The 227,046-nt window shown below is 49.8% G+C and overlaps 4 protein-coding genes and 2 long non-coding RNA genes across 10 annotated transcripts; 3 read left to right on the top strand and 3 right to left on the bottom strand.

Moving 5' to 3' along the window:
- Window positions 1-18,556: 18,556 nt before the first annotated feature.
- CFAP97D2 (CFAP97 domain containing 2) lies at window positions 18,557-38,513 on the bottom strand. Of its 3 annotated transcripts, none has more exons than XM_072761133.1 (5): window positions 38,428-38,513; window positions 38,100-38,291; window positions 31,978-32,058; window positions 30,474-30,592; window positions 18,557-21,032 (listed from the first exon to the last, which is right to left on the bottom strand). In XM_072761133.1, the coding sequence occupies exons 2-5, from the start codon at window positions 38,196-38,198 to the stop codon at window positions 20,960-20,962; spliced, it is 372 nt and encodes a 123-aa protein (XP_072617234.1). In that variant the 5' UTR covers window positions 38,199-38,291; window positions 38,428-38,513; the 3' UTR covers window positions 18,557-20,959. The 3 variants fall into 3 exon arrangements, with proteins under 3 accessions (XP_072617234.1, XP_025864584.1, XP_072617233.1); XM_026008799.2 differs by lacking the exon at window positions 18,557-21,032 and adding an exon at window positions 28,125-28,759 and having other exon boundaries at window positions 38,428-38,511; XM_072761132.1 differs by lacking the exon at window positions 18,557-21,032 and adding an exon at window positions 29,598-29,925 and having other exon boundaries at window positions 38,109-38,291.
- On the top strand, window positions 28,751-40,021 carry LOC140599327 (uncharacterized). The gene is made up of 3 exons (XR_012002071.1): window positions 28,751-29,504; window positions 31,999-32,103; window positions 39,663-40,021. It is a non-coding gene; the product is annotated as an uncharacterized lncRNA (long non-coding RNA).
- Window positions 40,022-56,413: 16,392 nt separating this feature from the next.
- On the bottom strand, window positions 56,414-57,316 carry LOC112927504 (uncharacterized). The gene has a single exon (XM_026008912.1). It carries the CDS (start codon window positions 57,314-57,316, stop codon window positions 56,414-56,416), a length of 903 nt encoding a protein of 300 aa, XP_025864697.1.
- Window positions 57,317-73,905: 16,589 nt separating this feature from the next.
- Window positions 73,906-77,536, bottom strand: LOC140599326 (uncharacterized). The gene is made up of 2 exons (XR_012002070.1): window positions 77,275-77,536; window positions 73,906-76,103 (listed from the first exon to the last, which is right to left on the bottom strand). It is a non-coding gene; the product is annotated as an uncharacterized lncRNA (long non-coding RNA).
- A 645-nt stretch (window positions 77,537-78,181) lies between these two features.
- RASA3 (RAS p21 protein activator 3) lies at window positions 78,182-186,753 on the top strand. Of its 3 annotated transcripts, none has more exons than XM_072761129.1 (24): window positions 78,182-78,336; window positions 125,629-125,746; window positions 135,460-135,563; window positions 144,694-144,788; window positions 151,443-151,519; window positions 160,752-160,832; window positions 161,211-161,283; window positions 163,543-163,619; window positions 165,230-165,334; window positions 166,844-167,000; window positions 167,794-167,942; window positions 168,929-169,043; window positions 169,763-169,837; window positions 170,597-170,720; window positions 171,800-171,906; window positions 172,673-172,750; window positions 173,453-173,530; window positions 174,490-174,563; window positions 175,324-175,430; window positions 175,895-175,977; window positions 178,571-178,779; window positions 180,223-180,326; window positions 184,655-184,838; window positions 185,324-186,753. In XM_072761129.1, exons 1-24 carry the CDS (start codon window positions 78,282-78,284, stop codon window positions 185,397-185,399), a joined length of 2,505 nt encoding a protein of 834 aa, XP_072617230.1. In that variant the 5' UTR covers window positions 78,182-78,281; the 3' UTR covers window positions 185,400-186,753. The 3 variants fall into 3 exon arrangements, with proteins under 3 accessions (XP_072617230.1, XP_072617231.1, XP_072617232.1); XM_072761130.1 differs by lacking the exon at window positions 78,182-78,336 and adding an exon at window positions 78,961-80,934; XM_072761131.1 differs by lacking the exon at window positions 78,182-78,336 and adding an exon at window positions 78,963-79,463.
- Window positions 186,754-189,196: 2,443 nt separating this feature from the next.
- Window positions 189,197-200,791, top strand: C6H13orf46 (chromosome 6 C13orf46 homolog). The gene is made up of 9 exons (XM_072760469.1): window positions 189,197-189,786; window positions 190,866-191,103; window positions 192,486-192,537; window positions 193,054-193,162; window positions 193,267-193,314; window positions 194,182-194,229; window positions 195,795-195,862; window positions 197,759-197,839; window positions 200,422-200,791. Exons 1-8 carry the CDS (start codon window positions 189,520-189,522, stop codon window positions 197,823-197,825), a joined length of 897 nt encoding a protein of 298 aa, XP_072616570.1. The 5' UTR covers window positions 189,197-189,519; the 3' UTR covers window positions 197,826-197,839; window positions 200,422-200,791.
- The last annotated feature ends 26,255 nt before the right edge of the window (window positions 200,792-227,046 follow it).

Genomic DNA, 227,046 nt, shown 5'->3' with positions numbered 1-227,046 from the left:
GCCCCCCTGCGGCCCTGCGCCCCCTGCGGCCCTGCACCCCCTGCGGCCCTGCGGCCCCTGCGGCTCTGCGGCCCCTGTGGCCCTGCGCCCCCTGCAGCCCCTGCGCCCCTGCGGCCTCTGCGCCCCCTGCGCCCTCTATGGCCCCTGCGGCCCCTGCGCCCCTGCACCCCCTGCGCCCCCTGCACCCCCTGCGCCCCCTGCGGCCCCTGCGCCCCCTACGGCCCCTGCGCCCCCTGCGGCCTCTGCGGCCCTGCGCCCCCTGCGGCCTCTGCGGCCCTGCGCCCCCTACGGCCCCTGCGCCCTGCGGCCTCTGCGCCCCCTGCGGCCCTGTGGCCCCTGCGCCCCCTGCGCCCTCTACGGCCCCTGCGGCCCCTGTGCCCCTGCACCCCCTGCGCCCCCTGCGGCCCCTGCGCCCCCTGCGGCCCTGCGGCCCCTGCGCCCCCTGCGCCCTCTGCGGCCCTGCGGCCCCTGTGCCCCTGCAGCCCCGGTACCCCTGCGCCCCCAGCGCCCCTAGCGCCCCTGTGCCCCTGCGCCCCAGCGCCCTCTGCGGCCCCTGCGCCCCTTGCACCCGCTGGAGGCCCCAGGCCTGTGGGGGCAGAGCCTCTGCTCGTTGCCGTTTCGGGGCCCTGGGCAAGGCCCTCCTTGCCGGGCTTCCAGGGGCGTCAAGTCCACGGTTTGTTCTTCGCCCATTGGAGCAAGTTCCCGAAGGAGGCAACCCGCGGAGACGGTGGAGCGCGGGGGTGCGGATGGGAGTCGGGCCGGGGTGTCGGGAAGGAGCAGGGCAGGGGTGCGGTCGAGGTCGGGGTTGGGCCTCGGGAAGGGGTGCGGACGGGCGGGCTTGTGTGGCGGCCGCGAGGCTGGAGACAGGCCTGCGAAGGAGTCGGAAGCGGGAGCTGGATGGGAAACTTCCCCGCGTGTGGGACGCAGTTCCGCGAGGGAGCGCCCTGCCCAGAGCCTGGCCCCACGGCCGCCCGCGTGGGCGCGCGAGGAGGGAGCAGGCGCCGGGGAGCGCGACCCGCAGGGTGGGCGGACCACGAGGAGCTCCCACCCGCCGCGGACGCGCGTGGACGGGGTGTGAACAGCCTTTCCTCCTCGTAACGACGCTGCAGTTATTTTTTTTTTTAATTAATTAATTTATTTATGATAGTCACACAGAGAGAGAGAGGCAGAGACACAGGCAGAGGGAGAAGCAGGCTCCATGCACCGGGAGCCTGACGTGGGATTCGATCCCGGGACTCCAGGATCACGCCCTGGGCCAAAGGCAGGTGCCAAACCGCTGCGCCACCCAGGGATCCCTGCAGTTTTAAAATAAAGGCAATGCACTCTCATTACCAAAAAAAAGAAAAAAAGAAATTTAACGTAATTGAACAAACCACACATGAAGTCAGAAGATAAATTGGAAACCTGTCCTAAGATGTTAATTTCCTTTAGATGCAAACGCACTATAAAAAGACCAGAGGCTCAAGAAATGAAATAGGCAAATGGCTGAAAATACAGTTCACAGGGAAAGAAATGCAAATGGATTCTAGATAAATGAAAGAAGTCTTAACTTCATAATAATAAGAATTAAAATTATAGTAGGATGCCACTTTTCACACAACAAAGATCAAAATATTGGTGACGCTTCGTTGCCTGGAGCATGAGGGAACAGACTCCCTCACATATTAATTTTTTCAAGTGACGTTGGTCAACTGTCTGTGGTGAGAAAATTGAATGTCTTCCAAAACTAAATATGTACATACTCTGCTCTAATGCTTCCACTTCTGGGAACACCTCCTAGAGATACATTTTCACATGTGTAGAATGATCTGCTTTTTAAGGATAGCCATTATAGAGCTGTCTGTCAAAACAGAAGGTTAGGAACAATTTAATAACCTGACAGGTAGGAAACCCATTAAAGAAGTCACAATGTACTCACATAGTGGAATACCCTGCAACTGCTTATAAGAACAAGGCACGGGTGCCTGACTGGCTCAGTCAGAAGAGCATGGAACTCTGGATCTCAAGGTCATGAGTTAAAGCCCATGTTGGGTAGAGAGATTACTTAAACTTCAAAATATATAATGAACAAGGCAGTTCTGTGTATGGATATGGAACAATCTCCAACAAATACTAAGGGGGGCAAAGCAAGGCCTAGGAAAGTGTTTCTCATATGCATCCATTTGGGTAAAATAGGAAACTAACCAAAGAATAAGTAAGAAGATCCTTTATCCCTGGAAGGACAAATTAGAAACCTGGCCACAGTGCAGTGCCTTCTAGGATGAGCACTGGGAGCTGTGAGGAACTGTGAGAGAGGATTTTCCCTAGGTAACTTGTTGTGCCTCTAGAATTTCTGACCATGTACATATATTACCTTTTAAAGGTAGATATAATCGTTATAAAAGCCTAAGAAAGAAAGAAAATGCAGAGAAAACACAAAAAAAAATTGCAGAGAAATGAAAGCAACATAAAACTTCCTATAAAACATCCCTTTCACTCAAAAATTCTTAGCACTTTTGTGAGTAATCTGCCATGCCCTTTTCTGTGCATACACATACACTGGTAGCATGTTGAAATTTCTATATCTTTCCCTACTCTTCACCTCTTCCCAGAAATAATCACTGTCAATTATTGCTGTACACTGTCAATTATAGTCATACTTTCTGTACTTTGAATGTACAAACATCACTTTTCTACAAAAAAAGGGATGATATGACATGTAATTATTCTGAGAATTGCCTGGTTCGCTGGTATACATTAGAGATCTTTCCCTGTCAGGACCTCCTTTTCTCTTTTCAACAACTAAAAAGTGTGTTATGTCATATTTATTAGACCAGGCTGGGTTATGACGCCATACAAACTAATCCTTCAAGTCACACCTGAGTGGCTGTATTGGTTAAGATTATGTGTCATTGGGATGCCTGGGTGGCCCAGTGGTTGAGCGTCTGCCTTTGGCTCAGGGTGTGATCCTGGAGTCCCAGGATGGAGTCCCACATCGGACTTCCTGCATGGAGCCTGCTTCTTCCTCTGCCTATGTTGCTGCCTGTGTGTGTGTCTTTCATGAATTAAAAAAAAAAAAAAAAAAAAGATTATGTGTCAATTTGGAGCATAGAATGCCCATATCTTTGGTCAAACGTGATCCTGGGTTTGTGAGTTGTTTTCGATAAAATTAATATTTGAATCAGTAGGCTGAGTAAAGCAGATTGCCCTCCCTAACGTGGGCCTCATCTAATTCATTAAAGGCCTGAATAGGACAAAAAGGTAGAATAAGAGAGAATTTGCTCTCCACCTAACTGTTTGAGTGGAGACATTCATTGATCATCTGCCTTGGGAATCAGACTCAGACTGGGACTCACACCATTGACCCTCCCAGGTCTCCAGCTTGCCGACTCCCAATCTCAGAACTTCTCAGCCTCTGTAACTGCATGAACCAATTCCTTATAACAAATCGCATATGTAAACACGCACACTCCTCTCTCCTACTGGTTCAGTTTCTTGGGGAAACTCAGAGCAATACAATGGCCATTTCAGTTAAGGAGTCTTTGAGGTCCCCAAGCTGGGCTTATGTGTCTCTCCTATACTTTTTATAACACTGTATTTTCCTTTTTTTTTTAATTTTTATTTATTTATGATAGTCACAGAGAGAAAGAGAGAGAGAGAGAGGCAGAGACACAGGCAGAGAGAGAAGCAGGTTCCATGCACCGGGAGCACGATGTGGGATTCGATCCCGGGTCTCCGGGATCGTGCCCTGGGCCAAAGGCAGGCGCCAAACCGCTGCGCCACCCAGGGATCCCAACACTGTATTTTCCTCGTAGAAACACGATCGTAACTACCTGTTCATTTTTCCATATCTGTGTTCTTGAAGGTAAGTACTGTGGGAGAATGTAAGGAGAGGAAAATAGAATTTCCTCAATTAATCAAACCACACTGGGTATTCAAACATTTGGCAGAGTTCTAATTTTGTTTCCTAATCTTCAATTAGTCCCTGAAATGAGTCTCATCAGACTAGTGTCAAGGTTTTGGCAGGGCTGTTTTCCTCCTAGAGGCTCTAAGGAAGAACCCAATTCCTCAGCTTTACTAGCTTCTAGAGGCTGCCTGCATGACTTCTTTTTCTTTTTCTTTTTTTGTATGGCTTCTTTTTCTATCTTTAAATCTCTCTGACTCTGACCTAGTCTCACTTATGATGATCCTTGTGATCACATTGCACCTACCCAAATAACCCAGAATATTTGCTTTATTTAACAACCTTACCTGAATCACCTCTGCAGTCTTTTTGCCATTTGAGGTAACACTAACTAGATCAGGAATTCAATATCTTTGGGGCTGCTGTTCTGCCCTCCACCCTACCTAACCAAGTCACCAACTGAAATGTATGCCTTTATTACAAGAGTAAGAAAATATGGGTGGATCCAAGAAAACCCACCCTTCCTCCTTGAAACCAACTCAAAGTACGTAGACTACCCCTCCAAGGACCATTTCATCTCTTCTTTTCAACACCATAGCCAGTAATTACCCAGTTCTTGCTGGAGGATAGCCATGTGGTGGTTCAGATCTTGGGTACGTTTCTCAACCTCTCTGTGCATCGATTTCTTCATTTGTAAAATGGGGATGATAACAGCTCACACTTTGTAGGGATACATATAAAGATTCAACGAGATAATTTAAAGTGCTAGGATCTCGCTGAACATACTGTAATTATAATATATATATATGTATATATATGTATATATATATATGGCATTACATTCCATTGCATTACATTTTTAATGGCAATTATTAGTAGCGGGAGTAGTAGTAGTCTTGAAAGCAAGTCTGAGGAACAGAAAGTAGCAGCATAGACATTTATCTTGGCCATTTCCCAGGTCCATCTCAAAATTGGACACTTTGCTCCCTTGTCATTTGAAGTCTCTGAGCCATGACAGTTCTTGTTTATTTTCTGGGCTATTCCACTCTATGTAACAGCTAAAAAGTAGTGACCAAGCTGCCAAACAAACTCAGATCGGTCTGGAGTTTTTCTGTTGTGATAAGGCTGGCCAGGTGACTTTTCAAGTTTAGAGTCTTTATTGAACATTTTTTTGGAAAGATTTTATTGATTCATGAGAGACACAGAGAGAAAGAGGCAGAGGCACAGGCAGAGGGAAAAGCAGGCTTCATGCAGAGAGCCTCATGTGGGACTCGATCCTGGGACTCCAGGATCACACCCTGGGCCAAAGGCAGGCACCCAACCGCTGAGCCACCCGGGCATCCCGAACATTTTTTATTAATATATATGTCCCAGTTACATATTTGAGATGAATAACAAAATCACAGATAGAGTCTAAATATTTCTCTCTATCAAACTCATTTCTAAAAAGACAAAATAGTGAATTCAGTTTGGGTTACAAGCCCTTAGTAACTAAATCACTTTGCTGTTTCCCAGATGTGTTGAAGTGCACACATCTTATTCCATTCTGCACAGCCAGGCTCTCCCACTGTCTTCTTGTATTAAAAGCTTTGCTGCAAAGAGACTTTATAGAGTACACACATACCCTTGAAAGTACAGTTTATCCTTTGTCCCCCACCTTGTTCTTTCCTGCTCTTGAGGGCAGCTCCAGTGTCCTCTCCACTTTCAATCAGGGGATTGCTGAGACATCTGACTATCTGAAGAATCTGAACCATGGACCATTTCTTTTCAAAGTCCTCAAGATCTTTAAGTAGTAACCAATTTCTATAGGAGGCTTCTCCATTTCCAAAGTACCTCCCCATGTAGCATGTTATTCCCCTCACAGCTTCCTGTGTTGTGGGGCATCAGCCTCACCGTAGAGAATGGGCTCTGAGTCTCAGAGATTGGATGCACTTGGCACCAGGGTACTGACTCACTCTGAATCTTGAGCTTGCAGGACATTCCCCAGGAGGCACAGGCAGGGTACTTGCTATTGTGAAATGATTGTGAGTGAGTCTCAGAATGTTCTAGTTACTATCATTTCTCATTTCAAACATTGTTGCTGGAAGTATTTATAAGCCATATCAGTTGGCTTATAGCAGAGTGACATGGGGCAGTGGGAAAGATGGCTTACCCTCAAATAGTCTGCTTTTCTGCAGGAGTAAGTCTCACTGCCTTCAAAATGGGACGATGAAGAGTCATGTATAGAAAGAGAACAGGTTACTGAGGTCACCAATCAAGTCACAAATTATATTGGATAGTAATAAATTTTCATTCAAGGGTTTCTAAACCCCTAACCCAAGATTTTTTCTGGTGTCTTAACTAGTCTGAAGTCAGCCAAATACTGGGGAACAGCTGTACATTGATATTTGTATGCAAGTCTAAATTTTGTGAAATTTCATATGCATAAATCTGTCTTGCTGTTTTTGTTTCTGTTTTATGATTCCTTTCTTAAACTGCCCATGGAATACAGTCAGGAACTCAAGGCATGGATTTTCAGTATGACCAGAATATTAAATATCTCAAGTAGTTTTTCAAGAATTTAAATTCTCTGAAATAAAGAGAGAACAATAGTCTTATTCATTGGATTGAAAAGTGTGACATTGTTACCACAGGAGAGTAATTTAAGAATTGGTAGACTCTTATTGGCTGAAATTGGAAAAATACTGAGGCTTTGAAAGGATATAAATTTATTAGAACACCAATGATTTGCAAACATCTCTCTTGTCACTTTGCATGACAATTTTTTTGAAGATTTTATTTATTTATCCATGAGAGACACACAGAGAGAGAGGCAGAGACACAGGCAGAGGGTGAAGCAGGCTCCCTGCAGGGAGCCCGATGCGGGACCCTATCCCAGGACCCCAGGGCGCCCTGAGCTGAGAGCAGCTGCTCAACACTGAGCCACCCAGACATGACAATTGTACAAATTTGGAATTAACCAAACTTCAAGTCTCCACTCATTATGGTTTTGATAGAGTAGGCAGTTAGTTAGACATTGCTAGAGGCAAAGAAGGTGATAAGTAGATGATATATTAGAAGATATTAGATGACACAACATCCTGACTGTGGTTTTTCACCTTCTGGCCTTAGAGTTTCCAACACCCCAGGGCTGTAGCCAGAGAGCCACAGGTGCAGAACAAGTGCTCTACTCTTCCACCTCTGACCTCAGGTGACCTACAGCTTCATTATCATATGTTTGCACCGCGGTTTTGACCCATTCTCCCCCAGACAGATGGCCTTGACAGTTCAGCAAGAAGCTTGTAGGGCCAAATACTCACCTCACAAACTGGTAGGAGGAGGTGGAAACAACCTAGCCAGAGACACCCCCCCTTCTATGACCCATAACCTCTGCAAATGGAAAAAGAAAAGATACCCCCCTGCACTCCCCACCTCTGGGCCTGCCTGATCTCATACCCTGAGTGTTCTGTCCTTAATGAACTGCTTTGTGCTTGTTACCTTCCTTCTGGCTGGGGTTTTTTTTTTTCAATGTCTATTGTCATGCAAATCATTCATGGGGAATCCAAGAACCAAGACCTCCATTCTCTCCTACTGGTAACATTTTCCTGTGTCGTGCTGGGTTTGCGGCAGGCTTCCTAAGCATCTACACCAAACAGCTGGTTAGACATTGGTCAGCTGGCTCTTTGTAAACTCTGATGAGCTGTCAGTGTCTCCAGCAGAGCTAGGCAGTGGTAGTTTGGAGTGCTACCTGCCCAGATGCCAGGGCCCCAGGAAGGCTCCATGTGCTAATGCAAGAATCCAGTTTTGTTTTCCTGAGGAGAAAACAAAATCTTCTTGGTTAATAAGTATCATTTGAATTAATCTCCATATAGATAAATAATATTTGATAAATAAATGTTAACTTAAATTGACATTTTATGTTGGTTCATAATTGTACAGACTTATGATACCTGCTCTCATGGAAAATGAGACCTTTGCAAGGGTAACTTGCCTGCTCAGGATCACAGAGCCAATCACCACAAAGCCACAGCTAAAAGGTGGATATAAGGACAACAATGACTTCTGTTGTCTTGTCCACTAGTGACTCTAAGTGCGGTTAATGCAAGTTCTGGGGGAAATAGTTTAGGGTAAATGATCATTTCAGAATCTTCAGAGTACTGCTGACTGATTGCTTCTGGGACCTGTGCTCACTTGAGCACAGGGAAATTGATTACTTGTTCATTGTGACACTCTAACAGCTGAGTGTATGCAGTATGGTTGTTTGAGCACGTTTCCATCATGGAATACTATCGGTTCATTTATTATTTTATTCAGTTGGTCAAAGTTAGGGCACATGATTGGGGGCACATCACATATGCATGTCAGTGGGAATCAAGGTAACTCATGCCCATAGGACTTGACAGGAACTTTACCAGGAACTACTGTCTGCGCTCAGGAGTCATTCTGCTGGGGAGCTGGGTCTGATGTGCGGGAAAATAAACAGCATCATCACACTTGCAGAGAGAGAGAAGATCTTAACAGGAAGGTCCTTGGACAATTTGGAAGTGCCCCATGGTTTGAGCCTCTTGCCCATCTGGGCATCTTGGCTCAGGAGCTAGAGCCACAGTTCCAGGGAGCTCCAGTAGTGACCACCACTTCTGCACACATCCATTGGTTTTCCGCTAAGGGTGTCAGGGGACCATAGCTGGTCCAGGACTTCATTTCTGTGCGAGTCTCTGGCCTGACAGGAGATTGATCAGGCTAAGGACATCAGAAGGTCATCATGAGGTCCAGAACTCCAAGCCTAACAGCTCCTAGGGTTCTTTCTGCTTCAGCCACTGTTTGGAAGGTTAGTACTGCTTGTGGTTACCCCTAATCTACTTATGAGTAGATTTTATGAATTCTATAAAACCTACTCTGGTCCTAAAACAGACTTTGAAGTTTCTGGCAGTCCCATGTCTCACTGTCTTTGACAAAAGAGAGAGTGGCCACTGCATTGTGGAGCTGTCTCTGGAGGCTGGGTGACACAGAGGAGGGGCCTAGGGATCGAGAGGGAATGAGGATCCCAAGTACAGTCAGACCCTGATGTCCCCCAGGGGAGTGTCTCCTCGATTCTGCCTGCGGCACAGATGAGCACCTCTTCTGCTCATCCTCCCCATCACCCTCGCCATCCTTCCCCATCCATCGCTGTCCTCATTCATTACAGTTACAGTGATTTTAAAGCATTCCAATGTCCTATACATTTAAACTAATTTGATGCACAGTGTGATGGGACAAACACATCTATTCACCTAAAAACACACCCGGTACCTTGTTTTTTCAAGTTGCCTTTAAAATAAAAGCTCCCGGGGATCCCTGGGTGGCTCAGTGGTCTAGTGCCTGCCTTTGGTCCAGGGTGTGATCCTGGAGTCCCAGGATCAAGTCCCACATCGGGCTCCCTGCGTGGAGCCTGCTTCTCCCTCTGCCTGTGTCTCTGCCTCTCTCTCTCAGTCTGTGTCTCTCATGAATAAATAAATAAAATATTTTTAAAAATGAAATAAAATAAAATAAAAGCTCCCTAAGAGTCATGTGTGAAATAAGACCCATTCATCAACTAAAGACTCTGAGCAAAGTTCAGAGAGGTAAGGGCCAAAGTCACCCTGTAATGGGGAGACCTGTGCCATTTCTGGCAGAGAGCTGTTTCTTGAGCATGTGAAATAAAGGCTCAACCAGGTTTGGTAGCCTTTAGAACCTGTCGGTTCCCTGGGAAGTGGCAGGTAGAAAAATGGAATAATGTTTTTATGACCAAATAGCAAAGTCTCCAGCTCTGTGATAGATAGTTTAACTTTCACAAAGGGGGCGTTTTCAGATGAAGAGAGTAGGTTAATAAGATACAACTCTGAGAATAATGTAGTCATTGAGATGAGGAGCAAGACATGAAAAACAGTGACCGTACAGTCAGGGAGGACTACTGATTGACCTCTAAATTGCCACAGTTAAAAAGGAGATGCAGGTATGAGGGCTGGTAAGGCAAGTACGCTGTCACTGCCAAGATGCCACTTTTCTACCAAATTGAGTGCTAGACTCGACACAGCTCTGTACCCAGTGTGAGGTTCCAGGACAGGAACATCACACCGATGGCACACAGAAGGCCTAATGTGCAGCTGCAAGCCAGGTTCTGGCTCTGCCTTGCTCTGTGGATGAGGGGTTTGGACACGGTGAGTCATCTGCTCAATGCCACTCAGCTAATCGGTTGAGGAGTCAAAATGCATGTCCTGGTCCATCTGACTCTAGAGCTATGGTTTGAAACACCACTGTCAGAAAAGTCCTGCCTGCAAGCTGCAGGGAAGGACCTGGAATGACACTGTTTGGACACAGAAACCTGAAAGCAGACTCAACTAGTGATGCTCAAATATTCTCTCAAGGGTTTGTGCATAAAGGAATGAAATTAACTCCTTTTTTCTTTTTCTTTCTTTGTTTTTTTTTTTTTTTTTAAATAAAGAATTCAGCCTAAATCTACAGTATGAGTTAAATCTAGTGAGGAGTGATTAGGTTCTGCAACATTCTAAGGAGTCCAGCTCTGTGAGGCAGGGGTCATGTCTGTCTTCTTCATCTTGAATCCTGGACCTACCCAGTGCCTGGCACATGCACTTTGTCTCAACTTAATCATATAATCTTTTTTAAAATAGTAGCTTCATTGAGTCATAATTTTATACGATAAAAATCACCGTTTTAAAGTGTATATTTGAGTGGTTTTGTTGTTTTCAGAGTCGTGCAATCATTACCAAATTCAGTTTTATTATTATTATTTTTTTATAAGTTGGGAATTTTTTTTTAGATTTTTTTTATTTATTCATGAGAGACACACAGAGAGAGAGAGAGAGGCAGAGACATAGGCAGAGGGAGAAGCAGGCTCCATGCAGGGAGCCCGATGTGGGACTCGATCCTGGGTTTCCAGGATCATGCCCTGAGCCAACAGCGGCACTAAACCGCTGAGCCACCCGGGTTGCCCCCAAATTCAGTTTTAGATTTAATTTGTGAATAAATGAATGGAGGTATGCATGAGTCTTTTGATCATTTTTTTCTTGAAGCATTACCTATACAATAAATGTTCATTGCTGTAGAGCAGCACAAGGGAGGTCTTTTGGGTGTGACAGAGAAAGTAAGAATTTTCTGAGATAGTTTTGTTAACACTCAATTGGTCCAACAAAGACCCCAGATTCCTTTTATGTCTCAGGGTTGTGTGCTCTGGAGTCTGGTGTAGTTTCTCCACATGGAGGAGTTTTTATCTGTTTTATTTAGATATTTGTTCAAGTTACAATCACAGGTTTTTAAGGTAACATACAAATCCACCTGAGAATCATTTACAAATACCCAATGGCACTAAATAAGGTAATCAAGTATCAGTGGCTAGAGAAAAAAATTTAATTTAAAACCCTATAGCTCCCAATGTTACTCCTCTGTGTAACTGGTTTCCAATTACCAACTTAAGAAGTACAAACAGTTTTGCTGCATCATCAGCTCAGGCATATTGTGTAAACATGCATGGTTTTAGACTGCTGTCTCATGCACACAGAGTGTGATAACAGTGGGGAGGGCCTGGCTGGCCTCAGAAGCTGGCACCCCAGAGGACCAGGGGCGTGTGGCTTCGAGGAGCCCATGGTCACCTTGTCATTTGCGCTGCCGCACTTCTCAGACTTGCCTTTGTTTTCCAGTTTGTGTCTTGAGTCCTTCCCTCCCCCTTCACTTTTTGGGTTCAGGCTTGGATATGCCTTGCTAAATAGTTTCAGTTCCTACTGGATCAAAACTACATATTGGAAACAAACACTTTCCTTAGGCAAGGGCAGTAAAATATCAATTTACTCTAATGCAAAGGAAATGGTGCATTTCAATTCATACAAATGGTATATTTCAATTTATTGACAATTCAATTTCATTTAGAATCAATCATATAATCTTTTTTTTTTTTAACATAGCAGCTTTATCAAGACATGATGTTATACCATAAAGTTTATCCTTTTAAGGTATATACTCAGGTGGCTTTGGTATATTCAGGGCTGTACGATCATACCAAATCCAATTTTAGAAGACTTTTATTACCCTTCCCTGCCAAAAGAAAACCAACAGTATTCCTTAGCTCCTCCTCCCTAATTTCCTTCCCACAGCCCCTGGAACTGATAATCCACGTTGCATCTCTGTGGGTTTTTGCATTCTGGACATTTCATATAAATGAAATCATACAATACACAGCCTTTTGTATCTGGTTTTTTTCACAGAGTCTAATGTCCTCGAGGACTACCCACACAAAGAAGTATGTATCAGAGCTTTATTCTTATTATGATTACATAATATTCCATTGGATGGTTATATCACATCTTGCTTATCTGTCAGTTGATGGACATTTGGGTTGTTTCTACTTTTTGGCTATTATAAATAATGTTGCTATGAATATCCTTGTACAAGTTTTGTGTGGGCATGTGTTTTCAGTTCTCTTGGGTATTTACTAAGCAGTGGACTTAATAGATTATATGGTATCTTTATGCTTAACATTTTTGAACAGCCAGACCTGGCTCCTCCATTGAGCATTTACACACCTGCCAGCAGACGAGGGGAGTTCCAGCTCCCCATGCCCCTCACCAACACTGGTTATGTTCTGTCTTTTGATTCTGGTCAACTAGTGAGTATGAAATGAGGTCTCATTATGGTTTTGACGTGCATTTCCGTAATAATACTGAACATCTTTTCATTGGCTTGCTGGCCATTTGTGCTTCTTTTTTTTTTTTTTCATTTGTGCTTCTTTTTAAAAGAAATGTCTATTTAAATAATAGATGATCACTTATTCTTTTAATTTTGTTGTTGAATATCCTTCTAAAATGCGCTGAAGTACTTTTACACCAGTGCTTCTACAATTGCACTTTGAGACCCTTTGGGTGGTACAGGGTCTTCAGAATGCCACCGACCTCAGGTTCTTTTCATTTGCTTCCCTCATCCTTCTATGAAGGCTGTGCTGGAAATCATCTGTGGAGAAATCTGGATGGTAGGGCATTCAGAGAAGAGGTGGAATGGGGTTTCTTTCTCTGATATAGGACCATCTGGACTTAGAAAGGGGGGAATTAGGCCACCTCTTCACTTGAGATAGTCCAGTTACCTGACTTTCATGGTGTATGTGGGGCTACAGTGCACAAATTGTCTAAAATGCTAGGAATGGAATTCTTACGGTTTTGTTTATTTTCATTATATAGTTAAGATATAATCAGGCAAAGAACCCATCAAAGGATGGCCAAGATGATCACAAAATATTATCCAAACCTACTACTAAGTCAAGGGGTAAGCTGAAAGCCATATCAATAAACACAGTAACAGATATTTCTATGGTTTGAAATAAACCACATTAAGGTTTTTTTCCAATATTGTAAATGGTTAATACATTTCAAAAGAACCTATTGGATTCTCTTCTGGCTCTAACCACAAACCAAAAATGATAAGTCCCTATTGGGAGCTCTACTGAATGCCTGATGTTGCAGGTTCTCAAGGAACACTTGTTGAATGATGATGCAGAAATATTTCAATAATTAAATTCTGATTCCAACTATCTAAGTAAAAATGTTCCCCTATCTCTGGTTTGATACTGTCATATAAAAATTGAATAAACTTAACAAGACACCTACTTTTCATCATCCCATTTCTTTCCATATGCATTTCTACAACACACACACACACACACACACACATCCACACATAGCTACAGACACATCCATACACAGACACACACATCCATATACAGGCACACTCACATACACACACACTGAAATAAAATCCTTGAGATGAGTCAATGACTTAAGGTACTATTTGCCTATCTCATGTTACCTTGAATGATTTCCTATGAACAGAACTTAGGGTTTGCACAAATGTTAAATGCTGTCTTTATGTTTTTTTTTTTCACCTTTTGAGCCCTTTGTCTATTCACCACCCCCATCACCCTGGCAACTGCCAGTCTGTTATCTGTATCTATTAGCATGTTTTTGTTTGTTTGTTTTATTTTTAGATTTGACGCATGAGAAGGATTGGATGGTGTTTATTTTTCTGTCTCACTTACCTCATTTAGCATAATGCCCCCGACGTCCATCCATGTTCTTGTAAATGGTTAAGATTTCATTCTTTTTTGTGGCTGAGTAATATTCTGTTGTATATGTGTGCAACTGTGTGTGTATGGAAGCATGTATGTGTGTATGGATGCATGTGTATGTATGTGTGTGCATGTGTGTATGGATGTCTGTGAGTGTATATATATGTGTGAATGTGTTTACGGATGCACGTGTGTGTATATGTGGGTGTGTATGTCGCATGCATATGTATGTGTGTGTGTGGATGTGTGTATGGATGTCTGTGTGAGTGTGTATGTATTTGTGGATGTGTGTGTATATACTACCTTTTCTTTTCTTTGTTTTTCACATTTTATTCATCCATTCACCTATTTATGGACACTCAGGCTGTTTCCATTCATTGCCTACTGTGAATAATGCTGCCTTGACCATGGGGGGTGTAATAATTTTTCAAGTTACTGTTTTTTTTTTTTTAATTTAACGTTTTTATTCTGTGTGGAAGATACATATGGTAAGGAAGGAAAGAAAGAAATATTTCACTACTTGCCAAGTTAATGTCAGGCACTTCTATAGTCATTTTTACTCCTTTATTCCTGACCTGAGTTCTGGGAGGTGGTTCAAATCCTCTTCTGGGAGGTTCACTGGACTGAGCAAGCTTGCTGCACACCCCTCTGCATAACTTGTATCAACGTTTGACTAATGCTCCCTGGCTGAGTCTCATTTGTGTTTCCTTCTCACGTGTGTAGTTATTTGGGGCTGAGGCACCGGATTGGAGGGATATATACTTTCAGTTAACTGAGGTTCTTGTAGATTTCAGGTCGGCCAATGATTTATAATGTTTTTTAAGGTTTTAATTCCAGTTAGTTAACAGTATATTAGTGTAATATTACAGTGTAATATTAGTTTCAGATGCACAATGTAGAGATTTAACACTTGCATGCAATATCCGGTGCTCATCAGGACAGGTGCCCTCCATCATCCCCATCCCTATTTCCCCATCTCCTCTGGTACTCACCAGCATGTTCTCTGTAGTTAAGAGTCTGTTTCTTGGCTAATGAGCTTTATGGGATGATTCTGTAGAAATCTTATTCTCTGGGTAAAAACGGGTACCAAGTTAGCTAAGTAATTTCTCTTTGGAGTTAGGGATAAACGAGGATGAAAGTTGAAATCCTTCCTTCAAAATATTTTTGATATATTGCAAGTTAATATTTAAACTAGAAAAAAAAAAGCTGAGGCATCCAGGATTGCTGGCAGTGCAGCCATTCAGCAAATTAAGAAAGGAAGCGTTGCTTTAGGAGACACTGATTGAAGAGAAGGAGCCAGGCTCTCGGGTAGAGTAGTTTTCTCTGCCAAGTCAATGAGAGGCATATTTCTGGAATCTTATTTTTATTTATTTTTTAAAGATCTTATTTATTTGAGAGAGAGGAGAGACACAGAGAGAGAGAATGGAGTGGGGAGGAGTAGGGAGAGGGAGAAGTAGACTCCCCACTGAGCAGGGAGCACGATGCAGAACTCGATTCCAGGGCCCTGAGACCAAGACTTGAGCAGATGCTTCACTGACAGAGCCCCTCAGGCATTCCATATTTCTGGAATTTTAAAGGTAAACTATGGAGTATCCCCGCCTGTACCAGATGAGCACAAGTTGCTGGCCCGGTGGACCGGCAGGCTTTGGGGAGGGGCGCTGGTGCCTACACAGCAGGGGAAGGGGAGCTACTGCGGGTCTGGGGATCTGGGGACCGTGTCTGACCTCTGGTCCTATGAAACAGCTTGCTTCTCCCTAACACTGCAGTTTTCAAGTAGCTTAATTTTGGTTTTCTTTCTGAAGGAAAACCCCTCCCATAAAGTGTCCCCTTAGCCCCAGCCCACCTCCATGCTAATTCCCTGATATTGCTGAGGCTGGGAGGCAGGAGCTCAGCAGGGAAAAACAAACTCACCCCCAGAGAAAGTTCTTCCACCTCAAAGCCATCAGGCCCAAGAGCAGGGAAGGGGTTTCTGACTGGCCTCCTTCCCTTGGCCTCTGTGCCTGTCACTCTCTTCCTCCTGGAAGCTGAAGGCTCTGGGAACTTCACCGGGGTTGTGCAAGCTGCCTGCGACAGAGCAATCTTTGATTTGAGATCCTCAGACCACAATTCTTTCTGACCTGGGATCCAGAGGCAATGCATTGTTTCCTTGAGCTAACGTGCTTCTCTCTCCTTGGAGGGCAGGAGGGCAGGGACCGCCTCACCAGGAGGCCTGCTTCCCTAGGGTTCCATCTTCCTCAAGACCCTGAGGGGCACCCTTTCCCAAGGGCCTCAGCTGGGACATCAAGCTGACACAGGGGCAAAGGGAGATGTTGAGATCAAGTAAAACAAAGTGCAGTCTCTAGGCTGTGCTGCAGAAAACCCTATTTCTAGGACCTTCTGTTTTCCCCCACTTTGTTTTACTTTATCTCAACATCTCCCTTTGCCCCAGGGCCTTATCTGTTTCCTGTTATGTAAAAGAGGAATTTCAGGAGAGTCAATGTAAATAAATGAAGGATGGATTTGAAACATAGGTTCCAAGCATTTTCCCAACATTTGCTAAAGAAAACAATATAATGGAGGAAAAAGAAACAAAACAAAGAAAAAAGCAGAAACCAGAGCAAACAGGAGACTAACATCAATATACATAAATGGATAAAACTGAAGAGAAAAGCCTCTGGGACTAGGGTTAAGAGAGAAATTATAGTATTCTGCTGGAGGGCACAAACCTGAAATAAAATGGCACAGATGTCTATGAACAAATGAGCCTGTGGAGACTAACTGCAGGAGGCAGCAGAGGCAGCGGCGCCAGTAAAAGGGCGGTAGAAAGGGCATGGGATGCGGAGCCTGGGGCGAGCCCTGCCTTCCAGCTGGGGTCCCTGCCTCTTTCCCTCCCGCAGGGAGGAGGCAGGAATTCGCTGCTGACCAGCGGGAAGCAGAAGCCTCCACACTGCTGCTGTGAAATAGAAAGAGTGTGAACATTGTGAATAGTTTAACTGATTTTCTTAACTTGCAATAAATTTGGAAAAAACAAACTTTGATCTCTAACTTATACAACATACAAAAATTCTATATTTATTAAATTGTATGTTAATTAAAGATTTAAAGTGAATCAAGAAAACTGTAAAAGTATTAGGAGAAAATATAGGACAGTATTTTTCCAATCTTAGCTGAGAGAGTCCTTTCTACGTATGGCACTAGAATCAGATCCTATAAAGGAAAGTAGTGGCTGATTTGGCTATAGTAAAATAAATTTACATGAAATGATAATAATGTAGCAAAAAATATTTGACATTGACAATAGAAAGAAGTAAATATTGATAATATAAACAGTCACGGGGATCCCTAGGTGGCTCGGTGGTTGAGCATCTGCCTTTGGCCTGTTGTGCCTGAGATTGCGAATCCGAGAAACCACCAAGGAGCCGACACTGATGCGAACACACATTTACAAGCTCGATCTTGGGTCCAAGTATACCCGACACAGCGGAGCAGGGACTTGGACCCCGAGGTGGGTTTCAGCTTAGTTTTTTTTTTTTTTTAATAAATTTATTTTTTATTGGTGTTCAATTTGCCAACATATAGAGTGCTCATCCCAGTCAAGTGCCCCCCTCAGTGCCCGTCACCCAGTCACTCCCACCCCCTGCCCACCTCCCCTTCCACTTGTTGGACCCTGGCTCACGGGTGCCAACGGGTCCCGGTGGACGCCCCAGAGACTCAGACCCCAGACAGGCAGATGCAATTAGCAAGAGGGTTTATTGAACGTTTGCGCAAACGGGCTCTCGCCTCAGAGGTCTGAGTCTCTGGGGCGTCCACCGGGACACGTTGGCACCCGTGAGCCAGGGTCCAACATACTGCCCCTAGTTCGTTTCCCAGAGTTAGTAGTCTTTCATGTTCTGTCTCCCTTTCTGATATTTCCCACCTATTTTTTCTCCTTTCCCCTTTATTCCCTTTCACTATTTTTTATATTCCCCAAATGAATGAGACCATATAATGTTTGTCCTTCTCCGATTGACTTACTTCACTCAGCTTCATACCCTCCAGTTCCATCCACGTTGAAGCAAATGGTGGGTATTTGTCGTTTCTAATGGCTGAGGAATCAGGGAGCCTGCTCCTCCCTCTGCCTGTGTCTCTGCCTTTCTCTCTGTGTATCTCTCATGAATAAATAAATAAAAACAAATAAATAAATAAATAGTCACTATATAGTAACAACTAGAAGGGACAACCCAGTAAAAAATGAACAGAGGGTTAATTCGTAGAAGTTGAATGGAAGGAGATTCTAAAATATATAAAATCCTGAGCGTTGATGAGACAATGAGGAATTAGGCACTTGAAGCCACTGCAACGTAGGTGCAAGTGGCTAGAGCATATTGGAGGTCAGTTTAATAGTCTTGAAAGATTAGATGTGTGTATCTTTTGATGGAAACATTTTACTTTTAGGCACATAAGTTACAGAACTAACACAGAAATAATGAATTAGGGCATATCTGTACAGAAATTACTTTATAATTGCCAAGCAGAAATGGAAAATATTGTGTACTGACATGAAATTATTTCCATTGTACATAATAGAATAAAATGAGCCATTTGCAGAAAACTGAAGAGTTTGATCCCATTTTTATTTAAATAAACAAATCTGTATTTAATGAACAAAAGCCAATGCTCATCAGCAAGTTAACAGTGATTGCTTCTAAGGAATTCAATCCAAGAGAATTCCCACATTTTACTTACACACTCTACTGTTTGACGTTTTATTTTTTGCAATAAACAAATATTCGTTTTGTAATTAAAAATAAAGATTTGAGGGGATCCCTGGGTGGCTCAGCAGATTAGCGCCTGTCTTCGGCCCGGGGCCTAATCCTGGAGTCCCGAGATCGAGTCCCACATCGAGTCCCACATCGGGCGTCTTGCATGGAGCCTGCTTCTCCCTCAGCCCGTGCCTCTGGCTCTCTCTCTCTCTCTCTCTCTCTCTCTCTGTCTCTGTGTGTGTGTGTGTCTCTCATGGATAAATAAATGAAATCCTTAAAAAAAAAAAAAGAATAAGATTAGGAGAGAGAGTTTAGCTTTTAAATTATCTGGGAAACTTTTTCAAATTATTAACTTTCTTTGCCTCTCTGGACACAGTGTGCTATAGCTAATTCACAATTGTCACATGATTTCTTAATGCTATTTTATTGATACTATCTTGTTATTATTTTTCACCAAATCTCTCTTCCTCAACCTAAAATCAATCAGCTGAGTTCATTTTCATCTCCTTATAATTTTTTGTGTGTGAGGAAATGGATGAATTCATCCATTGAGTCATTGTTCAGTGTCTTCTATTATTAGGGTATGACCCTAATTTGGCAAATGTTTATAGACAATAGAATAAAATGCCCTAAAACCGTCAATGAATCCAAATATATGATAAATCTAATGAGGCAAATGGAAATTTCAAATAACTGTGGATTTAAAATGAACAAGAAACCACAGGCATCTTGTCACTGTGCATGTCTACAGTCTCCCAGGACATGCTGCACCAGCGTGCAGGTATCTGTCAGCCTGTCCCAGGCTCCTGCCACCTCTGGGCTCTGTGTGATGTTGTTTCTGGGTTTGTGGTCCTTTCCAGAATGGTTTTGTTTTCTCTTTGCACTCTGTGGAGTTTCTGTTCTCTTTTCTTCCTGTTTAGACTAAAAAAAAAACAGCACATATATTTCTTGAAATACTGACAGAGTTAAAGCCTGTGAGAGCCTTCCTTCCCACAGAGCAGGAAGGGCTCCCAGAGAAGGAGTGCTTACTCTGGCTCAGTTGTTTGACAAACATTTGGTAGCCCATCCTGCTCCAGGTCCTGGTTTGGGAGGTGCTGGGCTTTAGAGATGAGCAGCAACTCACAGCCCCGGTAGGGGAGAGGACATGCAGACACAATGAAGGTATAGAGGAGGAAATGTAGCATAGTGTAGTCAATGTGCTGGAGGTACAGGTGTGGGGATGCTCAGGGCTCCCTGAGGGCAATGGGAAGAGGTAGCAGCCAGAATTGATGCTGGGACAGAGCCCTGAAATGATGGATGTGTGAGCGGGCAGGCAAGCTGAGGAAGGACATCTCTGGTAGCAGGTGCACCTAGGGGGTTGGCTGATTCTGGAGGTCCAGGTGCAGCTCTAGGAGTTCTGACATACCTTGAGGGCAATGGGAGCCACAGAATGGCTGTGAGGCACATTTCTCCATTTCAAAACACCCACTGTAGAGAAAGGGTAGAGAACAGGTGAGAGATAACAGGAGTGGATGGAGTGTTGTTGGGAACCCACTGCAGGGGTCCAGGTGAGGGATGTGAAGGCAAGAGGCAGGGCAGCAGGGTGGTGGGGACAGGAGGAAGCTGGCTCCCATAGGCTATAATGAGTGGAGGAGTCAGAGGTGGATGGTGGAGCACAGATTTCAGGTAAGTGGCTGGGTGGATGTGGGGAGAGGTGTTAAAATAAGGTGCACAGTTGAGCATCATCCTCACCAGGGTCAGAACATTTATAGCAGTGTTTCATTGATAACAGATTGCTATGCATCATTGTATATGCCACTAAGAAAGAGAAATTGCCTTCAGCAAAACCATGCCGTGCCTTACACTGTAAGATGCCTTCCCACCTCAGAGCCATTAAAGGGTGTGTGTGTGCACGTGTGTGTCTGTGTGTGTGTGCGTGCCAAGGGCTAAAGACTTGGTGTGTGAAGGAACCTGCAGCAGGGGGAGTGGTGTGCAAAGAGGGCAAGGGTCGGAGGGGTCTAGCCTTGGAGGGTGGTCGGGAGACAGGAGGCCATGATGGGACAGAAGAAAACAATCAGGAGAAAGAAGAGAGGCAGGAAAGAGCTGCAACTAGAGAGGAGCGGGACTCCAGGGCACATGCAGCAAGAGTGCCATGCACCAGCATCCAGCAAACAGGATGCACACTTCCATAGGTCACACAAGAAAAAATCCCAACAATAGCATTCAACACTAAAACAACACTGGAAAGAGTCTGTGTGAGAACGGTGTGAAAAGTGCATTTCAGCAGCGGGGCCTTCACACTTACCTGCTGGTTCACCGCTCAGGGACTGCGCGCCTTGGTGGTGGGGCCGTGCTTCGGGAACATGAGATGAACACGCTAAGTGGCCTTCAAGAAGACATTTTAGTGAGGTGTAAACATTCTTTTCATTTAACATTAGGTGAAAAAATTCAGGATATGATTATATATGAGGAACAAGTCTATTTATACTCAAGACATTTTAACATGGGCAGCCCGGGTGGCTTAGCAGTTTAGTGCCGCCTTCAGCCCAGGGTGTGATCCTGGAGACCTGGGACTGAGTCCCACGTCGGGCTCCCTGCATGGAGCCTGCTTCTCCCTCTGCCTGTGTCTCTGCCTCTCTCTGTGTCTCTCATGAATAAATAAATAAAATCTTTAAAAAAAAAAACATTTCAACATGCACAGAAATAAAACTATGAGAAAATGCAGACAAATATACAAAACTTATCATCTCCAAGTGATGAAATTACACATAATTTTACTTTTTATTTATAATCTCTGATATTAATATATATTACTTTCTTTTTTTATTTATTTATTCATGAGAGACACACAGAGAGAGGCAGAGACACAGGCAGAGGGAGAAGCAGGCTCCCTGCAGGGAGCCCGATGTGGAACTTGATCCCAGGACCTCAGGATTACCCCCTGAGCCAAAGGCAGATGCTCAACTACTAAGCCACTCAGGCATTCCCAGTCTCTTAAATTATGTATAAAATAAGATTTGGAGTTTCAAATTTCCAATAATACTAGCTTTGATATTTGCCCATGTATTTACTGTTATTGAGATCTTTAGTTCTCCATATGGTTTTGATTCACTGTATAGTAACTAGTAATTTCACCCTAAAGGACTCCCTTGAGCATTTCCTGTGGGTCAGGTCTAGTGGTAATGAATTCCCCCAACCTTCATATACCTGGGGATGTCTTGATTTCTCCCTCACTTTTGAAGGACAGATTCAGGATGCTGGACAGAGGATTCTTTTTTTTTTTTTTTTTTTAAGATTTATTTATTCATGAGAGACACAGAGAGAGACACAGGCAGAGGGAGAAGCAGGCTCCATGTAGGGAGCCCGATGTGGGACTTGATCCATGAACTCCAGGATCACGTCCTGCTTGGGCCAAAGGCAGATGCGCTTAACCACTGAGCCACCCAGGTGTCCCTAGATACAGGATTCTTGATTGACATTTTTTTTCTTTATTTGAGAGAGAGAGAGAGTGAACATAGGAAGGGGGAGGGGCAGAGAGAGAGGGAAAAGCAGACTCCCCTTGGAGTAGGAATCCCACATGGGGCTCGATCCCAGGACCCTGAGACCATGAGCCCAAGGCAGCCCCTTAGCCAACTGAGCCCCCCACGTGCCCCAGACATGTTTTTTTTTAGCACTCAGAATATATCAGACAGCTGCCTTCTGGTTTCTGAAGCTTCTGATGAGAAATCTGCTGTCTCTGTGCTGAGGATCAGCCTGAGGTGTAAACTTAATGTCTTCTTATTTCTTCTCTGGGTCTTTTTCAAAAAGGTGTAGGTGGTGGTTACTTTTTCAAAAAGACCCAGAAAATGGTCTTTTAGAGGACGCTTTCTAATTTTCCATGTATGTAGTTGTTTTTGAATGTCCTAGTCTTTAATGTCTGAGGAGTAGGTAGAGAAAGGACATGGGTCCTTTCAATTGCCTAGAAGTCACTTCAGCAGGACAGTGGTCTTAGAACAATGAGGAGAGGTGCAACACATCTTCATCTACACATCATGATCAAAAGCAGGAATCAGTGATCACAACATAGACCTGATATTTGGAGGTAAGGATCCTTTGTCACCTACTTTGGCTCTCACAAACTGCTCTAGGAACACATGTACCTATGAGTCTGTGGGTGGGCAATGGGTAGCTGTACCCTGCTAAGAGCTGATAGTGACTGAAATTAACCACAATTTTACACATAAGCCTTCCTCCTGGGAGTTATAGCTTTCAATAAACTCCAGAGTTCCAAAGTAGTTACTTCATACAGATTTGCTTGTGCAGTTGTCTAGGTGGAGAGATAGATTCCAGGCTATCTTCCTAGCAATGAACTTTATTCAGCATTGTAAGGCCCGTTCTTTTAATGTGAAAAGCTCCTTCTAGATCTCATGTAAGTGTTGTGGATATATGTAACCACCAGCATGGTCAATGAGAACATTTTCATCACCCTCAAAAAGAAACCTTGTACCTTAAAAAAAAGAGAGATTTATTTATTTATTCTTAGAGAAAGAGAGAGCAGGGTGGAGGGGTAGACGGGGAGGGCAAGAAAGAATCTCAAGTAGACTCCCTGCTGAGTGGAGAGCCTGACTTGGGGCTCAATTCCACAACCCTGAGATTGACCTGAACTAAAATCGAGAGTTAGGCACTTATCTGAGCCACTCAGGAGCCCCAGAAACCTTGCACCCTTTAACTATCAACTCACTGTCCTTCCATGCTCCCAACCCCAAACAACCACTAATCTACTTTCTATCTGTGGATTTACCTATTCTGGACATTTCATATAAGTGAAATCATATGATATGATCTTTTGGGACTGGCTTCTTTCTCTTAGCATAATGTTTTCAAGGTTCATCCATGTTGTAGTATTTTCTATACTTCATTCCTTTTATTTTATTATTTATTTTTTAAAATATTTTATTTATCTAAGAGAAAGAGTAAGAGGGAGCGGAGGGGAGGGGTGGGGGGAGAGGGAGGAGCAGACTCCCTGCTGAGTAGGGATTCGGATGTGGGGTTCCACCTCAGGACCCCGGGATCATGACCTGAGCTGAAGGAAGATGCTTCATCAACTAAGCCACCCAGGTGCCCCAGTATTTCACTTCTTTTTAATGGTTGGATAATATTCCATTGTATGGGTATACCAAATTTTGTTTATTTGTTTTTCTTTTTTCTTTTTTTTATTTGTTTTTCAACTGATGAACATTTGGATTGTTTCTACCTTTTGGCTATTATGAATAATACTGCTGCGAATATTCATATACAATTTTACTTGTAGACATGTTTTCATTTCTCTTATGCATGTATCTAGCAGTGGAATTACTGAATCATATGGTAACTCTGTTTAAACATTTGAAAAACTGCCAGACTATTTTCCACAGTGACTGTACCATTTTACATTCCCACCAGCAGTGAATGAGGGTTCCAAGTTTTCCACATCCTCACCAACACTTGTTATTATCTGTCTTTTATTCTTGTGGGTATAAAGCAGTATCACATTGTGGTTATGACTAGCATTTCCACAATGACTAATAATATTGAGAACTTTTTTCATTTGCTTATTGGCTTTTTATAGATCTCTCTTGGAGAAATATTTATTCCTCTTTAATTGGATACTTTTTATTTTTCTCATTTGGCTATAAGAGTTTTTCATATATTTTTTTTTAAATAGTTATTTTTATTTTTTAAAGATTTCATTTATTTATGCATAAGAGACATATATAGAGAGAGGCAGAGACACAGGCAGAGGGAGAAGCAGGCTCCACGCAGAGAGCCCGACATGGGACTCGATCCCGGGTCCCCAGGATCACGCCCCAGGCTGCAGGCGGTGCTGAACCGCTGCGCCACCTGGGCTGCCCTTTTCGTATGTTCTTGATGCAAGTCCCTCATCAAATATATGACTTGCAAATAGTTTCTCCCATTCTGTGGGCTGTCTTTTCACTTTCTTGATACTGTTCTTTGTTTTGTTTTGTTTTTGATACTGTTCTTTGAAGCATAAAGATTCTTAATTAAAAAAATTCTTAATTTTGACTAAGCCTAACTTATCCAAGTTACTATTTTTTCCTTCTTTTCTTTTTTTTGTTCATGCTTTTGTTGTCATGCCATTGCCAAATATGAGGTCAGGAAGATTCACCTCTATGTTTTCTTATGTGAATTTTTATGGTTTTGGCTTTTATATTTTGGTCTGATCCATTTTGAGGTAATTATTGTATATGATATGAAATAAGAGTCCAACTTTGTTCTTTTGCATATGAATATAGAATTGTTTCAGCACTATTTGTTGAAAAGACTACTCTTTCCTTATTGAATGGTCCTGTCACCTTTATTGAAAATAAATTGATATGGACACATGGGTTTATTTCTGGACTCTCAACTCTATTCCATTGATCTATGCCTATACTCTTATATTGGTACCACATTCTTTTTTTTTTTAAGATTTTATTTATACATTCATGAAAGACATAGAGAGAGAGGCAGAGACACAGGTAGATGGAGAAGCAGGCTCCATTGAGGAAGACCAATGTGGGACTTGATCCTGGTATCCGGGATCACACACTGAGCCAAAGGCAGATGTTCAACCGCTGAGCCACACAGGCATCCCTTGTACCACACTGTCCTGATTACCATTGCTTTACAGAAAGTTTTGGAATCAGGACACTGAATCCTGCTTTGTTATTCTTTTTTGGAATTGTTAGTTTCATATGAATTTTCAAATCTGCTTGTCAATTTCTACAATGTCAGCTGGGATTCTGGTAGGGATTGCACTGAATCTGAGATCAGTTTTGGGAGTACTGCCATCTTAACAACATGAAGTCTTCTGATTTATGTACATGGAATTTTTTCCCATTTATTTAGGTATTCTTTATTTCAGTAATGTTTTGCAGTTTTCAAAATACAAGTTTTTCACTTCCTTCATTAAATTTATTCCCAAGTATTTTGTTCTTTTTGATGCCTTTGTGAATGGAATAAATTTCTTAATTTTATTTTCAGGTTGTTAATTGCAAGTATTTAAAAATACAATGGACTTTTGTATATTAATCTTGTATCCTGCTACCTTGTTGAACTTGTCTATTAGTTCTATCATTTTTTTAGTAGTTTCCTTAGGATTTTCTGTGAGATCGTATCATCTGTGAATAAGGACAGCTTTATGTTTTCCTTCCCAATGTGGGTGTCTTTTATTTCATGTCCAATGAAACTTGGAACTTGCAAACACTCTGCTGCAAATGAAGTCACTTTCTTTGAGAGGACATCAAGAACCATCTGTTTTATGGCATGCTTATTCCTTGGGCAAAATCTCAGAACTCTGAGGCTCAGTTGGGGCCATGGCAAGCTTCTCTCTGTGTGACACCCCATGCTCTTTTGCTGTAGTAGGGGAGGATACATAAATCTTCATGGCATCAAATCATTACATTAATTGAACTAGGCCAAGGAGATCAGGCCCCAGTATTTTCAGCAACACCACACTTGAGATAGAGCCTCATTCTCGGTGGGAGTTGGGCAGAAAAGAAGCATCACCTCTGGGCCATACTCATCTGAGACTTGGTCTCTGTAACAGGCAGCTAGGGACAGGATGATAAATGCTGAAGTTCTGCCTTTTCCAGGAAGAAAGCTCTCCAGCTGGGAGTTAGAGAGAGAGCTGGAGCCCTGAGTTCTTGGCTCTGGCAATCTGGAGTGGAGTCTCTGCTTTGCTGAGCTGGGGGGAGGAGGGAAGAAGTGGATCTCAGTTCAAGTACAATGGAACCGATCTATTCTTGCCACATTTTAGCAGATTTTCTTATAAATGTTACTTTATATAGTGTATGCCCTTAGGACCATTTCCATAGACTTTAAAGTGGTTGTTTTAAAAATACTTTTTATCAGTTTTCCTGGGGAATGGGTCCAGGACCTCCTTATGCTGTCATGCTTAGAGAATTTTCTCTTTGTGACTCATATTTGATATTCTTCATTTATATCCGAGTTTTCAGCCTTGGGTGGAGATATTGGGTTTTAATTTTTTTAAAAACATGAACACTTATGTCATAGCAAAAGACTAGAAACAGAAACAATCCAAATGTTCACCAATAGGTGGATGGATAAACAAACTGATAACTCTATATAACGAATACTACTCAGCCACAAAAAGGAATGGTCTATTCACTTATTCAAACATGACATTATGTGGGGTGAAAGGCAGAAAAATGCAGACACTGTGTGGATCTACTCACACAAAACTCAGAACATGCAAACTTGCCCATAGGGACAAAAACCAGTTTGTGGATGGGAAAGAGGAGATGTGGGGTAATTATTGATGGGAACAGGAGACCTTGGGGAGTGATGGATGCAGTTATTATCTTGATTGTGGTGATATTCTCACAGGTATAAAGCATGCCAAACTTGTCAATTGGTATACTGTAAATATATAGTTTACCAGATGCCAGTTATAATCTCAATAAAGCCATAAAAAATAAAATGAAGAGTGAAAACTTGATTGTTGGTCATATAGTTTCTCTTATAGTGTTGACTTTTGGCTATTGAGTAGTTAGCTGCCTAACTGCTTGAACAAACTAGTTTGCAGTGTTCTGGGCTGTTTCTCTTCCACACCATGTGTTAACTTGACAAGTGTCTTTTATTAAATAAGGGACAGAGAAATGAAATGGACAGTTACTGATGTAGGGAAGATGTTAGGGTTCAAAGCCAACAGCCAAGAAAAAATTCTTGAGACATCTTTGGTGAAAAAAGGTGGTTTTATTAAAGCATAAGGACTGGACCCATGGCAAAAAGAGCTACTGGGGTCATAAGGAGTGCCCCATTATACACTTTCAAGTTTGGAAGGGGTAAGCCTCCCCACATATTTTGGAAACAAGGTTTTCAGGATCCTGAGGGTGCTAGCATCTATTGATAAGAAAGGTCACTTATTACTGTTTAGTAAAATCTCAGTCATGAGACCCTTCGGATATATATCAGAGGGTCATATACTTGTGGGTGACTGCCAACATATATCTGGGTGGGGGGGGAAGATAAAGAAAGTTTCCAAAGGAATTTTTGAATGTTAAAGTAGACTCACAGGATCCTGGGGATAGAGCTAAGATTGCCTGTTGCCCTAAGCAAAGTATCAACATAGAGGCAGATGATTCCCTAGAGGAAGGTCACTCTGCCTGTTTCAAGGATGTGTCTATGGGCTGTAGGGAGTAAGGAAATTTAATAATTTCTCTTCTGCCTTTGTTTCCCACATCAGTTATCAGGCTCAAATTGAAGCATTCCTAACAAAAATCATAGACTTTCATTCTTGGTGGGGTTCCATTAAACTAATGACAAAGGGACACACCATTTTTTTATAATAAATTTATTTTTTATTGGTATTCAATTTACCAAAATACAGAATAACACCCAGTGCTAATCCCATCAAGTGCCCCCCTCAGTGCCCGCCACCCATTCACCCCCACCCCCTGCCCCCCTCCCCTTCCACCACCCCTAATTCGTTTCCCAGAGTTAGGAGTCTTTATGTTCTGTCTCCCTTTCTGATATTTCCCACACATTTCTTCTCCCTTCCCTTTCACTATTATTTATATTTCCCAAATGAATGAGACCATACAATGTTTGTCCTTCTCCGATTGACTTACTTTACTCAGCATAATACCCTCCAGTTCCATCCACGTTGAAGCAAATGGTGGGTATTTGAGGGACACACCATTTTTACCATTATTGTGTGCTGGGCCATTAGCTGAATTAGCTTGGTGCCAACTACTTCAAGATAGTAGACTTCAGAGCCGCAGTAAAGCTGAATTCATTTTGAGTCTGAGCCCAGAGTGTGCCACACTCATTCTCAGTCCGGAGTAGAATAAAAAGAAATATGTAGGAAAGGCATAAACGGTCTTTGCCTGCTTTAAAATCCAAGCAGGGCAAGGAGGTGGTGTGTAACTTGCAAAGCCTGAGGAGCTAATTTCCTGGAATGGGAAGAGCTGGGTCGGCTTGCAGGTCACCTAGGGCACTTCATGTCCCTTCAAGTTTCCTCAAGCCTGGCTGCCTTGTTCAAGCTGAGGCTCTTCCTGTGGCTCTCAGACTGGCTGGCACCTCCCCGAGATCACTTTTGCTTCCTCTTTTCCTTCCTTCTTCAGTCCTGTCCTGTGTGTGACAAATCAGGCAGGTTCTGAGGGGGGGAAGCCACTTGATTGTATAGATTTACCTCCGGGCTAGTTGGGACTTGTGTTTTTCAAAGAGAATCTATCTAGGCAGCAGGTGGGAGCATCTCCCAGTAGGATTCTGTCCTGGGTTGAGTTGGATGGAGATTAATTATTAGCTTAGGCTCCCTCATTACAGCTTAAGGTAAGTAGCACTCAACAGTGATTTGTATCCTCAAGTTAAATATCTGTCTTTAGAGAAGAAAGTGATTCCAAATCTTATGTAAACTATCCCAGGAATATGGAGGTTGACCTGTAACTGCAGGCTTTTAATGACAGGGGCTGGACAGTGGTGCAGCCAGGAAGCACGGAGGCCTTCCTGACACCAGGCCCGCTCCCCATCCCACCAGATACTCCAGAGTGAAGCCCCAGGTGAACCACTGCTGGAGAACCTAGAGACAGATTGCTTCCACACACCCGCCCCACAGGAGTGCAGGACCTGCCCCTCCCACAGAGCTTCAGGCAGAGCCCCTACAGCCCTCCTCTACGACACACTTCCTGGTGCTTGCTGTCAACCAAATTGTAATTTATTGTGAAATCTGTAAACCACCCTGAGCTTCTCGGAGACGGGTCCAGGCTAAAGATTTTAGAAGGATTAAGCACCTCTGAAAACCTGCCTGCATCACAATCGTCCATCACGGGCACTGCGGAACTTTCGCATTTGATAAGAAAGGACAGTACTGTGACCGGTGAGCAAATTCTGGGGACTTGTGGGGTGCAGGGGCCAGGGGTAATTTACCTTAAAGAAGGGCTTTTAGGATTAATGACTGTTTCTAAATAACTGTAGGAAGATTTTATTTTATTTTTTTATTTTTATTTTTTTAAATTTTTATTTATTTATGATAGTCACAGAGAGAGAGAGAGAGAGAGAGAGGCAGAGACATAGGCAGAGGGAGAAGCAGGCTCCATGCTGGGAGCCCGATGTGGGATTCGATCCTGGGTCTCCAGGATCGCGCCCTGGGCCAAAGGCAGGCGCCAAACCGCTGTGCCACCCAGGGATCCCCAGAAGATTTTAGAGGCCATGGAGGCCTGCTCTTCTCCCTCCCCACAGAGAGCTCCACTTTGGGGAAATGCCATGTTGTTGGAGCGAGTAGCATCCCCACGGTTCCCCTGTAGGAAACAGGAACAGTCACCCTCACACATGAGACACAATTACATGACCTTTGATGCTGTTTCCAGGCAGACGCTGGGCCCAGCCTTGTGCTGGCAGGAAAATAACAATCTAGGCTGCTTTTGCAGATGGAAATGTATGAGAACTGCCTGATCACAGGGCCTGGGGCAGGAACGTACTTCCCCCACTTCCTAGATGCCATCTTGATGCCTCAGTGTCTCCATCTGTACCTCGAGAAGCATGATAGCCTGCCCGTTGTGGGATGAATCTGAGGCTTAAATAGGAAGCCAATGTAGGAGGCTTTGGACAGCTCATGTGCACAGTGAGAGCTGCCGTGTGGGTCTTTGTTCTGTTGTGGGTATAGAACGAGCCTCATGTAACACTTTGACTCGTGGACCACAAAGGAAAAGGCAGAGGGCTCTCTGCAGGGAGGATGGGAGCACTGTGTTGTGGCTCAGGGGCAGCTCTTCTGTGCAGGCCTTGGAGCAGAGCACACAGGGCCCTACTGGCTTTGGTGCTGACTGCAGGGTGCAGGGATCCCAGTTACCTCTTCTGTGTGTGGCTCTTTCTACTTTCAGCCTGTCCCCTGGTCCTCATGATGCAGGACAACCTCTCCAGCAGCAGACGGTTGTCCCAGTCAATGACGGCGAGCCGTTCTTCCTCCAGCTGTGGACAGACACACAAGGAACCTTTTGAAACACCAGCCATGTCTGTGCTGTTACTGTGCAGATTTATTTAGAAGATTCCTGGGGCAACCAGGTGGTCGGTCAGAAGGCCTCTGCCTTTGGCTCAGGTCATGATCTCAGAATCCTGGGATCGAGTCCCTGGTCAGGCTCCCTGCTCAGTGGGGAGCCTGCTTCTCCCTCTGCCTCTGCCCCTATGCCTGCTCGTGCTCTCTCTCACTTTGTCTCTCTCTCTCAAATAAATACATAAAATCATGTTTAGAGGATTCCTTCAACCCTCTTTCCTGTAACTTAAGCACACTGTGGGTTTTACATTGTTTCTTCAAATATGTAAGTGCTGCTGTAGCTTCAGTGACCAGTGTGACACATGCAGGCTCCTTTCTCTATTAATTGGAATACATTAGGATGGGATTAAATTACATAGGCTCAGAGTGGAGATAACAGCGAGGATGCTATGATTCTTTGTGAAATTAGGTCACCCTCCAACACTCTGTGACAGTGATGCTAATGAGGAAATCACTTCATGTTTTAAGAGAGGTATTTTATATTGTTCAGAAGAAGAGAAGATTGGAGCCCAGAGGAAATGAAAATCCACTTGCTTTAGGTATTGAAATAGATTCATCTGCTGGTTTGCCTGACAATGATTAGTTAGCTTCTGTTCTGCCCACTTCAGTTATCATTACTAACAGTCACATAAAGAGCACATAGCATCTTGCTTCAGAGGCATTACTATCCGCCTGTGAGAGTCTTATTCTAACTAGATGGCTTACACTTCAAGAAATAAATACTCTCTGGTGGTCAAGAAATGGTCTTGCTTATTATCTTTTTTTACTTTTTTAAATTTTATTTTAAAGAAATGCTCTTGTTTAAGGGAAGGGTACTAATTGATTGCTATACAGCAGCAGTGAATAACTTGCTACTGTGCATTCCTGCCCCTTCCTGCCCTCTCTTCCTGGAGACAAAAAGTTAGCAGGAAGACTGGAGAAGACTCCTGGTGCACCTACCACCCACCAGCTCTGTTCTGGCGAGATGAGGTTAATTGGCTGCTGACACAACATGTCATCGTCGATAACAGGGACTGTTTATTCCTTACTGAGCCTGCATTTTCCATTTCCCTGATTTTTTTTAAGCTTTTTAATTTATTTATTAGAGAGAGAGAGAGAGAGAGAGAGAGAGAGAGAGAGGCAGAGACACAGGCAGAGGGAGAAGCAGGCTCCATGCAGGGAGCCCGATGTGGGACTCGATCCCGGGTATCCAGGATCAGGCCCTGGGCTGAAGGCGCCACTAAACCGCTGAGCCACCTGGGCTGCCCTAGCTGATGTTTTCTTGTTAGCTACACCAGTAACTGAGAAGTAGAATGAAGCTTACCTTCAGCTTCTTGAATTTCAGGTGGAGGTGACTGAGGCTCAGAGGGGCGCTGGTGTCCACGAGAGGCTGGGCGTCTTGGATCTGCAGTGCAGAGAGGCAGTGTGACCCCAGGCACGCTGTTAGCAGGTAACTAACATGAACTCAGATTGGGCAGCTTCTGGGCTATGGCACCAGGAATGAGTATAGATGGTTGTAAGAAAATTTATGTTTTAAAATATGATGGAGTAAATGCATGAGGGCCGTATGTATTACTATCTGCAATAAAAGGGACCCCCCCCCCAATACTCTAGATACTTGCTTTTAGACCACCAGCTACTTGGTCCTCTTAGCCGATAATCTGCATGAGACAATGTTGGGAAACCCCACCAACTGAGTCTGTCTGAAATGATAACGTGAGCATTGCTCACTCTGGGAATTAAATCCGCAGAGCCATGCAGTGGTGGAGCAGAGCTCACGTGCAGAGAGCCAGGACAGGGCTAAAGGGTTAGATGGTGGGAAGGTTGGACGGCACACTTAGGAATTGACACTTGGCCCCTAATATGAGGGAAGACTAAAGAACAAAGACAAGGGAGTAACACAACCATGTACGTGACCTGAAGGCCCACTGTTACCATGTGTGGAGGAAAAGAAGACCAGAGGTGGGGTGGCCAGTCACTTAAGGCTGTGGGATGGTGAGCAGAGGCATGCCAGTGATGGTGGGAGAAGGGTCCATAGGAGACAGACCTCCTGGAAGCACATGTCTGTGGGGGTGGAGGTGAGGGAGAAAGAAGTGATGAAGAAAGGTCTGAGGCTTGCAGTTTTGATGCCTGGTGACAGCAAGACATGAAGAGAGGTGGTGAACAGTTTGGAGGGGTAGCCAGTAAATCCTGTGTTGGGTGACTGTGTGTAACTATCCATAGCAAGTTAGTTTGGGCTGCAAATAAAAATTTCAGACTAATTATAGTTATTAAAAATATGACACTAATTTGCCATATTATAGCACTTACTTTTGACCAAGGTCTTTTGAACATATTGTCTTCCGAGAAGCTCCCTCTCATCTATTATACACACTAAATATAGAGGAGAAGATACTCTTCCTAACAGTTGCTAAATGTGGAGGGGGTGGAGACATTGAAACATTGCCATTTTATAACCATCATAGTACAGACTGGTTCCGGCACAATCACCAACAGATGTCGATCTTGGGGGAAAGTCTGGAGTGTTTGATGTGGGTGTCAGAGAGAGCAGCTGAGGGGAGACAGAGAATGACAGGGTTCACCTCAAAGAACCACTAAGATGCTCAGCACTGAGAGATACCAGCAACCACAGTGCCTGGCGAGGCCCAGAGCTGGGGCCTGGTTGAGTCTTTGCAAGAAGCAGGGAATGCCTGCAGTTGTCTTCCTTGCCTCTGGAGATATGAGTGTGGAAGACTCTGGCTGAGGGCACAGTGTGTGTGTGTGGCTGGGGGGGAGGAGGGGTTCAGGGCTCCTCCTGGCTCAGTGCCTAAAAAGTCAGGTTCTCTAGGCAGATTTCCGTGAAGATCACTGCTCCAAAGACCCCATGCCCAGACATGGGGAGTCCACAAAACTGGACTAACCAGAGCATGCAGAGCCTCAAGTCAATTTCTAGTACTTCATCTTCCAGACACTGGACAGATAGTTCCAACACGAAAGTGAGAAATGAAGAAACCAAACAGGGGACCTTGAAGAGACAGAGACGATGAAAGGAACAGAGGAAAATATCAAGTAAACTTTAAGTAACAATCTTGGAGAGACAAAAGAGATGCTGCATCCCTAAAACAAGAAGGGTATTCTAGGAAAAGAGAGTAATTACTGATAATAGTCCTTGAAAATTAACGCTGAAATAAATTGAATTAAGGAGCTGAGGATAAAACCAAGAAACCTCCCAAAAGTGAGCCAGAAATAGAGAGATGGGCAGCAGACGAGAAAATAAAAGGAAACTAAAGGCTCAATATTGGTTCTCAGACATATAACTTGTAGGGTTTCTAGAAAGTGAAAGGGGGAACATCTGGGTGGCTCAGCAGTTGAGCGTCTGCCTTCGGCCCAGGGCATGATCCTGGAGTCCTGGGATGGAGTCCTGCATTGGGCTCCCCTCAAGAAGCCTGCTTCTCCCTCTGCCTGTGTCTCTGCATCTCTCTATGTGTCTCTCATGAATAAATAAAATCTTAAAAAAAAAAAAAGAAAGTGTAAGGGATAGAATTTCCAAGGTCTCTAAAATGAAAGAATCCATCAGGATGAACTTAAAGAGATTCACATGAAAGTATGTCATCATAAAATGTCAGAACATCAGTAGTAAAGAGGAGGTCCTTCCTAAAAGTTTCTGGAAAGATACACCCACATACTCGCATCCATAGTAACACAGGAATCACAAGACTTTTTAAAGAAGGTGGTGGCTGAAGAAGAGGGCTGGCCATCCATTGACATAGCTCATGCTTACCCTGCCACAGTCTGCAGCTGTCATTCCTGCCCGGACAGGATGCCCATTTCCCAGGACTCTTGGCACTTTATTAGACAAATGCAGTATATTTTACACATTTTTCTTCACGTTGCCTTTTCCGTTTCACAATGCATTCTAGGCTAATTTTATAGTAGCACACAGAGAGGTTTCCTGTTCTTTTTTGTATCACATATTATATCGTCATGTAGAACCATCCTAACTTATTCACCCAGCTTGCTTTTGATGGACATTTGGGCTAGCTTCGATTTTGCTATTACAGATACTGCTGGAGTTAGTATCTTTTGCAATTTCTTTTCTTTGCCAGCGTGCCTTTGGAATGGGTAGTTCTGGATTAAAGGCTAACTATGTGTGCACTGGCAACAATTTGGGGGATTTTTGCCAACTTGTTAGTTGAGAAATGATATTACAGTGTAGATTTAATTTGCATTTCTCCAAGTGAAGTGAACTGACTTTTTTACAGGTTAAGAGCTGTTTGCAATTCTTTTTCTTTGAACTCTTGTTCATACTTCTTGCCCATCTTCATGTGAGGTGGTGTGCATTTTTCTTTTTCTTTTTAGAAGTTCTTTATAGATAAGGATATTAACCCTTTGTGATATAAGTTGCAATTATTTTTCCCAATTTATATTTGCTTTTCCATTGATTCTTCTGGGTTCTTTAGATATTTAATCATTTCATCCACAAATAGAAAAAAAAAAACCATTACCTACTTCATTACATTTTCATGCCTAATGGATTTGTCTTGTCTGCTTCCTAATACCTCCAACACAATTCAAAAGAGTATATGAGATAGTAGGCATCCTTGTCCTATTTCTGACTTTACAGGGAATACCTTTAGTGTTTCACTGTTACTTGAGTACTCTTAGGACTGAGATATTTATATCTCATTATGTTAGGGAAATATCAGCAGTGATTTCTATTTTATTAAGGTCATTTAAATTTTATTTTAAAGCATGACTAGTTGTTCAGGCTGTAAGAGATGAAGTCCTGTTGGGATGCCAGACTGAGGACGGCACTCGCTCAAGAGATGCTGTGGGCACAGCACTCACCTGCAAATCCTTTTCTCCCTTCTATTATATCAGAGTCCTATGTGTTCCCAAGGACTCTCAGCCAAGTAGTAAGAAATTAAGTAACTCTAAAGAGCTAATGCCCCTTACTCTTAATATGGAAGAAGCATTTGCTTTAAGCCAAGTGTTGGTGCCAGCAGGTGCCATTTGGCGTTGGTTCTTGCTGCTGCCTCTAGAAGGGCAGTGTGGCCACCATGCCCCATCCTCTCTTCTCCTCTCCTTCCTATCACTAACCCGTGTTTCCCTCAGTCACTGGGGCCTTCGCCATCTGGACCGCAGCCTTGTCTTTCCACAGTGAGTTCCACACCAGCTACCTGAACCCTCCATTCTGTCCTGATCTATCCCCTCCAGCAAACGCCTGCCAAGACTCCTGGCACCAGCCCCGCTGGGAACGGCCCCTCTGGCTCTAGGTGCCCCATTCCACACCTACAGTTCCCTTCTTTTCAGCTTTTATTTTTTAAGATTTTATTTATTTATTCATGAGAGACACACAGAGAGAGGCAGAGACACCGGCAGAGGGAGAAGCAGGCTCCATGCAGGGAGCCCGACATGGGACTTGATCCCAGGACCCTGGGGTCACTCCCTGAGCAGAAGGCAGACACTCAACCACTGAGCCCCCCAGGGGTCCCACTTTCAGCTTTCTTAGTTGACTGTATCTGAGACTTGCTCCCCATCTTCACATCATTCCCTCCCTTTAACACCTGATGCTGGGAGCATGGGTTCCCCTGCCCCACATCCTCCGCTGCTGGCCACGTCACGTTAGGGTGTTTTAGCACTCCGTGCTTACAGCCAGCAACCCTGTGCTCCTGAGACACCTCAGAGGAGGGCGCATTGGGGCAACAGAATTTCATGCTCCGGGATCCCTGGGTGGCGCAGCGGTTTGGCGCCTGCCTTTGGCCCAGGGCACGATCCTGGAGACCCGGGATCGAATCCCACATCAGGCTCCCGGCGCATGGAGCCTGCTTCTCCCTCTGCCTGTGTCTCTGCCTCTCTCTTTCTCTCTGTATGACTATCATAAATAAATAAAATTAAAAAAAAAAAAAAAAGAATTTCATGCTCCACAACCACACCTGGGCCCGGGGCTAAATGCTGGCACACCACCTTCCCCTTTCATCAGCTCCCTGCTTCATACAATGACAATTGCAAATCTTCTTTATCTTACAGTTTCTTAGGCACAGAGCAGAGTTATTTACTTACCTGAGGCTGTTTATCAACCACTACCTCTTATGAGAGATGAGTCTAGTCCCTGGGATGCACACATGAACAATGAAACCCTCATGCATTTCCTTTCTTATCTGTTATCCAAAGAGGCAATGCCAGTTGATTTTGTATTATTACCATAAGCTCTCTTTCAGTTCTTCACTGCCAACAAGTATTTGCTAAGTATGACTCACTATGTGCTGATGATGTCATAACAGCACGATGCAGCCACCGCCCGCCCCCCCACCAGATGGGGGAAACAAACAAGACAAGATAAATATGTTACTTCAATCATGTGGCGACATGAGACGGAAGAACAAGGAACCAGAGAGTAATGGGCACACAGGAGATTGTAGGAGGCCTGGAGGTCTGAGGAAGTGAGGGTGAGCCCTGGGACGGTCCTGAGGGCCACAGGTGGCGGGCCCAGGTATGTTGGGGAGGGCACCAGAGCAGCCTTGCAGTAAGTGTGATTTCCCTGAGGCTACGGTGTTACCACAACCCAGGCAGGTAGAACCCCAGGGGCAGTAGAAAGGCTCATCTGGACTTGTATCCTGCCGAAAACTTGGGTCCCCCCACTCTGGGGAGATGCCTTCAGAGTATCACAGAGCAACACCCCCTTCTCAGGTTATTCCCTTCCTAAGAGCATTTCTCAAGCTTGAGGAACACAGGCACAGAAAGACAGCACCAGCTGAGCATCAGGTGGTTGGGTAGCACCACTGACGTCCCAGCAGCAGAAGACCATCACAGCAGGTCTTTCAAAAGCACAAGGTGAACTTTTCAAATGATATCCACATTTGCATCAAATAATGGAAATAATAGCATATCTCCAAGTGGAGATAAAAGTCGGCCTTTAGTTCACATTGGAATATACTGTTTTGACAGGGAAGAGGGTCCCTCAGATTTTTGTGTCCTAAGATATTTCAAGTCATTTAGGAAAAATTAAGTACTTTGTAAACATGCCATGATTCAGAGTCCTAAAATATGACACATGAGAATCACAATCCATTTAATGTAATTTTTATTGTATGACAACACATATGACCAATTTTTTTTTTAAGATTTTATTTATTCATGAGAGACACACAGAGAGAGAGAGAGAAAGAGAGAGAGAGAGAGAGAGAGAGAGAGGCAGAGACACAGGCAGAGGGAGAAGCAGGCTCCATGCAGAGAGTCTGACATGGGACTGGATCCCAGGTCTCTAGGATCACGCCCTGGCAGAAGGCAGGTGCCAAACTGCTGAGCCACCCAAGGATCCCCACATATGACCAACGTTTTAAGGAAATATCATTTTAACCATTCCATCTCTGAAAATAAAATTAGCTTTTGGTTTCTAGGGAAAGCCCTGGCATTCCGTGGGTGCTGCTTTGGTACCTGTTCTGAGCCATCTGGGCTGGCACCCACCTTTCCTACCTTTCTCCTGTGATCCTGGTAGGCTTTCTCCCAGGTGTGCTGCAGGTAGTCTTTGCCGCAGAGAAGAACTGGCCTGGGGACTCTCTGCATCTCAAACAGCAAAACCAGCTGCTCATTTCCACTAGTGGCCTGGTGCAGAAGGCAGAGGGTTGTGTTTGCTGGATCAGCTGACAGTTGTCATGGCTTCCAAGCCAAGGAGAAAAAAAAAGGCAAGAGGATATCTCAACAAAGGAGAATTGAAGCTCCTTCCACTCTAAAGGGTATTTTCTCCAGCGAACTTAAGTAGCTTAGTGATGCCATTTTGATGTCCACTGCTCACCTGTACCGTAGTTGTGAAGGGAAGGAGTTTCTTCCCTAGCTGATGTTCCCCTTCTCTTTTTCCCTCTTTTCCTGCTTCCTTCCTTCCCTAGCTGTGCTTTCCTTCTCTCCTCCCTCCCCGATCCTGCCTCTGGAACCTATCCCCTTTCCCTCTTATCCTTGAATCATTATCCAATGATTTGAATCATGTCCAATAATTTGGACAACTTCAAATATTTTTATTTGCAGCTTAGGTGGCAGATCTTCATTTTTTTTCCAGTTGACTTGAGGATTAGGTATAGAAAGTTTTAGCCATTTGAAGCCATTCCTCTGTCTGTGGCTTTTATCTGGTTGGGATGGGTTTTCCGTGACAGAGATGAAGGGATGGTAGTACTAGAATATCCATTGAGCTATTCATCTTTGTCGGAAACATAGGCATAATTTTAGAAATGACATGATTACAGGAATTGGCTTAATGACAAAATAGCAATAGTATTTTCATTTCAGATTGCTAGTTGTCATGACATCATCATACCCATCACAGAAACATTCTGGTGCAGAATTTGTGATTAGAGGTTCATTATTCAGCTATGTGTCAAAACAAAACAAAACAAAGAGCAGAAAAGGGGCATTTTATGAAGAATTGTGTTCTCCATATGAGCATGATTCAGTGGCTGTCAGTCTGAAAGAGAATTAGCCAAGCCTAAATTGAATCAGACTTTGGAAAAATAAGATGTGAATAAAATCAGAATATGACTTTCTCCTGTCTGGCTTTAGGTGGCTGAAGTATGCTGCACTTAGCTGGTTCCAATGCTCTTCAAACGTTTGGCAGATGACTTTGCAGCTGGAAAAATTGTTGGTGTATTAACAGTTTAAAAGTTGGATTTTTCAAAATGAATTTATTTCAGTTCACATGTATTAACTTTAGAAAATCATGCATATACATTTCTTCAAAATAGATGTAAGAATTACTGCCTGAAAAATATAGCTGGCACTTTAAGACATAAGGCTTCATTAAGGTTTCTTAGCCTGTAAAATCTACATGTTATATTCAGAGGAATTCTACTAAAATAATTAATTTTCTTTATCCAGTTATTGTCATTGGTCAAGTCCAATATTCAATAGATGTTCAGGAATCCCTGCCATTAATGAAATAATGGTATTAATGATAATGATTGAATCCCCAACTGGTACTCTGAGATTTTTTTATTCATGTTGTGGGGTTGGCTGTATATGGTTCTTTCTCTTTTCTTGAAGCTTGTCTTCCATACATGCTGAGAAATCCTGCAATGCTCAACATCACTGCCAGTCAACTGAGGAATGGAGGCATCGTTTTGTCCAGCTTGCTCATTCTTGTGTGATAGACCACAGATGGAGGGCCAAGGAGGAGAAGCTGGATAGAAAAAATGACGTTTAAAGGTTCTTTGGGGGATGCCTGGGTGGCTCAGTGGTTGAGAATCTGCCTTTGGCTCAGGTCATGATTCCAGGGTCCTGGGATCCAGTCTTGCATCAGGTTCCCTGTGGGAAGCCTGCTTCTGCCTGTGTCTCTGCCTCTCTCTATGTGTCTATCATGAATAAATAAATAAAATCTTTAAAAAAAAATAAAGGTTCTTTGGGTGGGGTTTTTTTGGCTTTATTTTTATTTATTTATTTTTTTATTTATTTTTATTTATTTATTTTATTTTTATTTTTATTTATTTTTAAATTTTATTTATTTATTTATTTTATTTATTTATTTTTTATTTTTTTAGCAATGTGGCTACTCATAGTGGTTATGATACACACACTGTTATTGATGCACCTTATCAAATAAGTGATCTCAAGTTGGAGTCTTACTCCTGTTTTTCCCACTCACTATGTTAACTCTTAACTGATTAACCATTCAATTAACATTTTTTATCTAATCTAACTTGATTGTGGGGTCCCGCAGCAGAGGATCTGGAACAACTAGATATACCCCACACTGAACCAGAAAGATCACTGTCTGCTGCATGGTACACCCACCCATCCAGGCTCAAACTAAGTTTGGTTCTTAACATACTCTTTTTAAAAATATTTATTTTAGGGAGGGGGGAGAGAGCATGCGGGTGCGTGTGGCAGGGGTGGGGAGGGAGGGACAGAGGGAGAGAGAGAATCCTGAAGCAGACACCCCACTGATCATGGAGCCAATTACAAGACCAGGAGACCATGACCTGAGCTAAAATCAAGAGTCCGATGCTCAACCAACTGAGCCACCCAGGCGCCCTGTTTTTTAACATATTCCTAACAATATTGGACCAGAAATTTCAGTTAACCAGTAACTCCTTGCAAACTATCCGAGGAAAAAATCTGAAACATTGTCAAGGGTTTATATGCAACACAGAATTACTCATTAAAGGAGAAAATTGGAAAGCCTGTAGTTTAATTAATAATAAGTGTCAATGTCAGTTTCTACTAACATTCTTTTTCTGTTCTGAGATCCAATCCATGATACTTTCAATTTTTTGAATTTTTAAGAAAAGAATTTTTTAATATTGAGTTAGGTTTGTATGTTTAATATTATATGGTTTCTATTTATACTTTGCACAAAATAGACAGCAAAGCCTATTTTGATTTGATTATTCAGATAATACCTTAGTGTTATTATCTGAACTCAGCTCCAGCCTTAGTGTTTTGGCTCAATATTGACTTAAATATTGGGTTTATTAGAAATATCTTGAAATGGTGATTCCTGGGACCCCTGGGTGGCTTAGCAGTTGAGCACCTGCCTTTGGCTCAGGTCGTGATCCCAGGGTCCCGGGATCAAGTCCTGCATTGGGCTCCCTGAGTGGAACCTGCTTCTCCCTCTTCCTGTGTCTCTGCCTCTCTTCTGTGTCTCTCATGAATAAATAAATAAAATCTTAAAAAAAAGAAATGGTGATTCCCTGAATATGTGAAGGCTATTAGTGCAATTGGTTGTTATATTGTATATGATATACAATATAAAGCATTTGTGAAGTAATAAATGTTTATTAAATCCTTAATATTTGTAATTCTTTGAATGTGTCTTGTGACTATAAGCTCAGGTCCACGCTTTGGTTTCTATGTTCCCTTGCCCTCCCACAAGAGCACTGAGACCAAAACAAAGCAACAGGCTTCATTCTTATTCCACAGTACAGAGTAGTTTAATAACAATCTCAAATTACTTCAGATTAATTCAGCTTCTGGAGGGCAAATATTGATTCACAGAAAAATGAATGTGTTCCCAGTGCCCTCTGTTGAGTGTGGGTCACTGGAGAATTCTCACCAAAGAACCAGGATACTTATTTTCAGTGGCTGGGGCTATCTATCCCCTCCATGTGAAAACAACAGAAAATCCTGGATATTGTCTTAGTAGTAAACCTTCCCCCGAAAGCAACTGCCAAGTTACTGCAGACCAGGGGACAAATGGGGGAAAGTTGCTGCAGTCCAACTGCACATCATTTTGCAGCCCAAACACCCTCCAACAGTGATTAGCTAGGAGTCCTGGGCTGACCGGTTCTCCAGGTGCAGAGGAAAATTGATGACCCCCACCCTCCTGAAGACCTTAAACTCTCCAGTGTCCCTGGGGCAGGAGTGTCTTGCACAGTGAATGCCCACCACTAGAACCAGCAGAAACCTCAGCACAGAGCTCTGACATTGAAAATCCCAGGAAAGCTACACTTACTGTATTAAGAGTAGACAAAATAGGAAATATCTGCAGGGTACTGAAACCATAAAAATTCTCAGTACAGGAGGAACATTTACAAAATTTGTAAAATTCAGCCACATGATAAGCTATAAACAAGTCTCCACAAGTTTCAAAGGGTGGCCTTCGCACAGGTGTTAGCAGTAGGATGGAGCCTTAGGGCTTCACAACAAAGGCAGCTAGGAATGTTGTATATTTGGAAATTAAGCAATGCAATTCTGAGTGTCAGGACAGGGATGTCTCTGTGACCTTCAGGAGGTGTTTTCAGAATGAACTGGATATATATTTTTTGGGCGTTGTCATCACCAGGCCTTCAGTAACGGTGGTAACTGATTGTAATCTTACTTACAAAATCACATCTCCACAGTGTTAGTCCTGATAAGATTCACTTAGGTTTCTTAATCCTACTCTGGGGATGCTCCCAGGGAATCAGACCAGAGAGAAAAAGCTACGCACAGTGATGACAAATTTCAGTGTCCTCTGTGTCACTGCTGGCGTCACTCTGTGTCCACAGAGGCTGAGGCCATCCATGTGCTAACAAGCCGGCAAGTCGTTAATGTGCACGGCTAGAAAGACAATAAACACAAGGAAGCAGAAAGAAAACAATATGTAAGAGTCAGGAATGTTCACACAGCCTAGAGGAGATCTTGGAAAAGCTGACTTGTTACAGGTGGGAATAAAGTAATTTTTAACTTAAAATGGATTTTATCATATTTCTGTGGTTAATTTTTAAAAAATCTATTTGATGTGCATATTAGGCCTTGATCACACCATTTACAGCCACCACTCTCATCCACTGAGCTTAGAGAATTCACATAAGGGTAAGTCTATCCTCATTTCCCTAGAGATTCTCCTGTGAGGTGAACAAACCTCTCCTCGGCCTCCAGCATCACACAGTGTGTCCCTAGGTTCTCCTATACTCTGGCCAAGGGGCCAGGGAGAGTATCTTTATTCCACCAGCCCCACGCTGTGGGTATGGTGTTTGGCTGTGCCAGGGTGTCTGCAGTGAGGGGGCACAGACCGAGAAAGTACTGAACAGAATGAACTTTCAGGGCTGCAGAGTGTTCCTGGCAAGAACATCTGGAAGATGGATCCTTCCTTTGCCCTCTTCCACATCAGGCTGAGTGGAGAGCTGATCTGAGTTTTTAGTCATCTTTTGCTCAGAAACCTAGGCAAAGCTGACCGTTTGGGGAAGTGGAGCCGAGGTCCCAACTCCCAGCGTGGAAAAGGCGAGGGCACAGTGCCTGCATGGTCAGATGGACACAGGGCTGGGGGGCGGCTCTAGAGACTGTGTTGCAGAGACTCTCATGTTTGCAACAGCACCCTGTCCTCTCGGGGTCTCCACCCTAATTTATTGTTTATCTAGCAGCTACTTTTTATCACTTGCTACTGATCCTTGGGTCTATCATCTGCAGGGGAGGGTCACTCCCTGGAGACGAGGGTGACGGGAAAAGGTGTTGGTCAGAACAGAGGAGTGAGCAGAGCAGCCAGCCTGGTAGAGAACCCGCCAGGGTACTGGCTGCCCTCAGGTCTGGGCCCCGCAGAGCCACAAGCTCATGGCTCGGAGCCCAGAAGACCCTGTCCTGGGGACCCTCCAGACACCCCAAGCACTTGAGGAGCCCTGGGTGGGGTAATGTCCTCAGGCTCTCTCCTTCACTGTTCCCTGCTGCCATGTTATTTCTTTCTTAAGATGTATTTATTTGTTTTGGAGAGAGAGAGTGAGTAGGGGGAGGGGCAGATGGAGAGGAAGAGAAAGAACCCTGAAACAGACTCCCCGCTGATCGAGGATCCTGATCCCCCAACCCTGATATTGTGGCCTCAGCCCAAACCCAGAGGAGATGTTCAACAGTTGAGCCACCAAGTGTCCCTGCAACTGTGAAATAATTACACCCTTTTCTCCATCATAAAAACAAGGAATCAGTTCATGAGTATTTTTGCCAACATATCATACCTTTTTTTCAAGAAAAAGGAGAAAATGCAACTGAAAGCCAAAGTGTAGGCTCTCCTCCAATTTAGGAGGAAGATGGTCTGTGAGATTGGGGGCCTCTCCTGCGCCAAAAGAAGCGCCTTGGCCTTCTGCTGGGGTGTCATCCCCGTGGGGTGTCATCCCGTGAGGCGCTGCCCTCCTGGCTGCATTCAGGTGACCAGAAGGAAGCTGTGAATGGGGCTTTCATCTCTTGGGGTCCGTGGAGCCTTCCCTCAGGCGCAGCTCTTCCTGGCGGATGGTGACTTCCAGCAAGCATTTGGGTAGGGAGCCATCTGTTGGGGGTTGTGCTCCCCACCCCTCCTCACATTTTAATAAGATTGCTTATTGCTGAATTGGAAGAGCTTCAAGCAAGGCAACTAGAAAAATGGGCCGATTCAGGGTTTGTTGACCTCAGCACTGTTGATATTTTGGGCTGAATGAACTCTGTTCTCTGTCCTATCATCATCACCCCTCCCTCCCAGAATGACAACCAAAAATGTCCCCTTGGAATCAGAGCAATTGATTCCCTTTCCCTTGTGAAGCAAAGGAGGGTGCTATAATTTGGTGTTGTTAGTTCCAGGCCGGCAGAGAGGGGCAATGGGGCTCAAGGGTCTATACCCCTGAGAAAGGCAGCGAGAGAGGAAAACTGGGGAAAGGCGTGTGAGAGGGCACCGGGATGGGCTGGCGCAGGGGGATGGAGGGTTTGAGGGGCTGTCTGAGAAGCTGGTGGACAGTCACGTGGTGTGTGTGGCTCCTCCCCACACCTGTCCTGTCCTCGTAAAGTTACAAGGTTCCCAAAACCAAACTGCAGGTGGGTTTCCGTGTGCCAAACTGAGGAAGCATTCACGGACTCGGCGCAGAAATGAGAGGCCTAGGAGGTGGGAAGATTGGAAATTCACAGAAGTCAGAGTAACAAGCTGTACAAACTGTACTTTTGGAAGTTTGGACAGCCGTAGGTGGCTTCCCTCCCCCTTCACCCCTTCCTTAGGCTACGCTTCTTCACCTTCTTTAATTATTCCTTAGACCATAAAGGAGCATCACTTGGAGTAGTAATTCACAAGGGCCAGTGAGTGGGGCAGGAAGGAGAGGGCCCCATGTGGATCAGATGCTGGTGGGCGGAGTTCCGATGGCACACTCCATCCCTCCCCTGAGGATGCTCAGCACCTGCTTAGTGCAGGGTCCTCCACCCCCTTCCCTGTTACAACCAACTGGAATTCACCTCTGCCAGCATGGAGGGAGTGCTTCTGCCAGTGGCAGTGGTTGGTCATCAGAACAATCTGGAAATGGGGAAAATGTAGTCAGAAAGCGTGGACAGAGTGAGGGTACTAGTCTGAGCCCGGTCTCATGTTTTCAGTAAGGAAGTTGTGTCTCGGGGGGTTGATGTGCCTGCTTCAGGGAACATAGCTCCCTAGCCCTGGGCTTATTAGGATTTGAGCTTCTTAACTTTTATCCTTATGCTTTCCCCAATCTGCGGAGAGATTAAAAAACAAAATTCAACTTGATGAATTTGAAGATTTAATTGGCTTTATTCAGTGACTCATGAATCTGGCAGCTACCATCCAGCACATGGAAAGGAAATCAGGGGACTGTATGATTTGGAAGTGGGACAAGGACATTATTGCAAAAGAAAAGAAAGGATTATTTCAGCTAAGGTCACCTTCCTTTTGGGGAATGGTAGATGTCTTCAGGCAGCCTCACCAGTGGTAATTCCAGAGGGTTGGGTTCAAGAGCTTGAAACTGTATCTAAATCTTGGTTTGCTGGCACCTGGGTGGCTCAGTTGGTTGGGCATCTGACTTTTGATTTCAGCTCAGGTCCTGATCTTGGGGTTGTGAGATCAAGCCCAGTGTTGAGCTCCATGCTCAGTGAGGTCCACTGGAGACTCTTTCTCTTTCCCTCTGCACCTCCCCCCATTCGTGCATGTACTCACGCATGCTCTCTCTCTTTCTCTCTCTCAAATAAGTAAACAAATCTTAAGAAAAAAATCTTGGTTTGCTGTCAGTGGGGCAAGTGACTCCATTTTGGACCTACCTGTTTCATTTTTAGCAATTCTTTCTATTTAATTACTCTCAATCTGACTGAGGATGTGGTCAGAATTCAGGGCACTAGCGCCACTCTCAGTGACAGCTCTGTGGTCCTCAGTGTCACTGACCACCTGTAACTTTCAAGCTCAGGCTCACATTTCTAAGTTTGCCATTCATTTCATTCTTTTTCTGAACTTCCAGCCTCAGGGAGATTGTTTGCTTGTGGTTAGCAGCTGTGAACATGCATCTAAAGCCTTTGAGAGAGAGAGAGAGAGAGAGAGAGAAAGCCTTTGAGAGAATACAACATGTGAGGGAGATTACTATGATTGCACAGAGTAATTCCAAACATCTGGAGTGCACCCCAGAGTCATGGTTCCCAAGACCCATGCCAATGAAAATTTAAAAAGTCAAGGAAAGATCCCTTTAAAAGAGGCACTTTTTAGGTCCAGCGGCCTGCTCAGGGATTTTGTAATGGAGTTTCAACTTCCTCAGATGTGTTCATCCAGGTGCAGCAGGTGGTAGTAGCTGCAGCACAGACGTGTCCTTGTTCATCTGAAAGGTAATCACAGGCTATTCTCATATCAAGAACTACCTGGGCCAGAGAGTCTAAGGGTTTTGGCAGGGTCAGGTGGGTGGGGTGGGAGTGGTGGTGGTGGGGGACAGCTTTTGCCTTTACAGCACAGTCAGTAATCTTTTCAAGAATTAAGGAGAAGTTCCTGATCATAGCTTCATTTACATTTACTCCCAACTAGGGAAGTAGGGACCTGCCAAAGGAGTGAATGCTGAATCGTGAAAGCCTCTAGAAGATCCTTTCTAATCAACAATGCAGATTCAGGGGATTGGACCTCTGAGGTGTCCCCATCTGCTTGTGAACACTTAGGGGCACCGTCAGATAACCTAAGAGGCATTGCCAGGCTATGCACTAGCCATGTAGGCATTCATCCACCCAAGGAGAACAATGATCACTATGGATAAAGATAAATCCTATTCAGCCATAGACCACTCCTCTGAAGGTGAGGCTGTTAATGGACAGATCAGAGTTTCTAATGACAAATCCAGCAATCTGAAAAGCCTTTAGCAGTGGCTAAGGAGAGGTGGAAGATGGCATTATCTTTCCAGCCCAGAGTAAAGGAAAGAAAGAAAAGAAGGAAGGGTTTCATGTTCAGTTCAAGTGGGAAGCCTTGATCTAGTGTCTGGGGCAGAACTAGTCCCCATAGATGTCGGCTATGGGAGGAAAATGAAAATGTTAGCATGTAGATTTAGACTCAGGACCCAGTCTAGTGCACAGGTTATACAACAAAACCTCAAAAACAATCAATTCTTCTCTCTACAATTATGCTCATTTATTACTAGAGATAATTCCAGTTAAACTAATTTATTTGTATTAAACTTGTCCTGATTATTTACATTAGTGCACTAAGAATAGTAATTGATCATATAAGCTCTTTTTAAGACTGCTTTGCTAGATCTTTTCACAAGGAACCTCAGATTGAACTCTTACAAACTTCTTGAGGCCAGGAAGCCATGCCAAGGACTCACTGTTAGATTTTGCCTACAATAATTATCATTTGGGTGAATTTCTATCAGTCAAAGCCTTAGTAATATAACCAATATTTCCCATTGTTTCCTATTACAAGGAGGATGGATTCTTATTGAACTTCTGCAAATAACTTATGCATGATAGTAACATAGTGTCATGAAAAAAAATACTTAAAAGTTTCCGAATTCTGGAGTAATTAGGTAGGGAGAGAAAGGAAATGTTTCATCTTTGTTTACAAAGGAGTACTTTACCAAATTGCTGTAAGACATAAATAGCTTATGAGAAAAAAGTTTCCTTAAATATGGAAAAACATGGGAATCCCTGGGTGGCTCAGCGGTTTAGAGCCTGCCTGCAGCCCAGGGCGCGATCCTGTTGTCCCAGAATCAAGTCCCACATCAGGCTCCCTGCATGGAGCCTGCTTCTCGCTCTGCCTATGTCTCTGCCCCCCTCTCTGTGTCTCTCATGAATAAATAAATAAAATCTTTTTTAAGAAACTGGAAAAACAAAACATTAAGGAACCAGCAGTGTTTCCAATAAAAATTCATAGAAAGTTGTCACCATCCTCTTCAGTTCACTTAGTTCCATGTTATTAACACCTGTTCCACTTGAATCCAGTTTTTCCTGTCAATTCAGGAAATTCTTACCCAGTTCAGTTTTATGATCTTAAAGTTTTGTCAGAAGCCTGTACTTCTCAAAGTCCTTTCCATTAATTTCCTTGCAGATGAAGTACTTTTGCAAGGACACTTTTGCAAAGCATCAGAGTAAAATAATAACTCTCTGTAAATGACAAAAGACTAAAAAATGTCCATTATGAATGATATGATGAGAATTCATTATAACGGAATTAACAAGGAAATTTGGTTATTTCTGTGCCACACAGAAATAAGGGGATATTTGAAGATCATCATATTTGATGAAGATATCATATTTGAAGATAGTAACAGAATAATGACTGATAACATTATCAGGATGTATCAGATCTCTAGGAATGTCACACAGTTTTTGGAACACTTTATACCTAGACAAATGCAACATAAGGAAGGGTTATTTCTTATTTGACAATATTTCCCATATATCTTAACATATTAAATAAGCCTAATTAGTTCAACATCTCCCTTTTCATAAGAGGAAAGCAAATCTTTTGAGAAGTTTCAGGGACCCTTTGAAAAACCCAAAGATAGTTCAAGGTCAAAAAGATTTTATTTAGAATTGGATTTTGGGAAGTTTATAAAAAATATTAAAAGTCTTAAAAAATATTTCATTTGTTTATTTTGAGAGAGAGAGAAAGAGAGAGAGACAGCAGGAGCAAAGGGAGGGGCACATGGAGAGGGAGAAGCAGACTCCCCATTGAGCAGGGAGCCTGATACAGAGCTTGATCCCAGGATCCTGGGATCATGACCTGAGCTGAAGGCAGAGGCTTCACCGATTGAGTCACCCAGGTGTCCAAAAATATCAAAAGGTTTTAAAACACTTGGTAAAGTAGGATCATAGGTCATTGTGAAAAAATATTTCCTTAAATAACAAACACTTCACAGGCAAATACAGAAAGTTAAATAGTTGTTTAAAAATAATTTATAAAGTCTTTTTAAATAATAGCATTAATACAGAATATTTTCCCTGAAATTCATTTGGGTTAGTTTCTATCACATTCATGAGAATTTAACTTATATAAGTGCTCAATTTTCTTTAAGCCAATTAAATAGAGCTCATTTACAAATTAATTTTGGCAATATCATCCAGAGACAGAAAACACCACACATCTATAATACATATACATAGACAGGCATGAACTTATGGACAGACATAAGCAGAGACTCACTGCTTTTGTTCTCAAATTACTGCCATGAATGAAAGTTTCAAATGTCTTCTCCCCTTTTGTTTCTCTTCTGATGAGAATTACCTCCCTGAAGTTAGTATTTTATTATTCTATTTTTTAAGGTTCTATTTATTTATTTGAGAGAGGGAGAGAGACACTTGAGTGGTGAGAGGGGCAAAAGGAGAGGGAGAGAGAGAGAGAAAAAGAGAGAGAGAGAGAGAATGAGCAGAGGGGAGGGGCAGAGGGAGAGGGAGAAACAGACTCCCCCACTGAACAGGGAGTCTGATGTGGGGCTCCATCCCAGGACCCTGAGATCATGACCTGAGCAGAAGGCAGACGCTTCACTGACTGAGCCCCCAGGGGCCCCTAAAGTTGATATTTTATTTTATTTTATTTTAAAGATTTATTTATTTACTCAGAGAGAGAGAGAGAGAGAGAGAAAGGCAGAGACACAGGCAGAGGGAGAAGCAGGCTCCATGCAGGGAGCCCGATGTGGGACTCATCCCGGGTCTCCAGGATCAGACCCTGGGCTGCAGGAGGCGCCAAACCGCTGTGCCACCGGGGCTGCCCTAAAGTTGATATTTTAAAGAATTGACCTGGATGAGAATATAAGAGTTCCCAGAGAAGGCCAGGCAGGACATTGATATCTCAAAGGCATGGGGAAAGAACCTTCTAGAAGGTTTGCTTTGGTGCTCTTAAGATCAGAATTTTTGCAAAGCTTACAGCCCTTCTGAGATCCATAGCGGAGGTTTGGGGTTGGTAAAAAATGTTGGTGGACTTTGAATTGTCTTAGAACCACACTTTTGGTTCTATAAAGACTACATTTGTAAAACAAGGACAGTTGTTTTTCAGGCCACCTCCTACTTGATATCAAGTCAGAAATGCCCATCCATTTATGTTGGAATGTTTTCCTTTCTTTCCAGGTACATTTAGCCTAGGAGAAAAGTCCTTAAAAAATTCCCACCACACTCTGAATATCAGCTTCCAATTTGGCCAAATTGCTAATCATAGAGTCACTAAATTCTTTCAAATGGCTTGTAAGGTTTCAGTGGGGGATAAACTGTACATACTTCTGGCAGCATTAAACAACCCATGGGACTGAGAAGTGTCCTCAAAGAGGGTGCAAAAGTCACTACCTTCCTAAGACCTAGAGTCACCCCTAAAGGTGACCAAAGGTAGAACTGACAGTCTGTATATCCCAGATAGAAATCCAGCCAAGTTCTTAGGACACAAAACAAGACAAGCAAGAAGGCAGCAACTGTCCCTGATGGAAGGATCAATAACCAGTGGACCCAAAGTTGATAAGGAAGGGATAACGTGAAATTTTATTTCTCTCTCTCAACTGAGTACCAACAGACAGAAATTTGGGAGAGCTGACTCTGATAAAAATGTTTACCTTCACCCAGCTTCTGTTTTTCCAGGATCCCCTCTGTAAACTCCAGTATCAACCAGAATTTGGCAAGGTTTTCATTAATTTTAATTTTTACTTTCCCTTCATTGTTTAAGAGAATAACACAGCAGTTTATCAGACAATCCCTCAGAGGTTGGGTGGGGCCCATGTAGGAGACCTCCTCTGAAGGTAGATATGAAGGCTTTTGAGTGCATGTTGAAGGATTTACACAAAACCTTTGAGGACAATCTCTTTTCTGGTGTCTCAATTGCAAATAAGACACCAATTTTTGGGCTGCTTTTGATGATGAACCTCTAGGAGGGTATAATGGGGAAGTCTAAATGTTGTCAAAGGTACAAAAGTGGCTTTTATTTTTCATTAGTCTTTTGCAGTGACACTTTCTTTTATTTTTTTAGTGATTTATTTATTTATTTATTTTTAATTGGAGTTCAATTTGCCAACATATAGCATAACACCCAGTGCTCATCCCACCAAGTGTCCCCCTCAGTGCCCATCACCCAGTCACCCCAACCCCCCTCCCACCTCCCTTTCCACTACCCCTTGTTCATTTCCCAGAGTTAGGTGTCTCTCATGTTTTGTCACCCTCACTGATATTTTCACTCATTTTCTCTCCTTTCCCTTTATTCCCTTTCATTAATTTTTATATTCCCTAAATGAATGAGACCATATAATGTTTGTCCTTCTCCGATTGACTTACTTCACTCAGCAAAATACCCTCCAGTCCCATCCCTGTCGAAGCAAATGGTGGGTATTTGTCGTTTCTAATGGCTGAGGAATATTCCATTGTATACATAAACCACATCTTCTTTATCCATTCATCTTTCAATGGACACCAAGGCTCCTTCCACAGTTTGGCTATTGTGGACATTGCTGCTATAAACATTGGGGTGCAGGTGTTCTGGCGTTTGCAGTGACACTTTCAATAAAGCTATTTGGGAATCTTAAAGCCTTTCAGAAATTTCTAAAATAAATATCCCATTCTGTTTGTTTAATATGGGAATCTTTACTTACAAGTGCACTTCTTAATTGATCTTATCTAACTAAAACACTCCTCAAAATGGCAATTGTAATTCTAGGTTGTTTTTCATAAGATTTTACATTTTTGTAAATATTTTTGCTTCCAGGACTACAGTTTTTAAGCATAAAATTAGCAAGTGTGCCAGAAGGTGTACTTACCTCTTTTAGAGTTTAAAGATCCTATTTCTTTTAGTTAAGCCCTTGGGCCTCTTGCAACCAAACAAATACATACAAGAGATGTGCCACTGGGTTGAGAGTTGTGTAGTGTTTTAGTGTACCTTGTTGCATGGAAACATTCTTAAGTTTGGAGAGTGACCTAATGTCAGTGTAGCCCATTCCATAACCAACTTATCCTAACTTGGGGTCTTTGAGTTGGTCCACCAATTTTTGTGTCTTTTGGCCTCCAAGATGCCTGTTAGCAGTAGCCTTTATCTACACAAAACAAGGAAAGCAAATATGCAACCTTCATGTATTTGTATTGTCATTTACTGGCAGATGATCCTGTGTCTTGGTCATAGGAAGACCCAGTGGTTCCTACCATTGGTTCCTGTGGAGCCTTGGAGTAGGGAAGGATTGAACAAGCAAACAGCCATTGGGGCTGTGGATGGGGAAACTCTGCATAAATGGGGAGTTACAGACTACCACTATCTGTTCTCATGTGGATCTTGGAAAGGAGTCAAAGGCTGGGAATTTCCACCACTTGGGAATTGTGGTCTGAAAAGACAATTAGGTGAGGAGTTTCCTGCAAGGACAGTGGATCTCAGAGCTGAAAAGAACTTATCCACAGCCCTTTGAAATGGCAGAGGAGCCAGAAAACTTAAGACAGGTTCATGGGTACCACACCCATGATTCTTGCCCCCACGTGTTGTCAGAAGTTTGCTTCAGATCCCACCACTGCCACCTAATCTGTCAAACAATGAAATCCACCTGAAAAAATGTGAAAATCTATTTGGCTCCTTGAGTCATGAATCAGGCAGGATCCCATCTGTTAAATGGAAAGGATTTCCAAGGAGCTGTACAAAATGGAGGGCTTTTATAGGTAGGAAGAAAGGACAAAGGAAGTTTTTAGGAAAAGGTGGGCTGTTTCGGGCAAAGTCACCTGCCTTTGGGGAATGGTGGGAGTCTATCAGGCAGCTTCACTAGCAGTAGTAGAAATTCCAGATGGATAGGCTCAAGGTCACGGTCTGGGAGAAGTTGTAGCTGCATCTAAATCTTGGTTTGCTGTCTGTGGGGCAAATGACTCCATTTTGGATCTGCTATTTCTTTTTGGGCAGAAGATTTGACCAGGCATTTAGCTGGGCTAAGCTATTGTTTTCCTTGAGGTAATGAAGTGCAGGTGGAGGGTTTTCATTCCTGCATGTTACTAACAAAGTGAGTCTGGGAAAAGTAAGTAAAGGGACAGCGCTAGTCAGGGGCCATGGTGTCCTCCATTCCTTCATCTGGTTCACCGGCTGCCATAAACTGCTTCCTCTTCTGAGTGAGCTTCCTGACAACTAATGCTCAATGGACCCTTTCTTTTTTTTTTTTTTTTTTTCAATGGACCCTTTCCAAATAGGTTCCTGGCCTTTAGTCTTTATGGAGATCACACTAATTAAGATTTCCGTAGTTTTACTTACTCATTGCCAAACCCAAAGATTCCTGTTCCCATCCCATCCCCAACCTCTCTGCAGGTTCTCTGACAGGCTCTTGTGTCACTAGCTTCTCTGTGGGAAAGATGCCAATTTACCCTGAAGCCGGAGGAGATTATGTCAGAGTCCCCCTGCACAGGCCTCCCAGGCCTTAGGAAGACCCTGCTCATTTCTCTCTGTGATTTTAATTCTATTTTTTTTTTCCATTGATGCCTTACCTTCACCTCCCAACATGACCAAAGTATATCAGCTTCAGCCTCCACCAAACCTGGATCGGCTTCTCTCCATCTGGAAAATGCTTCCTGCTCCCATGGATTCCATTGTTGTCTCTCCACGAGTGATGTCTACTTAACACACAGACTTTTGAAATGAGCTCTTGGTTCATTCCTAATGTGTTTTCTCTACAATGATGTTCCCTAAGGGAGATGCATGAGCCAGAGTATGAGGTCCAGAGGGCACATAATCATAGCACACAATCATAGCAGCTCTTCTTGAATGCACCTAATATGTTGGTGTTGTGCTTAATTTTTGTTTGAAGAAAATATCCTAGAACTCATAGAAATTATGAAAACCATAGTTCCAAGTAGTCCATAGCTAGTATCTTAAATATTAATGTTAATAACAGGCTAATATATATGATTTTGCTCATAAGCATGAAATAATAATTTGTTATAATATCCAATTTTAAGAGATATCAGTGAATTACACAATGAATCATCACAGTTCTCAATCTGATGGAGCCACTGGGTGAAACATGCAGCTAGGAGTATGTCATCAGAATGCAGTTTTTTCTTTTCTTCACATTTTGAGCGTAGAGATTTGGCATGTTAGTGAAGCCATAAGGTTTTTTACTCACACCACAAAGCATTCTTTTAACTAGAGATGAGATGGCATGCAGGAAGATAAAACATGAAGAATGGTGGTCAATGGGAACAAGTTACATCCGTGCTGCATATTATTTTACCCAAAGAAATTGAAAACACTAATTCAAAGGGATACATGCATTCTCATATTTATTGTTGCATTATCTATAATAACTATAGATAACTATATCTATAATACCACATCTTCTTTATTCATTCATCTGTCAATGGATATCTGTGCTGCTTCCATAACTTGTCCTGATGAACACTGGGTGATATATGAAAGTGTCAAATCACTGTATAGCACACCCGAAACTTATATTACATTGTATGTTAACCATATTGGAATTAAAAAAAAAAAAAAGAAATATCACCAAAAAAGGAAGATAGAAAGAAAGAAAGGAAGAAAGAAAGAAAAAAGAGGGGTGGCCAATGGGAATGTGCTGTGTCCTGCAGAGCATCCAAGAGCAGAGTGGTAGAATCGTGTAAGCAGTTAGAGGTCTCCTACAAACTCTACACACACAAGGATTCAAGATGAAACTATACCAGAGGCCTTCAGCGTACACGATGTGTACATTAGCCTTATCTTTCTGAGATTGACCATTAGCTAGAAAACCATTTCATCCCCAGGGACCACAGTCAATGGTGACAAAAGTGTCCGGAGGATCAACAGTGTCAGAGCATTTCCGCACAAGTTGGAAAATAATGAACAAACAATAGGACAATGGAAAGATGATTGAGGATCATAAAAAAATGATGCATTGAAGTGAGTCAGCAATAGAATAAATGTGGTTTTAAAGAGACAACCTGCTACAGAGTACCCTACAAGGAGTGTGGCTCAAGGCAGTAATTTTCCCTCTGTACTCAGCATTGTCCAAGCTCTTAAGAGAGTAATAGACTCAATTTTTATTTCTACATTTTAAGAAGGATCCTAGGAGTACTATGTAGGGGGTGCTTCAAGTGGCAGAATGACCCCAAGTTTTGGGCACTGTCCTATGCTCAAGCAGTGGAGGGGTGTCATCTTGTTGAAGGACCCCTAGACTGGCTCTGAGAGGTGGGCTGTAATTGTGATGCACAAGCTTTCAGCACCTGCAGTATGCCCCCCTGCCCTCTTCTTCCCTCACCCACTAAGCCAGGTTTCCAGCCTGCAGACAACCAAAGAGGTCTTCTTCAAAGACCTAAAATCATCAGTCTCTACAGCTTCTAGTGTGGGTCTGGGGCTGCTGAGTAAAATCTTCCTCATTTTGGCTTGGGTTGGTGTATGTCAAGGGTTAGGAAGGAGGGGGAATTGCTAGCCTACTGCCAGGCTCCTCACTCATCTATCCTGAATAAAGCATAACCAACAACCCTGTCTGTAGGCACAGAGCTCCCAGCTTGCCTTTCCATTCAGAGAAGTTTATGGAGAGCCCATAGTAGCTCATTAGAAGAAACCACTGATTCTTAACATATGTGAGCATCTCAGTATCCCCAGACTTTCAGGAGAAAATCGCTGACATAGAAGACAGAAATGGATTTTCACAAAGACACCTCACCTTAGAGAAAACAGCCACAGACAAAACAACAGAAAATTACATTAAAAGCCTCAAAAAGATTCAAGAACATATTGCATATCCACAATCTAAGAACAGGATGCTATTTACAAACAGGTAGAGAACAGGAAAGAAATTAAAAATATGACTGCTGAACTTAATGTCACAGAGGAGTTCAAAGATCAAAGGAGTCTTCCAGAACATGAGATGAGAGAGAGATGAGAAATACAGATGAGAGCTAAGCCAGGAGAGACAGAGTCATCAGCACGCAGCTGAGGAGTAAAGTGTCTGAGACTTGGGGCTTCAGGGCAAACTATGTGACTAAGACATAGCAGGAGAATTTCCCAGAGCAGAGAGAAGACGTGAGTCATGAGTCTGCCCCCACTCCAGGCTGAGGAAGCCACATCGGAGCCACTTTTTTTTTTTTTTTTTTTTTTTTAATGCTTGCATGAAGTTTATTGACAAAGTACGTTCGGGTGGCAGACTCCACCTTGAATGTTGACTCAGACGGTGGTGTTTTTAGCATCAGTTTTAAGTTTCTGCTCTGCGAACAGGGGCAGTAGTCAAGGTTATTTCTCCAGCAATACCGTAACTTCCAAAGGGAGTACATTTGTCACCAGATCCTGAACCTTTTTTGGCTACATCTTCTACTGGGAATGCAACAGAAAGAAAAACTGGGCTTTGTGGCCTGGGGACATCTTGTCCACTTGTAGGAGGACTAACATTCTGGGGGTTTGGGCTATGTTTCTGGAATTTCTGATCTGCAGGAACAGCAATGGGTACTTGTATTGCAGCGTATCTCTTCAAGGCATCTGACTGAGAAACAACAGCATGTCCAGGAAGAGGTTTCCAATCCTGAGCTTCCTGAACATTCAAGCCTACTAAAATAAAAGGTGGGGCACTGGTCTTCTTGCTGTCATCCATCATCACGTAAGTTGGAGAAGTAACTTTCGGTGGCTGCTGCAGAAACTGGGGATCCTTAGGATTAGATAAATAGAGGGTTGTTTGGGGGAAAGGCCCAGGTGCAGGTGGCGGTGATGGGCGACTCTGTTTATTCATATCAGTTAGACAATAAAGGGTCCACATGTTAGAGTATGGTGGTGGTTGTCCTGCTTTGCTTGCTGCTATGGCTAACATCTGAGCAGCAAACTGAGCTGGGTCAGCTGGCACATAAGCAAACTCTTGTGAGACAGCTGCTGGAGATGGTGAGGAGGGTGGGGTCACAGCCTTAGGGGTAGATGGTTTCGGGCTGCCACCGCAGGCTGCTTCGGGGGTCTCCTCGGGCTCCAGGAGCACCTCTGCGTGAACTGATGGGAACTGAGTGGTTTTGTTCATAAACAGTGGTCCAGCTATATTGTCCTCCTCTGTGTCCGTAGATTTCTCCATCCGTGTAGGTTCTTGGGAAACTACAGATGTTTCTACCTGTTCTTCCATACTGGTCCGACTCCACCTGGCCAGTGGGAGTCTCAGGACATTTGAAAAAGGAACCCATCTGAAAGCCCTGGGAAGAAAAGACTAGATCACATGTGAGGATCTGGAACCAGACAGGCTTCAGACCCACAGCTGGAAGACACCTGAGGTGTCCTGCAGTAAAACAGCAAACTGCACATGGCATTTTGCCCCCTCTCTTACAAGAACAAAAATAAACGAAGACGAGGAGAAAGAGGAAAACATTTGATCTCCACCAAAGCTAGACACAGAGAAAAGTCTACACCACTCGAGATGGGGAGGCAGAAAAAGCAGGACAAGGGAGGATGGAGATCCTGAAACGCTGTGGTCACAACACTTGAGAGTAAGTGTCACATCCTAAGGGGATGGGGACAAGCATCGGGCCTCACTGGGCATGGAGAAGCAGAACTCAGGCCACCAGGAAGAGTCCATGCAGAGGAAGGTAGACAGGGACACGGCACTGTGAATGCCCCATGCTGGCCTGCGGGCCGAGGTCAGTCACTCACACTAGTTGAGTGACTAGTTGAACCTAGTCAGTTCATTCAGACTAGTTGAACCTAGTCTCCACCGTTCAACTTCCAGACTGAATTTCCCATAAAAATCTGATCCAGGGAGGACTCATTATACTTGAAGATGAGTCATAATCAGAAAGAAATCAACACAGGATCCACATAAGAATAAAGTAAGAATGAAAACTATAAAATAAAGAGAAAGGAAATAGCAAAACCAATAGCAAAACAGTGTGGACCAAACTGAAGAGTGAAAATGGACCAAACACATATCCAAACAGAAACATCACTCTTCCAAACAGAGAGATGCACAGAGCAAACCACAGAACTCTATATGTGCTTAAAAGAACAGCAAGAAAAAAATGCACTAAAATGTGAAATACATAGACAAAACCAAGTCTCACTGTGCCCTTTCTGACACTCAGTTAATGCCCTGAAATAAGTTCAATGATGATATTAAAATAAAAAGACTCTCAGGCTGAATCACAAAGCAAAACCAGAATTATGTTGTGTGAAACAAGATTCAGAGGGTATGTAGGACCAGGCCTGGAAATTGGGGATTCAGAGGGTGTGCAGGACTGAGCCTGAATCAGACAGACTCAGGGGGTGTGCAGGACCAGGTGTGAACCAGAGAGACTCAGAGGGCGTGCAGGACTAAGCCCGGATCAGAGACATTCAGAGGGTGTGCAGGACTGGTCCCAGACCAGAGGGATTCAGGGGTGTGCAGGATTGAGCCTGAACCAGAGGGACTCAGAGGGCGTGTAGGACCAGGTCTGAACCAGAGGGATTCAGAGGGTGTGCAGGACCAGGTCTGAATCAGAGGGACTCAGAGTATTGCAGGACCAGGTCTGAACCAGAGAGTCAGTGTGCAACGAAAGGATGGGCATACTCTTAGGAGGCATAAGATCCTCAAAAAGCATTAACATATAGTATGGTTTTTAAAAATTTTTTTTTATTGGACAGTTAGTTAAAAATAGCCAGAGAGGAAGATTCATGGTGGCAGAGTTATGCTGTCATATGAATGACAATAGGAAGCTCAGGAATAAGGGCAGCTATGTGGTGCAGTTGGTCAAGTGTCTGTCTTGTGCTCAGGTCATGATCTCTGGCTCCTGGGATTGACCCCCAGGTCAGGCTCCTGGCTTAGTGGGGATCCTGCTTCTCCCTTTCCCTTCTCCCTTCCCCCTGCTCATGCTCTCTTTCTCTCTCTGTATGTCTTTGTATCAAATGAACAAATTTTTTAAAAAAGAAAACTCAGACATATATTCATGTTTATATAGAAATTTTGATTAAAAAAATCTTTCAAATCATGAGGTAAAGGATGAGTACACAATGGCCTTGTGAGAACTAAATAGCCATCTGAAAAATTCACTTTACTCAGTAGGTGAGTGTGACAACTCCCACTCAATAAAGTCTAGATAAGTCAAATTTTAATTGGAGAAAATAGAAACATGAAGTTAGTAAATGATAATATAAATGATTTAACAAAAAGTAAGAGGAGAAGTTCGGAGTATGGTACAAAATATAAAAGATTAATAAATTTCATTACATAAAAATAGAATATATCTTCAACCAAAAACAAAACAAAACAAAACAGAATAAATACAATCCAATGGCAAAATAACCAATCTGGGTAATTATTTGCAACTTAAAATCATAGACAAAAGATTAATTTCTTTAATAGATACTGAGTACCAGCAAGTCAATACAGAAGACCACAGATCAATAGAAAAATGAGCAATAAGATGAATAGACATTTCAAAGCAAAAGATATACATGAGCCTTAACATTGGGAAGGCCTTCATGACAGCAAGAAATGCAGGCTGACGAGGCGGACAGCTGGGTTTGCAATGTGCCCAGAGCCCTCACTTCCTCTATGAGCCCAGGGTCAAAGGCATGTTGGGGTCCTCTTGCAGTGGGGAGTGCTGCAGTGAGTGAAAGAAGCACGTGCTGGTCCTAGCGTCAGACTTGAGATCCCAGCTATGCTCCTCTACTCTTTCCTGGGGTGACACCAGGGCTGGTGACACAGCTGTGACCACACAGGCTGATAGGCTCAGAGGATGGCACGTGCCTGAGTGACTGTGTAGAGCAGAGTCACGCATGAGGGTGAACACATGCTCTGTAGTGAAAGAGAAAGAAAGAAAGAAAGAAAGAAAGAAAGAAAGAAAGAAAGAAAGAAAGAAAAAGAAAGAAAGAAAGAAAGAAAGAAAGATGCACAAAATGGTGTTTGCAAGAGGAGAAAACACGATCCCCCTGCACACATCTGGGCACATTAGGAAAAATGGAAAACTATGCAGACACTCTTTTGGTGAGGTAGCTCTGTATTTGGAAAGATGAAACCACATGCTACAGGGAGAAAAGCACAGGGGAGTCAGGATGGAGCACACAGCTCCAGGCAGAGACGGTCACAGATGCAAGTCTCTACCTAAACACATGCAGACGGCCTGCTCCACATGGGACAGTGCTCTCGAGCTGGTGGACAGGGAGGGCAGAAGATCTGCTTGTCATCATCCTCTCGCACTTTGAATGTTGTACCAGGCACAAAAGCAAGCTCTATGGAAAAAGCAAATAAGTAATTCTTAGGAACAAAAAACTGCCTTTTCCTTTCCTGAGATCTTCCTACATGGTGTAGGGGAACTAGGATAGGTATGAAACCAGGGGCATGAGTGGAATGGGAGACAAGAGGCTGTGGTACTTTGCTGAAGATGGAGTTCTATGGGAAGCAGTGGCATAGAGCGAGGAGGCCACAGGGCAAGGAGGGAGTCAGTGAGCATGCACACACCGCCAGGAAGGTCAGGCCTCCGGAAGAAGACTCTGAAGAAAGAGAGATTATTCAGGAACACAAGAGAACCTAAAACAAACCCCCCTGAGCCTCCAGTCAGTGTCTTCAAGACTAGGATGGTCCTGGAGAGCAATAAGAAGGTTCTTTTCTTTTCTTTTCTTTTCTTTTCTTTTCTTTTCTTTTCTTTTCTTTTCTTTTCTTTTCTTTTCTTTTCTTTTCTTTTTTTCTTTTCTTTTTTTTTCTTTCTTTTCTTTTCTTTTCTTTTCTTTCTTTTCTCTTCTCTTCTCTTCTCTTCTCTTCTCTTCTCTTCTCTTCTCTTCTCTTCTTTTCTTTTCTTTTCTTTTCTTTTCTTCTTTTTTTTAAAGATTTTATTTATTGATTCATCAGAGGCAGAGAGAGAGAGAGAGAGAGAGAGAGAGGCAGAGACACAGGCAGAGGGAGAAGCAGGCTCCATGCAGAGAGCATGTGGGACTTGATCCTGGGACCCCAAGATCATGACCTGAGCCAGAGGAAGACGCTCAACCACTGAGCTACCCAGAGGCCCCAATAAGGACCTTTCTGAAAGGTAGAAAGTTCGACAGAGGCTAAGACACGAAACTGAAGAAATTGCAAAAGAAAATTTGTAATTGAACTTTGGGTGAGTGCTTCCACTCTTTCTTTCTTTGTAAAAAGAATAAAAGATTTAAAAAAAAGTATGGAAGATAAAAATTCGGAAATAAAAGCAGAAGATCTGGCTAAGAGTTCCAACTCCCTGCTGATAGGAATTCAGGGAAAGAATCAAGTAAAAATCACACAAGGGAAGTTACCTGAGAAACAATACAAGAGCACTTCCCAGAGTTGAGGAGGAACATCTTGAGAGTGGAAGAGCTGACAGCATGGATAACCCTTAGAATCCCAAGAGTGAGCAAGCGAGTGAGTGAGCGAGTCACTCCAGAGGGACGGGGTGGGGCTGGCACCTGGAGGGCAGAGGTGATGCTGGCAGCAACCTCGGCAGGAAGACCATGAAGGGAAACCTGGTTAAAACCAGGTCTAGGTCAAGTGCATGGATAAAGAATAATGTAGTCAAGAATACAGACCTTTTGAGAACTGCAGACTCAAAAGTTTAGAGAGAACTTGTTTGAATTCTCCCCACCACGGGAGGAAGTCTGTAACAGGCTGCTCTCCCAAGTAAAACTGAGGAGTGTCCACTCCTCAGGGTGACTGACATTAGTGCTTGGATAGAGGCAGGCACCTCTGGTTGCTGCGAGGGCCCTTGGCACTACCAAGTATTTTTTAAATAAATGTGTATATTTCGACACAAAACAAGCTTTTCAAATCCTGAGCCAGGCACACTCCAAGATTCACCGCGTGTTTCTGCGAGGTGTCAAGCCTTGTCTGAGTAAGGAAGAGCTCTCACTGGCTTGTGCTTCTGTCTTAGAGCTGCTCAGAGACCCTGCCCAGGCCCTGCCAATTCCGCTCACACTCTGCCCAACACAGAAGGGCCCTGCTCAGGCTCCACTTAACCAGGAGAAGACTCACTGGGAAGTGATGGGTCACTTAATTTTTAAACCAACCCTTGGCAACTTATACAACCAAATGAGGGTGGTTTTCCAAGCAGTGGAGCAGGAAGACCTGGTGCTTTGGGACCAAGAACCTGCTGTGGAAATTTCTGCCTCAGTGGAGAGGCCCCCATGGTGGGGATGGAGCATGGGCTTGGGACCAGGGCCGGACGCCAACCAGGGTTCTGCTGCTTGCTGCCATGGTGGGTGAGGTGCCAGCAGAAAAGTCTGTTTGGTGGGACTGAGACCCTGCAGGGAGCCTGGCAGTGGACAGGCCCAGGTGTCCACAGCTCCACACACGGGCCTTGCCAAATGCAGCATGATGACTGATTAGACAAGGTGCCAAGCAGAAGAGGCCAGGGTGATGCTTTGTCTTTATGTTCTTCAGAGCAGTGACACATTCTTTGGAATGTCCATAAATACAGCAAGCCTTTGTCTATGAAGGAAAATTTGAGTCTTATTTTTTGACACAATCAAAGTAATTTGGAATGACTGTTTTAAAGGAAGTGAATGATAACACAGGGCAGTGGAAGCACTCACCCAAGTTCAATGCACTCTTAGCTGTGGATGCCATACACTTGGCTGTGGTTCTGATGTCCAACTGTCCCAGTCCAGACCTCAGCCTCACCGCTCACTTACAAAAGCATCTGCAATTTCCCCCTCTGTAAAACAAGGTGACGACGGTTGGACCCCCACACGGTGATTAAAGAGTGCCCAAGTGTCTCAGGCTGCCTGGCGCTGAGAGGTGTCCCCCGACACTAGCCCTGAGTAGCCTGGGCAGCCCAGTTAAGCCAGCCCCCTAGGACCTGGGATCATGTAAGGCTTGCCAGTGGATACTTGGCAAGGGCTCTCCTAGCAAACTTTTCCTATTTCTCACAAGTTATTTTATTTACTTATGTTTGTTTGTTTCTGAGGAACAACTGATTTTGAGCTTCGTGTGAGAGGAAGTGAGAGCTGGCTATGCTGGACCCGAAGCAGGTGGTATGTGGATTCTGGCACAACTCCAGGGAGCACGAAACAGAAGCAGGAGCCTTGGCAGGCATGGGGCTGGGACACTGGTCCTGCGGGCTGCTCGGGGTTGGTGGCAGCTCCAGGGCCTCACATGGGGAGCTGATTCCTCTGCCTGCAGTAGGCGGGGCGCCGGTATTCTGAGTGGGTACACCTGCTGCTCCTGCCCCTGAGACTCTGGCTCCCAGGTGCTGGGCACAGTGTGCTTCCCTGAACACGGGAGCACCTGCCCTGGGCCGAGCCTGCTTGTCATCTCAGTCCACAGTCCTGAGAAAGAACACATGATGGCTCCACATGTCTTTTTAAACTGGGTCATCGTGTTCCATGCTAGCCTAGGGCTGGATTGATTCTCCACCATCCAAGAAACTGTAGCTCAGTGGAAGAGGGTGGAAGGGATTGTGATAGCACACTTCACTCCATCCTCCTCCTTGTGCATTTGCATCTCTAAGGAGGAGGTATGTAATAAAAATACAAAGTTTTAAACAATAAATATGAGAAGTGGGACACCTGGGTGGCTCAGCGGTTGAGCACCTGCCTTTGGCTCAGGTCGTGATCCTGGGGTCCTGGGATCTAGTCCCACATTGGGCTCCCCGTGGGGAACCTGCTTCTCCCTCTGCCTGTGTCTCTGCCTCTCTCTCTGTGTGTCTCTCATGAATAAATAAAATCTTTAAAATAAATAAATAAATATGAGAAGCATAACTTCATCACTGGGGTAGGTGCTTCAGGTGGGTGTTCCTAAAATGTGAGCCCAGGAGATCACCCTGTCTTTGTTTGCCCCAAGAATGCTCCAGCTTGAAGAAAGAAGTCCTGTGTTCTGAGAGCCCCCCTTGGTCCCTGGCAGACTTGGACTGCTGGTCACCCATTCCTGGAACATGATAGAAATGTCAACTCTGGCTTCCTTGGACCTGCTGACTCAGAGCCTCAGGGGGTGTATCCAGCCTGCTGCTTTTATCTGGCCTTCGGGATGTGACAATGCAGCTCCGGGTTGAGGATCTAGTCCTGGGGGTGCTGGGGTCCAGGTTAGTCTGGTGAGGGGTCACCTCTGCAAACCAGCAGCTGAGGTGCAACACCTGCCCTTGGCCGCTGGTCCCACCATCTGCTCTCCAGGCTGTCGGGAGTGGTCCTTACTCAGCCAGGATCTGCCGACTTTGCCTGGCTTGCTCTGGGGCCACCTTCTGGACTTCTCTGTTCACCCGGGGACATGGTCATTATTCCCAGCAGGTTGCACATGCTAATCACCCTTCTTAGAAATCTGAGTAAACTCAACACTCAGTTGCTGAAACACCAGGCGTATGTGTTTGCAAAGGACTCACAGTAAGATTAGGCCACCAGCAGTGATGGAGAGGAGCCTGCAGTGGGCATCATCAGGACTTGAGTGTGCTGCTGCGTAATTACAAATATCCTCTTTGGCTCCAGTGACACTGAGACTGGTAATCACAGATTTTTTTTTTTTTTTGAGGAAAATACAGGAGGATATTCTGAAATTCAGCACCTGTTTGCTCAGTCACATTTTCAGATTTACTTGTGGGGGTTATGCAGGTGCTGCCAGTTTGGTAACAAGTCTCTGAAATGCCTCCACTGGGAAAGAGATGAAAACAAGATGCTTTTGTGATGTGTATGTGACCAAAAATGGAATTTCTTGTTTTAAATTGAAGTACAGGTGACATATAATGTTATATAAATTGCAGGTGTACAATATATTGATTCAACAACTCTATATGATGTGATGCTCTCCACAACAAGCATGGTCATGGTAAAAGGTCACTCTAGTATTATTGACTGCATTCCCAATGCCGCACTTTTTTATCTCCCTGACTTACTTATTTTATACCTGAAAGTTTGTAACCCTAATGCACTTCGCCTGTTTCTCGCCCCCCCCCCCCGCCCCTGTGGTTACAGGTTTATCCTCTGTGTTTATGAGCGTGTTTCTGTTGTGTTGGTTTGGTTTCTTAGGTTCCACATATAGAAGAGATCATAGGGTATTTGTCTCCATCTGACTTATTTCCCTTTGCCAACACTTGTTATTTCTTGTCTTTTTGATATTGGCCATTCCAACAGGTGTGAGGTGATACATCATTGTGGTTTTGATTTGTACCTCTTGCATAATGTTTTTATTTCTCAAGGAGAAAATTTGAGACGAAGTAAGACATGGCCCTATACATTTTGTTCTATCCCCATTATTTCAAAGTTGTCTTGTGACAACTGAAAAACTGCCCCATGTAATACTGAGCTCTGGTGACCCTGCGTGTGATCACAGTCTAGAGTCTCAGTATCTTTGCACAGGGGCAAAGAACAATGATGACCCCTGGGCATGAACAGGGGTTGCGGGCAGCGTAGCAGAGGACATGAGCCCTGAGCCCCTGGCTCTGCCTTGGTCCATGGAGAGAATTTGGTCGCTCACAAATTTGGAGGCTACTGTGGAAACCATGAGTCCTACCTCAGGATGGATGTGGTGACGAAATGCAAGTGAGTAGGTGCCCTCAGTACTCTTTCCACCGTGTATGTGGTGCACTGAACCTTGGATGCCTCAGCTCCTGTGGTTCCTGGATTCTGGGAGGAAAGTCAGCAGTGACATGGGCCTTGTAACTTGGCTCAGAGACTGAGCCAGAGATTAAGTGTTTTGGTGTCATTCCTGGAAGTTAATAGAGTTGGTGGTCCCCTCAGTGCTCTAGGTTGAACCGGGTCTTTCCAGTTAGCTCTAAAGTCCATTGAAAAGTCAAACTTTCAAGGGCATAATGGATGTGGTTGGCAGTTTTAAAAAACAGTGTTTCTGCAAACTTCTGGGCACCTGAGTCTGTCTCGAGAGTCTTGTGCTGATGATCACACAATAGTTTGGCATTTGGTTTAGGGAACAAAAAAATATGAAATCAAAGTGAAGCAAAAGTACAAGAATCTTTCAAAAAAGTACCAAATACTGTCCTTTTTGAATAAGAATTTCAAAACAGTATATAGCCTTTTTTTCTGTATTTCTGATTAAGTCACAGGAAAGTGAAGACCCGTATGGGCAGAGACACTTAACAAGTGAGAAGAGAGCCAGGGGTCATCTGTATGTCTCGACCCTCTTTCTGAGCTGGACGGGCTGTTTCTGCCTACTGCTCTCATCTCTGCCTCAAACCCACTTGAGAGTCAGAGAAAATAGATCTGCATGTTCTCTTGCCTGGGCCTTCTCAATTGCCTGTTTAAACTTGGCGTGAGGGTTGGAAGGGATATGGGGAAATCCACAAACAAGGTGTCTCTATTGGGTTAGTGGTTCAGAAATTATGCTGTGGCTTGCTACACCCTCAATGCCTGATGGGACCCCCAGACGTTAGCTTCTGGGATCCTCGACTCCCTGCTCCAGGTGGGCATTGGTTGTCAGGTTCAGAAGACCTGTGAACTTGGGAAAATGTCCTCAGTTACAACCACAGTTATACCACCACAGATCTTAATTCTCATTTTAATCTGTTTTTTAATCCCCATTTGGACCTCATAACTTTTTTCTTTTTTCAGTTTTTTAAAAGTTGCTTATTTGAATGGATGTGAAAGTAACCTGTGGGTGTAAGTGAAGGGAGGTAAGAGCAGGGAAAAAGGGTCCCACCTCCATGCACACGTGTATATACATGTGCACACACGCACACGCACACACACATGATCACATGCACACATGATCATATGCACGCACATGGTCAGGACCACAGATGTGTCCACATGCACAGGCACATGAGCACACATGTGTATACATGTGCACACACATACATGTACAAGACATACACGTACATGTGTCCACGTGTACAAATTCACATGCATAGGCACAGAACACTTGTTTGGGGACTGCCGGAGCTGCTCTGTGGAGGGAGGCAGTTCTTGCCTCCCTTGTGGAGAGCCTTGCTCTAAAGAGAAGGAAAGAAGGAAGCTGCTGGCTTCCAGTGGGTGAGTCATCCAGATGGGGCTGGGACCCCTCCAGGGATGGCGTGTGAAGTGCTCCCATGGTGCTGAGCTCTGAAGGGATGTGGACCAGACCCCAAGTTCTTCAGATTTGTGTCTGAAGAACTATAGTGTATGAAGTTTAGAAAGCCCAACTTTCAGTTCTCAAAGCAAGTGGAAAGTGTTCCCAGTGGACGCTGGACTTTTTTTCTTCTTACGAAGGAAGGCTATGTACAATTTATAAAATTACAATTCTGCTTGGCTTCAGGAAAGTCCCTAGAACTGTTTCTGTCCTTCCATGGAGTGGAGACCACAGAGAGTCACCACCTTGAGGCAGACGGTGTGACACCCAACATGGCACAGCTTCACCACCATCAGCATCGTCATTCTTATTACTGCTTGAATACACCAATTTATTCATGGAGTAGATTCTCAAGGGTTTTCTTTTTTTTGAGAGAGAGAGGGAGAGTGCACGCGTGTGCACTAATGGGGGAGGGACTGAGGTAGAGAGAGAGAATCAAGGATTTTTTAATGAAAAAACTTCAGTGCAGCCTGGGTGGCTCAGCGGTTTAGGTTTAGTGCTGCCTGCAGCCCAGGGTGTTATCCTGGAGACCCCAGGCTCGAGTCCCACATCGGGCTCCCTGCATGGCGCCTGCTTCTCCCTCTGCCTATGTCTGTGCCTCTCTCTCTGTGTCTCATGAAAAAATAAATAAAATCTTAAAAAAAAATTTCAGAGTATCATCAGCCTCAATGTAGATTAATATTCTCTTTGTTATTGTAAACTGAATTTAGGTTATTTTCACACACCAGGTCTGGGAGAGACAGACAATAAGCAATCAATTTAATAAATGGTACATCAAGTAGTAACAATGTTAATTAAAAAAATAAAGCAAGGTGAAGAGGTGAGAATGAATGGGGGCAGGGAGGCAGTTATTTGATGTAAAGTAGGGAAATATCTCAGGGATCATTTTAGCAAAATTTCAGAGGGAGAAGAGAGCAACATGTAGCTATGGAGCAACACTCCCTCCAGCAGAGAGTAGCAAGTGCAAAGGTCCTGAGGCAGGCAAGTGCTTGGGGGACAGCATGGAGGCCATGGGTATGGAGCCCTGAGAAGTGGCAAATGGCATGTCAGGAGGTGAGGTCAGAGGATAAGCCGAGTAGAGGCACATGGGCTTTGTTTGTATATAGGGTTTGAGATTTTGGGGAGGAGGCCAGTCCAGGGTTTGAGCAGAGGAGTGACACAGCCTGAATTGAATTTACAGAGGACTACTCTCACTGTGAAGTAAAAAATAGATGTTTGTCCTGTTCTCTGGTAGAGCATGGTGACCATGCTGTAATTCATCTCAAATTTCTAGCCTGGTGAACAAAAATGTAGTTTTAAAGAAATCTACCTCAATGAGACTGAGACCCCTCCTACAATTCTACATCTTCACCTTAAAAGGTAACTTGAGGGGACACTTGGTGGCTCAGTGGTTGAGCATATGCCTTTGCCTCAGGTTGTGACCCCAGGGTCCAGGGATCGAGTCCCACATCGGGCTCCCCGCAGGAAGCCTGCTTCTCCCTCTGCCTGTGTCTCTGCCCCTCTCTCTGTGTCTCTCATGAATAAATAAATACATATATATATTTTTAAAAGGTAACTTTAGGTGGCAACAGGGTTGAGTAGGACCCCAGGAGTTAGTTAACTCATCGTCATAAGTGTACGGTCTGCGTCCCTTCAACTGGGGGAACCAGGATTTAACTGGCCTACAGGACATAGTCCAGCTGGGAGCCCTAGGCCTCCAGCCACCCACCAAATGTGGCATTTCAGCCCTGGAGGCTGGTCTATCCCGCAGGGCACGCCAGCTCCCTGTAGCCCTGCTGCCCAGGCTTCCAGAGGCTGCTGGCTCTAGCAATTGATAAGGGTGGGAGAAGCAGTGGAGGCAACGAAGGGGCTTCAGGCTGTGGTCTCCCTGGAGCACATAGCACTTTGCAGCATGCTTCCTCCAAAGCCTAGAGGCCCTGATAATTGTATCTGCTCATATTTAAACATGAGACACACAGGGAGAAGACGGTGCCAGGGGACCAAAGTTGTCTTCACCGGCCTCACCCCTTCACATGCTCATGGGAGAGGGGCTGAGCTTCAACGCCCACCCAGCTAGGAAATGCATGGGCTATTCCATAGCTTGCACGTGGATGGTGCAGGGCTCTTGCTGCTCAGGACTTCAACTCTGACTGGGTGGAAATGCTTACTCGGCGAATTAGTGTAGGAACATAAAGATGACTTTCATGCAAGAGGGGTGGGATTGTGACTATATGCTTTTATATTTCCCTTAATGTTGCATTTTTAGCAATGAAAATTGATGATGGGAGAAAAACACTTTGGAATATTATAACTAGACATATTTTATAGGGTAAGGACCCACTGTGTCTAGCATCATATGCATGTATTTCCCATTGGATTTTCTCTTTCTTTAGGAGCAGCCTTGGAGGAATGCTATAAGGGCTGATGTCTCACCATGTCTAAATAACATATCTCGGATAAGTTTGGAAGTGCAAATAAAGAAACACACCATGCAGAGGTGCACGCCAGGAGGCCAGGCTGAAAGCACAGACCCCCACACCTCCCAGAGCTGGGTGCTGCGTCGGCTAACTGTCCCCTGGTCCAGCAAGAACACCGGTGTCTGGCTGGCCGCAGGTCCTGAGACCTGCTCCTCACCCACCATGTCCACATCTCAGAAAGGGGTGATTAGTCCTGAATGGGAGAGGATTCTGCTTCCAGCCCCAGAGCCTCGTAGCCCAGCTGCATGCAGACAGTCCTGGTCTGTGGTGTAGGGCAAGAAGCAGGACTTCGGGCTAACAGCATTGGACCTAGAATGGGAAGAGAGGGCACCCCTCCCACTCAGACACTAGCTGGTCCCGGACCCCGGACTCTCCAGTGACCTCCCTTTACTGTCTTCACAGTCAAGCATAAAGGTGGGAGGGGATAGGGAAGGGAACTGTCTAGTGCAGCACATCTCAAACCGAGCCTTGCAGCCAGCCATGTGCTGGTAAGCGCTGACATCTGACTAGAAATAAAAAGGGGGTAGTGTGTAGTGCTTGCCAATTTCCACGGTGTGAATTCTGCAAGGTGGGAAGAAATGCAAGCAACACGTCATTATGTAGTATTTCCACCATCTAATAGGCATTGGCAGCCTCAAGAGCATGAGTTTAAGTAGCTTTGTAAGCTTTGTAAGCCTATATCATTTCATTTTAAAAAATGGTTCTGTTTAATAATCAGCTGGCAAAACTTCTGAATATTTATTGGTTGGATCTTGTGAGCTGGTACCTCCAGCACTCTAGTTGCTCACTAGTGAATGGAGGATCCTGAAATCAATTAAAAATTAAATAAACAAGATTAGTTTAAGTGAAGCTAGAATAGAATATAAAATTTTAGAACACATTATAGCTGGTCAGGATAGGTTTTCATCTCATAAAATTTGTGAGTATATCATGTCATCACCTAAAATGTATTTACTTATGTGGGTCTTTTAATAAGAAGTTTGAGAAATTCTGCAATCGACACCTCCAGCAACATTTCTGTACAATGTTGGTTTGAGAGTGACTGTCAGGACGGCCACCCCACCCACCAGGAGAGCTAAAATCTGACTAAAGAGAGCCGCTGTTCTGAATACCTCCTGCCTTCTAGGGGAGGAGGGAGCAAACGAGGCTCTGAGGGATGCCTGTGAGCCATATGAGCCCTCAGGTGTGCACTGTGACTCCTGAGGTCAAACCCCTTGTTTGCGAGCAAGGACACCAAGGGCATGGTTTTCTCAGGTGTGGCAGATAAACACGATGTCACGCCCTTCCTGTGGGTAGCAGAGATCAGCTCCCCATAGGAGAGGATGTCTGCCCACGTGGGGCTGTAGCAAGCGTGGGAGGGGACTGGCGATGAGTCGGTATCTACTGCCATATCGTCCTTCCTTCAGTTGTTTTGTTTTATTTCAAGAAAACTGTAGATTCACAACCCTTATAAGGCACGACACATAGGCCCCGGGCACTCTTCACCATTGTCTCCACTGCTGACATCTTGCAGAACTGCGGTGACTGCAAAAGGATCCCAACCAGAAGACGGCCAGGGTCCCATCCATGCACCCACCTGGAGGGCTCGCTCCTCATGCACACGTGTGTGTGAGTCTGTCACGTGTGGGTTCCTGTGGCCACCAATGTGGCCAGGACACAGACCATTTCCCTCCACGGGGTCCCTCCTCCTGTTCCCCTGCCCCCCCACCATGGCCCCACCTGCTCCCTGCTCCACAGTTTGTCATTTAACAACGCTGTGGAAAAGGACTTGCAGGGCCCCTGTGAGTAGGGCCCCTGTGATAGGCTGTCCTCTGGCAGCCTGGGGATCCGTGTCAGCACTTTATTCCTGTTTGTCTCTCTCCTACCCCCTGCCAGTGAAGGCCTGTGGGACACTGTTTCCTGGTTGTACCTTTTTTTTTTTTACTTTTAAAGATTTTATTTTTTATTTATTCATGAGAGACACAGAGCGAGAGAGAGAGGCAGAGACACAGGCAGAGGGAGAAGCAGGCCCCATGCAGGGAGCCTGATGTGGGACTTGATCCCATGACTCCAGGATCACACCCCGGGCTGCAGGCGGCACTAAGCCGCTGCGCCACTGGGGCTGCCCTCCTGGTTGTACCTTACTGCAAAGATGCTTTGTGTGCAGGATGCCTTTGGGATGTGGGCCACTGTCACCTTGGGTGGCCATGCCTAGTGCTGCTCCAAGCACACCCCCAAACAGAAGACCTTGGTCCCCTGTTTGGGAAGAGGTGCAGGCCTGCAGGGGCAGCTGACCTCCTGGTGAGGAAATCCTGAGATCCCAGAGCAGGAGCCGGGTGGGTGCTTCTGGACACCTCCCTGCGGTGGGCGAGGGGCAGCTGGCACCCACCAGGTGCTCAGGTGGTTTGTCGCAGCCGCTGGCAGGAGAGGAAAGAGCCCACCCTTACCCTGGTGGGGGAGGGGGCGATGAAAACCCCAGCGGCCCCGGGTGGGGGCAGGCGGAGGCTGATCTGTGGCGGTCCCCGCCCCACGCACCGCTGGTCCCAGAGCCCTGCGGGCAGGCGCCGCCTCTCCCCACTTTACAGACACTTAGATCTAGTCTTGGGGAAATAGTTATGTTCACATCAAATTATTGGGAAGGAATAGAAAATAAGGTCGAGCAGTGCAGTCGCTCACTCTTCATACTTGAAGGTAAATGAAACGTCCCGACGCGCACGGATGCTGTGCTGGTTCCTGGCCCCCAGCCTGTCTTTCTTCCACTCTGTCATCACTGGGCCCCATGACGCGCCCTCTGGCAGGTTTCCTTGTCAGCAGCTGCCACCATCCACTCCCTCTGGTGCCACTCACACCCCGGGGGGCTGGGAGAAGCGAGCGCCACGCCTGGGGTTGGGGCTATGGCCTGGCTCCTGGGCTTCCCAGACCCCGCGTTCACCCTGCAGCGCTGCTGGGGTGTCCATACTGACAGATTGCACCTGCCTCTAGGACGCTCTCCCCTTTATCTTCTTACCGTGCCGATGCACACCACACTAAAGCAGGCAGAAGGAAAACTTCGGGGTAGCTACTTAAGTAGTTCAAGGGCCCTTAGGTCAGGGGTATGTGTGGTGTTTTTCTGGTATTCCCACAGGATCTAGCTGGTTCCAGACACATGCTAGGTGCCCATTAAACATTTGTTAAATAAATGAATTGCTAAACAGAGTAAGTATGCATTCAGACAAATTATATGGCCACTGTGTAAAACTGTCTATAAATGTTAATAAAACCTTGAAGGAAACAAAGAAATAAAATTATTTATGATAGGCATGCAAATACATTTTACCCTTTTATTTATTTTTTTTAAATTTCATTTACTTATTTTAGAATCTGAAGCAGTCTCCTTGCTGAGCACCAAGCCCAACAGTGGCTCCAGCTCAGGACCAGCTCAAGAGTGCAAGATCACAACCCAAGCTGAAACCAAGAGTCAGATGCCCAACCGACTGAGCCCACTAGGGCCCCCATTCTTGCCCTTCTGAAGTCTTTATTATTACCAAAGGGCCAGCTCCTACTGGGCATTTGCCTGGTCATGGTGCTGAGGAGCACACCAAGGCTCGCTGCTGCTCCTGTGCTATCTCAGCAGTCTGGTTCCCTGCAGGGAGCATCTGTGGGTCAGACAAAGGGTTTTCTAAAGCCCTGGGCCTCTTCTTCTTTGGAGCTTGTGCTGTGACTCTGCTGAGTATCGGAAGTCAGAATAGTCTTGACAACAAATCCCCATTCCAAATTGTGTGAATCAGGTACCCCCCTCCTTATAACTTTTTCTGGCAATGGGCCAGGTTAGGGTTAGGGTTTCAGATTGATAGAGGGGGGAGAGAGAGAGGCAGAAGGAGAGGGAGAGAGAGAACCCCAAGCAGGCTCCACACCCAGCCCGAAACCCGACATGGGGCTCGATCCCATGACCCCGAGATCCTGACCTGAACTGGAATCAAGAGTTGGACATTTCACCAACTGTGCCACTCTGGTGCCTCTTGACAGAGATTTTAAAAGGACAACATATATTCCTGCTATAGGTAAGAAGACAAAATTTGGAGTGTAATTAATTGGATTTCAGGGCTGTCTTCAAAGAGTACATTGATATTTAGCTAATACACGGTCAAAAGTCACAAGTTAGATGCTATGTTAAAAAACAGTAATTTTGAGCAAATATTCTTCATAGTAAGCAATCAAGATATTACACAAATCTATTCAATGGGTAAATCTTTTAGACATTTAGGGTGATATTTTATGATTACTCAAATTGACAGATGATTGATATTAATAATGATTAGTATTGCACCAATATTAATCAAATAGCATTCCATCGAAACTTTATTTTTTTAAGGTTATATTTTAATTCCATTTCGTTAATATACAGTTTAATATTAGTTTCCATACGACACAGGGTGCTGATCAGGCCAGGTGCAACCCTTCATCCCTGTCACCTGTTTCTCCCACCCCCATCCACCTCCCCTCAGGTTCCCACCAGTGTGTTCTCTGTAGTTAAGAGTCTGTTTCTTGGTTTCTCTCTTTTTTCCCCTTTTCTTTTTCTTTCTTTCTTTTTTTTTTTTTAAATTTATGATAGTCACAGAGAGAGAGAGAGAGGCAGAGACACAGGCAGAGGGAGAAGCAGGCTCCATGCACCGGGAGCCCGACGTGGGATTCCATCCCGGGTCTCCAGGATCGCGCCCTGGGCCAAAGGCAGGCGCCAAACCGCTGCACCACCCAGGGATCCCTTTTTTCCCCTTTTCTTATTGGTGTTGTCTTATATTCTACATATGAGTGAAATCATATTTATGTTTCTTTGACTTATTTTGCTAAGCACAATACACTCTAGTTCCATCCATATTGCAAACGGCAAGATTTCCTTATTTTTATGGATGAGTAATATTCCATTACATATGTACACCACATCTTCTTTACCTATGCATCTATCAACGGACACTTAGGCTGTTTCCATGTCTTGCCTATGGTAAATAATGTTGCCTTAAACATCGGGGTGCAAGCCAAACTGTGGAAGGAGCCTCGGTGTCCATCGAAAGATGAATGGATAAAGAAGATGTGGTTTATGCATACAATGGAATATTCCTCAGCCATTAGAAATGACGAATACCCACCATTTGCTTCAACGTGGATGGAACTGGAGGGTATTATGCTGAGTGAAATAAGTCAATCGGAGAAAGACAAACATTGTATGTTCTCATTCATTTGGGGAATATAAATAATAGTGAAAGGGAATATAAGGGAAGGGAGAAGAAATGTATGGGAAATATCAGAAAGGGAGACAGAACATAAAGACTCCTAACTCTGGGAAACGAACTAGGGGAAGGGGAGGGCGGGGGTGGGGGTGAATGGGTGACGGGCACTGAGGGGGGCACTTGACAGGATGAGCACTGGGTGTTATTCTGTATGTTGGTAAATTGAACACCAATAAAAAATAAATTTATTATAAAAAAATCGGGGTGCATATATCCCTTTGATAATTTTGTACACTTTGGGTAAATATCCAGTAGTGTGATTGCCTGGATCCTAGGGTAGTTCTTGTTTTAACTTCTTGAGGATGCTCTGTCCTGTTTTCCAGAGTGGCTGCACCAGCATGCATTCCCAGGAGCCATGTTCGAGGGCTCCCCTTTCTCTGCGTCCCTGCTACACCTGTTGTTTCTTGTGTTGTTGAATTTACCATATACACTTTATCAAAGACTTTATTAGTAAGGTTAGGAGAGGCTTGGGTTATGCTGATTCCTCAATGCTATTGGCTTTACCCAGGAAGAAGTGAGAAGCTCATTTCTCATTTTTGTGGCTGCAGATCCCAGCAGCCCTCCAGGAGTTACTCAGGGATCTGGGCTGCTTCTATCTCATCTCCGAGTTTCAAAGTGGATCCTCTTCAATTGCCACTGCAGGAGAGACTGGAAAATATCCCAGTGGCTTTTCTCAGCTTCCAGCCAGATGTGATGTCCCTTCCTTCCCATTTCCGGGCACATGGTTCCTCACTGAGCTGTGATGAGGGCAGGTGGTGTGGCCTCCATGCCCCGCAGAAGAGCTATTGGTACACACCTGTGAGGCTCACGGATGCATCCTCGTAGGCCCTCGGAGGCTCTGGACCTACTTTCTACCAGCTGCATGACGTCTGGGCTTTAAGCATCCAGAAGGAACCTTAGCGTAGATGTGTTCACTGTTCGGCTTCTGTCTCCAAACAACTAATATTTGAGAAATATTACCCAAAGGTGTGCTATGACTCATTTCTCTAGATTCTCTAAATGCTTTCTCTCACAGACACTCAGGCCTTTGGAGAGCTACCCTCCTTGACTCCTGAGAGCCTGAGTAAGTCTTATCAGAGAATTATGAACTAACATTATGTCCCTAAGTTAGCCATGAGAAAATGGGAGAAACCAGTATATTCATTCAACAAATTTTAATGGAGCTTTCACTCTGTGCCAGGTGCTGGAACAAGCATATCCTTGAAGGTTAGTCATTTGAGATTAAAAACATCCTTCCTGAATGTGCTGAAATCCCTACAAAAAAAAATTCCATATTGCTTAGTTGGCCAAAAGAGTATTTTCTGAAAAACTAACATACTTCTGTTTATTAAATAATTTGTCTAAAATACTATATTTCTATATTTCCTTTTCACCTTGATGACCAGGGAACTCAGAGCTGGGCTTTACAAACATTGCTGTAGCTGTATCTACTGTAGATATTTGACACAATAGCTTCTTCCTTCAACACTTTTTTGGTACCCTTTAAAAATCATTCAGTTATATACTGGTCATTTATTTTATGCCATTTCAAATCCTTTGAAAGTATATTGATCAAATAGGAATAATAAATGATCTAATCATGCTGTCTGAGCAATTCATAAATACCAACTTGTTTATAGATTGATACTTTTCAGGAAATATTTTTTGGGGGAGTACAGAAGATTATTCTATCAAAGGGAGAGAAATGCAACTGTTATAAAAAAAAAAAGGACTATACTTTCAACAAAGCCCTCATGTTTCCCTTAAACCCCAATATTTTCCTGTTTCTTTTTAAGTAGGCTCCATGCCCAATGTGGGGCCTAAACAGTTGAACTCTTCAGCCTTTCTGATACCCATCTTTTCCTCTGGTTGTATGAATGGAGCAATACTCTTGCTAGCAGGCTGACTGCCCTGCTCCTGATACCATGTTTGACTGACCATCTGTGTTACTCCTTGCAGTTCAGAGTACCCGGGCTGCCACTCCAGCCTCGTTGCTCAATGTAATAATAGCACCTGGCTTGCTTCCGATGGTTAAACGTCACCACTAGGCTTCTATATGTCACTATCTGGTCATCGTCACTGCTACGAGGGAGCTCGGTGTTCTCTCTGTAATGGCCCAGTCATAGAATGGCCAGCTACCACTGAGACCCTCATCTGTACATTCCTCATCACTTTTGTAACTGAAATGTCCTCTGGGTTTTCCAGGAAACCTTGTCTGCAACTAGGTTTCCTGGTCATGGGAGTATATTTACTCGCTTGTGCCACTTCTCTGAGCATTCTGGGGTTTTTCTCTGCTATCTGCCACAACTACTTGGCATTTCCACTTAGTGTGGGATATCACTTTTTATGAGCTTCCCAAGACCATGCTAGTAGCATGGGGTGGGTACTTGCCAACGTGCCAAATCCTGTATCATGATGGAATAATTCCTTATCAGTAAACTCTAACCTCATCTCCCTTTTTGTTCTGCCCGCCCAAATCCACGGTTCTCTGGATCCGGTTGTGTTTATTCTCCCAGCCCTTTGGGCACATGTTTCCGTGGCTGTGAGGCTCTTCTGCAGATAGGACCTTCTTCCTTTGTCAGATCTGGCACTTCTCCAGCTGGGTGATGGTGACATGGTGGAGGAATGGGGCTGGGGGCTGACCACGGGTGTAATAGTGTCTTGCAGAGGTCTCTGCAATCCTCATCAGACACAGAGAGAGCGTTTGTCTGTAACAGGGAGAAGTGGGGTATCTCTTCAGGTCCAGAAGATTTTGAGCGGGTTAATCTGCCTCAGGGTCTCCCTTCTCCCCGGTTCCCCTGCCCGGTCTCACTCCATTCCCCTGCCTGGCTCCCTTCTAGCCTGGGCCCCTCGCCCCACCGGGTCCTCCTAACCTGGCAAGCTGCTCTCCCCTGTGTCCCCCATTCCCACTTCTGGTTCCACCTCCTCGCCTCCTCCCCCTGCTTCAGCGCCCCATTCCCTCCCCATCCTCTCTGCCAGTGTCCCCCGTCCCCCTGCCCAGTTCCTCCCCCGCGTTCCCCCAGGCCCCAAGTCGGCGCCCTGTCCCCCCCCCGTCCCCTCCATCCCCTGCCCCGCCTCCCCGCGCACCCCGTCCGCTCCCCTCCCACCGTAGGGTCCCTTGGGCGCCCTCCCGGAGGACGACTCCGCCCCCCTTCGAGCCTCGGCTAACGCGGGGCCGGGGCTGTCCTGAGGGCGGGGCCGTCTCGCTCCCGCCTCCCCGAGCTCCGCCGGGGGCCGTCGGGGTCGCCCTGTGGGCGGAGCCGTCCTGCCCCGCCTCCTGCGGGCGCGACCAACGGGCAGAGCGGGGCGGGCGGGGCGGGCGGGGCGGGCGGGGCGGGCGGGGGCGGCGGACCCGGGGCGCGCGGGGCTGGCGCGGGGCTGGCGCAGGGCGCGGGGCCGCTGCGGCTCGGGTCGGCTGCTCCGCGGGGCCGGGCGCGCGAACTCGGGCAGGCCATGGCGGTGGAGGACGAGGGGCTCCGGGTGTTCCAGAGCGTGAGGATCAAGATCGGTGAGTGCGGGCGCCCCCCCGGCTGCTGCCCCGGAAACTTCCTTCCACGCGTTCCCCAGGGGCGGGGGGGGGGTCCGCTGCGGGCGGGCGTGCGCGCGGGGTCGTGGGGGTGCGCCCGGCCCGGCCCGGCCCGGCCCCCGCCCCCCCACGGAGAACTGGCTGGAGGAGTCCGGCCCCCGCGCCCCCCCCCGCCCCCGCCCCCCCCCTCCGCCCCCGCCCCCCCCCACGGAGAACTGGCTGGAGGAGCCCGGCCCGGCCCCCCCCCCCCCACGGAGAACTGGCTGGAGGAGTCCGGCCCCCGCGCCCCCCCCGCCCCCGCCCCCCCCCTCCGCCCCCGCCCCCCCCCCACGGAGAACTGGCTGGAGGAGCCCGGCCCGGCCCCCGCCCCCGCCCCCCCCTCCGCCCCCGCCCCCCCCCACGGAGAACTGGCTGGAGGAGCCCGGCCCGGCCCCCCCCCCCCCACGGAGAACTGGCTGGAGGAGTCCGGCCCCCGCGCCCCCCCCGCCCCCGCCCCCCCCTCCGCCCCCGCCCCCCCCCCACGGAGAACTGGCTGGAGGAGCCCGGCCCGGCCCCCCCCCCCCACGGAGAACTGGCTGGAGGAGCCCGGCCCGGCCCCCCCCCCCCACGGAGAACTGGCTGGAGGAGCCCGGCCCGGCGCCTGCCTTTGAGGCCGAGTCCGCGGGCTTCTGCCCTTCCCACTGGCCCGAGCCGGGGGACGGAGATGAGGTCCAGATTCTGGACCAGCTGGCGTCATCCGGAGACGGTGCTTCCCGGCGCTGTGCTGTCTCGGGGGTGACGGGCAAGGTCTCTCCCTCCCGAGAACAGGACCTTTGCCTGCAGTGATGTTGCACCTGATGCCGCCAGTGCGGGGGGAGCGGGCGGCTTCTCGCTTCTCTTCTCGGGGCCAGAGCGCGCCCGTGCCGGGGTCCGCCCCGCCGCATCGCCTCCTCTGCCCGTGTGAAGGGGCGGCCGGGAAGGCAGCAGGCACCCAGGGACTCAGTCGTCGATGACACCCGATGCTGCCTGAGGAATTCCAGCTCCCCGAGTCAGCGTGCTGTTTCCTGTCGGCTTTATTCTGGTTTACGGATCATTGCTGAGACGCTGTTGATATTTGGCCGAGAAGCACTGTGGGTTGAATGTAGCAGTTCTTCAGGCACGAGGAGTCGGCCTGCGGAGGGTTTCTCTTGTTTACTTGGTTGAAATCTGCTGTCACTTTTGTACTGAGAGATTCAAGGTTGCGCTGCTGCTGTAGTGGGGTCAGGGAACTTGCCAGTACTAGGGTCTTTCAGCCAAGAGCCCTCACTCAGCCCTGGGCCCGCTGAGCCTTAGTCAAGGGAGCAGGAGGGGAACCTGGGGTGGACGAGGTGCCAGGCTTTGCAGGTACAGCTGGCAGCAACGGGTCTGAGGTCTTCATGGTTCAGGCCAGGCACCTCCAGTCTCCTGCTCGGTTCCAGGAGTGTTCTGGAACAGTGGTAGACTGAGCAGAGAATGGCACAGTACATGAAGCAGGGTAGTGAGGAGACTGTGGAGATGTAGGACTACCAGTCCATGTCCATGGGTGGGTTCTGGATCTTGACAAGGATGGGCCTGGTGTGGAAGGAAGGGGATTTGAAGACCCTGCTTGGTTAGGCTTCCTGTCTTTCATGTTCTACTTTGAACACACAAGAGAAACACCCGGCTCAGCTGAGGAATGGTGCAGTGCCTGTATACTTAAAAATCCTAAACATCTGCTGTCTCTAACAGTACATTGGAAGTTTTGAAACACCTTTCTCATGTTTGGGGGCTTAGCAGTGAACACAGCACCACCTTCCAACTCCCCAGATGTTGGTCCAGCTTCAAGAAACTCTTATCTCTCTCTCATCTCTGGGGGTCTTTGTCCACAACAATGCTGGGCTGCAAGAGGGAGATATCTGTGTGTCACCTTTGTAGCTGGAGGCATTCAGGGAGCAAGGGCCTACACCCAGCACAGACAGGGCATCCTCCTGTGTTTGAGCACAGACATGGTTCTAGGCTGTGCCCCTGAGTTAGAGCCTGGGCTGGATGCCCTGAAGGTTAAGTGGAGGGGCTGGTTTGGGGCTTAGTCTCATTTAACTCGAGGGGTGGTCTGTTAATAGAATGGGATGAGGATGGTCCTGAGCATGGAAGGTGGTGTGCTGAGCTTTTGATTTCTTTCCCTAGTTGTCTCTCGTGGTCAGTCTTGGCTCTGGCTTGCCTGAATGCCCTGGTCTTTAAGGTACAAGATGATGAGGAACACCACAGTTGATCTGGAAGAGGGGCACACATGCATGAATCATACACACAGTCACATGCACACTTGCCTCTTCTTGTTCGGGGACACACTGGCCAGGCCATCCATTCATCTTTGAACCTTGTCTCCAGGCTAGCTGGCTGCATGCCTGTGTGCTCTTGGCTGGCTGACCCAGTGCAAATGTCTTCCCCTTCCATAGCCTCATGTTTCCATGTACAAAATGCAGGCAGTAATTGTCTACTGCATCCGGTGGGGGCTTACAAGACGATATTGTTCCGGCTCACATTCATGCCCACCCCCTCACTCCCGGAAAAGCAGAGAAAGAAAAGAGTCTCCCTGAAGTTACACTGGTAAGCAATATCACTAATCTTGTTGCTAGCTAAAAAAGAAAGGCAGTACGTTTTTGGGGGATGAGTTTTTTAGGTGTCAGGGCCTTGGGTTGTCTGGTGGTTGTGGTCCCCAGGCTGAGGCTGGGGACAATGGGAAGAATCTTTTCCTTGTCTTCCTCTTCCCCTTTCTCTGGCCCTTCTACCTTCTGCAAAAGCCAAATCAGAGCGAGGCATTCTTATTAGATCTGTTTTGGGCCTTGTGGTGAAGAACCTATTGCCTTCCCCATGGAGATCTTGCAGTTATTTTGGGTGGTTCTTCTGTATACTTAAAAATCCTAAACATCGTCTACCTTTGGTAGTAGTTGTTGCTGTTTTTATACTAGTGTCTCTTGTGTAAGGCCAAGTGCACTTCCTATGAGATTGTAGTTTTGAGGAAGTGTGCCTTTCTGACTTTCCATGAGTCAGGGCCTTTGTGCTGGGAGGGAAGCAGCTTGAAGACTGTGAGTGAGGCGTGTGTGGAGGACCCACAGAGAAAGCCCTTCTGGGAAGCATTATTTTGGACTCAGTGCTCCTCTTGGCTTTGTGGTATAGCTCTACCTCTCAGTGGTACTTTCCATTTTCCATTATAGTTACTTCTGGTTTTTAAAAGTGTCATCTTATCTTGATAAATGTGTTCAGTTAAAAGCAACATACAAAGGTTTTTCTCTAGAGCTAAAAAACAAACAACAAAAATCAAAATCTAGCCTTGCACTTGAATGAGAAAAGCCCTCTTGCTCTGTCTTTTTTTTTAAAGATTTATTTATTTATTCAGAGAGACAGAAAGAGAGAGAGAGAGAGAGGCAGAGAGAGAGAGAGAGAGAGAGGCAGAGACACAGGCAGAGGGAGAAGCAGGCTCCATGCAGGGAGCCCGACGTGGGACTCGATCCCAGGTCTCCAAGATCATACCCCAGGCTGCAGGCGGTGCCAAACCGCTGCGCCACTGGGGCGGCCCTCCCTCTTGCTCTGTTAATGGTTTTCATCATCAGGTTTGAGGGCCCAGTTTGCATCCACTGGGCATGTTGGCCTCTGTGTCCCCAGCGAGGCCACGCTCTGCCTGGTTCCAGGCTTTCCTCTCTTGCCTGTCTCTCCCTCCCTTCTCCTTGGGCTCAGAACACACTCTCGTGTTTTTTCTCTGTAAAGTTACCACTTGTCCACCATCAGGGTCGATGGCAGGTGGAGTCCAGTGCAAGCACAGTGGAACTGACAGTGCCCATCATTCAGCACAGCATGGCCCGGCCATGGGCCCTGGCGGGCCTGCCCCAGCCTCATGCCCTCCCTCCAGCTAGTTACAGACACAATCCCTCCAGAAGCAGGAGGCCTCTCAGGCAGGAACCAAAGGGAGGTGAGAACAGGACATGGTGGCTGAGGGTCTCTGGCCTGTACCTCCCTGGGCCAGGTGGCTGCTCAGGTGGGGCGTGGTGAAGATGGCCCAGACCACAGGGCCTGGACACTTAGGGTTCTGCATCTGCTTTGTTGAAAGTGGGATATTTAACCAAATTTCTGGCATGGGAAGGAGTAGTGCGCTCATCCCAGGGTCCTGTGAGGGTCAGATGAGGTGCTGCTCCTGCTTGATAAGGTAAAGTAGTTATCATTAGTACTTCCCAGGGCTAAGGAGACATGGTTTTCCTGACCAGAGAAAACATTTTGTGAATATGAGGAAGTGATATTAGTGATGTTAGCTTTTTCATTGTGTGTGTGTGTGTGTGTGTGTGTGTGTGTGAGACAGTGGGAGAAGGGGCCATGCAGGCAACGCATGGTTCTTGGCATCAGGGATTTTGTATTCTCTTGAGCTGTCTCATGCTAAAATTAACCTGGATATTCTATTAACCGAGCTGAGCTAGCTGCTGCTGCTGCTATTTTTAACCCTTAAGGACTAGTGTGCAGACCTGGGCTCTGCCTGGGGAGCAGCCAGGCTCAGAGGCCATGGGCGATTTCAGTTTGTGGCTCCCTCGCTGGGGAGGGCTGGGTTTGCTGTGCACACGTGTGGCTTGCAGAGGGTTGCAGACTTCAGGATCTAGTTTATGCGTATTATCTCATTTTAATTTAAGTTTCCACAACTCCATGACATTGAAGTTGAGAAAAGGAGAGCCATATAACTTAAATAACCTGCCAAAGTCACCCAGCCCATGAAAGCAGAGCTGGGGGCCTTACACCTATGCCAGTGTTATTCTTGCTACTTTACTACAGCCTGTCTTTCTGTGTGATCTTGGGTTTGAATGGTTAAGAGCCCAGTTTGCATCCACTGGGCATGTTGAGGTGCAATGAAGAGCTGGGAAAGACCGGTTCTAGGCCCAGGAGGGAACAGGGCCACTGTCTCCTGTGGGTGGACCACGAGGGGCACTGGCCTGATTGTCTGCAGACTTGGAGTCATTGACTAGGGCTGCTGGGGTAGAAGGTCGAGAGGAGAGAATTGTGGAGATGGGGTCTTCAACAGAATACAGAAATCCAGAGATGAATTGTTAAGCAGGGTCACCAGCCAAACATATGTTTTGGGAAGAGGCATGGGGCAGGTGAGCAGAGCATGGGTTCCTATCGGTGGAATCATTTGGCTGGAATATAGCATTTGGTGGGAACGTTCGGTTTGCTTCTCTGAAACCAATGAAGCATCTGAGTATGTAACACTCACACATTCCTGAAGGCATTGGGGATTCGGAGCATCGGCATATCATGTTGTAGTCATAGATGTGCACATGTTTAGAGAGGAGATGGATATATTTGCTTGAAGCAAGCAGAAGTAGTAGCCGCTCATGCCTGAGAATTGAGATGTGCAAGTTGCCCTTGAATGTGTGGCTGTGGGTGTACCTCCTACTTTCCTAGTGACCTTGGAGGTAGTTTCAGGCCTTGGTGGGCACAGGCAGAGTGTCCTTGGCTGCTGTAGGGACCACAGCCCCCAGGAGCCAGTGAGGTGAGGAGGGTATGCCTAATGACACCGAGATCCCAGACCCAAGTCTTTGTTTCTCACTAATTCTGTGACTCCAGACAAATCTTTGAAACCCTCTCTGCCTCAGTTTCTTTGTTTGTCGAAGTAGAGAATAAGACGTTTTTCGTGAAGTTTAATGAGACTGTGTGAACAAAGGCACATCCTCTGTGTGACTTTCCAGGCAGGAGGTGTTCTGTTAATTGTGTGACAAAGTGGGGTTCCAGCCAAAGCAAGATGCATTAGTTCAGAGAAAGCTGTACTTCCATATGCGTGTTTGCTCATGGGTGAGTTCTGGAAAGATGTTGGGAGAAAGTGGCCCTGAACCTGCCATGAGGTTTCGAGACATAGGGAGCCAGTGTGTGATGTAGATCCTCATGGACACATGGGTGGCTGGCATGGCCCACGTGGCCAGCGCTGTGTATGGATGAATGGCCCTCTGGCCCTTGGGTGAACCTTGTGGGGACTTGACGTCCTGTGTGGTGGTGATGGTTGTCCCTGGAAGGTCTGAGGCTGGAGAGCAGAGGAGAAATCAGGGTGCTTGAGCAGGGAGTCCTCACTGTCTGGTCTCCTGTTCCTGATGTTGGGGTGGGGGGCTTGTGTTGGCACAGTGAGGGAGGGGCTTCTATCATGATGGGGAGAAGTGCTTTGACCAGCAGGTATTGATGTACAGGTATGATCATACCATACTACCATAGTCTGCTGTGAAGTGAAGCCTAGCAGAGAGTGGACACAAAGGAAATACCAATGGGAAGGGTGATTATGCTATGGGGCTTCCACAGTGTGGAATATTGCGCAGCTTCCAGAGCAAGGAGTTAGAGCCAGGCCAGGCTGAGTGACATGCAGGAGTTCCCAGGGGTGTGACTAGAAAGAGAAACAAAATGCAGAACTATCTACCGAAGATCACCCCTTATAGAAGAGTAAAGCGTACACAAGAATGGCGATGTGGATGTCAGGGCGCACACGAGCCTATCAGCTAGACTCCCTATGCTGGGGACTGTGGACTAGGAAAGACAGCAAGAAAGATCTGTTTCAGAAAATCAAGGATGTTACTGTCAGGCGCGCACACGAACTAGGTATATAGGTAGGCATATGAAGAGTTTAAAAATCACAACCTTAAAAATGGAAAGAACAACTTTTTGGAGAGGAAGTGCCCAGAAAGGTGAAATAATTTACCTAGACTGCTGACAGGTGTGGAGAGTTGGGAGTGGGGCTGCCATTGGAATCTAGAAACAGCAAACCAGATGCGGGGACAGAGGCAAAGTGGTGGGCGCACAGGGCAGGGGCTGGCTCTGAGTCATCCTTGAGTCTGCTCTGACATGCAGAGACACTGAGCAGACCACAGGGAACTTAATGTCGTGTCATCCACAGCAGGTGACCCAGTGCTTTTCTTTAAGTGTGAGGCAGTGTTCAACACATTCACACTTCAGTGTAAACACAGGTCTCAGGATCACCCTTAGAAGTATGGAGATGTGTGTCCCTGATTCCTGGCTTCCCCCTGTTCTGCAGGCTGGACCTCCCGAGGTGGTTCTCACACGAGGGTCGTTGGGTCAAACTCAGAGTCACTTGGGCCTCAGCATCAGGGAAGCTTTGGCTTTGAGTGTCTCTTCTGTCTTTGCTGGAGGGGGTGGATGGTCAGGCCGACTATGGGATCAAAGGTAGTGATTGCTTGTTTGATGTGTGTCGAAGAGCCAGGCATGTTTCTGCTCACGAGGCTGGACTCCCTGGGCTGTAGCTCTGTCTGTTCTGAAATTTAGCATTGCTGGTTTCAGTTTTCTTTTTTTTTTTTTAGCGAAATAGAGAGCGCGCGCGAGAGAGTGCACGTGTGCATGAATGGACTCACCAGCGCTTATGGGCAGGGAGGGACTTCTCCAGCAGGCTCCACACCCAGTGAGGAGGCCCATCCGTGACTTGATCTCATGACCCTGAGATCATGACCTGAGCCAAAATCAAGAGTCAGACACTTTCTGACTGAGACACTGAGGTGCCCCTGGTTTCAGTTTTCCAGTAAGCTTGAATCCCTCTCCAGGGACAGCTGCATTTGTCCTAGATACAGCTGATAAATGCTGCATCTCACACCTTGGCCCGCCTGGGGCACCTCATACACCGGAGCCCGTGTGGGGCACCCCTCATCTGAACCACACAGGCTGCATCTATATTCTGAAACATGCTGTGAGGTGTAGCACACTCCTCTGAGAGCTGGAAGGGGGCTGGAGGCCATGCTCAGGGTTACACAGTAAATCAAAACTTTTTCTAGAAACAGAACAGAGCAGAGCACCCTTCATTCCTAAGTCTGTGGAGGAATGACTCTTGTGCCTGCTTTTTCCTCCATGTTGTTTCTGTTCCTATTATCTGAATACTTTCCAAAATGTGAAGCATTATTCTGTCTTGACCCCAGTTGCCAGTAGGATAAAACCCAAAGGTAAAGTCTTTCTCAGACTCAGGCTGGAGACCTGTGGCTGGCGGTGTTTTCCTGTCCTTCAGGCTGTGCCTCCCTCCGCCACCCCCCCCCCCCCCAAGCATCCTTCGCAGTAAGATCTGCTTGGCAGCTGCAGGTGCCTTCAGCGGCTCCTCCAGCACTAGGAGCAGGACCCAGTCCCCAGGCTTTTCCTGAGAGCCATCTTCCCCCTCTGTGTGTGGAGACTCCTGGGACCGAGCTCAGGCTTCCAGATTCTTCAGGACATTTAATAGAGTTGAGAGCGCTAATTATTTGTGTATTTCTTTCTGGAGCCTCATGTGTAGACTGTACAGTCCTCTTTGTGGCAACATGGGTCCACTGAGGCATGATCTTGGTGTGGGCCGGTCGTCCTGTCACCCAGTCAGGGCGGCTCCTCCCTTTTCGTCGTGTTGGTTTTAAGAGCCCATGGGTGGGTGAGGCCTGTTATGGGGCCTCTAGATCTCTGTGGCTTTGTTGGGTGTTTCCCTTCTTCTGAGGAAAAGGATTCGTTTTCCTTTTTTTAGCTCTTGTGGTTTCTTTTTTTGGTCCTGAATCCAGTTCTGGGAGGTACGAGAACAGAAGGTTTGCTCGATTTCGTCCAGTTCATCGCACCGGCTCAGTCATCGCTTAGGGAGCCATGGACACGCTGAGGAAGGCAGCACGTCCTGCCCCACCCAGTGATTCTGTGGAGGGTGAGGGTGGGTACTGCAGCTGGCCCCCAACTCTGAGGCTCAGAGAAGCTGCTGACGTTTCTAAAATGACACCAGCCAGAGAGCTTGTGAGGGACCCACAGTGCTCAAGGCCCTCGTGCGTTTGTGGTCAGGGGGGAGCTGCCTTCTTGGGTGTGTTATGGAACTACTTCCTCCGCAGGAGATAGCTGCCCACCCCCAGCCTGTCTCCTCCTCAGTGAATCTTTAGGTCAGGAGCACGTCTGTAGCACTTGGACACTTACTCAGCAGAGTGACCCCTGGGGGCTCAGAGCCCCCGACCACTTCTCAGCTGCCTACGGCCCACAGCCCGCAGGCTTCTTTCTGATTATCCCTCCTCCTGGGGGGGTGCCCCCTGCCCCCCAGGTGACCCTCTGCCCCCCAGGTGTCTCCTGCCCCTCAGGTGTCCCCACTCCCCCCTCTCCCCCAGTACCCTCACTCCCCGCAGTGCCCCCAATCCCCTCGGTGCCCTCACTCCCCCCTGGGTGCCCCCACATCCCGCCCACTCCCCCCACGGACTCCACTCCTCTCCACTGCCCCCCCCCCGTGCCCCCACTCTTCCCCACTGCCCCCTCGGTGCCCCCACTCCCCCCTGGCTGCCCCCACTTCCCCCCAAGTGCCCCCACATCCCCCCTTTGGTGCCTCCCTCCCCCCAAGTGTCCCTACTCCCCCCTGGGTACCCCCACTCTCCCTTGGTGCCTCCACTCCTCCCCACTGCTCCCCCCAGTGTCTTCACTCCCCCCTGGGTGTCCCCATACCCCCTTGGGTGTCCCCACTTCCCCCCCCTTCCCCCCAGGTGTCCCTACTCCTCTCCCCCTCCCCCACCCCCACTCCTCTCCACTTCCCCCAGTGCCCCACTCCCTCTCAAGTGCCCCTGTTCCCCACCAGGTTCCCCAATCTTCTCCCCCATGCCAAACTTAACCTTGTGCAGGGAAACCTCTCCAGCCAAGGCAGGTAGTGAAGACATGGCCTTGTGGCAGGTGGAAGATGGGTCAAGTTGGGGCAGTTACTCTTGGATATTTCAGGGTGTGGGTCAGCCCCAGGCCCCTAAGCCTCTGGGCACCTGCTTGTTTTGGCCCAGCTACACTGGGACTTTCCAAGGCTGGGGTCAGAGTGTGGTCCGGAGCTATGAGCAGAGATCCAGGAATAGGAGTTGGTTCCGGAAAACCCATCAGTGTGCAGAGCCTAGGGGAACCTGGCCGGGCCTGCTGCTTGTTGTGAGGTCTGGGGTGGGTGCTGTGACCCAGCCGGTTTTCCCACGGGCTGTGGGATGTGGGCCTGGCAGGGGAATTCCAGACCACTCAGGGTTGAGGCTGGCAAGCGCTGCCTGTTCAGGAGGCCCTGCTAGCCTGTCCTGAGGCTCATTGCCCTAACAGTTGTTAATTTAGGACCAAACAATTGGGTATTTTATTACCTTATAGGGATGAGTTTCAAGGGTAGTAAACTGCCTACATGATGTATACACAGAGAATACTTACACCAACATATAGTATGTCTAGGAGTTGGTCAGGCGTATGGAGGAGCCAAGTATACTTGGACTTTCCTCACAGCTGTACCCTGGGAAGCAGAGGGTTTAGTTAGGGAGGCAGTTGTCCATCTGGTCTTTCTTATGAGGTCTCCCCTTGTTGGAACATGGTTTCATGTGTGCACATATACACATGCACAGAATACACAGATGCACACATGGGCACACACCATACACACATACAAGGATACACACGCATACATGTGAGCACACCACACGGCCCTGCATACGTGTACAAAATACACACAGGCACACAGATGCATACATGTACACACATGGGTGCACACATGCACACGCATGGGCACACACGATACACCCAGACACGTACGGATGTACACATGCACATGCAGGGACACACATGCACATATGCACACACGGGCACACACCATACGCACAGATATAAGCAGGTGCATGCATGCACACATGGGCATGTACACATGCACACATGGGCACACACAATGCACACAGGTGCATATATGCACACATGGGCATGTACACACACATGGGCACACACATGCACACACATGCTGCACACATGGACACACGTACACAGAGCACACACCATGCAGGCAGACACACGGGGACACACTGCTCACACAGGTACACACATGAGCCCTAGGCCTGTCTTGGGGGGTAGAGATGCAGGATGCTGGGTGCCCAGTGTGGGCATAGCATGGAGACTGAAGGGAGGCTCACACCCCTTTGTGACAACTGTTTCCCACTAGCTGAGATCTATGGCACCAGGGAACTGGTCATGCATGACACAGGAGAGTGTGTGGCATTTAAAAAGAGTTCCTGTTTCTCAAACAAATCAATCTTCTTCTGCCCCATACATTGCAGAGTCATGTGGCCCCTGTGAGCTGATCCCCAGGGGGCCTGGGGTGTGGTTTGGGGGCACCTGTAGTCAGAGAGCCTGCCCTGGAGTCTGCATATGTGGATACCTAGGTTTCCACTTTCTATGATTTGAGAGCTTTCTCTGGAGTTGTTTTTGAGTTTCTAATTTTTCGTATTTGAATCAGAAGCCTTTTACTTTTCAGGCCCACATCCTGGGCCTTGTAGCTTTTTTTTCCTAGTTGTTTCTAGCCTGCTTGTCAGCTGGCTGCCCTCGGGTGGGAGTTCCCCGTCTTTGGCCAGCTCCAGGGACTCTGGGCTGGGCCTTGCAGCTCAGGAGGACACAGTGGAACTCTGGGAGAAAGGAGAAGGCACCGCCGCCAGCACTGGTACTTGAGCTGCGTCCTTGCGGGTCTGCTGCTGGCGTGCTGACTTGGGGCAGGCCTTCTGGGCTCAGGGGTCCAAACCCTGGAACTAACGAGCTTGCTTGTGAGAGCCCCCCTGAGTGGCATCAGTACACACACCTTCCTGGAAGGGGGAGGCCGCACTTGGGGTCACGATTTCCCATTTCCCTCTGAGCCGGTTGGCTGCAGATGGTGACTCCTTGGGAAATCATGGGAGGTGATGGTCAGAAGACCTTCCTTGGCTTCCTGAGCCCCCAGATGGCTCCATCCATCTGGAATCCCCGGCATTCCTTTCTCTGTTCATCATTTCCTGCTGCGAAGTTTGCGACAAGAGTTTGAGAAAGAGTTTCTCAGCATTTGGACCCAAGAATGTGTTTATGCGTGTCCTGACTGGAAAGAAAGGGTCACATGGAAAGAAAAAAACACTTGTCATTATGTTTTTGCTCAGTATCTTGATTTTCTATTTGTGATTGTTTCCTAAAGTGTTTCCCAGTGATCCGTTTGGGGAACCCCTTTCCTGGCTTCCTGGACCAGCAGAGCCTTTGGTCAAGGGAGTGGACGGGGTGGTGAGGAGAGGCCGGCACAGAACCAGACTCTTACTTCTCCTGTACCACTGTGATCGATAACAGTGTAGTCCAGTGTCTCTCCCTCTGGAATGCACCCCAGCCCGCACCCCTCCCCGCCCCACTACCGTCGTGCACTGCTGTCTACCCAGCCCGCATTGGCTTTCCTGTGGCAACTGTACAGAATCGCTAGTTTTGTGAACATAGGAATGTTGGCTTTCAAAAGTAGGATGTGTGTGTTGGTTTTCAGCGGAGAGGGTGAGCCGATGAGCGAGCTGCCTCACACTCCGGAAACTAGTTCCGAGTTCCCTGTTGCCATGGCCTAAAGTGCTGATGCCGTTCATCAGACCTGTGTGGGAAGTCTCCTGTGCACCGAAGCTGGGAGGTGCTGTGGGTCCTGTAAGTTGGTGTTGAGTCTCCGGGTTGGGATGGGGAGGTAGGAGGGGCGGCATCCACAAGTAGGGGTGAGACAGGTGACTTCTGGGGTCACCACAAGGCAATGGCAAGAACTTGATGTGTTAATCACAAATGCTTGTTTGGGGGAAAAGTTAGTTTTTAGAAGGTTTTCTCCTGCTGTAAAGTGCTTGCAGGTTGCTTAGGTGGCGAGTCTGAGTCACGCAGATCGACCATTGACCGAAGTCAACCCAAGGGGGGCCCGATGTTTCTGTTTCATGGTGGTTGGATGCTATCATCAAATGCTGCACAAACTGGGTATTTCACAGCACACACAAGAAAAGAAGTAGAGGACTTTCTTTCCAGGTTTTTACAGACTGAAGGATAAATAAAACAAAGTCTTGTATTTATGGGACTAATAGTAGCAGGAATTTTCAGTTCTTGGGGAGGCGAGCCTTTCTCTGTGCTAAGAAGCCTGGGGCGGTCTGGCCTGCTCCTGGCCTCTGGGGAGCAGATGTGTCCATGTGCACCTTGCACACAGGGTACTTCCCTAACCTGCAGATTCATTTTTCATTATTCAGAGTGGTCCCCATCGAACAAGAAGAACACTTTTATCTTTAAAAATAAATTAAAAATCAACTCCGTGTTCTATGTATTTGAAGATTTTATCTGTTCTAAAGTGCAATTTCCCCCACATTCAACAGCTCTGAAGATTTGCTTCCCCCTCCTTGGCAGCAGGTGACAGTGGTCTGTTTTACAACAGAGGCTTCTCAGGCTCCTTGAAATGGGGGGTATTCTGGGGAAAACGGAAGCAGGGAAGGCTAAGGACCAGGTCTAGAGACTGGGTGACTGGACAGGACGCTGTCTTGTACATTTATGTTTGCAGGTGTGCATTTCAGAGTAGCAAACCGCCTTCAGCTAAAATAGAGCATGCAGGGCGGGAGAGGGTGGCATGGCACAGGTGACGGTGCCACGGGGTTGGTCCCATGTGCCTCCTTCCTTTCCAAACTCCTCTGTAGTTTGCAGAGGCCTTGGCGGGAGGGTGAGGGGGTGAGAGTAAGAAAGCAGTCATTGAAAATGCTTCAGAAATGAGGCTCCCAACTGGGATGTGTGTGGACAGCAAGGCTCGCCCCTTTCTGGGAGGCCTTCCTGATTCTGGGGTTTCCTGAGTGAGTACAGTGGGAAGGCCCCAGCACCGTCTCTCTGGGACCCCAGCTCCTAGCTTCCTGGGCTTTTGCTCAGCACTTGAGAGTCATTGATCTTGTGAAAGCAGGGTGGAAAACCAGAGGAGACAGGGGTCTTCGGGATGGGTGCACCACCATCTTCACACCCAGCACCATGAGACCCATCGTAGGTCCTGCCCCAGCATATCTGGTCCAGGCAGTGCTGATCGCCTGGGAGTGAGTGTGTCCAGACACACACCTTTCCCCTAATGCCAGGGCAGTTTTCACCCTGGGGGATGTCTGGCCATGTGTGGGGTTGTTTTTGTTTGTCACCGCTGGGAGGGGGAGGGTGGCACCCAGAGCCCAGCACATGACAGCGCACAGGCACCCACCTGGAGAATGTCAACACTGGGTGGGCAGAAGAGAGGCCTGGGGCGTCGTGCTGGTGCCTGTGAAAACCAAGGGTGTGTCCGACTAGTGTTCTCGGCTTCTCCCTAGGAAGTGGCCGGGAGGGGAGTAGATGGATCTCATGCTTGCCTGATGGAAAGACCTAGCAGTGTGGACCACACGGATATGGCCTGAGGGTCTAGGGTGTGGACAAGGGTCTAGGGTGTGGACAAGGAGGCAGTGCCTCTGAAAGGGAGTGTGGCCATAGCTGGTAACCTGGCTCTGCACCTTACTTGCTGTGTGAACTTTGGCAAGTCACTTAACCTCTCTGTGTCTGTAAGATGAGGGAGGATAACAATAGGCTTTATAGGATTCTTCAGTGGTGTGGTGGCGACGTGCTGGGCCTACGTGTGCCTTACCTAAGTGGCCCCGTCCCTCTCTCTCCAGCTCTTCCTCACTCTTAGGAGGAGCCTGAGGCCTCACAGAGCCGGAAGGGACAACTGATGGTATTTTCAGGGTCTATGGAAAGCAGGACTGCTGGCCAGATTCCTCAAAAGGACGTGGCTGAGGGGAAGGGCTGGGCTGGGGGGGCATGAGTTGGTGGCGGGCGTTTGGGGTCTGGCCCCCGTGCTCCTGGCTGTGGTCTCACCTCATAACTGACCCCTGGACCTTGGGGCCTCTTGTCCCATCAGGCTGCTCTCCCGGGGACCCGGGGACCCGGGGATGTCTCCAGTGCCACTGCAGGCTGGTTCCGAGGCTCTCCTTCTCTTCACAGAGCCTGGCCCTGGTTATTCCTTAAACGTGCTGCCTGGGACTTGCAAGTAGAACATTAACTAGGAAGCATGATTTCACAATTAAATGCAGGTTTGCAGGGATGTTGGTGCCCGTAGTTAGGAGGCTGTGCTTTCCCTTGGGGTGCAGTAGAAGTAGGAAGTGGGAAGCATGTTCTCTGCTACTTTAAACCTCGAGTGCAGCAAAAACCTTCACGCACGGCTGCGGGAGCTTCGGGAGAAGCTGTAGGCACTGTGGTCACAGTCCTGTAGATACCATGGTGACAATCGAAGTTATTTCGAATGTTCTTGTGGCTTTTGTAGCTTCTTTCTGGATCATTTCATGGTTTTATCTCTGTGCCACAGGCCCTGATGGGGAAGTGGTAGTAATGAATCAGATAACTATTTTGGAAACTATGGGAAGTTGTCTTGTGATGAGTCTGCACTTAGAGTGTGCTGGTGCCCCCTGCCCCCCGCCTAACACCAGTGAGGCGAGCGCCGGTTTTGTGTGCTGGGCAGCCCTGCGAGACCAGGCTGGGAGGCTGACGGCCTGGCTGTCTCCTCCTGTTCAGGGTCTTTGGCACGGAGGCATGACGTTCACGTGCTGACCTTGCCCATCAGACACCCAGGAAAACTGACTTCTTTTGCCTGCTGACAACATGCAAATGCTGGGCTGCCCAGCAGTAAGGGAGGCCCTCAGGCTGGAGCTGTTTCCAGGTGGGGCAGTCGTGCCCTGCTGCTCACTTGCTCCGCCGCCCTCGCACACCCATACTGGTCAAGGCACGAGCCTAGCACTTGAGCTGACCTCTCCCTGCCCCAGGGCTAACGGGGTTCTGGATGACTCACTGCACTGGCACTTTATAGAGTCTGCCTTCCCCCTGCGTGTGGAAGTGGGGCTGTGGACGGGTCATTTTGGAGTGAGTGTTTATGTACTCTTAGGTTTATAGTGAAAACCTGCCTACGTTGTATGAATGGATAAGAGCAAACAAGGTTAGTGAAGAATGAAGAAAAAAAATTGCTTTTATAAGTAAAGTTAAATGCATGATAATGTTCCACTCATTTTGCTTTGTGCAGTTTAAAGGCCAGCGAAGAGTGAGGTGTTATTTTTTCAGGGGTGGAATGAGGGTTCTGGCCTACTTGGTACCATGACCCGCTACATTGGGTACCCCCCATGACACTTGATACCATGTGATGAGCTGGAGGCCTGCGATGCTCTTCCTGCCCCCTGTCCTCACCCCTGCGTGGACAAGGCTGAGGTGACCTTGTCCCAGGCACTGAGTCTGGGAAACGAAGCCCTAGGAAATCCAGAATTGGGAGCTAGCACAGTGACGAGAGGAAATCCGTTCCCAGCTGCACAGGTGAAGGTGTGGTTTGGCTTTGTGTCACTGCGGGGCAGACTCCTGCACATGCGGTAACAGTTTGTGGAGTAAATGCTGCAAATCTCTAGTATAGATTGTCTCACAATCTTGAAAGGCAGGTGACAGAGTTCACTGGCCTGGTTTCCCCTGACTGTCTTCTTTAGCAGTCTCTGTCCACAGCAGCTTCATTCCCGGGGGCTCAGCAGGGACCCCTTTCGTGTCAGGTGTCACACTCAGCAGTCACAAGGATGCTATCTGAGTGATCTCGTGACTGTCCACAGGGTGCCTGGGACCTCCTTGCCCCAGGTGCCACCCTGACAGCAGAGCAGGGAAAGCTTCCACCTTTGGGGCCTGGCGTCGCTCACCTGCTCACTGGGGCTGTTCCAGGACCACCCCAAGCCCCTCTCTGGGTCAGGAAAGGGTGCCCATTTCCCTTCCCTCAGCTTCTGGTCACCTCCCCCCATCCACCACCCTGCCCTGGGGATCCTGGCTCTCTTTATCGTGATATCAGCACATGCCCACCCAGCCCCCACCCTCCCTGCCTTCCTGGTCTCCCTCCCCCTGTTCCCCCAGCCTCTGCCCTCTGCCACCCTCCCCCTCCCCTGACAGCCCCCCTCCCCCTGCCCTCCCTGCCTCTGCCCTGGCCCTTTGCATGTCCCAGCCCCCTCCCCAGACACTCACTCACTCCCCTGTCCCCCCAAGAGATGGTCTGCTTTCTACTGAGGTTCCTTCCTGAAATTTTTTGCACTGATTGCTGAGTCTGTGGCTGAGCTGGTTCAGCTCTGTTGCTTTTCAGAAAGACAAGGCTGCTGGCCCCCCTGGACGTGCACACATCACACCATCCTTAAAGTTTCCACCAGGGCTCTCCAAGTGGGGTCCTCACTGCCACAGCAGCACCTGGGGACTGGTTTGACGTGTAGATGTGAGGGCCCCACCGCAGACCTGCAGAATTGGGGGCTCTGGCACTGGGCCTGGAACCCCATGTCTCCCGGGGTTCCCCTGTGGCGTGAGGCTGAGCACCTCTGGTCCAAGAGGAGAATCCAGCACTGCCTCTGGCGTGCTCATCTGTGGAAGGTGCTCAGGTTCTGGGGAGAGGCCCTGACTTTCCTGGTGGACGTCCTGCCAGGACCACATGTCTGAGCACCTGGCAGGGACGGAGCTTTCCAGGAGCCCCTCTGGGTGCTGTGCTAACACCCATTCACAGAGATGGGGTGCTTTGTTCCTCGTATTTGCATTTGCTGTCTGCAGATTGGTGTGAGGACACAGCAGCCCTTCCTGCTCAGGCTGTACAGGGCGCCCAGACTGAGGGGCCAGTGAGGTGCCTGGGGCCAGATTCTGTCGGGACGGGGCAGTGTCACGCACCCAGCCCCACGAAGGGGCTGATTTGATGTTTGCTTTTGTTTCTTCCAGTAACACCTGCACCCCATTCTTTGGCGTGAAAGGATAGGGTGCAATGTGTGCGTCCTCCAACAGCAGCATGAACAGAAGGCACTTGGAGTTGGTCATGTTCTATTTTGAATTACTGCTGTGGTACCTTGTTACTCCAACCACTGCTTGGATTTGATATGCCCCTAGAAGTACGGGTCTTGCTCAAATTACAAGCAGGGAGTGCTCTAATTACTGACCTTGGATAGAGGTTTTACATTCTCTGCTATTATATTTGAGGTTTTTTTGAACAGCTTGTGTGGTTAGAGGCTATTTTGGAAAGGAAGGTTGTCACGAATGTCATCAAATACTGAGCTTCTTGGTGGGAGTTGTTGAGAGGCGGGCTTCTGCGTGGGGCTTTTGTCACAGCCCCCTTGTGGCATCAGCACTTTGTTTTTCCCTTGAGTAGCCCTGAACGTCAGCCCCACATCTTTGCCAGGCCTCACGGTGGAAGAAGCCCTGGTGCAGCCGGCATCCAGGGTCAGCACCACACACCCTCCCTTACCCCCCACCCGCCCACCCCAGTCAATCCCAATGGCTGATCAGGCTTTTAAAGTGTAATCACAGTCTCCAAGCAAGCATGAGCCGGAGTTCAGCGTGTCCGTTTTGGGGGGAGCGTGTCCCTGTGCAGTCCCTCTCAGGAGCCTTGGCTCAGTGGCCTGTGGGTGTGTCTCAAGTGGTGCTGAGGGCAGGCTAGCGCTGCCACCCTCAGTGTTTGACACCCCACCTCCTGGTTACTCTGCAGGACATGCTGTGGCACCCCTCAACCAGAAAGGCCCACAAGGGCCAGTGCCCACTTCCCTTGTCCACTGTTTCGGCTCCCAGGGCCTCTGGCCCAGGTGTACTTAACCCTCATCTCATAGAGTTCCAGCAGCTGTTTGTTCTGTGTCTTCTGGGTACTATGCATGTGTTTATAAAAGTAAACATTTTCACTGAAGAAGATTTGGGGGATATAGAAAAGCAAAGTTAGAATATGAAAAATTGTAATTCTACATTGGGTGACCCCCAGACACTTCCTTTCTGGGGGTGAGATGGGACCGTCACAGTTGTGTGTGGGTGACTAAGACACAGGTATGTTTTGTGGGGCTGCCGCCGCCAGGTGCCAACATCCCATGTGGGTTCAGACCGTCATCTCCACCACTGTCTCTGCTGTTGAAGCTAGCAGGACATTGTCCACTGTGTTCAGAGATTTGAGGGCCTGGCATTAGTTTCACAGGTGGATGTGCAAGACCTTAGTGCAGTGTTAAGAGGACAAGCTAAAGTCTGATGGCCTGGGGTTCAGTTTTAGCTTTTGACGTTGGCTAGTTTTGTGCTTTGGGAGATGGTTGATGTAAATGTGGGTTGGATTTATCACTGTCTTTTCGGGTTGTCAGTGGTTTGGGATTAAGTGAACCTGAAGGGTACGGATGGGACATGAGCTGTGCATCCGGTGCTGGAAGCAAGAGGAAGCTATGAACAGGCTCCTGGAGCTTGGATGCAGCTCTGCTATTGGTGGGGAAGAACCCTTGGTGCAGGGGCATGAAGTGAAGGAAGAAACCCGCTGTTTACATAATGCCTTTCTCTAGATGAGGTCACAGCGCCAGGGCTTTGGCCTGACCCGGAGCCAGCCAAGCATCCTGTGACCGAGATGAAGTTCTAAGAACCCATTTGTCAGCCTGGCTCTGGGCTGCCCCTTGTCTGACCTGAGGCTTTCTCAGAAGTTTCCCTTGGGAAACCTGGATCTTGATCTCATTGAGAGTTGTAAGCAGATTGATGTGGGTGCTGTGTCTGGCTCTGGTGCCGGTACTACCCTGTTTTCATGCGCCCTCCAGGGCCTGGTGGCCTCCTGCCCTGGCCTCTGCTGGGAACTGGGTGATGTTGCCATTTCCTCCTGCTTCTCTCATTTTGCAGGACCTCTCTGGGACCAATGGAATATTCACTGGGACCAGATCTTTCTGGAAAGACCATGATTTACTAGGGGGGCATTTGGAGGTGGTAATAAGCCCAAGTGGAGCAGCTGTTCTTGTGGACAGGAGATGGACACCCCTCTGTGGCTGCAACCTCCACGTGTGCTGCTGCCCCAGTCTACCAGGGTCTCCATGGCTCCCCTCAGCAGGTGGACTCCCTGCTCTCCTATAGCAGCAACAGCGCCCTGTGGAGGGGTCGGTGCCTGCCCCCTGCTCAGACACTAACTACTGAAGCTCCTGTGCTGGGTGTGAGGGCCGATTCAGAATGATCCCCATGGGTTCAGACTCTGTGGGTAGGCCAGGAACCATGCTGGGCATTCTCAGGCACTGTGACCCCCGTGTTGTTGATGGGGAAACTGAGACTTAGCAGGAGGCTCATATCCAGTCTAAGGGGAGAGTAGGGGAAGGTGATTCTTCCGGCTGTCGGGCATCCCTGTGAGTCTGTGTTTCAGGGACAACTGTACATGGCTCCATTCTGGGAAGTGCAGTGTCGTGGGAGCCCCTCTAGAGGCACTGAGGCAGGCCCTGGACTCCTCTGACCCTGGCAGCTCTGAGCTTTTTGGGTGGGTTGGGACAGACTTTCATGGGAGTGGAGTCCATGAGGGGCAGTTGCTGCCACAGGAACCTCCTAGAGGTGCTCCTGGCCACCTGCTTGGCCGCAACAGACATCCAGGTTGGGGAGGCCCGGCCCCAGCCCCCTGGGGAGACTCGCACACTTGCTGGGATATGAAACACAGATTACTGCTAGAGCAGTTTGTGAAGGAGGAATTATAGCACAAAAAGGCAAGACACAAGCTGTGACCACCAGTGTGAGGAGGACTGAGGGCTGTGCCAGCACCCAGGCTTGCCTGTGACACTTCCTCCTTTCCCTGTGATCCAGATGGTCTATGTGGTCATTTGGCCTCCTCTGTCTCTAATTTAGGCCACCGTGTGTTTGGGTGTCTGCCCGGACTGGGCTCTCTGTCCCCTGACCTCATGGCCTTTGTACACCCCTCTCCCCCGCCAGGCTGGACCTCCACCTTTGCTGCCCTTCTCTGCCCTGGGTCCCCCTGGCCCTGGCCACCGCAGAAGCCTCCTTCCTCTGTGTTCTGGTGAGGTCAGGGCTACGGAAGATCTTCATGGCTCAGACTACTTTTCATTTCTTAGACATAATAGTAGAAATTAAGAGTGGGGAGTTTTCTATGAATTAAACTTGTTTTGATTCATGGAGAATTGTGAATTAATCCTTCATTGAATAGGCAGACTGCCTGGGCCAGCCAAAGCCTCAGATTCTAGGCGCTAAAAATAGGAGTGGTGGGTGAAGGGCAGGTTGGCAGAGTGTAGAGGCTCCGACGGGACAGCGAGCTGACGCGCGCGGACAGTGGAGCCCTGCCCTCCAGGCCGCTGGTGGAGGTCGGGCCAGCCCAGGTTTGGCGAGAGAGCTTTCTGTAGAGTTAAATGTTGTAATTAAGCAGCCATGTACGTGCTGTGAAGAGGGGGCCTGGAGAGTTTAAGTTTAAATCACGATAAATTAAAGACTAAATGTGGAAATTTCAGCATTGGTTTGTTATTAGCTGCAGCTATACTGAAACAGAAAAAATTGTTCAGATCAGAGGGCAAGGTGCCTGCTTTGTATATAAGTCAGCGTGTGGAAACAAGAGTATGACTTGGGGGATTGGGGAGGTGTCTAGCTCTCGATTTTGGCTCAGGCCAGAATCTCAGGGTCATGGGATCAAGCCCCTTGGGGAGGGCTGCCTTCAGTGGGATTCTCTCCCTCAAGTCCCCCTAGTATATATATAAATAAATGATCTCTTTCTTTAAAAAAGTAACTTGGAGAGTGACAAAAGTGCTAGAATTGCTAACTAAGGTGGGTTATTTTTGGTGGTATAGTTGACTTTTTAAAATGTCAGGCAGTATCTTCTTAGGTTTCTAATAGAAAGTATCATAGAGAACTCAGGAGATCAGAGCATGTATGGGAGCCTAACGGATGATAAAGATGGCATGTGAGCTCACTGAGGAAAAGGTGGTATATTTAGTAAGCGGAGTTGGCTTCATTGGCTCTCAGTCTTGAAAATATGATGTCGTAATGTCCACCATACAAAATAAACTCCAAATGGATTGATGGTTTCAATGTGTAAAAATAAAACAAAAATATCAGGGGATCCCTGAGTGGCGCAGCGGTTTGGCGCCTGCCTTTGGCCCAGGGCACGATCCTGGAGACAGGGGATCGAATCCCACGTCGGGCTCCCGGTGCATGGAGCCTGCTTCTCCCTCTGCCTATGTCTCTGCCTCTCTCTCTCCTCTCTGTGTGTGTGTGACTATCATAAATTAAAAAAACAAAAACAAAAAAAAATTAAAACAAAACAAAACAAAACAAAAACAAAAAAACCCCAAAAATATCAGGAATGCTTTGGAGACTGTTGTGAATGACCTCTGGAATGTGGGAGAACTTCCCAAGTGGTCCGTAAACTAAAGGCTGAAGAGGAAAAGATGACAAGTTTGATTATATTAGAGTTAAAATGTGAGTAAGGCAAAAGCCATCAAATAACAAATGGCACACCGAAGGAAGCGTCTGGCTCATGGTCATGACCTCTTGCTTGCACTCCCACCTGTGTGCTCACAGCGGACAGAGCAGCTGCCAGAGGCATGGGGTGCACAAGGCTGGAGTGCAGCCCCCCCTGCCCCGACCTCTCCCCGGAAACCCCGGGTGTACAGCAGTGACATTCCCCTGGCGCTTAGCACATGCCCTCAGTCCTGTGGGCAGCCCTGCTCTCTTCCCCCAAGAGGTGGAGGCTGTAGCATGGTATGGTGTGGTTGGGGCACATGGGGCCTGGCGGCAGCAAGTCAGCCTGGGCTCATCCCTCTTTGTGCCGCCTGTGCCATTCCTGAAAAGGAAGGAGGTAAATCCACAGGTCATAGCAGATTTATCGTATGGCGAGGGGAAGCAGCTGGCTGTCTTAGTGAACACGCTGGGAACCACCCCCTTCCATGCATGCATCCCTTATACAGTGGTGAGATCTCAGAGAAAGCTCTGGAAGCTTTGGAACCAAGGGTCAGCCCAGCAGTGTGAAGGGAAGGAAAGATGACTTACTGTTTCTGTGTGAGCTTTCTTAGTGTGGTTACAATGAATCCGAATTTCCTTTGTAATAGAAATGTTTGAAGATAGATAAAGAATACAGTTTCCTTTTAAAACTTAATTTCATACATAGAGCTTTTTAAAAGGAACTATGCATGTTATTCACTTACTACTAATTATGTGCCTACTGTATACCCAGAAACGGGGTAGATGACTTTGTAGAATGTGTTAGAATTTGGATCCAGTTGTTTCTGGAGCTGAAGAGAAAATAACTAATAAAATAATTAAAGTGATCAATTCAGCAGATAGAGATGACACATCTGCCAATCACCAGGGATCCAGACATCGCAGTAGGAATTGCCCGGCATAACTGGGGTTTATGGAGGAGTTTCTAACTTAAGGTAGATAAAGTGAGCATTTAATCACAAAGCTTCATTTTACATTTATTATGTTTCATTTTACATTTAAGCTTTATCAGAAATTGCCTTTATTATTACACATAATAAATTGACGTGGTCAATGTTTAATATAAAAGGAAAGAATTATTGGCTATTAAATTTGTAAGCATTTCTATTTAATTATAAACATGCTCTATAGAAATTTGGAAAAATTCAGTTCTGAATTTTTAAGAATAAGAAGAAAGTGACTCATTCCCCCAGTGGGGGCTTAGCACAGTCAACATTTGGGTACCATTCTGGTTCTTTGGTTCAGCCATTTCTTCTCCATTCTTATTTTTTATTTGGGGATATCTGTATTGCATATGTACTTATCAGATGTTAAATGCACATGTATACACACACATACTTTAAAAATTTAACTTCAAACATTTCCATGTACTTCCAGAAGAAGTTCCTCATAAAAATCACTTTGATTGCTGTGTGGCCTTCTCCTTAGCCTTACAGCCCTCATCCACCCCTCCCCTCGGCCCTCTGCTGACCCACAGACAGGCCACTCTGGAGGCAGCGACCTACCTGCCCTCTGCAGCCTTGTGTCCTGGCCCAGCACTGGCCAAAGGCACTTTGTCTGTTGGAGTCTCCCGTTGTTGAATGTTTAAGTATTTCCTTGTTTTCTTGCCAACATAAATATTGTTATAATAAACATTGATCATTAAATCATTTATAAATTTTAATCATTTATAAATCTTTGTCTTATGGATTATAGTTGACCCTTAAACAACATAGCTTTGAACTGTGTGGGTGCACTTACCTGTGGTTTTTTTAAAAAAATATAGCAAAGTACTGTAAATGTATTTTCTCTCCCTTATGATTCTCTTAATTTCTCCAGCTTACTTCATTATAAGGACACAGTATATAATACGTACACTTGCAAAATATGTGTCAATCAGCTGTCTGTGTTATTAGTAGGGCTCTTGGTCAGCAGTTGGCTTGTTAGTTTTTTTTTTTAAGTCGAAATATAATGTATAATGCTTTTTTTTTTTTTTAAAGATTTTATTTATTTGTTCATGAGACACACACACACACAGAGGCAGAGATACAGGCAGAGGGAGAAGCAGGCTCCCTGCAGGGAGCCCGATGTGGGACTTGATCCCGGGACTCCAGGACCATGACCTGAGCTGAAGGCAGATGCTCAACCACTGAGCCACCTAGGTGTCCCTGTATAATGCTGCATTAATTTCAGGCATACAACATAGTGATTTGATAATTCTATACATTACTCGGTGCTCATCACCACAGGTGTGTCACGATCTGTCACTGTACAAGGTCACTACAGTATTGTTGACTGCATTCCCTATGCTGTCATCTTCATCTCCCTGATTTATTTATTTTATACCTGGAAGTTTGTATCCGTAATGCCCTTCGCCTGTTTCTCCCACTCCCTACCCTCTCCCCTCTGGCAACCACTAGATAATCTCTGTATTTATAAGTCTGGTTTTTGTTTGTTTTGTTTTTAAGATTCCATATGTAAGTGAAATTGTATGCTATTTATCTTTCTCTGACATATTTCACTTAGCAGTGTACCTCTAGGTCATCCATGTTGTCACAAATGCCAAGATCTTCTCTGTTTTATGACCGAGTAATATATATAATAATAATAAAGTAATATATATTAATGTAAACATTATAACATCTAATTATAATATAAAAATAATTATGAAGGTGATATAATGTCATAGTAAACATAGGGGTGCACATATCTTTTCAAATTAGTGTTTTGATTTTCTTTGGATAAGTACCCAGCAGTGGAATTACTGGATTGTAGGGTCTATATTTAACTTCTTGAGGAACCTCCACACTGTTTTCCAGAGCATCTGCGCCAGTTTGCATTCCCACCAACAGTGCACGAGGGCTCCCCTTTCTCCACATCCTCACCAATACCTGTTGTTTCCTGTGTTGTTGATTTTAGCCATTTTACAGGTGTGGGGTGGTATCTCATTGTGATTTTGATTTGGGATCAAAATGATGATGAGTGATGCTGAGCATCTTTTCATGTGTCTCTTGGCCGTGTATATGTCTTCTTTGGAGAAAGTCTATTCAGGTCTTCTGCCCATTTTTGAATTGGACTATTTGTTTTTTCTTTTTTTTTGGTGTTGAGTTATACAAGTTTTTAAAAATATATTTTTGGATATTAATCCTTTATCGGTTATATCCTTGGCAAATATCTTCTCTCATTTGGTAGGTTCCCCTTTTGATTTTGTTGGAAGTTTCCTTTGTTGTGCAAAAGATTTTTATCTTGGTGTAGTCCCAGTAGTTTATTTTTGTTTTTGTTTGGTTGCTAAGGCTGGTGTCCACGTGATTATTGCCTATGTTTTCTTTTAGGAGTTTTACGGGTTCAGGTCTTACGTTTAGGTCCTTGATCCATTTTGAGTTTATTTTTGTGTGTGGTGCAAGAAAGTGGTCCAGTTTCATCTTTCTGCATGTGCTGTCCTGTTTTCCCAACACCATTAAATGAAAGTGACTGTCTTTTTCCCTTGGCATATTCTTGCCTCCTTTGTCATAGACTAATTGAAAATATAAGTGAGGGTTTATTACTCTGTTCTGTTCTATTGATCTGTGTGTCTGTTTTGGTGCTAGTGCCATAGTATTTTATTATAGCTTTGTAGTATATCTTGGAACCTGGGATTGTGATACCTCTCACTTTGTTCTTCTTTCTCAAGATTGTTTTGGCTATTTGGGGTCTTTTGTAGATACAAATTTTAGGATTATTTGTTCTAATTCTTGAAAAATGCTGTTGACATTTTGATAGTGATTACAATAAAGCTGTAGATTACTTTTGGTAGTATGGACATTTTAACAATATTCGTTCTTCCAGTCCATGAGCATGGAATGTCTTTCCATTTGTTTGTATCATATTCAGTTTCTTTAATGAATATTTCATAATTTTTGAAGTATAAGTCTTTTACCTCCTTGATTAAATTTATTTATAAGCACTTTATTATTTTTGGTGCAGTTGGAAATGGGATTATTGTCTTAATTCCTCTTTCTGCTACTCCATTATTACTGTAAAGGCATGCAACAGATTTCTGTATATTAATTTTGTATCTTGCAACTTGACTGAATTCATTTATTAGTTCTAACAGATTTTTGGTCTTTAGGGTTTTCTATATATAGTATCATATATCTGCAAATAATGAAAGTTTTACTTTTTCCTTACCAATTTGGATGCCGTTTATTTCTTTTTGTTGTTTGATTGCCATGGCTAGGGCGTCTAGTACTATGCTGAATAAAAGTGGTGAGAGTGGACATCCCTGTCTTGTTCCTGACCTCAGGGGGAAAGCTCTCAGTTTTTACCCATTGAATATGATGTGGACTATGAGTTTGTCATAAATGGCCTTTATTATTATGTTGAAGTGTGTTCCCACTAGACCTGCTTTGTTGAGGGTTTTAATTTTTTTTTTATATATCATGAATAGATGTTGTCAAATGCTTTTTCTGCATCTTTTGAGTGATCAGATGTTTTTTTTTTTTCCTTTCGCTTATTGATGTGATGTATCTCATAGATTGAATGCAAGGAACCACCCTTGCATTCCTAGAATAGATTCCACTTGATCGTGGTGAATGATTCTTTTAATGTACTCTTGCATTTGGTTTGCTAATATCTTGTTGAGGATTTTGCATCTATGTTCATGAGAGATATTGGCTTGTAGTTATCTTTTTTTTAGTGGAGTCTTTATCTAATTTTGGTATCAGGGTAAGCTGGCTTCGTAGAATGAGTTTGACAGTTTTCCTTTTTTTCTATTTTTTGGAGTAGTTTGAGAAGAGTAGTTAACTTTTGGGAGAATCAAAAATAATACATGGATTTTTTTACTGTGCAGGGTGTTGTCACTGTAACCACTGTGTTGTTTAAGGGTCAACTATATTTTCTTGGGAGACTTAGATACTGATTTATTCATGGTTTTTAAAAAAAAATTTTTTTTTGAGAGAAAGTACCTGTGGGGGTGGGGAGGGGCAGAGGGAAAGGGAGAGAGAGACTCTCAAGCAGACTCCACACCTAGTGAGGAGTCCAACTCAGGGCTTAACCCCATGACCCTGAGATCATGACGTGAGCTGAAATCAAGAGTCAGATGTTTCACCAATGGAGCCACTAGGTGCCCCTCAGCTGCTGTTATACAGATAAACCTGTCACAGCCTCAATTGTCCAGGGTGTTGGGACGCGGGCAGGAGGCATCCTAGGTGTATCAGATAGTTGATGGCCCTCTGGGGACATGGCCAGGAACCCCTGGGGGCAGGGGCTTAGGACCTTGGGTGGTAGCTGTCCCTCCACCCAGAAGAGGCTGGTGGTGTTTTCCTTCAGGGTATTAGGGCCTCCTTGTTCATCTGTGGGCTGGGAAGGCCTGCAGGAAGCCCCTGCTTTGGGCGGCCAGGAAAGCGCTCTTTTTGGGGTCCTTGGTTTGGGCGGCAGGGAAAGGCCAGCACTTGTCTTTGCAGGGCCTCTGAGTGGGAGACGGTGCGGGTGACTGGGGTGCATTTCTTTGTGAGCTACTGGCTTGCTGATTTTTTGTGGTGTTAGGAAGAGGAAGGTACATTGATCTCTCCGGAGCAGTCTTGGACAGTGATAAATAAGGAAAGAGAAACCAAAGTTTCACATTGTCAGTTTCTTCCTATTCTAAAATTGTTATTAGGACTCAAATCCGGTGGGCAGCGCAGGCTTTTCATTTGTGGTTCTCCATGGTAGGTGGTAGAGTGGAGCTGCCTTTGTGGCTGATGACTGCCCTGGGCAGTTGCTCACACTGTGGTGGTGCTGGAGGCAGGGCCATCAGCTGATTCCCAGTGACCAGGCTCAGGCAGGGAGCCTGTTTCTGCTGGCTGAAGGCTCAGGATACGACAGCCCAGCAGTGCTAGACTTTGATGCTGGCCGTGGTTCTGCTGGTGGGTGACTGGTGGTGGCTGGTGGTGACTGGTGGTGGGCGCTGTGGGTCTTTTCTAAGGTTTGGCTGCCTCTGGCCGTTGGCCAGGCTTTAGGCAGCAGCTTTAGGCTTTAGGCAGGAGCTCCCTCCAGGGCTCAGTCCGTGTGCCTCAACCAGCCTGCAGCTCCTGTTGGAGGTGGGGAGTCTCTGTAATCTGTACTGGGTGCTTCTGGGCTTCTCAGTGCATATGTTGGTACCTCAGGTGCTCTGATCAGACGAGAACAGGTGTGCAGAGGACACACCTGGACTGGCCGAGGCCACTTGGAGAGTGTGCACTTAGACTGCAGTCCAGTAGCCATCAGACCATTAGGTACTTGTCCTGTGAAGAATCCCGAGGAACCCTTCAGTCTTGGGGCATTACAGAGCCAGTGGATGGCTATCCGTGACATTGGCGGCAGGCAGTCGCGTTGATCTTTCCCTGTGCCAGTGCGCTTGTCGAAGGAAGATGCGGCCTGGCCCTTGCTCTGGCAGGTGAAGACAATGAAAGTTAGGGAGTTGCAGGGTGGACTCATTGCTTGTTGAGGACCCAGAGCAACACACACCTTCCATGGAAAGCCGGTCCACAGACTTGGCTTTTGCTGTTTTTTTGTTCCATTGGTCCCAGGCCCTGAAAGGATGGTGCCTGGTCCAAGTTTCAAGCCCAGAAAGGAGAGAGGTCAGGGTACCACTCGGTGCTCTGAGGACAGCAAGTATTAGGGCCCCTGACCTACCGAGTCGCTGTGGTGTGGAGTAAGGTTGCTGAGTGTGAGCTTGGTCTCCAACCAAGGGAGCACTGGGGTCCACTGGCCCTGGTCCTGGTGAGGCTCTGCAGCAAGAATGGTTTAGGTGAAGAGCCCGACTCTGGAAGACCCACATCCAGGTGTGAAGGCCCCCCCCCAGGTCTGGCTGGTCAGGGTAGCGGGGTGAGCCCAGGGCAGACCACTGTAGAGAAAGCCCAGCGAGAAGACCATACCCTTTGTTACTGGTGGGATTCGCACCCGAGGCCTTGAGGCTCTGCCTTGAGGGAGTAGAAACTAGCGGGACAACAGACCTTTTCAGGGGAAGCCCCTGGAATCCCTGCCAGTGTGCCTGCAGGCCGTCTCAGGCTTCTGTCAGACTCGGCCAGCATCTCAGGGACACACGTGGTGTGCTGATCAAGCTGCCACCGCAGTGTGGTGAGGAGCCCACACAACCCCATCAGTTTGAGTCTGGGCCCCAGCTCTGCTTCGAGACGGGGGTCACACATAGAAGGTGGTGCCTGCAGCTGGTGAGGTCTGCAAGGTCGCCAGTGCTTGTTGGGGGCATCGTGACACATGTGGTCCACTCCTCCCTCCTGAGCGTTGGGGGACTTCTCCACAGCCCTTGGATTTTAAGGCTAAGGTGGCTGAGCTCGAGGAGGCGGACACACGGCTGCACAGAAGTTCCGCACCAGGGAGGGTCTTGGGTGATCTCAATGTGGAGGTAAAATCAGAGCTGTGTCTCCTATGAGTTCTTTTATTCACTATTTCAGCAAAATTTAAAAAACATCCTGTGTGTGTCAGTATGTCCTCGTTCCTAATGGCCCCTGGCTCTCCGAGGGCAGCCGGCTTGTAAACTGGGCAGTGTTTCCTGCCTAATTAGACCAATAGCAATGTTAAAAATAACTTGGGGGTTTTGAGCAAGTGGAACTCCTTGGAGAGCTCTGGCTTCTGTAGCTCACTGTGTCTGGAATAGCCCTGCCTAGGCCCCAGGGAAGAAGGGGTCACTGCAGCCTGGGGTGCGTCTGGGGAGTGACTCAAGCGCAGGCAGGGACAGCAGCCACATGTGCTGGGTGGGTCCGAGACCTGGTGAAGCTTTCCCCCTCCTGTGCATGAATCAGCGAACACAACAGCCCATGGCCCTTTAGAAATAAGTTTAAAGCTTGTATTACTTCATTCTTTAAATCCCTCTGTAGGTCCTGCCTCCCCATCCCAAGCATCTTCCAGCTGCCTCTCTCCTTGCTGGCCTGTCATAAAGAAGTCTATCTTCCGGGACATTCCACAGGTGACACGTATGAGGTCATCTTGGCAGGCTCAGGACTTTTGGCCTCTGGGTGGTTCCCAGTTAGCTGCAGGGATGTTCTTTTGTTCGACATGTGTTTGCTGAGAACCAGGAATGGCTTTGTGAAGCTAACAAGGAGTGACAGAGCCCATGAGGCAGCCTGGTCTTTGCAGCAAGGAGGGGGCCTCCTGCACAAAATCACAGCGTGTGTGTAGGGTAGAAGGGGAGCATCGCGACGGAGGAATGCAGCCCTGCTGGGCGGCTCCAAAGCCTAGAGGGGATGTGGGTGCTCGGGATGTCGAGGCTTAGTGTGACCCACACATGAGGGGGCTCAGGGATGGGCCTGGCATGTGCTTTGGCTCAGGTGAAGTGAGTCGTTGAAGGTTGTCCTATACGTGCCAAGGGCATCAGCTGTGGGCAGAAGTTCCTTCTTTGGTGGGTCATGGGGTGCTTTTGAGGCGTGAGGGTGAGGACGGAAGGACAGTCATGCAGGTGAGGTCAGATGTCACTGGAAGCACGGTTCTTCTGCAGAGGGTGCTGAGGCTTCGTGGCCTGGCCGTTCTGCCACGAAGGAGGGTGGCTGTGCCCGGAGGCCCGTGAGAAGCTCGAGCGCCCCGCTTGGCCCGTGTGTGCAGCTGGCCTGCGTGGGCCATTCACAGAGGGTCCCCTGAGGTGAGGAGGAGGTGGTCTGGCAGGCGCAGGTCCGAGCCCGAGCGTCAGAAAGGCTGGCTGTTGTTGAGGCGCCGCGAGGTGGGCTTAGGACAGTGAGTGAGAGCTCAGAGTCACCTCGGGGCTGGTGAGGATGCGGTTTCTGTGTTCAGGAGCCCGCCTGGGACGCCCGGGGTCTGCCCTTCCCACGGCACCTGGTGGTGCCCGCTGCTGGTTTGAGAACTGCTGGACACCCAGGTACGGGCACTTCTGGTCCTGGTGCCTGGCCACCCGGTTCACGGAGGGGAAACAGGCAGGGGGGATGGTGCTGATGTGCCCAGGTTGGGGTAATGTTGCCCCAGGCCCTTTCTCCTGCGTCTCTGGGGTGTGTATGTGAACACTTGCATGCGGAGCTGTGCGCAGACGCTGCTCCAAGACAGGCCATGCTGGGGAGTCCTGGAGAGCAAGATGCCGAGCCAAAGGGGCCAGACTCGGAGGCAGGATGTGCGGGTTCCGTTACTGTGGAACATTCCCAAGAGGCAGCTCTGTCAGCCGGCAGCGGGGCGGTGGTTGCCCGAGTGGAGGTGGGATCAGGGTGAGTGCTCTCTGGGCTGGCTGCTTCGTCAGTTGATGAAAATGCTTTGGAATTAATGCTGATAGTTGTGCGACTCTGTGAATGTGCCAAAACCCCTTGAATTGTACATTTTAAAAGGTTGGATTTTGTATGTAAAGTATGTCAATAATATGGTAGTAATAATTGCAAACAAATTACAAAAAATGCCCCATTTATTCACTTGTATGGTCACTAACTCGTTATTTGAAAATCTGGTAAATAAATGGAATCATCAAGCATTTACCCTTTCTGTGTGACCTTCACTAAAGGGTCACCAAATGGTAGACAAGGGGCAGGCATCTCTATAAGATCACCACAGTTTATTTATTTATTTATTTTTAAAGATTTATTTATTTATTTATTCAGATTGAGAGAGAGAGAGGCAGAGACACAGGCAGAGGGAGAAGCAGGCTCCATGCAGGGAGCCCGACGTGGGACTCGATCCTGGGTCTCCAGGATCACACCCTGGCTGCAGGCGGCGCTAAACCGCTGGGCCACTGGGGCTGCCCATCACCACAGTTTATAAATTAAAATGAGAGGTAAAGTTAGGATCTATTTTGCAGCCTCTAATTAACAGACCAGGCTGCACTTTTATGAGGTGTAACCTGGCAGGACTGTGAGCCACATGAGAGGTTTTGGAGGAATGCTAAGCCCTGGCTGGGGAGGGGGTTGACCTGGAATGACAAAGGACGTTGCAGGTGTCGGTGTGGCTGCTGACTCCATGCTGTGCACATACGTGGAGTTCGCTGAGTTGTGTTACACTCTAGCAAGAATGTACATTTGCACACCGTTTTCTGCTCCATCCAGCAGAGGAGGTTGGGTGTGATAACCACAGTCCCACAGAGTGGCTACTGCCTTGGTCATCACACTGCCAACCATCTTTATTTTTCTTTTTTACATTGTGATAAAATGTGCATAAAACTCACCATTGAGCCAATTTTAAGTGTACACTTCAGTGGCCTTTGGTGCACATACTACCACCTCTGTTTAGTTTCAAAGAGAAACTTTGTAATCGCCCTGAGGGACACCGTGTGACCCCCTCACAGCCAGCGATGGCACCGTCCTGCTACTGCCCACACCCCAAGAGACACGTGGATGTGTAACTGCATCTGTCCAGCAATGGCTGCTGTGGCTGCTGGACATCCATGGGTGTGTTCCTGTCTTTGGTTCTCATGTGTGCATGGCCTGCAGTGGGGTTGCTGGGTCATGTCCTAGCTGTTTCCCATGACGGCTGTACCACCAGCAGTGTATGGCCACCCCACTTTCTCTACATCCTTACCAGCACTTGTTATTTTTCCACTTAAAAAAATTCTGGCCATCCTCGTGGTGAAGTGTTATCTCACAGCAGGGTCGACTTGCATTTCCGTGACACGTGATGCTCAGCATCTTTTAGTGTTCACGCAGACAGTTTGGGTATCTTTGGAAAAATGTCTTTCACATTCTTTGCCCATTATTAAGTGTCTTTAGTTGTTGAGTTGTAGAAGCTCTTTATATGTTTTGGATCACAGAATACTCATCGGGTATGTGGCTTGCAGGAATCTTCTCCTGCTCTGTTGATAACTGTCACCCACATCCACATTGCTGCCGATCTTTGCTTTCGAGGCCTTAAGCTGCATCACCTGTTTCTCTTTATATCACAGTTGGAGAGAGGCATCAGGTAGCCTGGCGGTTGTAGCACCTTGTCTTGGGTTCTTCCGGCCTGGGGCCCACCCCCAACCCTCCCCGAGTCGGCACTGTCATGGTGGCTGGGCCCTCTTGTTGTCTACCACCCTCTGCACATGGAGGCTAGCCCTGTTGGAGTTTCGGTAATGCTGCCTTCCTATGGAGGAGCAGAAACAGGTGCGTCACAGCACTGGTACTGTGAGACATGCTGACGTGGATGTTACCTGTGAGTGACTTCAGGGAGCATGGAGCTCCCCACGATGCTGCCCTAATTGTCTTCATTCTCCCAGAGACCGTCAGTGAAAGACCACCCTGACAAGGAAGTGCCAAGTGCCTGGGGTGTATTTAGCCACCCGAAAAGATCAAGCTTTCATGAGAAAGGCCTCCCAGTGTCTCTTTATTCCAGAATAATATATCAAGTCTCACTTTTGCCACAGACCCAGGATTCTACCATATGTCTGTCTGGACCTAAGCCATTCCCTTCAGGCCAGATGTGAGTGAAGAGAGGAACACTTTCATTTAAAAGTCTTCCTAGAACTTTGTTTTGCGCGGCAGGCATGAATGGCAGGCTCTGATTGTATAAGGAAGAAAATGGTTTTTCTGATCTTTTGTTATTGTCTAGGAATTTCCTTTCTCAAGCTTAAGCCAGGACTCTTTCAGAGAATGGTGTGGGGAAAAGAGAGAAAAGCAGAGTTAGTACCAGTGTGTTCAGGACATAAAACAGCTGCCTGAAATCCTAAGTTGATTGCTTCTGAACAATAAATCTAGATCTTGCAGAAGACTCTGCCTGGGACTGACTGGCCAGGTCAGGGTGGGCGTCTTATTTTACATATCAAGGCATTGCTGCCAGTGGAAGAGGCAGGCTGTAGGTGGGAAGGGAAATTTGGAACATTTAATGTATTTAAAAAATTTTTTTTATTGGAGTTCAATTTGCCAACATATAGCATAACACCCAGTGCTCATCCCGCCAAGTGCTCCCATCAGTGCGCATCACCCAGTCACTCCCACTCCCCACCCACCTCCCTTCCCACAACCGCTTGTTCGTTTCCCAGAGTTAGGTGTCTCATGTTTTGTTACCCTCACTGATATTTTCACTCATTTTCTCTCCTTTCCCTTTATTCCCTTTCACTAATTTTTATATTTCCTAAATGAATGAACCATATAATGTTTGTCCTTCTCTGATTGACTTATTCCCCTCAGCATAATACCCTCCAGTACAATCCACGTCAAAGCAAATGGTGGGTATTTGTCATTTCTAATGGCTGAGGAATATTCCATTGTATACATAGACCACATCTTCTTTATCCATTCATCTTTCGATGGACACCGAGGCTCTTCCACAGTTTGGCTATTGTGGACATTGCTGCTAGAAACATCGGGGTGCAGGTGTCCTGGCGTTTCACTGCATCTGTGTCTTTGGGGTAAATCCCCAGCAGTGCAATTGCTGGGTCATAGGGCAGGTCTATTTTTAACTCTTTGAGGAACCTCCACACAGTTTTCCAGAGTGGCTGCACCAGTTCACATTCCCACCAACAGTGTAAGAGGGTTCCCCTTTCTCCGCATCCTCTCCAACATTTGTGGTTTCCTGCCTTGTTAATTTTCCCCATTCTCACTGGTGTGAGGTGGTATCTCATTGTGGTTTTGATTTGTATTTCCCTGATGGCAAGTGATGCAGAGCATTTTCTCATGTGCATGTTGGCCATGTCCATGTCTTCCTCTGTGAGATTTCTCTTCAAGTCTTTTGCCCATTTCATGACTGGATTGTTTGTTTCTTTGGTGTTGAGTTTAATAAGTTCTTTATAGATCTTGGAAACTAGCCCTTTATCTGATATGTCATTTGCAAATATCTTCTCCCATTCTGTAGGTTGTCTTTTAGTTTTGTGGACTGATTCTTTTGCTGTGCAGAAGCTTTTTATCTTGATTAAGTCCCAATAATTCATTTTTGCTTTTGTTTCTCTTGCCTTCCTGGATGTATTTTGCAAGAAGTTGCTGTGGCCAAGTTCAAAAAGGGTGTTGCCTGTGTTCTCCTCTAGGATTTTGATGGAATCTTGTCTCACATTTAGATCTTTCATCTATATTGAGTTTATCTTTGTGTATGGTGTAAGAGGTGGTCCAGTTTCATTCTTCTGCATGTGGATGTCCAATGTCCCCAGCACCATTTATTAAAGAGACTGTCTTTTTTCCAGTGGATATTCTTTCCTCCTTTATCGAATATTAGTTGACCATAAAGTTGAGGGTCCACTCCTGGATTCTCTATTTTGTTCCACTGACCTGTGTGTCTGTTTTTGTGCTATTACCACACTGTCTTGATGACCACAGCTTTGTAGTACAACCTGAAATCTGGCATTGTGATGCCCCAAGCTATGATTTTCTTTTTTAATATTCCCCTGGCTATTGGGGTCTTTTCTGATTCCACACAAATCTGATTTTTTCCAACTCTCTGAATAAAGTCCATGGTATTTTCATAGGGATTGCATTAAATGTGTACATTGCCCTGGGTAACATTGACATTTTCACAATATTCATTCTTCCAATCCATGAGCATGGAATATTTTTCCATCCCTTTGTGTCTTCCTCAATTTCTTTCAGAAGCGTTCTATAGTTTTTAGGGTATAGATCCTTTACCTCTTTGGTTAGGTTTATTCCTAGGTATCTTATGCTTTTGGATGCAATTGTAAATGGGATTGACTCTTTAATTTCTCTTTCTTCAGTCTCATTGTTAGGATATAGAAATGCCACTGACTTCTGGGCATTGATTGTGTATCCTGCCACGCTACTGAATTGCTGTATGAGTTCTAGCAATCTTGGGGTGGAGGCTTTTGGGTTTTCTATGGACAGTATCATGTCATCTGCAAAGAGGGAGAGTTTGACTTCTTCTTTGCCAATTTGAATGCTATTTATTTCTTTTTGTTGCCTGATTGCTGAGGTTAGGACTTCTAGTACTATGTTGAATAGCAGTGGTGAGAGTGGACATCCCTGTCGTGTTCCTGATCTTAGGGGAAAGGCTCCCAGTGCTTCCCCATTGAGAATGATACTTGCTGTGGGCTTTTTGTAGATGGCTTTTAAGATGCTGAGGAATGTTCCCTCTATCCATGACCTTGCACCTAAAGGAGCTGGAGAAGGAACAGCAAATAAAACCTTCACCCAGCAGAAGAAGAGAGTTAATAAAGATTCAAGCAGAACTCAATGAAATAGAGACCAGAAGAACTGTGGAACAGATTAACAAAACCAGGAGTTGGTTCTTTGAAAGAATTAATAAGATACAGAAACCATTGGCTAGCCTTATTAAATAGAAGAGAGAAAAAACTCAAATTAATAAAATCATGAATGAGAAAGGAGAGATCACCACCCATACCAAGGAAGTACAAACGATTTAAAAACTTATTATGTGCAGCTATACGCCAATAAATTAGGCAATCTAGCAAAAATGGACGCATTTCTGGAAAACCACAAACTACCAAAACTGGAACAGGAAGAAATAGAAAACCTGAACAGGCTGATAACCAAGGAGGAGATTGAAGCAGTCATCAGAAACCTCCCAAGACACAAAAGTCCAGGGCCAGATGGCTTCCCAGGGGAATTCTATCAAACGTTTAAAGAAGAAATCATACCTATTCTACTAAAGCTGTTCAGAAATATAGAAAGAGATGGAGTACTTCCAAATTCGTTCTATGAGGCCAGCATCACCTTAATTCCAAAACCGGACAAAGACCCCACCAAAAAGGAGAATTATAGACCAATATCCCTGATGGACACAGATGCAGAAATTCTCAACAAGATACTAGCCAATAGGATCCAACAGTACATTAAGAAGATGATTCACCATGACCAAGTGGGATTTAACCCAGGATGCAAGGCTGGTTCAACACTTGTAAAGCAATCAGTGTGATAGATCATAGATCATATCAACAAGAGAAAAGAACCATGTGATCCTCTCAATAGATGCAGAGAAAACATTTGACAAAATACAGCTTCCATTCCTGAGCATTTAATGTATTTAAAGCGCTGTTAGAAGGGGAGCAGTACCTGAAACACGGCAAGTTGACCTGAATGCTGATTTTTTTACTTTGTCAAAGGATGAGGACCCTCAGACAGGCAGAGATGTGTCCTCCTCACAGCCCAGAGCAGTGCAGGAGGCGCTCAGGTCCCATGGGAAGGAGGCAGGTGAAGGGCCACAGTGTCTGGTGACCCTGATGATAATGGCATGTGGCAGGGTTAGCGTATTTACAGTCAAACTGCAGAAACGATAGGTGAGGCATTGATCGGTACAGCACAGTGTGAAATCTTGAATTCTTGACATTGTAAAATGATTGTGAAAACATCATCTTTCATAGCATGGAGTCAATAGCTGATTTTAAATTGATCAACGGAGAAACATCAGTGATGCTCTTTGAATTGATGATGCTTGCTCAGAAACTAAGAAACAGAAATCGGTGAATGTGACTTTCTGGAGACTGTGTCTGTGGCAGGGCCAGGAAGACGTAATATTTACTCTCAGATTCCCACAGCTGCGTTATGGGTATCTCTGAACAATAACAACAACACAGCATATAAGTAAACAAAATATTTTAACAGAAACCTGTATGTACAGAATGTTCCCACCTCTGTCCACTGCCACTGAGACTCTGAGCCAGAGTAGACTAGCCTCTGGAAGCTTTGCTGTCTTCAGGAGAGGACCTAGTTTTTCTCTTGGGCTGGCTCTGCAGGCTGGAAGCATGCAGATGGACCCAGTTTGTGCATGTCTGGGGACAGAAGTGCCCCTGCCATCACATGCCTGCCCGTCAGGCCCCACTCTCTTTGTGTCTTCAGAGCCAGTGCTTGGACACAGGTGGCGTAAGCCCAGCATCACTCATGCTGGGGGAAGGGTTGGGGCATCGACTGTCCTGGCAGATGTGGGACATGGAGACCAATGTGGGGCAGCCTTGCCACTGGGCCCCAAGTATTTACTGTCTTAAGAAACTTGTTGACACCATCACCTGTCCTCCCTCCCATTTTGTCATCATAAAAATAGGAAAGCATTTCTCTGATTCCAAGCAATGCTTAACTGAAAAGAATGTTATCCACTGCTGGTGGAAATGTGAAGTATCACAGCCGCCATGGGAAACAGTTTGGAAGCTCATCAGACAATGCAGCCCAGGGTGACCACATTCCCCAGCACCTCCACTGCTGGGCAAGCTCATGTCCACACGGAAACTGCTATGCAGACACCACAGCAGCCCAGACAGATGTCCGTCGGCTGGAGAACAGACACACAGGTCATGGCAAGTCTGCACGGTGGAATATTACTCACCATGAGAAGGAACGGGCCCTGACCCAGGCTGCAGTGTGGACGAACCTTGAACATTACGCTACGTGAAAGAAGTCAGACTCAAAAGATCACATGTTATGTGATTCTGTTCATATGAATGTCCAGGAGAGCCAGAGCAATAGAGATGGAAGGTCGGTTAGTGGTTGCCAGGGCCTGGGGGAAGCAGAAAGGATGTGCCAGTAAATAGGTCCACTTTTATCTCAGGGCTTGAAAACGTTCCATCACTTGACTGTGGGGATAGTTGCACAGCCCAATGAGTGTACAAAAAACATGGAATTGTACACTTTAAACAGGTGAATTCCATGGTATGCTGCTCTTATGACAATAAAGCTGTTAAAGTGCAGAAATCAAAACACACACATACACACACAGACACAGACATATACACATAAGCAAGTGTGTGACACCTGGATAGGAGGAAACGGCAGGCTTTGGGCATGGCCTTTGGCCCTGGTGTCCACTGCCAGTCATTCTCCAGGTATTCACCCAAGTGTTCTCCTAGGTGATCTCCCAAGTGTTCTCCCAGGTGATTGCCCAGGTGTTGTCACAGGTGTTCTCCCAAGTGGTCGCCCAGGTGATCCCCCAGGTGTTCTCCTAGGTGATCCCCCAGCTGATCTCTCAAGTGTTCTCCCAGGTGATCCCCCAGGTGTTCTCCCAGGTGATCTCTCAGATGTTCTCCTAGGTGATCTCCCAGGTATTGTCTCGGGTTTTCTCCTAGGTGATCTCCCAGGTGATCTCTTGGATGTTGTCACAGGTGATCTCCCAGGTGATCTCCCAAGTGTTCTCCCACATGATCCCCCAGGTGTTCTCCCAGGTGATCTCTCAGGTGTTCTCCTTGGTGATCTCCCAGGTGTTGTCACAGGTGATCTCCCAGGTGTTCTCTTAGGTAATCTCCCAGGTGTTGTCACAGGTGATCTCCTAAGTGTTCTCCCAGGTGATTTTCCATGTGATCTCTCAGCTAATCCCCCAGGTGTTCTTCTAGGTGATCCCCTATTTGATCTCTCATGTATTCTCAAAGATGTTTTGCTTTCTTCCTGTTTCTTATTTGGGTCAGATGATAACTGCTCTGGAGATGGGAGTGCCCGGTGAAAACCATTCAGAGGCTGAGGTCTTGTATGGCCCTGGGGCATCCTGCAGACTGCGTGCTTACTTTTGTGTGGCCTCCTGTTTACTGTGCAGACACACAGGGGTGATGTTCTAGGAGGGCCCAGAGCCAGCTTGGCAACAGCTTGGATCCTTGTCTTCACCAGGGTCCAGGGACTTTCAGTCTTCCAGACATTTCCATAGTACCTCACCTTAGTTTCCTGCATTAAAAAAAAAAAATCTCAGTATATTCTTGCTATGTTCCTGTTACATTCCTTACCCTCCTCCCCTTACTGTAATCTCCTAGAAATTCTTACACAACTAGTGGAAACAAAGCATACAAGAGCAGAAGACTTTGGGCAGCAGAGCCGTGCTGGAAGGTGTGGGGGAAGCACAAACCCTATAGTTTCATTATTTACCTGCTGCAAGTGGGTCTTCCAGCCAGAAATTCCCATTATTCAAGGGCACCCCAGATGCTGCTCACGCTGTGGGGGAAGTGGAGAGCTCCAGGACAGGTGTGCCTCCATGACAGACTGCCTGAAGGGTGGGGGGGGGGGGGACAGACCCACACGTGTGGCTGGAGTGCCCCAAATGCACAAGGCCAGGCAGGTGGCCCCTGAGAGGGTCTGCCCCCACCAGACCCACAACCATTTCAGCAAGGGGAAGTGGCCAGCATGGATAGATCTGCAGAGTTTCCAAAAGGGTTTTTTTTTAAGATAGATTTATTTATTTATTTATTTATTTATTTATTTATTTATTTATTTATTTATGATAGACACACACACACACACACACACACACAGAGACACAGGCAGAGGGAGAAGCAGGCTCCATGCCGGGAGCCCAACATGGGACTCGATCCTGGGACTCCAGGATTGTGCCCTGGGCCAAAGGCAGGCTCCAAACCGCTGAGCCACCCAGGGATTCCCCCCCAAAAGGGTTTAAAAGAAATGTGAAATCACTTTATTTTTAAATGGCATCCAGTAACTCAAAATTTAGAGCAGTCTGTATCTCAGGATCACTTTTGACTGAGGGCCCAGAGTGAGACTTCTGGGTAGCACCCAGCACAGGATGTTGTCTTCACTGGGGCCACGGCCAGTCACAGCACCTTTGGATGCCGATGCCAAAGATCTGTGTGTTTTTATGACAGTGGTGGCTGATGGTGGGAAAGTGTCTCCCACTCCCAGGCTCAGAATATTACGGCTTCCTGACAAATGGACATGACAGTCAGGGCAGCAGCACTTTTCCCTGGTGGGTAACCGCAAGGTCACGGAAAGGCTAATGGCCAGCAAGGCCATGAGTGTAGAACTGGTGGGAGCACAGCCCTTGTCTGGTGCAGTTCAGGCACAGAGAATCCCAGCAGGCCCCCTGGGGGCTAGGGACCCTCATTCAGGGCATCAGTTGTCTTTGCTTGAGTCTGTTGGTCTGTTGAGAACAATACGAATAGCAGTTGGAGCAGCCAGCACAGTTCACCATGGTGGGCCTACTCTGCGGTCCTTTCCCGCTGGAGTGACTGCTCAGAGAGGGACGCTCATGACCACTAGTGGCTCTGGCTGGTCCAGCCTTCAGGATAACCTGCAGATAATCTGAGTAATGGTCCCTCCAGTCTTCCTGCAAGAGAAGGAAAAGGAAAGTCTCTTTTTCTGCTAATGCAGGAGCTCCTGATCCTGAGGACACTGTGTGTGCCTTGGTATTGTTTTCCTCAGAGCATTAAGGCTGGGAAATAACAGCTTGTATCTCACATCTTTGGGACCGCAAGAGGCCTGGGTGTGGCTGTGTGAACCCTCTCTACCGTGAGGTCTCCATGGGAGACCTGGTGGTTGGGCTGGGCTGCAGGCCCCAGGTGCATGCCTCACATGTTGTGTGTCTGCAGGGGTGCAGGGAGGTCATGCTGTGGTTGGGCAGCCCCCAGAGCACCTTTGTGCTGTCTCTTCAGCAGTGGCCATCTGGCTCTGATGTGTTGGCTCAGGTTGGACTAGGTGGAATCCACAGGCTCTGTCCTTGCCTGCTCACCACTGGATGGCTCAGACCCCAAGGGGAGACAGTGGGCTCGCCTCTCAGTGGCAGGAAGTGAGAGGAATCCACCATTGTCTGTCTGTTGGGTGTTTGGCAGGTCTTTGACAGCTGAAGTGCATAATCAGGACTCCTTAATCCCTACCCAGGTGGTCATTTTATTCTTGTATTTACTGGTCTGTTAATTTGAGCAAACATTTATAAGATGCCTACTATTTGCCAGACTAGCAGGCTGTTTCAGCTGCTGGAGAAGAAAGGAAGGAGGCTCAGTCATGTCTCCAGTTCCCCAGGGAGGAGGGAGGAGACAAGCCAGTGGGCCATGGGGCTGGAGGCTGTAGCTGGAGGGTGGAGGTGTGGCTGAGGATCTCTGCTGCATCCCAGTGAGGACTGGTGGCTGGCTCTGCTATCATCCTCGGGGGTCATACCAGCCTCCTTCCCTGGATGTGGGAAGAGATCTAGACATCTCCAGGAGCCGTGGCCATGAGATGTTGGGAGTGCAAATGCTGGTCGCAGCAAGCCGCCCACAGTAAGTGTATGGAGTTCTAGCCTCAGCCAGGTGGGGCACAGAAGGCAGAGTCTCCTTGTTCACACCACCTCCTCTGCTGAGACTTCACAGCGTTTATAATTCATCCCCTGTTTCTCAGGATGGACAGGGCAAGTAGTAGCCACAGGAAGCATGCTTTTGAACCTCCTGTACACAGGCACATGAACACAGGCACATGCCCAGCCCCTCATCTCCTGCCTCCTGCATGAGGCTGGCAGAGGGTTGCTCTAGAACAGTGTGTCCTCCTGGAGGGTTGGTGTGCTTTTTTCTCAAGTAAATTCTGAGAAGTGTGCGTTTGACCATGTTTCCACTTGTACCTTCGCTACCAGGGACCTTGGAGCTCAATTGATCACTGACTCGCATATGTTGAGGCTGGATAGATATAATTTTCCTTTTCATTATATTTTGAACTTTTAATTTCCACATGAACGGCTTTATTTTTTTTTTAAAGATATATATTTTTTTATTTGAGAAAAAGCATGTGTCACAAGCAGCAGAAGGAAAGAGAATCCCAAGCAGACCCCTTGCTGAGCATGGAGCCCAACATGGGACTTGATCCCATGACCCTGAGATCATGACCTGACCCGAAACCAAGAATTGGACACTTCACTGACTGTGCCACCCAGGCGCCCCATGAACAGCTTGATTTTACTCTTGTGTTTTACCTACCCCTATTACCTCTTGGAAGAAATCTGAAATGTGTATTAAGTAGTTCTTCCTGGCCATGGTCGCCCAGGATGCAGAGAAGGCAGGCATCCAGGCAACTCAGCATGGAGTTTTCAGGCTGACTCTTGTCTGCACTAAGAGAAGCTGCTTATAACTTGACTTAGAAATCCAGTTTTGTCTGTTTTTATGGAGTTTTCTATTTAATATCAAGTGATAAAATAGCAACATATTAAAAAATATATTCAAAAACCTATATTCAGGATAATAGAATATTTTAGTCATGAAAGTGATGTTTTTGGGGAAATAGACTCTTATGTTGCTATGATAAGCTGTGCTAGCTACCAGGATCTGGACCCACGTAAGTGTGCTGAGCCAGAGTGACTGTGTAAATTCTCCCACGATGTTGCCTTCCACAAGTGGAGCTCCCGAGTTGGGGTGGACCCACTAGCGCTGTGTGGACATGGTACATCTGAGCATGTCCAGAGAGAACACGCAAGGCTCACGGGCGAACTGTCAGTAGGGCTCTCATCCACAGGCTCCTCTCCTCTCTCCTCCATGCCCCTCTTCCTGAGGTTGTACTGGGTGCTATGCATGGGGTCAGCGGCCTCCATGCTGTGTTGCTGAGTGCTGTGCATGGGGTGAGAGGCCTCCATGCTGGGTGCTGTGTGCAAGGTCAGTGGCCTCTGTGCTGGGTACTGTGTGCAGGGTCAGTGACCTCTGAACTGGGTGCTGGGTGCTATGTGTGAGGTCAGCGGCCTCTGTACTGGGTGCTGTGTGCTCGGTGCTTGTGAGAAGTCAGTGGCCTCCATGCTGTATGCTAGGTGCTTACATGAGGTCGGTGACCTCCACGCTGTGTGCTGTGTGCTGAGTGCTTGTGCGAGGTTGGCGGCCTCCATGCTGGGTGCTGGGTGCAGGGTGCTTGTGTGAGGTCGGCAGCCTCCATGCTGGGTGCTGTGTGCTGGGTGCTTGTGCGAGGTCAACGGCCTCTGTGCTGTGTGCTGGGTGCTTGTGTGAGGTCAGCAACCTCCGTGCTGGGGTACTGGAGGGAAGCAAACAAGATCCGGCTTTCAGAGGGGAGGTGGCTGAGAGCCACCGCAGAGTTTGTGGTGTTGGGGCTGCACCTCCTGTAGTGTCTCTCAGGGCACACACAGCCCCGTTCCTGGGCACCCCAGAGTGTCCTGATGGGGCAGGGGCCCCCTCAGGAGGCTGAGCACCCCTGGCGGCAGCGAAGTGTGGGCGTCCACCTGTGGGGGCTCCCTCTCTGGGGGTTTGTGGCCCGGGAAGTGCTGCCCGTGGAGGCTCAGGACTGTGGCCTCAGGATCAGCCTTGGGCTTCCGGCCCTGTGCCTGGTTCCTGAGGTGGGAACTGAGTTTGCTCTTTCCAGGTCTTTTGTTCCCCATGTTTTAAGGGCTGCCTTTACTTCTGTTGGTAAATGAGGTGCTTGGGGATGGAGTCCGGGTCCTGACGTTCTGCCCTTGTCACAGTTGCGGGTACAGAGTGTATGCCCCAGACACAGTTGGTCGGAAAAAGACTCGTGAAAATGATCCTAATTTAGTTCTTAAAATGAAACCAATGTTCACCCTTCTTTTACCTGGTGGTCATTGATTCATTCATCCATTCACTCAACAATTCAGCACCTACTGTATACTGGAACAGTTTTACTCTCCTATGTCAATGTCTCCATGTGCTGAGAAAGGACATGCTTTTCCTCAGGGACAGAAAGGCATCGTAATATGTAGCCAGGCAGGGAAATGACCTCTGGCCTTTGGGGTAAGTAGTCAGCATGGAGGAAGATGGTTGGGGTGGGACAGTTGAGAGTTGGGATGTCATCCCTGCCCTGCGGTGGGGCCCCAGGCAGGGGCTCAGGATGACCCCTCGTTCTCAGCCTTTTTGGTCCAGAGAGGCCCCCAACTGTAGGGGGCAGAGGACGTGGCTGGGGGTGCCACCCGCTGGGCCCCCCTCCTGGTCCTCGTGGCTTGTCAGTGCTAGCTCGCTGCGGCCCTGCCGTCTCGCCAGTGGGCTTGTGTCTGGGGCCAGCAGGGTGGGGCGGATGCGGCCCAGTCCGTGTTCACACTGCGTGTCCACGGTGTCAGGTGTCTCATCTTTTCCTTCTCTCTTTGAGGAATGTCAGCTACTATTGCTCATGTTCTGAGGTTCTTTGGAGACTAAACAGGAACAAAACCCTAGTTCTCTATTTTCCACCAGCGATCATCTCCTATGAGACTTTCAAACAAGTTTCTTTTCTCCTTTTAAGAAACACAGGAACTTGCAGCTAAGCATCTCATTTGCTGCAAAAAAAATTCTGAAAGGCAGCATGGTCAGCCCTGATTCCCATCATAAAGATGTCAACTGAAAGTACACAACGTTGGGCTGATTTAAGGTTAAACATTTGTGAATGCTGCACAAGTGGTCAGTTCCCAAAGCAGAACCGGGAAGGAAGACAGAAAGCGCTTGTTTGGAGCCTGCCAGGTGTGCGGTGATGGCCTTGTTGGGTCAGCTTGGCAGATGGAGCCCTGTGTCTGCCCTCTTGCCCTCACCGCCTGCCGCCTCTCTGCATGTGTTGGTGAACCTTGCCATCCCCTCTGGTGCCTGTGGAACGGTCACCCAGCCTGCACGTGCACGTGACCTTTCCCATCTGCCAGGAGCCTTCTGAAAGTCTCATTTTTGACATTTAACACCTGACTTGAGGTTGACTCAGATTCACATGCATCTTAGCAGGTTGGCCGTGTTTTCACGTGCTCCATGTGTGGACATAGTGTGTCTGGAACACTGTAATGTTGAGGTGGCTCTACAAGAAAACATTCATCGTTATTTCTCTCTCTTCACCACTAAGAGCCCTTGATGACTCCCCAAAGAAAAAAAACCTCTGGATTCTTTTAAATTAAAAGCTTCTTGGGGGATCCCTGGGTGGCTCAGCGGTTTAGTGCCTGCCTTGGGCCTAGGGCCTGATCCTGGAGTCCCGGGATCGAGTCCCACATTGGGCTCTTGCATGGAGCCTGCTTCTCCCTCTGCCTGTGTCTCTGCCTCTCTCTCTCTCTCTCTGTGTCTCTCATGAATAAATAAATAAAAATCTTTAAAAAATAGATTAATTAAAAGCTTCTTGGAGCTGGAGGAGCCTTGGAGAGCTAGTGTGTCCTCCTGCCCTTGCCATCCTGGACAGTTGGCTCTCATCCCAGCTGCGGGCAGGAGGGACCCCGTGCACTGCCCTGGGCTGTGTAACTGACATTACATGCAAGTCCAGAAAGCTTCAGAGAAATGGAGCTAACCCTGCCTCCTGGAGGCCCTGGCGTGCCCACTCGCAAACTGGCACCTTTTAAATGAGCTGGCTTCCCCCAAGTGCGTTGTAATGTCTGTTTCCATGGGAGTTCCGCAGAAGAGGGTGCGTGTGCCGGGTGTTCTGGTGCTGAGCTCCGAGGAACTCGTGCTCTGGTTCGGGGTTGGTTTCTGTTGCTTCTTCCGTTTTGACAAGACTGAGGCAGTTTGGTCCTTTGTGCTGCTCCAGGTGTTACCGGCTGTGCCCAGGCTGTTGTTGGCATGGGACTGGGCCCTGGGAACTGCCCCATCTCCTGAGCCCTGGGCTGCCCGCGGGGGTCCCCACCAGACGCAGGGACCGGAGGCCTCTGACAGGCAGGAGGGCGTCCGAGGCTTTCCTTCCTCAGAGGAGATGTCTCCCAGGCGTCCGCGAGGCTAGCTGCCTGAACGGGGCTGTTGGGCCTGCTGTTCCGGCTTGTTGTGAGCTCACAGTAGGCGACGCTCGATCCCGGCTTTGATAATGCTCTCTAGACAGACCCAGGGTCACACGCGGAGTTGTGTTGTCTGCAGGGCCTGCAGGGCCGTGGGCATGCTGCTGCCTGAGGTCCTTCCATGTGGGGAGGGGCCGCGAGAGGGAGCCCTTTGACCTGCAGCAGGGTCCCCTTGGGAGTTACTACTGGATGGCTAATCTTCCATAGTTTAGACACCAGGAGGAGCGCCTGGGGCTCGGGTCATGATCCCGGCCCGGGGATTGAGTCCTGCATTGGGCTCCCTGCTCAGAGGAGAGTCTCCCCCTCCCCCTGCTTCTTGTGCTCTCTCTCTCTCTCTCTCCGTCAAATAAATAAATAAAGTCTTAGGAAAAAACCCAAACAGGTGGAGTTTATAGTTTTCTCAATAAAAAACAGTCCTTCTCCCTAATTATTGCCCCAACTGTCAAATCAGATTCAGAATGAAAATCGACCCAGGGAATGAATGGATAAGCAGCAAATCCATCCTCAGTCTTGACAGGGAGGAAGATCCTGACACCTGCTACAACACCCGTGGGCCTTGAGGGCATCCCTGGGAGGACAAATACTGATGAGCCCGCATCCGAGTTACCTAGAAGAGCCAGGTCACAGACACACGGCGCGGGGCAGGGATGACATGTCTCGTGAAGGCAGAGCTTCAGTTTTGCAGGATGAGAAAGTTGCAGAGACTGGTCGCACAGCAGTGTAAATATGCTTAATGCTACTAAACTCTACACTTAAAGGTGGTTAAGATGATAAATTTTAGGGTATAAGCATCATCCCATAATTTAAACATTAAAGAAATTAATTTAGCAGATTAAAGAAATTAAGGGGGCTAGTATGAACAAAACAAAACAAATAATCCTAATTGGTAGGCTGATGGATTCCTACTTTTATCAGTTGGTTTTGGAGGTTGTATGTTAGCTTGTGTTCCAATACCAGGGGTGGCACCATCTGTGGCATCTCAACTTGTGGTGGCAGAGAACCAGGATTATGAAGAGCTAGGAGTGTGCAAGAGGGAGAGCAGGTGCATTGCTGTGAAATAAGTTCATTATTTGGAAATGTGCCTGTGATCAGCAAGGGAACTAGATAATTCTGTTCTGCTAACTTGATGGTGTATTGACATTTGCTTTTTAGGTGAAGCCAAAAATCTTCCGACTTATCCGGGGCCGAACAAGATGCGAGATTGCTACTGCACCGTGAACCTTGACCGGGAGGAAGTTTTCAGGACCAAAATCGTGGAGAAGTCGCTCTGGTAATGTCTGTGTAGCTTTCTTGATAAGTTTTCCTCATGTGGAGAGCACTGTGAACATGGGTGCTGTTTGCCACTGTCCATGGGGTGTGTCCACCTTGGCAGTGGAATGACCCTTTTCCCAGGTGCCTGCTCCTGGGGCACACGTGGGCACCTTCTAGTCACATGAGCAGCAAGGCCCGTGCCATGCACAGTGCAAGTCAAGCACTTTGAGAAGCTGAATGTTTGGAAGGTTTTTGTTTTGTTTTGTTTTGTTTTGTTTTTTAACACCTTCCTTTAAATGTTCTAGGAGGGACACATCTGAGATGGGCGTGGAGGTAAATTCTCAGTGAGGAAAGAGTCCTGGACCGTGTTCACTGACCAGAGGAGGTCTGCAGAAGGAGCAGCACCTAATGGGCCCTCAGATTGAGGAATTTGCCAGACAGTGGGATCAGCTATGAAGGGCACTCGTCACCCAAGGGCTTGTGGAGACACAGGCATCTGCCCAGGATGTGGAGGGTGGGCCAGAATGTGCCTTTCTACCAGGCTCCCTGGGGTGAGGCCCCCAGGCCACACCCCAGGGGTGGGAGGGCCTGCAGGTAGAGTACTTTACACAGGGGATGGATCCAGAAATGTGAGGTTAGCAGGGCAAGGGGACTGTGGTTTGCAGCCGGGTGAAGCAGCCAAGGCTATTAGTGGGGTCCTGAGTGAGTCATGTATCACCGGGCAGTTAAGAGAGTGGGGAAGGCCCCACAAAGCCCTGACTCCACCTTCAGGTTTAGGATTGTGGGTTGTGTGTGTCCATGCACACAGCTGCTCTGGATTTGAGAACATTTTTAGCAGATGAATTATATCCTTGCATATTACTCCTTTTAAGACAGCACAGCACAGCACATTCAGACCACTGACCAAAGTCAATCTTTACAGAATTGTTAGAGGTCTCGTGCCCCTGAAATGTGGGGACTGCTGTCATTCCCCATGTGCATGGTGGCTGCCAGCACCCAGAGGCTTACCCCGGAGGCCACACAGTCGTAGTTCATGCTCCGTGTGCTCTAGATTCTCGGAAACAGCCTGTGGAAGGAAAACGAGGAGCCTGAGACATGTCAGGAGTGGAATCTGGCTTTGTGGCTGAGGATGAGGTGGTGCCAGGGATGATGATGCTCCTGTGACCTCCTGGGTCACTTTTGTTACCCTGATGGAACATAAACCCTTCTTGTGTTTACACAGTTGAAGCTGGAGCCCACAGGTCACAAAGTCAGAAGGTGACTGTGGCTTCAGGGAAGCCCGGCCCTCCTCAGATCTGCTGAGCCTAGACCTCTGGGAAGAGTCTGTTTGGGAATTTCTATTCTAGGCAAGGTTGTGAACGGGGGTCACGGTCTTCAAAACATTTTAGACAAGTTTAGAAATAGAAACCATGGTTCCTGGCTTTGGCGGACCTAGAAAATGTGCTTCTGGAGCAGGAAACAGAGGCTCAGAGATCAGTGAAGATAATGATGTGGTAATACTGTCCTGTCGGAAAATCTGAGAAATAGCCAGAATCAGGTGAACTGATGTAGTGGTCCAGACTTGGTGGAATGTTCATGCTCTCCTTACAGTTTTAATTAACTTGGCTATTTTTGTTTATTTATTAGTTCAGCGAATATTTATCATTTTAAGATTTGTGTATTTGTTTTAGAGAGCACGTACGAGCACATATGTTGGGGGTGAGGGTGGGGGGGGCAGAGAGAGAATCTGGAGCAGACCCTCGCTAAGCCTGGAGCCTAGTCCAATCCCACGATCCTGAGGTCATGACCCGAGCTGAAATCAAGAGTCAGACTCTGAACGAACTGAGCCACCAGGTGCCCCTCAGTGAGTGTTGATTGAGTACTTACTAACATACAGACAAGGAGGGGTGCTGTAAAAGAAGATTAAAACTGACAGGAAAGAAAGACTCCAAAGGAATCACTGCAGGAACTTAAAAAAGTGGGTGCATTAGGCCATTTGGTATTGAAACAAAAGCCGTGTTCACACTGGTGGATCGTGTGGGCTGGTACCCCCAACGTTCTGCTCAATGGTGTGAAGGCAAAAAGGGAAATAAACGCATCTGTAAAAGAAGTTAGCAAGGAACATTGCTGCCACTGCTTGCTGCCAACTATCTGAAACCAAAAACTAGCTGTCTTGTGGGTTTGCAGGCCTGAATCCCCGTCTGTGGCCCACAAATCTCCGTCCGTGAACATGGGTTGCAGCAGTCCTAGACTAGTGGTTGATAATTACACTGAGCGATGAAGTGCCAGTGGAAGCAAATCCAAATGTGCCCTTCGGTCCAGGCTTGGAAGAACCTTGCTCTGTGATCTCTGAGGAGAAGATACAGAAGGAAATGGGAAGGATGAGAGGTTTGGGGTCAGAACAGAATAGTGTTCACACATGTCTCACAAGGACTCCTGAGGTGAGGGGAAGAGGGTGGGAGCCTGGGCGAGGGTAGCTGGAAAAAGGCGGTATTGTGAGATTCCGGCTCGAGTGGCCTTGGTTGGAGGGCAGAGCCCAGGAGCAGAAGCCCCACATGGAGGCCTCTGCCAGTGTAGAGGCCCGAGGAGGAAAGCCAGGCTCTGAGGATGACTGCCAGCACGAAGGCAGTGGGCACAGAGGGAGCCATGCTGGCGATGCTGAGGGCCACCTGTGTGGGTGGGTCAGTGGTTGTTGCCTCCCCTGACATGTTCCCACTGGCCTCAACATTTCCTCTCAGGCTGGATGTTCCATTTGGCGAAGTCACTGTGGAAAAAAGCCTCCAGCTGGTCTCTGAACTCAGAGCTAGAGGGCTCGGTGGCCTGGCCGGGCACCTGGGCAGGGTCAGCCTCCAGCTCAGTGGCATCCTGAAGCCATCCTCAGACGTGGCGGGAGGTGCCAACAGGATGCGTGGCAGAGAAGGGGACGTGCATCTCCCCAACTTCTTGCCAGCAGAGGGTTGTCCCTGGGGCCCCTGGGTGGCAACCACGTGGCACGAGTGTCCCTGGCACTCACTAGGGATCACTTGGCAGATGCCGTAGGGAAAGGCCCTAGTTTGTTCTGTTCTTCCTCTCTATATGGAGAGCGGGGCTGGGGGCCTGCTGCTGATGGAAGACTCGTTGGGTGGGACACTTGGGAGCGCAAGCTCTTTCCTCCTGGCCTTGTCTCTGGTCCAGAAAAGTGGTTTTGGGCAAAGCTTGTTTTACTAGGAAGAATACTTCCCTGACGTTGAGAGTGAACTTTGTTCACATGTAACTTTCATGGCTTGATCGTGTCAGCACCTCAGTGGCAGCTCGTTGTCTCCTGTTTAAACCCGAGGCTCTAGGACACTGGGCTGGCAAGGTCGGGGCTCAGGGCAGCTGCCCATACTGGATGGCATGCGCATCTGCTGAGCGCCTTCTGGGACCCCACCAGGAGGGTCTGCCTCCTGCTTCCGGAACAGGGGTGGGGAAGGTTCCATCATGGAGGAAATCACCATTCTGTCCAGGAAAAGGGGCTTACCCATGTGCCATGCACAAAAGAAGTTAACAAGACTTCCTGAGTGCTGGGTTAGCCTACTCATTCTCAAGAGTATTTCAGAGTGGTTTCATTTTTTTCTGTCAACATATGTGCTTATTGTGAGGGGGGCATTGCCTACCTTTTCCCACAAAATCCCCACAAAATGTTAAGAAGAGCTCCTGTCCTGGAGAGGAGCTGCCCCAGGCTTCCTGATCTGACTGTCAGCTTCTCCAGCAGCCACTCTGACGGGTGGGGATGCTGCTCTGGGACCCCCCACGGGCAGCCGCCTCCTTCATCCTCTCACCGGGTTTCATGTGTGTTGCCGTCTGGGGGGATCGCCTGACCACCTGACCTGCAGCCCCCTCTTGTCTTCCCGCAGAGGCCAGGCTCTGGTGCCTCCTCATGTCCACACGGAATGATGCTCACTCTGCTGTTAACGGCAGGTCACAGACTGCATTCACAGTAGGGTTCCTTTTGCTCAAAAATTGGGATTGTTCCAAAAATGGCCTGGAATATGTGGACATAAATGTCAGTGTGGTTATTTGGCAGGCGGAGGGGTGTGGGATTATGGGGGGTATTTTTGTTCTTTTGTTAGTATGTTTTTGGTTTTGCTTTTTTACATAAAATTAAAAGTTAGACAGTAAAATAACCACTTTCTGCAGGAAAGTGAGGAGGAGCTAGCTCATCACCATGTTTATGGACAGGGGCATGATTATAGCGCCCACATCCTGTCGTTCTTGCTGAAAACGTTCCCTGAGGAAAGGTCGCTCCCAGGCAGGGTGGGTGTGCACTTCCAATCTGGAGTTGAGGGTGCGAGTGGGTCTGTGACGTGACAGTGCCTTTCTGCTCACTCTGGAAGCTGATGGTTGCTCAGAAGCCAGCCCTACAGCGTGCCAGGACCTGCCCCAACAAGGATGCCCCCGTCCTCGGGGCCCCATAGTCCTAGGGGAGAAGCCATCTGGGCCTAGACCCTGAAAGGGACAGCAAGGAGTCTGTGGTTTGGGAAGATAGATTTCAGTTTCTTGGAAGTTTCTAATAAAAACCAAGCTGTTGATGAGCAAACACTGATTTATGAAGCTGTTATGTTTGATTTATGAACACATAACAGTTTCTCCTAACATTTACTTTTATCTCTAATTTCTCCAGTTAAATTTAAAAGAAGTCTTTTGGACATAAATGCAGGCTTTAGGCCCAGACAATCCTTGCCCGCTGGAATAGGTGAATTCATGCCTCACAATCTTAGGGTGCTCTAGGCAGGGACCTGTCCCCCAGCATTCCAGGATGCTCTAAGCGGGGACCCATCCCCCCAGCTCTCGGGGGTGCTCCAGGTGGGGATCTGTCTCTCCATGGTCCCCTAGTGCTCTAGGAAGAATCCCAATCCTGGTGCTTTGGGAAGAGTGTGGGCAGCTCTGAGTGTGTTCCTGCCTAGTGCTGTGCCTGCCGGATGCTGAGCTGGGGCTCCTCTGGCCCTGCCTGTCAGGCCACCCTCTCAAATGTCCTCACTGTCCTTGTGGTCTGCAGTGGCCATCGTGGACTCATCAGTGCTTCATGGCCAGCACCCCAGACCTGCGCCCTCCAGTGCAGGCAGTGACTGGTCCAGGTGACTTGTGGGCAGCGCCCAGGCAGGAACTTCTGCCCAACATGGGGACAAACTCTGTGATCCCACCTCAGATTCTCCCCTTCCTGGCGGAGGCTTAGCTACATCCCTCCTGTCCCCGCTGCAAGAGTGCAAGATGCATATCTTCATACTGTCCTTTGTGGGATCAGAGTGGCTTTCTGTCGGGGAGCAGCCCCTCCCTGGGGCTGCTGTGAGCAGGTCGGGTTGTGACATGAGTTGGAGTTGGCGTTCAGCACAGAGGCCGAGTATCCTGCCTCCCAGGCAGGTGCCACATCTCATTGGAAGGGCAAGGCTCTGTGGTGAAGGCTCTCGGGTGCTGGGGAGCCAGGTCACACAGGGCTTTAAAGAAGGTTTGAGGGAAGTGAGAAACCAGGTTTTCTTCATGCTCTGAGAGCCTGTGGAGGTAACTGGCAACAGAGGCCTGTGTCTCTGGGGCTCCTTTCTGAGCCCACCTGCTGCACATGGACACACGGATGCTTCGGGCTCAGTGGTCCCTGTGGGCCGTGCCCACACACAGCTTCCTTGGTATTTCTTGTTCTTCTCCTATGGACATTTCAATAGTATTTGCTATAATGAAAAATTAATCCAGCTTTTATTTAGTGATTTAGCCACATTTTATCAGCTGAATTCTGAGCTGTGTGGAGATGGGCTGGTGCCCTTTTTGGAAAACCCATCCTGCCTGCCTGGCATCCAGGTCCTGTTGGGCTGTGGGCTGGACCTGAGTCGCTCTGGGAGCCTGCACCCACGGCTTCTGGAGGCTCTACCCTCAGCCTGGCCTTCTCTGTGGCACATCTACAGCTTCCACCTTGAGGCAGGAATAGTCCTAGTGGGGCTGCTTGTTCTTGGGCACGCAGCCTCTCCAGCTACCCCCAATCTGGAGCAGCTCAGGCAGCCTGCCCGTCCACCCCCCTCCGCCCCTCCGCCCCCTTGCCCCCCTGCCCCTCTGCCTGTCCGCCCCCCTCTGCGCCCATCCGCCCCCCTGCCTGTCCACCCCTCCGCCCCTCCACCCAGATGTTGGGAAATGCACTTGGGCATTTGCGACACAGCATGAAACCAGAGAAAACCAGGCGCACAGCTGTTTTCTTGTGAACAAGCCCCATGGCCGCAGGGCTAGCAGCCTGGGTGTGGGCGGTGCACCACCGGCCTCGCGCAAATGCTGGGAAGTGACTCATGGAGAAGGCTGCGGTTTCTCCACGGGTCCCAGAGGAGGCCCTGTCTGACCCTCGAGGCTGCACATCTGGGCTCTGGGGGGAGTGGGAGGAAGGCAGGCCATTTCCCTTGTTGGAGTTGCTTACAGATCAACTCTGTGTTTGGTGGGAGGTGTTTTCTTTTCTCCTTGTGAGACTTCCCTGGATTTGGTGAAACCCCATTTGAGCTTCTCGCAGTAATTACAGAAGGAAAGAGCTTGTCACTCTGGCCAGCCTTGGGGGTGGATGCTGCGGCACACGTTAATTTCCTTCTGTCAGATAGCAGTATTTAAGGCGAGCCAAGTCCTCTGGGCTGCTTTTTTCTTTATTTGGAAAGAGGGTTCTGGAGCCCTCAGGCTGCAAGTGGGGCCAAGTATGTGGGGCATGAGTCATGCATCTGACTGCTGCTGACCTCGGCTGGGGACAAAGTGGGGTCTGTGCAGACAGAAAAGTGGGGTCTGTGCAGACAGATACCCCAGGTTAAGCTGCTCATGTGCAGGAGGGGGAAGTTGGGGGCTGGAGCCTCTCTGAGTTCACCAGAAAGAAGATACTGTCTTGTTGGGTACATGGGGAAGGGTGGGCATGAGAGAACCCTTTAGCTTCCCTTGTCTTTGGGAACATGCTTCCAAGCCTGCTGCCTGTGAAGAGACCAGTGTGAACTTAACTGTTGACCAGGAAGGGGATGGGGTTGTCTGGATGATCTGGGGTGGAGGACACACAGGGGAGGGGCACCATTGTGGGTCCGTGTGATGTCCACCTTCCTGCCCTGAAGATGGCACTGCTGCCCAGGCAGCGTCTGCTCCCAAGTGCAGGAACTCTGCTACTTTGCTGGACCACGTGCCTGTCCTTGCTGGTTGATGACATATTATTAACAAATTGTGCTGTTCCAGATAAAAAGATATTTCTTACATGCTGGGTATCAGTTATGTATCTTCCAGTCTGGGACACACATTAGAAAGTTCTCAATGGACATGAGAAGGTGGGCAGTAATAGAACACGGGCCCCAGGCGTTGCAACTGAAGTGCCCTACTCAGAACTGCACCAGTGACTTCAACTTTGCCAGTGAAAGCAGGAGGCTTGTTTGCCATCAGATTAGCCGAGACTTTAAATGTTGGTAAGACACGGTGTTGGTAGGGGAGTGGACTGAATGTGCGCTCATTTCTGGAGAGTCGCACAGTGTGATTCCTTCTGCCAAGCAGGCGTGCCCTGGGGGCCCCTCAGGGACAGGTGGATGGCCGGGGGTGCATCTGGACAGCACTGGCCCCCATCGGGGTTGGGAACTTCTGACCCCCAGGGAGGCCCACTCGGACCTCAGGTGCTGTTTGGCAACAAACATTTTATGCACTTATTTGGAAAGTGGTCCATGGCATGATACTAAAAGATTGGGATGTATAATGTAATCCTACTTTTTATTTCAAAAATATGTCTCCATTCACATCTATTTCTGTTCTAAAGTCATATGGTTTCAGAGAAAAAAATCCAGGAGGATATTCCCTATGGTGTTAACTTGGTTTTCACTTCCTGACATCTTTATGTATTTTTAAAATTTTGGTTTTTAAAATATAATTTTATTGAGATACAATTCACATACCATGTAATTAACATATGTAAGATGTCTAATTCTGTGGTTTTTCAGTGTACTTGGCACATTTTCGTGTCCCTGAAGAGAAACTCACCCCCTTCACTCCTGTTTCTTACTGGCACACTGCTCTCCGGCAGCCATCGCTTTGCCTGTTTAGGACACTTCGTGGAAATGGAATCACATGAGTGTGTGGCCTTTGTGGCTTCTTTCACTGAGTGTTGCGACGTCAGGGTTCACCCGTGGGCCACAGGTCCCCGAGCATGCCTGCTCTCTGAGGCGGATGATCCTCCCCCGTGTGGATGTGTGATCCCGCTGCTCTGGGCTTGCTGGGCCACACAATTACTCTGTTCACCATTTTGAGGAACTGCCGCTGTCTCCAAAGCAGCCGAACTAGTGCACATCCCTGCATTGTCCGGCTTCTCCACATTCTCACTGCACTTGTTAGTGTTTCTAGTTAAAAATTATAGGAAACATTCTTATCCACGAATGTTCCTCTTTTTAAAGCAGACAATTGAAGTTGTAGGGGACTTTGGAAGCACAGGGAAGCTCTAAGAATGTACACATTTGGCGGAAAGCTATGTCTTGCTGGGGTGGTTTTGCTGAGTTCGGGACAAGCGGGAGTCAGTGGGACGAGCGGGAGTCAGTGGGGAGCTGGTACCTGCAGATGGAGCCCTCAAGGTCAGGCCCATGCTCTGTCTGGACCCCGCCAGCCTGCAGGAGCATGTGCCTGCCACCCACACCTGGGTGTCGTGCTGCTGCAGGTCATGTGGAGTGTGGCTCCCTGCAGGCTAGTGCTCTCCTGGGGTGCAGACACTACCCTGGTTTTCCTGTGCCCTCGGAGGTGAAGCCTTGCCCGAGTGGCATGCCTGAGGGTATGGGGTGGGGTTCTGTGTCGCTGAGGAGAATCCGTGTGCTGCCCACGTGTCACATGTGATTGCTCTGGAGACCATGATGACCTCACGGCTTGTGTTAGACATCTATGGGTATGGAATTAAAGGTTTCTCACCCTGGAGAGGGTTCTCTGGCGTGGAACCTCCAGCTTCCTGCCCCTCGACTGGGATTTGCCGCCATGTGTTCTAAAATGCTGTCCCGGCAGTTCTGGGGACACATGTGTCCCTCACTGTGAACTTCCGCCATGGGGCACCACACTGGCCACCTTCTCCACCTTCGTTCCAGCCTGAGCAGGAGCTCATATCATTCCAGCTTCCCTGATGGGTCACGTTTGCTGCTCTGGACCTTGGCTGTAAACATGCGTGGAAGTGGAATCCTGGCGAGTCCCAGGTGGTGGCGTGCCGTAATCTGACCATCGCAGAGCAGCCAGGGCGTCTCCAGCGTGTGTCTCTGCTGTGTGCAGACCATGTGCGTGGACTCAGCCTGGCCCCCACGAGCAGCTGGGGGTCTGTTTAGTGACAGAGCCCTGGGTTTTGGCCGCTTAGCCGGGGTTTGCAGCTCTTGTTGGGTCTCTGTGAATCCATGGAGGGCCCGTCCTCTCCCCGTGAGAGGCGCAGACATCACCCCAACTTCCGGGGAACAAGTAGCATGGCCTGGAGCTGGGACACTGAGCACGCCTTCCCAGGGTCCCAGCAGTCCCGGGGCACTGCAGACACTGTCCTCACTGTGCAGAGCTCCGCCAGCACTGCCAGTGCCCACTCGGTGCAGCGGCCTTATGACCCCACACATTCAACCCCAGCGAACAAACCGCCATTTCCCACCTCACAGATGAAACGCAAAGTGGCGTGTTTATGATACATGTAAAAGTGCGATAATGTGTGTGCCCAAGGCTGGTGGCCTGTGTGCAGACGGCCCACCCTGGGGGTGGCCGGGCCACTGCATCCAGAACCTAACAGAGCCTGTTCTGCTTCTTTCTTAGCCCCTTCTATGGAGAAGACTTCTACTGCGAAATCCCTCGGAGTTTTCGGCACCTGTCGTTTTACATTTTCGATAGAGACGTGTTCCGGAGGGACTCCATCATAGGTAGGTGCTGACGCGGGTGTTCTCATCCTCTCGGTCTCTTCTGGGTGGGGCCTCATTCTGGGCTCTCTGCTCTGAGCCAGCAACGTCCGTCACACTCCTGGCCTGGCTTTCCCGGCTGTGCTGAGTAGCACAGGTGGCAGTGGGTACCTGCTGTCCTGGTGGTGGCGTCCCCCCCTGCCCTGGGTGGGTCCCTGAGCCTCCTGTGGCAGGGGTAAGCTGCCTAGGTCCCCTCCACCCCTGTCAGGTATAGAGGAGCTCCACAATGGGAGCTCACATGGGAGAGACCAGAGCAAGGGCTTCAGACTGTCCTTCAGAGTGAGCATACAGTGACCACGGAGCCTGTCCCCAGATGACCTCCAAGGGCCCCACCCCTCTGAAGGGACAGTGTGCAGAGGACATGCCCCACAAATCCCCAGACTACACTTGTCCCTGACTCTTGACATCCCTCTCTGGTATTGGGGTGCTCTCAGGGGCCCTGGGGCTCTCTGAGGTATTGGGGTGCTCTCGGTCCCTGGGGCTCTCAGAGGAATTGGGGTGCTCTCAGGCACTGGCATTTCAGCAGAGCACTCCTGGAGAAAGAAGAGAGCTGTGGAACAGCGCAGCCTCCTCGAGTCAAAAGGGTCCTTGTCCCAGGAAGACCCTATTCATATTCTCTGTGGCACCAAAACTAGAAATTAAGAGGCTAACTGTGGGTGCACATGTATTTGTTGGGTTCCAAGCACCATATGATGGCCCTATTGTGGCCATGGCCGCTCCTGGGGGATGTCTGAGGAACTTAGCTCCAGGATAGAGCACTTGAACCATGGAGAGTCCATGCCTCATTCCTGGGTGTCCCGGCCCCTGAGAAGGTCACCTACCCAGGCCAGCAGCACTCTGGGCAGTGGTGGCCTCCCCTGTAGCTGTCCCTCGGCCTCTAAGCATCATGCCATCTGGCGGTTACTTCTGGGTCTGGTTGTGCTAAGTTCCTGCTCGTTGCCCAAGGCTCTGCATCACCATGTAAGGCCCATCCCTGCCTCTTCCTCACCCTCCTGACCTGGGACCCTGGAGCCCACTCTCTCCCCTCCCAGCGGCAGCCCTGACCCTGTGCTGGGATGGCCCGAGCTGCCTCTTCGGTGTACAGGCCCCAGCACCTCCTCACAGTGTATAGCCTCACCTATGAAAAAGCTCCACGCGGAGGCAGGGCTCAGCAGTGACTGTTGGGTCTCTCCCTTTGGCTTGGGAGGCAGTCACTAAATGTTTGTTGAGAAAATGGATGATTTTTGAAAATACCTCTGTTCATTATATTTATTCCACCTTAGAAATTCACAGTGTGTTATAGATAGTCTCCCTCCTGAAGAAACCCTGTTCTGGTGTCATGTGCTCCCATTTTAGAGCTCAATTTATCCAGAAGGAGAGAGAGAGAGAGAGAAGGAAGGAAGAAATTGCCGATTTCTTAGCCTCACTGCTGGATTTGGCCTGGAGAAAGAACTCTACTCCATAGCATGCCTGGAAGACCTTCCATAATCTGACCCAAATGGTTATCTGTATTTCTCAATGTATCTGCATTCACACACACAAGTGTGCGCCCCACTGGGCACCTGTGCAGACTGCCCTCTGCAAGGGGCTCCTATGACACCCTCCCAACATCAGAAGGCTTCTAAACATGCCCTCGCTCTCCAACATCAGACTTGTGCTGCGGCATTGAGTTCATGCTCAGCCTCTCTCCCATGTCCCAGGCACCCAGCCTTCATCCATGCCGACGGACCCACATCGTCAGGGGCTCAGCCTAAAACTCCATAGTGGAGTCCTCAGGTGATTCTTAGAGTTAGATGGAGACATGCATGTACCAGGCACTGTGCCAGGTATTCCCATGAAAGCATGCGTTTGACCTGTGTCTTCACCCCTGGATATAGATACTACCTCCACTTGCTACATGAAGTAGACGCAGGCTCAGAGGGTGTGACACACTTGCCTGAAGACACACAGCTAGCAGGTACTAAGCCAATGGGCTAAGTATCTCCTGTCATATTTGGAGGGTCAGAGGCAGGAGAGGAGGAGGTGTGTCCACACCTGCTTTGGTTCCTCCAAAGACCCTTTAATGGGTCTCCCATCCATCACCCCTCACCCGCTCCCAGTCTGGATCACCTTTCATCCTACCAGTATGTGACAGGTAGCTTCCTGAACTTCATGCAGAGCATCCCTAGTCCGTCCAGCACTCAGGGTGCCTGCTCTCCCTGGTGCTCTGGGCCCCCATTGCCTGCTGTGTGAATGAACGTTCCCGTGGCCAGTGTTCAGGAGAGGGCAGTAGTCACCTTCCCATGGAAGCAGCAGACCCACTGGTAGTGGCAACAGTCATGACCTGCTGATCTGCTCCTGCCCTGTCCCTGGGGACCAGAGGGGATGGGATGTGCCTTAGAGCCCTGCCTGCCCTCCCCTTCCCACCCCACGCTCCATCATGGACACTCTCTCACCTGGTTTTCCTCTTCTGGGTCTTGGACCACGTGTGGGGCAGAGAATGTGTCGATCCTTGCTTTATTCTGGCTAGGGCGGCTTAGCTGAAAAATGATGATGTGTATCAAAGTTGTACCAGAAATCCCTGAATGGAATCCCTGTATTAGGGCCTAAATGATCTATGTTGCTCACTAAAAACATTTCATGGCTGAAGATAGAAATCAGTGTTTGGTCCTGGGAGTGTAAACACACCATCCCATTTAATGAGCCATCTGATTGGCTTTCATTCTGACTTTTCTCCTTTCTTCCCTACCCTTACTCTGAAAGAATGGTAGGTACTGCCCACTTACTCCAGAACTATCCAGCAGTGATTCATGTTGTAGGAAAGGAAAAGCGATGTAAATTGGAAGTGTCTGGTGCATATCTATTTACTTATTTCATATGTTTACAGAGTATTTAGTAGGTGCAGGGGCTTGTTCCAGGTGCTCTATGAATCTGAGCCCTTTAGCCTTCACAATTCTTTGCTGCACCCTACCTTCAGAGGGGGAGCTGGTAGAAACAAGCCAGATGGTGTGCACACCTGCAGCCAGGTCCCCAAGTTTTCATGTTGCTTTACATTGTGCTTTGCAGACCTCACTTGGAGGCAGTCTTTGGTTGCATGTGCAGGCTGATGGGGAGGAAGAAGTTCAGGATGACTCCTGGCTATGGGTTTGCATCAGCAGGTGGGGGGTGGTGCTGGGATACACACAGGGCTGGAAATTGTGGATGTGGTCCTAGTGGAAGATGTGCAGGTGGGACATGGGGATGACAGTTGTAACAGATGACTTACTCGTGCCAGGACGAGATAGCATCTTCCACATCCGCCATGAGCAGAAACCCATCATCACCATATATCACCTTCCACCCATCATGCATCAGCTGCCATCCACCCTCCTCCACTATCAGACTACCATCCACCCTCCTTTACCATCAGACCACCATCCACTCTCCTCCACCATCCACCTTCCTCCACCATCAGACTACCATCACTTCCTCCACCATCCACCCGCCTCCACCATCACACTACCATCCACCCTCCTTTACCATCAGACAGCCACCCTCCACCCATCTCCACCATCAGACCGTCCACCCTTCTCTGCCATCACCACTTATTCTCCACCATCCCCCACCCCCCACCATCCATCACCCTTCATATGTTCTCCATATTCCCCAGCCATCATGTAACATTTACCATCCTCTAGCCCTCATCCTGTACCTTGTTCCACCATCTTTCACCACTGTCATCACCACTTCCAGCCCCAAATATGTCCCAGCACCAAAAACACACTTGGTGTAAACCCATAAAGCTGACTCATTCAGGACTCCCCATCCTCATTGGTATCTGCTCTAGTCCTGGCCACACATTTCTCATTTTTGGAATGGAACCATATGACTGTGAATCTAACATCTAGATACCAGATTCTTGTGCTGGGTTTTCTTCTACCTGAAGAGGGTAGCTCTGCATGGTCCAGGACGGCAGGGTGGTAGATGCCAGCCACAGGCCAGGGAGGCCCTTCTTCTGCAAAGCCTGTTGGTCGGAAGGGAGCATTCTTCCTGTCCCACCAGAAACTCCTTTGACCGTGTGCCTCCTGTGGTGGGAGCCACCTTGAGCGTGCTGCCTGCCTCCGCATTCCTAGTCCAGCAAACACGAGTGGTAGTCTTCTGTTTGATCAATGACCAGAAATTCAAATTTAGAAAGTCTGAAGGCAGCTTTGGTGCTGAGGTAAAGAGGTGCTGATTCAGAAATGATCCATGCCTCTGGTGGTGTTTCTGCAGTGTAGGCCAGAGCTTTGCACACTCGTCAAAATGCCACTGCTGATTCACAGGCTGGGGCAAAACCTGAGAGCCTGCATTTCCAACAGCTACCTTCTTGGAGGGTGCTATGATTTAAGTAGAAATAGCTGGAGTTTTTTAGGATGCGCATGGGCCTAGGAGCTTCTCGAGGCAGGGCCTGGGTGTCTCCATTCATTACTTGCTGGGTGTGCAAAGGTCTGTTCAAGGACGAAAGGGGGACGCCTGGGTGGCTCAGTGGTTGACCGCCTCCCTTCGGTCCGGGGCCTGATCCTGGAGTCCCAGGATTGAGTCCCACATCAGGCTCTCTGCGAGGAGCCTGCCTGTGTCTCTGCCTCTCTCTGTATGTCTCTCATGAATAAATAAATAAAATATTTAAAAAACAAAAAAGGACAAAAGGGACGAAGCAGACAGAGATAGAGGGTGTTACATGGTCCCTGGTGGTTCTGCAGATCTGATACCTTAGTATGACGGGTAAACCCCACAGTGGAGCTCTTAGCAATTGGCCTGGATTATACTATAAATAAAGATGAGTTTGTTAATCTTTGGAAACCTATGAAAAATCTTTTCTGAGTGGGAATCCTAAGGAAAAAAAAATGCACATTTGCACGTTTTAGAGAAACTGCTCAAGTTGATTTGTGAGATTATTTCTCCTCAAAATAACCAAATAAGATGTTTGTTAGTTATCCTGTTTAAGGTATCTGTTATTTTATTTATTTTATTTAAAGGATTTTATTTATTAGAGAGAGAGAGAGCTCTAGTGAGGACAAGCAGGGGCAGGAGGAGAAGCAGGCTCCCCAATGAGCAGGGAGCCTGGTGCGGGACTCCATCCCAGGACCCTTGGATCATGACCTGAGCCGAAGGCAGATGCTTACCCAACTGAGCCCCCCCCCCCCCCCCCCCGGTGCCCCAAGTATCTGCTATTTTTAAAGATAACCAGCAAAATCATGGTTTGGCAGCTGTTGGTGGCATTTAAACTGGTGTTTTGGCAGCTGGACCTAGACATTCCACCTCATTTTTGCTGCTGGAGGAATAGTGGCCATCTGGATCTCCAGGAAGAAACCAGAATTATGGCTGGTAATTATGCTGTTATGAGGGTGAGAGTATAGATTGTGTCACGGGAATGAGCACCAGGTCACTGGCCTATCAGGGTTTTTAGTGCCTGATCTGATGGGGTCACAGGCCTGGAGCAGCCTCGTGCATATCCTGGTGAACAGCCAGCCAGAGACACATAGCCTTGAGTCTGGAACTTCGTCCTGAGGGCCTATTCCTAAACCCAAAGCGGCAGGAGTAGGGTGCCATGATCTGGTCCAGGGAGAGCTGACCTCACCGCCCTCCCACCAGTTCACTCGTGGCCATGGGTGCAAGGTCAGCTGCAGGTGAGAGGCAGGCCCCTCGAGGTGAGGAGTGTAGTAGAGAGTGGGCTCGGGGTCAAATGAAAGTGTCCTGCGGAGGAGGGCATGGATCAGGTGCAGTTGTCTGGCTCCCTTGCACTTAGTTGGCAGCCTTGGGTTTCCTAGGTAGAGAATTTTAGCACCAGAGGGAGGGGTTCCAGGCACATGGTCTTGGCCTATAACAAATGTCAAGGAGCTGCAGGTCCAGCAGCTGGCTGCTCGCACACAGGGTATGTCCCTTTACCGGGATGAGGCTGCTGGACAGACTGGCTGTCCCCACTGGACAAGAGCTGCACCACCTTCCAGCAGTTCTGGATGCAGACCAAATGCTCAGATTAGCATTGACGGTTTGGTGACGGAAACTGGTGGAAATGTCTGTTTAGTTGATGCCACTTGGTCATCGGGATTCTAGGAAATGGTCCCTGTGTCCCTCGTTTGCTCCTGGGCTTCCTCCCTCCCCCAGCCACCAAGTTCCAGATAGATCTGGGCCAGCAGGGTTCTGGGGCTGCTGTGGAAGGCAGGGTTTTTTCCCCCCTTCCCCCCTCTAGCTCTGGTGCCCCCCACCCCCCACAGAGCCCCCTCGTCCTCTGGGGGCCCGATGCAGGACTCGATCCCAGGACTCCAGGATCACACCCTGGGCTGAAGGCAGGCGCTACACTGCTGAGCCACCCAGGAATCCCCTATGGAGTTCTTAAAGTGTTTTGTGTGTTCTGCATTCAAGTTCTTCATGAGACATTTGTTTTACAAGCATTTTCTTCCCTTTTGTTCTTTTTGTTTTCTTACCAATGTCTCTTGAAGCCCAGAAGTCTTTAATTTTGATGAAGTCCAATTTGTCAAAATCCTTTGACGGTTTGTATTTCTGGTGTCATAGCTCAGAAATCTTTGCCTACTCCAGGGTGGTGGAGATTTTCTTCTATTTTTTTTTTTTAAAGCTTATGGTTTATTTCCTCCATTTACATGTGTTTCAGGTGAATTGTATGTATGACACCAAGTTCATTTTTCTCCTTGTAAATGTCCAGTGATATGAGCATAGTTTATTGAAAAACTGTCCTTTCTCCATTGAATAACTGTGGTGTGTTCCTGAAAATCACCCAGCTTTATGCATACAGGCCTATTTCTGGTATCTCTGTGCTGTTCCATTGATCCATACTCCTTTCCTTGTACCGATACCCGTGGTCTTGCTGACAGTGGCCTTAGCTAGTCCTGAGTCAGCGGCGTGAGTGCCAACTCTGTTCTTTTCCAGACTTGTTTTGCTATTTGAGGACCCTTGAATTGTCACTTATATTTTTTAATCAGCTTCTCAATTTCCAGAATGACTGAGATTGCATAGGCGTATAGATTGATTTTGGGGGAGGAATTCACATCTTAACAAATTGGAGTCTTCAGACCCTCTGGTAGGGCTTGTGCTTAGTCTTCCTTGATCTCTCTCATCAGTGTTTGTGATACGTGTCCAGCTCGTCTCAGGAAGCATCTGTTCTTCCCTAAATCTGGCCTCAGCCAGCCTTCCTGAAGTTTCACCAGGTCCTGTACTCGGTTCCCCACATCACTTGCCCTCTGGAGTTTTCCCGGGCATATCGTGTCTTCTAAAAAGAGCCTGACCGACCTCAGAGCACATGATGCATGGGGGTTTTAATGTGTGAAGGCAGAAGCACTACCTGCCTGTTGGTCCAAGTGGGTCAGTGAGGCCCAGAGTGCTTTAGTGACCTTTTGATGTCACTCAGACTGGGACACATGTAAGTAGGTATTATAGTTTGTGAGTCAGGCATTGTGTCTGAACAGCATTTAGAAACACTAATATATGTGCTAAAAAGTACACATTTGTGTACCAGGTGATGATGTATAAGTTGTGGGATTCACATAAGCACTAAATATGTAGCTCCTCTCTCTTGCAGCTAAAGCTTACAGACACACTGCAATGACTTAACATTTTGAAAGTCACATGTCATCCTCTTATCCAGCTGAACTAATGTCAGTCTGAAGATTTATTTTTTTTTTCAATGAAATATATTGCCCAGTTCAATTCCCAGAATTTTTTCCACGGCTTTATTCCCTTGAGACTTAAAATCACATTCCCACTGTAGGGCAAAGGATGGGGTTTGCAGGAGCTGAGAGGGAGGAAGGACTGCGTTCCCTCTGGGGGGGGGTGGGGAGGCCAATGTGGGGAGCGGGGAGGACTGAGGCGGGGAAGGAGCAGGTTTCCTCAGGGAGCCATCCTGCCCCGTGATTAGGTGCTGCTGGAGGAAAGCCCAGACGGCCTGTGATTTGGGCTTCTCTCTGCATTTCTCTGGAGTGTCCTCTGCAGACTCTGCCTGCTGCATGTCCCTGCACCTGCCTGTCGTGTGCTCCGCCTCCCCTCTTTGTACCCACATGTCAACAGTGAGCCGTGGCTGTCATGTGTGGCTCCAGGTGGCTCTGGCAGGTGGGAGCTGGACCAGTGGGGTCTAGGCAGATGGGGTGTTGATGTGCCACATCACATCAGGGGCACAAGTACTGGCCTTGCTGACAACCCCAGTGGGGTGATTCCAGGGTCGTTCCTGAGGCTGTTTGATAACTGGCTGTGCAAGGTGACCTTCCTCTTGAGAATGTGAGAGATGTAAATGTGCTGAAGTGATGAATGGCACCGCTGACAGGCAGATGGGGGCTGAAGACAGGGACATGAGACCCCCAGGTCCCAGCGCGTGGGCACTTGGAATGGCTCTTCTGCACGTGTGTTGCCATCCAGACACCTTTCTGTGCCCCATGGGTGGGTCTCACAGGGAATCCAGGGCAGAGGTTGGCTGACCAAGCTCTCAGAACCTCCCTCCACCTGCTGAGGCAGGGCCTGTGAAATTGGATTCACAGAAGAGATTAGCTGAGAGGAACAGCTCCTCATGCCTGAAGCTTATGTGAGGCAGGAGGCATCTCGTGATGAGTACCTCCAGGAGCTGGCTGGACCTGGGTCAATGAGTGGCCCACACCCAGAGAAGCCACCTGATAAGGGGGGAGGTTCCGGGCTTCTGAGCATGGCTGACTGTGGGAAGGCAAGCGTGTGGGACGAGTGGAGTCAGGTTTGTTCATGCAGGACCATCTTGGGGCACTGCCTGACCTTTTACCCTAACACCTCCCAGCAGAGGGTCTGTGGCAGGCCTCACTCTTCAGAAGTTTCCGTGTGTGGGCAGCTTAGGGGACTCCACAAGGACCTCTTTCTGCACCTGCTTGTTCTCATTTGCTGGCAGCTCCTAGTGGCCTATTTTGGGGTGGCCAGTGCTGAGTTCCCAAGGGCCCGACAGAAGGGTAGGCTTTTCTTCTTCTAAACCTCATATGGAGGAGCAGGCCAGGCGGCAGCCCCAGACAGATCTCATGGGAGGCCTTCCAGATGAATCGTTGCCCGTATTGATCTTACTGGAAGGAGGACATTTGGTTTTAGCAGCTTGCCCGTCCGTGGAGACGGTGCCACTCATTCCCTCATGACCTCTGTTCCTCTGCATCTGTTGTAGGGAAGGTGGCCATTCAGAAAGAAGACTTGCCGAAGTATCATAACAGGGACACATGGTTCCAGCTGCAGCATGTGGATGCAGACTCGGAAGTGCAGGTGAGCCCTTGGTGGGGCCATGGGAGCAGAGGGCACTTTGGTCTCACCGGGGAATGGCAGTTATAAGGTAGGTCTTCTTACAGTGAATAGAGACGTGTTACTTCTGTGTATTCTTTGGGTTATTATCACACTTTGTCATGTGTGATTGAAACAGCTTTAAAAATATAAAATTAGAAAGGACAATAATCACATATAACTGAAGGTAAAGAGAAAATACAGGCAAGCAGAAGTAAATCCTGGAGGGGGCAATATGCAGAGCCTCAGGCTTCAGATTCTGGTTGCCAGAGGGGCCTGTGCACTTCCAGCTCCTACACCAGCAAATGAGTGACCAGTCACTGAGTTTCCCGTTGTCTGACGCGTCCCCAGGGCTCCCCTGGCTCGCCTGGGCCCTGTGTCACCTGAGACTAACTCCCTGCATCCAAAGCTTCCCCCCCGACAGGGACCCCAGTTCCCAGCCCTCCCTTCCCCAAGCTGGGGGCACTACATGTCCCCAAGCATCTGGGACAGCACCCGCTGGGAGGGCAACCCTGCTTCTCTGGTTCCCGTTGAGCTCCTAACCCCATGCTCATGCCCAGAGCCCATGATGTCGAACCCTGACCAGACAGCACAGTGCCCCCGACCTCAAGACACAGGAGCATTTTCATTAGTGGTCCTGTGCAGGGCTGGGGTTTGGCCTGGGTGTGTGACCCAGGGGGCAGCAAGCCTGTTTCCTCCTCTGTAAAGCAGGGTTCTGTGAAGATGAGACAGTGCTTGATGCAGCAGAAGCCCCAAAATAGGAGGCTGGTGGAACTCCCCCCCGCCCGCAGGCACCTGTCCAGACACGTGTCCTCCATTTCCTTGTTGACCCTTGGCTTCCTCTGGGCTCTCAGGCATGGGGTTTCTGCCTACAGTGGTCACAGAGTGTGCAGGCCCCTGGGAGCCCCAGGGTTCAGCCCACAGACCTGGAGGAAGAGGTGGTGCAAGGGAAGGTCACAGTGCCCCTCATATGTAATTTTGGCCAGGGGGCTGCACGTGCTGCCGAAGTTAGCAGATACGGCAGGTCATGCAGGATGCGTGTCTGTGCCCGAAGCCCAGAGCAGTCCTTGCCATGATGGTGAGCGCCGCTCCTGCGCAGGCTGCTCGAAAACTTTATCTGGGACGTGGGCTGCGGGGGCGTATATGGGGTGATGAGGCTCATCCTGCCACTTGTGCTGGCTATATCGCCATCCCTTCTTCTCTGTGGAGACAGCTTGTGTGTCCAGCATGCCCTTCACACTGTGTTACCCTGATCAGTTTGGCGTCCTTATTGAGTGGGGCTTGTCTTCCTTCTCGTCTTGTGTTTAAACTTTTCATTTTGAAATGGCTTCAGATTCATAGGAAGTTGCAAAAAAAAATAGTACACGAGGAATAATGATGAGCAGCTGTGCACTCTCCTATTTATACAGAACACAGTAAAGAAAGGGCCATGTTCCTTCACCCTGTTTCCTTGTGGCTGCATCCTGCTGACTGGCCGTAGTCAGGACATGGACCTTGTTTGGACCTCACCAGTTTATGTGTCAAAACCCGCGTGTGTGCATGCACGTGTGTGCACCTGTGTGTTTTATCACACGTGTAGGTCTGTGCAACCATCACTGCAGTCGAGATCCACCACAAAACCGAGGAACATGGGTGTGTGTGAGTCATCCGGTGTGTAGACTACATCCCAGTGGACATAGCCAGGGAGGAGGTCCTTGTCCTGCTTAGCCTGATCTCTGGCCTGGATGCTGCCTTTGGGCAGGCCAGTTTCCTGGGAATCTGAATCATGAACAGCAGGTGGGTGTTGCCCAGACTGTGAGGACAGGACAGGCTATGTGTCGGCTGGCCTGGCTCCAGGCCTGATGATAGCTCGTGTGCAGTGTGCCTGCCTCGAGGTGTCATCCTGCAGACGGGCAGAGCTCCCCTGGATTCACACAGCCTCCAGAAACACATCAGCGTCTTTCCCTGCAGCCCCTTTTCATTCCGAAATGTCGCCCTTACAGTTGTAGAAGGTCAGAGGATGGCAGGTGGTTTCTTGAATCCATCTATTCTGTGATCGCAGTAAAAGGCATTTGTCAGAAAGAAGGTGTCACAAACTGGGGCCAATGAGAGATGAAGGAGTATTGGGGAGTATTTCCCTAGTATTGGGGGAAAGGGTGATCTAAACAATATCTTGCTTCCTTCTGGAATTGATGTTTTAAAGGTCTCTGGAAAAGCACTTTATTAAAAAGAATTAGTTGCTGTGCGTGGATGGAACTGGAGGGTGTTATGTTTAGTGAAGTAAGTCAATCGGAGAAGGACAAACATTGTATGTTCTCATTCATTTGGGGAATATAAATAATAGTGAAAGGGAATAGAAGGGAAGGGAGAAGAAATGGGTAGGAAATATCAGAAAGGGGGACAGAACATAAAGACTCCTAACTCTGGGAAACAAACTAGGGGTGGTGGAAGGGGAGGAGGGCGGGGGGTGGGGGTGAATGGGTGACAGGCACTGAGGGGGGCACTTGACGGGATGAGCACTGGGTGTTATTCTGTATGTTGGCAAATTGAACACCAATAAAAAATAAATTTATTATATATATAAAAAAAGAATTAGTTGCTGTGTTCTTTCTCTGACCCTGGGTGGGTAGTATGAGCACAAGGTGTTGGCAGGGAGGGGTCCTTTGTGGTGTCAAAACTGGGAGGGAGACGGTCTCCCACACACCACCTGAGTGGCCCCGGGGCCCTTCCCTGGCTCCCCCGAGGATGCCCGGCTGCTGCTGAACTCTGCTGTGTGCTCTTCTGTTTGTAGGCTTGCTGTGAAACTGTGTGAGCTCTGAGGGCAAACCTTGGCCTTCTTCTGGCCCCTTTAGAAGCAGGCCTGGGAGCTCTGTGGATGGTGATCGTCGTGCATGTCAGACAGTCCTGCTTGAAGGATTCCCAGCAGTTGTGCACATACGAGGACCCCACTCTGAGGAGGGAAGGGCCGGCACGGCTCCTGGCTTGTTCCCTCCCCTTCTGTGTTCACGGGAGTCTCACCTGCTCTTGGCGCTAGGGTCCAAGTGCTCAGCAGTCTGACCCCACCGCAGCCCCAAGGCCCATGCAGACCAGGGCTCGAGGGGACAGGGAGTGTGCTCGGCTGCCATGACCACAGCCTGTGGCCAGGGCCTTCTCTGCAGGCCAGGGATCTGATGTCTGCCACTTTCCTGAGGAAAATGTGTGTGAACCACTGGTGCTTTTTTCTTTTTAAATTAGTAAACCTTATTTTTCAAGCCATTTCATGTTGCAGAAAGTTGAGCAGAAAGTTGGAGGAAGTCCCACGTCCTTGCCCCACCTGGCGGGTCCTTGCATCTGTTATGGTTGGGGAGCTGACAGTGTGCCTGGAGGGGGGCGCTCTTGGGGACAAGGGTGGTGGTGTTGGGAGCCACGGTCCCCGATCCCACAGGACGCCCCCTCTCTCATCCCAATATTAGTGATTTGTGTTCTCCAGCTTCTTAGCTTGGCTAGAGATTGAATCTGTTTGATTTCTGCTCTGATTCTTTTGTTTCTGCTGGTGTCTTGATGTTACTGACGCTAGATCTTTCCTTGTGAACGTGTGCAGTCGCTGCTATAAATGTCCCCGTAAGCACTGCTCTCACCGCATCCCACATGTTATGATAAGTTTTAATTTCATTTTCATTTACAAAAAAGAAATGAATTAAAAATATCTCAGCTTCTCTGGAGACTTTTTCTTTGGCCTCTTTGGACTGGGTGGTACGCTGTTTCATCTTCGAGTATTTGGGGACTTCCAAACTGTTTTGTGCCACCGAGTCCAGTTCCCTCATGCTGTTCTGAGAGCAGATGAGTGATCTGATGGCATGGGCTGAAGCTGCAGCCGGTGCCGGGCTCGGGCGCTGTTCACCTCCCAGCCGCTGTTTGGGCCCTGTGATATCATCATTCACCTTAAATCAAAGGGGGAAACCATTCAATCAGCCTTGGGAATGCACCTAAGACTCTTCTGTTCTCACAGACACAGGGATGCCTGCGGGGTCCAAGCCCACCTGGTCAGGGCCATCCTGCCCCCGCCTGGGCTCTGGGTGCTGCCCGGAGCCCCGCTGCCCCTTCTGCCTTCCGCTCCACCTGGAGGCCTGCGACGACCTCGCTGGTGGTGGAGGTCAGGATAAGCACAGGCTCAGATTTTTCAGTGGCGGTGGGTGGAGTTCAGTGGGTGTCATGCTGTAGAAGCCACACTTCCTGCCTGCCCTGAGGGGCAGGGTGTGGCCTGGCCCCTTGGGCGGAGGTGTTTGCGGCAGGTTGTTTGTGAGGGACATGGTGTGTCACCCTCTGGCACGGGGCACACCCATGCCAGCGGCCTGGCTACATGAGGACAGATGTGCACTGGTGAACCACAGAGCTCCTGCTTCGTTTCTGGGGGGCAGGGCCAGGGTCCTTTCAGCAACGTGCAGTGCTTATACCGTTTTGCTCCCTAGTACAGTCGTCTCCCAAGTGTCCAGAGGTGGTGGCTGACACGATCTGCCCCGTCGGTAAGGAAGTGCTTACCCTCAGAGGAAGCGCAGCGGCCACGGGCTCTGTGGTGCGGATGTGTCCATGCTCTTCTGGGAAAAACAGGAAACTGGTCGCAGGTTGTCCTTGCTGGGGGGTCCGCCTGAGCCAGACACATTCTCTCCCTTCCCAGAGCCTAGTGAAAAGAAAGTGTGATGTGGCCTTTGGGATGGCCGCTGCCAGTCTTAAAATTGAGCCAAGAAAGACTTGGGGTGGGCCCTTTGGAGAACAGGTGAAGAGCCTGTGACTCGTCCTGGGCTTTTGTCCTGAGCCTTCACCCTGCATCTGGTTTGGAGGAAGGCTGCCGGTCGCCCTTGGCCTCAGCAGAGTGGTGGTGTCTGCCCCATGAGATGCTTTGGGAGCCCTGCGCCCAGCCTGGCTCAGTGAAAGGAGTGCTGGGAGCCAGCTCCCCAGGGCGCGGCCAGGGTGCTGGCTCCATCTGCAGAGCCTCCTGGTGCGGAGGCTGCCTTCTCCCAGCTACGCGGGCCAGGAGGTGATGCACCAGGGAGCCTGCGGTGTGCACCTCTGTTGGATGAGGGGTACGGCGAGGCAGAAGCTGCCAGGGCTCTGTAGGAACTGGCCCATTGGTTCCCTCAGGAAGTTGGCTGCTCTTGGTATGCACACCACTCGGTGAGCACCCTGGAGGTCCGCGTGCGGCGCGGACCAGTCAGAGCCCCCGGTGCTCACAGAGTCTGCTCTGGGTACTAGGTGTTGCCCAGGGGCACACAGGTGTGAGGCTGGTCTGGTCCTGCCATCCAGGAGGTCTCGCTGCCCCCTCCTAAGGCCACTGGTCCTGCAGGTGACGGGAAGGCTCAGAAAGGGCAGCGCTTGGTCTTGCTCACAACAAGGAGGGGTGGGCACCCTGAGGCTACAGTGCCCGGCTCCCTCCTGCACATCAGGTCTCCCCTGTCAAAGTTGTGGGCAAGCCAGATACCCAAGGGGCTGGCCTCCATGCTGCAAGGCTGGCAGGGAGCTCTGCAGGTGTCTGGGAAGCCATAGGAGACCCGCAGTGGCCACGGTGTTCAGAGGAGCCGACTCAGGAGGCCGCTAGGGGCACCGCTGAGTATACTGCCCACGTTCCCTTGGCCTGTCCATCCATCCATCTGCCTGGCACTCTGGGTTCTCCTGGGACAAGGCAGCCTTCCCAGGGCCCGTCCATCCGTCCATCCGTCCATCCGCCTGGCACCCTGGGTTCTCCTGGGACAAGGCAGCCTCCCAGGGCCTGTCCATCCATCTGCCTGGCACCCTGAGTTATCCTGGACAAGGCAGCCTTCCCAGGGCCCATCCATTTGTCCATGCGCTTGGTACCCTGGGTTCTCTGGGACAAGGCAATCTTGGAGGGCCCTCCCCAAGCTGCAGGCTAGAAGTTTTACTCAGAATGGATGTCGGACATTATCCAGTTCAGTCTCCCTTTCTAACTAAAGAGAGTGTTAATTTTGGGGTGCCAAAGGGTGGCTCAGTCATTGAGCATCAGACTCTTGATCTCAGCTCAGGTCTTAACCTCGGGGTAGTGAGTCAGGCCTGGTGTTGGGCTCCAGCTACAAAGTGTGAATTTTAACGTTGTAGTGTGTGCTCATATAAACATGTTTTGTGTCACACGGGCTGCTGTTGGATAGTTTGGAGGGAGCGGGCTTCTCTTCTTCATAGGCCTTGTGCCCCCTGCCCCCGCCCCTGAGCCCTGACCCCTGGTAACCTGGTTGGTCCTCCAGCTGGTCTGACCTTTGTGCAGACACAGACACAGGCAGAAACACAGCACTGGTCTTGCTCTCAAAAGTCCAGCCACCTGTGCTCAAGTCCATCTCCTTCAGAAGTGTACATGAACACTAAGTTCCTACGGGGGGACGCCCACGCCTGCCCCAGGACTCGGGTGTCCACACAAGCTTATGTATGAAGGGGTACATCCTAAAGCAAGTGAGCAAAAGTGTTGGGAGGCTGCTTTCTCCAGTACCTTTTTCTTGAGCGTTTTGACCTTTCTTCTGAGACGAGCCTGCCCTGGTTTCTGCGGCCTGACTGGGGTCGGGGAAGTGCTATGGATGCCACGGGGGTCGGGCTCAGCTTCACATCTGTGGGCCGAGGCTCTGGGTGCTCTTCCCTGCTCATGGCCATCCTGTTGTGACCCTCTGTCCTTGTGCCTTTCAGGGCAAGGTCCACCTGGAGCTGCGCCTGAGTGAGGTCATCACTGACACGGGTGTCGTCTGCCACAAGCTGGCTGCACGGTAAGACATGACAGCCGGTCTTCCCAGGAGCAGTGCCCCCCAGGGAGTGGGATGGGTGGTGGTTTTTCAGACAAATGAATCAGAATTGCCAGCCTCCAGGATTCCCCATGATCACATTGTTTTTAGAGGTTTTGGCACATCCTTCCTCATGTCCTCAATAAAGCAGGTGTTTGTCCCTGAGGTAACACATTTGGCTTCTGCAGACGGCCACAGTCAGGCAGACATGTAGGCAGAGGTTGCCGTCTGGCCCCAGGCGGGACACAGGAGGGATCTGTGTGCTGGTGTGTGGACCTGGGGCCCAACCACAGACCTCCGTCTACCCCATAACGCTTGGTGAGTGTGGGCTTCGGTGCATGTGTCTACACATGGTCCCCAGACCTTGTCGTGGGCTCTCGACATTTAGGGTCATGGACCCCACAGATTGTCTGGAGGAGGCTGAGAGTGGGTGGTCAGAGGGTGGACCTCTGACCACAGTGAGGTCTCAGGGGCCCCATCTTTTGCTTCCTGCGCCGTGGGTGCCACATGTGTCCTTCCCCCCCCCCCGCCCCCAACGACACTTGCAGGCATCAGGGATCCTGCAAGCGGCTGTCACAGGTACGCTCAGGCCTTCCCTCTGTGGCCTGCATGTTCCCAAGTGAGGCCTCTGAGAAGGGAAAGGGAGGGTGTGCAGAAGCCATCCTCTGGTACTCAGGACTGTGAGAGGGACCAGACGCTCCAGCTTCCTTCGTCTTTGCAGAGATGCTTCCCAAATTCACCCTTTCACCATCTCTGGCGAGCAAGGGCTTCGGTGAGCCCGGGTAATGCTGTTTCCTTGGGCCGAGACCCCGAGTCCTGTGTTAGGCTTGTGTTTCTTCTATCATGTCCTGGGGTGTGGCATGAGAGGAGTTCCACCCTGTGTCCACCCCGGGGCCTGCCTCGCTGCCTACTGCACTTTTCCAGTTCATTGTCTGGTCAGTTGAGGCTGCGGGGCTGTCACCGTGGGACATGGATGTGTGTGGGAACCTATACAGGACATGGCATGGGATGCACAGTAGGACACACCAAACTCATCCTTTCCTTCATCGGTGCTGCCATTCTCCGAAAAATAGCTGCTCTCAGACCCTGTAGCAGTGATGAGAGTTGCCTGTTTTCTTGTTTATTTATAGGGTTATCCCTTGTTCCAAAACAACTTTCAGCTTTTTTTTTTTTTAAGACTTTATTTACTTATTCATGAGGACACAGAGGGGCAGAGACATAGGCAGAGGGAGAAGCAGGCTCTCCGAAGGGAGCCTGATATGGGACTCAATCCCAGGACCCTGGGATCGCAACCTGAGCCAAAGGTAGATGCCCAACCTCCGAGCCACCCAGGAGCCTCCGATGTAGGGCCTTTTCAGCGGAGGCTCCCGTGGAATAGGAGTATCCATTAGCGGTGGGGGCAGAATGGACCGGGCCGGGCAAAGAATGGAGTTGGTCGCTGAGTGCACATGCTGTCACACACGCCAGTCCACTCTGTTCAAACCCCGAGCAGACAGGCCCCTCGTAGGGATGCGGTGAGGAAGAGCGGAGGAACGCACAGAGACCCCCAGGGCTCATGTCCCCCAAGTGTCTGAGACACCAGTGGCCTGCCTTTCTTCACTTAGCCACCCCCTGTCGATTTTTCTTTCACTAAGAAATACCTTTTACCATAAAATTCAGGATTTTCAAAGGCAGACTTCTGGCACAATCCTCACGCTAACCACGTCCAGTTCCAGAACATCTCATCACCCTGAAGATGAAATCCTGTTCCCTGATGGGCCCCATGCTCCTCAGCCCCCGACAACTGCTGCTCTGCTTCTGTGGGGTTGCCCATTCTGGATGTTTTACGTGAATGAACCCGCATGACATGTGGTTTATTGTGCCTGGCTTCTGTCACTGAACGTGCCATCTTCAGGGCTCACCCATGCCCTGGCAGGTGTCAGGGCTCCCGGCATGCCGGCGCTGAATCATGTCCTTGGTTGTCCCACCCGTCCTCCACTGATAGATGTTTGCCTGTTGTGAAGACGACTGCTGTGAACGTTCCCATACAAGCATCTGTACAGACTTGTGTTCATTTTTCTTGGGCGCGAGACATAGGAGAACCAGTGTGGTATCTGGACTGTGTTTAAGCCTCAGCAAGCTCCCGATAGGTTCTCACAGTGCCAGCAGCATGATCCGGTTCCTCTGCCTGGGCTTGCCCACGATGCTCATTGGGTTCTGCAGCCTCCTGGTGGGTGTGCGGAAGTGTTGGTTTCACGCCGTGATGGGACCATCTTTTCTGTCCTTTACTGATTTTCTCATTGGTTATTAATATTTTTTTATTAAATTGCAAGAATCTTCTGTATATTCTGGATGCCAGCCTGTTGTCACATACATAACTTGGAAACATCTTTTGTCCTATTATGTTCACTTTCTTGATCACATTCTTTGTAAAACAAGAGTCTTCAATCTTGATCCGCCTCATCCGTTGTTTCCTGTTTATACAGATTTCTAAGAGACCTTTTCCTACTCTGGGGTCACATTGACACCTGTGCTTTCCTTCTAACATTTCCACAGTTTTAGTTCTCATCTTCAGGTTCTCAGTACATTTGGAATTAATTTTTTATGTATGGTGTTAGGTAGGGGTCAGCATTATCTCCTTTGCTTTTGAATATCCTGCTGTCTCGGCACCATTTGTAGGAAGGTTCCTTTTTCCCAGCAAATTGTTTTGCATTTTTGTTGGAAATCCCTGGCCTACAAATGGGTACATTTATTGGTAAACTCTGTTCTGTGCCAGTGACTGCCATGCTGGTCCCCCACAGCTGTGGCCACTTGGGATCATAGGAGGTTCTGAAATCTTCCATCTTGACCTCCCATCTTGGTCACTCTTTCCTAACTCTTCGGCTGCCCTGAACTCTTTTCATTTCCATATGAGTTTCAGGATCAACGTGTTATCCTTTCTGCAAACATAGCAGCCGTACTGAATCTGCACATCAGTTTGGGGAATTAGCCAGATGAGCCCTTCCAACCCCAAAACATCGTCTATCCATTTGCTCAGCTATTCTGTAAGCTTTTTTTTTTTTTTTTTAAGATTTTATTTATTTATTCATGATAGTCACAGAGAGAGAGAGAGAGAGAGGCAGAGACACAGGCAGAGGGAGAAGCAGGTTCCATGCACCGGGAGCCCGATGTGGTCTCCAGGATCGCGCCCCGGGCCAAAGGCAGGCGCCAAACCGCTGCGCCACCCAGGGATCCCTATTCTGTAAGCTTTTAAAAAAATGACCTTGTTTCTCTAAGATCGTTAGAATGTCTCCCTTTCATGGCTGATGTCAGTAATTTGAGTCTGTTTTTCTTGGTTAGCCTGGCTACAGATGTGTCGAGTTTGTGGATATCTTCGAAGGCCGCACTTCTATGTCCTTGGTTTCTCTCTTTGCTCTGCTTCCTTACCTTCTAGTGGCCTGTCTATCCATTTGCTCAGCTATTCTGTAAGCTTTTTTTTTTTTTTTTTAAGATTTTATTTATTTATTCATGATAGTCACAGAGAGAGAGAGAGAGAGAGGCAGAGACACAGGCAGAGGGAGAAGCAGGTTCCATGCACCGGGAGCCCGATGTGGTCTCCAGGATCGCGCCCCGGGCCAAAGGCAGGCGCCAAACCGCTGCGCCACCCAGGGATCCCTATTCTGTAAGCTTTTAAAAAAATGACCTTGTTTCTCTAAGATCGTTAGAATGTCTCCCTTTCATGGCTGATGTCAGTAATTTGAGTCTGTTTTTCTTGGTTAGCCTGGCTACAGATGTGTCGAGTTTGTGGATATCTTCGAAGGCCGCACTTCTATGTCCTTGGTTTCTCTCTTTGCTCTGCTTCCTTACCTTCTAGTGGCCTGTGTGGGCTCTTTGCTTTTCTGTTTTTGGTTTCCTAAGCTGGAAGTTTGGGTTATTGATTTGTGATCTTTTTCCTTTTTTAGTTTGGGCATTTATAGCTGCATTTTGTCCTCTGACACTTCAGTCCCATTTGTATTTTACCACCTTCTTTCTTAGAGCTAAGTCTGCCCTGTGTACCTGGGACTTCCCACAGATGGTGCTGCTGTGGGATGGAACAGAAGATTATGGACGCTCCACAGGTGATGAGGTGCAGAAGGCTCTGGACCCGGAATCCTGGTGTCCAGAGCTAGTGCTTGTTCCCAGACTTGTGACCTCCGTTGTCATGTCCTTGTATAAAATCGGAGCAGTAATGTCTGTGCTGGCATCTGTGCAGTATCACACATGCTGTTTGTACGGGTCCTCTCAGAGGTTAGCACAGGCTTGAGCCAACCTCACAGTGTGTTATGGGCTTGGGAAAATTCAGAGCGAGGCTGGTGCGCCGACGAGAAGTCAGTTAGGCAGAAGCAGCTTTGTTCCAGTGGGGTCCCCACTGGCCTGGGAATCGCCTCATGCCCTCCTCCTGCTAAGCAGCACCTGACTTCTCCCCCTTCCCTCACTGGAAAGTGCTGGGGACAGATACGGCCTGCGTGTACCACCTGGACCTGTTCTTAGCCTCCCGACACACGGCACCCCCTCGTTGTGGCAGTGTGAGGTATGAGGGCTGCTCTAGCCAAACACCACAGTCTCAAGTGTTTTAAAACAACAGGAATTTATTTATCACAGTTCTGAAGGCCCGACCTGAAGTCTGGCTGGGCCACACTCCCTCCAGAAACTTCAGGGTCCCACCCCCTCCTCCCTGTTCCAGCTCCTGGGATGCAGGGCGCCCTTCTCCCCTCTGCCTGCCTCTTCCTGTGACCCTCTCCACTGCGTCTATGAAATCTCCCTCCTGTAAGAACTCTAGTCAGTGGGTTTAGGGCCCATCCTGGATCCAGGGGAAGCTTATCATCTCAAGATCCTTAGCTTGATTACATCTGCAAAAGGCCTTTTCCGAATAAGGCCACATCTGTTTGAGGACCACCTCCCAGCCTGTGGGCCCAATGGTTCCTGGACTGTCAGGTCCTTCTGGGCTCTTCTCACCTCTTACCCTGCCAGGGACATTCTTTCATGGGGGGCCTAGGGCATTCTGCAGGGTTGAGTTCTGTTTCTCAGCCTGTCCCTCTCTGTTGTGGGTACACCCTTCCCAGCTGCCTGAAGAGCAAGGGGAGGCCTTGTCTACCTTCCCCAGACTGCAGGTGGCCCTGGGAGTGCTTGTAGTCCTGGACTGGGGGCGTCCCAACGTTCCCTGCAGAGTCCCTGGACGCTCACCGCCCTTAATGTGGCCTCCCTCTGGCTGGTAGTATTATCCACCGGCTTTCCCAGCAACCGGTGGGCAGAATGTCACCTCTCCCTGACTGCCTGGATGGCAAGTGAAGCCTTTCCCCAGGTGGTGCCATTGGCACCGAGCCTCCTTGTGGTTGTGTGGGCAGAGGACATACTGGACGTGCTCACACAAGCCTCCCTATCCTTTCCTGACTATAACTACTCTTTTTCATGCTGTTCCCTCATATGTCCACATGTGCTGTCCTGGACGCTTGACTGAGGCCCAGGTGGTTTGGTGACCCACTATCCCTGTCTGTGGATGTGGCATCTGCCCCTCTGACCTCGGATGGGTGTCTGTTCATGTGCATGGCTTCTTTCCAAGGAGATCTCAAGCCTGCACGCAGGGGCTGTAACTCATGCTTTCCTTCCCTAACAAAGATTAGTAGACCTTTGTAACCATTTGTTCAGAAATATTTCATGAGCCCCTGTTAGGTGCCGAGGACTGTCTCGAGCCTCCTGGGGCCTGCGTTCTAGCAGGGGAGGAACGTTATCCTGTGGCACATCTACATTTCATTCACTGGAGGAGCGTTAGAGGAGCCTGGTGGTTGGGAGCTGGCCTGTTGAGCACAGGGTTGGGGTTCTGAGCCATCTGCTGGGCCCCCAAGACCATTGGAGTGTGGGCTGGGGTGAGTGGACAGCATGTTATGACTCCACATCACCTTCATTCACAACACTCATTCCTGTGGGAGACCTGCAGCCACTTTTGGTGCCAGGAGATGAGTGGGAAAGATGATGCATGTGCACCATCTGCTGGCTGGCATTGCAACAGACCTTTACTCACCTTCTTCCTTGTCCCTGAAGGACTGTGTCTCCTTGGGTCTCCTGTGGCCACCTGCTTTATCCGAAAGTGAGGGCTCCTGCGCTTTTCCACTTCCAAGCTCCACCATCTCACCAGCAGATGAGAAGCCTGTCAGCAGCCCTGTAGATGCCCACTGGGCAGCCCCTCCTAACTGGGGGTGGGGTCCTGCTGCTGGGGGGCTGGGCTCAGGGCTTGACATCCCCATAGATGCCACTGGGCAGCCCCTCTGACCAGAGGTTGGAGTCCTGCTGCTGGGGGGCTAGGCTCAGTGCTGACAGCCAGGCTATGGGAACCTCCCCCTTGAGGTATATCCAAGTGAGGAATTACCTGTTTTCAAGTTTCTGACAGCATTTCATATCCAATAAAGATATTATTTACTATTACTGGGGAGTTAGAAAAAGAAAACATAGCCAATAGGCTGTTACTGTTCTAGCTGCAAGGCATAACCGCGTTTTCAAGGTCAGTTTGAATGTAAAATCCTATAAATGTTATAATACGTGTAAGTATTATACTTGATGCCTTGGACTCCAGATTAGTTGACTGTGTCGCTGTGTCACAGTGTCCTTCCCAGGACACAGGAATAGGCAGCGTAGTAAATATTTTACTCCTTTCCCTAATTTACCTGGAACATTCCGAAGCAGGGGTTGAAGTTGTTTGCAAGAGAATAAGCCTGGAGAGATGCCCTGTGTGTGGAGTGTGGTGAGAGGGGGCTGTGTGGCCGGGCAGCCCTAGCCCACCTGCAGGTGCCTGCCGCCCCAGGTGAGCGAGGCGGGGGTTGGACGCCCTTACCTCAGTTGCATGGTCGGCACACTGATGGAGGGTGCTAGGTTTTCCCTCTACAGTGACTGTGTAGGTGGGCTCGGTATCCCGGGAACTGCTTTGCGTTAGACAATAGGTCATGTGGGAGGAGGCAAGGCAGGGACATTCCCATGGTTGCTGGGGGGGTTGTACAGGCTGCTGCCCTGTGTCTGGTGATGCTTCTCTAGGACGTAGGTGTGGGGACACTTGCTTTCACTTTGATGCTTAGCGATGCCATCTGGTTCCTGGCCATGAAAAGCCGTCATGTCTGAGAATCCAAAACCATCTAAACCTTCTTGAGCAACAAGTGAATGTAATAAAAAAGGTGTTTGTGTTAAACTGGGGTCGTTGGCCCCAGGGGTGGGTGTGGGCCTTGCTGCCCTGTCCTGAGCAGGCTGTTTCCCCACCATCTCAGATCTGCTGCGGGATTCCCTCCCCCCCGCCCCGTTTGTCCTTCAGACTCCAGCCTGAGGCCCCCAACTACCACCTTGTGCTCCTCTGTTGTCATATCTAGTTTCCTTCTTCCCTCACGTGGCTGGGTGTGACAATTGCATGTTCTGTGTTTACCATCTTGCTGTTGCTGCTGCGCCAATGATCAGACCTGAGCTCAGGCTGCTCCGTTCCTAGAGACATGCCTGGGCTGCATAAGATCTACACGAATGTTTGTTTCATGATGATGTAATGGATAAATCAGTATTTCTTTAATGAATTAATGAAGGAAGATAACCAAAGACCAAGTCAGTAATCTGGGGAGAAACCCAGAAATATTTCATCAAGTAAGAGTTGAAAGTATTAGGTAAGGCTAACAGAAGTAACGAAGTGACCCCTAAGGTTCAACCTCGTCTAGCAGAGGTTTCAGGGAAACTCATGGAGAAATGAGCAATGTAGAAAGCTGCCAGGTGTGGGACCTGTGTGGCACCAGCTCCAAGGGCCGTAAGCACCACGAAGGAAACAAAATCCTCAACTGGAGAGACATGTTCTGGGAAATGTTGGAAGCTAAATCCTTCCCAAGAGAGGCACAAGCAGCTCACATCGCTTGGCTGATGGAGCAATGGGGCAGCTGGTTATTCTCTGACTTCCTGATGGCAAGAGAAACGAGCATGCAGCCGTCTGAGGGGATGTGATCCTGCATCTAAGTTGCCACACCGTTCCTCTTCGGGAGTAGAGCTTCTGCTTCCTGCCATGTTGGAATACTGGGACCCAGACCCCCTCTCCTCCCACAGACCGCGGAAGAGCTGGTGCTGTACTGGTGGGACATTCTGGATGTTGGGCAATTGGCATTTGAACTCTGTGACCCCAGACAAGGGAGGCAGACACGGGCCGCAGTGGCCCTGGTTTTGTCCTGTGGTGGGTGGGGAGAGGCCACTGCAGTGTTTTCCGGAGAGGAGGAGGCCTGCATACTGCACAAGCCAATATGGATATGTCGGGCTAGTGCCATGGGTCTGGACAGAGCATGGGGTCTGTGGGTACGGGGCTCTCGTATGGCTCAGAGGCACCTGCGTATCCGCCAGTGCGGTGGAGATCCTTGCTCCCACTCGGGGCTCAGCATAGCCCCTGGGGGCGCCACACAGCCCCTGACACAGCCTCAAACAGGAATGGCCGTGACCAGTCTATACCCAGAGAACCTTAACCGCCAGCTAGCACAAGACCCAGAAAGTCAGCAACCTGAAATTCACAACATCCAGCATGTGCTCAAAACCGGCAGGCCAGGAGCAGGATGACCTGAGCACGACCCAAAGGAGCAGCCCACAGAAGCATACCCAGGGATGACAGTGATGACAGAATAAGTGGAAAGGATGGTCACATAAATTGCATAACCAGCTCTGCTCCAGAATTTAAAGAGACCTGAGCCAGGACTGTTGTACTGGGACCCACAGGAGGGACCAGGCACGAGTAAATCTGAGATTGGGGTGCCCTCTGCAGCCGAGAGGCATGTGTGGCATGGGGGTTGTGCCCAGGCTGGACCCGAAAGCCCAGCTGGTTGTTGGGGCCACCGTTTTCACACCTGTAACACGATGTGCCACAGCAGCTACTTTGTCAGGTTGTGGGAGAGGTAAATTCATGAGCCACGGAAAGCTCTTGCTACTGCTGGTTCCCAGGAAATGAATCGGTGGCATCACTCACACAAGTCCCTAGGACCGTGTCATCCTCGGCTAAGACAGCCTTGTCCTGAATGCAGCACACACTTCTTCCTGCCCCAAATGCTTTCTGACTACTAATCGGTCAGGGCAGCACCCACTGCTGCTTGTTAGGAGCTTCTGGGCAGCTGGTGCCAGCAGCACACAGAACTCCTGGCTCTTGGCCCTTTGGGGGGCTTCAGAGCCCTCGAGAAACGGCCTTTGGGCCCCTCAGCTCCTGTTCCTGACACCCTACCTCTCTTCTCAGCATCCTCGAGTGCCAAGGCCTCCCCATCGTGAACGGGCAGTGTGACCCTTACGCTACTGTGACACTGGCAGGACCATACAGGCAAGTATCTTTGCCCACACCTACCACTGCCTCTGGGCCATGATGGTGAGTTGCAGTCAGCTATGATGATGCTGAGGGTTCCAGAGAAATGCAGCCTGGCTGTGAGGAGGGAAGTGTCCTCCTGACCCACTCTCATTTTCTCTATTGCCCTAAAGTGCTTTGTAAAAAAAACAAAAAAACCCTGTGTTCTCCTCTTTGGGTGTTTTGGGCTCAGTGAAGGGTCCTGATTTGTATACCATCTGGGTTGGAGACAAACAGAAATATTTATAAGTAAAGGCAGTAAGTCACTTGTGCATTTGATCACTCGGTCTTAAGGTCCAGAGAGACTTGGTGTCAACAGTGTTGGTTTTAATCTCAACCTTTCTTCCTTGATTACAGATCGGAAGCAAAGAAGACAAAAGTGAAAAAGAAGACCAACAACCCCCAGTTTGACGAAGTGTTTTATTTTGAGGTTGGTATTAGTGCCACCAATGTCACGTTGAGATCCTTTGGGAGAAGTGTGGCTCTGAAGGGCCTCAGGCAGTGGCTCCCTGCAGCATCCATGGGTCCCAGGACCTTTCCTCATCCCTGGGAAGAAAGGCCATTTGGTGCTTCCTTGGGTTTGAGTTGGCGAGTTTTACCTCCCAAATTATCAGTATTTGGGGTTTTTTTTTTGGGGGGGGGGGGTTGGGGGGATTTAATTGTTTGCTGTGGGATTTTGTTTTTTGGTTGCTTCCCCCAGTCTTTCCTGAGCACTGGAGGGAGGCTTGTTTCACCAGAGATAGTGAGGGGTTTTGGGGCAAAAGAGGAAATGCATTTGAACACGGAGAGCCTGTGGCTGCCTCTCAGAATTGTGAACCACCGAAACTGGGTGGATGGGGGGCATGAGGGCCAAAGCGTGCAAGCAGGGCAGCTGCCTCAGCTTAAATACGAACCATAGGTCATATATTTAGGCATATGCTCTTTGCAGCTACAAAGTTTTCTCGAATGTTTCATATGCACCAGGTCCTGGGGGGCTAAGCATGACTTGGCTACTGGGTAGAGCCGCCTGTACAGGAGAGGATCATGCACGTGGCCAAGTGACCGTTGAGTCAGTGGCTTCAGGGCGGTTCTTCCTGGTGAAGAAGGACAAGCCTTCCCAGGACGGTGACCCTCCAGTACAGTCTGGGACGCTGAGCGTCCACATGTAGATGAGATTGGTGTGAGAAGGTGCCGTTTTGGTAAATGAAGTTGGAGCGATGGTTAGAATCAAGGAGCTCACGTGCAGAGGACCTAGACCACTCCTAACGTGTCCAGAAGCCCACAGGTCCCTCGCATGTAGGTCAGCAGCCAGGCTTCTTGGGCGGCTGTACGGAGGGCACAGTGCCCTTCTCTGTCCCAGAAGGACATTCTTGCTTCATAGCCAGTGGAGAAAATGGTTTTTAAGAAACTCAAGATTAGGCAGGAAGTGGATGTGGTCAGCCTCATCTCAGGGGATTCGTGCCCAGGCTGTGGAGACAGGGAAGGCGTCTGGAACAGATGATAGAGAACAGTTTCTAATACAAATTATACACAAAGGCAGCAACAGCCTTCCTTGTCTGAGCTGCCCAGCGTGCTGGGCAGTGCTTTCCAACTTGAGGTCAATATGGCACACGGTAAAGCATGGGCTTTCCCTGCAGCATGTGCTCCCCAGGCTCTGACACGCAGCCCTGGGTGCTTCTTACTGAGACTGTGCTATTGACTTACAGTTCACGCTGTAAAAACATCAGTCTCAACTCAGTAGGTGATTTAACAAGCCCCAGATACAGGTGAGCACGGGGTAGGCCTGTATCCTGCAGGATCCCAGGGCAGGTCTGGACCTGGGCTCTGAGTGCTGCTGGCCAGGGCCCACCTGACACCTGCCTCGCTCATGGCCTCAGACCACAGGACCTTGGAGTTTTTGGTCTTAGACCGAAAGGGCTGAGCCCTGTTAACAGCTAAATCCCCTGTTTTGGTTCTCTGCACCCGCTTTCTGCTTCAGTTTGCAAACAACCCCCACAGCCCTGACTCAGCGTAAGGCTGAGCCTCTGGAGTCCCTATGCTTGGCTTGGGGCCGGCACATGCCTCCTACAGGAGTTTCAACAGGAAAGCATTTTCTTCCAGGGTAATGGCTAGACTTACCTAAAAACCTCTCACTATCTAAATGAAAGTATTCAAAATTCTGTGAAAACCATCTTCCTTCACTGAGTAGACACAGTGGGAACAATGCAGAAACCCTGTGCCCAGCATGCTGGATGCCAGACAGCAAGCTGCATCAGGCAGTGGAGGCTCTGGGGGGCTTCCTAGAGGAGGTGGCATTTCAGAGTCCCCTTCAAGTTTCCCAGCATGGGCCTGAGAGGTGATGTAGGCAGGGGTGCAGGTGGTAGGAAGACTCCCATGTGCTGGGGGAGGAGAGCTGGTGGGGGCTCCAAGGGGAGGAGGTGGAGGCCAAGCTGGGCTGTGGCTGGAGGTACCCAGATGGGGAGATGGGCAGGTTGGGGAGGAGCGAATGCAGGGCAGAGAGGTGGAGAGCCTGAGAGGAGAGGGAGCTGGCCCAGGTGCTCACAAGGTGAGGCCATGGTGCTGGGAAGACCAGCAGGCACAGCCCCCTGGAGAAGGGGCTCCAGACCACTGAGGCTGGGACCTGGGACACCAGCTCTGCCCCAGGTGGGGGTGCTCGTGGTGGGCAGGGGTCCTCACAGGCTGGCACACAACCTTGCTCCCGCCCCTCCAGGTGACCAGACCGTGCAGCTACAACCGGAAGTCCCACTTTGACTTTGAGGAGGAAGACGTGGACAAACTTGAAATCCGGTGAGCAGTGGCCATGGGGCTCCAGGCTCTGACCTGGTGGCTATAGTCTCAACCCACCTCTGCTGTTTGTTTTCTGGTTTGTTTCTGAAAATACGGGACCAGGAAGAAAGGGATTTCCAATTTTCTGGTAATTTTAACACTAGGACGTCGGAGGTTGGTTGAAAGGAAGAGCTGTGAACTTGCCAGCAATCTGGGGAGTGGCTGAGGACCTGTACTTACCCAAGGGACAAATGTGGTTTTAGAGGCCATGTTCTTTTTTTTTTTCTTTTCTTTTCTTTCTTTTTTTTTGAGGCCACATTCTAAGAGGAGTTAAGGGCTCGAAGCTGCTCAGTGTGTGAGGCTCCGTCCATGTGGCGGCCTCACCCAGCCCCGTGCTCCTGCTGCTCGGAGCCCGCACGGTAAAGCCGTTGGTGTGTGTGCTCTGGGGAAGATGCCAGGGTTCAGGTGCAGCAGCTCTGGCGGGTCTCCCCACCTCCTGCCCCCGGGGCTTCTGCCCACCAGCTGCAGCCGTAGGAGGCACCAAGTGACAGTTGAGACCATAAGCTGGGCGGTCTTTCCTGTCAGGCAGACCACATTGCCAGAACCTGGCAGGTTTTGCAGTCTGGTTTCCTGCAGGGTCAGGGCTTCCTGAGCCAGCTGAGGCCTGCCTGGGATTCTGTCGATGTCCAGCTGGGGGCATGGGCCAGGGACCAAGGCCTTCCCTCCCCTAAGGGAGGCCCTAAGGCCTCCCTCTGTGGCTTCGAGCTCTGAGGGATGCCAGGCTCCACACACAGGTCTCAGCTGCTTCTGCTTTAAGTCTTCCATTTCAAAACACTGAACCAGAGGCAGAGTGTCTGAGAGTCCCGATCAAGGTCGGGGCCATGCTAGAGGTTTGGCTGTGCACTGGCTGCCCTCAGCACACAGCTCCCCTTCCCTGTTCAGAAAAACAAGTGTTTATACAAGACTGGGCTTTAAACTTGACAATAAAGTCTTAGCTGTTGTATTTTAAGCAAACAAAAACCGTTTTTAAATGTTTTTCTTACTAAAAAGGGGAAAAGACTGCCTGACCACCTTTTGTCTTACTGCTAAGGTGTCATGTGGCAGATTAAGGATTTTCCTTTGTTTATTCTCAAAGAGCCATGGGACGTTGTTCCTCTGTGTGTTCCTGACACACACGTGTTCCTGTACCTTCCATGACCCCGTGGCTCTGCTTGGACTTCAGGGCCACAGAGAGCTGGCACAGTCTTTTAGAAGTTTCCCTGTGACAACCAAGTGTGCTGAGAACCAGTCTTAGACTCTCAGCTCTGGTTCTGGGGTCTCCATGGCCCCAAATCAGAGGAGCAGTGAGAATCCCATCCACGTTGCACTGTCTTCCTGTGCTGTTGAAAAGATGGGCAGCCCCCTCACCCCGAGGCCCTGGGAAGCCACCATCTTCATGCCACAGTCACATCCTGCGTTGACCTCACATTTCAGATGTCCTCACTGTCACTCTCTTGCCAGAGGCTAGCTTGAGGGACTAAAGGCCCCATCCCAACCCAGACACTCCTGGGGAAGCTAAGGAACACTGCTGCCCACCTGCCCTCCCAAGGTCATCCCTTACTGAGATCTGTGTACCATTGGCTGTTTTTCAGAGTTGACCTCTGGAATGCCAGCAACTTGAAATTTGGAGATGAGTTTCTGGGAGAGCTGAGGGTTCCACTGAACGTGCTCCGCCAGTCCAGCTCCTACGAAGCCTGGTAAGGTGGCTGCACACCTGGCGCCATGTGCTCCCAGTGGGCAGACATTCAGAGCTGCTACTGTGCAGCCAGAATGAGATGGCTCAGGTTGGCTCCTACCTGGCCACCCAGTCTGGCTAGCTCTGGTGAGGGGATGGGGTTACAGGTGCTATGAAACGGTGCCGTTTTGGTGGGTGGGCGTGGGGAGAGCACGAGAGTGGTGGCTGAGAGACAAAGGCAGGACTATGAAGAACCTTGCAACTTTGAGAACGGCCCTTTGAGCCTGGCATTCCCAGGAGCTCTGCCGCACCAGGCCTGCCCCACAGCTCTCGTACCTGGTGTCGCCTGCTGAGGAAGGAAGCGAAGGCATTGTTCAGGCAAATCCCCCTGAGCTTGGCCTCCAGCCTCATGTTTGGATTTCATGATCTCTTAGTGCATCCCTTTATAGCACAGTGAATGTTACAGTGAAGCGCAGACACTCAGGTTTCCTTTAGCAGACATGCAGGATAGGGACGTGGTGTGGTCGCAAGCCATGTGCTGCATACCACAGCCCTGAATGTCTGCAGACTCACCGTGTGGATAGATTTTTGTGTGTTGTGCCGGATGGCAGTTTACTATCACTGGGTTCTGGTTCCTGCTGGGAGCACTGATGCGCCTAGCAGCCCCTAGCCCAGTAACCAAGATGGCACATGGCAGCCTGGCGGACGGCCACCCAGGTCTTCAGGTGGCCAGGTGCCTCAGCCAGATGCACCCACGTCCCACCTCAAACTGCCTGGCCCATACACCTCTGCATGGCCACGCTGGGTGGGACCTAAGAGAAAAGAGTGTCCAGTCAGAAAACACTGAGAAAGTGTCCATGTACCCTTGTGGTCTGCCTGCCTACCAGCACAAGTCACCATTCCTCTGATGCTGAAAGCTCTACCACATATTTATGAGAATAATTGCAGCTTTGCTCTTCGTATTGCTAGCTGTTATCAAGTATTCATCTTCACGGATAAATGACTTTACTGTGTAGTCACTCATTTCCCCCTTCTCATTCTCTTATTCCTTCCATCCTTCCTGCTTTTCAGCCTTAACTTCTGGCCTGTGACTCCAGAATGTCAGCCCCCATAGTAAACATAATGTGCAGGGCGCCCCAGGGCACAGACCCTACAGGGGCTCTGCCTTTGAAAAGACTTCTGGCACAGGGACTCTGTGTTGTGGGGTGCCGCCTGGAATGACTGACCCCCCACTCGGACCCTGTAGAGGGGTCTCCACAAGAAACACCCCATGCAATGCATGCACCCTGCAGGTGGTGTCAGGGAACATCCCCAGCTCCTGTGAGGAACAGAGAGGTGTCCTGTAGAATTGCCCTGGAGCCCCTCTTGCCTCAGACCCCGGCCCAGCCCAGGATGCCCCATGCAGCAGGATCAGCGCGGTGCAGAGCGCCTGGCATACTGGGCCTACCGGGCGTCCTGGAACCAGCCCCGAGGGATCCAGTCCCGGATGGTGCTGCCGCTGCAGCCCGCTGTGTGTCCTGCGTTTGTCCAGGTACTTCCTTCAGCCCCGAGACAACGGCAGCAAGAGCCTGAAGCCGGGCGACTTGGGGTCCCTGCGGCTGAACGTGGTGTACACTGAGGACCACGTCTTCTCGTCCGATTACTACAGCCCACTGCGGGACCTGCTGTTGAGGTCCGCGGATGTGGAGGTACCCGTGCCGAGCACCTGCTACGCCCAGGGCTGCCTGCGGACACCTGTGGGGTTGCGGACACCTGTGGGGTTGCGGGGTAGCCTGCTAACACCCGGAGCTCCTGCATCCCCAGCCCCGCCCCCCTGCCAGGTTCCGGATCCCAGCTCCACCCCTGGACCCCTCACCTCTCCTCCCTGCCCCCTCTGGGCCCTGGCCCCACCCCTTCGCTCCCAGCTCCCGCCCACTGACCCTCCCGACCCCGCCCTGCTTCACTCACACCACACACCCGCATCAGCTCCAGCCCTCAGAGCCCTCGCCCTGGACCTGGCCCCACAATGACCCACCTAGCCCTCCTCCCCCCAGGAGGCAGGGAGCCGGCCCACCCCTTGCCCTGCGTCTGAGCTGCCAGCGCTTGGCAGTGACTCTCCCCTGCACACCATCCCCACACCTGCTCTGTGCCCAGAAATACCTCCCTCTCCCTTTGGTGGGAGGGTAGAAGCCCTTGCCCCATGCCCTGCCTGCAGTTAGAGCCCTGTGGCAAGCCAGCAAGGCCACAGTTTCTGATCTGTGACCCTGAGGTCACTGGCCCTAGTGCTAGACTTGGCTTTGGGTGGAAGTATCCTCCAAGAATGCACTCAGAGCACGTGTGCACATTGGAGGGTTTGGTGTGGGCTTCAGGGGGCCTGGGTCTCTGGTATGGTGACTTGGTACCATCAACCCACTGACCAAGTCGGGTGGGGAGTGGGGATCTGCACCAGCCCCCAAGGTTGGGAAGCGCACCCTGGGGCCATGTGGTGTCTTCCTCTCGCAGCCTGTGTCAGCATCCGCGGCCCACGTCCTGGGTGAGGTCTGCAGGGAGAAGCAGGAGGCCGCCATCCCACTCGTGAGGCTCTTCTTGCACTATGGCAGGGTGGTGCCGTTCATCAGTGCCATTGCCAACGCCGAGGTCCGGAGGACCCAGTGAGTGAACCTCAGCCTCTGCCCATGAGCCCATCCCACCAGGGGTGCAGCCTGGGGTCAGTGAGTGGTGAGGGGCTGGCCTAGGGCAGGTGTGGGTGACTCAGCATAGCGGAAGTCCCCTCAGCATGGATCAGAGTGCCCATCTGGGACAGCAGAAGGGACCCACAAGGCTCAGTTTTTCTTTCGAAGATACATTATTAAAAGGCACCGTTTCTCTCAGAAATCCTGAGGCATGCACTCAAGAAGGGCACTGGCTTCCTTGAGGGTGGTCAGTTCCTGTGGTCTGTGGGTGCAGATTCAGAGTCAGGTCCATGCCAGAGGACGGGGTCACTGCTGCCCCAGGACCTGTGCCCACTCCCTGGAGATGGATTGTGCTAAGAGTCTCTCCCGGGATCCCTGGGTGGCGCAGAGGTTTAGCGCCTGCCTTTGGCCCAGGGTGCGATCCTGGAGACCCGGGATCGAATCCCACATCGGGCTCCCGGTGCATGGAGCCTGCTTCTCCCTCTGCCTGTGTCTCTGCCTCTCTCTCTCTCTCTCTCTGTGGCTATCATAAATAAATAAAAATTAAAAAAAAAAAAAAAGAGTCTCTCCCTGGAGCTCTTGGTTCAAAGAAACCCAGAATGTACCTTAGTTGAGAGAAGGCATGAAGCACATCTATGCTTCTGTGCTGGACTTCCATGCTGACCCCAGGTTTGGTCTTTGGAAGCATTAACTTGCTGCAAAACCAAGCTTCACAAAGAGCCAAGGCAGTGGGTGTGTGGATGTCCTGCTCAACTGTACTACAGCTATGTGCGGTCCATCTGCTCCAGACACAGGGCGGCGGGTTCAGGATTCTCAGCTGTAAAACATCTGGCGTGGTCTTGTGTCCCTCTCAGAGCATCTGGGAGCACACTTAGCAGCGTGGGCATATCTTTGCATCCAGTGGACGGGTGCTCAGAGCAGGCTCTGCTTCCCCTGACACCTGCTGAGATAGTTGCCTGTTGTAGGGACCCCAACACCATTTTCCGAGGAAACTCACTGACGTCTAAGTGCATTGACGAGACGATGAAGCTGGCAGGGATGCACTACCTGCACATGACCCTGAAACCTGCCATAGAGGAGGTGAGTGGGGGTCCCAAGGGCCCCCTGAGCCTGTGAGCCAAGGTCCTCTCTAGAGCATCCCCGGCTGTGCATGGTCCCTCTGTTATCGCTCATGCATTGGGGCACACAGCCGAATGCACCATAAGCATCCTCTCCTGATGGCTCTGAGTCCCTCCCCTGACCGCTCCCGGGACCCTTGAGTAGGCAGCATTTCCCAGAATGGTGTCATTAAATGTAGGGACGTGGGACGCCCAGGTGCCTCAGTGGTTAAGTGTCTGCCTTTGGCTCAGGGCGTGATCCCAGGGTCCTGAGATCAAGTCCCACATCGGGCTCCTTGCATGGAGCCTGCTTCTCCCTTTGCCTGTGCCCCTGCCTCTGTGTGTATGTATCTCTCATGAATAAATAAATAAAATGTTTAAAAATAAATAAATGAGTGCAGGGAAGTGAGGAAGTTTAAACTCGCATTCTGGTTTGGTCTGTGTGTGTGGAATTGCCAACACTGCTCACTAACCCTGTTTTTAAAATTTATGAAGCCTGATCCCACGTGCGTGGATCTGGAATGGTCTCCAGGAGAGGCCTGATCCTCATGGACCAAGGCACTCTCTGTGGCCACTCTGAAGGCTCTTGTCCCCTGCTGCGTGGGGCTGGCTGTGGCCATGACGCCCAATGCCCCTGACCTCCCCCCGCCCATGCTCCTGGAATCTGTGCTGCTCACTCCTTGTTGTCCGTGCACTTTCCAGATATGCCAGAGCCACAAATCTTGTGAGATTGATCCTGTGAAGCTAAAGGATGGAGAGAGCCTTGAAAACAACATGGTAAGGAGTTGTTCTGCACTCTCTGGAGCTGCTCGCCCATCTGTAGGATTTTGGCACTTGGCTGCTTGGGGTGCTCTCATCTCTCTAGGATTTGGGGAGGGGGACCTACGGGGACTGACTGTGCAGGGTGTCCTCAGGAGCCTGTGTCTCCGCCAGAGACAGTCCCTCTCAGCTGCTGTGCAGCGCCGTGATGCCCTGCTCCGGGCCGCAGTGCCACCGCCCTGCTGCTGATGGCACTGCACTTGGCCTGGCACCTTCCCTTCTGGGAGGACCAAGAGCCTCCCCACCAGGAGGCCTCCTGGCCTGGCTTCTTCCCAGCCTGGTCTGGTCTCTGACAGCCATAGACATAGGTCCCAAAGCCAGGCTGCCTCATCTTGTCCCCCCAGAGCACTGTCCTGTGTTTTAAAATAGAACTCCCTGATGTTTTCAATGCACCCTCACCTCCTAATCTTTCACGTGATTTATTCATGCCTTCGGGAGATACAAGGCAGTGAATTTTACCTCTACGCCCCATGGATGAGGTCGGCATGGAGGGGGGATGCCCCACACCACCAGATTCTGGTCACTGGCTGCGGTGACGACTGTCACTAGTCAGAGGCACTTCTGTAAATAGTGATGGTAGTACATCTGTTGCTGCTGCAGCCCCTGCCCCATCCCAGTGTGGTTGGGGCTCCATGGGGCTGGCACAGCAGCCCTGGGGAGACAGTGATTCCAAACAGGCACTGGGGGGGGGGGTGTCACACCCGCATCCTGTTGCAGGAAAACCTGCGGCAGTATGTTGACCGCATCTTCAACGTCATCACCAAATCGGGGGTGAGCTGCCCCACCGTCATGTGTGACATATTCTTTTCTCTTCGAGAGGCGGCTGCCAAGCGCTTCCAGGGTGAGTCTTTGGTGTAGAGAACACCCACAGCCCCTTCCTGGGTTGTTCCTCTCCCCACTGTCTCAAAGCAGAGAAGGACGTTTCAGAGTCTGTGTGGATGTGATTCTGGCTGTAGCTGCTGAATCCACACCAGTGCCCGCACGTCATCCATCTGCAGCCCGGCTGGACCCCTCTGTGAACCCAGGCCCAGGCTCCGCACGGGAAGGCCAGCTGGCCGTGTTTCGTCACACTGGTTCATTTGGGGTGGAGCGTTAATCTCTCCGAGCTTGGCCCTCTCCAGGGGAAGCTGCCTTTCCTGTTTTTTTGTAGTTCTGACTGTGGTAGGTTGAGGGGCAGCTCTGCACCGCATGCCCTGCTGCACTTTCAAGAAAGACAGGATGAGCTCTCCGTGGCTTTGGGACAGGAGGGACCCCAGGGATGAATTGCCTTTTCATGTGTGTCAGGTCCTCAGGAAGGCACCAGGATTCACCCTGTGCAGAGCTGCCCAGGAGCAGAGAAAAGGTGTCCTGCCCTGACAGGAAGCACCAGCTGGCCTGAGGACTGGGATGCAGGCAAAGGAGTGGGCTGTGGGGAGCCTGGTCCCCCACCCTGTCCAGCAGGCCCCATCCCTGGCCCTGGCCATCCTTCCCTGAGGAGTCAGGGAACAGCCCAGATGTGTCCTCCTGCCTCAGGGAACCATGGGGTGCCCAGAATGGTCCCTGGGACCCTGACAGAAGCCGCCTCCTACCCACCTGCTGAGGTACCTCTCAGCACGTCCGGCCTCCCACCCGACTCTGTGGACGGGACCTCCTGCTTTCAGAGCACGGTGGCCCCTTCCAGCATGGAAGGGGCCCCTGGTGTCTGGCAAGGGCAGTTACCAAGCATACCCAGCCCTCAGACCCTCTGGGTTAGTGCCCGGCCAGGCCTTGGCTGGTGCAGTGCTACCACCACATGGTGTGGTGTGTTTGGGGATGGTGAAGGGGACTCCTGTGGGGCCGGGCAGACTCTCAGGAGGGGCAGGCGCACTTGGGTGCCGGCTTCCAGGTCCACCGCTGTCTCCAGAAGGCCCGTTGAGCCGGCTCTCTGTGTCCTGGCCACAGATGACCTGGATGTGAGGTACACGGCTGTGAGCAGCTTCATCTTCCTGAGATTCTTCGCTCCGGCCATCCTGTCCCCCAACCTCTTCCAGCTGACGCCTCACCACACGGTAAGTGATGTCAACCCCCGTCAATTGGCAAACCTGCCCTCCCCGGCTCATGGGGGTGTTCAGCGTCCTTGCTGGTGGGGCAGCCGGGCTGTGAACATCCACATGCCCTGAACTCCTTTATACACAAGAAGGCTTAGCACCTCGGCCAGCTGTGTCTGTTAGACACAGTGGACGCTGTGACCAGGATTTCTCACTCCCACCTCAGGAAAAACGGGGCATTTATGGGGCATTTATGATCATGTGTATGTTCCGTCACATAATCAACAAACGCTTATGGAGCCCTGCAGGGCCCCGCAGTGCTTGGGCTTGGCAGAGACCCCAGGGTGAGGTGATTCTAGGGGCCCATTCCTGTCGGTGAGTTTTAGACTAAACCTCTAGGTCGTACAAAGGGCCGTGGGGCGGGGCGGGGGGGGGGGGCGCTCAGCATTGCACAGGAAAGCTGCTCATTTAAAGAGGCCCCTAATGTGTGTCAGGCTGGGTGCTTGATGGAGCTGCTCCCTGCGTCCTGCCCGCAGCCCCCTGTCGTGGGAAGCACTGGCATCTGGTCCTCTAGGCAGAGAGCCTGGTCGTGAGCCGCTCGTGGAGCATGTGCCACAGAAGTGCCTGAGCAACTCCTCCAGGTGCACCTGCTCCATCACACACAGGCAGCACGCTGGAGCCGGGGGGCTCCTAGGTGAAGTCATCCATTGTCGGCCATGCAGTTCTGGTTCAGTCACATTTCTGTAAAACTGAAAGGAAACATGCATGTCTCCTTCCCATCCGACAGGACCCACAGACGTCTAGGACGCTGACGCTTATCTCTAAGACCATTCAGACTCTTGGCAGCTTGTCCAAGTCAAAATCTGTAAGTCATTTATTTTAATCATGTCTTTTTAACACAGAGGAGTGTGTGTTAAACAGTTATAAGGATAAGGAACAATAAAGCCCACACGGCGTCCCCACTACCATCTTCACGGAGAGAATGTTCCAACAACTTGCATACTCCTCAGCTCTGCTGAACTCTGAAACTTTGCTTTCTAAACCTATTTCGTGTAGGGGCAAATTATCCTCAGAGACTGAGGGTATGTTTGTGAATCATACTTAATCAGGTTCACTGTGGGGATGTTAATTTACAGTAATATTTCACGAGCGAGTAGCATACACGATGACGTGTCTTAATAAACAGTAGAGCAGTAACATCCCCCAAATCAGTGGTGGGTCAGTCCCACCATGTTCCAGGCAGGGGAGGGCAAGGAATAAATTTGAATCCTGTGTCCTACTAGAGAGAAGGGTTAGCAGTGACAGTGGCCCTTGCCGAGAGATTCCCTGTTCCTAGGAAACCCTGAGGTCTCCCAGGGCCCCCGCAGTCCCCTGGCCAGACCAGAGCTCCTCAGGGCAGGACCTGTCACAGCCCCACTGCGGTGATGAGGAGGCCTCAGCTGTGGGCACCTGAGGACGTCTGGGCCTGAGGGAGACCCACTGCCCAGTTGAGTGGTGCACCTCCACAGGTAGCCTGCAGCTCAGCGCTGTCCTGCAGGCCTTTGTTAAGTGACCTGTTTCATTTTAGGCCAGTTTTAAGGAATCCTACATGGCTGCATTTTATGAATTCTTCAATGAGCAAAAATATGCTGATGCAGTAAAAAATGTGAGTATGGCTGTCCCAGGACCCTCTGCCCCCAGGGTGCTGTGAGCCCCTTCTGCACCGCTACTGTTCGGAACTGACAGTTCTTGTCCCTAAGGGGTGGCACAATGCCTTGCCTTGCCGGCCATGTACTATACTGGTGCCCCACAAATGCCTGAGTCACAGAGCTGGGCATCCAGACCTGGAGTTAGGGACACAGCACATGGGACAATCTTTTCTGGATACTAAAGCTTTACTTTCTTTTGGGTTTATTTTTATTTATTGATTTTTAAAGATTTTATTTATTTGAGAGAGAGAGCACGAACAGGGGGAGCAGCAGAGGGAGAAACAGACGCCTCACTGAGCAGGGAGCCCGATGTGGGACTTGATCCCAGGACCCCCAGGATCATTACCTGAGCTTCAGGCAGATGCTTTACCCACAGAGCCCCCCAGGTGCCCCACTTTTTCTCTTGTGTTTAGAAACAGTCACACATACTCATTTCTCAGAAATCATAAAAACCAGGACCCAGAAGAGGAGGAAGGGAGAGGAGCCGGGGGCACACATCAGCACAGTTGGTGGAGGGAATCCAGACAGGTTGAGGAACAGATGAATCCAGGAGGGGGCGGGGGCTTGGGAGCCGATCCTGCTATGCATTCCAGGAGAGATGCGTCCTTGGGCTGCCTGCTGCCACACACGTAGGTCTCCAGGTGTGACCTGAAGCAGGTGAAGCCGCAGCTGTGGGTGCAGTGAGTCCTTCCCTGGGGGGACTGATGGGTTGCTGGGGTCAGGACTGGAAACTTCCAGCTACAGCAGAGACATGCTCAGGACCCCCTGACTCTTGTAGAGGGACCCACGCTCCCCCAATTGCTCTCTCCTCGAGTCAGAAAGAGATGCAGCATTCTAGCTAACTGTTCTTGTGTGAGCAGGATTGTATCCAACACGCCATTTCCCCCTTAAGCATCTCATATCTCTCCTGCTTTAGTTTTTAGATCTGATCTCATCTTCTGGGAGAAGAGACCCTAAGAGTATAGAGCAGCCCATCCTGCTTAAGGAAGGGTAAGGCCTGCGTGCGCTGCTGGGCCAACAGGACAGACCCGCAGGGGCCGTGCTCCTGGCTGTCCCAGCTCACAGGCAGCCAGAACCCTGAGGGGCCATCCTGGCCTGGACAAGCATAGCCCCCATCCATGTCTCAGATCCTGCAAGATGGTCTGCAGGGATGTCTGAAATGTGGGGTTTTCCTTCCTTTCTTGGCGCCTCTCCCCCATGGGTGGTGTGAGTGTCAGTGGGAGAGAGAGGGAGGGCAGGCTGAACCATGCTGAGGTGTTGGCTTGCTCACACTGGAGCCACCCTTCCTGCCCCCGCCAGCCCCCCACTCCTGAAGCGTCTCCTGCCTGCCGGGGAGGGCGCTGCAGTCGCTCTCTGACTCGGAGCGCATCTGTCATGGCTCGTGGGCCCTACCTTCTTCATGGCGTCTCTCGTTGGTCTTCCTGGGGCTTCCCGGGGCGGGAGATGGGCTGCTTCACTGAAGGTCTTATGACAAGGACCCAGTGTCCCTGTCAACTGGGACTAAAACTTTTCAAAAGTAGAGAGCTTTGCCTTTTGGGTTTAAGGTGTTGAAAACCTTTCAGTAATGGGCACAGTGAGCATCAGGAGGATCTGGGGGGGGTGGGGTAGAGAGTGTCCTCAGGTAGGACAGTTGTGAAAGGGGCAGTTTATTTGAATTTTGCGGATATGACTTGGGCTGTGGCGTGGGGGCCGGAGGCGGATGTGCCCTGAGCCCTGACAATGACCCCCAGACGCGCCCTCTTCACAACAGGTTCATGATTAAGAGGGCACAAGGACGGAAGCGCTTTGGGATGAAGAACTTTAAGAAAAGATGGTTCTGCCTGACCAACCATGAATTTACCTACCAGAAAAGCAAAGGTAACAAGGGAAATTGGCTTTTTAGTTGGTTCACAGCCTTTATCCTGAAGGCCAGAGCCTGCTTCTCTGAGTGAAAACAAAGGGCAGGATGACGTGTCCCACGGGTGAGCCACCGCTATCACAGGAGTGCTTGGAGACTCATCCACCAGGGTGGCCCGGGGGGGCTGGGGAGCAGGCGGGCCGGGCCGCGCCTCTGGACTCCGGGCAACAGGGTCAGGGTCCTGTGTTGGCATGTCTTGCCAGATGTGACGCGGCTCAGATCACAGGGATGTGGCACTGAGAACAGGGCTCCTCGGAGGCTTTGAGTCACTGCCACGTGTCCTGGGTCCTGCTGGGAGTGCTGCCCAGGCTCAGGGGTGGACAGTGTCCATGCTGGAGTCTCTGTGTTGTCTACCCATTACCCCGAGGGCAGGGACCCACCCTCTGCCCACCGCCTGCCCCCTCATGAACCTTCTCAACCTCAGGAGACCAGCCTCTGTGCAGCATTCCTATTGAGAACATTCTGGCGGTGGAGAAGCTGGAGGAGGAGTCCTTCAAGATGAAGAACGTGAGTGTCCTGTGTGCGCCACACTTTTCAGGGGTTTCTCCATCCTCTGCTCTCTGCCACAGAGCCCCGTCACCCGCATGTTCACTGGTGTTCACAGCTGTTGTGTGGGAACCCTGGAGCACAGCGGCCTGGCTCATCCTGCTCAGGCAGCCAGGCAGGGAGGAACCTGCTGGAAAGGGCTTCCTGGCAGCTCAGGGATCAGCTCTGGGATCTTGCAGCATTTCTTTGACACTTAATTTTGAGACGGTTGTGAACTTATAGGAAAGTTGTAGAAACAGAGCAGGACCTCCTGTGTCCCCTCACCCAGAGTCGCGGGGTGTTTGCATTTGTCACGTTGGCTGAGCTCTGTCCTTTATCACCCTCCATGGCCATGCATCCTTCTGAACCACGCAGATACCCCAGCATGCTGCCTATAAAGAAGGACATCCTGGGATAGGAACTGTACTGCTCTCAGAGGCAGGGCAGGGTGCCCACAGCACCAATGGCAGTCTCAGAGCGCCCAGCCGAGTGCCGCCTGGTCCACTCGTTCTCTGCCAGGTTCTTGATCTGGAACATTTCTCAGCCTCTCTCTGTGTTTTGCAGCCTTGGAGTGTCTGACGCATGCAGGCCAGGTTTTGTGGGTGTCCCACAGTCTGGGTGTTAGGCCTGAGCCCTACGTGCATCTTGTCATGAGCCCAGCATGGGAAACACACTGCACCGTATCCTCATCGGGTTCCTCCTCAGACTGTTGCCCCTCCACTCAGGCTTCCCACCTCCCTCACCCCTTCACAACTTTCCTTGGCTTTCTGCCATGCACAGAGCCACCCAGGGACCTTCTTCACTTGTCTGTTAGGGCCACAGGGCTCCCAGGGCCACGTTTACCCGGGGTGGCACCCCTCACTGCCTTATGTGGCCATGGGACATGGCGGCGTTGCTGATCGCATTGTCACTGCTGCTGCCAGCACATGCCGTGGGCATGCAGAGTTCGACAGGCTGAGCACAGATGTGGTTTCCGTCATGGGTGTGACCTAGAGGCCATCAGGCCCAGCTCACAGATGGCTGTCCTGCTCACCTGCACCCCCTGTTACCTCGTGCCGCCCCTGGACCACGGAAGGTGGTTTCTCGGGCAAGCAGATGGGCCCGTGGCAGATGGTGGCATTTTCTCTGGGCCTGAGGATGGTAATGCTGTTGCACCTGCTGCAAGCACCGTCCTCATCTCCTCTGTGGCATGTCTTGTCGCCTTGGATGTCTGCTGCCTGACCTGTGACCGGCCCTCTCCGGGATGGCAGCCTGGGAGCACTGTGCCCTGAGGGCAGCCCATGGCATTCCCAGATGTGATGGCAGGGCACGAGTGTGAAAACAGCCTAGAAACTGCATTTCCATCCCTTTCTGTTTAGAAAATCACCCAACTTTAGCATATCAGCCTGTTGTTTCCCACCACTTTCCCTCACAGGCAACTGCGTATGGCACTAACTGCAGAACCCTTCCTGTCTGCGAGGTGGCCCGTGGTGGCCCTGTCAGAGCAGCCAGTTTGTGAGGGTGGTCAACAGAACTCTGTCTGGGGTTTGTCCCTCCATGGGGGTCGCAGCCTGCAGAGATGCAGTCTAAGGCCTGTGCAACAGTGCATGTGTGTGCAGGGTGGGGCAGGGGCAGGGCTCAGGTCCCTGAAGACGCCCCAGCTCTCCACTCAGATCCATCAGCTCCTGTCCATGCACACATCCCTCCCCTCCCCCAATCACGTTCTGACAGCAGCGGGGTCGTTGATTTCCTGACTCTTCCTCTGACATGCCCAGACCCTGCACTTTCTTTTCATTTTTATCTTTCTTGAGGGCTGAAAGTTCATGGAGATAGAAACTGTTGGGGCCACACTGTGTTCCCAGAACACAGGGCAGAGCCTGACATTCAGGAATGTGGGTGGAATGAATAATAAGAACAGCAGTGGAGGCTCTTAGCAGCCTCTCAGAGGAAGTGACACCTTTCTGGAAGGAGAAGAAGGGTCTCCAGGGTGCTCAGGTGGGTGGGGGAAATTCTTCAGATGGTCTCAATAGCACATGCAAAGGTCCTGAGGTAGGTGTGGGGGTAGCACAAGGTAAGCCAGATGCACCTTGCTTAGAAGTCCTCCCACCTTAAAAACCAGGAGACCCAAAGAAAGTCTCATTTCAGTAATGGGCACAGTGAGCATCAGGAGGATCTGGGAGGGGGGGGGGAGGTAGAGAGTGTGAGCCCTGTGATTTTACATGGAGCCCCTGACACCCCAGCACAGAGCCTTGGCCAGGGGCTCTTCTCTCTCCTGAGCCCCCAGGAAGAAGGCTGTGCCTAGTGGCTCTGTCGTTCAAGGGCAGCAGAAAGTACTTTGAGATGCCATGACCCCAGGCTGTCCTCCCTCGGGGTCAGCTCCTCTCTCTCCCTCTACATCTCCTGGGCTGTCCTGCCTTGGGGTCAGCTCTTCTCTCTCCCTCCAGTCCCCACAGTCCCCCGTGCCATCCTCCCTCGGGGTCAGCTCCATCATTTCCCTCTGTAGGCCTGGGTCTTGTACGAGTCCATCCCCAGGACTCCGTGGCCCTGGCGGGTGTTTTGCTCTGAGGTCTCTCTGAGCCTTCTCCCCATGTCCCAGATGTTTCAGGTCATTCAGCCCGAGCGAGCACTGTACATCCAGGCCAACAACTGTGTGGAGGCCAAGGCCTGGATCGACATCCTCACCAAAGTGAGCCAGTGCAACCAGAAACGGCTTACCGTCTACCACCCCTCAGCCTACCTGAATGGCCACTGGCTGTGCTGTAGGGCCTCCTCGGACACAGCGCCTGGCTGCTCCCCCTGCACCGGGTAGGTCTGCACTACCGCCAGTGTAGGCGGGCTGGCTCCAAGGACCCAGGGAGGGGGCCTTGACTTCACAGAGCCCAGGAGTCAGATCTGAGCCAGCAGGAAGTGAAAGCAGAGTTTATTGAATATGTCTGTACAGGGCCTCCGACGAGTCTCATCTTAGCCTGGGTGTGGGATTTTATAGGGATCGTGGTCTGGTGCGCACATCGGCGTCCATGGACTGGTCAGCACAAGGGCAGCATCCCAGGGTCTTTGTTAAGTCAGTCCATCTGGCCAGGGTCTTGGCCTCAAGGGGTTTGGAGTGAGTGGTCCTAGAGAACGTTTATGACTCCTTAGACATTTTGTGTTGTACTGGAGAACTGGGAAGGTAGCATTGCCTCTGTCCCTGCCCAGGCGTGTGTCGAGTGGTGTGAGGGGTGCAGACTCAGAATAGCTGAAAAAGGAGCATTAAAAAAAATTGTTTCTTTCGTGAGGTCCCCTCAGTCGCTCTGTCTCACATCCACCCCACGTGGCCCAAGCACCGTAGTCTGGCTTATGCATTGCACAAGGAAGTGTGGCCCTGGGGCTATGTGGCGTCTTGGCAAACTGCATATGCACCGCTGAGTCCCATGGACCATTGTCTTGATTGTTGAGGGGCTTCTGTGTGAGAGAGCCCTGGCTCATCCACATGAAGGCTCTCAGGAGACCCATCAGGAGCTGTGAGCCATCCTGGGTCCTCCTGTCTCTGCCAGGGGTCCTAGTGATCCTTGGGGGTGGGTGGCAGTGAGGAAGGTGCTGTCATCCGCCATCCTGCTCACAGGCCCTTCGGTTTCTGCAAGTATCTGCACACACTCCCCTGCACCCTCCGGCTTTGTCAGCTGGGCCTCCTGAGGGTCAGGACAGGCTCACCTTGCCTCTTCTGGAAGGAGGGCCAGGTGCCCCATGGCTTACGAGGACAGTGACAACTGCTGTCTAGTGTGGGCGTGAAGAAAGGCCCAGGCTAATGGAAGCGGGAGTGGAGGATCCAGCTTCTAGGACTCAGGAAAATCCCTGTGGGATCCTGCCCAGGAGAGGCTGAGCACTGTGTCCAGGGGAGGCGACATTGCCACACGCTTAGGCGGAGTAGGAGCCACCCCAGGCTGAGGAGGAATGGGGACCTGGCTGTCCCCACCTGGGGTGGCAGGCCGAACCTTCAGGGCACATGGCCCAAGTGCATCAGTAAAGTGCTTTCTTTTCCCAGCAGAACAAGTCTGTTTGGCTGTCACAGCAGATCTGTGGGCCTCTCGTCCTCCGAGCCCGTAGATGGTCACCTTTAAGTGCTTGTGACCTCTTCCACCAACCACACATGAATGCCATCAGGGACAAGTTCGCTTTATAAGACCACTCTGTTAGCTAACTCTTTAAAAAAAGAAATGTCATGATTCCCATTGTTGTTCTTTCTGTTCTGGTCTTGCTGTATTGGGGCAGCGGTCTCCCAGCAAACATCCAGCTGGACATTGACGGGGACCGAGAAACGGAGCGAATCTACTCTCTCTTCAACTCCTACATGAGCAAACTGGAGAAAATGCAAGGTAGGCTCAGCTTACAGCCTGACACTGTCTTACGGGATTGCCAGTGGCTTCAGGGATGCCTGGCTGGGGTCCCAGCGACAACGGGAACCCTCTGCTGGCACGACTAGCCCTCTGAGCCCCCTGTCCTCGTTTGTGGCACCGAGGGGGGAATTGCTTTCTGCAGCTTGGCAGCTACGTGGGCGAACTACTTTAATAACAGATCCCGTAGATAATTTTAAGATGGAATTCAGTTGCAGCCTCTGAACTGCCAAGTTCTTGAGAAGATAGTATATTTTATAATCTCCTGTACCCCCAGACTGAGGATTCAGTCTTCTGTGTTTTTCAGAGGGTTGCATGCCTATGTGTGTGTGTGACTCTGCACGTGGGAGCAGACATAATATTGACGCAGCTTTATTATCCTCAACATTTAACCACCTTATAATGTTCTGCAGAGCTCAGCAGCATGGGTGGGACACATGAGGTGACATGGGGTGATGTTCAGTTCAGGAGAGGTGGATGGAAGAAGAGCTACTGGGAGGCAGATGAGCTGCCTGATCCTGGGCCGAGCCTGGCAGTTCTCAGAGCCACATTCAGAGACTCGGTGACCCAGCCCTTAAGCCCCACTCTGAAGGTGAAATAAAGCGGAGTAGGCCTGGAAACACACCTGTTAGATATTTTTCCTTTTCTTTTTCCTGATCTAACACAGCAAAATGGCGATGGTGTGGCAAGCATGCCATGCTGAGCTTCCCATCTGAGGGGGCCACACCTGTTCTCTGGTTTCCTCATGTGACTCATCTGGGTGCACTTCCAGGCTCTGGGCACATGCATGCACACACATGCAAGACAACTGTGTTATACACCTGAACATATGCTTGTGTGCACACGCACACACCCACCCAGTGGGTCCTCCCCCAGCAAGTGTGCTGTACACAGCACGTGGCTCCAGGGCTCCAGGAGGCCTGGCAGTGGTGGCCCTGGCACTCTACACCAGTCTTCAAGATGGCAAAGGCATTGGAGCCAGGGGGTGCCAGCCCCTTCCCAGCCACCTGAGAGGAGTGACCAGTCCAGAGTTGGGTAGAAGTAAGGAGTCTTAGGAGGCCAAAGCCACCATGTGAGATCTGGGGTTGTGAAGGGGGCTGCCTAAGCCTTGCATGATCAACCACCTTGCAGCAACCTCTTCCACACACTGTCTCCATTTTGCTTCCAGACATGTTGTCCGGGGTCTCCCCAGCATCATGCCATTGCAGGCCTCTGCCTCTGCCCCCTCAGTCTGGCCAATACCTGGTTGTCTTGTGAATCTCCTCCTCCAGGGAGCTTTTTCTAACCCTGTGTGTATCTCTGTCTTTGCCATGACAACTGTCTCAATATACTTGACCCTTTGAGAGCAGAAGTAGGTGTTATTTATCCTAGAGCCTGACATGAAGGAGGAACTAAATACATCTTTTCTAGATAGATGGATAGGCAAAGGATGACAGATGGATGGATGATAGATGATGGATGGATGGGTGGATGATAGATGATTGATGATGGATGGATGGTGGATGATAGAGGATGGATGGGTGATGGGTGGATGGATGGTGGATGATGGATGGATGGTGAAGGAGAATGGATGGATGGATGGATGGATGGATGGATGATGGGTAGATGGGTGGATGATGGATGGATGGATGGATGGATGGATGAACCTCCCTCAAAGTATAGGAATCATCTGGACAAGTGTTCATAAAGTGTCAACAGGACTGGAGACCTTACAGTACACTTCACCTGGGCACTGTGGCACTGAATCACTTATCAGACCATCTTCCAGCCTCTGTCTGGAGTCTCAGTGCTTCTTTGAGGCAGATAGTTTGTTGTCAGAGCAACCTAATCATCTCAAGATACTCCTTTTATATTAATCAAACTGTTCTCTTTGGCACTGACCATGGGGCTTATTAACACCTGACATGGTCAGTCCTTTTCTCTTGGGCATGGCGGCCTTTAGGTGATCAGAGGAAGCTGTGTTGTAGTTGCCTGTGCAGGAGGAGAGATTTGGTCTCCTCCACCTCCCTCATGTAGTATGGAGTCACCTGGCTATCTTCCTTGGGGCCTGCCCTGGTTCTTTAACCCTCCCCCTGCAATCTGCTGACAGCAGAACCCAGTACTTTAGGCAGAGGAGGGTTAGCATGGGGCCTGGCAGGGGCCTGGCTAATGAGCTGACAGGGGGCTTGGGCTGTGGGGCTGAGATGAGTGCAGATGAGCCTTTCCAGGTGGCAGCAGGTCACCATTCTCGTGGTATATCCTGGGATAGCAGCTTGCTTCATCCTCTGCAAAGTAGGCACAAGGGCTCATTTATCAGGTGTTGGGACGGTTAGGGGGAGGATTCACACAGAGCACTGTGCTGTCTCCCCCACACAATCACCTTCTCTCGGGCCTGGGCCTCTGGGGGCACTCCGAACACATCTGCTCAGGGCTCCTCGGGGCCCTGCATGCAGCTTGTCTGCCATTCTCAGGCTGCAACCCAGAGACAGCTTTGGTGTCCACTGTGAGACAACTGGGCAAGGCCTGTTGTCCTCTCCTATGAGACCAGGCAGTGATGGTACCATCCCATGTGGGTTAATCCAGAATTAAATCAAATAACCCCTGGGAGGCAGTGAGGGCTTGGGGCTGAGTACAGCCTGGCCCTGGCTGCCTGTATCCTTGTCCAGGCCACCTCCACTGTACTCCCTCCCCTCTGGGTCTGAGTCCTCTGGCCGCCTGGAACTCTGCAGAAAGTACAGATCCTTGTGTCAGGAAGGCGTCTGCCCATTCTCTGCCAGCACCATGCTGGCAATGAATTTGTTTGGTTTTGTGACCATGAGCAGCGATCAGAGATGTGAGCTTGTTCAGAGGTGATCCCTCTTGACCTGTCCACACTGGCTGTCTTTAAAACAGCCAAGCTAGGCAGCCTGGGTGGCCCAGGAGTTTAGCGCTGCCTTCAGCCCAGGTTGTGATTCTGGAGTCCCGGGATTGAGTCCCATGTCAGGCTCCCCGCGTGGAGCCTGCTTCTCCCTCTGCCTGTGTCTCTGCCTCTCTGTGTGTCTCTCATGAATAAATAAAATCTTTAAAATAAAATAAAATAAAATAAAATAAAATAAAATAAAATAAAATAAAATAAAATAAAATTAAAAAATAAAATAAAATAAAATAAAATAAAATAATTAAATTAAATTAATTAAATTAAATCAAATCAAATCAAATCAAATCAAATCAAATCAGCCAAGCTCTCGGTATTGCCAGGCCCCCAGGCAGGAGCCTCTCAGGGACACCGGTGTCCCTCCTCCCCAGAGGGTTCACAGAGGCTTGGACTTACATAATGTGCTCCAGGCTGGGTAGCTCCCACAGGTAGGGCTGTGGGGAGGGGTCCAGACCATGAGATCAGCACCCTTCCACCTGGCTCTTCCTCCTTTGCCTCCTCTGCTCATTCGTCCCTCATGTTTAGACCTGCTTATCTTTCTCACATCAGATTCTCTTTTTCTTTGAAATGTTAAATCTTCCTAGTTTTCTTTTGTACAGACTTGTGGTTTTTCAAGAAATAAGAGATTTCTCCTGGGTTAGAAATAAAGACAATGAAGTGGACACCAGAGCTTCTGTGATAATGAAACAGCAATATAGATAGGGTGAGGAGCCCCCTAGATGCTGGCTCACCTAGGCCAGGTACTATCCAAACGGCATGTCTTCCCACCTGGTCTCTTTCTGGCCCTGGAATGTAGGGCCCAGCTCAGGTGACTGGGGACAGGTTGTGTGGGGAGGGGGCCAGGCCCAGCTCAGATGACTTGGCGCTTCCTGTGGATACCTGGAGGCCACAGCGTGGTCTTCAGCAGGAGTGAGGTGGTCCAATGAGAAAGTCACTGCACAGCAGATAGTGGTCACAGAGGTCGCAGGAAGCTACTAGTGCAGACTGGCTGAGAGGTGACACCTTTTTACACACCTCATACCCCCAGTTCCCAGCATAGGGTGTATGTGTGCATGCTGGGGGAGTGAACCCCTGGCACCCGTTTCTAAGATGGGGCCTTCATGGAGGAGGTCATCTTCCCAGACTGACCCTGGGTGACCACAGGCTCTTGAGCCAACCTGGCCCAGTGTCTGCGAACAGACATCTGCTGGTTCTGGTCTGGTGAGCCATGGGGCATGGATAGATGCAGGTCGCCCAGAAAATAGGCTGGTCAGAAATAGGCATCAGGCCCTGGCTTCTCTAGGGCTCAGTGCAGGCCCGGCTCTTGGGGATGGCTTCTGTGTCTTTGTGCGTTTGCGTGGGCACTGCCAGCCCTTCCCTGAGGCTACTGCCCCGAGGAGCTCCCGCCCTGACCTCCAGCCCTCTCCCAACACCGCAGAGGCCTGTGGAAGCAGATCTGTTTACGACGGGCCTGAGCAGGAGGAGTACTCGACGTTCATCATTGACGACCCTCAGGAGACCTATAAGACACTGAAGCAGGTCATCACTGGGGTTGGGGCTCTGGAGCAGGAGCACGCCCAGTACAGAAGGGACAAGTTCAAGAAGACCAAGTATGGGAGCCAGTGAGTATGGCGGCAGGATTGCGGGCAGCTCTTGGCAAAGGTAGCAGAGAAGGGGACCTCAGGGAGTGTCCTGGCCTGGGCGCTACCGTGAAGCCACCTGCATGCACCCATGAGGACTAGGGCAGCTTTCCTGTCCCTTCAGAAGGGCTTGCCATGCTCTCCAGGGCCTGCTGGGCAGTGTCCCAGGGGAAGCACCTCCCTCACCTCCTGCCTCCAGACCCTCCTGCCTTCAGATCCATTGCTTCCAAAATTAGGCTTTCCTGGGCCAGAAGTTGCACACATCATGCCTCTCTCTGGGCCACAAATACATTTCTATAGCCAACTTTTGGCTTAGCTTGTTTTTTCTTTGCTTGTCTGTATTTTTCATATTTATTGCGATGAACACGTATCACGTTTAAAGATAGAAGAGAGTATTAAAGCACGCAGCTGAGCACTGGCCGTAGGAGACTACACCCCATGCCCTCCTCCCCATTTCTGCTTTGCAGGGAGCACCCCATTGGAGACAAGAGCTTCCAGAGCTACATCAGGCAGCAGTCTGAGACCTCCACCCATTCCATTTGAAATCTGTAGGAGGTCCTGTCCAAGGACGGGCACCAGGAAGACCACCACCTTCGGGAAGGAGGGAACAGAGACAGGACAAAAGGGCAAGGGATCCACACTTGTTCCGCTCACATAGAGCTCACACGCCAAGCTCCTGGGACTGGTGAACCTCCGTGGGCTGTGTCTGTGGTTGCCGTGCACTTTATTCACACTGTGGCAGGTGACTGGAACCGGCCTTTCTGGAATGAGCTGCTGGGGACACTGTGCCCTCTGTAGAGCTTGTACTTCTGTGTCGTGTGCACTTCTGCCATTGCTGCACTGCGTGGCACTGTGCCCCTGGAGCCCTGTTCCTTAGCGTATTCTGCTTCAGCGAGACCGGACGTTAAATAGCATCATTCGTCTCCCGTGAGCCTGTTTGGGCGGCCGTGGGCAGTGGCCCTCCAGCTCCAGCCTTTGGTGTTGCTGTGATTCCTGGCTGAAAGGTCGGTTTTGTGGCTTCATTGTGCATAATGGCACAAAGATCCGAATTTGAGGATGTTCTTGATGTTTTGGAGGTACAGGATCCTTCTGCAGAGAGCACTAGGGTGTTCCCACCCCCGTGGGCTGCAGACACTGCCAGAGCTGGCAATGGGCTGAGGTCAGTGTCCACCCCATCCCCTTCTGAGCAAAAGTTGTTGTTCTGCTGTCAGTGGAACTGCAGAGTACGATCCACATTAGCCACCATTTCTGGAGGTTTGGGGAAGGTTTTTAAAATAGAAATGTGCATTATTTTCAAGCTGTTTTTCTTAATGTTTTTAAAGGACCATTTCTTATTAGGTCTTTGATATAAGGTACCTTGGAACATCTAGACCTGTTCTCATCAAAGGGCAGGGTGCCACAGGAGAGCCACAGAGGGAAGGAGGCGCATCTCCTAGAAGCCAGTTAAAGACCGTCCAGAGCACTTCAGGGAAAGTGAGGCCCTGAGCTGTGCAGACTTGGCTCCTCTTGAGCTGGAGGCTGTGTCTCTGTAAAGCCCCTGGGATCTGCCAGGCAGTGGTGGGGTGCTTTTCTGTGGAGGTGGGGATCCTGACATGAGGCAGGCAGCCTTTGAGCTTTGGAGAGCACTGTTCACACACACAGACCTTGTGCCCATCTCTGCTTTTACTTGCAAACACTGTCCTGCAGATTCTGAACCATGGCAGTTAGTAACATGTCTTGTCACAAAACGGTGAGGAAGATGTTGCAAAAAATAAACTTTGGGACACACAGCTATGAGGCTGCACCAAACTGCAATTTTTAACATGGATTTGTAACTTAATGTTTCTGTTTATAAGATACTAATGATTTGCAATGTATTTTACTGGCCAATTAAAACAGATGTTTTATTCTTTCTGAAGACTGGTTTGTTTTTGCAGGAGTGCCCCCTGCGTGTGGCGGAGCGGGCATGTGGGACAGGTGAGGGTGAGGGTCAGACTGGAAACCACAGTGCTCAGTGGGATGGAAGGATGTGGGTTAGGCACTCAGCGTTCCCTCAATGCATGCTGTGCCGGGAGCCTTCAGTGAGGGTGGAGGCAGCCTCGAGCCCACACGAGGAGGACAGGCTCCAGCATGTGTTACCATCTCCGAGACACAGTGGGGCCTGAGCTCCAGGACCAGACTCAGGCCGGCATCCATGGGAAGCAACAGGAGGGGCTCCCAGATTGAGGGGGTGCTGCGTGTGTGGGGGCAGCGCCTGGAGGAGACCTGCCTCCAGAGCAGGGATGCATCATTTCCCTGTTCTTCCTCTCCATGTGGTGTTGACTCCGTTGTTCAACTTCCAGCCCGAGTCACCTGTTAGGAAAGAATCAAGTGGTCTGGCTCTGAGGACACGAGGTCAGGTTTGGGATGACGGGGGGTCAGCCCCTCCTGGGGGACTTGGGGAGGGAGGTGTCATTGCTGCTTCCCATCGGCCGCTCCCGGCAGCCCTGGGCAGCAAGATGGGCTAGGGGGGTACGGCACAGGGGTGCAGGGGTCAAGCCGGCAGCATCAGTACCCCAGAACATGCAGGCATCCACGGCAGGTCCATGGGGCAGCTTCAGGGAGCCTGGCTGACTCAGATACATGCAGGACCCAGGGAATCAGGAGAGCCAAGTTCTGTCCCCATGGGAGGACGTGGGACCGGAGGCAGAAAGCCTGGGAGCCACGGCCTTCTCCCAGGAGCCTCATGACCGGCCATGGTGGCTTCCAGGGGCCTCCATGGTGGGCCTTCCAGGGCCCACCTGCTCTGCCTCCAGACAACCCATCTCAGCATCCCACTCTCCTGGTTGTAGGCCTGGCGCCTCTGTTCTCATGTTCCTGGGCTCATCAGCAGCTGCACCAGCCCCTTGGCTGGGTGACTGGAGCCCCCATGAGTGGATGTGCCAGGAAGTGGTTTGGAAGATAAAAGTGCATGTGGAATTAAGAGAGTCCCTTTTACTTATTCTATTTATGATCTGCTGGTTGCTCAGGGAAAGCACCTATTATGATTTGTCTGTCTCCCATGGCCTTGGATGCCTCAAGATAAAAAAATATGTGCTGGGATGAGACCAGATGTTCTCTGCTAAGCTGTATTATGGGCTGAATGTGTCCCCCAAAAACTCATGGCAAAATCCTGACCCCAGCCCCTCAGACTGTGACCGTGTTTGGAGATGGGTTCCTTAAAGGGGTTAGTTAAGGTTACACGAAGTAATTTGGGTGGACCCCAATCCCATGTGACCAGCGTCCTTCTAAGATTAGGATGTGGCCAACAGTCACGTGAGATGTTCAACATCACTGATCACCAGGAGATGCAAACACAACCACAATGAGACACTACCTCACACCTGTCACCATGGCTAAGATCAATAACACAAGAAACAACAGGGGCTGGTGAGGCTGTGGAGGAAGCGGAGCCCTCATGCAGTGTTGCTGGGAATGCCAGCTGGTGCAGCCACTCTGGAGAACAGTGTGAAGAGTCCTCAGGAAGTTGAAAATAGAAGCTACCAACCACCCAGCAATTGCACTGCTGGTAATTTACCCCAAAGGATAGAAAAACACTAATGCAAAGGGGTACATGCTCCCCAGAACTTTATAGCAGCGTTATCTACAATGTCCAGATATGGAAGCAGCTGAGATGTCCACCGACAGATGAATGGGTGAAGAGAAGGTGGCATTTATAATGGAATATTATTCAGAGGTCAAGAGATGAGATTGTGCCATTTGTGACATGATTGGACCGAGGAGGTACAACGCTAAGTGAAATAAATCAGACTAAGACGAATATCCTAGGACTCCACCGATAAGCGGAGTCTAAACAAACAGCAGTGACAAACCAACTGAATAAAAAAGAATCAGAGCCATAAACACAGAGAGCAAACGTGGCTGGTGGCTGGAAGGCGGGCAGGGGACGCGGGGAGCACGAGGTCCAGACCCTGGTGTGAGTGACTTGATCATGGGGTGAAATGGAACAGCGTCCGTGGTCGCATGGTGGGATGGCAGATGGCCCAGCTAGCAGGGGGCACAGCATCACAGCCAGAGGAGCTGACCCACATGTCAAACTCCTGAAACAAATGTGTGTCAACCAGACTGAAACAGAAGAAGAAAAGCAGAAAAAAAACAAAAGATGAGGGAAGCGCCGAGGGACGACTGTGGAGGACCGAGGCGGCGGCGGCACCTGCGCGTCGGGCTTCCCGCCTCCCAGCTGTGAGACCCGAGCGCCCGGGCCATCAGCGGCCTCACTGCAGTGCGCTCGCGGCCGACGCGGACAGCACAGCGGGGCCGGGCTCTGCTCTGCGCAGCTCGCACCTGCCCTTTGGCCTCTGGCTGCTGATGAGCCTGTGACACCAACACTGCCACTCTGAACCCTTGGTCCCTTGGGTCGTGATGGCATCGTCCCTGAAAAAAGATTCTCAACTACAAGGGACTCAGCCGTCTGCCTCCGCATCCTCTGGGGGGAAGGCCGGGGAAGGCCTCAGAAGGAAGCTCACCCACGGAAAGAGCTGCCTGCACTGACTTCTGACCTCTGAACTTTGTGGTGATGTCATAGGGGCCGCTTGGCAACAGGGGCCCCCCGGCCACACGGGGCTGCTGGTGGGACAGAGGTTGGAAGCCATGCTCTCTGTCTGAGGGCTTGGGAGCCCACGTCCCTCTTCATTCCTGAAGCCTGATGGAGGGGAGGAGGATGGAGAAAGACGCAGTCGCACATAGGAGGCACCGGCCAGGCCCCGGGGCCCCTCCACCAGGGGTGGCCCCTGGACACCTCAAGGCAGCCAGCGAGATAGCTGAGCTCCAGAGGAGCCAGAGTGTGGGCGGCCTGCATCAGAAGGGGGACCCTCCGAGCTGCATCAAGAAGCCATCCAAGGAGCTGGGTAGGCCCCAGCAGCGTCCCTCTCTCCTGCCTACCCATGCCCTTGTCCCTGCTGAGGATCCTAAGGCCTGGGCAGAGCATGCTTGACCCTGGGGTCAGCAGGCAGCAGGCGAGGGGGGCTGTGCATCCAGAAGGCCATGGCCACGTGAAGTGTCTCTGGTCAGTCCTGCACGGGTAACCTGCCAGGCAGGGTCAGCGGTGGGCCCAGGGGGTAGTGGACCCAGGACACGGGACACAGGTGAGCTAACGTACACTTGGCTGTACGTGCCACCTAGGATATCCTGGGACATGGAACTGGGGCTGGGTGCAGAGTGCTCTCCCAGGAAGAGCCAGACCCTGGCCTGGCTGACAGATGAAGGTGACCACTTCAGTCCTGTGCCAGGCTCTTGGCAGCTCTGGCTCTGCTGGGAAGGCCCACCTGGTGAGTGGCCCTTTGTGAGGATGTCGGGACGCCATAGCAATGAAGCAGTAGGAAATGTGGTTTGCTGTTCATGCCCTAGGGACGATTTTGAGAGGCGGTGGCATAAGAATGTTGTTCTGTTAGTGTAAACATGCAGAGATGTTCCAGCGGGTAGGGGAAAGGAGGTGCCGGCTGGTGGGCCACACGGGGTCACTGCAAGGCTCTCGGCACCACCGTCCCAGCAAACTCTGGGCACCTGAGCCTTTCGCAGCAAGAGGAGCAAAGTTTCCCAAAGAAGAAGTCGGCCTAAGTCTATGTGGGAAATACTGTGAATGGACGCGAGGGTGTCTGAGATGCCGCCGCGGGGCAGCCACAGAGCACCGTCTGGACCTCACCGTTCCCGGCTATTCCTACCAGTGCTGCATTTCCCCCAAACAAGGGGCGGGGCAGAGACTTCTCTGTGGCACCATCCTGCCACATACACCTGGTGGCCCCAGTGTCACCATTTGGAGCAGTGGTGTCTGCACAGAGGAGCCAATGTCGCCTCCCCAGAGCCCACACACCAAGAACAGGAGGCTCACTGATGGGATGCCCACAGCGTAGGGAGCAGGGGCGAAGGGACTTCTGCTGCCTGAACCCCTGGCACCAGGATGCAGTGGACACAGGACACGGGCCACCTAAGTCAAGGGGCGGGCCTGGGGGGTGGCCAGAGTGAGCTGCCCTCAGGACGAGCCCGGTCTGGGAGGGAACAGCAGAAGTCCATGTGCTGAGTGCCCCAACCCTGGGCGGCTGCACCCTGAGCCCGCCTCCCCACCCTGGCTGCCTGCACGGGATCCACCAAGGGACCCACTGGGGCACGGGCTGCTACATCCTTGACGCCCTCCCGGACCTTGGTACTCGGGCCTGCTCTGTGCCCCTGCCCTCGAGGGCACCCTCGCCCTCACCCCACTGCCCGTGCACCACCCACTGCAGTTCCCAGGCAGGTGTGGGGGTGGCCTGCTCCTGAGAGGGGTGGGCGAGAGGGACCTGCTGAAAGCTTCAGCTGGGTGGCCAAGCAGCAAGGCAGTGTGGTCCTGCCTCTGGGCTCCTGCACCCTGGCCCCAGCCTGAGCCCACAGCCTGCCAATACCCAAGGGGGCATCTCGTGGCCAAAAAAGAATCTGTGAGCATTTGGAGACATTCACATCTCAGCCGGGGACGACAGGCAGAGAAGGGAATGCTCTGGAGGCCCCATTTCTCTGTTCTTGGACCTCACTGGGCTCAGTGGAGCACATTTCAGCCCCCAGCCTACCACCCTGATAGCCGCAGGAGCCCCTTAGGGGAGGGCAAGGGCCGAAACCTGCGAACACTAGATGTAGCTTCTGTCAGGAAGAAGATGCACTGCAGAAAACATATCATGTCTCTCTTTTTACTGATTCTTTCCTTTTTGCCAGATACATATTATAGGATGGAGCAGGTTCAGGGATGAGCCTGTGTCCTCTAAAATATGAGGACACACATACCCACGGGTAGGGGCAGATCAAGATTTTCCACAAGAAGTCAATTGTAAAATCCCTACTAGAAAACCACAGCTTCCGAGTCACTCGGGTCCTGTTCTCTGAGGTGGAGACTGGCTGGGCCCTTCATCCCTGAGGGACGGCTCCAGAGCTGCCGAGCTCCAGAATGCTCTCTGAAGACGTGAGAGCAGCACCCCTGCACCCCTGCTCCCTTGGACCCCTGCCCATTGCCTGTGAGGCTCTGGCTCTAGAGTGGTGGTGTCTGCACAGAGGAGCCAATGTCGCTGAGGTTGTGCAGGTGCGGCCAACAGGAGCAGGGCTGACAACCCCAGGTCTTCCCTGCAGGGAACTCAGATGAGCCCAAGAGGAGTGCACGTAACCCCCCCGGAGGCCTGTCTGAGACGAATCTTCTGCTGAAGCAGGTCACCTTCCATGGGGCGGGGCTCCCCATGAGACCAGGCCCAGGGCAGGGATGGTGTCAGGGACTCCTGCAGAGAAGCAGGAGTAGTGTGCAGGCTACCAACCCAAGCCTGGTCATTGCCTTCCGTGTCAGCAGGTGCCCCAGCCCTCAGGCCTGGGAGCCGAATAGATGCACCCACTTCTGTGAGGACATCTTCTCTGCGGTATTGAGGTGTTCAGAGGCGCCTCCCCAGCCTTCCACACCCAGCTTCCGCTTTGTAATTTCCCACTCAGCTGGACTATGTGCCTCTCAGGCCCCGGGTGTGTCGGGCTGGACAAGGGGGGACCAAGGCACTGGCAGGGACAAGTGCAGCAGCTGAGGGGACTCCCCCAATCTGGGCCCCATCCTCATGGGGCCAGGCCAGAGGGTCCAGGGATGGGAGCTGACAACTGCTGCTCCTTCCTCCCCAGAGTCTGAGGACCAGGGAAGGGACCTACGAAGTGACATCGAAGATGCCAGCTGGTGAGTGGTCTGTATCCAGCAGAGGTGGTTTCCAGAGACATGAGGGTGGCACAGGGGTCCTGAGAAGACCGTGAAGGCTCCGAGGGGAGGATTTCCCAGGGCTGCCAGCCACCCCCTCCCCAGCCCCTACTCCTGCTCCCCCAGGCAGGCCTGCAGCTGACCATGGCCTAGAGTCTCAGAGCTGATGCCTTTCTTGGCAAATGTTTGCACTCAGCTCTCCAGACCCCTGCGCACGCAGAGGTCTAGTTTGTTGGGGAAGTCCTGGATGTGCAGCACCATTGGTAGACAGGCCCCTGGCACTACCATCATTGCCAAGAACCATCCTCAAGTAGCACTGCCTCTTCCCCCAGAGTCCCTACCCCCACCCCAACCCCGGGCAGGAGGAAGGCTTCCACACCCAGCTTCCCTGAAGGCACATCCCAGAGCTCTCCCAACGCCCAGGGGGCAGGAAGGACCAGCTCGAAGCTGCGTCTCCTCAGTACCCATCCTGATCCACTACCCCTGCTCCTCCTACAGTCAGGCAGACCCAGAGGAGGACAAGCAGGAAAAGAATCAGGATGCCCTCGAGAAGTTGGACACTGATGGAGGAAGGACGGAGCCAGAGGGGAAGGGCTGCCGCCCAGAGGCCAGTGGCAAGAGTGGGAGCACTGGCTGGGCACACCTGTATGGGTACACATGTCCGTCGTTCTCGGGTCCCGCTGTTATTTACCTGTTTGGTTTCTTCCCCAGGAACAGGAACCAGAGTCCGTCAAGCTGGATGAGCCTCCAGGAAAAGAGGCAAGGGCCTTTGACTTTGGTAACAGGGAGGTCCCTTCAGGCATGTTCCCATGTGAGCACAAGCAGGGTATGCAGATGTGGTCTCAGGGCCTCTTGGTAGGGCCATGCCATAGGCTGGACCCGGCGCTGCCATAGCCCAAAAGCCTTTGGGTCCCAGCTGATGCTGTGCATCCTAACCCCAGTATCCCAAACAGTGCAGTTGCCAAAGGCATATGACAGGAGGTGGCCAGGGACCCACTGTAGCTGGGGTACGAATTCTCACCAGGCACTTTCCAAGGGAAGGAGGCTCTCATTCTCTTCCAAGTCCACATGGGAAGGAACAGAGAAGGGGCTGGACCTGTTTTACCAGCACCTACAGCAGATGGTCCTTAATGGGATTCCCAGGGTTCATCCCCAAATACCTTCCACACTAACTGAAGTGCTTCCATTGGAAACCCCTTCTGGGCTGGTTAGAGACGCTGGGGCAGCAACACCTGGAGCCACTTGAGGCCCCCACTCCTCACTAGTGCAGGGCCCAGGGGGCCCAGGAGCTTCGTGGGCAGTGTACCAGTGTGGGCCAGTGCTGGGCATTGCCCTGTGACCTGCAGGCCCTGCTTCTCTTAGGGCGAAGCCAGGGGACACCTGGGGCCTTAGAGACCTGACAGAATGTTGGGAGAGGTGGGAGACCAGAGGTGGTCACCTCACCATCCAACTGCCCAGCTCCCCAGGAGCCCTTACTGAGCTCCGCCATCATCTGGTGGTCCCAGTGCTAATCATGCAGACCTCAGCTGCCCCAGGGCCCAGAGCCCACTGCCCCTCCCAGGAGCCTCCTCTCCTCTCCAGCCCACCCTGGACTGCCATCCACACCTCTTTGGTTTCCATTCACAGAAACCATCTGAGTTTGTGGAGATTGATCTGGGAGACCGTGCCGAGGAGGTAAAAGCCCTCAGACCACCTGCCAGGAATGCTGGTGCTCAGGGCCCATGGAGCTTGTCCAGGGAACCTGTCCCACATGCATGTCGTGGAGGCTGAGGCAGAGGCAGGCCGGCAGTGCCAGGAGGACTCTGGGATGCTGACGACTGGCCTGGGAACTCAAAAGCCACCTTGCCTCCTCCTTATCTTCCAACCTGCATGCATTCTGGCATCATCAGAGACTCTAGGGCCAGGGTCAACCTTCGGGGTGCCCATGGGCCCTGAGAACCTCTTCGGGGATCATACTGGGGTGGTATAAAGGGCATAGGCTTGGGAGTCAGAGACTGGGTGTCCACATCCAGCTCTGCCACTAAATACTCAAGCCACTCTACCTCTCACTGCCTCAGTTTTATCCATACAGTGGGGATCTTAGTAGTACCCACATCCCCAGGGTTGTACTGTAAAGCTCAGCATGGTGCTTATACCCAGAAAGCCTCAGTATCAGGTATTATCACCACCACCATCACTATCATCCCCACTATCACCATCATCACCATAACTATCATCATTGGCACCACTGCCACCACCACCATCACTGCCATTACCACCTCACCACCATCACCACTACCATCATCATCATTGCCACCACCACCACCACCACTATCACCGCCATCACCACCAACACTGCCATCACCACCATCACCATCACTACCATTACTACCACCACCATCACCATCATCATTGTCACAGCATCATTTTCTGTAAAACGAAGGTGTTGACCAATGGCTTATCTGGACCATCCAACACAAATGTCCTAGGATGTCCTCTGTTTCTCAGATGTTGTGGACAGCCATCTCTGGAAGTATTTTGAAGTTCTATCTTGGAAATTTAAGTTCTTGCGTGGGATTGTTCTTTTCCAGATTGTGCCTCCTAGCTCTTTGCCCTCAGAACATGTGGTACAGTGAACATGTTATTAACCCCTCACAAGACTATCTTGGGAGCACCACAGGTTTTAAGGACTCAAGGAGGGTCATCCAGTGGCAGAGTTGGATTATAGTCTGGAGGTCATAGTGATGCACATCAAAGGCATAGTTCCTTGGTCGGGGGTCTCCTAATTAGAAAGTAACTTACGACTTTCTTTCTTTCTTTCTTTCTTTCTTTCTTTCTTTCTTTCTTTCTTTCTTTCTTTCTTTCTTCTTTCTTTCTTTCTTTCTTTCTTTCTTTCTTTCTTTCTTTCTTTCTTCTTTCTTTCTTTCTTTCTTTCTTTCTCTCTCTCTCTCTCTCTCTGTCTCTCTCTCTCTCTTTCTTTTCTTTTGAGAGAGAGACATAGAATGAGAGAGAGTGGGGCAGGGGAAAAGGCAGAGGAAGGGAGGGAAAATCTTAAGCACATTCCATGCCGAGCGTGTAAGCCCAAACTCAGGGCTTGATCTCACGATGCTGAGATCTTGACCTGAGCTGAAATCAAGAGTCGGACACTCACCTGACTGAACCACACAGGTGCCCTCACCTTGGGCCTGGCCTTGGTGGCTGTGGTGGATGAGTTGATTCCCTCCACTTGTTCCCTAAACTGCTTCTGCCACTCGCCACAGGTGGTCACAGGTGCCGTGAGAGAAGAGAAACGGCCCCAGATGGATGTGGGGGATTTGTCAGAAGACGAGTGAGTGATGCTTGTGGGTTTCTACATGGAGAGGTGGGGGTTCTCCTGCACCACGGTGTCTGCTGGGTCCGTTGTGCCTCCTGGGGGAAGGGCTGAACCCGCTACTTGCTTGCCTTCCTCTCCCATGTGTGCAGAGACCAGGCATTGACTGGCCTGGAGGGCTGACAGGCGAGCAGTGGGACTCAGGGACAACCCTTACCTTGAGTGCCCCTCACCCCACAGCCAGACCCTTTCTCCCCATCCCATCAGCCAACAGATCAGCCATACTATGAGGTGAGAGAGGTGGGAGGAGGCCGAGGAGGTGAGAGGAAAGTGTTGCCGTGTGGATGGTTCTAGCTGGTCAGTTTGGGGTTTTGCTGGGGGGCGGGGGGCACACCATCGGCTAGAGTGTCTGCAGAGTGGGCCAGGCCCAAGGGCTGCAGTGGGAGGCACATTTGTCCTGACTGCCTAGACCCACTTAGGGTGGACACTGGGCAGGGCCAGCCTAGGCCTACGAAGTCCTGAGGCCATAAGGGGTGCTGGGAGCAGGCCACTGTATCATCCAAGCGCCCGTGGATCTGTTTTTATTTTAAACAATGTAGAGAAACAGTAAGAAGGAAATCACAGTTAACCCTGTTTCCCACTTCTTGGAATTAACAACTATTTTAATATCTGGGCTCATTTGCTTAAACATTTTTTAAAAGAAAAATGTCTCTAATAGAGATATTCAGATACAAAGTAAATTACTTGGTAAAACTGACACACAGTCCTTTTAAATAACTGGAACTCACACGCTTCTAGGTCACCCAGACTCCCGCTCACAGCTTGAGGGTCACACAGGAGCTCGTGGGCTGGAGCCCGGACGCAGAACAGCACCCACTCGAGTAGGGGCTCCACGTCGGCTGCTTGGGGCCTTGACGGTGTCATTACTACCACCACCTTCCCCCAGACCTGTAGATGGGAGAGCTTCCATGAGGCAGTGTCACCTTGTGTCCGTGTACACGGCCCATGTCCTGCCCATTGCTACTCACACAGGGGATCTCGCCTGCATCAGCTAAGATGTTGGGATCCCTACCACACTCCCAAATCTAGGCTGAGAATGGGTGGGTCTTTCCTAAGCAGATCCTGGTGTTTCCCATTGCTTTTCAGTGGATGTGGTCATGGATTCAGCCACACTGGAAGCAGCATGGTGGCTTTGTTTTCTGCCCCTGGGACCGGACAGTCCCGAGTCCACCCACCTGGCCACATGGTCTTGACAGCCCACCCGATGCCTCTGCTGCCCAAGAGAGCCCGCTGGCCATGGGCCACAGAACCTGGCCTTGGCTGTTGGCAGCCGCTTGGCCAGTGGGTAGGGGACTGGGGGTAGGTGGGCAGTCTGTCCTGCTCCTCTGCTGTCCTGCCATCGTGGTTTTCTGCAGAGCTTAGGCTCTCTGTCCAGCTCTGTTCACAGTCACTGTGGGGTCCCTGCAAAGGGAAGGAGGGCAGCTGACTTATCCCAGAGGCAGCTGTGATTGGAAGTGGACACCCCGGAGCACACCCCAGAGGGAAAAGCAGAGGCCATGGTCTTCTGAGAATGGACAGGGCTTGGTGTGGGGACACCTGGAGATGGCCTGTCTCTGGGGCCGAGGGGAGCGTTCTGGTTTGGCTGGTCTATGAAGTCTCTCATGGTCAAGGAGCCCCTCTGGTCAGGCCTCCCAGTGCAGAGGATGAAGGCCCTGGGAGGGCTGGAGAAAGCTTGGACAGCTGGTGGGAAGGCAAGCCCAGCTCTGCACGGGAGTCTGCTGGTGTGTGCAGGAAGCTGGGCCCGATAGGGGCATGCACCTGTGGGGAGGGGTGCTGCCTGTGGCCCAGGCTCTGAACTCAGGGGGTGGGGGGATGCCTGGCTCTCATCTGCTGTGGCCTCCTCTCGGCCTCTAGGACCAAGACCAGCTGGGTGTGCTGCATCCCGTACTCCACCAGAAGGAAGGCGAAGGAGAGCGTGTAGCAGCCTGGGACAAGGTAGTTTGCACTGGGACTGGGTGGAGGCATAGCTCTGCAGGAGGGAGAATAGAGGGGGCTGCTCTCCTGACCTCCCAGCCCTCTCAGTCCTGCAGAGACCTGGGATGGAGGGACGAAGGTATGGGGTTGGGGATGCCACAAGCAGCCCTGAGAAACAGCATTCAAACCCTTTCAGGGCATTGATGACCACCCAGGTGTGAACCATTGATCTGCTGGCTAAGCCATGATGCCATCTTTTAAAAAGACACAATAAAGTGTGAACAGAAGGTGTTCTCCTTCTCTGGTCCCGCTTGACAATTCTCCAAAACGTGGTGGAGGGAAGGGGGGTGAGCCCAGGGACAGGAGGCTGTGCCTCCCAAATCATGTGTGCACCTTGGCAGCTGTGATCACCCAGCCCTACCCTTCAGATCCTAGGAACACCCGGAAGCAAAGTCAGATCCCTTGGGGTCTGGGCGTAGGCTCTACTCTCAGAGATGGCCTGCAAACTTGGCCCCAGTGAAAGCAGCCTGGAGGGAGGCTGGCGTGCTCCCCGAGGCCCAGATGTGAGCAGGCCCAGAACTAAGCCATTCTTGCAGCTGGACGTGGAGGTCCCAGGGCCTGTGCCTCACAAGGGCCCCTGCCTTGGGCATCAAGGCTCTGGGAGATGCTGCTTGTGGGGACAGGGGGCAGGGGCAGAGGACCATACAAAGGAAGCTTGACAAGGGGTTCAGACTGTGTTTGTTCAAACCACCACAGGCCAAGTGAGCAAATATTTTTCATTTCATTTGGCCCAACCAAATGCTGAGAAGGCAGCACACACACCTTGCCCACTCTTATACACACACATGCATGCTTGAGTGCATGAGCATGTGTACATGCACACTCACACATGCATGTGTACATGTACACATAGTGTACATTGTGCATGGATACATACATCTACACATTCATGCACGCACATACACGTGCACATGGGCACGGGCACACATGCACACATGTGTTGTATGTGGGCGCATATACACTTGCACACAGAGCACACCCACATATATATACACACGTGCATGCACATACACAAGCATACAGGAGCACGTGGTCTGGTGACACGCAGCATCTGAGGGTGAGGAATATCTGGGCCCAGAGGTCAGAGGGGTCAGACAGATGAACCTCTCAGATGCCCATCTTGTGTGCAGGTGGGTTGGGCACCACGGTTCCTCTGCTACAATGCTGTCCGTCTGGGAACAGGGAGCCTCAGAGCAGCTGGAAAATGCATGCTGAGATGCAAGCATGGAAACTGGCTTCCCTGGCCAGGTGTATGGGGCTGCAGCCTTGCTGTCACAGGACCAGATCACAGACGCATGGAGGACCTCAGCCACCCTAGGGACAGGGGCCACTGCTTGTCCCCCTGGAAAGGAGATGTGGAACATCTGTGTCCCAGCCCCCAAACAGGCAGGCCCTATCCCTGCCCAAATTTGAACTGCTCTCACCAACTAGAACGGCACCCAGGAAGCTTCTGCAGAGACAGCTGTGCTGCCCCTTGCTTGGCCAGGAGGGAGGAGTAGACCTCCATGTCTGGGTCCCAGGGGTACTACCACACAGAGCAGCACTGCCAGAGTGGCTTTGCTGGTTCCTCTGTGACCATGCTCAGCTGCAGGCCAGGAGGGAGACAGGGCCTGGGTGGCCTGCTGTCCATTCGTCTGTCGTTCATCCCTTGTCATGGTGAGTGGCTGCTGGCCTCTTAGGGCCTAGGAAGCAGGGAGGCCCCACGTGTGCACAGCATGGCTACCTTGGTTGCAGCCTTTCAGCAGTTAAGATGCATGAGTCTTTTCATTAAGCCTCTGAACCTCAAGGTTTGAGGTAGCTCTGTTCCATATGGCCTGGGGCTATCTGCTGGGGAACCAGTCTAGGGCAGGCCTGGGGGTAACTGGAGAGGCTTGGCCTGCAGATGTGGTGGTTTTGGCTCTGGTCTCCTAGCCACATGCCAAGTCCCTGAGCTGCCGGCAGGGGTGGCCCTGGAAGCCAGAGGGTCTTGTGGGAGGGGACACACCAGGAAAATGTCAAGCCTCCATCCCAGGCGTGCACCTCTGCCCTTGCCGAGGCTTCCATGGAGCAGGCACCAGCCCTCTCTTGCCAGAGAAATGCACCAGTCCTGGGGGCGAGGTGGGGTGGAGCAGGCGTGGACACCGAGCAAGAGCACTCAGCCCTGAGGACACCTGTTCTCGCGCAGTAGGTCTTGCTCTCAGCCCTGAGGACACCTGTTCTCGCGCAGTAGGGGCTGAGCACTCACTGCCGGGGACATGGCACGCTTGGAAGCCAGTAGGAAGCCAGAGCGTTCAGCTCGAGGCCTTCGGCAGCCGCCCAGGGTACAGCCAAGCTGCTGCTGCCCGGCCTATGCTCAGACGCTCAGCCAGGGGGCAGTGGCCAGCAGGTGGAGGGCAGGATGGGACACCTGCTGGGCAGGCCCTGGCCAGGCCACAACATGGCCATGCAGTTTTGGGGGATGTGAACGCCAAGCTGGCCAGGGGAACCCTCCTCTTGCCTCCCTGCTCAGAGGCCCCTGGTCCTCGGGGACACTGATGTGGCTCACTGCTGGCATTTTGTCACAGGCTTGGCTGATGGCCCCAGGTGATGGCTCCCAGCCTGACTGGTTTCGTCCTTGACTCTGCCGGCCTCCACCTACTCTGCGAGAGGCCCACAGAACCCTCCTGGGGCAGGGCCAGGATGGGCGGCACACTGCCCCGCTCCGCTGCCGGGCCCCACGCACTCCTTGCCTCCAGCCTTTCAATGTTGTTCCCTTCACTTCAAAGCCAATATGCATCTTCCTTGTGGGGACTAACAAAAACCATTGAATTTGTTCTCTCTTTTAGACTCTCTGTTAGAATTTTCTTGTATTTCTCTCTCTCTCTCTCTCTCTCTCTCTCAGAGAGCTATGTATGGAGACAGATGGATAAATACAGCTCGTTTCCAAAATTGGCATCACATCGCACCTGTTTATTTGTTTACAAGTTGTCATTCTGTCACAAGCATTTTCCTGACTTCATCTGTGTGCCAGACCTGGTGATTGAAGCACACTCTCCACCTCTTGGTGTTTCCCTTCCCGGCGGGAGGGTGGGGAGACAGTGGATGTCCAGTGTATCTTAATTTATCTACACATTGTTCTGGAGAAACTAACTTCATTGCAATGAGAAATGACCTTCCTGCCACACTGCCCAGGGCACAGGGCATCACAAAGATAAATGTGATATGAAAACAGTGCCCGGCCACCGAGGAGTCATGACGGCAACAGCCACTGTACAGAGCAGGTGTTGACTCTGCATCAGGCACAGGACACTGTCTTGGCAGTTTTGCAAATTTTAAGTCATTAATTCCACAACAACCTACAGGGTGGGTTCTATCCTCAGCCCTATTTTGTAGTTGAGCGTATGTGTGAAGGACTCTGGGGTGCGTCCTGGTTGAAGCCCTCAGAGGTTACTGTGCCCCTGAGGGTGGGCCTATCTATGCTGCTCCGGCCGTGGCGGCTGGTTTGTGGTCTCCTCCTGCTACCACCCTGGACGGCCGTGTGGAAGGCACATCTGCTGCCCCCAGCCCTGGACACCCCCAGCTGCTCCTGCCCCCAGCCCTGGACATCCCCAGCTGCTCCCTCAGGGTTAGAGGCGCTTGCTCAGTGCACCCCCTGGTGGCGGGCCTGGTGCAGCACATCACCTCCTGTGTCCTTCAGCGGGGAGGTCACCAGCACCATCCAAGAGGAGGCGATGGAGAGTCACTTCATCAGTAGAGAATTTTAACTCTCATCATCCACTAAAAGGGGAGGCTGGAATGTGAATGCATTGGTGACCACCAGTTCATGGGAAGGCCCGGGGCTTGAGCCAGACCCGGTGTGCCTGTGCATATCTGCTCCTCCAGGTCAGGGCGTGGAGCTTCCACATGCAGCCCAGAAGTCAGATGCCCCCTGCACTGGCCCTCCCTGCCCTCTGACCTCATGACCCATGACCCCTCTGTAGAACAGACAGACACTTCTTGGCACCTGTATTTAGAGCATCCTGGGCGCCTCACAGGGCTGGACAATCCTTGGTTCATGGGGAAACACACCCCCAAGTAGATCTTCCCACTATAACCTGAGATGTTTCACTCCACAAAAGATGGAAGTCCTTCAAACTATGGTCATCCTGAGGCCCTTTGTGAGCCCTGGTGTCATCAGATGCCCTGGTCCCAGTGACACGGCATCGTGGAGGGCCTGCCTTGGCAGACAGGAGCTGAGTGCGACGGCCTAGCCATTGCCCAGGGACCTGGGGGTGCTGAGGCCTTGGGAGGTGAGAAGCTTCCCAGGGAGACAGGACCACCAACACAGCCAGCACTGAGTTGTCTGAGACCAGCCCAGGCCCGGGCAGGAGGTAAGGTGCTCTACCCCAAGGCCCTCTCCTGCCCCCCGAGGCCTGTTGCCCCAGAATGCAGCCTTCCTGACAATCCCAAGAGCCCTGGGAGAAGGAGCAGGAGAGAGGGAGAGCCCTGTGCGAGCGGAGCGGGGCACAAGCCCTGGTGAGGACTGGCTGGGCGTCCCCACATTCTCCCTTGGTCTTGGAGGGACAGGTTCTCTGGGGAGTGCAGCACACACACAGCAGGAGGTTGCAGCCTGTCAACTCCTTTTGGATCACACCTGGGCTTCACTGGCCTTGGGACCCTGACCCACATGACCTCTGCTGGGAGCAGGGGAGCGAGCCCTCCAGGCTGCAGGATAGGACTGCGTCCATTCTGACAGGGCCTTGAGGCCGGGAGAGACTGGGCGCTCCCATTCTAGAGATAAGAAGACTAAGGAGCACGGGTTTTGAGGCTGCTGGGTCACGGTCCTCATTGTGGCCCACGTCACAAGTCCCCCACCCCAGTCAGTGGGGACCCAGCCCCGGCAGGCTCTTCACGCTTCTCACAGAGGTCCTTCAAACACCCCAACAACCCTGCTGCTTCCTTGGACGCTGCAGCTAGTGGGCCCCCGGGAGGCCAGCCTTGTTCCTCCCTGGTGGGCTGCACCCCCGCCCCGGGGGGAGCTGCTCTTCTATGTGCTGGCGTCCTGGCCCCTCCTTCTGTGTAAACACCCCCAGTGAAAGCCGTCCCCGGGTCACCATCTTATTTGTTTCAGAACAGCCTCGCTGCTGTCAGGAGACAGGCGTCTGTATCCAAGCAACCGACCTGGGCCCTGACAGCCCCTCAGTTGTGCCGCGGGGCCTGCCCCCGGCCACCCGGCCACCGGGCTGCGGGGGCAGACCCAGGAGGGAGGGGGGCATGTGCCTTCCTGCCTTGAGTCACAGCCCCTGTGCTCTTGGAAAGCATGTCTCCCCATCCCTGCCCCAGGAGTCCGGGCAGGCCGAGAGCAGAATTCCAGCCGGGAGGACCCCCGCCCTGCAAAGATGTGCTGTGGGACAATTGCTCAAGCCAAGCACACACGGTGCCCAGGAGGAGCCCCTCTGGAGCCGCTGCGGGCCCGCCGCAAAGCCAGCGGCCTCCCCCTGCCTGCCGCAAGTGCCAGGTCCCTGTGATGTGAAGCGGTCACCTCCCGTGGGGCTCCCGAGGACCGTTGTGGGGATGTGCACCAGCGTCCTAGGGCTGCTTCCTTCCTGCGTGGAGTGGGAATGCCAGTCCCGGGACCCGCCTTGAGGGGAGGCTCAGACATCCTGCTCTGTCTTCCTCAGCCTGCAGCTTCGGTTCTGGGCTAAGGGACACAGGGTCTGGCTGCTGGACCTGCCCCTCGGTGCCTGACTCCTCCCTTACAACCTGGGCTCCAGGCACAGGCATGGTTTTCCAAATAAATAATTGGGAAATGTGGTTCCCCTGGCTCCTCTGATTCACACGTTGTCTGTTGCAGCAGCTGAACAAAATTGCAAAATACAAACCAACCTCCAACCCTGAGACACATGATGGTGTCAGGGGCCACTTAAGTTTTCTGCTGCCACGTCCCTGCCCCCCGAAACCCCCGGGAGGGCCCTACCTCTCTTTGGCTCAGGGCTGGCTAGCGGGCAATGAGGGGTGGGTGCAGGGGGGCTGACAGGAAGCCCGGGGACACAGTGGGTGTTGTCTGAGGTGGAGGGGCAGATCAAGGTGGAGTGGGTGCAGGGTGAGCAGGGTCACCAGCCAGTGTTACTGTGACGACCTTCCCAGGTCCAGTGCCTGCTGGCATCAGTCCCAAAGCATGAGGGGCCGGCAGCACTGCCCTCCCACCCTGGTACAAGCCCTGCTAGAGCAGGGGTTCTGAGGGGACAGCTCATGCCCGGCTCTGTTGGCATCTGTACTCTACATGAAGCACTGGGGGGTCTGCAGAGGTCAGAACAGAGTGCCCCTTCCCTCTGCTGAGGCCTCCCCTCCGGCACACACATGGCCTGTGGGAGCCAAGAACGGGCAATGCCAACACCGCTTCCTGATTCCCTGGCACTTGTTGGCTGTCCTGGATCCCGCTCTGGCACCCACTGCCAGAGTCAGCGTGGCCCTGCAGGCTACAGGCTCCATCCCACAAGGCACCACTGCCGCAGAGCCAGCTGCAGCGGGGACCCCAGGGCACCCCACACCGCCAGGGACCGCAAAGCAGAGCTTAGTGAACTTCACTGTCCAAGAGCTTTTATCTTCATTGTCGATGGATCTTGTCAATGGCCGATGGTGACCGGCTCTACCACCAGCAGCCCGGAGGGCCTGCTCACCTGGCTAGGAGCCAGAAGTCCAAGTGTTGGGGAAGGAGTCCTTCTGAAGAGCAAACGACACGCCTGTCCCTCGGGAAGCTGCACGGGTTTTAGGTTCTCAGTGCTGGAGTCAGGGCAAAGGGTGGCCCCTTGGCCTACCTGGCTCTCCATTTCCCTCATGCTTCCATCAAATTTATCTAGTATTTAACATTTTTGATGCCAAAAACATGAACTTGCAGGTACTTCCTTGCCCTCCCCACCCCAGGACAACCCCCGCCCCCTGCCACAGCAAGTGCATTGCCATCTCCTGCAGGTGTTCTTGAGAAAAGCAGGGAGCGCTTTTGGCAGTGGGTGTCTGTGCTATCCGTCCAGCAGTGGTTTTTTTCCCTAGATCACTGTGTCATATCCCAGCTACAACTGTGTATTTGGACAGGTTTTGAGAACTTCACACCAGCTCTTAGGAATGATGAGAAATGCCCCCAGGCCCCACAGTGGGATGTCTGAAGACAGCCCGAGCCCTGCCCTATGGCTGGTTTGGTTCTCCAGGACTTCCAGCATGCCAGGGCTTGACGTGGGTTCCTGTAAAAGGCAGGATGAGCAGTCAGGGCTGACAGTCCAGAACTATGGGGGAGGGAGCTAGGAAGACACAAATCACACCCCCAACCCCTACCAAGTGGATGCAGTAGGGTGCTGACACCCAGAGACGTCCACCGGGGTGACTACTGGGGTCTTCCCTAAGGTGACCCCTGGCTGACGGTGCCTGAAGTGGCCACGCTCCAGGTTTCTCACACCCCTACTGCCTGCTCACCCACACAACAGTGTATCCAGGGACCTCTCCTGTCAGCCAGAAAACCTCTACAGCTTCATGCATTGCATGTTTGAGAATCAAACATGAAGGTGCAGGACCACAGCCAGCAGGTGAGCCCAAGTGTGCAGGAGTGCCTGCCGGGGAACACCTGGCCTGTTCAGTGAGTCTTTCTGAGTCCTGGCCCCTGGTCCCTGCACACCTGCCTTTCCCAGGTCCTCTTGGCTCTCCAGGCTCCCCTTCCTGAGTCTGTGCAAGCCCTCACTCTCCTGGGTCTCATCACCTCAGATGAATAAACAGGCTTATTAGCCTCAGAGCTCCCCACTTCCCAAGGAGTCATCTGCCAAACCCTTGGTGACCACATGAGGCAGGAATAAAAATTCTACCCCTGTGCTCCTGCTCCTTCGGATGGCAAATAGGGGCAGCACCCTCCGCCCCATCTGCGTAGGGGTTTGGTTTTCCCGGGGCCCCTGGGGCCTGCACCACTGCCCAGATCTGAGCCTGGCCCTACAAGCACTCCTGCCTCCTGTCTGCTCCGAACTGTGTGGTGAGGGTCGTCCAGAGCAGAGCTCTGGCCCTCATGTCCAGCCGCCTCCTTGCCTGTTCTTATGACTCAGCGTATGACCAGCCGCCGGTCTTCCTACAGAGAACCTGCTGCATCCGGCCCTGGGTGTCACATCTGATCAGCTGCAGACAGCCTTCAAGCCCAGGTGCTGGATGCTTTGTCATACGTGCTACTCTTCCCGGCGGCCTTCCTAGTACAAGGGCCCCTGGGCCTGGGAATTTCGGCAGGAACTATGCACTGGTTAAACCTCTTCCCAGACAGGATGCGGCAAAATAGCAGCAGACACAGACTGGCCTTGCCAGGGTGCTCAATTAGCATGGAGCAGAGTAAGCCAAGGATCTAACCCAGCTGACTGCCCCCCAGCTGACCATGTAACCCAGCTGACTGCCCCCCAGCTGACCATGTAACCCAGCTGACTGCCCCCCAGCTGACCATGTAACCCAGCTGACTGCCCCCCAGCTGACCATGTAACCCAGCTGACTGCCCCCCAGCTGACCATGTAACCCAGCTGACTGCCCCCCAGCTGACCATGTAACCCAGCTGACTGCCCCCCAGCTGACCATGTAACCCAGCTGACTGCCCCCCAGCTGACCATGTAACCCAGCTGACTACCCCCAAGCTGACCATGTAACCCAGCTAACTACCCCCCAGCTGACCATGTAACCCAGCTGACTGCCTCCCAGCTGACCATGTAACCCAGCTGACTGCCCCCCAGCTGACTGCCCCCCAGCTGACTACCCCCAAGCTGACCATGTAACCCAGCTAACTACCCCCCAGCTGACCATGTAACCCAGCTGACTGCCCCCCAGCTGACCATGTAACCCAGCTGACTGCCCCCCAGCTGACCATGTAACCCAGCTGACTGCCCCCCAGCTGACCATGTAACCCAGCTAACTACTCCCCAGCTGACTACCCCCCAGCTGACCATGTAACCCAGCTAACTACTCCCCAGCTGACCATGTAACCCAGCTGACTGCCCCCCAGCTGACCATGTAACCCAGCTGACTACCCCCCAGCTGACCATGTAACCCAGCTGACTGCCTCCCAGCTGACCATGTAACCCAGCTGACTGCCCCCCAGCTGACTGCCCCCCAGCTGACTACCCCCAAGCTGACCATGTAACCCAGCTGACTACCCCCCAGCTGACCATGTAACCCAGCTGACTGCCCCCCAGCTGACCATGTAACCCAGCTGACTGCCCCCCAGCTGACCATGTAACCCAGCTGACTGCCTCCCAGCTGACCATGTAACCCAGCTGACTGCCCCCCAGCTGACCATGTAACCCAGCTAACTACCCCCCAGCTGACCATGTAACCCAGCTGACTGCCCCCCAGCTGACCATGTAACCCAGCTGACTGCCTCCCAGCTGACCATGTAACCCAGCTGACTGCCCCCCAGCTGACTGCCCCCCAGCTGACTACCTCCCAGCTGACTACCAGACCAGCCACTCTAAACCAGTGTCTGTCTGGGAGAGGGTTCTGTGGGTCACCTGGGGCAGTGTGCTGCTCAGTACTCACAGTGGGATGATGACCCTCATACAGTAGTCCCACCATATCTGGATGTGAGGTCAACCTGATCCCGTCTAGACCGTCTAGATCCCGTCTAGACCAACCTGATCACATGATTCCAGAGGGATGCATGTGCCTTTATACACATACCTGCAGACTTCACCTCCACATTCCTCTGATGCTCATCCACCATGTGTTCTCTGGGCAGCTGTGGGGTCTTTGCCAGAAAGCTTGCAGATGCCAGGGAGGGAGCTGGGTCTAGGAGCTTTTGTAGGATAAAATGAAAAGTTCTTGGCGATGTATGTCCAATTCTGGTAGCATCTTTAGACTTGGGTGCTCGTACCCATAGTAAACAGGTAGCAGTGGGTTTTCCACCCTGTACTTTAGGTCACAGGGGCAGTGAACTGAACCTTAGGGATGAAGCATCCTCCTCTGAGTATTGACCAACCAGCTATTGGCCTCAGAGTGGTGCTCATGGTTGACCACTGGGCTCTGCTCTAGATCTTGGCTCTAGATCTATGGGCTGGACGAGGCTGACAATTTTCAGAAATGTTCACAAGTTTGGAAGAGAGGGTCAATATGGAGAAAGCAGACTCAAGATTCTAAATCTCTCACTAAATGAATGGGCGAACCTATAATTCAGTGTCACACCGATGCATCATCTACACTTTGCTTTACTTAGAACAAGTCTGGGGACCTTGACTTGGCAGCAGGTCATAGAAGGAAGATCCTATGGTTCCAGTGGACCACAAATCATGTGAGCCATGGTGTGGCCATGTTGTATCTGGGAGAGGGCACCATGCCTGCCATCTTTAGGAGGGCAAACCTAGAGGGTCCTCCTATGGGCCCAGGGGCCACTCCCAGCTCAAACACATACCTGCCAGCACAGTTAAAACTCAACCCATGAGCCACAGTGTTGACCACCCAAAGGGCACTTGCAGGGAGGTGATGGATGTGGAAGCAGCTGAGAGGAGCAGCACTCTGACGGGATGAGGAGTGCCCACAGAGGGTTCCCCACCTGCTCAGGCTGCTCTGCTTCTGCAGCACCGGGACCGCAGGCTGATTTTAACTCAGCGTGAGGACCACTTTGTACACGGGAGCCTGCACGCTGATGAGCTTCCTGCCTGCCATCGTGGCAAGCCTGCCCTGCGGTTGGTGTTGGAGAGCCGGAAAGAGAGACTTCCAGGAACTTCCCTGGTCAGGGTGGCTGGCTGCCGAGCCTCACGCTGAGCCAACGGTCTTCCTGGGGCATCAATCCTGAGTCTCCGCACACTCTCCCCTGTGGCTTAGCGCAACAGTGGTCGTGTCTGCTGTGGCTTGGCTGGTTTTCTATTTCCCGCTCCCACGACTATTGGCTAAGGGAAGTCCTCCTGAAAGGAGAGGTTTCCGCTTGTCTTCAGCTGGTCACTCTGGCATGGACTCCAGCACCCTGCGAGGTGGACTCCAGAGCTGTCACCACGTGTGTCGCGGGTCCAGGATCCTTCTGTGGCCCCTGGCAGTGCCTTCAGGCTGTGCCCTGTGTCCTCCAGCAAGCTCTTACTCTTCTAATTAGTTTATTTGGGAGCATTTCCTGGTTGTCCACCTGCATAGGATGTTCCAAGCTCATCTGTTTTCCCTGCGCCACTGAAGGCTGAGCCAGCCTCGTCTCCAAGGACCTGGGTCCCCTTGTCAGTAAAAGCTCCAAGTGGAGATTGCAACCAGAGGAGAAAACAGCCTGAAAGGAACCCCCGCCCCCTGCCATCTGCCCCAGGCCACCGCTGTCCCTGGTGGGACCCAGGCCCAAGCCTGCGGCTGAGAGACAGAGGCAGGGACAGGGTAGGCAGGATGGATCCCTCGTGCTGTGAAGGCCGATCTGCCAGGGCCGGGCCGTCCTCGCCCCTTGACGGGTACCACGGAGGTGAGCCTGCCACAAGTCCTCACCCAGATGCACGGCCACTCTCCCTCTTGGTCTGAGGGGAGACCGTGCTCAGGCGGAGGCACTGCCTCCAGCCACCACCCTGAAAACCTCCTCCCGAAGGACGTGCTGCACTCGCAGAGTCCCAGGTGGCAGCTTCTGGGGGAAGCTCAAAGCAGGAGGGTCTTCTGTTTCAGTGTGGGGACTGGCCGGCCAGGCCCCCTTGCCCCCGTCCTCCCCAGGGCCTGCTTGGCTTCGCCCCGGACCCTCCCCTCCCCACACCGGGAATCCTTTCCAGGGGACACTGCTGATTTGTGGAATGGCTATGCCTCAGGACTGTGGCTCCCACTCAGCTCGGAGGTGGCCCTGGGGACATGGCCGGGGACATGACTGGAGCCTGGTCCCTGAGGCGTCAGGACCCGACTCACTGGCCAGCTCACTCATGGGGTCATGTCCTGCACCAGGATCACTCTGCTGGCACAGGCTTTCTCTAGGACGCCAGCAGATCCCTTTCATAGGAACCACTATTACCTTTACAGGACCTGAGACCTTGGACCCCTAGGTCCTATGTAAACCCTCGGAAACAGGGATGGTCTCTAGCTCTATTTTGTAGATGACAGTGAGGCCACAGAGAGGTTGGTACCATGGCCCAAGACACAGTACATGAAAAGGAACCTGGGCCCCACACTCTCCTTTTTGGGGCTAAGACTTATAGTTATGCCCACTTCACAGGAGAAAAAACTCCAGGCAGCCTCAGGTCTCCAGGCACCAGGCCTACGGAGGCACCGGCCTAGGGTTCCCTCAGGCCTGTCCCCACATCGCTGTCCTGGGTGGTGAACCCCAGCACCCCCTGTGCTAAACAGTGACCCTATCATGGAACCGGGGGCAAAGGGTGGGTTCAGGAAGGCTTCCCAGCTATAAGGGAAGCTGAGTTTCCAAATGGGAGCAGGGTCAGCCAGGTGAAGGCTATTGGGAAGGGGTGGGCAGCAGGGACGTGTGAGCCAGGATGTACGGCAGGAGGCACTGTGTAGTTCACCACGGGAACCCAAAGGACCCTGACCGCAGTGACACCTGCGGAGGCTCACCTCTCCCCCAGACACCCATGTGTCCAGGGGCAGGGGGTGCCCTTGGTGGTGACCCCAGGGCCCTTGTAGGAAGGCAGGCTGGTGAGAGGCAGAGGGAGACAAGGTGCTGCCTGTGGATTCAGAGGGAACCCAGTGAGCTCATCTGCTCTCATCTGCTCTGACCCCAGATTTACAGGATGACAGTGGTGGTAGCTCCAGCTGCTCCATCTCCATTATGATGGGCAGTCACAGAGTCCAGGCAGAGGGGAGGGGATCTGATTACCCTGTGGCCAAGGTGCTCAGGTGTGAATAGGGGTCCTGGAGTCCAGGTCAAGTGTCCTGTGTGAGCACCCGGCGACTTCCCACTTGGGACCTGGACTCACCCACCCAGGCCGGCCCCTGAATGATTGCATCTTGGCTCCTATGCATGTATCTGCCTCTTCCTACTCCACATTCTTGAAAAAGGCTTTGAGCTAGATGGAAAGCCAGGACGAGTTCGTGTCCTGCACTCGGGAGCCTCAAACTCAACGGACAATGAGTTCTTCTGGCGGCCGGGGCCGGCACAGCTCCTCTGGATCTGAAGTCAGCATTTGGTTTGGGGGTGTCTCATACAGCACGAGGCTTTCCTGGCCATGAGCACAGTTTCGGAAGTTGCTGGTGGGAGCTGAGCTGTGGCAGAGCGCCCGGCGGGGCGGCACCGGTGGTTGGTGCTCTGGGAGGCATTGGGGCTGTGGTCCCGCTCTGCACCAGGCCCATCGCCAGAGCAGAGAAGGAAGACATGGAAGCGAGCACACAAGGCCTCCAGGCCCAGCAGCAGACCAGGAACCCCGGGGGTGTGTCCAGTTTACCCCCAAACAGTGGTTGCTGTGAGAACGGGGGTTCTGGAGGCCTGGTTGTTGTTGGGAGACGGATGTCGGTGGCTCCACCAATCCCATCCTCAGGAGGAGGAGCTCAGTTTTCTGAGAGGTGTTTAGAGGATGATTTGAAATCCAACAAAAGCAGGAGCTGTGGGATCAGGATGGGGCTCAGACAGAGGCACTGTGCCACAGCTTTACTGGTTAGGCACACACGCCGGCCAAGCCAGCCCCAGGCCAAGGAAGACTTTCAGGCCCATTTTCCACTTTCCGGCCAAGTTGCTGACGGCCCGGGGCTAAGGCACAGAGGACTGCCTGCTGCAGGAGGAGAGACCACAGGAGGCTGCTGTCTGTGGCCAGGATCCGGGGCGCGCCTAGAGGAAGAGTTATAGGGTTGCCTGTGAGGTCAAGTGTGCGGGAGGTCCAGGAGCCAAAGAGCGGGCTCCAGTAGACGGGGAGGAGGGTCCGGTTCCTTGGACTTGGCAAGAAGGAAGAGCTAGAAAGTGTTTCCCTACAGGACCATACCCCGTCCTGACTCTGGAGGGCTGTGGAGATGCAGGTCCCATCTTAGGATGTGGGCCCTCTTCCCACTACAGCCCCTCCCAGCTGGTTTCTGAAGATCCTCAATCAGTTTGCCTGGCGAGTCCTACATCACCCGAGTTCCTCTGTGAGTCCGTGAGACCCACGAGCTTGAGCGGCTCACCTGAGCTAGGGGTGCTATGCAGAGCAGGGGGGCCACATGAGGGCCTCACGGGGTGAAGGAAGGTAGGGTCCAGACAGGTACCCTATAACCAGAGGGGGCAGGTCAGTGGCCCCCCGGGGTCAGCCAAGGAGCACGCAGAGATGAGGTTGACACATCAGGTAGTGCCAGGCTGCCAAGGACCTTGAAGGCCAGACAAGAAGGAGGAGTTGTACACTGGACTGTCAGCCAGGAAGGTTTGATGGCAGGTGATGCAGAGCCCATGGCACTTTGAGGACATTGAGCCCCGAACAGCTCCAGGAAGGATGGCACTGGCCACAGAGGATCCAAGGAATGGCTAGGAGGGTGTGACCATGGGCTGTATACTCATGTTTTTTTGTTTTGTTTTGTTTTTAGCTGTTTTATACTCACAGTTTTTAAAGTATTCTTTTCTTTGGTGTGACTTTATTGCATTAAAGTCAAAGCACAATAAACTACATAAAGCTGGAGTGTGTGATTTGGTTGCTTTTGGACATATGTGTACGCTGAAGAGACCATCATCACAAGATCACGAACATTTTCTTCACCCTTTGGGGCTACATGTAGCTCACCCATCTCTGCCTTGTTCCCAGAAACCAGTCATCTGCCCCTGGTCACTAGAAACTAGTTTGCATATTATGTATTTTATATGATTGGGATTATATAGTATGGACTCAGTTTTGAGATTTATCCATGCAATTGCACATATTTACCCCAAATATACTCCATCATATGGCACACCACAGAGTGTGTGTGCATTCTCCAGGGGTGGACTCAGGGCTGTCATGGTTGCACGTGTCTCACATATAGCTTTGTGCACACATCTTGGTGCTGAATTTGTGTTTCTTTCCTTGGAGAAGACATCTCCCGTGGAATGGTTGGATTGTGTAGTGGTGTACGTCTGTGTGTTTTGCTTTTTCTTCTTCCTATGGTGTCTTTTGAAGACCACATTTTTAACTTTGGCAAAAGCAACTTTATCCATTTACATTTTTGTTTTATGCTTTTTGTGTTCTAAGAAATTGTTGCCTACCCCAAGCAAAAGATGATGCCTGTTTACATGCAGATAATTTATACTTTTAGGATTTACTTAGACCATAATCCCCATTCAATGATTTGTGTGCATGTATCCCCTGAGACCCATCCTGCTTTCCCCCACTAAGATACCCTTGGGACCAACACTTTGTGGATAAAACTGTTTTTCCCATTCAGTTATCTTGACATTGATGTCAAAAATTAATTTACCATATTTATGTGGGCCTACTTCTTCGACAAAAAGTGATTTTTCAACAGAAAATTAGAACTTTGCTTCAACTCTTTGTCCAGATTCTGTTCCACAGCTTCCTCCTCCAAAGCTTCCTGTTCCTCTACTTCCTGCTCCACAGCATCCTCCTCCACAGTTCCTCCTCCATATCTTCCTCTCCACAGCTTCCTCTCCCACAGTGTCCTAGAAAGTTAAATGTGTGCCCACAGGATGACCCAGCAAGTGCACTCCTGGGCATTTATCCTAAAGAAATGAAATATCGGGGATCCCTGGGTGGCGCAGCGGTTTGGCGCCTGCCTTTGGCCCAGGGCGCGATCCTGGAGACCCGGGATCGAATCCCATGTCGGGCTCCCGGTGCATGGAGCCTGCTTCTCCCTCTGCCTGTGTCTCTGCCTCTCTCTCTCTCTCTCTGTGACTATCATAAATAAATAAATAAATAAATAAATTAAAAAAAATTAAGAAATGAAATATCTATATTCATGCAACACTGTACACAAGTGAAAGCAGCTTTATTCATGGAGCAAAATTGTGGAAACATCCCAGATGTCCTGTAGTGGCTATACAAACTGTGGCCACCCACAGAAGAATAAAAAGGAATTAACAGAAATAAAAAGGAATTAACTACTGATGGCTACACAGCCTGGATGTGTCTCAAGAACATCGTGCTTGTTGAACGATCCAACCTCAGAGGTTGTATATGATATTCCATTTACATAGTGTTCCTGAAATGACAAGTTATAAGATGGAGAAGACACCAGGGGGTGCCAGGTTTAGGGAAAGGGCAGCATGCAGGAGTCCTTTCTGTGACCAGGAGGTTTTGTGTCTGGAGTGTGGTTGTGGTTTCAGGAAACTGCATATCACAGAATCACTGCACAGTGTCATATCCAAGTAAATGCACACATCTAAAGTCACGCCAGCACTGCAGGCTGGTTAATTGTGTATGCCAACATTGAGCCACTGGTTTTGGTAACTTACTGTCATTATGCAAGTTTTCATCATGGAGGGTTATGTGGAAACTTTCTGTACTATTTTGTAACTTCTTGTGAATTTATAATTAGTTGAAAATCCAAAGTTTAAAATACAGATACTCAGAAATAAATTCAACAAGAGATATACACAAGATTTATATACTGAAATTTAAGAACATTGCTGAGATGAATTAAGGAAAACCTAGCTAAATGAGGAAATATGGTATTCACATCAAGGAAGACTCAATATCGTTAAAATTATTAAAATGCCAATCTCCCCAGATTAATCTTTGGAATCAACACAATCCTTGTCAGAATGCTTGGAGGTTTTTGGTAGAAATTGACGAGCCAATTCCAAGGTTTATACAGAAAGGTAAAGGATTCAAAGTTACCCCAGCGAACATGAAAAGAAGAAAGTTGGAGAGTTTACATAACTTGATTTCAAGGCTTATTAATAAGGCAGCAGTAATGGAGGCTGTGATGCCATCATTGTTAGAAGGAGGTAGATCAGTGGCACAGATCAGAGACCCCAGAATAGATCTACTCAACTAGTCAATTGACTTTTGACAAAGATGCCAAGACAATTCAGCAGGAAAGAATACTCTTTAAACAAATGATGCTGTGTCACTTAGACATTTATGTGCAACAAAACAAAACAAAAATCCCCAAAACTCTTGTCTTACACCACATAGAAAACTTAAGTTGAAACAGATCATAAATCTAAATGTGTGAACTATAGCAATAAAAATTATAATAAAAATATAAGACTAGGGACGCCTGGATGGCTCCACGGTTGAGCGTGTGCCTTCAGCTTAGGTAGTGATCCCAGGGGTCCTGGGATCAAGTTCCCCACTGAGATCCCCGCAGGCAGCCTGCTTCTCCCTCTGCCTATGTCTCTGCCTCTATTTGTGTCTCTCATGGATAAATAAATAAAATCTTAAAAAAAAGAATTCTTACAACTCAATAATAAGACCATTCAATTTAAAAACAGGCAGAAGATTTGAATGGATACTTAATCGGTAACAGATGTGTGGATGGCCCCAAAGCATAGAGAAAGATGCTGCACAATGAGACACTGCAGCACAACCACTAGAGCAGCTAAAATTAAATACACAAGCCGGCCAAGGGTTGGCAAGCCCCTACAGCACCTGGAAGTCTTGTAGACTGCTGGCAGGACTGCAAAGTAATAAAACCACTTTGGAAAATACTTTGGTAGCTTCTTAAAAAATGAAACCTCTGAGCATATGACCCAGACATTCCTGGTACATGAATGATGACAACTGCTTTACTTTTAATAGCCAGAATCTAGAAGCAACCCAAATGTCCACCAACAGGTGAGCAGATAAACAAATGATGACACACACAGGAGAACACTCCTCAGCACTAAAAGGAAATGAATCTTTGGGTTCATTTGAAAATAATCGTGCAGCATCAATAAGGTCGGGCAGTAGAAGCATCCATGATGTATTCTGTTGATGAAGACTTCCAGAACATACAAATTAGTCTCTAGTGGCGGAAACGTCAGCGATGCTAGGGCTGGATGAGGGAAGGGGAGAGTGGACGTGCTGGGGGTGATAGACAGGTTCACAGTCATCTGATTGTAGGAACACCTCTGTGGGTGTATCCGTATGTCAGAACTTGCTATCTGTATATCTTCACTATGTGTTTTCTTGTTTGTCAAATATATCTCAATAAAACCTCATAACAAATCACACCTAACTGTAATAAGGGGGATTTAGGACAAGATGATTTCCTTAAGGGGACACAGCGTCTCTGGGGGCTTGACGCCTGCTCACAGGTTTTGCCCTTTTGTCTGATTGAAGTAGGCATGAGTGGACACTGTGCCAATGACCCACAAGTTACTTTATGTCACTTCTGGGAGACTATGTAGAAGTGACAGGAGGATGGACTTGGAGTCCTGTGGGGCCCTGCACCTTGCAGAGCATGCTCACGCCCTCCAGCTGAGGGTTTCCCCACAGTAGGGGTGGCCTCTTCTTCTAGAGCGGCTGAGTGTCTTGTCCATCATCTCTTGCATCATTAAGGCCCCACCCTTTCTCACCTGGACAATTCCAAAAGTCCACAAACTGGGGAAAGGATGCACAGATCATGTCACGCCTGCCTGGCAGGACTCTATCCAGCAAGGACGACCATTGTGCATCACAGAGTGAGTGGTAAAGAGAAGAAGCCAGACCTGAAAGAACGCACAGTTTGGTTCTGTCTGCACAAAGGCTCGGGACAGATGAAAGGAAATGGGCCAAGAGTGGCCTTGGGATGCTGGGTGCCTGGAGTTCCCAGCAGTCTTGCAGCCATGCGTGTGGCATGTTTCAACAGACAAGTTTAGTCGATCCAGTCACAACAAACGTGTCTAAATCTGTCCTCCCAGAGGCTTGAACGATCGCCTGGTGTGTCCCAGAGGCACTCATGGGCCCCTGCCTGGCTCGGGGACCTGCCTTGACTGCCTGCTCACCTCCCCCCGACTCCTTCCAGCTATTTCTGGCAGCCCTCAAGGCCCACTTTGGATCATCCCAGGTGGAGCCAGGCCACATCTTCCCCATCTCTGCCATGGGCCGCAGCTTCAGAGTCCTCACTCTGGTCTGGGGCTCTGGGGCTCAGCTTCCCCTGGTGCAAGGAACTCAGGAGGACCTACCATGGAGAGAGGCATGGTCCTCCAGTAGCCAGGAGTGGAGGTGGCTCTGGGATCCCAACCCCAGGAAAGCATGGGATCCATTTGTCCACAGGCACCAGGGAGACCCAGCAGAGCATCTCCAGAAAGAGACAGGCGTGTGTGGCACAGCCACCATGGCCAGCATACCCAGAGTGGTCCTCGAGGGCACAAGGAAGTGACCAACTTTGGGAAGAGATTGTACCGTCTTGGTGGCTTGTGTGGTCTGCTGAATGAAAGGACACTACTCGTCGACCAGTATTGGCTAGACGGAATATTGGCCATGTCTTCGATGAGCTTCCCTGCAGACACAGGAGATGTGGAGGGGAGGAAGGGCTTTCCTGGGTGGGCGGGGTAATGGTACCAGGGGCGGGAGGGCTGGGCGGGACCTGCAGCTATGAGGCTGTTGGTTCTCCTACTGGACAGAGGAGGAAAAGTCTGAGTTGATTAAGTAGCCACATTTGAGTCCCCGGCAAATACAGGGGAGTCTCACCGTTAGAGCAGTGGCTCCTAAATCTGCAGCATCTCTGGACAGACTCAGAAATGCAAGGCCCTTCCCAGACTCAGTAAGAGTGTGGGACCCTGACCCAGAGGACACAGCCCCACACGGCACGGCACGGGGGTCCATGTGGGAGGAAACCACTGAGCTCCAAGCCCTGGCTCATTCCCTGCCTTGTCAGATGGGCTGTGCATCTAGGAGTCTGCACTGTTGACGACCCCAGGACACATGCTGTGAGGTCCTTCCAGGTAAGGCCGGCTTCTGAGGCTCCCAGAGAAAGGAGGCAGCTGCCCATGTGGGGGTGGGGGGCACACAGTCCGACAGCAGGCTGCCACATGGGAGATCTGTGTACATGAACCTGAGGAAAAACCACCGGAAAACCCCTCTGGGATCAGGATTCCTATCTGCCACCTAACTCCATTTTGCTGATGCTGCCCCTCCAGAAGAAGGAACCTCAGCTCCCCTGTGGGCCCAGTCCAGGTCAGTGAGGTGCAGACAGACGGCCCGCTGCAGGTGGCACCTGCCCTTGCTGGGAGCTGGGCTGGCCCCAGGAGGGGTTGCATTCTGCAGGTGGGCCCGGGATGAGGGCTGAGGGACAGATGTTGTGCTGACCGCTCGCTCAGGCTGTTGTGTGACTTTATGGAGCCTATCATCCTGGTTAGTGCATCCAAGGCTTAGCTGCCTCTGACCTTGGCCTAAATCCCAGAACCCCCCAAAGGCACAGACTGGATGTCTCCTTAACCAGATGCTGGCCCCATCTTTGGCATCCAGCCCTTTCCCATCCTGGACAGAGTGGTGTAAGTGAGGACCCAGGGAACGTGACACTGAGGGTCAGCAGCAGAGACCCCTCAGGACAAAGGCACAGGGCCATGATGAGAAAGCAGGCCTTGGGGGAGCCTGGGGGCACTGGTGCTCTAGCAGAGTGGTGCATCCCATCTCTTGAGGAGAGCTTGCTTATGCTGTCTGCTACAGGAAGGTGTCACTGCACTGACTGCACCCCGGGGCAGGTGGCTGTCCCTGCATGGTGGGTACTCCGCTGATGAGGGACAGGAGCTGAGAGGTGCTCTGGGGCCCATGTGGTCTCAAGGCTGCCGCGGAGAGCCAGGCCCCCTAGGGGAGGCCTGTGCCTCTAAGGAGAGACCACGGAGCCTGAGCCTGTCGGTGATGCTGGGACCACGCTGGCCAGTCAGTCCCACTCCATCGGCACAAACTTTCTTCTTAAAGAGCCATAAGAACAAAAATGCCCAGCGTCCAGGTCAGGAATGTGACCATCTTCTCTGATGGCATGGTCCTACTCTGTGCTGTGTCGAGGCCCGAAGCCCTCGTGCTCCACGCCCGGGAACGGTGCTGAGTGTGCGTCTGGCTGCGGAGATGTGACAAGTAGTCATCACTTAAGAGAATAAACAAAAGTTCCACTTCCCATTTAACTACTCTGGGCCATGTTTAGAGTTAATGTTTCAAAACATCTGGAAAAACATGGCCGGTTTGCTTCCAGGAGCCTCTGCTCCATTTTTGTGGGTGGCAGCACAGCGCCCCATGTGCTTTTACCAGGAACCGTGGCTCTGCTGAGCCACCTTCCCGTGGACCACGTGCACACATTTCCCGGACTTGCAGGAGAGCTGTCCTGGGATACTGACAAAGCTGGACATAGAAATGGTTCGACCGTCCAGGGCCAGCGGAGCAGCAGCCTGCCGTGAAGTCTGGGCCTGGAAGCCAGCCCCCATGGGGCCTGTTTGGCCAGCGCCAGTGTGTGTGATGCTGCACTTGGCCTAGGAACTGGAAGCTCCGGCAAATTCAGGCTTGCCTGAATCTGCTGAGTCATCGCTGCCAATCACTTTGGTCTCGCTGATGCAAGGCGACTGCTGCTCCCCAGCACAGAGTGGGTGTCTGTCCTACCACAGGAGGTGGCCAGACCAGACAGGGCAAGGCTGGGGTGCAAGTCTCCCTCACAAACAGGCATCTCCAGGCCTTCAATGGGGTGGGAGGAGGTGGGAAGGGAGAGAGATAGAAGGCCCAGCACCGTCCCACTGGCTGGGGGTGGCTGGGGGTGGGTGGGTGGTGGGGTCCTTGGTGTGCAGATGATATCCCGAGAGCAGCACAGCTCAGAGGCCTCTAGCTCTGCTCCAGCCCTGCAAGCCAGTGGCTCACCCCACGCAGACAGCACCCATCCTGGTAGCCCTTGCTAGGGGCTTCCCTTGGCCTGAACCCCTCCAAACGTCCAGGGGCAACAGCAGGCAGCCTGATGCTTCGTCTCAGGGGCTCTGGGCAGGGAATCGATGACCTCCTGCTTGAATACAGCCACAGGTGTGATGCTTTGACCCACAGGTACGCAAGGTGTGCTCTGTCCAATGGCACCCGGCTAGAGCTCCAAGAGCCAGCAGGGACTGCAGCTACCAGATCCGAGCCCTGCCCTGCCCCTGAGGCTGAAGCACAGAGAAGGCACATCAGGCAGCTGCTCAGAGGTCCTGCGACAGGTTCAGGAAGAGGCTGTCTTCAGCAGGCCTCAGACTCCAGGCTGCCTGGGGCCCCGGGGCCCGACATGCTGGCAGAACAAGAACAGGAGCCTGTAGGGGGAGAGGTGGGAGAGGTTTGCTAGAATGATGTCAGTGACTCACTGTCGTAAATGTAAAGATAGATTTGCCCATAAACTCTCTGTTTTCTGCATATCTTATCGAGGTGAAATTCATGTAACAATCATCTACGTTAAGAGGATGCGATTGTATGGTATTCACAGTCTTGTGCCACCTTCAGCTCCCTCTAGTTTTAAAACATTTTCGAGACACCCCAGATAAACACCTCATAAAGGTTCTGCAGTCGCTGCCTACTCCCCCAGTCCCTGGCGACCGCCAACCTGCATCACGTCCTTGCGGATGCGCCTCTGCTGGATATGTCGTATGAAAGGAAGTGCAGGACAGGCAGACTGTGGTGTCTGGCCTCCTTCACGGAGCATGTTCTCAAGGTTCAAACAAGCTGAGGGGCGTCGGCACTTCATCCCTTCTCACAGGCGAATACTGTCTGATGGTCGTAGTGCACTTTATTGTTCATCTGTTGACAGACATGGGCTGTTTCCACCTTGGCCACTGTGAATAGCACTCCCATGAACATTTATGTACGGGTTTCTGCGTGGATATTGTGTTTTTGTTTCTCTTGGATAGACACCTAGGAACTGAGCTGCCAGGTCATACAATAATTCTGTGTATAACTTTTTTGAGAAAACCCCACGCTGGTGACCACAGCAGCTGCTCCATTTTGCATTCCTACGAGTCATATCTGAGGGCTTCAGTTTCTGCACATGTTTACTTTTCCCCACTAAAAATAATTATAGCCACCCTTAAGCTTGTGGAGTAGCACCTCATTGTGGTTTTGATCGTATTTCCTTAATGACTAATGATGTTAAATTTCGTCTTATGTGCTTTTTAGCCATTTATGTATCTTCTTTGGAGAGACATCTGTTCAAGTTCTCTGCCCATGTTAAAAATCTAATTGTTTGCCTTTATGCTGCTGAGCTGTCAGAGCTCTTCATACACTCTAAACACTAAACCTTGATCAAATCTACAATTTGCAGATATTTTCCACTGTTCTATAGGTTGTGTTTCTACTTTCTTAATAATGCCTTTTGACGCACAAAAGTTCTTAGTTTTTGTGAAGCTTATGTACCTATTTTTTTTCTTTTGTTGCCTGTGCTTTGGTGTCAAACCTAAGAATCCACTGACAGATTTGAGGTTACAAGGATTTATTTCTACTTTTTTTTTTTGGTTTTATTTATTTATTCATGAGAGACACACAGAGAGAGGCAGAGACATAGGCAGAAGGAGAAGCAGGCTCCTCACAGGGAGCCTGATGGGAGACTTGATCCCCAGACCCAGCATCATGACCTGAGCCTAAGGCAGGCCCTCAACCACTAAGCCACCCAGGTGTCCCTATTTCTACTTCTTTCTAATACTTTTGTAAGTTTTAGTTCTTTTTTTTTTTTTTTTAATTTTTATTTATTTATGATAGGCACACAGTGAGAAAGAGAGAGGCAGAGACACAGGCAGAGGGAGAAGCAGGCTCCATGCACCGGGAGCCGGACGTGGGATTCGATCCCGGATCTCCAGGATCGCGCCCTGGGCCAAAGGCAGGCGCCAAACCGCTGCGCCACCCAGGGATCCCAAGTTTTAGTTCTTATATTTAAGTCATCAATCCATTTCAAGTTACTTTTTTTATATAGAGTGAGGTGGGGGCCCAAATTTATTCTTTTGCATGTGATTCTCCAGTTGTCCCAACACCATTAGTTGAAGAGACTGTTTATCCCCACTTGAGTGATCTTAGTATCCTCACTGTAAATCAACTGGTCCTCAGTGTTCAGGCTTATTTCTGGGCTCTTGATTCTATTCCCTTGGTCCATACATCTGTTCTTATGTTAGTACCACCTTGTTTTAATTACCATAGCTTTGTAATCAGTTTCAATATTGGGAAGCATAAGTACTCCAACTTTGTGCTTCTTTTTCCATACTATTTTGGGATCCTTTACTATTCCATATGATTTTGAGGATTAGCTTTTCCATTCCTGCCAAAAAAGACATTGAAATGTTTGTGATTTGTGTTTGTGACAGGGATTGTATTGAGTCTATAAATCACTTTGGGAAGTATTCCATCTTTACAATATTTTCTTCCAATCCATTGAAATGAGGTCTTCTTTAATTCTTTCAGCAATGTATTGTAGCTTTCAGCCTATAATCTTTCAATTCCTGGGTTAAACTTATTCCTACATATTTTATTCTTTTAGGTGCTATCACAGGTGGTATCATTTTCTTAATTTTCATTTTGGGTTATTCATTGATGATATATAGAGACATAACTCATTTTTTAGTTGATTCTATACCCTAAAAGTTTGCTGAATCTGTTTATTAGCTCTATTTTGTAGATTATTAGGGATTTTCTGTATTCTGGAATCATATCATCTGAAAATATACAGTTTTACTTCTTCCTTCCCAACTTTGATAACTTTATTTCTTTTTCTTGCTTAATTGCTCTGGCTAGGACTTCCAGTACAATGTTGAATAGCAGTGGTGGAAGTGGGCATCTTTGTCTTATTCCTGATCGTTGGGGGAAATCTTTAATCTTTTACCATTGAGTATGATGTTAACAGTGGGTTTTTTGATAAATACCCTTTATCATGCCTTCTATTTTTAACCTGAGTATTGTTTGTTCATTTGTTTCTTTCTTTTTTTAAATCATGAAAGAGTGTTGGGTAGCCTGGGTGGCTCAGTGGTTTAGCGCTGCCTTCAGCCCAGGGCCTGATCCTGTGGACCCGGGATCGAGTCCCATGTAGGGCTCCCTGCATGGAACCTGCTTCTTCCTCTGCCTGTGTCTCTCTCTCTCTCTCTCTCTCTCTCTCTCTCTGTGTGTGTGTCTCTCATGAATAAATAAAATAAAATCTTAAAAAAAAAATAAAGTGTTGAATTTTGTCAAATACCTTTTCTATATGGAAATGACTATGGGTTTTTTTTTCCCCTTTATCCTACAAATACAGTGTATTACATTGATTGGTTTTCTTAAGTTGCATCACCCTTATACTCCTGATAAACTCCACTTGTTCATGGAATTTAATCCTTTTTATGTACTGTTGGATTTGGTTTGCTAGTATTTTGTTGAGTTTAACCTCTGTATTAAACTTATAATAAGGGATACTGGACTGTAGTTTTCTTGTAGTGTCTTTCTCTGGCTTTGTTTTCAGGGTAATGTTGGCCTCATGAAATGTGCTAGGAAGTATCCCCTCTTCCATTTTTTGGAAGAATTTGAGAATAATTGGTGTTAATTCCTTTTTGCACAGCAGGCACAGGGCAAGCATGGCTTGTGGAGAGAACATCTGTCTGTTTGGAATCACTTGAAGAAGCCTGGAGATGTGAGACTAGTCAATCAAGAGGCAGGTGAACTTGTCAGATGGATGGGATTGCCATGGGAGGGTGCTGGAGAAGAGAGCAGGACAAGAGGCAGAGCCTCAGTATATCCCAGTTAGGGTGCAAGGGGAAGAGGTGACTTCAGGGAGACAGGGGGAGGCCGGGCAGAGTGATCTACCCATGAGCCAGGGGATGGAACATTTCAGACTAGACAGGGAGATAACTTATCCAGTAGGGAACAGTATCAGGCTAAGAAGAGCCCCAAGGCTGAGGATTAGGTTTGAGGACACTAATGTTTGAGGACAGTGTTAATGCTGCTGTTGGGGAAGCCAGCATGTGAGGCTTGCTGTGCGGGCCTCCCTGCTAGCTGCACAGGTGAAGAAGAGAGGGTATGAGGACCAATGTCACTGGTGGTTCTCTAGTGGCCTTCCAGGCGGGGGGAGGGCAGCCCACCACACATCTCTTGAGTTCTGACCCCGGACACTAGAGAATATCTATGTGGTAGGAATGACAATACACTCTTTGACCAATGGCAGGTTCTCACTGCAGAGCTGCTTAGAGTGAGGGTGGGTGTATAATAATGCAGGACAGAACCGTGTTAACAAACGACCCAGTGTCCCCAAGGAATCAGGTGAGTTAATCTGCCAGGAGATTAGTCCTTTCACTGCAGGAAGGAGCAAACACCATGAAGCCATGAAAGGATGTGTTTGTTTCTCAGTGAGTAACAACTTATCTTGGCGAACCCTGTCACTGATCATGAGAGCAAGTTCGCAGCATATTCTGAACTCAACTGGGTAATGCAGGCTGAGGTTACATACCTTGTGAAGAGCCTTAAGAAAAATCTCTAAACCCATGTTAAGACTTCTGCTTTTAGAAGGAAATTAACTGGACTTCATGTGTGAAGAGGATGGCCAGGTGGAGGCACATGGTGCAAAAGCAAGTGCAGGCTGAGTCAGAGTGAGCTCTGTGAATGTAGGGTCTATTCTTGTCACTGTTTCTCCCCAGCCCAGAGCTATGCCGGCCCATGACAGATGCAGAACAGTGAGCACTGTCAGCTGTGAAACTGACTCCAAACCTTGACTAGGAGTGAATGAGAGAAACACCAGCCCCACTATTGAGAGCTTGCTGCTGGGACAAAACTCTTTTCCCCGAGTTCATGCACTGGAGCCCTCATGCACAGTGTGATGCTGCTAAGGTGTGGGGCCTTGGGCACAGCATTAGATGAGGCCATGGGCACAGAGTGCCAGCAGTGAGACCAGTGTCCTTACAGGAAGGGGGAGACCAGAGATCATTCACTCTCCATGAGGACACAGTCTTCCCTGGTGGGAGCAAATCTGCCAGCACCTCTGATGTGAAATGTTGGAGTCCAGGAGCAAATAGTCAAGAAAGAATTCTTGAGGGGATCCCTGGGTGGCACAGCAGTTTAGCGCCTGCCTTTGGCCGGGGGCGTGATCCTGGAGACCTGGGATCGATTCCCACGTCGGGTTCCCAGTGCATGGAGCCTGCTTCTCCCTCCGTCTATGTCTCTGCCTCTCTCTCTCTCTGTGACTATCATAAATAAATAAATAAAATTAAAAAAAAACAATTCTTGAGACATCTTTGGTGCAAAAAGATGGTTTTATTAAAGCCCTGGGATAGGATCCATGGACAGAAAGAGCTGCACAGGGGTCATGAGAGGTGACTGACTGTATACTTTCAAGTTGGGAGGAGGTTAGGGAGAGCTTAAGTCTCTATGGAATTTAGAAGCAAGGTTTCCAGGACCTGAGGGGTTAGCTATTGTTGGGAAAAATTACTATTGTTCAGCAAACCCTCAGTCTTGAGACCCTTCCAATGTGTATCAGGGGGTCATATGCTTGGAGGATGATTGCTAATATATATCTTGGGGGCTAGGATATGCAAAAGGAAGTATCCAGAGGAATCCCTGTATGTTAAGGTAGACTCACAGGGTCCTGGGGGTCAGGTTTGCCATGAGCAAAGTGTCAGCATCCAGGCAGCCGAGCTCCTAGAGGGAGGTCACTCTGCCTGCCCAAGGACCTGTCCACAGGCTGTACTTTAGAAGGAGGTTTAACGTTTTTCTCTATCTCCTTTGCCTTTGTTCTGCACATCACCTTGATCTTAGACGTCCAGCAGAAACAAACTCCTACTGTGTAAGGTCCAGCACTGATTGGAGCTGTGGTGTCCGCGTTCTCAGAGGACCCTGGCCTTGCCCAACCAAGGCAGCCACACCTGCAGCTTTCCACAAAGGCCAGACTAGAGGCAAAACACACTATTGGAAGAGGGGCTCCATTTCACAAAGCGGGGTTTAGGTCATCATAAGAGGAAACAATTTGTTTAAAAGAAAATAAAAAGAAAACATTATTTTGACTGTGAATCAAAGATTGCATTTCAAAGGATTCCTGTCAAGTGAGTTGTTGGTGATCATAATGCCTTTGAACTTGCTCTCTCAGCCAGAGAGTAACCAGTAAAAAGAATCCTCCTTTCTTCTATCAGGAAGACTGGGCACAACTCCTGACTCTTGGGGATTATTTTCAACTTTGAAATTGATTCCCCCCAAAAATTATGGGTCAAATGTGAAGATAGAATGAAGATGTGTTCTGATACACTTTTTACTGAAAGTTACAGGAGGATATGCTCCAGAAACATGAAGGAGAAAATAAAGAAGAAGACAGATAAAAAAATAGTGGATCCAGTTGAGAAAAGCTGTGTCATGAAGTGCGAAGAGCAGAGCCACTGGGGCTGGAGGAGCCGCTCTCATGGGTGTGGGACAGGGTTCCAGGAGCCTGTCCTCATGGAAGGCCAGTCTGTGGACTGCCCATCAGAGAGGGGAGAAGGAATAGAGCCTGTGTTAAGAGCACAAAAACAAATATGAAATCATATCAAGGGAAAACGTTAACATTGTCAGGGGGATGAAGCAGGGGGACTGTGTTCACAGAAGGAAAAACAATCCTAGTGCTTTCCTGGCTCTGCCAGAAGTGGTATCTATATACTTGTGAAAATGGAAACACTGCTATGGACTTAACTAAAGATAGGGTGCTGTAATGACAGTGGGAAGGTGGAAGCATAAACACCTGCCATAGGAGGGAGTAGCAGGTGTTGTCTAAATTTGATAAAGAAAAGTATAAAAACAGAAGCCTATGATTCACTGGTAGAAAAGTCATTTTAGGATAAAGTCTCTAAAAGTGTAGAGCACTTTTCTCTGCATTGCACAAAGAGAAATAAGACATGGTTAGGAGGGGACACCTGATTATCAGTTCCAGGTAAGCTTTCTGACCCTGTTTCATTTTACAGTGTGATTTGTGTTATGTTGCACAATTATTTTATTTAAAATGTAGTGTGATAAGATAATTAAAGTGTAAAAAATAAAATGAAGCGTCCAGGGACGCCTGGGTGGCTCAGCGGTAAACATCTGCCTTTGGCCCAGGGCATGATCCTAGATTCCCAGATCAAGTCCTATATCGGGCTCCCTGCAGGGAGCCAGCTTCTCCCTCTGCCTGTTACTCTGCCTCTCTCTCTGGGTCTCTCATGAATAAATAAATGGAATCTTTAAGAAAACAAAATGAAGCATCCAGTTCCAGCAGGAGCATGGGGAGGGGACCAGAGGTTGGTCAGGTGTCTGGCCCGACAGGTGGTCAGAATAGCTCTCAGTGTCACAGCAAGGAGCCCTGAACACAAGGTCATCCCCAAATCATAGCACAAAACCAGAAAGCAGAGCAGGGAAAGTATTTGCAGCAACTATGACACAAATGTTGGTAGTTACAGGTTTCACACCCATGCAAGGGCTTTGAGCACGAAGAATCACGCGCGCCTATACGAGCAAAGTAGGAGGGAAGACCAGGTCCCCCAGACATACCACACAAGGGCAAGAGGAGACCATCACTGAGGAAATGCAAAT

Source organism: Vulpes vulpes, chromosome 6 (genome assembly GCF_048418805.1).
Source record: "Vulpes vulpes isolate BD-2025 chromosome 6, VulVul3, whole genome shotgun sequence".
In the NCBI taxonomy this organism is placed as follows: domain Eukaryota; kingdom Metazoa; phylum Chordata; class Mammalia; order Carnivora; family Canidae; genus Vulpes; species Vulpes vulpes.
This window is presented reverse-complemented; position numbering and strand designations above follow the sequence as displayed.

Bases quoted from the DNA above. Each gene is read 5' to 3' on its own strand.
- CFAP97D2 (XM_072761132.1), bottom strand. From the start codon at position 38,198: ATGCAGAGAGTCCCCAGGCCAGTTCTTCTCTGCGGCAAAGACTACCTG. The intron at 32,059-38,108 runs GTAGGAAAGGTG...TCTGCACTGCAG, and splicing joins ACCAGGATCACAGGAGAAAG to ATCCAAGACGCCCAGCCTCT. The intron at 30,593-31,977 runs GTAAGCTTCATT...GTCTGTCCACAG, and splicing joins TGAAATTCAAGAAGCTGAAG to CTGGAGGAAGAACGGCTCGC.
- LOC112927504 (XM_026008912.1), bottom strand. From the start codon at position 57,316: ATGGAAGAACAGGTAGAAACATCTGTAGTTTCCCAAGAACCTACACGG.
- RASA3 (XM_072761129.1), top strand. From the start codon at position 78,282: ATGGCGGTGGAGGACGAGGGGCTCCGGGTGTTCCAGAGCGTGAGGATC. The intron at 135,564-144,693 runs GTAGGTGCTGAC...CATCTGTTGTAG, and splicing joins CCGGAGGGACTCCATCATAG to GGAAGGTGGCCATTCAGAAA. The intron at 165,335-166,843 runs GTAAGGTGGCTG...GCGTTTGTCCAG, and splicing joins TCCAGCTCCTACGAAGCCTG to GTACTTCCTTCAGCCCCGAG.
- C6H13orf46 (XM_072760469.1), top strand. From the start codon at position 189,520: ATGGAGGGGAGGAGGATGGAGAAAGACGCAGTCGCACATAGGAGGCAC. The intron at 189,787-190,865 runs GCCTGGGCAGAG...CCGGTCTGGGAG, and splicing joins TCCCTGCTGAGGATCCTAAG to GGAACAGCAGAAGTCCATGT. The intron at 191,104-192,485 runs GTGTGGGGGTGG...CTTCCTCCCCAG, and splicing joins CCACTGCAGTTCCCAGGCAG to AGTCTGAGGACCAGGGAAGG.